Source organism: Lithobates pipiens, unplaced genomic scaffold (genome assembly GCF_037356315.1).
Source record: "Lithobates pipiens isolate NorthernLeopardFrog02 unplaced genomic scaffold, aLitPip1_a1.2 Scaffold_22, whole genome shotgun sequence".
Classification (NCBI taxonomy): domain Eukaryota; kingdom Metazoa; phylum Chordata; class Amphibia; order Anura; family Ranidae; genus Lithobates; species Lithobates pipiens.
Genome location: NW_027507784.1, coordinates 304,409,678 through 304,698,035, shown reverse-complemented (window position 1 = coordinate 304,698,035; position 288,358 = coordinate 304,409,678). Strand labels below are relative to the sequence as shown.

At 44.5% G+C, this 288,358-nt stretch overlaps 2 protein-coding genes across 4 annotated transcripts; both read right to left on the bottom strand.

The window, feature by feature from the left end:
- Positions 1–45,891: 45,891 nt before the first annotated feature.
- On the bottom strand, positions 45,892–66,985 carry PRR35 (proline rich 35). The gene is made up of 3 exons (XM_077449307.1): positions 66,884–66,985; positions 49,535–51,126; positions 45,892–47,685 (listed from the first exon to the last, which is right to left on the bottom strand). The coding sequence occupies exons 2-3, from the start codon at positions 51,022–51,024 to the stop codon at positions 47,052–47,054; spliced, it is 2,124 nt and encodes a 707-aa protein (XP_077305433.1). The 5' UTR covers positions 51,025–51,126; positions 66,884–66,985; the 3' UTR covers positions 45,892–47,051.
- A 99,303-nt stretch (positions 66,986–166,288) lies between these two features.
- CAPN15 (calpain 15) lies at positions 166,289–287,912 on the bottom strand. 3 transcript variants are annotated; one of them, XM_077449306.1, is made up of 12 exons: positions 287,805–287,912; positions 223,714–224,866; positions 207,261–207,466; positions 194,195–194,378; positions 191,420–191,643; positions 189,141–189,266; positions 188,897–189,049; positions 187,402–187,563; positions 182,799–183,031; positions 182,537–182,709; positions 182,144–182,322; positions 166,289–171,487 (listed from the first exon to the last, which is right to left on the bottom strand). In XM_077449306.1, the coding sequence occupies exons 2-12, from the start codon at positions 224,851–224,853 to the stop codon at positions 171,310–171,312; spliced, it is 2,958 nt and encodes a 985-aa protein (XP_077305432.1). In that variant the 5' UTR covers positions 224,854–224,866; positions 287,805–287,912; the 3' UTR covers positions 166,289–171,309. The 3 variants fall into 3 exon arrangements, with proteins under 3 accessions (XP_077305432.1, XP_077305431.1, XP_077305430.1); XM_077449305.1 differs by having other exon boundaries at positions 287,683–287,819; XM_077449304.1 differs by lacking the exon at positions 287,805–287,912 and adding an exon at positions 247,436–247,994.
- Positions 287,913–288,358: the final 446 nt, after the last annotated feature.

Genomic DNA, 288,358 nt, shown 5'->3' with positions numbered 1-288,358 from the left:
GCACAGCAGACAGCGTTGTAGGTGCAAAAAACAAAAGATGCGGTTTATTTATGCTACATGCAGTGAAACATATAACAGCCAAACAAAAATAAAACATGAAAATAAATCCTGGTCAGCTTGAACTCTAATTGCACACTTAGATTCCCTGTCTAACAACTGAGTGCAGCCTTGTGCTGCACCAGTCCCTGTCTCTGTTGTAGAGGTTTGCCACACAGGCGTTAACTCGCCGCACAGAATAGGTGTCACACTCCCCAGTCTATACAACACAAAACTGGTTCCAGGATGGAGCATCTCCCTAAGCATGCTGGGGTTTTTTGTAGAGGTCTTAATGAGCCCACTTACTTCAGCTGGGCTCATTAACTCTTCCCCTCTAGTTGTACAAGTCTGCATAAAGCCTGAATCTAGGGCACACATATTTCCCATCCTGGATACAACCAGGTGACTTTACCTGCCTGCTGCCACATACCCCCCCCCTCTTATTTCAACCTTGGGGTTGTAACACAAGCAGTCAGACACGCATTTGTATCCGTGACAAAGCATCCACATTCCCCATTTTAACACCAGGGCGATGCTTAACTGTAAAGTTAAATTCCTGTAGGGCCAGGAACCACCTATTTACCCTTCTATTGGTCTCCTTGTTTTGAGCCATCCACTTTAAAGGAGCGTGATCAGTCACTAGTAGGGATGAGCTTCGAGTTCGAGTCGAACTCATGTTCTACTCGAACATTGCCTGTTCGCCTGTTCAGCGAACAGTGAACAATTTTGGCTGTTCGCAGCAAATTCGAAAAGCCGGAACACCCTATACAAGTCTATGGGGGAAATCTAAAGTGCTAATTTTAAAGGGTAATATGCAGGTTACTGTCCTAAAAAGTGTTTGGGGACCCGGGTCCTGCCCCAGGGGACATGGATCAATGCAAAAAAAAGCTTTAAAAACTGCAGTTTTTTCAGGAGCAGTGATTTTAATAATGATTAAAGTGAAACAATAAAAGTGTAATATTCCTTTAAATTTCGTAGCTGGGGGGTATCTATAGTATGCCTGTGAAGGGGCGCATGTTTCTGGTGCTTAGAACTGTCCCTGCACAAAGTGTCATTTGTGCAGGAAAAAAAGTCTTTTAAAATCACTTGCGGCTATTGTCGGGTCCCGTAATACAGAGAACACTCAATGAGTGTTCTCTGCATTAGCCGACAATTCATTCATTCATTGATAAAAAAAAAAAAAGCGTGGGGGTCCCCCTAAATATCCATAACCAGACCCTTCAGGTCTGATATGGATATTAAGGGGAACCCCGCATCAAATTAAAAAAAAAATTGACGTGGGGGTCCCCCTAAAAATCCATATCAGACCCTTTATCCGAGCACGCAACCTGGCAGGCCGCAGGAAAAGAGGGGGGGACAAGAGAGCGGCCCCCCCTCCCTCCTGAACCATACCAGGCCACATACCCTCAACATTGGGAGGATGCTTTGGGGGTCTGTGACCCCTCAAAGCACCTTGTCCCCATGTTGATGAGGACAAGGGCCTCATCCTCACAACCCTGGCCGTTGGTTGTGAGGGTCTGCGGGCGGGGGGCTTATCAGAATCTGGAAGCCCCCTTTAACAAGGGGACCCCCAGATCCCCCCTGTTTGAAATGGTAAGGGGGTACAAAAGTACCCCTACCATTTCACAAAGAAAGTGTCAAAATGGTTAAATAAGACAAACACACTTTTGAAAAATTCCTTTATTAAAAATAAAAAAAATTAAAAAAAGATTCCAGCGGTGCTAATCCACTCTTGCTATCCAGCGAGATTCTGATAAGCCCCCCGCCCGCAGACCCTCACAACCAACGGCCAGGGTTGTGAGGATGAGGCCCTTGTCCTCATCAACATGGGGACAAGGTGCTTTGAGGGGTCACAGACCCCCCAAAGCATCCTCCCAATGTTGAGGGTATGTGGCCTGGTACGGTTCAGGAGGGAGGGGGGCCGCTCTCTCGTCCCCCCCTCTTTTCCTGCGGCCTGCCAGGTTGCGTGCTCGGATAAAGGGTCTGATATGGATTTTTAGGGGGACCCCCACGTCAATTTTGTTTAAATTTGATGCGGGGTTCCCCTTAATATCCATATCAGACCTGAAGGGTCTGGTTATGGATATTTAGGGGGACCCCCACGTCAATTTTTTTTTAAAATTTGACACGGGGTTCCCCTTAATATCCATGTCAGACCTGAAGGGCCTGGTAATTGAATTTAGGGGAACCCCCGCGCTTTTTTTTTTTTTTTTTTTTATCAATGAATGAATGAATTGTCGGCTAATGCAGAGAACACTCATTGAGTGTTCTCTGTATTACAGGACCCGACAATAGCCGCCAGTGATTTTAAAAGAGTGGATTTATACACTGTCTGAGTTTATTAAGGCACGTAGTTTATTTATTGACTATTTATTGACGTCCATGCACTATAGTTAGCTTATTTATTATATTTGTTTTTTGTCTATTTGGAGCGCAGTACCAACTATTACCTACTATCACTTATTCTGGGGAGGGTTATCACCCCTACCGGTGCTTTGCTGCAACCATAGTCTTTATTAATATTTTTTTAGGGCACGTAGTTTGGCGCGAGAATACCTCATACCTTTACTTTGTATGGACCTTGCCATTTGGCCAGAAATTTGCTTTCAACCGTAGGGACTAGCACCAAGACCCTATCCCCCAGGGAAAAAGTACGGGTCTTGGCCCCACAGCTGTACACTCTCTGCTGTGCTAACTGCGCTTGGGTCAAATGTTCCTTTACGATTGGCATTACCTGTGCAATTCTATCTTGCATCAGGGCGACATGCTCAATCACGCTCCTGTGAGGAGAACTCTCATTTTCCCAAGTTTCCTTGGCGATATCCAGCAGCCCTCTTGGGTGTCTCCCATAGAGCAACTCGAAGGGTGAGAAACCCGTAGAGGATTGGGGTACCTCCCTAATGGCAAACATCAGATAGGGTATTAGACAGTCCCAATTCTTTCCATCTCTATCCACCACCTTCTTTAACATTTGTTTTAGGGTTTTGTTGAATCTTTCAACCAACCCATCTGTTTGGGGGTGATACACAGATGTACGCAATTGTGTCACTTTGTACAACTTGCATAATTCTTCCATAACCCTGGACATAAAGGGTGTACCTCGGTCCGTAAGCAGTTCCTTACAAATACCCACGCGGCTAAAAACAAGAGATAGCTCTTTGGCTATGGTTTTGGCCGAGGTATTTCGAAGAGGAATTGCTTCCGGATAACGGGTGGCATAGTCCAATATAACCAAAATGTACTGATGCCCCCTAGCAGACTTCATTATCGGACCTACCAAATCCATTGCGATCCTCTCAAAGGGGACCTCAATGATAGGAAGAGGTACCAGCGGGTTACGGAAATGTGGCATAGGTGCCGACTTCTGACACACAGGGCAGGAGGAACAATAATTTTCTGTTTCCTTCATGACCCCAGGCCAATAGAATCTCTACAGTACCCTCTCTCTGGTTTTCTCGGCCCCCAGATGACCTCCCAGAATGTGCCCATGGGCCAATTCTAACACCAACTTCCTGTAAGGTTTGGGCACTACAAGTTGCTCAATGGTTTCTTCGGCCCTTTGAGCCACTCGATACAGCAGGTCCCTTTCCATAGTGAAGTAAGGATAAGTGCAAGTCTTATCTGGGTTCACTAACTCGCCATCTATTTTCACCACATTTTCCCGTGCCTTTATTAGGGTGGGGTCTTTTAACTGTTCTGTGGCAAAATTTTCCCTGTGAACCTCAAGATCCGAAAACTCCGCAGACTGCATGTTTTCATCTGAGGATGTTGGCTCCTCCCCAGTTTCTCGAGTTTCCCCCGCCAATACCGACAAGGGAAATTCAGGAGAGTCCTCACCACTCCCAGAGGAATTCTGGTCATCTTCCTGGTTTATAGGGGCACCAGTGGGGGGCTCAGGACAATCCCAGAGTTCCCAGAATTTTGGAAAATCCCTTCCCACAATAGCATCATGTGGTAAGTGAGACACTAACCCCACCTGATGAGAGAGGTTACCTTTGGGGGTCTCAAAAAACACTGAAGTTACAGGATACTCTCGGGTGTCCCCATGCACACAAATAACAGCCACCTTGTTCTTCCCAGAGAACTTTGTAGTAACTAATTCAGCTTTTATCAATGTTACCAGGCTACCTGAATCCAGCAACACATCAACATTTCTACCATTAATACACATTTTACATAAATGTTTCTCAGGTCCCCGAATGGCAGTGCATGCAACTGTCGCAAACAGCGACTGACGTCTCTCCCTTATAAAGTCACATTGCATAGGCTCATCCACAACTGGGCAATTGGCTGCAATATTTCCCTCTTGGCGGCAGCGGTAGCAAATAATCTTTTTCGCTGCCTCTTGCAGCATGGGGTTCCTGGGCTGCTCCCGTCAGACCTTAGGTAGAACTCCCACCCTCTCACTCTCTCCACCCTCACCCCTTGGAGTCATCTTACCCGCCACTGGGAATGATCTGGTCTTAGGGTGGAAAGTCCGTGAGTCCCTGGAAGAGGTGGTCAGGTTCTCTATAGCCAAGTACCTCTCAACCAGATCCACAAGTTTATCTGCATTTTCTGGATCTCCATGGCTTACCCATTTTTGGATGGCAGTAGGAAGAGCTCTCAGGAAACGATCCATAACAACACGTTCCACAATGTTTGGTGCGGTCAAAATCTCTGGCTGCAGCCACTTCCTGCTCAGGTGAATGAGATCATACATTTGAGACCTGGGTGGTTTTCCAACCTGAAAAGTCCAATTATGTACACGCTGAGCCCGGACGGCCAGGGTAACACCCAGCCGTGCCAATATTTCTGTTTTTAGCACCACATAGTCTTTTGCTTGGTCAGGCTCTAGGTCATAATAAGCTTTCTGCGATTCCCCAGTTAACAGAGGGGCCACCAGTCCAGCCCATTGCTCCTTAGGCCACTTTTCCCTTTCAGCAGTCCTTTCAAATGTGGTCAAAAATACCTCCGGATCATCCTCTCCAGTCATTTTTGTCAGTAAACGGCTCACACCAAAGGATGCGGTATTATTGTAACCACTTGCTTCATTGGTCTGCGGACGTTGCTGTATTAATGTCTCTATTTGCTGTTGAAAACTCTGCTCTTGCTTCTGCAACAGGTCTATAAAGCAGGCTTCAGATTGCTGCTGGGCTTGTTGCTGAGCTTCCAAACTCTGCAGGTGAGCTTTCTGCTGAGCTTCCAGACTCTGCTGGTGAGCCTTCTGCTGAGCTTCCAGACTCTGCTGCAAAGTTGCATTTGTCTGCTGCTGGGCTGCAAGGCTCTGTTGTTGAGCTGCAAGGCTCTTTTGTAAACCCGCATTTGTTTGCTGCTGATTTGCATTTGCTAGAGCCAGCTGTCTCAGTATCTCCTCCATGCAGGCCTTAACAAAAAAATGAAAAAAAAACTGCCAAAATTCTCCACCAACTGTGAGGGGTTAGCTCGGCAGCGGGTGTGTGTGACCCCCTGGATGGGTTCACAACACAAAATCAGGCACAGCAGACAGTGTTGTAGGTGCAAAAAACAAAAGATGCGGTTTATTTATGCTACATGCAGTGAAACATATAACAGCCAAACAAAAATAAAACATGAAAATAAATCCTGGTCAGCTTGACCTCTAATTACACACTTAGATTCCCTGTCTAACACCTGAGTGCAGCCTTGTGCTGCACCAGTCCCTGTCTCTGTTGTAGAGGTTTGCCACACAGGCGTTAACTCACCGCACAGAACAGGTGTCACACTCCCCAGTCTATACAACACAAAACTGGTTCCAGGATGGAGCATCTCCCTAAGCATGCTGGGGTTTTTTGTAGAGGTCTTAATGAGCCCACTTACTTCAGCTGGGCTCATTAACTCTTCCCCTCTAATTGTACAAGTCTGCATAAAGCCTGAATCTAGGGCACACATATTTCCCATCCTGGATACAACCAGGTGACTTTACCTGCCTGCTGCCACAGTAAGTTTAAATTTCCCTCCTAAAAGTTTTTTTCCTTAAAATTCCCTCCTAAACTTGGGGTGCATGTTATATGCCGGCGCGTGTTATACGCCGATAAATACGGTACTCAGTCTTTATCTTCGGATCTTCGCTAGCAAGGGTAACTCCATATAAATTTGTAATCCAAGGTTAAAGCAGTTAAAATTGAATTAAGGATGATCCTAGAATTGCTTCCACAAATATAATACAGTGCTTGAAGTGTGATAGTAAGTAGGCCTTATGCCTGCCTAGCGTCAGTTGCTATATTCCTTCTCCGTGGGACTAGGTATCCCAGCGAGGCCTGTATATATAAGTCTGACTAGGTGCAGTGGTTTAGAAAACGGTGGGTAGCAACCCGCTCACCAACTGGATCGGAACCTTGGTATGGTAACTTTGGTCCATTAGTTGCTTCTGCGTCAGCTGGCTCTGTCACTCCGTCCCGTTCCGACAGGTGGACCTGGCCTTTCCGATGCTCAAACGAGTGTCTCTGGATCCTCTGAATCCGATCTCTGAGTTGCTGGCACTTCAGGTCACTCACACAGCCGAGCAGGGTTGCGCTCCGATGGCAATAGGTCACTTCCTCCGGGAGGCCTCTCCAGAAGTCCTCACAGGCAGACTATGCGTTCCCAAGAGATTTAAAATGGCCGCTCAGGGTCCTTTTATCGCCTACCCAGCATGCAATGCAAGAGAAGGTGTCCATGGGTAGGTCACTCAGCATCCTGGGTAAAGGGGTCAACTCTCCAATGTAAATAACAGTCACTTCCTGTAAATAGTTCGATGCTTGAAAGCCAAATATCATTTAAGTTCACTTTCAGTATTTGGCCGCTAGATGGCGCCAAACACTAAGCTATAGAACCGTCATTAGACTTTCATTATAATGCTAATACACATCAGAAGACAAGGATATCAGCAATACACGTCTATTGTTCTCGTATAGGTTTCCTCTTAATATAGGGATCATCACAGAAAACAATGCACTGCAATGAAACGGTAACATTTTGTATTTACTGTATCTTCCTACAGGCTCTCCAGTCTACCTTCTGATTGGCTGTCATTTCTATCCTGGCTTTTGGTTGCTGTTGTCCTGCCTGCTTGGCACCTTTCATTTTTGATTGGCTATGATATCTGAGCACCGAAGAATTCATACCAAATGTTTCCTGGTTCTGAGAATTATTGAGAAAGGTTGGTAACAAGACGCTGTTGCTCCACCAAAAACCTCTGCACCAATGCAAATTGATTATATCTATACTTCATCCGTACAGCTAAATTTACAGTTGAAATGCGTATAGAACAAGTGTATACAATAAAGATGGTAGTAAATGGGCTGATATCTACCCAAGAACAATAGCAGGGGAGATATTCACCCATCTTAAAACAAGCACCTGCATGCTGGGGCTTGCCATAATACCAGCATGCAATGGATCCATTTAAAAGTTTATTAAAATGATCACATCACATCAGTGCAATGTTTTGGGGTCACACAGGAACCCTCATCAGGCATGCAGTGTGATCGTATACATGACTATGAAACATTGCACTGGCATTTGGTGTGATCACAATAATAGATTCTTTGCCTTTTAAATTGATCCATGATGTGCAGGTGGCATATGTTTCATTATATGTAGATCACCGGTTAACCAGATGCTCGTTGCTGCAGCGCCCCCACAATCCAGGCCTTACCCAGAAATGTGTGTGATAAGAATATGTCCATGATCTGCCAAGGTATAGTGATACATAAAGTAGGGTGATCAGACGTCCCCGTTTCCTAGGGACAGTCCCTGGAATGAGGACACTGTCCCCAGACCAGATCTGTCCCTGGAAAAACAAAAGGAATACTGCGCTGTGACTACAAAACCTCAAATGTGAAAAGCAGCTAACATCAGCGGAAGACAAAACGGTTTAAATATACAGTGAAAAAGAAAAAATGTTGCGCTAACAAATAATATGTAAAGCTTCTATCTAAACGTAAATTAATATGTAAATGTGCTTTAACATATGACAATTTAGCAACAAGATCACACTAAAGTGCAAAAATCACAATAAAGTGCAAAGTGTGTGATGGAGACCTCTGAATAAGTGATACTGATATTAAGTCATAAGAGAAATATTAACGAACTGTCGTTATAAATAGTGAAAAAAAGAAGAAGTCCATGTGAAGAGGTGACTAGTTCCACATTATCAAGTGTCCACACTCTATAGTGCCCAAAGGGAGATTCTTGCCAGTACCACCATCCGTAGGAATGAGGCTTACCAGAACGTGCGAATTTGAAAAGGCATATGCCTCACAAGTCGCAATGAGCTTTAAAATGACTGTAGCAGATCTCTGCTTTGGATAGGTCACCAATGCTTCCCTCAATATGGCGCTTGCATGGTCATAGGAGGTAGGTAGGCAAAATGATAGGCAGTAGCAGGGTTTTCATCAAAACTCATTAAAAACACTCACATTTGTGAAGACAAAACAGGCTTTTAATTTGCAAATGGAAGAAACACAAAATAACTGTCAATCTCCCTCGGTCTGGGGCTCCATGCAAGATCTCACCTCGCGGAGTTTCAACGATCATGAGAACGGTGAGGAATCAGCCCAGAACTACACAGGAAAATCTTGTCAATGATCTCAAGGCAGCTGGGACCATAGTCACCAAGAAAACAATTAGTAACACATTACGCAGTGAAGGACTGAAATCCTGCAGCGCCCGCTAGGTCCACCTGCTCAAGAAAGCACATGTACAGGCCGTCAGAAGTTTGCTAATGAACATCTGAATGATTCAGAGGAGAACTGGGTGAAAGTATGGTGGTCAAATGAGACCAAAATCAAGCTCTTTGGCATCATCTCAACTCACCATGTTTGGAGAAGGAGGAATGCTGCCTGTGACCCTAAGAACACCATCCCCACCGTCAAACATGGAGATGGAAACAATGCTTTGGAGGTGTTTTTCTGCTAAGAGTTCAGGACAACTTCCCAACATCAAAGGGATGATTGACGGGGTCATGCACCATCAAATCTTGGGTGAGAACCTCCTTCCCTCAGCCAGGGCATTGAAAATGGGTGGATATTCCAGCATGACAATGACCCAAAACACACAGCCAAGGCAACAAAGGAGAAGCACATTAAGGTCCTGGAGTGGCCTAGCCAGTCTCCAGACCTTAATCCCATAAAAAAATATGTGGAGGGAGCTGAAGGTTTGAGTTATCAAACATCAGCCTCGAAACCTTAATGACTTGTTAAGGATTTGCAAAAAAGGAGCGGGACAAAATCCCTCCTGAGATGTGTGCAAACCTGGTGGCCAACTACAAGAAACCTCTGTGAGGTTTCTTGTAGTTGGCCCCAATAAGGATTTTGCCACCAAGTACTAAGTCATGTTTTGCGAAGGGGTCAAATCCTTATTTCACTCATTAAAATGCAAATTAATTTGTAACTTTTTTGAAAAGCGTTTTTCTGGATATTTTTGTTATTTTGTCTCTCACTGTTAAAATAAACTGACTTAAAATTATAGACTGATCATTTCTTTGTCAGTGGGCAAACATACAAAATCAGCAGGGGATCAAATACTTTTTTCTATCACTGTATGTACAGCACAGTGATGTCACTGCTACTTTTTGCAAGGCAATATCTGGGGCTGCTTACAAAGTGAATTTATATCCTTTGTGGCTAATAAGTAATATATTTAAATACATTTGCTTGTGCCCAGAATTCAACTTAAAAGGCAACTTTTTTTTTTGTATAGTGTATGTAATGGGTTAGAAACTCTGTCTTTTCATGCTGTTTGTGTTCCCACTAGGGAAAATTCACTTTCTTTTCTTCATTGTTACCATTTTCAATAGAAAGTGAAGAGATATCCAGCATTTTGGATTTGTTGCCAAAACAGAAATAGATGGGGCATCTTTAAAAGGGGAAACCTGTTCCAGGTGACAAAAAATTACCCCTCAATTTGGAGAAGTTTTCTTTCACTTCTTGTTGTGTCACCTGAAACAGGAAGTAAAGGGAATCTCCCCAATATGACATAGACTGCAAAACAAAAGAAAAGCTGTAATTTAAAGGTAATGTACACCCTAACAAATTATGCCTCTTATATACCCCCTTTTGGTCTAAAAAATATACAATTGAAAATGTCCTAATATATATGTTTGATAAGCACAAAAGAAAAAAAAATGTTGATCCTGCCTGAAATATTTTGAGCAGATTACTTCCTGTGCTCTTTGCCTCTACTAACTATTATCATTTAGCATTGTTTTCAGACATTTATGTGGACTGCAGAACACCTCCCCCTATGGTGTGGAGAAGAGCAGGTGTTCTGTAGTCATTGTCAGCACCTCCATATATATAATAGTTTGAGTGAACCTTGTCACCCTAAGACAGGAAGTGTGTTACTGCCGGGATTAGCAGTTATAAATAATAGAATAAAGGCCTGAAAAAAATAAAGCATCCACCACATCCAAGGACTGGTAAGCTGCAATATATTACATTTTTGTTTTCAGGTTTAGATGCTCTGTATGCGACGCTATGTGTTAGAAGGTTGACAGTGAAACGTCATTGCAGGCCTGCAGTAGGCGAAGGGTTAAAAGTCTGGGACCTGCTGCAAATGAGTGCTGGTAGCCACGCTCTCGTGTTTAAGGGTAACCCTCAGTCTGAGCCAATTACATGAGCCCGGAGCTGTGTTTAATGGGGCAGCAGTGAGGTCCAGTGACAGTGACGCTGATCGGTGGTGACAGTGTCCTGTGGCTGTCCCCAGGGTTATGTGAACTCTGCTGGCTTACTTATTTACTCATCTGCATGGGCTGGCAGCGGTGCCCGCTGGTGCGAGGCTCTGCCATGGCTTCAGCTCTGAGCACACATCCTCCTGGCAGGCAGGATCTCTCGAGATACCATTGTGATCTCAGACAGGGTCAGAACAGCCCGAACAAGGAGTTCTGGGCTCTGTACTGAACAAAAAAAAAAAAAATAGGATTAAAATCAGAATATAAGGGGCTTTAAGTGGCATTATGTTTGCTAATGAGTCCTGAAAGTCATTCTGGCTTATACTGTAAGAAAGCAGTAACCTATGGCAGCTTTCAAAGCAGCACAGTGTGAGTTTAGTTTGATTGTTATAGGTTTGTACATTGATTTATGTACTTGAAGCAGTATTAAACCCAAAACCAAAAATGTCATATATTGCAGCTTAACAAATCAGTAGATGTGGCTGCATTAGTTTTCTTCTTTTAGGCATTTTCCCTGTTTTCACCTGTAACACCACTCCAGTATTAGAGTGCCCCCACTCTGTATGGAGAAGCAATAGTGACTCCTTTGGACAGCAGCATTGTCAGTCTGGGTGGAGGGAAGTGTTATGCCGCGTACACACGACCAGACTTTTCGTATAACTAGGTCCGATGGTCTTCCCGACGGACTTTCGGCGGAGGTCTGACAGACTTTTTGAATGAAACGGACTTGACCACACACGACCGGACTAAGTCCATTCGAAAGTCCGTTCGCTTTGAACGTGATGATATAAAGGGGACTAAACAAGGAAGTTCAATAGCCAGTAGCCAATAGCTGCCCTTGCGTCGTATTTGGTCCATCGGACTAGCACACAGACGAACGTCGGATAGATTTGAAACATGTTTTATTTCTAGGTTCGTCTGACTTTTGGGGAAAAAAAAGTCTGCTGGAGCCCACACACGATCGAATAGTCTGACGGATTCCGGTCCACCGGACCAAGTCTGCCGGAAATTCCGATTGTGTGTATGTGGCATAAGATGCACTATTATTAGATGCACTAGGAGATTTAGCTATACTAAATTAATTGAAGCCAAACTCCAACAAACACGTTATAAGCAGTTACAGGTAAATAAAGAAGGAAATTGGGACTTTAAATTAGGCTATTGACATTGTGGGGGTACATTAGTAAAAAAAATGTATCAGTAATACAAAACAAGTAAAAAATATTGATCATAAAAATACACGTACATATGCACATATAGCATGGACATCAAGGATACATATTATATATAAACTAGGCAACACTTGATAATGTAGAAAATGGATGGGTAATTGCTATGAATTCTTATATATACATGTCATCTGGGCGGCACATTGAAAAAAAAAAAAATGGTATGAACATGATTAATTTGTAGACAATAGCCTGGATTGATTGTATGGACACTAATCAGGGGCGGATGCTCAAAGATATCTATAAAGAATGACATGTAATGAATCTAATATGACACTGAACATAACAGGAAAAGGCAAATTTACCAATCCTGAATACTTACATGTAATAAGTTAACGATGGGATATGATGAATGTGAAGTCAGAGCCAGGAGCCAGAGCCAGCCATCTGTCCCGGGAGCTGAGGTAATCTGGAGCCAGGTGCCGATGAGACGCACCCACAAAGCCCCCCAGAACACAGGTTGCCAATCTTCATAGTGAATCAACGTGATGGATAAGTGATGACTACCAAAGAGTCTATAATGAATGGATATGGTATACAGTGAGCTGCATAGTGTTGGTAAAGTTAACGGGACAGACAACCCTCCTTTTTTCGATATGATTTACATACAGAATGTCTATAGGGGAGTTGGGGGTTTGCAATATTGAATATGACTTACTGAATTGTTTTATAATTTTAGGGGATTGTTACCCCATTAACTTTAATGAATTTGTAACCAAGATATACTTTTTTAAGAATGTAAATGCATTTGTGTATTATTCTAGCAGAAGGATTCAACACCTTTAAAATACCCTTTTTTCTTTAAAATGTTTCCCCTAAAAAAAAAAAAAAAAAAAAAAACTAACACAGCCACACATGTAAGAATTGGTAAGCTGTGGTATAAGAAATGTTTGCTACCACTGCTCCATTACACTGCTCCATTACTCCTGCCTTATTTCCTGGACAGACTTTGGATCATGACACAGGAAGTAGTTGACCAGCACCCTGCATCATCTACCCTCAGCTGGTCAACTCCTTCCTGTGTCGTGACCTAAAGTCTGTCCAGGAAAGAAGGCAGAAGTAATTGAGCAGTGTTTTTAAACAGCTATGAAGAATGTGAGGTAAGCGTGTGTAGAATAAATGGAAAGCTATTTTATTTTTGAAAAAGAAGTACATTAATGCTATATTGTTTCATAGGGGAGCTGAAATTAAGAAAATAAAAGGTGAACAAAGTTGAACTTAGCCTTTAAACCCAATAACTAAAATTAGCATGCTATCATAACTTAAAAAGTAATTTTCAATCTGCAGCTTTAATTAAAATAAAACCCCCTGACTTGTTATGAAGGTATTTGGTGAGGCACTTTCTGTTATAAAGTGATAACGCTCTGACCCTGTCTCCCAATTATGCTCCAACGTTGTCACCCTGTCACACAGGCTTCTGCTAGCTGATATACATTAGGAAGGCATGGACTACTGTTGTCACTATCGGGAAACCTACCCTAAGAAATGCCAAGCAATCATTGCTTCAGTGCATTTAGACAGGAATGGGCAGCAAAGAGACTGCAGGAGATCACCAGGAAGCCCACTGCAAGTAGCTTAATGCAATGTTTGTTATGTACTAGTCAAAGAAAATGTAGAATTGAGGCACAAGACTTCGATCTCTAACCCATCTGAGAGGCGGCAGAGATTTAGTAAAATAACTTTGGCAACTCTACAAAAAGACAGAATGTTCCCCAAGTGGTAAAGTCCACCTGACTGGAGAAATCCTTCCTTAATCAAATAACAGAATGCCAGACTTATGTCTTAAACTGTACATACACTGAATGAAATTCAGCCAGTTCAACGGGGACCAGCTGAATCTTAATCAGTGTGTGGCCATCCCTGAGGTTTTGGCAATACCTCTGGTCACACATGGGGATCACTGGTTCATGGATATCTTTCCAATTTAGATTTTGCTTTGTGTTGGGTTGTTGTCGTGGATAACACTGCCACAGTTCCCAGAAATGATGCCCCTAAGAGGCTCCCAGCTCTCAGTGCCATACCTTCAATACACAGCTGCTTTGTAAGCAGGGCCAGCCCTACCATGGGACCCAGTGAGTTCCATGGTCTCCGGTGACATTTTAAGAGGGGTGGCAGCCGCCCCTCTTAAATTATTTATTTATTTTTTGGCTCCTTCTGTAATCAAGGGAGCAGTGATCATTTGTCCTGGTCTGTTCAGGGTTTCAAAGGCTGGGAGTTTGATTGCTTCCCCCTGCCTCTGGAAGAAGCTTCCAGAGCTTAGGGAGGGAGATGCTAAGAACCAGCCTGAATATTTTATATGCTTCAGCCAATCCTTGGAGAGAAGAGTCCGGTAGGGGGCTGGAAAAGTGATAAATAGTCTGAAGCACTGGAGAGGTGGGTTCTCTCTCCACAGGAGAATTCCAGAGCCTGAGGGACTACTGCCTTTGGGCAGCTGATGGACTGTGCAACTGTTTAGCGGCCTCTGCTGTGTCAGTACTGGGGGCCTGGATGGACCTTGTTAGCAACTTTTTTCAGGATCTCACCACAAGGAATCTGATCTGGAGAAGGTTCGTCTCACCCACTGGACTATGTCTGGAGATAGCTGGAATGTGGCAGCTGTCCTGGGGACTTGTTAATAAAGATCCTAAATTGATCCATGTGACTGTGTACTGTCCTGGAGATTGCTCTGGGTACCATTGGTGCAAGGTAACCAGATGCCAAAGAGACCTGTCTCGTGGTCTTCAGCTGTGAGGCAGACTGCTCAGAAACCTGCCTCATGGTCCCCAGCTGTGAGATATTAGACTCTCCAACATGCACCAATGATTAACGAGAAGACTAATCATTTTGGAATATCCCATGCTCTAGCAATAAATCTTAAAATACATCCCCTAGACTGTGTCACTGGAGCCAGTGTGAATGGACTGGTACTTATGAGGATAGGCAGCCTCTGTACATTTAGAGAAGAATCAGTTAATACCAGCGGCCCCTCCGGGTAACAACATACTCACAATACTTAGATGAGAAGAAAAAAGGTGGAAGTGTGTTTCAGAGGGAAAAAAAACTACTTCATCATGGCTGAAACAAAATACACAGCTAACTATAATGGAACTGGGAAATGTAATTCATAAAAATCAAAATGATAATAATTATAATAGAAAATGAATAACTGTTCTTGAACCAGTCTGGTATATAGATTTATTCATACCAAACTGGTATGAGAATTATTATGAATTTTTCCTCATATTATTATACATTTTCCCTGCCCCCTTTGATGGATTGTCACCAGCAACAGGATCCCTACAGGATCCCTACTGCAACATAGACCTTACTTTTACTCTTTGTCTTCTTACAATGGGATTTTTATTTTATAGTTTTTGTATATATTCAAGAAAGGCTAAAACCTCTGTGCAGTTTTTTTATTGCTGTCTGGATCTCAGGTAGGGTAATTCTCTCACTTCACTTCCTTTGCTGAAATCTGGCCATATGTCCCAATGGGGACCAAGACTGCAACAAAGTGAGATGTAAATTCTTGGAGGGGATGATAAGGGACTATATACAAGATTTTAGTAATGAGAACGGTATCATTAGCAGTAATCAGCATGGATTCATGAAGAATCGTCCTTGCCAAACCAATCTATTAACCTTCCATGAGGAGGTGAGTTGCCATCTAGATAAAGGAAGGCCCATAGACGTGATGTATCTGGATTTTGCAAAAGCATTTGAAACAGTTCCCCATAAAAATTTACTGTACAAAATAAGGTCCGTTGGCATGGATCATAGGGTGAGTACATGGATTGAAAACTGGTTACAAGGGCGAGTTCAGATGGGGAGTACTCGGAATGGTCAGGGGTGGGTAGTGGGCTTAGACCAATCCTGTTAAATTTGTTCATAAACGACCCGGAGGATGGGTTAAACAGTTGTATTTGCGGACAATACTAAGCTAAGCAGAGCAATAACTTTTCCGCAGGATGTGGAAACCTTGCAAAAAGATCTGAACAGATTAATGGGGTGGGCAAATGAGGTTCAGTGTAGAAAAATGTAAAATAACGCATTTGGGTGGCAAAAATATGAATGCAATCTATACTCTGGGGGGAGAACCTCCTGGGGAATCTAGGATGGAAAAGGACCTGGGGGTCCTAGTAGATGATAGGCTCGGCAATGGCATGCAATGCCAAGCTGCTGCTAACAAAGCAAACAGAATATTGGCATGCATTAAAAAGAGGATCAACTCCAGAGATAAAACAATAATTCTCCCGCTCTACAAGAATCCGGTCTGGCCGCACCTATAGTATGCTGTCCAGTTCTGGGCACCAGTCCCCAGGAAGGATGCACTGCAATGGAGCGAGTACAAAGAAGGGCAACAAAGCTAATAAAGGGTCTGGAGGATATTAGTTATGAGGAAAGGTTGCGAGCACTGAACTTATTCTCTCTGGAGAAGAGACGCTTGAGAGGGGATATGATTTCAATATGCAAATACCATACTGGCCACCCCACAATAGGGATAAAACTTTTTCGCAGAAGGGAGTTTAACAAGACTCGTGGCCACTCATTAAAATTAGAAGAAAAGAGGTTTAACCTTAAACTGCATATAGGGTTCTTTACTGTACGAACAGCAAGGATGTGGAATTCCCATCCACAGGCGGTGGTCTCAGCGGGCGGCATTGAGAGTTTCAAGACACTATTAGATAAACACCTGAACGACTGCAACGTACGGGGATATACAATGTAATACTGACATATAATCACACACATAGGTTGGACTTGATGAACTTGTGTCTTTTTTTCACGCTCATCTACTATGTAACTATGTCACTAGCACATCGAGGATCTCCAGCACAGGTCCAAAGCTTTATTAAGCGATCATATCAAAGCTAAGACAGGGACATTTTGGAGCCACGCAGGACCCCTTTATCAGGCATAGTGAAGGGGTCTTGCTTGGCTCCAGATTGTTGCTAGTGTAACTAAGATGTGATTGCTAAATAAAGCCTTTGACCCATTCTGGAGATCCTTGGTGTGCTGGTGACAATCTTCTCGCTCTGAATGTCTTGGGTTCCCAGTCAGTGATCGCTGTAGCACCCATTTACATCTACAGCCAATTTCAGAAACCTGTAATCTGCTTTAAATAGGCCCGTATGGATGTGTTTTATCAATGGTTTGGTGAGATAATTATTTAGTAATTATCACAGTTGAGTTGACAATAGCACTATTTTAGCTACCCTCTTAGCTTAGTTACTCCTCATAGATTAGCATGGATCTGTGGGGAAAAAAATGGAGTCATACTAACCAGGTACAGCATTTTTACTTTGCTGCAAGAGGGTCATGCGACTTTTCACATGTGTTCATATTGGCCTCTATACTTTGTTCACATGGGCTTGTCATATCAAGACCATTCATTGCTTTATTGCCTATGAAATTAATGTACTGCAGGAGGCCCTCTCAGCCTCTTTATGTTGCCCTTTATTTATCTAAATGACTCCCCCCCACCCTTGCATCAGATATCACCATTAATGTTTCCAGTGCCCAATTTTAAAATGAAAGAATAAATCATATTGGTCGCTGTGGCCAACACAGATCCCTTTGTACATTAAATTGTATAAACTATATATATTTCACATTTATGGCATGATGCTGTACAAATTGTTCTCTGAAGTCCATTCAGAAACTAGTTTGTTTCCACCTGTGCTTAGGGACCATGGGGGGATTGGGCCTAGGGATTCAAACACTGGGAGTCACATTTTGGGGGATTGTGTATAATATAATCGTAATTACACATAGGCAATGGGATTTACTTTAATCAGCTGTTCAACTGAATATGTTTTTATGGAATTTACAGTCTTATCCCTAAAAAATGGATAATGGTGGTTTTTAGAAGAGGATGATCCTTTTCTAATTTTGGTAAACATCAAGAATATCTGCATCAGTGGATATCATCATAATATTCAGCTACCATGTTGAATTCCAGGTTTCTTCCCTTGTTATGCCCCCTACCCTTCCACAAACCCCCCACCGTCTCCCTGTGTTGTTGGCTACCATTGTTCCCCAAGACAGTAGGACGGTCGTTTTTCCATGCAATTTTCCATTAGACAAAATACTTTGGGTATTACTTAGATTTACTTGGGATTGGTGTTCTCCTCACCTGAGAATCTCCTGGGGTCCCCCCATGCCTGGAAGGCATTGACGGGTTGCACTTATGAGATATTGAAAGTTTTGTAAGTTGGCATCTGGATCTTGATAGCATCATACTGCATATAAACTCACCTCACTCCTGAAGTAGTGAACCTGTTCATGAAATGCATCAAGCATTGTCACTGCCTCCCCATGAAAGTTTGATATACTGTACATGGATAGCTTGAATGTCATGTTGTAATTGTTGATGATGTAGTAGAAGGATATTGTTAATGGTTTACAGATTGAGGTGTGGATACATATTTGACATAAACACTATTTTATGACATTTTAAAACGGTTATTAATAACGTGAAACCTTCATTGATGTATTGTTGGACCTGAAAAGTCGCGTATTGTTTTCCTGTTTTGTTCATAAGCCATAAATATGGTCATAAAGCCATAACAACTTGGCATATGGAGATCAAAAATGTGTTTTTCAGTACTAGTCTCTGTATTAAAGAGTCGACCTACCCAACATAAATATTATTATAGGCAGATATCAGCCCTTGGCATCTAATATATCTTGGATAATCTAATGCCGTGTACACACGATTACACATTCCGACAACAAATTCCATGTTTTTATTCTGACGGATGTTGGCTCAAACTTGTCTTGCATACACAAGGTCACAGAAATGTTGTCGGAAATTCTGAACATCAAGAACGCAGTGACGTACAACACGTACGAGGAGCCGAGAAAAATTAAGTTCAATAGCCAGTGCGGCTCTTCTGCTTGATTCCGAGCATGCGTGCAATGTTGTGCGTCGGAATTGTGTACACACGATCGGAATTTCCGACAATGGATTTTGTTGTCGGAAAATTTGAGATCCAGCTCTCAAATTTTGTTTGTCAGAAATTCCAACAGAAAATGTCCAATGGCTCCCATCGAACATTTGTTGTTGGAAATTCCGACTGTGTGTACATGGCATAACAGTAATGGTGCATACACACGACCGGACTTTTTGACGGACTAGGTCCGACAGTCTTCCCGACGGACTTTCAGCGGAATTCCGACGGACTTTCCAAACGAACGGACTTGCGCACACATGACCGAACTTTCTGGCAGACTAGGTCCGACGGTCTTCCCGATGGACTTTCGACGGAGTTACGACGGACTTCCAAATGAACGGACTTGCCCACACTTGGACTAAAGTCAGTTTATTTTGAACATGATGAGTTACGATAGGACTAGAAAAGGAAGTCAATCTCGGCGGTTTTATCGGCGAGATTGACACCTTGCGAGCCCGTCGTCGCCTGGTATGTATTTTAAGGGGAACCCCCTACGCTGAAAAAATGGCGTGAAGGTCCAGACTCTTATCTGAGCACGCAGCCCGGCCGGCAGCCTGGCCGGTCAGGAAAGGGGGTGGGGATGAGTGAGCGCCCCCCCCCTCCCGAACCGTACCAGGCTGCATGCCCTCAACATGGGGGGTGGGTGCTTTGGGGAAGGGGGGGCGCCCTGCGGGCCCCCCACCCCAAAGCACCTTGTCCCCATGCTGATGAGGACAAGGGCCTCTTCCCGACAACCCTGGCCATTGGTTTTCGGGGTCTGCGGGCAGGGGGCTTATCGGAATTCGGGAGCCCCCTTTAATAAGGGGGTCCCCCAGATCCCGGCCCCCCCCACCCTATGTGAATAAGTATGGGGAATTTCGTACCCCTACCCATTCACCTGGGGGAAAAAAGTGTCAATAAAAAAACACACTAGACAGGTTTTTAAAGTAGTTTATTAGGCAGCTCCGGGGGTCTCTTCCGTCTTTGGGGCTCTCTTCCGACTCCTCTGCACTCTCCAGCCTCATCTCCTGCTCTCCAGCCTGTTCTCCCGCTCTCTGACTCTTCTCCCGCTCTCTGGCCTCTTCTCCTGCTCTCCTATTCTTCTCCCGGGCTCCTCCGATATCTTCTGCTCTTTTGCCTCTCTTTTGCTAGTGGCGGCCCGGTGTTTTCCGTCATCTTCTTCCCTCCGTTCTTCTTCTGATGTTGACACAACACTCTCTCCTGCTGAAATGCTGTGTGCGCGGTGCGCTACGACTTATATAGGCATGGAACGGGGGTCACCGGGTGATGTCACCCGGTGACCCCGCCCCTTATGACGGCCACCACTAGCATAAGAGCGGAAAAAGAGCAGATGATAGCGGAGGAGCCCGGGAGAAGAATCTGAGAGCAGGAGAAGAGGCCGGAGAGCAGGAGACGAGGCCGGAGAGAGCGGAGGAGTCGGAAGAGACCCCCGGAGATGGAAGAGACCCCCGGAGCTGCCTAATAAACTTTTTTAGGTACTTCTAAACAAGCACCCCATGAGTCTCTCTCAAATGAGAGCATGCTTCCCTTCTCTCTACCTGGGCTTTTCTAGAGAAACTTCTGATTCCCAAAATGAAGGTCATCAGATCTGGTTGACTACACCCAGGTTCCCAGGTGCTTCCTGCTTATCTCATTGCCCCGATCATCTCTGCATTTCCGACTGCTCTGTAGCCTGTGAACACCTTTCCTCTCCTGAAGTATTTGTATTACCTTCAGAACAGGTACTCTTTATCTTGGTTAAAATGTGATGCTTGTCCACACAACTTAGACACGAGTTCTGTACCATTTGACTGACATTAAATCATGACTCACTAAAGTCAGCAATAAACAGTGTATAAAAGCATTAACTGCAATATGGCCAATAATACTATTATTAGTTTAGAGTGCACTCTAGAATGACTAGGATATGGTGCAATGTTTCTTGAGAGATACCTCTTAGCATATGCAGTAGGTGAAGGTCTCTGCGCAGAAGCTGTAAGGGTACAATTTTTAGTCCTAACTCTTCAGCCGGATAGCGTTCGGGCCCAGTTGTATCATTGGTGTGAAAATAGTCCCAGTCAAGCCTGCAGGCAGCAATAAGGCTACGAGATGGTTGCATGGTGTCAGGGCTGAGCTCAGCCCTTCCTTCTCTGAGCTGGCTGCTCAGCTATCGGCTAATTGCCAGCTCCTATCTCTCCACAGTGACTCACCTGATATCCTGCTCGTCAGTCCTGCCTACTTAAGCCGTCCAGTCCAGGTGATTAGGGATGGGCGAACGGTTCGCCCGGCGGTCGGTTCGCGGCGAATTTCGGCTGTTCGCGGTCCGCCCGATCGGCGGACTATTGCCGCTGTTCGCCCGGCGGACTTCCGTGTTTACCGTGTAAAAGAACTTTGACCTATGATGACACATCCATCATGGGGTACAGGACAGCCAATTGAGACATTACAGCACATGGACACTTGGACATTCCCCCTAACTTATAAATAGACCCGATCCGGCGGCCATTTTACATTCTTTCGTATGTCACTATAGGGAGAGGTTGCTGTGTGGAGCAGGGAGAGACTTCAGTGACCCAAATTGCTAGCTATTAGGTCCACAAAAGTTCTTTTAAGGACTGGTATCATGGTATAGGTGTTAGGTGTAGTTCAGAATATAGGTTTGAGGCACTGCTGTGCTAGTGATTTTTGCGGCAGCCTGTCTTTTGTCAGTGTAGGGAGTTGGACAGGACGCTGTGTGCAACAGGGACAGTCAGTTTAATCATTAGCTGTTACTATTAGGTCCACAAAAGTCCTTTTCAGGACTGGTATGGTAAAGTAGTACAGGATATAGTTTTGAGTGCTATTCAAGTTATTGTTCCAGCAGCCTGTGTTTTGTCAGTTTAAATAGGGACAGGCAGGAAGCTGTGTGTGGCAGTGAGGGACAGTCAGTTTAATCAGTAGCTGTTACTATTAGGTCCACAAAAGGTTCTTTTCAGGACTGGTATGGTAATAGGCTTGTACACATATAATATTCTTTCTCCCAAATATAGAAAGAATATTATACTTGACTGCTGCCCTTCTGCTGCAGCAGTCCTTTATGAGTATAGGGACTGAGGTACACTCTGCTAATCATTCACAACCTACTAGTTCCACAAAGGTCCTTATAAGGACTGGTAAGGTATAGGGTACTACAGTACATAGGGTTGAGTGAGGTACAGTCTGCTATTCCTTAAGGACTGGTATAGGTCCACAATATATAGGGTTGAGGTGCACTACTGCTGACTGCTGCCCTATTCTGCAGCAGTCCTTTACCAGTATAGGGACTGAGAGTTTTGTCACAGGATCATTTAAAAAATGACAGGCAGAGGAAGAGGCAGGCCCTTCCGCAGGGGTGGTAGGGTAGGGTACAGTCTGCTAATCACAACCTACTAGTTGCACAAAGGTCCTTCTAAGGACTGGTAACGTATAGTGTACTACAGTACATAGGGTTGAGTGAGGTACAGTCTGCTAATCCTTAAGGACTGGTATAGGTCCACAATATATAGGGTTGAGGTGCACTACTGCTGACTGCTGCCCTATTCTGCAGCAGTCCTTTACCAGTATAGGGACTGAGAGTTTTGTCACAGGATCATTTAAAAAATGACAGGCAGAGGAAGAGGCAGGCCCTTCCGCAGGGGTGGTAGGGTAGGGTACAGTCTGCTAATCACAACCTACTAGTTGCACAAAGGTCCTTCTAAGGACTGGTAAGGTATAGTGTACTACAGTACATAGGGTTGAGTGAGGTACAGTCTGCTTATCACAACCTAAAAAGCACACCGTACTATATGCCCGTACCCTCCTGTTTGAAGAGGTTGATCGGTGCCATTTTTGGGGCTCAGCAGCAAGTTGCTGGTATCAGTGCTGTTTTTAGTGCTCTCTATCTCGGTGCAGGTATCAGTGCTGTATATCACGGTGCTGGTGATCATCTCCTGATCATCTCCTGCACCCTCTTCTTTGCTTACCCTGACCTTCCCTCACCTCCATTGTCTCAAGAGTCCTGAATTGTCAGAATTTCACATATAAAAAAAGAATGCTTGTAGTTGTCGATCCCAGATTCACCTCATACATGTGTTATGTCATTGGCCATGTGGTGGGACTATGTGTGCACAGCTAGTAATTATTTTGTGGCTGCAAATATGACCTGTAGGTTTGTAAAGTTCACCCTCCCTGTGCTGTGCTGATTTCGTCCTGGGGCTGTACCTCTGCTGTGCATATTATGAGGGGCTCCCACCATCCCTGTGCTATGCTCATTATGAGGGGCTCCCACCATCCCTGTGCTATGCTCATTATGAGGGGCTCCCACCATCCCTGTGCTATGCTGACTCCTCCTGGGGCTGCTTACGGTGCAGGTGTCAGTGCTGTATATCACGGTGCTGGTGTCAGTGCTGTATATCACGGTGCTGGTGTCAGTGCTGTATATCACGGTGCTGGTGTCAGTGCTCTCTATCACGGTGTTGATGTCAGTGCTCTCTATCACGGTGCAGGTGTCATTGCTGTATGTCACGCTGCTGATGTCAGTGCTATATATCACGGTGCTGGTGTCAGTGCTGTATGTCATGCTGCTGATGTCAGTGCTATATATCACGGTGCTGGTGTCAGTGCTGTATATCACGGTGCTGGTGTCAGTGCTTTATGTCACGCTGCTGATGTCAGTGCTCTCTATCACGGTGCTGGTGTCAGATCACTATCACGGTGCAGGTGTCATTGCTGTATGTCACGCTGCTGGTGATCATCTCCTACACCCTCTTCTTTGCCTACCCTGACCTTCCCTCTCCTCCATTGCCTTCATGTGCTCCACAGTCCTGAATTGTCACAACAATTTCACATATAAAAAAAAGAATGCTTGTAGTTGTCGATCCCAGATTCACCTCATACATGTGTTATGTCATTGGCCCGTCCGTTAAACGAAGCCAGAAATTCCTGCCACACCCTCAGGTCCTCCCAGTGATCTTGTTTTAGGGTCACGAAATGAGTAGGGGCCCGGACCCCCGCCGTAGCCGAGGCCAACCTGCGGCAGAAAATTTGCCCCATCGGAATAATCCGACATGCAAAATTGAGCTTGCCCAACAAAGATTGCAGCTGCCGCAATTGCAGTTTGCGAACCCCTATGGTGGCCCGGATTTCCTCTTGCAACGACTCCAGTTTGTCCAAGGGCAGCCTGCATTCCATCTTGTCCGAATCAATCACGATCCCCAAGAACGTAATGCAAGCCGTGGGCCCTTCCGTCTTACCCGGTGCCAGCGGGACACCAAAGCAGTCCGCCAAGTGTTGCAACGTTCCCAAAAGGACTGCACAAATGTTCGAGCCAGCCGGGCCAACACATAAAAAATCATCCAGGTAATGGATGACCGAGTTGATGCCCGACACGTCCCGCACAGCCCATTCCAGAAAGGAACTGAATTGTTCAAATAGGGCACATGAAATAGAACAACCCATGGGCAGGCAACGATCTACGTAAACCCCCCCCCCCGGCCCAACAGCACCCCAGGAGCCAAAAACTATCGGGTGCACAGGTAAAAGCCGGAATGCCGATTTGATGTCCGACTTCGCCATTAAGGCCCCCTGTCCATACCACCGTACCCACGACACAGCCGCGTCAAAGGAAGTGTACGTTACCGCACAATCCTCCGGCGCAATGGCGTCGTTCACCGATCCCCCTTTCGGAAAGGACAGGTGATGGATCAACCGGAACTTGTTGGGCTCCTTTTTGGGGATCACCCCCAGCAGAGAAACCACCAAGCGAGGGAGGGGTGCTTCCCGGAAGGGGCCGGCCATGCAGCCCAACGCGACCTCCTTGCCCAACTTCTCCGTCACCACCGCCGGATGCTGCAGTGCCGACTTCAAATTTTTGGCCGGGGGGGGGGGGGGGGCGCTGACAACAAACAAGGAATCCGAAAGCCTGAAGTAAAACCCGCCTCCAGCAATTGTGCCCCCACCCTTTCAGGATTCCTACTGAGGAAAGGCTGCATCCTTTCCACTCGTACCGGAGTCGTCCCTTTTGTTGACAGAATCTCCGGGGCGCCCTTTCCCTTTTTTAAAACACTTAGCAAGGGCGTGGGACCCCCCGCAGCTGGAGCACAAGTGCTTGAAACGCCAGTTAGACCCAAATTTACAGGTGCCCTCATTGAACTGCCAGCAATAGCCCCAGCGCTTTTTGGTCGGTTGTCCTGGGGTAGCCGAACCTCCGACCCCCGGCTGAAAAAACTGGTTGGGAGCCTTCGCCGCCGTCATCAGCTTCATCCACAAGCTAATGTCCTTGTGATCCCAGCGAAGCGAAGGCCGGACCGCCATCCGCTGCCGAAACTATTAGTCATACCGGAGCCACGCCATACCTCCGTACGTCCGGTGTGCCTCACTGATGGCCTCCAGATACACGAACAACGCCGAGCAATGCTCCGGCGTCTTCTCACCCACTACGCTTGCCAAAATGGCAAACGCCTGTAGCCAATTAGAAAAGGTACGGGGGATTAACCTATACCTCCGCTTCTCCTCATCTTCCTTCTTCCGCTCCTCCGGCTTCAACCTGTCCAGGTTGAATTTTTCCAGCGGTAGCAGGGTGAAGATCTCGATGTACTCACCCTTCCAAATCTTCTCTTTCACTTCCGGCTTCAAGTGAGCCCCCAACGGTCCCTCGAAGCAAACGTAGACCTCGCTTCTCGCCGAATCTGCTAGCCGCACCTGGTCCGCGCTCTTCTCCCCTCACTTCTCAGAAGTCCCATCGGCTGTGGGGGCAGCCGAGTTCGTCGGCGTCTCCCCCCCAGCCACTAGAGCCACCGGAACTACCGAGGGCGAAGACACCCCACCCGACGTCCCTGACACGGCCGCAGCCGAGGCCGTCGCCGGCGTCCACACCTGGGCCGGCCCACTCGCAGCACCCACCTCAAACCTCTGAACCAATTCCTTCAGGCCTGACAACAACCCCCCCGAGGCCCTCCTGCCTCCCTCCCGCTGCAGCCCCTGTAGACAGGGTTTGGCCTGCCAACCCCGTGGACCCGCTCCCCCCGCCCGCCGCCGGCGCCCCCTGCGAGCTACTCCACCCTAACAAATCATACAACAATGTAGAAATAGAAGAGTTACACTCACCGGGCTGCCCAGGACCGGGCCTTGCAGCTGCCGCACTTCCACAAAGGTCCTTATAAGGACTGGTAAGGTATAGGGTACTACAGTACATAGGGTTGAGTGAGGTACAGTCTGCTATTCCTTAAGGACTGGTATAGGTCCACAATATATAGGGTTGAGGTGCACTACTGCTGACTGCTGCCCTATTCTGCAGCAGTCCTTTATCAGTATAGGGACTGAGAGTTTTGTCACAGGGTCATTTAAAAAATGACAGGCAGAGGAAGAGGCAGGCCCTTCCGCAGGGGTGGTAGGGGTAGGGCAGAAGCAACAGGCTTGAGCCAAAGTGGGAAGTTGCAGAAGGTGCGTTTAATTACTTTAAAGGACGCACCAGACTTGGTTGAGTGGCTCACTCAGCCTTACTCTTCTGCACCCTCCTCATCCTCTCGATCTGCACCCTCTTCTTCACTCTCTGCTTTGTGCACCCCCAAAGACACTACCACCAACAACACCACCACCACCACATACCTTCCGCTTGAGTCACAGGAATTATTTTCCGATCCATATCAAGACATTTCTGATGCGCAGCCACTCTTGGCATTGGATCAGGAAGAGGAGGTAGCAACAACCGCCACTCAGCAGTCTGACGACAGTACCCGGATCAGCCCAAGGAGGAGGTTGGTCCCTGGTGTTGCTGCCTACTCCGAGATCTCTACTTATAGCGGTGGGGAAGGTGACGTCGATGATGACGTGTCTAGTGACACGTGGGTGCCCACAAGAGAGGAAGAGGAGGGGAGTTCAGAGGGAGATATGGAGCAGCAGATAGGGAGGAGAAGCAGGAATAACTTACATTGCTCAGGAGGGACAAAGCAGACTGCAAATGTATCAGGAGCGAGTCATCGACCATGTACGGTCACATCTGGCGCTCCCAGGACGCCGGCACATGGCTCTGCAGTGTGGGCTTTTTTTAACGTGTCCGCTGCTGACAATAGCGTTGCCATCTGCAATCTTTGCAGTCAACGCATTAGTCACGGTAAGCCCAACACTCACCTAGGGACGACCGCCTTAAGAAGGCACATGAGCAGCCATCACCGAGCCCAGTGGGAGCAACGGTACACACAAAGCCACACTCCAGGCTCTCACCGTCCAGCCTCGTCTTCTACTTCTCCTTCTCCTCTCTCCTCACAATTGTCCTCCACTCCACCTTCCATCACGCCAAGCTCACGTTTTTCTGCAAAAAGGCAGGCTTCCGTGGGCCTAATGTTCAAGCGTAAAAAAATGATGACGCTGGATAACCCTCTTGCCCAATGGTTGACGGCTGGCTTGTCAGAACTGATAGCCCGCCAACTACTGCCATATAAACTGGTGGACTCGGAGGCCTTTCGAAAATTTGTGGCCATTGGAACACCACAATGGAAGGTCCCAGGAAGGAAGTATTTCTCAGAGAAGGGCATCCCAGAGCTATATGGCCATGTTCAGCGGCAAGTGAATGTATCTCTGGCACAGTGTCGGTGCCAAGATACATCTGACCACAGACACGTGGTCTAGCAAACACGGGCAGGGAAGGTATTTCACTTTTACTGCCCACTGGGTGAACCTTCTGACGGCCGTCAAGCATGTAACCCGTGGCACCCGTGTAGATTTGGTTTTACCGCCACAGATTGCATGCAGGCCTGGCTCTTCTTCTCCTCCTCCTCCTCCTACTCCATCCTCCTCCCTCTCCTCCTCGGCTGACTCCTCCTTTTCCGCTGCTAGCGTCTCTTCCGCTGCGCCGCCCAAGCTCCCCAGAACCTATTCGACATGCCAGGTGAGACGTTGCCATGCCGTGCTGCGTCTGTTGTGCCTGGAAGCCAAGAGCCGCACTGGCCCGGCACTCCTTTCAGCTTTGCGTTCACAGGCAGATCAGTGGCTAACACCGCTCAATTTGACAGTTGGTAAAGTGGTGTGTGACAACGGTGCCAAGCTGCTTAGCGCATTGAAACAGGGCAAAATCACGCACGTGCCATGCATGGCACACGTCTTAAACTTGGTCATGCAGCGATTCCTTGTCAAATACCCTGGGGTCCAGGACATCTTGCGGCAGGCAAGGAAAATCTCGGCCCATTTCAGAAGATCTTACACGGCCATGGCTCGCCTTACTGACATTCAGCGGCGACACAATCTGCCGGTCAGACGTCTTATTTGCGATTGCCCGACGCAATGGAACTCAACCTTCTATATGCTTGATAGGCTGCTCCAGCAGAAACTAGCAGTTAACGTCTACCTGTATGAACTCTGCGGCAGAACAGGTTCTGGGGAGCTGGGGTTTTTTTCACCGCGCCAGTGGCTGCTCATACGCGACGCATGCAGACTTCTGCGCCCATTTGAGGAGATCACCAAACTGGTCAGTCGCAGCCATGGCGCCATCAGTGACATGGTACCTTATGCCTTCTTTATGGAGTGTGCATTGCGTCGTGTCATTGATCAAGCTGTGGAGGAGCAGGAGCGAGAAGATGAGGAAGTCGCAATGCTGGATGAATTCCCAGGGGGGGCTACTCTATCTGAGACAAGTCAACAACAGGAGTCTGAAGAGGAGTCAGAGGAGGATGGTGCCGGGGCGGATGAGGAGGAGCAAGAAGAGCATGCTTTAAACCTTTCTGGGATCCCTGTTGTTGTGTGTGGATGGGGAGAGGAGAATGAAGAGGACGACATTATCCTGGATGATGAGCAGGAGCCAGCCCACCACACCGCTTCCAGTTTAGTGCAAATGGGGGCCTTCATGCTCCAGTGTTTTAATAGGGACCCCCGTATAAAAAGCATAAGGGTCAAGGACCAGTACTGGGTGGCAACGTACTTAGACCCCCGGTACAAACACAAAATGGCGGAAATGTTACCGCCGTCACAGAGGGCTGTCAGAATGGAGCACTTCCAGGCCTTGCTTCGAGAAATGCTGCATTCTGCTTTTGCGTGCGCTGGCAGAGGAGAAATTCCCACTCCCAGAGAAGGAGTTGCGGGTACCAATCCAACAGCGCCTGCAAGAAGAGGCCGGTTTGAAGATGTGTTGGTGACTTCGGATATGAGGTCATTCTTTCAGCTGACCCATCGACAGGTGTCATCCGGATCCAGCATCAGGGAACGCCTAGACCGTCAGGTGTCCGACTACATCGGGTTAACGGCCGATGTGGACGCTCTGAGGAGTGATGAACCCCTGGACTACAGGGTGGGCAGGCTTGACCTCTGGCCAGAGCTTGCCTAATTTGCAATCAAACTGTTGGCTTGCCCCTCGTCCAGTGTCCTGTCCGAAAGGGCGTTCAGCGCAGCAGGGGGGATCGTGACCGATAAGCGTACTCGCCTAGCTCACGACAGTGTTAACTACCTCACATTTCTAAAAATGAATAAGGCATGGATCTCGAAGGGATTTAACACATGTGACCAGTAGACCGTGCATATGTCTATAAACGATTTTTTTAATCGAGCACACAGACCTTCTTTCTTCATTTGGCTAACTTCCTTGTCCAAAAAAAGCACACCGCACTTTATGCCCGTACCCTCCTGTTTGAAGAGGTTGAGCGGTGTCATATTTCTACTGGGGCTGCTTATTATGAGGGGCTCCCACCATCCCTGTGCTGTGCTGACTTCCTCCTGGGGCTGCTTATTATGAGGGGCTCCCACCATCCCTGTGCTGTGCTGACTTACTCCTGGGGCTGTACCTCTGCTGTGCATATTATGAGGGGCTCCCACCATCCCTGTGCTATGCTCATTATGAGGGGCTCCCACCATCCCTGTGCTGTGCTGACTTCCTCCTGGGGCTGCTTATTATGAGGGGCTCCCACCATCCCTGTGCTATGCTGACATCCTCCTGGGGCTGCTTATTATGAGGGGCTCCCACCATCCCTGTGCTGTGCTGACTTCCTCCTGGGGCTGCTTATTATGAGGGGCTCCCACCATCCCTGTGCTGTGCTGAATTCCTCCTGGGGCTGTACCTCTGCTGTGCATATTATGAGGGGTTCCCACCATCCCTGTGCTATGCTCATTATGAGGGGCTCCCACCATCCCTGCGTTTTGCTGACTTCCTCCTGGGGCTGCTTACGGTGCAGGTGTCAGTGCTGTATATCACGGTGTTGGTGTCAGTGCTGTATATCACGGTGCTGGTGTAAGTGCTTTATGTCACGCTGCTGATGTCAGTGCTCTCTATCACGGTGCTGGTGTCAGTGCTTTATGTCACGCTGCTGATGTCAGTGCTTTATGTCACGCTGCTGATGTCAGTGCTCTCTATCACGATGCTGGTGTCAGACCACTCTATCACGGTGCAGGTGTCATTGCTGTATGTCACACTGCTGATGTCAGTGCTGTATATCACAGTGCTGGTGTCATTGCTGTATGTCACGCTGCTGGTGATCATCTCCTGCGCCCTCTTCTTTGCCTGCCCTGACCTTCCCTCTCCTCCATTGCCTTCATGCGCTCCACAGTCCTGAATTGTCACAACAATTTCACATATAAAAAAAGAATGCTTGTAGTTGTCGATCTCAGATTCACCTCATACATGTGTTATGTCATTGGCCATGTGGTGGGACTATGTTTGCACAGCTAGTAATTATTTTGTGGCTGCAAATTTGACCTGTAGGTTTGCAAAGTTCGCCTCCCATTGAAGTCAATAGGGCCCGCCGCGAACGTTACGGTTCACAAATAGGGATGAGCTTCGTGTTCGAGTCGAACGCATGTTCGACTCGAACATCGGTCGTTCGTGCATTCGCCGAATTCCGAACGTTTGGGCCGACCTTATCTTGCCATCGCAGAGGGAGCAGAGGATGAGACATCTCCGGGAGGCCTTGCAGAAAGCTCTGTGCAACGCGTTCCCAGAGACTGGGAGGTCACAAACTCCTGGTCCTGGACAACGTGTTGCTGAGGCATCAGTCAGAAGGAGCGGTGGAGAAGGTGGCCGTCTGACTGATGCTTTCAGACAATTTTTTAGTCCGCAGCCCCAAGGTATGATTGGTTCCAGCACCCATCGCCAGCGTCTAATTTACATGGTGCAGGAATACCTAGGGGCAAGGTCAGACTTGGACACCTTTCCCACTGAAAATCCTCTGGCTTACTGGGTCTTGAGGATGGATCACTGGCCAGAGCTTGCACAGTATGCAATTGAGCTACTGGCCTGTCCTGCATCCAGCGTTCTTTCGGAACGCACCTTCAGTGCTGCTGGTGGCTTCGTTACCGATCACAGGGTGCGCCTGTCCACCGAATCAGTTGATCGACTGACCTTCATCAAGATGAATCAGTCTTGGATCACCCACAGCTACCAAGCACCTGAAGCTGATGTAACCGAATAATTTTTTTTGAAATACCACATCCCTTCAAGACTGCCTATGCTGATGCTGAGTGACTGTCCTGTTATGTTGATTGTCTATCCTCTTCCTCCTCCGCTGATATGTTGGAAGAACATTTTTGGTTCTGGGTGATGCCAGCAGCCCAATTTTTCTGCCCCTGTTTAACAGGGGCGTTTAAGTACAATTTTTGATGCAATGCTTTGCAGCAGGGCTAATTCCTGCAAAAAAACTAGAGTATATGGCAGAGGTTGCAGTGTGATGGCACCAGTGCCTAAGGCCCAATTTTTCTGCCCCTGTTTAACAGGGGCGTTTAAGTAAAATTTTTGATGCAATGCTTTGCAGCAGGGCTAATTCCTGCAAAAAAACTAGAGTATATGGCAGAGGTTGCAGTGTGATGGCACCAGTGCCTAAGGCCCAATTTTTCTGCCCCTGTTTAACAGGGGCGTTTAAGTAAAATTTTTGATGCAATGCTTTGCAGCAGGGCTAATTCCTGCAATAAAACTAGAGTGTATGGCAGAGGTTGCAGTGTGATGGCACCAGTGCCTAAGGCCCAATTTTTCTGCCCCTGTTTAACAGGGGCGTTTAAGTACAATTTTTGATGCAATGCTTTGCAGCAGGGCTAATTCCTGCAATAAAACTAGAGTGTATGGCAGAGGTTGCAGTGTGATGGCACCAGTGCCTAAGGCCCAATTTTTCTGCCCCTGTTTAACAGGGGCGTTTAAGTAAAATTTTTGATGCAATGCTTTGCAGCAGGGCTAATTCCTGCAAAAAAACTAGAGTGTATGGCAGAGGTTGCAGTTTGATGGCACCAGTGCCTAAGGCCCAATTTTTCTGCCCCTGTTTAACAGGGGCGTTTAAGTACAATTTTTGATGCAATGCTTTGCAGCAGGGCTAATTCCTGCAATAAAACTAGAGTGTATGGCAGAGGTTGCAGTGTGATGGCACCAGTGCCTAAGGCCCAATTTTTCTGCCCCTGTTTAACAGGGGCGTTTAAGTACAATTTTTGATGCAATGCTTTGCAGCAGGGCTAATTCCTGCAATAAAACTAGAGTGTATGGCAGAGGTTGCAGTGTGATGGCACCAGTGCCTAAGGCCCAATTTTTCTGCCCCTGTTTAACAGGGGCGTTTAAGTAAAATTTTTGATGCAATGCTTTGCAGCAGGGCTAATTCCTGCAAAAAAACTAGAGTGTATGGCAGAGGTGGCAGTGTGATGGCACCAGTGCCTAAGGCCCAATTTTTCTGCCCCTGTTTAACAGGGGCGTTTAAGTAAAATTTTTGATGCAATGCTTTGCAGCAGGGCTAATTCCTGCAAAAAAACTAGAGTGTATGGCAGAGGTTGCAGTGTGATGGCACCAGTGCCTAAGGCCCAATTTTTCTGCCCCTGTTTAACAGGGACATGTAATTACAATTCTTGATATAATATTTCACAGGAGGGCCCCTTCCTGTGCCCACCCAGAGTAACTGTGAGGACTTATAGTGTTGTGGCACCAGCACCACAACCACCAAAGGTCAATTTTTCTACCACTGTTCAACAATGGCATGTAATTACAATTCTTGATATAATCGTTCACAGCAGGGCGCTCCAGCGGCCACCAAGAGTCACTTTGAGGGCTTACAATGTTGTTGCAAAACCAACACCTTGTTCCGCCATTTCTGCAGAGCATATAGGGCAGGCCCCTACTTTCAAACATCCAATTTACAAACATCTCCTACTTGCAAACGGAAGGAGACAACAGCAAGTGAGATGAAAAAAGATGGACGACAAAACAAATTATACAGGGGTGATAACCCTTCCCTATGTTTTCCAAAAAGCTTAAAGATATTTTTTTTGACTGGAGCTACACTTTAAAAATGTACCGGTTGAAAATGACAAACAGATTCAACTTAACACAACAAACCTACACAGTCCCTGTCTTGTTTGCACCGCCTGTATACTGCTGTTCTGAGTATATAGGGCCTGGGGGCCACACGCATTTCCTTTTTTTTAATATGGGTACAGGGTTCCCCTTAATGTGCGTACAAGACCCAAATAGGCTGGTAATGGGCAGGGAGGGCTACCCATGCCATTTTTCTGAATGATTTTCAACCATATTGCAGGAACCAGATATAACATTAAAACCGCAAGCAGTTTTAAATGGTGTTATTTCCGTTTAATGTCATTTTGTGCAGGGACTGTTCTAAACACGGGAAACACGTGGCACTTCACAGGCATACTATAGACACCCCCCAGGCACCATATTTAAAGGAATATTTCACTTTTTTTTTTCACTTTAATCGTCATTAAAATCAGTGCTCCCGCCAAAACGGTAGTTTTTAAAACTTTTTTTTGCAGTGACCCATGTCCCCTGAGGCAGGAGGCAGATCGCCAAACCCTTTTTAGCATACTATCTTGCATATTAGCCGTTAAAATTAGCACTTTCCAATTCGAACGTTCGAGTCCCATAGACTTCAATGGGGTTCTAACGTTCGTGCCGAACGCGGGGGTCGTTCGCAAGTTCTGGTGCGAACCGAACTGGGGGGTGTTCGGCTCATCCCTATTCACAAACTATCGGCCGCGTTCGCGGTCCGCGTTCGCGAAACGTCCCGTCGGAAGTTCGTCCATCACTATCCATGATGGTCTCTGTCAACTTGAAACTCAGTGAGAAGCTGTACTATGGTGTCCGTTTATGAAGGAGTGATCAGTGGAGATCCAGAGGATCGCCGCTGATCACAGCCCATCAGAGGCGTACTAAGTAGGGGGCGGGGGGTGCGGGCCGCCCTGGGTGCCGCACACTTGGGGGGTGTCAGGCCGGCACCCCCCTCCGCGATTATAGGGGTGGCAGCACTACGGGCATGGCCGCTGATCGCCCATCCAGGCACAGTGCGTGCGGTCACAGCCAGCCAGTCACAGTGCGTGCGTCCTCTCTAGTGCCGCCCCCCCCCCCCCCCCCGTCGCCGCGGAGTGATTCCTTCCTGTCTCTCCGCGAGTAGGACTGCAGTAAGGCGGCGATTCAGTCAATCAGCTACTCTGGCTCACTGACTCAGTATCGGCAGCATCTGGCATCTCCTGCACAGTGCACACAGTGAGTAAGTTGAGGGACTGCAGCTATACTAAACACATCCAGAAATGTTCTTTACACTGTAAAATGGCTGTAAAGTACAGGCTAATTTTTAATTAGTTAATCAGCCATTTCCATATGCTCAAACTGTTTGTCCCTAAACACCAATACTGGCAATGGCTGCTCAGTATTCACAGCAGGGAGAATTTTATGAGAAAAGTGTCTTTGGAGGGACAGTCCCTCCAAAGACACTTTTCTCATAAAATTCTCCCTGCTGTGAATACTGAGCAGCCATTGCCAGTCTAGTCTTAAAGTCAAATTGCACTAGTCTGCCTCGAATGAAAATATAAATCACAATGCATTGCTAAAAATATGTTTTATTGCAAGGGGTATACGTATAACGTACACGTATAAGTGCCATCTGTCATCAGTGCCATATCAGTGTCACGTGTCATCAGTGCCCCATATTAGTGCCATCTGTCATCAGTGCCATATCAGTGCCACGTATTAGTGTCACGTGTCATCAGTGCCAAGTATAAGTGCCATTTGTCATCAATGCCACCTGTCAGTGTCACGTGCCATCTGTTATCAGTGTCACGTGTCATCAATGCCACGTATCAGTGCCATCTGTCATCAGTGCCACGTATTAGTGCCACGTGTCATCAGTGCCAAGTATAAGTGCCATCTGTCATCAGTGCTCCGTATTAGTGGCATCTGTCATCAGTGCCACATCGTTGTCACGTGTCATTGTCCTGGTGCTCCAGGGCTTTCAAAAGTGTAATAGTTAGTCAACAATTTAGATGTGTAATTTATGCTCCTAGAACACGTGACAGTGCTCCCTGCATGTTGGGCCTCTCTATGTGGCCAGGCTGTGAAAAAGTCCCACACATGTGGTATTGTAATTCTCAGGAGGTGTAGCAGAATTTATTTTGGGGTGTCATTTGTAGTATACACATGCCATGTGAGAGGAATGACCAATTACAATGACAATTTTGTGGGGAAAAAAATCTTTATCCGGCTCTTGGGACACTATTCCTCTCACTGACGCCAACGAGTCACCTTTCCTTCCTTTGACACCAACAATAGGGTATGATTCCTCCCATTGACAAATTTGTGCAATAACTATTCTCGAGAAAATGAAAAAAAGTTGTGGGTATTTTTTCATTTAAAAGTTGGGGGGGGTGCCAGGTGTAGGATCCGCCCTGGGTGCCAAACGCTCTAGGTACGCCCCTGCAGCCCATAAACAGTATATAAACCAGAGATAATCGGGGGAGAAGTGTTTGAACGTGTTCTCCCGCCAATTATCTCCACACACTGAGAATCCTCATAGACTGACACAGTAACGGTCACTTTATGAAGCTGCGATCTCAGCGCTTCACTGGTGATCTGTGTCAGAATTCACATTCCCCGATTCACCAGCTCAGAGGTGGAGAACCGGGGAGTGAAGAGGGAATGTGGGGGGATCTGAGGAGGAAAGAGGAAGATAATTAACTTCCTTATGCCTCGTTCAGACCCCCCAACACTGTAACCATGTCCCCCTGTCATATGTATGTTTATACATTGTAGACATGTCACTGGAGAAGTGATCGAGGGGGTGTACATCTCACCTAGGTTGCTACACAGTGTGAGATGGTAAATCCAGGATGGATCAGTTTCTCAGCAGCGATATGCTGCTGAGTTGTTATTTAATTTTGCCGGGCCTGGGTTTATATGGAATGGCAGGTAGGTTTGGTAGAGGGACCTGTCATTCCACATCCCCCGATCCAGTTCTGGGTTTGGGATCAGGTGAGCTTTGATCCTAATTAGCCTGGGAAGCTAAAGGCACTGCAGGGTCTGCAGGTGGTTGCTCTCAGCCAGGGAATGAACAATCTGTGTGTTGAAGGAAGCTGCAAGCACAGCCACTGCTGGAGCTAAAACTCACCCTGCGATATCCAGGCGAAAGACGCTGTGTTTGTAAGTGTCAGATAGGTGAGCAGAACCTGTTAGTAAGCGCCCAGCCGGGCTAGGACTTTTATTTTTGTTGTACTTAGAAAGCACGGTGTTGCTGTATATTTTGTTTGCTGGACTGTTTGTACCACGAATAAATGCCAAGATCTGCTTTATAAATTCCAAGTCTGCTGTGAACTGTGTCCAAACACACCCTACCCCGGGAAGATCCCTTACAATTGGTGGAGGTAGCGGGCAACGCGGTTGCTAGGGGCAACGGTGTGGACAGACTTGGCTACAGCTGCTGATGTCCTGGGTGAAAGCTGCAACTACACTCCAAGAACAGTCCAGCAACATGGAGGAGATGCTGAAGCAGTTTATGCAAGTGAGTTTGCAACAACAGCAGGCTCAGACAGAGGCCAATAGACGACATGAACAGTCCATGGCTGCACAACAGCAGGCTCAGACAGAGGTCAATAGACGACATGAACAGTCCATGGCTGCACAACAACAACTTATCGAGCACCTGATAGCAAATCGAGAGGCGCCTGTGGTGATGGGAGCCGCTCCAGAGATTTTTTTTGGGAGAAGGACTGTGCAGAAAGCGCTGCAAAAGATGACTGCTGAGGACGATGTTGAAGCCTATCTAACAGTATTTGAGCGCGTGGCTGAGCGAGAGAAGTTACCAGCCGCTGAGTGGGCAGAGGTAATTGCGCCCTATTTAACAGGTGAACCTCAAAAGGCCTACTATGACCTCAGTGAGCAAGAGGTTAAGGACTATACTCGGCTAAAAGAGGAGATACTTGCCCGACTAGGAGTTACTACTGCAGTCCGTGCCCGGAGGGTACGCAACTGGAGCTACAGTCTGGACAAATCAGCGAGGTCCCAGATGTATGACCTAATCCATTTGGCAAGAAAGTGGTTGGAGCCAGACACTTCTACTCCTGCACAAATCCTAGAGAAGGTCGTGATGGATCGCTACCTCCGAGCACTTCCTACTGACCTACAACGCTGGGTGGGACAAGGTGATCCTAAGAACGCAAACGAACTTGTCAACCTTGTGGAGAGGTTCCAGGCGACTGAGGACTACCTCCGTGATGTTCCTGCAGAATCTTCACCTCCCCGGAGCGCCAGATCTGTGCCGTCAGCTGGTAAGAGACTTCCATCTATTGGGGGAGTGTGGAGGGGTGCTGATGGAGGGAAAAGGGCTCAAGTGGTGTCTCAGGGACAAAAGACTGGTGATGGTCCCGGGTGGCTAAGGGGCTCTGAAAAGGACTCCTTGCCAAAGAGACCAGGCCCTATCCAGTGTTGGAGATGCCATGAGGCGGGACACGTGTCGGCCCATTGCCCTCTTACCTCTGAACCCATGGAATGTGACGCTAGCCGGCGTCAGTCGCTATTTGCGGAACCATCTTGTGCTGCAGTTCCTGGACTAGAGACTGAACCGCAAATCTGCGACATCACAATCAATGACTTTCCTGTTAAAGCGTTAATGGACTCAGGAAGCCTCGTAACCTTGGTGCATGCTAGCCTGGTGACTGGGGACTTAGAGTCTAAAAAGCATATGAGCGTTGTGTGTATACATGGTGATACAAAAGTGTACCCTATAGTGCTGGCTAAAGTCGGGACTGAACAAGGCACAGTACAATATGAAGTGGGTGTGGTTAAAAACCTCATGCATAATGTAATATTGGGGCGCGATTTTCCTTTATTCTGGGCTCTCTGGGAAAAAAGAAAAATCCCCAAAAGGAGTGAGGATACCTCTAAGGGGGTTGCCTTGTCCACTGTGAATGATAAAAGTGTACAGGATGAAAATGATTATTTTCCTTTGCAGGTCCTGGCTGGGGAGGAGGAGGCTCCTCCCACTGAGCAAAATATACTAGACTTAGAGGTGTCTAGCGATAATTTTGGGGCTGCACAATTACAGGACCCCCCTCTCAAAAATGCGAGAGAGCAGGTTGCTGTTATGAACGGGGTACCTCAGGAACCAGATGCTGAAAAAAGATTTCCACATTTTTCGGTGACTAATGATCTTTTCTATAGAGTCAATAAGGTTAAGGATGAGATTGTGGAACAGCTTCTGGTACCTAAGCCGTACCGGCGTCAGGTGCTTGACATGGCACATAACCATGTTCTTGGGGGACACTTGGGGACTGACAAAACGCGAGAGAGGGTTCTCCAGAGGTTTTTTTGGCCGGCCATATATGATGACATTAAAAAATACTGTGAGTCGTGCCCCACATGTCAGGTTAGTGCCCCAGTGTCACATTTTCGCAGTCCTTTGGTTTCGCTCCCTATTATAGAGGTGCCTTTTGAGCGTATTGCCATGGATTTAGTGGGTCCCATTGTAAAGTCAGCTAGAGGACACCAGTATATTTTGGTAGTCCTGGATTATGCGACCCGCTATCCTGAGGCTGTACCCTTAAGAAACACTGCATCTAAAACAATTGCACGTGAGTTGTTTTATATGTTCTCTAGGACTGGGATCCCCAAAGAAATCCTAACTGACCAAGGTACGCCATTTATGTCGAAAGTAATGAAGGAATTATGCAGACTATTTAAAATCTCACACATCCGTACCTCTGTATACCACCCCCAGACGGACGGATTGGTGGAGAGATTTAATAAAACTTTGAAACATATGTTGAAGAAAGTGGTGGCAAAAGATGGGCGTGACTGGGATCATTTATTACCCTACCTCATGTTTGCTATTAGGGAGGTGCCCCAAGCGTCCACAGGGTTCTCACCATTCGAGTTGGTCTATGGTCATCACCCTAGGGGTCTACTAGACATTGCAAAAGAGACATGGGAGAATGAGTCCACCCCATACAAGAGTGTTATTGAGCATGTAGCACAAATGCAGGACCGTATAGCCACTGTAATGCCCCTGGTAAGGGAACACCTCCAGAGGGCTCAAGAGGCCCAAAGTAGAATTTACAACCGGTCCGCAAGAATCAGGACATTCAACCCAGGCAATAGGGTCCTTATACTAGTCCCCACTGTTGAGAGTAAATTCTTGGCGAAGTGGCAAGGTCCCTATGAAATTGTTGAAAAGGTCAGTGAGGTGAACTACAAGGTGCACCAACCAGGTAGAAGGAAGCCTTTCCAAGTTTATCACATAAACTTGATCAAGCCCTGGAAAGACAGGGAATCCTTGGTGGCGACAAATACTGTTAATAATTTGTCACCACCAATCCCTCCAGTCAAGGTAGGTGATACTCTATCAGTGTCACAGAAACAGGAGGCTCAGGAATTTTTACAGAAAAACAAAAACAAGTTCTCTGACCTCCCAGGGCGTACACACCTCATCCATCATCACATTGAAACTGAGCCTAGAAGCAGAGTAAACCTTAAGCCCTATAGGATACCCGAGGCACGTAGGGAAGCCGTATCTGCCGAGGTAAAACGTATGCTTGCTCTGGGGGTAATTGAGGTGTCACAGAGTGAATGGTCCAGCCCAATTGTGCTAATCCCAAAGCCCAATGGAACTTGGAGGTTCTGTAACGATTTCAGAAAGTTGAATGAGATCTCCAAGTTCGATGCGTATCCTATGCCCAGGGTAGATGAGTTGATTGAGAAGTTGGGTAACGCCAGGTACATAACCACCCTCGATCTCACAAAGGGCTACTGGCAGATTCCACTTTCTGGTGAGGCTAAAGAGAAAACTGCATTCTCCACCCCTGATGGGCTATTCCAGTATGTAGTGATGCCATTCGGGTTACATGGAGCGCCTGCAACTTTCCAGAGGTTGATGGACTTGATTCTGCGACCACATCGTGATTACTCAGCTGCCTACCTCGATGATGTGGTCATTTTTAGCCCTGATTGGGAAAGTCACCTCTGTAAGGTACAGGCCGTGTTGGATGCCATAAGTGATGCGGGGTTGACCATAAATGCCGAGAAGTGTGCTCTAGCCCTAGAAGAGGCCAAATATCTAGGCTACATTATTGGGAGAGGGTTGATTAAGCCACAGCTAAATAAAATTGAGGCAATACAGAATTGGCCTAGACCCCTGACAAAGAAACAGGTTAGAGCTTTCCTGGGTATTACGGGGTATTACCGTAGATTTGTGCCGAACTTTGCCTCAGTTGCTGCTCCACTAACTGACTTGACAAAGGGCGGAAAGACAGCAATGGTCACGTGGACCCCAGAGGCCGAGAAGGCTTTCCAAAGCCTTAAGTCGGCCTTGTGCCAACCACCTGTCTTAGTTACCCCCGATTTCAGGCGAGAATTTCTGGTCCAGACAGATGCCTCTAACACAGGCTTAGGTGCAGTACTCTCACAAGTAGTGAATGGTGAGGAGCATCCAGTGACGTACTTGAGTAGAAAACTAACCCCGGCCGAGAAAAATTATGCCATTGTGGAGCGAGAATGTTTGGCAGTAAAGTGGGCCCTAGAATCGTTAAAGTATTACTTGCTAGGCAGGAAATTCAAGTTGGTGACAGACCATGCCCCCCTAACATGGATGAAGTTAAACAAGGAGAGAAATGCAAGAGTGACTAGATGGTTTCTCTCCCTACAAAACTTTAATTTCACTGTGGAACACAGGCCAGGGAAATTACAGGCAAATGCTGACGCATTGTCAAGGGTAAGTTGTCTGTGGGGACAAAAGGCTCAGCCCTCCGGTCTGAAAAAGAGGGGGGGGATATGTAGACATGTCACTGGAGAAGTGATCGAGGGGGTGTACATCTCACCTAGGTTGCTACACAGTGTGAGATGGTAAATCCAGGATGGATCAGTTTCTCAGCAGCGATATGCTGCTGAGTTGTTATTTAATTTTGCCGGGCCTGGGTTTATATGGAATGGCAGGTAGGTTTGGTAGAGGGACCTGTCATTCCACATCCCCCGATCCAGTTCTGGGTTTGGGATCAGGTGAGCTTTGATCCTAATTAGCCTGGGAAGCTAAAGGCACTGCAGGGTCTGCAGGTGGTTGCTCTCAGCCAGGGAATGAACAATCTGTGTGTTGAAGGAAGCTGCAAGCACAGCCACTGCTGGAGCTAAAACTCACCCTGCGATATCCAGGCGAAAGACGCTGTGTTTGTAAGTGTCAGATAGGTGAGCAGAACCTGTTTGTAAGCGCCCAGCCGGGCTAGGACTTTTATTTTTGTTGTACTTAGAAAGCACGGTGTTGCTGTATATTTTGTTTGCTGGACTGTTTGTACCACGAATAAACGCCAAGATCTGCTTTATAAATTCCAAGTCTGCTGTGAACTGTGTCCAAACACACCCTACCCCGGGAAGATCCCTTACAACATATATATACATATATATATATATAATGTGTATATGTGTATATATATATAATGTGTGTGTATATGCATGTATATATAATGTCTGTGTGTGTATACATGTATATATTATGTAGGGGGACGCTTTATTTCACTAACATTAATCACACCGCGTGTCAGTGTATTGAGCTGTGATAATTTATCACTGCTTAATAAATTGACATCTGTGTGTATCTGTGAATTTCTAGTTCTGTAATCTCGTAAAGTCTCACGAGATTACAGTATTAGGGGCCGTTCTCCAGTGTTAGAAGCGTTTGTAGATCGCTTCACACCTCCAAGGGTGAAGCGATCTACTCCGCTTCATAAAGTGGCACACAGAGGAGAAAGATCTCCTATGTGAATGCCGGAGAATGAAGCAGTGAATAGATTTCACTGCTTCATAAAAGGACACCTATATGTAAAAAGAAAGCTGGTTAATTAGATTTGGAGAACCCTGGGTCTTCTTGAATACAGGTGCTGAACTGTCTGGGTGGACAATGATCTGAGTCACCTAGGCTTGTCTAGATGATTAGTTGTTAATTAGTTCATGTTAATTAGGATAACGTGATCAGGCCCTTACCTTTACAATAAAAAGAGTTCCAGTTTGCACCTAAGCTAGTGTTCTCTAGGACTTGGGTGCTCAGCTTTAATACCTGGTTCCTAGGTCCAGACTTGAGGAAGCTGTATCTTGACGGAAGCACCCAAGCTGAGTGCCAGGCGTTTCTGTAACATTAAATATATAAGCTGATGCAGGTTCCAGGACCGTCACCTTAATCATGGGTTCACTATATAGTTATGCACTGACTTTGAACAAGTGTGCAGGACAGGAGTTTAGACTTCTCAAAATTAACTGCTTGGTAAAGCTCCTTCTTTCTTTTAATTTTATGTTGCAAACAATTTTTTTGTTAGCTCCAACAGCAAGATCTCTGCACCTGAATTCTTCGGTCTCTCTACCATCAGCTGTTGCAAGGGGATCGTACTTTCCCTATTGACATTTCTGTACATTGGTGATTGCAGCAAGAAATCTGACATTGTTTTTTTTCCAGCTTATTGTTATTATACTCTAGAGATAATTAGAATACAGAAATTTGTGTATGTACTTCAACACTCCAGTGAATCTGTTCATCAAAAAAAGGTATTTTTGTATCTACAAATCTATTTTATGTCTTTAGCCAGATTTAGATGCCAACCTTTGTTACGGTTGTGTTGTCTCCTTTTAATAATTGAGTCTGCATCCCAGTCGGTGTGATGTAACCATGTTTAATCTATAAGATATCTAACACCTTCTATCGACAATAACACACAGACAAGAGGTTCTTTTGATTGACATAGTTTTACATAAAACTTAAATATATCATTAACAGTATATTTCAAACATTCCATCTCATATTTACATGACAATAAACAGACAACCTGCCCTTGGATGTTGAGTTGTTCACCAAAACGTGATTGACAAGTCAAACAAGGGAATATATACTTTCTCCACCAGTGTCAAGTATTGGAAGAAGTCTAGGAATTGGGGTTAGCCAGGAAACTTCAAGGAACTTTTTAGTGTTCCAATATGGCGGCCGTTCAAAGAAGACCAGAGCGTGTCTGATCATCTGCTTCTGTTCTAAAGAGAGAAAATAAGGAAATATATGCAGATTTTCTATTATGAGAATAATAATAAACATATGTAGGGGTACTAGGCTCCATGTTCCCATAATACCAGACTCCAATTGAACTGTAGAATTTGTTCATTTTAAACACAAATAAAACTTTAATGGCTGAACAATATGAAATGAATGGTAATGAAAACACTTTATTTTCTTTGTGGCAGATAGCAATTATAAACTCTAAATGTACATGATATTCTTCATCTTTCATATATGCTATTTGACTATATTGTTTTTATATGTAGTGCTTTTCCATAAACTGGCAATAATATTCTCTTAACATAGTGGTTCAGTTATAATCTGGTATTTTTTCTGTTTTTTGTATTTCCCTTCAGAGTTCTCATAGGTCTTTTTAACTTTAAAACACATCTTCTTTTCTATGCATCCCTAAATTATCCATAGTTGAGGTCAACCCACTACCTTTCTCAGGGTTGCATTTTATGCTGTTCTGGGAACACCCGAAAGATGACGCCCTTGTGTTATGTGACTTTAGTAACCATGACTTTGTTATTGACGGGTTTATGCAGTCTGCTTTATACTTAAAATTACATTTAAATGTGCAGACAACCAAACAAAAGAAATGAAAGATAGTTTCATGTTTCTTAAGTTTAAAAAGTTGTCTTTTAACTCTTGCCACCAGTGGGTACTGGCCCTTTAACTGGGCCATGCTGCCCCAGGCTGGTGGGGGTAACTCCCAATCATGTGGCACTGTCATTGACTGCACATGATGTCATCGGCAGCCCATATTACCAGCTCCCCATCATCAGTAGTTTAGTCATTGACAGCTTGGTCACAGTTCTAGGGAGTGCCAATGGAGCACACCCCAGAAGAACACAGGGATGTGTATATGCAGAGGCTGGGCATTAAGGCCCAACCATCATGCTGCTGCATATACGTTTTAGGCTCTAAGGAGGTTAAAAATCCCCTGCACCCCATTTGGTCCATGGTTATTTTCCTGAATTTAGCCACAAATATCCAAAGGTAGACACAAAAGGAAAACAAAATAGGGAACATTTGTACAATTTGTAAATTTTTAGGCTTTGTGCTGTTATTCCCCCCCTTGCAACCCCCTACCATATTGGGGACCAAGTGCTATTATTGTAAATTCAGCTCTGATCCTTCTAGGACACCTAAGGCCCAACTGAGGTCATAATAATATATTTTAAGTGGGATAAAAACCCATGATAAATGCTTAGGGGCCCCCTGGGTCTGGCTGACAAATTCCAATGAGTTATTTGCCACTGACTAGTGAGGGTGCAGGCTGGGGAAAGGTTCATCCAGTTACAAAGCATGCTGTGGAAATAAGAAGAGATAGCCTTCCTGCCGCACACCTCGACCGGCACAAATGGTTAGCAGGTAAAAGCAGCCTCAGCTCGATTCATCCAGGCCATGCCCACCCTTATATTTTGCACCAGGGCAGGGCGAAACATGTTGGGGGTATGGCTTGGATAAGTTGAGCGGAGCCTGTTTTTACCTGCTAACCACTCTGGTCTGGCGAGGTGTGAGGCTCCTACTTCCATAACAACCTCCATTGTTATATTCCTACTTTAATTGCCCAATTATAGTAGTTGGACATTGCATGCAAATGTGATTGTACAGTTCGGTAGGCCCCAGAATCTGACCATGCTGTCCAGTGCACTCCACATCCCCTCCTTTATTCTGCACTACAAGTCTTTGAGAAGACTATGTGCTGAATATGTGCTGAAAGGGTGTGTCTGTCACTCAGCTCTGCTGGCACAGAACACTTAAGTGGAAGATAGAAAGAACAACTTTTTCAATAAGAGCAAAAGAACAAAAGGGTATTTTTAAGCATTTCCAAACAAACGTTAACTAAAAGTGATGACATACAGCTCCACAGAACTTTAAAGAGAAAAAAAGGTGTGAGACTTTAACCCTTTAGAAATATTGGTTCTACTTCCATTGCCTCTGTGGGTGTGTATATTTTCTCTGTGGTCAGGAAGTCACAGACATTGATTTTGCACTCAGGCGATCGTGTCGCCCTCTAAGATGCAGGTAGGTACAATTCTCATTCAGGGTTATCACTCTGCATTTCGGCCATTCTATACATACACCCCAAATAGCACAATGACAGTCATACTGTAAAAATGCTTGCAGTACAATATGTATAATTAAATAGTAAAAACTGTACATTTAAATTTATTTGAAAACACCCCTTACAGAATTAAAGCAATGTGTTTATCGGAGTAAGCTACAGCTGTGGTGCAGTGATCTAAGAAGTAGTTTTGTAGCGGTGCTGCAGGTTTTGCTTATTTAGTGATCCTCAGAGTCCTCCACATATGGAAGTTAATGCTGGAACACATTATCACATGGGAAAAAGAGCTTTGAGTACTCTTGAAAGTACTTTAAAATAAAGAAGATATGATTAGAGCTAACCTCAAATATAATAAATATGTATGCAACAAATTTGTTGCAGCTTTTTATTGTGTCTGCTTTTTGAAGATATTTTGGGTCAACTCTGGTGACCTCTTTTCTCTATTTTGTTGCTACAGCTAACCTTTGTGCACTATGGGCCTTATTAAAGCGGAGTTCCAGGAATAAAAATTGAACTCCTATGAAAACAGAAGCACCCCCCCCCCCCTCCTAGTTTTTGTAAATAAATATATATATATATATATATATATATATATATATATATATATATATATATATATATATATATAGGGCTTTTTTTCTCAGAGAATAAGTGCAGGAACACAACCATGCCCGCCACACACACATACCTCCCTCTGCATACAACCCCCTCCCTCCACTGCCCTCATCTTCCCCCCCCCCCTCCTTAAAAGCTCCACCATCTGTCATATGTCTTACCTTTGTTGCAATATTAAGCTGAAACACCTATCTGGCTGTAGTACCTCCCAACATACTATACTACAGTCACTTGCAAGGGAGATCATGCAGTAGGAGCATCAACAACTGGTCACCAGGGAAAAAATGGAGACCACAAAGGGTGCCGCCTACCATGCACCCTCTCCTGCCCATGACTGCACTGAACCCTGGGTACCTGTTCTGTATCTCCCTTGTCCCTGTCCGGCACTCAGTGGTATCTGCACAGGAGATCTGACCTGTGAGAGCTACTGGGAGATAAGCTACCATTTCTAAATGCAGAAGTTGGACTTTAGTGTTACCAAGTGATAGTGGTGAGTAGGGAGCAGAAGACCTGAGCAAGAGGTGGTGGAACTGAGTTCCCCCTAGTTCCTGCTGAAAAAAGCCCTATATATATATATATATATATATATATATATATATATATATATATATATATATCATACCTTTTTGGATATTTTCTTCCGGACTTCCGTCCCATGGTGCGCGACAACCTACATCACTTCCACTTTTCTTGTGCCCTCCTCCTTCCCCTCTTTGTCTTCTGGGACCTGTGTGTGTCCCAGAAGACGATGCGGCCATTCATAAATTGACTCGCGCGCACGCAGTAGGAAACAGTGAAGCCGCAAGGCCGCAAGGCTTCACTGTCTGTTTCCCTTAGTAAGGATGCCAACACCTGCACTCCGGAGCCGATGGACAGGTCAGCTTCGGGTACCGACATCGAAGGCTCCCTGGACAGGTAAATGTCCAAATATTACAGTATTTGTACCTGCTGGCTTTTCTTTTTTTTTTCACCCAGGCTGGAACTCCGCTTTAAGGTGTATAAAATAAAACTGCCAGAGTTGCCTTAATCAGATTCAAACCCTAACAGATGTACAGACCAACATAATCTGTTACAACAATGGACAGCCCACAATGCTGTTAATTGTAGACCCACTCAGATGCTGAGAATTACACTTCAATCTCCAGTTTCAGTTTTTTCTGAAGCTTATTCAAAAAAGAAATGTCAAGTGCATGTAATGAAGTCTCAAGTAGGTTTTTCACTAACTGGAGTTTTTTTCGTTAACCTGGTGGCAGTGGTTGGGATATCAGGAACAGTAGTTTGGAGACTCTAAACATTCTCCATTTGTACACGTCCTCTACTAAATCCTACACCCGCTCCACCCCCCTCCTCTTGTGCAGGAACCTGTGTTGGCGCAACCCCATTGCTGCCAACTCTGCCATCTGGGCAGACCAGCACACTGGAGTCGGCCTCACACTTGGTGGGACGGACATAACATGTTACCAGCTCTGGGGGCAAAAGTTCTACTTTTACTACTTGTTTTGGAGAGCACTCAGGAGGAGGTATTAGTGGATTCACACTTGGTTGGACCTTTTCTGAATCTTCCTTGATCATATCTTCAGACTTCTTGATAGAAAGGTCTAGTGGACCTTCATGTGTACAGGATGCCTTCTCCAGAGCGTGGTGGATATGCAGCAGCTCCATCCTTATTTTGCCAAGTTGTTCTGACAGAGTTTTCTGTCGTCCGTTGTCATCAGACGTCAGATTGGCCAGCTTTTGCTCCACCCTTCCATATTCTTCCAGGGTTCTGGACAGATCCCCGATGAGCAGAGATGCATTGACTGCCATAGTTTCTGAATTTTCTGAAGTGGTCTCAGATCCTCTTCTCCTCTTACTGGTGGCCACCTCAACAATTGGGCTTTTCTCCCTCCAGTGATCAGGAGTGGTTATGGGAGAACAAGGGCTAATAAAGAAGGAAAAAATAAATTTAATATTTTTTAGAAGATCATTAAACTAAAACACCAGTTTATACTTTTTCTCTGTAAAATGTATGTGATTGGGTCTTGTTTTATTGTGGTTTCCTTCATATCTACCATGACTTTGAACCTTGGCTATTCAGGCTATGATCACAATAACTCATTTATTTATTCAGTGATTTCACACATATAATATGCTGTTAGGACACGCCCCCAAGCAATTGTATTATGAATATTATGACAGTCCTTATAGGCTTTACTTTCAACAGTACAATATTATTGCAGCTATTCAACTTTAGACAAATCCTAGAAAATACAATCTTTTCACCCACCCTTGGATAATTAAGGAAAAACACTCACAACTGGACAAGACAGAGTCTGAATATTCATTTTAACAGGCTGCACAAATGTGTTCACTTAACGTTATGCAACGACTGTCACAGTTGTACATCCTTCTCAGGGTGCATCTTACACCAGCAAGACTCTTCAATCTGTGCTAGATGTGCAAGGGACCATGGTGACCTCATCCACCTATTATGGAGATGTCTCAAATGACACCTCTGCTGGAGGTCTGAAAGTCCTGGATACCCTAAATATGGTATTTAATTGTTAGGGTAATTGTTAGACGGAACCTAAATCTTGCCTTTTGGGTGTCTTGGATCATCTGCCGGTAGAGGATATCACCAGATAGGCATTGGCTCGGACTTTGTTCCAGGTCAGGAAATTAATTCTCTGACACTGGAAATCCGCTGATCTTCCCTCAAGGAAAGAATGGGTGGTCACAATGGGGGACAGATTACGCCTAGAAAAATACCTCTTCCAGCATAGGGGAAGCCAGAACAAATTCCAAGCGGTATGGTCTCCGTGGCTGGGCACACCTGGTTTGTCACCTGTTTATTTAATTTTGGACAGAATTTTGCGAATATACAGTAGTTTCATGTGTGGTATTGTTATGAGTGTATTACGAAATGCGGCATGTCGATGAATGGGTACAGTAGGGACATTGTTGGGATACTAAATTGTGATACCTTTATAGAAGGTGTACCTTTTTTCTTTTGATATGACCATCTAATTTGTATTTTTCAATTTTTTTCAATAAAAGACTTCTTTCAGATAAAAAAAAAAAAAAAAAAAAAGAATATTCATTTCACTTTATTGTAATTATACAGTACTTGTAAAGGATTTATTTGTACCCCTAATTTAGCTTGCCTGATGCTTGCAAAACCCAAAATGAGACTGGTTCTCTTGGATATTGGATAAATACATTATTAAAATTAGGCTCTATTTGCATCTTTATCTAATGCAAACATGAATTGTGTGTGGCCACTTCCACTTGTTAGCACATTTCGGTCAAAATGGCGAGCTAAACAACTTTCCTATTAGAAACTCTAGACATATTTTGTTACGTAATGATAAAATTATACATGAATATTGGCAAAAAAAATAAATAAAAAAATGAATACATTACAGCCTTGTACGCCTCCTTAAATTCCAATTTAAGGGTGCTTTAAAGGCTTCAGAAAAGTCAAAACCTGCTGAAAGACCACAAATGCTCTGTAACGTGCACAAGAAAAAATGAGCGGTATGCCCCAAAAATGAATAGAAGATGTCTATATTTGGAAATGGGTCTAGTTTATAGTACTGAGAATTTAATCAGCACTGCTGAGTGTCCGGGTGATTGGACCTTAGAACATCTTGGGGCTTTTTTAATCCTATTGCACCTTATTTTTAATATAAAATTAGTTAGACTCATGATTTTATACCATTGATGCTGTTTTTGCAGTTATACATTGAGCTACTAAACAAACTGGTGTTACTTCCAGAGGTTATATTTACCTGTTGTGGAAGGTTCTGTCCCTTTCTAGTGAAGATGTGGTCTGGTCAGTTATAATTTCTGGCTTATCTCTGTCCAACCATGTCTTTCTCTTCACACATCTTGTAGGGCTTCCTTTTTCCCATGGAGATCCCTCCGTTGTCCCTTTATGTGTGGAGTTTTCATTCATTCTCGAGGCTTGCAACCCATAAACACCTAAAATCTCTTTCTGTTGTTGGATGATTTCCCTTACTGTATGGGGTACCCATTTTGGCTCACCTTCTTGAGTTGACTTGTTATGGGCAAGAGTTGAGTTTTGCAGCTTGTCTCCAGGCCCCCAGGAAAGTAGACTATTAGCTTCTTGGGTTTTAGGTAGGCAGGTCTTCTGAGATTCCACAGGTGTCTTTGCTTTTGCAGTGGTGACAAATGGTGCGTTTGCTGGTTGACCTTGGTTCACTGTCTTTCCTGCAATTTTGGTGTCAGATGTGTTGAATGTATGATCAAAAAGCAAGGGGTAGTAGAATTGGGGAATAAATGAGGAACGTTCAGCATTTTGTAAAGCTTGGAAATGGGAGAAATGTGCTGGATGCATTAGCTGAGCTGTAGATGCTAAGAAGGGCAACTGAGCTGTGCCACTTGTCATGGCCGGATTCAGGTAGGAGAAGAGGTTGTTACTTTTTGGGTAGTTGAGGCCCAGAAGTGAGAGACCCTGATGTTCCTGATAATCAGCATATGTTGGAGGTGGGTAGCATGGAATAATATTAGTTCCGCTACAACCTATTGGTGTGTCAATTACATTTTTTTTAAGTGTGTTTGTCAATAGTTTCCACTGATCAAGCCGAGAGTTTCCTAAGTTGTTGGACATCTTTCTGGGAGCCTTTGCAAATCGCTGTTCTTCTCTATCCTTTTCACAGTGCCCTTCTAAAGAGAAGACATCAGTGATAATAAACTCTGGCTCACTTTCTTTACCTATCATCTCCCTTTTGTTCTTCAAAGCTGTTGCATCATTAACATTGGCTTCATTTTTGCCAGCAATGACCTGTAGCGGGGACACGTTCTTGCCTTTTTCCTTTGGAGCTTGACTTGCTACCTCATCCTCTTCATCTTCCAGCTTTTCATCCTCTTCTTCCATGAACCTCTGTACTTCAGAGGAAGATTTATCGACAACATGTCTCAAATTTGTAGATGATGCAGATGAATCACAAGCTTCTTGCTTGTCTCTGTTGCCTTCTGTGTGCGCTTCGTGATTCAAGTTAACTTCTGGAACAAGGAAGTTGTTTTTCTTGTAGGGCCAGTCAGACTCTATTAGAAGGGACAATGAGTTCTTGCACAGACTGTATTTCATGTGGTTGTAGAGGTGTGACTTTTCCATGCATGTAAAGGGGCACTGGAAGCATTTGTAGTTGTATGGCTTTCCCCATGGTCGAGGGATATAATGAGGCTTTTTGGGTTTGCGCTCCTTATGTTTACAGGTAGGGTTTAACTTACAGCCAACTTCTTCATCTTTAGACATGGCTTGTAGTAGTCTGGTCTGACAACCAGGTGCCTTATAAGAACAAATGTTACTATGCCCAAGTTTACACAGCGTTATAGTAGTCAAACAGCACAAACAAACCTGTAGAAAGAAAATACAGAAAATACATGAGTAAGAATCTTTATGATATAATATGTCAAATTGTCTCTTTACCTAGCTGTAACTTTATCTGCCTTATAGAAAATTGGAACCACTGTCATAGCAACTAATCTTTACTTTTATTGGTGCAAAATATTGAATAAAAATTTACCTCTAGCTGATTAACCTAAAATAATGCTACACAAAATAAAACTATTATGACCTATAACAACCAGAATCATCACAATACTGTAATAGAGGATCATAGCACATGCAAACATGACATAGTTACAAAATTGTGTTCCCATGTGTCTCTATCTATCTATCTATCTATCTATCTATCTATCTATCTATCTATCTATCTATCTATCTATCTATCTATGACAAGGGTCTCCAAACTTTCTAAACAAAAGGGCCAGTTTACTGTCCTTCGGACTTTAGGGGGGCCGGAATGTAGCCATTGGACGTATAAAATGTCCTGGCATCAGGACACAATGCTCCTTTTTGTTATGCCAGTGAGGAATTGTGCCCCATTGTTGGTATCATTGGGTGGGAAGAATCATGCCCCATTGTTGGTGTCCCTGGGAGGAACTCTGCCCCATAGTTGGTGTCATTGGGATAATTTCTGCCCCATTGTTGGTATCGGGGGGGGGGGGATTATGCCCTATCGTTGGTGTCAGAATGTCAGAAGATGAAATCATGCCCCAAGCTCCATGTAAAAGTAAGCAAAAGGCCGCATCCGGCCCCCAGACCAAATTTTGCAGACCATTGATCTATGACATAAAAGTCATAGTATACCTTTAGTCGGCTGGAGCCCTTGAATTCCTTATGCTAATAATGACTTTCTGAATGTCACTGCTGGCTCCATTTAACAAAATTCTGATTTTATGATAGGTTTTTATGATAGGTTGATCAGGCACCAGGCACTGCCTTGTAGGAGGTGGGAGCTCAGATACTCCAGTTTTACATGGAAGGGGTAGGTGCCAAAAGTGTGTTCTGGCACATTATGGGCCTTCTATGCAAAACATCCTAAGTTTCTAATTGAGGCAGGAATTACAGGTAAATATACAATAAGAGGAAGCCACACCTAACAGATGGAGCACAACAATGGATCCAGGCATCCAACACTCCTGGAAAATTGAAGATTCTGCTGATGTCCATAGCTCTGAAAGAAGATTCGAGGAATGGGTGGTGAAATATATGGACTATAGTTCTCTTCTTTTCTGTTTCAATAGTATTTATTGAAAGTGTTTTACAAAGGTTAGAAAGGTAGACATACTGTAAACACAAAAATAAGGCCTAAAAACAGCCTTGCTTCAATCAACCAAACTTGAACAAAGTGCAAAACCGTGACACGGGTGGCATAAAGTGTTCACTTATAGATTACAATAGTAAACTATGGGAATGCATACTGACAGTCACAAGATCACCAGTATTATCACCAATTTATATTAATTTTACAAACTTTAAAGAAAAAAAAGGGGGGGGGGGAGAACCCTAGTTGCGAGTGAAATTATAGGCTATGCAGTGGGAGGAGAATCGAGCATCCTTCAGAGAGAGACCCCTCCTCCTCTCATCCTGCCTGTTGGGGCAGAGAGAGAATAACAAATTCCAACAAACACAAAACAAGGTTCCCCAACCACACATTAATCAAAAAGCACTTTGCTGAAGAGGGGAAACGGGGAGAGAGGGCCCCCCCAAGTCCAATCATTCTTAAGGAATAGATGGAGAGGACAGGTAGAGCCAGAAATAAAGGGAAAAAGAAGAGGGGGGAAGAGATAAAGAAGGAATAAAAGAAGAAGAAAAGAAAGAAGAAGAAAAAACGAGTTCTCTTCTTTTGAAGTGAGTTGCTTTGGGGATGGAAGTATAGAACCTTACTTTGCTAACTAATAATGAAATAATAAGCAGTTATAAGCAGGTCAAATTGTGGTTCAGTGATTCAGTGAGCACTAAAGCAATGGTGGAAGTTAAAGCTCCAAAGCCTGCACCTTTAAAAACAAGTCACCAATGGCATCTTCCATATTTTGATCCTAACAACGTTTCCTTTTAAACCAATTGGATGACTCTTTTTAGTTTGTACCAATGAACCAGCCAATGAACCAGCCAAAATTCAATGGTGGTTGTCCCTACTGGTACCACTTCACTCAACATCCTTTGAATGAAAAATCAAAGGATTCGGGTTTTAAAATTGTCAGCTCAATACCACCGGCATCCAATCAGGTGCAAGCACTGTTCAGTTATGTCAGAATACGATAGCTGCAGTGGGAGATTTGTCTATCAACGTTGTTTAGTGTTGATGGAACAATCTTTGTGTTTAGAGATAGTATGGGATTTTTTTTGGTCCAAAAGATTAATCCAATTGCTATCTATGGGTTTTAGGAAGGAATTTTCTCCCACCTCTTAAGACATTATCGAAAATAGCTGCACAGGGAAGGTGGGGGGATTGTTGTCTTGCCTTCCTATGGGCAAGCTCTGCTAGAATTTTGGAAATGATTTGAAAAGGAAAATAGATTAACTTTTTTGAGGTATGGGGGTGAAAATAAGAAAAGCATAAAGTAAGATATTAAATATCTTGCAATTATTTGCTGGGTATAAAAGAACTGAGCCTTTTGGTCTTCTTCTTGGTCCCCCATGGTGTGTTGGGGAGAAAGGAGAAAAGATGGGGGAGGCAGAGACAGGTGTTTGAGCCGCGCTCTCTGAAAACACTTCCCAACATATCCTCTTGGTCTGCTGGATTCCTCTACCTGCCACAAGACATTACTTCCACTGGTCTGTCAGGCAAGGCACGGGGGGACCTGCCTGAGGGGAACACTGCGTCAGGGACCCTGCACCTGTGCATGGGAATTACTGTATCACTGCACAGTCTCATACTGAGGGCAGCCTCTAACCAGCCAGGGGGGAAAGACAGGCAGAGAGCATTGTAGGGAGGGGGCAGATGAGAGACAAGCAAGCAAGGAGACAGGGAAGACTGCAGCAGTAAGCAAGAGGTGTTCAGAGACCCTTAGTTAATAAAGCAAAGAGGAACATGCAAAGATCTGTAACCCATAGCAACCATTTAGAACCCTTACCCCAGTGACACCCACAAACTGGTTGCCACTGACTAACGCTTTTGGTTTGATTCACCAATTTAATGAGGAAGAGTTCAGCCATAGCGATCAAGTTATAAAAACCTCTTTGACTTGTTTGAATCTAAAATCTGATTGGTGTGGGTAACTGCACATTTCATTATAGTGTTTTTGGATAACATAGATATGTCTAACTTAGAGTAAATATATTAGGCCCATTTTTCAGGCGGATTTGAGCAGGCCACCCATTGACTTCTATGGGCAGGAGAATGTCAGCGGAGATGTGTCCGCTGATACCTGCCTGCCATCCGATCCAACAAGATCCGCTCAAAACAGACAGATGGCGATACATTCGTCATCTGTCCAGTGGATCGAATGGGAGCCGATGAAAATTGACAGGCTGTCCGTTTTCATCCGATCCCTCCATAGAGGAGAGCGAGGCTCTGACAAGTCCATCCCTGCACAGTGAGGAGAGACGGACCTGTCATCCGCCTGCTCAGCAGGGATCGACAAAGCGATCTCTCGCTGAGCAAGCAGAGTTGGTCCAGCGGATCCGCTCTGTGTGAACCCAGCCTTAAACAGACCCTATCCCTAACTGTAAACAATTATAAGCAAAGCACAAAAAAATTGTATTTTCAATTCTTGCTTGCAGTGTTTTCATAAATTAATTTTTATTATTTTGCAAAGTGCCTTTGAACTTGCTACAGAGATTGATTATTCCAAGAAGAGTCAATTCCCTAGCACAGCCTCTCCCTCCTTGCCAAAGTGCTCTCCTCTTCTTGTAGTGTCTAATTACTCTCGATACTGGTCCAGCTCCTCTGCTCCTCTGCCCCTCTTTTTACCCGCCTATATAACTTTTTTTGTAGCTGCCAGGGGAGGAACAAGGGAAAGACTATAGAGTGTCATTTGAGTGACAGTTGTGAGTCTGCTGGGGATGCTGACATTGTATGCAAGATGGTGGCAAACAGCAGCAGTCTCTGGGCTTTTATATGTCTACACAAGGGAGGCTTTTATAAGTAAATAACATGCATAAATGTTAAATGCACATATAATTCTATGGAAAAGTTTTTGGATGAAATTATTGATATGGCGACAGGGTCTCCTTAAGTTGATTTTGGTGTCTTTATAGTGCTTGGTGCCCAGCAGGGATGTAGCTATGCTATTTTGGGTCTCCAATATTAATATGAACTAGGGCCCCACAATGTTCTTATTACACTCATAAACAGACTACTATCAGACACGCCATATGGCTGTTTATCTTAGTGTATACTGCACCTTCCTGAGCAGAAACAGTGGTGAGATGTATGTCTGTCTATAGCTAGGCTGTGCCTACTGATGACTGAATGGTGTTTCCCATTATTTCCATTAGAAATACTTATTCTTTACTTTAAAAACAGTTGACAGATGTGCTATTGCATTTTCATTTCACAGCTAATTGCTGAAAGGTGAAGTCAAATGTGTGTGACATAAGTTATTGCAGGGTTTCTCAACCAGGGTTCCTTGAAACTCTAGGGTTCCTCCAGAGGTTGCTAGGGGTTCCTTGACCAATGAGCAATTTCTATCTCTTGAATGAGTTCCCAATGACAACATTGATCTTTTTATCTATCTGTAAGGGGGTAACTCTTCCCAATGATCACAAGTGTAAGGAGAAGTCTTCCCACTGACCATCACATTAATGAATGAATTAATTATGAATTAATTAATAATTTCAGCTGGAACTTGCTGGAACTCAGTTCCACCATCTCTGGCTCAGGCCCTCTGCTCCCTGCTCACTACTATCACTTGTAAACACAGAAGTCCAGCTTCTGTGTTTACAACTGACAGCTTGTCACCCAATGGCTCCCACGGATCTAATCTGAGTGGCCCCCACTGAATGCCAGGTGGGGACGAGGGAGATTCAGGTGCCTGGGGTGCAGTGCGGATGTCAACACCCCCACTGGATGATCGTCCCACAAGTGAGAGAAGTGGAGCCAACTACAGTGTGTGGGGAGGTACTAAAGCCGACTGGGTGCTGCGGCCTAATACAGAAACAAAAGTAAGACATGTGGAATATGGTGGAGCTTTTAAGGGGTTTGGGAGAAGATGCGGGGCAGAGGAGTGTATATATGTGTGTGTGTGTGTGGGGGGGGGGGTATTGCATGCAGAGGTCAAAGCTGAAAAGAGGTGAAAGTCAGATGTGGATGGGGTAAGCAACTGTGGAAAAAAGACTGAACTCTGCACTCTGTATGCAGTGCACCCCCGAACACTACACTCTGTTTGTAACACCCCCCCCCCCCCCCCCTTCCCGAACTCTCTGTAAGTAATGCACTCCTTATTATTCCTATGTGTGCATATCAGTTGTCCCTGTCTTTATGTTTGTGCTGGGTCAGTCCATTTAATGTTTGTAAAACCTAAAGGGTTAATGTTGTCTGCTGTATTTCTGAATGAATGACCGTTCAAATAATCGTCTGACAGATATTTATCTTGTGCGTAGAATGTCTGTATTGCATGGGAGCTCATAAGCAAGAGGAATCTCAAAGGCATAAAGGTGGTCATGTGTCCTCACTCATAGGTCATTTTGAGTGGTATAAGTACTTTTAGAGATGGAGTAACAAATAACCCTTCATAGGCTTTAATAAGCAAATAAGGCTCATAGTATTAAGGGGAGTCTCAGAAAAGCTCTGTCAGATGTGTAAGTCAAAGTACAGTCATAAAGCACTTCTAAATACTTAGCAATCAAGTTTGTATTTTCTCTCTGTGCTTGCGTGGGATTCCCACATGTGCTCAATTTTCATCCAATGAGCTAGAAGCATGCTGGTCAATTCATAGCATCCCCCAAACTGGACCTACTACTACTCCCTTTGTGCAGCCACCACGGAGGCTCTGGACGGTGCACTTCTTCAGGGTCAGGGATTGGCTCAGTGTTCTCTGTAATGTGCTACAGAAGGAAGCCATCTCTTTATAAATACCTAAAACAAATACTTATTTTTTCTAATTGCCCTAACTGTATGAAAAGTGACAAGATGATACAGATTGTTATAGGCTACAGCAGTTTGCACATGATCATTGCTCTTTGCACTATTTTTGAACAGAGTTTCAGAAAAGCACTGGAAATATAATAAAAACAAGGTTTCTTGGAATGGTGTATGGTATCTTAGAGCCATGGAGGCAGTCACAGAGCAGCAAAGGGTGTCTCACAGCTGCACAGGCAATTATATATTTGGACAGGGGGTCTCGAAGCTGTGCAGGCAGTCACATTGCAGCACAGGGTGTCTCTGAGTTGTGCAGACAGTCACATAGTTGAATGCTGTACCCCAGAGCTGTGTAGGCAGTCACATGGTTGAATACTGTACCCCAGAGCTGTGTAGGCAGTCACATGGTTGAATACTGTACCCCAGAGCTGTGTAGGCAGTCACATGGTTAAACAGCTGTGTTGGCAGTCATAGCAGCACAGGGTATCTTAGAGTTGTGTTGGCAGTCTTATAAAGGCACAGGGTGTCTCACAGATATGTAGGCAGTCATATAGTTGGGCAGGGTGTTTTAGTGCTTATAGATTAAAGGCAGCCATATAGCAGTACAGGGTGTCATAGAGCTGTGCAGGCACATCGCAGTCTCAGAGCTGTGCAGGCAAGTCATACAGCAGCACAAGGTGTCTAAGGGATGTGAAGGCAATCGCATAGCAGCACAGGATGTCAAAGTGCTGTGCAGGCAGGCACATAACAGCACAGGGTGTCTTGGAGCTGCATATGGTATCACAGCAGCAAACAGGTAGTCACACCTTGGCACAGGGTGACTCAGAGCTGCACGGGCAATCGGTGGTACAGGGTGTGTTATGCAGGCGGTCAGTTACTTAGAGTGGCTTAAACCTGTGCAGTCACATAATTGGACAGGGTGTCTTGGAGCTGTACAGGCAGTCACATAACAGCATAGTGTATCAAAGTGCTATGCAGGCAATCACATACCAGCACAGAGTGTCTCAGAGTGTCTTATACCTGTGCAGGCAGTCACATAATTAGGCAGGGTGTCTCGGAGCTAAACAGGCAGTCACATAGCAGCATAGGGTATAAAAGTGCTTTACAGGCAGTAACATAATAATACAGGGTGTCTCAGATCCATATGTGCAGCGCCAAGCAGCACAGGGAATATCAAAGATACACAGGTTGTCTAAGAACTGTGCAAGCAGTCACATAGCAGTGCAGGCTGTCTCAGACATGCACATGCTGTCTAAGAACTGTGCAGGCAGTCACATAGCAGTGCAGGCTGTCTCATACATGCACAGGTTGTCTAATAACTGTGCAAGCAGTCACATAGCAGTGCAGGCTGTCTCAGACATGCACATGGTGTCTAAGAACTGTGCAGGCAGTCACATAGCAGTGCAGGATGTCTCAGACATGCACAGGTTGTCTAAGAACTGTGCAGGCAGTCACATAGCAGTGCAGAATGTTTCAGACATGCACAGGTTGTCTAAGAACTGTGCAGGCAGTCACACAGCAGCACATGATGTCTCAAAGCTGCACATGGTGTCTAAGAACTGTGCAGGCAGTCACATAGCAGCACAGAATGTCTCAGAGCTGCACATGGTGTCTAAGAACTGTGCAGGCAGTCACATAGCAGCACATAATGTCTCAGAGCTGCACAGGTTGTCTAATAACTGTGCAGGCAGTCACATAGCAGCACAGGGTGTCTCAGAGATGCACAGGATGCCTTAGATCTGTGCAGGCATTAACACAGAAGCACAGGGTGTCTCAGAGCTGCACAGGGTGTCTCAGAGCCGTAACAGGCAGTCTCAGAGCAGCTGAGAAGAGGGTTGTGTTGGTGCACACAGATTGCACCCCAGGGGATGGCACTGATGTCGGTGGGGGAGAACATGCCCATTTCCCGCAGCATCTGCTGGTGAGAGAGCCTGGTACAGACCCATTTTTCATATTCCACAGTTTGATGCCACAGGCTGCTCCCAATAACTACCAAATGGTGCAGCCTCCTGTGTATGGGACCCCTAGGGGTCCGACAAAAGCCCCTGCGGGGCCACAGACTGCTGGTTACATCTTGAGCACCAACACAGAACACAGCTAACCCTCTCCATGCCATTAGCCACTATTCATCATACAGAGGACACTGAGCATAGACTAAGAATGCACAAAAAGCTGCATGTGTGAGGATAACATATAACACCCGTAATCATATCCACTACAGGCTTATTTAATATAAGAGTAGAAAGTGCAATGGATATATGCAGAGTGCAGTGACACATGCTGACCAATGAGATCTAACCTTTCACCAATTTAGAGCAGTCAGCTCCATGAAAGATGATTGCTTATCGGTTGTTTTCACTTAATAGACTTTTAATATAGTAAACATTTCTATCTTTTTTTTCAGATATGTTTGTAGAAAGTATTTTCACCCAACTTGGTCATTCCACTGTTTATTCAAAGTTAAGAATGTAGTGTTGGCCTGACTTTATGGACAATGAGGCATAGGGCTGTTTCCCATAGCAACTATCAATTCTATAACTGGCGTGGGAAAAGGGAAACACTGAATCTGGACGGTTGTTATGGGCAACATCGCCACTATTCATTTCTCCATTCTTCTTTAAGCAGTGTTATATATTAGCGTCCATTCTTCGCCCAATAGCAAGACAAATGACCAGTTCCAATATCACCTGCAAATATTACAAGGCATATTATGACACACACACAGGTTTTCCAAAACCTTAGATAATCTCTATGACATCAGATGTCCTTTGTGTTCATCAGATGGATTCCACCAACATACAGCCCCAAAAAACAAGGGAGGCAAAGCAGATCTATCACTGGTGGAACATAGTTACATGTCTACAGGAAAGCTAAAGGTTCCTTTGGGGAAATACCAGTAGGATAGGTCCAGACCTTGTACAATCTCCCTTATTTTTGGGTTGCCACTCTCTCCTCTTTCTATAGGACCAAAGCAACCATTAAGAAAGGTTCTGACCAGGAAACATTGATGGAGGTTGGTCAGTTTGAGCATGCATATTTTTTACTATTGTGTTCTTGTTCCCATGCCTAAATCTTGCTATAGATCTGTCCATCTGGATCCATCAAGCACTCCCGTACAGTGTTCTAAGTCCTGATGATGGAGGTTGTTCATTTTCCCCTTAAAACACGTTGGATGCTTTTCATGCTGTGTCCAGTTGAAATAATAAAAACATTGGACTCTTGCCATGTTCATTTAGCGCCCTCATTGGTTAAATATATTTGGGTTCACCCTGTCTGGGTGACCCTGATTCTTTTTCTGCCAAACCCAAGTAACTAGAAATGAAGGTTCAAGGAAGGAAAGGATGACCCCTGGAAGTCGCACATCTATGGTGTCCTGCTACGATGAATGGAGGGGCAACCTTAGCCTGGACTCTGACCAGGCCACACCTCCAACATGTTTCACTCCGCCCCCCCGGAGCTTAGACATGAAGACTGACCCCCTGTGACCATTTGAAAGTTTGTGTCCAATGGCTCACTCTCTTTGAACTTGCATGTCTGACTGTCCTCTAATACCTACCATCACTTGAGGTCATTCGTAGATGTGATGCTGTGCCGTGCTGACAAACTGGGATTTTAATCAAACATTTATATCATTACGGTCAGTTCTCATTGCCACCATGCTTTTCCTGTTCTCATTAGAGTCAGGCACTTTGACTCTAATGAGGCATGCTGCAGTTTGGATGCGTTGGCCAGAACTTACCCATTTAAGTCCATTGAATATATACTATGTTACCAAAAGTATTGGGAAGCCTGCATTTACACACACATGAACTTTAATGGCATCCCAGTCTTAGTCTGTAGGGTTCAATTTTTAGCTGGCCCACCCTTTGCAGCTATAACAGCTTCAACTCTTCTGGGAAGGCTGCCCACAAGGTTTAGGAGTGTGTCTATGGGAATGTTTGACAATTCTTCCAGAAGCGCATTTGTCAGGTTAGGCACTGATGTGGATGAGAAGGTCTGGCTCACAGTCTCTGCTCTAATTCATCCCAAAGGTGTTCTATTGGGTTGGGGTCAGGAATCTGTGCAGGCCAGTCCAGTTCCTCCATACCAAGCACTCATCCATGTCTTTATGGACTTTGCTTTGTGCACTGGTGCCCAGTTATGTTGGAAGAGGAAGGGGCCATCCCCAAACTGTTCCCACAAAGTTGGGAGCATGAAATGGTCCAAAATGTCTTGGTATGCTGACATCTTAAGAGCTCCCTTCACTAGAACTAAGGGGCCAATCCCAAGCCCTGAAAAGCAACCCCACACCATAATCCCCCCTCCACCAAATGATTTGGATCAGTGCACAAGGGAAGGTCCATAAAGACATGGATGAGCGAGATTGGGGTGGAGGAACTTGACTGGCCTGCACAGAGTCCTGACCTTAACCTGATAGAAAACCTTTGGGATGAATTAGAGTGGAGACTGCGAGTCAGGCCTTCTCCTCCACACCAATGCCTGACCCTCCAAATGTGCTTCTGGAAGAATGGTCAAACATTCCCATAGACACACTCTTGTTGACAGCCTTCCCAGAAGAGTTGAAGCTTTTATAACTGCAAAGGGTGGGTCAACTAAATATTGAACCCTACGGCCTAAGACTGGGATGGCATTAAAGTTCATGTGCGTGTAAAGGCAGGTGTCCCAATACATTTGGTAATATAGTGTAGATGTTTAAAACCACATTGCAACTCACCTGAGTCATGCATGGGTGCAACTGATGCAGATCACTATTTTAGTGTATAAACTGGTGCTGTGCACACCATCAGATATAAACCAAATGTAAAACGAACACCCACCTGCTCTTTAATAGCAAACCCCACCCCTTTATTGTTATCCTATCCTTACTACACTTGTTGTTGCTGGGTGCTCAGGAGGACATATAGAGTTGCCTGAACATTATGTCAGTAGCAGTTTCTGTAAGAAAAAGCCTAGGCATTTGACCACATGATCTCTGCTGAAGAGGACGACCAGTCAATCTAAAATCAGATTTTTCCTTTTTTTAATACCCAACTCCAGGAATTAAGCAAAATCTACCCATGCAATGCTCATTATGACTAGGGGTTAATGAAAAGGCTGCATTACTTTCTTTACCCTCCTCTGCTTCAGCCAGCACCCGCACTGTCCTTTTTTTACTCTGGCTATGGGTGATCCCTTGGCATTATCACATACAATGCAGGGCTAGTAACCTGGCATTATATGTGGAGAAGGCAGGACTGGGACTGCAGCCTTGGGTGCCTTAGAGAGGAGGCATTGAGGGACCTCTCGAACAGCTGAAGGAACCTCGTTGGAGCAAGGAATAAGGTAAGTATGTCAGCTCTCACCCCTTGACCAATACCTGCCCTTGCTACATAAATACCACCAGGCTTACTCAACAAACAGTACGAGGAGAAAAGCACCAGGGGCCCATTTACACCAGTGCATTGTGGTAACTTGAGGGAAACAGGCAATTTTTCCTGGGCACTACCACAATGCCACTACCAACAGTGCAATGTGGGGTGGTGCCTGATTTTATGTAGGTTGTGGTACATAGGCAGCCTATTTAAAAATGCAACACACTTCAACATATACCATGGGTTATCCACACCTGCATTACTGCAGCTTTGCAGTGTGACGGCACCTAAGTGCAGTGCCTGGAAATTCATTTTGATGAAGTCAGACCAGAACATGATGGATTGTGATTGGATACTAGGGGAACTGAACTTTGCACCTAGCTCTTTGCAGTGATTTTTTTAAATAGGCCTATATATATATATATATATATATATATATATATATATATATATATATATAGATTGTAAGCTCTAATGAGCAGGGCCCTCTGATCCCTCCTGTATTGATTTGTATTGTAAGTGTACTGTCTGCCATCATTTTGTAAAGCGCTGCGCAAACTGTTGGCGCTATATAAATCCTGAATAATAATAATAATAATAATAATATGGACAAGTGATCAACTCTTATTTTAAATACAACAAAGAGCAGATTCATGTCCTTAATAAAATGACACATAAATGCTCACAGTTATTTATAAACATTCTATTAATAAGAATATTACAGCTGGATTGCGAAATAGAAATAGTCAATAGGGTTGATTTACTAAAAGCAAGCAGGCTGTTCACTTTGCAAATCAAATTTTCCCTTAGCTTGATGAAAATGGTGGAATTTCACTTAGCAAAGGTTACCCAAGCACGTGCAAAAACAAACAAAAAACAAACAAACATATTTTTGCTTTCACGTGATTGGATGATGGGAGACAGCAGAGCTTCGCCTCATTCATGCGCAGGTGTAAATTCCCTTCACAAATAAATTCTCTTTCATAGTGAACAACCTTTTCGCCTTTAGTAAATCCACTCTAGTGAGTTAAAACCTATGCCCTTCGCTGTCACTTCTGTAATATATCTTATACATAATATTGGTAAGGGATGATATTTGACGGTCCATATAGGCTGCACTTTAAGCATTTTCATTGCATTTTTCATTGCTGTAATAAATAGACAGTCCCGTCCTATCTATTATTTCAACATAGGAAGGGGCCAGAAGATCGTAAAACCCAAATATTCACATCATCTGGGGTAACTGATTGTACTTCCAGTTGGGCAAGCTTTTAAGTCGATCAGATATAAAGCATGAGTTTGACTCAAAGGTCAATGTATAAAACACAATGATCAGATTTAAAGAATTATGTAATGTAAATACAATTTAAACTTACCTATAATACAATAAGTTTGAGTCAAAAAGCTAACAAACCAGAATAAGAAGACTTTTTTTTTTTATTAAAGTGACAGTTATTTTCAGTCCCCATGAGATATGAAAATTACAGTCACATGGCCAAATGAAAATACTTATCCATGTGTGAAAGCTTTGAAAATCGAGTCTTATACATTCTAACTGAACGGTCCTCCGTCTCCGCATTATTGAGATCAAGATAAGAGTTGGCTATGCATTGTCTGCTTTGTTTTTTAACAATAAAAATCAGATTTATGTTTTCCACACATTCCATTCACTATGATAAACAGGTTTCTTGCAATTGTTGTTACTGCAAAGTTCTCAAGGTTTAATCATTGATAAAAAACATTAAAATGACTTGACCGCTGCAGCTAATTATATTATTTTTATTGCTGATAGTGTGGTTCTACTGGTTAAACACGTCGCTTCTTAAAATTGGAGACAGCAATGGAGAGCAATATCCACACTACAAGATTCTCGAAATAAATGTGTCTAAAATTTCCGTAGTCGTCGTTAGCATTTACATTGCATTGTATTTGAAAGCACTAATATTGTTGCAAAGTAAATTATTATCATTATTTCATATTGACAAGCTGAAATATATACACGTCAAATCATTCTGAACCTCCAACTCTGCAAGCTGTGCTTTGCGCCAAAAAACTATTGAGCATTTTATTCTTTACAAATATTCTTCACAAATAATAACTTTATATTAAAGTAGCAGACCTTTCCAAAAATAATTACATGCCCAGATCCAGCATAGAAAAAAAAGTTTTTGGTTTTATTGTATTTTGTATTTATTTTTATTAAACAAATAAAAATATAAAAAAAAACATTAAAATTACTGTATAACTACCATTATAAATGTATCTATCTATCTATTTCTTTCTTTTTTCTATCTTCTATCTATCTATCTATCTATCTATCTATCTATCTATCTATCTATCTATCTATCTATCTTTTCTTTCTTTCCATCTTCTATCTATCTATCTATCTATCTATCTATCTATCTATCTATCTATCTATCTATCTATCTATCTATCTATCTATCTATCTATCTATCTATCTATCTATCTATTTATTTCTTTTTTCTATCTTCTATCTATCTATCTATCTATCTATCTATCTATCTATCTATCTATCTATCTATCTATCTATCTTTTCTTTCTTTCCATCTTCTATCTATCTATCTATCTATCTATCTATCTATCTATCTATCTATCTATTTATCTTTTATCTTTTTCTCTATCTATCTTTCTTTTTTTCTTACATCTATCTATCCATTTATCTATCTATCTATCTATCTATCTATCTATCTATCTATCTATCTATCTTTTATATTTTCTTTAGTTCTTTCATTCTTCTATCTATCTATATATCTATCTATCCATTTATCTATCTTCTATTTTTTCTATCTATCTATCTATCTATCTATCTATCTATCTATCTATCTATCTATCTATCTTTCTATCTATCTATCTATCTATCTATCTATCTATCTATCTATCTTTTATCTTTTTCTCTCTCTAGCTTTCTTTCTTTCTTTTTTTCTTACATCTATCTATCCATTTATCTATCTATCTTTTATCGTTTCTTTAGTTCTTTCATTCTTCTATCTATCTATCTATCTATCTATCTATCTATCTATCTATCTATCTATCTATCTATCTATCTATCCATATCTTTCTATCTATCTATCTATCTATTTACCTATATTTTATCTTTTTCTCTAGCTAACTTTCTTTCTTTTTTTCTTACATCTATCTATCCATTTATCTATCTATCTTTTATCGTTTCTTTAGTTCTTTCATTCTTCTATCTATCTATCTATCTATCTATCTATCTATCTATCTATTTACCTATATTTTATCTTTTTCTCTAGCTAACTTTCTTTCTTTTTTTCTTACATCTATCTATCCATTTATCTATATTTTATTTTTTCTATCTATCTATCTATCTATCTATCTATCTATCTATCTATCTATCTATCTATCTATCTATCTATCTATCTATCTATCTATCTATCTATCTATCTATCTATCTATCTATCTATCTATCTATCTATCTATCTATCTGTCTATCTATCTATCTATCTGTCTATCTATCTATCTGTCTGTCTGTCTGTCTATCTATCTATCTATCTATCTATTATCTTGTATTTCTTTCTTTCTCTTTCTTTCTTTCTTTCTTTCTTTCTTTCTTTCTTTCTTTCTTTCTTTCTATCTATCTATCTATCTTTTATCTTTTCTTTAGTTCTTTTGTTCTTCTATCTATCTATCTATTTATCTATATTTTATCTTTTTCTCTATCTATCTTTCTTTCTTACATCTATCTATCCATTTATCTATCGTTTATCTATCTATCTTTTCTTTCTTTCTTCTACCTATCTATCTATCAATCTTTTTTTTTTAAATATATATAATATAGCAGCCAACACCAAGTAAATTTACCTTTCAGTGAAATCTGAATAAATATTATTCTATCTATCTATCTACTTTCTGACTACTGGTTTTACATAATAGACAAATATATAATTCTTTCTTAATAAATATTACAACAGTAACTAATACACATACGGTAGTTATCTTTGCTTGCAGAATACTAGCAATATTTAAATCATTAACCCTCTTAATATATTTGTTATCAGTATTTATCAGTGTAATGACAGTAATCAATAATATGCTAAAAATCATTAGTTATCTAGATAATATCGAATACTATTCATTGGATAAAAGCATTTTTAATTATGTGTGCAGATAGATTGACATAACTGATAATGTCTAAACCTAGTTTCTAGAATCTAGTTTCTCTCACTACAACATAAAGATTTTTTTCAATTCTGTGCAGATACATTTTGACTTGATTATTTTCCATAGAATATTAGAAAAGTAATATTTGTTTTCTCTGTTCTAATGAAATATTGCAATGAAATGAAATCTCCTAAGTATAACTAATGATAAATGCCATGAGATGTATAAAAGTATTGGTGTGAGTACTTACATTGATGTGCTGTATTGACAGATGAGCTCCTTGCTGGCTCCTCTCCCTCTCTAAAATGTACTAAAGCTCCAATGTAAAAGGACAAGACCGGTCAAGTGTGGAGCCCCCATCTAAAGAGGGGATTGGCCAAGCTAGACTCTACCCATTCCTTAAAGAAGGAGGAGGGACCTATTCCCCTAAACAATACAACATCCAGCTCTACAGGCTGCCAATAAATGCATTCCAACATTAAAAATCAGAAAGTCTTTATTTATAATGTAAAAAAATATGTTTTTACACTGTTAATATCTGCTCATTAGTACTGTCTGGATTTTTTTTTTTTTACTGTTTTGATGGAAATGGAAAAAAAATAAACTCGGGAAATACATTTGATATTTAGCTGACATTTTCCATTGAACAAAAACAAAACTTACTAGCTTCTGTAATATGGCTTTGAACAACGGTATACATGACCAGCTAATCAAACATTAGCTTTAAAGTGTTACCAAACCCAGGACCCTGCATTCACTATATCTGTTCTCCCACAATACACAGAACATGGAAATGCAATTATTTTAGTAGATATAAACTGCTAAATACTTTTTCTCATCAGCAGTATATAGCAGTCTTCTGACTACTATCAGTGTCTGGTTAAAGCTTGTAGGAGCAGTTTTCATTTTCCCATGATTGTCTTATGATGCTGCAGGACCCCTGACCCTCTGTCTGGACAGTGCTGATTGGCCCTGTGCTGATCACATGCACAGGGTCCAAGAAAAAATGGTCTAGCAATGCACACCAAACTTAGCATGTGCAGCTTGCCCCCAAGGCTCTGTACTATCAGGAGACGGTTTGGGGACACAGCCTTTTTACACAATGGAGAGGATTAACCCCTGAGGTTCCACAGTGAGTATAACAAGCATGCTTTACTGCATATATAGACTTATTTTACTGTTGTGGGTTTAGTAACACTTTACACATAGTAAAATAACATATGGGCTTTTATAATCTTAGGTCTAAAGTACAAATTGAAGCTGATTTGCTAAAGGAGTAGAGAATGTTCACCCAATAAATAAAAATAATATAATTTTTAAAGAGGAGTGCCACCTTAAAAAAAATATATATTAAAAGTCAGCAGCTACTGACTTTTAATAAATGGACACTTATCTGTCCAGGATGCCCGCGATGTCGGCAGCAGATGACGAGCAAACGCTCGTCTCTCGGCTGCCCCCGCTGCCATCCTCTGTCAGGGAATCAGGAAGTGAAGCATTGCGGCTTCACTGCCCGGTTCCCTACTGTGCATGCGCGAGCGCTCTGGGCGTCTTCACTGGTCCCCGTTGTGTTCTGGGAACTGTGTGTTTCCCAGAAAATCTGCGGCTAGCTATTTCTGGAAGTGAATGCAGATACCTGGATTATACAGTTATCTGCACCTCCTCCCCCCTGAAAGGTGCCAATTGTGGCACCGGAGGGGGGGTGGGGAATCCGATGAGCGTAAGTTCCACTTTAGGGTGAAACTCCGCTTTAACCTTCCTTAACACTGAACTTCAGTAATGGACTGTATTGCACATTTACATTAGTCCAGTTTGGCACAATGTAAGTATACAGTTCATTTCTCACACCTGATGGGCTGCTGGGAAGCTGAAGATCACTGTAGTAGTTTGCTCTACAGTGATAACCACAATCTTCGGGGTCCTGTGCCTGGTGGCTTCCTGTTAATACTTAGAACACATGCTATTCATAAAAAGACTTGCAGTTTGGCAGCTAATGCAAGGTACTCTCTGATTGGACGAGTTGGTGATTAGGGGTGGCGATGTCATGGTCTACATCTCCTCAAATTTTCATTAAAAAAAAAATACAAGGAGCACCATGAATGGTAGTCACCCCTGTGGTCAGTGTGTAGTGGTAAAGCCTCCAGTTTCGTTTTAAAGTGAGCCTGTCACTAAACTCAGCATATGATGAAAACACTACTAAGTGGAAGTCACTTTCAGTGACAACTGTATGTCAAAATGATCAGTAGAGCCAGAGCTATGGAAAACCAAATCTACAATATAATTCTAGGCTTTGCTTGTTAAAGTTAAAGTGTAAGTAAACCCTCCTATCGTTTTCAGCCAAGGAAGCTGCCATCTTTGCCTCTGTTTAATATAAAACTACCATGATGCTGCACATGTGATCAGTCATGAAACCAGCCATTGGATGGTTTTAAGCCCCATACACACTATCAGTTTTTCTGCTGAGTTTTTCCTTCAGATTTACCAAAACCATATAATATGAGGTCAAACCTTAGGAATTTAAATTTGTATGCAATCAGGCAGGCCCTTGTACTACATGGTTTTGGTAAATCTGAAGGAAAAAGTCAGCAGAAAATCTGATAGTGTGTATGGGGCTTAACAGTTTGATTGAGAGCACAACCAATGGGAGTGTTACATTTCCGGCATGCCCCGGAAATGAAACTGTTTTGTGGATGGGTTTACTTCCGCTATAAGTGTCGCTCTTTCCCCTTTCTCCTCCTGGGGTTTCCTATTGGTTACCAAGACATCTTAGCTAACTAAGACCAATAGGTCTTCTTTAGGGTTGTGATCCAGAATGCAGGAGCTGCCAGTGAGGACCCTTTATGGCCTTTATGCCCAACATGTGGCCTGAGGGCCACATGTGGCTCTTTGGTATATGATGTGTGGCCCTCAAACGAGTCAAACCTCAGCAGTTTGCAGTGGGAACATTGATTAGAGTAATAGCATTGATCTCTACTAACATGTTACCAGTTTTACATTGTCTTCTGCAGCATATCCCCAGCCAACAATATAGCATGTCCACTTTCCGACCCTTATGTCCTTTATTATGTCTGCAGTTTCTGGCAGTCCATTCAAGCATTACATATATTGAACATTATGGGCGCATCTTCTGTGATTTTTTGAGGATTTGATGCCCTCCTTTAGCTCATAAGTTCACAACCACTGCTTTAAGTTCATAAAGTGGTAGGCAGAGCTCATCAGAGCCCTAATAAGAAATGATGTCAGAGGCAGGAGTCCAAAATGAATCATTTTACTGGAAATGGTACACAAATATCCAACACACTTTGGAGGTTAAAAATCACCCATTCCTCAGGGCTGTAAATAAAATAAAACTAAAATCAATGGGGTCCGACTTTAAAAATAGATAAAAGCAATTAAATACATAAGGGATTCAAACACAGTATCTCACAAAAGTGAGTACACCCCTCACATTTTTAAAAATATTTTATTAGATCTTTTCACGTGACAACACTGAAGAAATGACACTTTGCTACAATGTAAAGTAGTGAGTGTACAGCTTGCATAACAGTGTAAATTTGCTGACCCCTCAAAATAACTCAACACACAGCCATTAATGTCCAAACCACTGACAACAAAAGGGAGTACACCCCTAAGTGAAAATGTCCAAATTGGGCCCAATTAGCCATTTTCCCTCCCCGATGTCATGTGACTTGTTATTGTTAAAGGTTTCAGGTGTGAATGGGGAGCAGGTGTGTTAAATTTGGTGTTATCGCTCTCACTCTCACATACTGGTCACTGGAAGTTCAACATGGCACCTCATGGCAAAGAACTCTGTGAGGATCTGAAAAAAATGAATTGTTGCTCTACATAAATTTGGCCTAGGCCAGTGATGGCGAACCTTGGCACCCCAGATGTTTTGGAACTACATTTCCCACTACATTGCAGTGTAGTTGAGCATCATGGGAAATGTAGTTCCAAAACATCTGGGGTGCCAAGGTTCGCCATCACTAGCCTAGGCTATAAGAAGATTGGCAAGACCCTGAAACTGAGCTGCAGTATGGTGGCCAAGATCATACAGCAGTTTAATAGGACCGATTCTGCTCAGAACAGGCCTCGCCATGGTCGACCAAAGAAGCTGAGTGCATGCGCTCAGCGTCATATCCAAAGGTTGTCTTTGGGAAATAGACGTATGAGTGCTGCCGGCATTGCTACAGAGGTTGAAGGGGGGGGGTCAGCCTGTCAGTGCTAAGACCATACACCACACACTGCATCAAATTGGTCTGCATGGATGTCGTCCCAGAAGGAAGGAAGCCTCTTCGAAAGATGATGAACAAGAAAGCCTGCAAACAGTTTTCTGAAGACAAGCAGACTAAGGATGTGGATTACTGGAACCATGTCCTGTGGTCTGATGAGACCAAGATAAACTTATTTGATTAAGATGGTGTCAAGCGGATGTGGCTGCAACCAGGTGAGGAGTATAAAGACAAGTGTGTCTTGCCCACAGTCAAGCATGATGGTGGGAGTGTCATGGTCTGGGGCTGCATGAGTGCTGCTGGCACTGGGGAGCTACAGTTCATTTCGGGAACCATGAATGCCAACATGTACTGTGACATACTGAAGCAGACCATTATCCCCTCCCTTCAGAGACTGGGCCGCAGGGCAGTATTCCAACATAATGACCTCAAACACACCTCCAAGACGACCACTGCCTTGCTAAAGAAGCTGAGGGTAAAGGTGATGGACTGGTCAAGCATGTCTCCAGACCTAAACCCTATTGAGCATCTGTGGGGTATCCGCAAACGGAAGGTGGAGGAGAGCAAAGTCTCTAACATCCACCAGCTCTGTGATGTCATCATGGAGGAGTGGAAGACGACTTCAGTGGAAACCTGTGAAGCTCTGCTGAACTCCATGCCCAAGAGGGTTAAGGCAGTGCTGGAAAATAATGGTGGCCACACAAAATATTGACACTTTGGGCACAATTTGGACGTTTTCACTTAGGGGTGTACTCACTTTTGTTGCCAGTGGTTTAGACATTGGGCTGTGTGTTGAGTTATTTTGAAGGGACAGCAAATTTACACTATTATACAAGCTGTACACTCACTACTTTACATTGTAGCAAAGTGTCATTTCTTCAGTGTTGTCACATTAAAAGATATAATAAAATATTTACAAAGATGTGAGGGGTGTACTCACTTTTGTGAGATACTGTATATAAAGGAAGAAATATATAGAGGATGTCAGATGTGATCTAAATATTTCTAGACTTAATTTTTTTTTTTTTTTTGTGTTGATTGACCTCCCGTCTGATGGTGCCTACATATTGCCAAAATAATGTGGAAGAACCAACTATATGGCATTGGTGGAGCTTCTCCTTCTGTCTCTGAGATAAGTTACCACTATTAGTAAGGGATGGATTTTTCCCACTAACCTTTCTCACACTGACTATCAATGTAAAGGGGCATGTCTTCACAAACCACCTAAGTGGGCACAATGGTGACCACCAAAATAGGGGAAGTCTGTCTTAATTTCCTTTCTGTTCATTATTATTATATGAACAATGTTAATTTCATGAATTTTACTGCATATAATTTTGTTGGATAGAGAAGGGGGATGCTACAAAAATGATCCACCTTGGGTGTCAAATACTCTAGGTACTCCACATTCTTTATCCTTTTGTTTATTGTTAGTACATCTAATTCTTACTGATCATGCTAATATAGTCATTAGTAGCAGGGTTCCCTGAAACCTGAAAATATTTTTCAAGAGTTCCTTTGGGGCAAAAGAGTTGAGAAAAGCTGCAATCGAGTAACAGGGAGGGTAAAACAGGGAACAAACGTCAACCCGTCTTTTTGTAACATGCCTGCTAACCGTCCGGTTGATCCTTCATGTAGCATCTGACCTACTTTCAGATGCCCGATCGCCTAAGATGATGTGTTTTACAACATTCCACTCCTATAGAGGCAACTGGAGTGAAACGAAAATTTCTCTGTTTATAAAATATTATATCTGTGTTGTAATCATTTACCTGGCTAATATTTCCAACTCCTGCTCGGGGGCTTTCTGAGAAAATAATTAGATTGTGTCATTAGCAGTTGGTACAGTAGGGGGCAGAATATACAGGTAGATCTTACATGGAGCCCCACTGATTGATGTAGCCCCAACTTTATGGAACAGGTTTAGAAGTTACATGGAATGGTAACAAATATACTTTTAGTGCTATGTAGAAGCATGCTTTTTTTAATACCTACTGTGATTATTGTATGGACACATGCAAATGTATTCCATGGTTATCTGATAAATAATATTACATGAAAATATCTTATTAGCCCAGAGCTAATAGGCAGAACGTATTTTCTTTTCATATGCTGTGTTTTTCAGCTTTAGGAGTAATAACACGGCACCTGTTTTTCTAGTTAGCATGGTGATGGTCTGCTAACTATACAGAGGCATAATTAAAACCTTTAGAGCCCTGGTGCAAGAAACCATAAAGGCCCCCCCTGACCTCCAGCCAGAGCCCACCATGGTGGCAAAATGCCAGGGCCCAGTCACAAGTGCAACCTTTGCAACTTTGGTAAATCTGCCACTTGTGTCAGTTGCTTTTCATTTTATTTTTTTATTTTTTATACTATTATTTAATGCATTTTTTAACAATCTCATTTAAAAAAATTTTTTTTTTACAGTTTGTTAGGACCCCCGTTGGGGGAGCTTTGGTGAATTACCAGGGGTCTAAATATACATTATATTGTGAAAATATTTGGGACGCCTGCCTTTACACGCACATGAACTTTAATGACATCCCAGTCTTATTCCGTAGGGTTCAATATTGAGTAGCTTTGTGCAGTGGTCCAAATCATTTGGTAAAAAGGGGATTATGGTGTGGGGTTGTTCTTCGGGGATTGGGCTTGGCCCCTTAGTTCCAGTAAAGGGAACTCTTAAGGCGTCAGCATACCAAGACATTTTGGACAATTTTGTGCTTCCAACTGTGTTGGAACAGTTTGGGGATGACCTCTTCCTGTTCCAACATGACTGAGCACCAGTGCACAAAGCAAGGTCCATAAAGACATGGATGAGCGAGTTTGGGGTGGAGAAACTGGCCTACACAGAGTCCTGACCTCAACCAGATAGAACACCTTTGGGATAAATTAGAGCGAAGACTGTGAGCCAGGCCTTCTTGTCCAACATCAGTGCCTGACCTCACAAACGCACTTCTGGAAGAATGGTCAAACATTCCCATAGACACACAGCCTTCCCAGAAGAGTTGAAGCTGTTATAGCTACAAAGGGTGGGCCAACTCAATGTTAAACCCTACAGACAAAGACGGGGATGCCATTAAAGTTCATGTGTGTGGAAAGGCAGGTGTCCCTGTACATTTGACAATATAGTGTACATCTAATATTTCACCTTCGAGAAAGAGAAGGGAGATTGAGGACACAGCATTCAATCTCTTTCTCTGCAACCTCAGCTGTACAAAATGAATGGACAGGAATAGCTCTGTACAGAGATTCCCATTCATTCAAGAACTGAAGCATAGTAAACACAGATATGAATGAACAGAGTAAGTGATCGTTATGGATAACTGACTCTATTCATTAAGACAAGGAAGGTGTCGGTAAATTACACATTTACCGGCCCCTTCCCCCCTCCCCATTCTGACAGATCCCCCGCAGCATACTTTTCAAAACAGGAGAACATTTCAACACATGAGAACCCCTGAAAAAAGCTGCCAGTCTCAGGGAACCCCTGCTAAAAATGACTATATATACAGCTCATGATACATTATTGTAATGGTCAGTGGGAAGAACACTCCTTACACTTGTGGGCATTGGTCAAAATGACCCCCCTTACAGACAGATAAAGAGATCAATGGTGTAAATGGGAACTTATCTGAGAGGCAGAAATTGCTTGTTACTCAAGGTACCCCTAGCAATCTCTGGAGGAACCCTAGGGTTCCATGGATCCCTGGTTGAGAAACCCTGTACAGTAGTCGATTGGTGGCAATTTTGTAGCCTAAGCAGATTCATAAGTATAAGGGACAGCAATAAGTCCCATTCAATAATCTTTAATGAAACGTTCCTTTGAAAGATGGAAGCAACCAAGGCCCAACCAAATAGAAAAATGGCTCCCCTTCACGGGAGTCTGTTCCTACAGTGCCCTCCAAAAAATATTTATACCCTTTCAAATTTTCCACATTTTGTCATGTTACAACCAAAAATGTAAATGTATTTTATTGGAATTTTATGTGATACACCAACACAAAGTGGCACATAATTGTGAAGAGGAAGGAAAGTGATAAATGTTTTTTAAATTTTTTTACAAATAAATATGTGAAAAGTGTGGGGTACATTTGTATTCAGCCCCCCTTTGTAGAACCTCCTTTCACTGCAATTACAGCGGCAAGTCTTTTTGGGGATGTCTCTACCAGCTTTGCACATCTAAAAAGTGAAATTTTTGCCCAGTCTTCTTAGCAAAATAGCTCAAGCTCTGTCAGATTGGATGGAGAGAGTTTGTTTAAAGCAATTTTCAAGTCTTGCCACAGATTCTCAAGAACCTTAGTGAACAAACAGTATCATGAAGGCCAAGGAACATGCCAGACAGTTCAGGGATAAAGTTGTGGAGAAGTTTAAAGCAGGGTTAGGTAATAAGAAAAATATCCCAAGCTTTGAACATCTCACGGAGCATTGTTCAATCCATCATCCGAAAGTGGAAAGAGTATGGCACAACTGCAAACCTACCAAGACATGGCCGTCCACCTAAACTGACAGGCCGGGCAAGGAGAGCATTAATCAGAGAAGCAGCCAAGAGGCCCATGGTAACTCTGGAGGAGCTGCAGAGATCCACAGCTCAGGGGGGAAAATCTGTCCACAGGACAACTATTAGTCGTCTCTCCACAAATTTGACCTTTATGGAAGAGTGGCAAGAAGAAAGTCATTGTTGAAAGAAAGCCATAAAAAATCCAGTTTAAGTTTGCGAGAAGCCATGTGGGGAACACAGCAAACATGTGGAAGAAGGTGCTCTGGTCCACTTCAAATTTAGGTCTGGACTTTGACTGCGCCATTCTAACACATGAATATGCTTTGATCTAAACCATTCCATTGTAGCTCTGGCTGTATGTTTAGGGTCGTTGTCCTGCTGAAAAGTGAACCTCAGTCTCAAGTCTTTTTGAGACTCTTAGCAGGTTTTCTTCTAAGATTGCTCTGTATTTGGCTCCATCCTTCTTCCTATCAACTCTGACCAGCTTCCCTGTCCCTGCTAAGGAAAACCATCCCCACAACATTTTGCTGCCCCCACCGTGTTTCACGGTGGGGATGGTGTGTTCAGGGGTATCAGAGTAAAGGGGGCTGATTAGAAATGCACACCACACTTTTCAGATATTTATTTGTAAAAAAAAAATGTTGAAAACCATTTATCATTTTCCTTCCACTTCACAATTATGTGCCACTTTGTGGTGGTCAATCACATAAAATCCCAATAAAATACATTTATGTTTTTGGTTGTAACATGGCAAAATGTGGAAAATTTCAAGGGGTATGAATACTTTTTCAAGGCACTTAAAACATGATGCCACTGAGCAACCATCCTCCTTCAGTTTAGTGTCCAGATAGGCACTTGGTTTGCAAATTTTTTGAAACACTTCCCATTATGGAAAAATGTTATAAGATGTCTAATTACTTTACCTCATCGTTGATATCAGTGGAAGGAATCGTGCCCCGTGGTTGGTGTCAGTTGGAGGAATAGTGCCCCATCATTCATGTCAGAAAAAAAGAATTCTGCCCCATTGTTGGTGTCAGTGGGAGGAATAGTGCCCCATTATTGGTGTCAATGGAAATAATTATGTCCCATTGTTGGTGTCAGTGAGAGGAATTGTGCCCTTTTGATGGAGTCAGTGGGAGGAATAGCAGCCATTTTTGGTATCAATGGGAGGAATATTGGCCCATCGTTGGTATCAATGGAAGGAATTATGCCCCATCGTTGGTATCAATTGAAAGAATTGTGCTCCATCGTTGGTGTCTGTGGGAGGAATTGTGCCCTTTTGATGGTGTCAGTGGGAGGAATTATACCCATTATTGGTATCAATTGAAAGAATTATGCCCCATTGTTGGTGTCAGTGGAAGGAATCGTGCCCTGTTGTTGGTGTCAGTTGGAGGAATAGTGCCCCATCATTCATGTCAGAAGAAAGAATTCTGCCCCATTATTGGTGTCAATGGAAAGAATTATGCCCGATTGTTGGTGCCAGAAGGAGGAATTGTACCCTTTTGATGGAGTCAGTGGGAGGAATAGTAGCCATTGTTGGTATCAGTGGGAGGAATAGTGGCCCATCGTTTGTACCAATGGAAGGAATTATTCCCCATCATTGGTATCAATTGAAAGAATTGTGCTCCATCATTGGTGTCAGTGGGAGGAATAGTGCCCTTTTGATGGTGTCAATGGGAGGAATTGTGCCCTTTTGATGGTGTCAGTGGGAGGAATAGTACCCATTATTGGTATCAATGGAAGGAATTATGCCCCATCATTGGTGTCAATGGAAGGAATTGTGCCCTATTGTTGGTGTCAGTGGGAGGAATAGTGGCCCATCATTGGTATCAATGGAAGGAATTATGCTCCATTTTTGATGTCAGTGGATGGAATGATGTCCCAAGGGCCGCAGTTTGGAGACCACTGGTATAGACTGTCAGAAGTAAGAGATAGCAGAGGAAGGACAGAGGAGACAGAGATAATACTCAGTGCTTTGGATAGTGGCATATACACACTATAGAAGGATAGGCTTTGTTCATTTTTTATTTGAGATGTTTACAACCACTTTAAGAAGTTCCAGCTTTGGCTATCCCAGTCCTGCTTTTCACTGTGTTTGTGAGCGTTTTCTAATTAAGAAGGAAGAGGTTATGGTGGATGAGCCCCAGGATCACCTCCTGATTGTATGTGTGTTGCTGGCTGTGGACCCCAACAAACCTCCCACCCCAGAAACTGCATTGCATCCCATCCTCCTCCCGCTTTGGCTATTGCATTCTGCTCAGGCATCTTTTGCAGATGCAAATTCTTTTTATTGCACTTAAAAAGTACGGTAATACGTTTACAGCAATTAGAAGGAGACAAAAGTCAACCACACAAAATAAAAATTTATGATCCCAGACCTTAGGGGTAATAGACGTGTGGGGGAGGGGAAAGCTCGGACATATACAAAGCAAAAACAGCCAACATGTTGACAGTAATATAAGCAAGGTAGCACTTTCACCCAATGAGTACACACAGTACAACAAGGGCATAATGAAGACAAATCCCAAGACTCAAATAAATAGTTCCTTTCACCGTATCTCGAGTAGACCATATTTAAAAACATAGTGGAATGATATGCAGTGATAGGCAACCTATCAGCTTTTAGCAGTTGGACAATCTGATAAAAAACTGATTTCTGATTGGATAGACAGCATTCTGACATTAACTTATAGTGGTATTAATCCCAAAAGCAATCTTTTATTATATTGCAGCATAGAATTCTTAGATATGATGGCTGCATTTGTTTTCCTTTTTTAGGCTTTCTTTCCTTTATGTTCATCTGATGATCCAGCCAGCAAGTCTGCTGTTTTTTCAACAAAAAAAAGCTCTCTTGCAGCTACAGAGATGAGACAAACCATTTAACACCAGCAGGGGTGCTTGCAATGATCAGCTTTTATTTATTTTATTTATTTATTTAGGTAAAACCTTTAGGCTGGGTTCACACCTATGCGACCCGCATCCAATTCGCATAGCAGGAGAATGTGACCGGCTTTCTATAGAGCCGATTTACATACCTCCGGGAGGCGGCTGCGAAGCGTCTTTGGCTCCGTTTCAGGGCTGAATTCTGGCAAAGATTCGGCCCTGATTCGTCCCTGAAATGGAAAACAGGGACACCCAGCGTTTCTGTGCAATCCATGCCCGAATCAGGGCCGAATTTTTGGCAGAATTCAGCCCTGAAACAGAGCCAAAGACACTATATCTGGTCTCCTTCAGTACACAGAGCATGGAAATGCAATAGTTTTAGTAAATATAAACTGCTAAATACCTTTTCTTATCAGCAGTATACGTATAGCAGTTTTGTGACTTCTATCTGTGTCTGGTTAAAGCTTGTAGGAGGAGTTTTCATTCTCCTCTGACTGTTCTATGAGACTACAGGACCCCCAACCTTCTCTCTGGACAGTGCTGATTGGCCCTGTGCTGATCACATGCACTCTCCCAAGAAAAAAAAAACTCTCTACCAATACACACCAAACTGAGCATGTGCAGCCTGACTCCTAGGTCTCAATACTATTAGGAGATGAATTGGGGACAATGGAAGAAGAGGAGGATCAGAGAAGACAGGATCAAACAGCCTTTTTACACAATGCCGAGGATTAACCCCTTAGGTTCCACAGTGAGTACAACAAGCATGCTTTACAGCATATACAGACTGATTTTAATTTTGTGGTTTATCAGTTTTTTATTTATGAAAAATTATTTTCTGTATCCCTTTTTCTAATTTTACTTCACCAACTTAGACTATTGTGTTCTGATCCATCACATATAATTCAGATTAAAAAAAACATTGAACTAAAGGCTGTAATATAACAAAACAGCTAAAAAGCCAAGGGGGATGAATACTTTTGCAAGGCCCTGTAACACATTGCATAGAATGTCGGCACTGCACCAATACAGAAAATAATATTAATAAACAAACAAGTCTTCTAGACCCCGCCATAGTCTGCGCTTCTCTGGGGTTACTTAAAGTTGAAAAAAAGTATTAAATGCTTCCAGCCAATCGGAGCCAGCAAGAACATCAAGGTGAGTAGGGGATACAAAACCTTTTTTTTTGGGGGGGGGGGGGGTTGGGAGGAAATCAACATTGTGTAGACCTGTGTTAAAAATCCCAAATCCCCAAATCGATACAAGAGCGGACCGACGCTTTAGGGAGCGCAGAATATAAAGAAGTGCGAGTTGTAAAGGTTTCTCTCCTTCATAAATAATGTACCGGGGTCTGGGACAAGGAAAGAAAGGGTCTGGGATTCCCCCTCGCAATACAAAATAAAAAAAGAAAGATCAACATCCCTTTTTATCTCCAGGAGTTCAGCAAAATGAAGAATGTTTGGGGGGCAGAGGAGGGGGAGGGGCAGAGGAGGGGGAGGGGAGGGGGGCGCCATTCTCCTTGGTGGTCAAAGATCTTAACCCTTTCTATTTTGAACAGGTACTCTTCACTAGAAAACCATCCAGATTTATTTGCTGCAGTAGTTTGTGGAAAATCAGAAATGTTTTCCATAAGATACGATTTCTGAAATAGGCTTTTAAACCCAGGACCCTGCATTCACTATATCTGGCCTCCCACAGTACACAGAACATGGAAATTCAATTATTTTAGTAACTACGAACTGCTAATACCTTTTCTCATCAGCAGTATAAATCAGTCTTGTGACTTCTATCAGTGTCTGGTTAAAGCTTGTAGGAGGAGTTTTCATTCTCCTCAGGCTGTCCTATGAGCAGGGGCATTGCTAGGTCTGCAAAAAATCTGCAGCGGTCATCAACCTTTTTTGCAGGCCCTGGGAGGGGGGGGGGGGGGGGGGGGGTCAAGCCGGTGGTAAGTAAATGTTCACAGCCAATGATTCAATGGCTGGTGTTGGTGCTAAAATCATCATGGCACCATGGTTGATTGAAGCACATTGTTTCTATTGTTACATTCTAATTTATAATGAAGTGGTTCAACTCACCACCATAATGCAGAATCAGTTGGAGCCCTGGGCATGTCACTTTCCACATCTCCTACCACCAGATGCAGCTTATTACTTGCCACCGTCACATCACCTGACACCACATGTGGATTGTCACTTGCCACCTGATGCGGATTGTCACTTGCCACATCACCTGCCACCATTTGCAGATTGCCATGCCACCTGCCACTATTTGCATATTGTCACTTGCCACATCGCCTGCCACCTGATGCAGATCTTCACTTGCCACATCGCCTGGCACTATTTGCAGATTGTCACTTGCAATGTCACCAAATGTGTATTGTCACTGGCAGGTTGGCAGCACTGGTCCATTTAGTGAGGGCAGGAAAGCGGTGATGCGTTGCTGGCAGTGCGGAGTGGGCAGTGAGAGATGATGTCACCTTGCTGCTCCCCATCCCACCCCCGACATTGAAGAGGCCCGCGCTGTGAGGAAAGAAGAGCGCTGATGTGTGGCGGGTAATATGATGTCATCTCTCTGCTCCCGCCGAACCTCGCACCTACATTAAAGAGGCCTGTGAGAGTGGAAGAGCGGTGATGTGGAGCGGGCGCAGAGAGATGATGTAATCTCTGCTCGTCTGCCTGCTCGCTTCTCTCCTCTCATCTGCCTCTCTCATGCAGCCCATTTGCCCGCCCCAGCGTGCTGGTTAGGCAGGGACCCTGCGGCAAGAGACTCGGGGCTATGGGCCTCAGATTCAGGGTTATAGCCCCAATAGCCACCCCCCTTGCGACATCACTGCCTATGAGTAGGGTACCCATGTGTCCTGGATTGCCCGGGATTGTCCCTTAATTCATATTTGTGTCCTGGGCACCTTCATTCTGGGACAATACAGTGTCCCGGAATGAAAAAAAAAACATATTGCCACCCTGATAAATATTGCCGAACTGGTTGCTAGGGCGGCTGCCTCGTGTCTAGCAACCAGTGACGTCGGCTGAGCGAGTCTTACCCAGAGCTGCCTTGTGCTGAGCATTGCTCAGAGTCCACCCACCTCCTCTCCTTCGTCGCCTCCGGTTTGCCAGTGGTTCTGCAGTGGTGCCCATTCAGATCAATGGGGAGGAGAGGTGAAGGAGCAGTGTATACGCCGCTCCTTCACCGCTCAAAAGATGCGGCTTGCAGGAGTGGTCACCACTGTTTGCTTTTTTTCCCCCAAAAATTGGCAAAAAAAGTATCAAAAAACATATGTTTTTGGTGGGCAGGCGCGGGTGCAAGGGGGGGGGGGGTGGGGGGTGTCCCTGAATGGTAGTTTGGATATGTGGTCACCCTACCTATGAGGCTGCATGACCTTTGTCTGGACAGTGCTGATTGGCTCTGTGCTGATCACATGCACCCTCCCAAGAAAAAAAAACCTCTCTAGCAATACACACCAAACTGAGCATGTGCAGAGTGTGCCCTCGCTCTGTACTATCAGCAGATAGATTGGGGTCAGTGGAAGAAGGGAAGGATCAGAGCAGGCAGGATCAAACAGCCTTTTTACACAATTCAGAGGATTAACCCCTTAGGTTCCACAGTGAGTATAACAAGCATGCTTTACTGCATATACAGACTGATTTTACTGTTGTGGGTTTAATAACACTTTAAAAGCAAACAAAATTTTTAAGTGCTTTAGAATGACATTTGTCAAGTCTTTGCATGTACTGAGAATATTCATAGGAAATTATTCGTTCAGACATCTACTAGTGTATGGCCAGCTATAGGCTAAAAGAACCATCTTGAGTGAACTGACACTTTAAGGGCTTGTACACACTAGCCTTGCCCTCAGAAGAATGATCCAAGTTCAGATCACTCTTCAGAGATTATTGGACAGTTGTTGTATTTATATTTAACCCCTTGAACAACGCGCTAGCACGCTGCAATCACATGCATTGCATGTAGTTGCAGGGCAGTTGAAGAGTGACCCCATTCTTCTGAATGGTCTATGTTCAGTAGCTGGTAGTGCCTGCTGAAAAGTGACGGGGCAGGGGGGGTGGAGACATGGTTCAACCATGGGGTTTTATCACCCCTGACAGCTAATGTGAATGACCCCTAAGGGTGGATTTTCACATGTGTCTTAATCTCCCTTTTTTTCTGAAGCCCGATCCACATTCCAAACGCTCTCCAGAGGATATTGGCAGGCGACGTGCAAGCGATGTGACGCCTCCTCACCACCTGCTTTAACCCCATGTTTGCTGACAAACTTGCCACAATGGGGGCATTTGCAGAGCTTCCTCATTTGCTGGAGTGTGTAGGTTGGGAAAAGCCTGTCATGTGGTTGGGGGGGCATCAAAATTGCTTGGTTGAGCCGTATTTTTGCTGCCTGCCAAATCCCCCCCCCCCAAAGCTGCAATAGGCAGCAGATTGAGGTGTTTACATGCCACAGTTGTTTCACTTGCTACATTTCGGGTAAACTTTACTGTGGGAGCAGTGAAGCGCCGCAACTGCGGCATGTAAACACCCCAATCTGCTGCCTATTGCAGCTTAAAGTGATTGTAAAGTCAAAATTTTTTCTATTAAAATAACAAGCATGTTATACTTACCTCCTCTGTGTAGTGGTTTTGCACAGAGCAGCCCAGATCCTCCTCTGCTTGTGTCCCTCGTCTTTGCCCCTGGTCCCTCCCTCCTATTGAGTGCCTCCATAACAAGCAGCTTGCTATGGGGGCACCTGAGCTGAGCTGCAGCTCCTGGTATCTATTCAGACACAGAGTCGTGGTTTTTCCCTGCCCACTCTCTCTCCTGATTGTGTAACTGAGTTTGATTGACAGCAGCGGGAGCCAATGGCGTGGCTGCTGTGTCTCAGCCAATCAGGAGGAGAGTCCCAGACGGCCAAGGCACTCGTGGACATCGCTGGATTGAGATGGGGCTTAAGTAAGTATTAGGGGTGCTGGGGCAGCTGCTGCACACAGAAGCCTTTTTATCTTAATACATAGAATTAGGATAAAAAAAACCTTCTGTCTTTGTAACCACTTGCGATTGACGGACAGCAAAAATGTGGCTGAGTATTTTTGATAACCACCCCCCCCCCCCCCCACCTGATGTCTAAATGAAGCCTAAGGCTCATTCACATCTCTAGCAAAATCGCCTGCGATCTCAAATCGCACTACAATTGCAAAACGCATATGTGGGTGCCATTTCACTGGCACCTAAAAAGCGGTGCGTTTTTCCCACGATTATTGCGTGATAACTTTCTGCAAACCGCAAACAGCGAAGCTTGTCTCCAAAAATGAGCAGGGGCTTCAAGCTTCACACGTTGCAGTTTGCAGCCATTGCTGTGCAATTTATTGCGTGATAATCATGGCAAAAACGCACCACATTTAGGTGTCATTGAAAATGAATGGCACCCAAACATACGTTTTGCGAGTGTAATGCGATTTGAGATCACGGGTGATTCTGCTTGAGATCCCAAAATGCCAAACTCACACTAGGTTTAGCTTGGGGTTGAGGGGGTGTCAAAAATGCTCGGTTGAGCCGCATATGAGATTACATGGTAGAATCGCAGCACCAAATGTGAACGCCAAATGTTAATGAAGCCTAACAGTGAATGTGCTTCCGAAAGTCCATTTGTTCCAAAAATCAAATGTTAAAAGTTACTGTTTCAAAACTGCTGTAGAAAGAAATGCGTGAAGTCTTCTGGGAATAGACATGTGCAGTTCGTTTCGTTCCGAATTAAAATTCGGACTAATTTTTGTGTTTTCCGAAAAAATTCAGACGAAATACGAATTTGAGTCGTTTTCGAATACTTTTCGAATTCGAAAACTTTTTGTATTTTTTAATTGTTTTCCAATTTCCAAAGAGAATAACATAGAATAGAAAATAAAGGAATAAATTTGAAAAAAAAGAAAAGTCTCCATTCTATTCCTTTATTTTCTATTCTATTTTATTCTCTTTGGAAATTGGAAAACGATTCGCATTCGAAAAAACGATTCTAATTCGAAAACTATTCAAAGTTGATCCAAAAACTTTTGCTTCCGAAAGTCCATTCGTTCCAAAATTCAAATCTTAAAAGTTACTGTTTTGAAAGTGCTGTAGAAGGACATGTGTCAAGTCTTCTAGGAATATACATGTTTCATTTCAAATCAAAATTTGGACGAATTTTCGTGTTTTCTTGATTAGAATAGTACCAAATTTAAATTATTCTGAAATATTGAAAAAAAAAATTGAAAACGCGTAGAAAATAAAGGAATAAATTAGAAAAAAAAATAAAGTTTCTATTCTATTCCTTTATTTTCTATCCTATTTTATTCTCTTTGGAAATTGGAAAACTATTCGAATTCGAAAAAAAAATATTCTATTTCAAAAACTATTCAAATTTTATTCGAAAACTTGCTTCCAAAAGTCCATTCGTTCCAAAAATCAAATGTTCAAAGTTACTGTTTTGAAAGTGCTGTAGAAGGACATGCGTCAAGTCATAGGAATAGACATGTGCGGTTCGTTTTGTGCCGTATTCAAATTCGGATGAATTTTCGTGTTTACCAAATTAGAATAGTACCGAATTTAAATGAATCCGAAATAACGAAAAAAAAATTCAGACAGAATACAAATTTGAATCGCTTTTGAATCGTTTTCAAATACTTTTTCGAATTCGAAAACTTTTTGTATTTGATTAGTTTTCCAATTTCCAAAGAGAATAAAATAGAGTCGAAAATAAAGGAATAAATTAGAATAAAAAATAAAGTTTCTATTCTATTCCTTTATTTTCTATTCTATTTTATTCTCTTTGGAAAATGGAAAACTATTTGAATTCGAAAAAAATAGTCTAATTCGAAAAAATATTCAAAGTTGATTTGAAAATTTTTGCTTCCGAAAGTTCATTCATTCTGTTTTGAAAGTGCTGTGTGCGGCTAGTTTCGATCCGAATTCATATTCGGACAAATTTTCGTGTTTTCCGAATTAGAATAGTACCGAATTTGAATTAATCCGAAAACTTTTCGAATCGATCCAAAGTCGAATTCGAAAAATTTGAATGGATTGGAAAACAAATAAACAAAACGAATTCCGAAAACCAATTAAACGACTTTAGTTACATGAATGTATGTACATAACGAATCGAAACAATTCTTTTTTTCGTTCTGCACATGTCTATCTAGGAATATTCGAATGAACGTTCGCTCAAAAATCTACTAGTGTAGGGCTGGCTTAAGACTAATAAAAACTATCTTGGGTGACTGAACCCTTATTGGTACCTAGAAATCTCGGACAAACTTTTTAGAAATGTGAACACTTCCCTCCTGTTTGGGCCATTCAACTGATAAAACAGAAACCCCCCAAAAAATGTCGATTTGCCCCCCCCCCCCCCCATCCGAATATATATTTGTTATGAATGATGCGAGCGCGATTCCAAACAACAAACACTCTGTCAGAACTTATTTGCTAACGCTTCCATCTTCCCGGAATCAATCATCCATGCATAGGATATTATATATGCATGATCAGTGTCATGGCATCAATCATCTCTACCATTTACAATACAATACAAACACACATCATTAAATGGGGATTAAAAATCACATACAAGAATAAAAATCATTTGATGGTGGAATTTTATGTAAAAAATTGAAAAAATACAAAATAAATAAAACTCAGCCCAATGAATGCATTCTTTGTGTGCAGGTATTACACCTTACCTCCGAGTGCTGATCTGCCCGTGCTGAGCCAGCTGTGTCTATGAAGATGCGGATAGTGCGCTAGGTATGTGCTGTCTGCTGGTCTGGCCTTAGGGCCTCCTTCCCATTGACGGGTGGGTAGGAGACCACTCAGTGCCCCCCAGCCACCATCCACATGGCACACAGGAGAAGGAGGGGGGACCAAACTCCGAAGGAGAATGTCAGCGAAGGAAATAATGACCAGGAATGTGATGAACGCAGGAGATCGGCAAAGAGAGATTTTTTATTTATTTTTTGTATGTCAGGAAGGGAAATAGAAAAAAAAATTAAACATCCACTCCATCCAAAACCACAATTAGCGTTTCAGTTCTGGATGGCGAGCGCCACCTTAAAGCTGGAGACACACTATACAATTTTTTTTTTTTTACTTTAACCACTTGACCACTCGGCACTTAAACCCCCTTCCTAACCAGACTAATCTTCAGCTTTCGTTGCTCTCACATTTTGAATGACAATTACTCAGTCATGCAACGCTGTACCCATATGAAATTTCTTTCTTTTGGTGGCAGTACTGCAGAGTATTGGTGAGTATTTCAGAAAATTGGAGAGTATGACAGAGTATTGGTGAGTATTTCAGAAAATTGGCGAGTATTGCAGAGTATTGGCGAGTATTGGCGAGTATTGCAGGGAATTGGTAAGTATTACATAGAATTGGTAAGTATTACAGAGAATTGGCGAGTATTGCAGAGTATTGGTAAGTATTGCAGAGAATTGGCGAGTATTGCAGAGTATTGGTAAGTATTGCAGAGTGTTGGTAAGTATTGCAGAGTATTGGTGAGTATTGCAGAGTATTGGCAAGTATTGGCAGAGTACTGCAGAGTATTGGTGAGTATTGCAGAGAATTGGAGAGTATGGCAGAGTATTGGTGAGTATTGCAGAGTATTGGTAAGTATTGCAGAGTATTGGTAAGCATTGCAGAGTATTGCAGAGAATTGGCGAGTATTGCAGGGTATTGGTGAGTATTGCAGACAATTGGCGAGCATTGCAGAGTATTGGTAAGTGTTGCAGAGTATTGTTGAGTATTGCAGAGTATTGGTAAGTATTGCAGAGTATTGTTGAGTATTGCAGAGTATTGGTAAGTATTGCAGAGTATTGGTGAGTATTTCAGAGTATTGGTGAGTATTTCAGAGTATTGGTAAGTATTGCAGAGTGTTGGTAAGTATTGCAGAGTATTGGTGAGTATTGCAGAGTATTGGCAAGTATTGGCAGAGTACTGCAGAGTATTGGTGAGTATTGCAGAGAATTGGAGAGTATGGCAGAGTATTGGTGAGTATTGCAGAGTATTGGTAAGTATTGCAGAGTGTTGGTAAGTATTGCAGAGTATTGGTGAGTATTGCAGAGTATTGGCAAGTATTGGCAGAGTACTGCAGAGTATTGGTGAGTATTGCAGAGAATTGGAGAGTATGGCAGAGTATTGGTGAGTATTGCAGAGTATTGGTAAGTATTGCAGAGTATTGGTAAGTATTGTAGAGTATTGGTGAGTATTGCAGAGTATTGGTAACTATTGCAGAGTATTGCAGAGAATTGGCGAGTATTGCAGGGTATTGGTGAGTATTGCAGACAATTGGCGAGCATTGCAGAGTATTGGTAAGTGTTGCAGAGTATTGTTGAGTATTGCAGAGTATTGGTAAGTATTGCAGAGTATTGTTGAGTATTGCAGAGTATTGGTAAGTATTGCAGAGTATTGGTAAGTATTGCAGAGTATTGGTAAGTATTGCAGAGTGTTGGTAAGTATTGCAGAGTATTGGTGAGTATTGCAGAGTATTGGCAAGTATTGGCAGAGTACTGTAGAGTATTGGTGAGTATTGCAGAGAATTGGAGAGTATGGCAGAGTATTGGTGAGTATTGCAGAGTATTGGTAAGTATCGCAGAGTGTTGGTAAGTATTGCAGAGTATTGGTGAGTATTGCAGAGTATTGTTGAGTATTGCAGAGTATTGGCAAGTATTGGCAGAGTACTGCAGAGTATTGGTGAGTATTGCAGAGTATTGGTAAGTATTGCAGAGTATTGGTAAGTATTGTAGAGTATTGGTAAGTATTGTAGAGTATTGGTGAGTATTGTAGAGTATTGGTGAGTATTGCAGAGTATTGGTAACTATTGCAGAGTATTGCAGAGAATTGGCGAGTATTGCAGACAATTGGCGAGCATTGCAGAGTATTGTGAGTGTTGTAGAGTATTGTTGAGTATTGCAGAGTATTGGTAAGTATTGCAGAGTATTGTTGAGTATTGCAGAGTATTGGTAAGTATTGCAGAGTATTGGTCTTGAGAATTAGTGCTTTGGATTGAGAAAGTACACACTATAGAGGGATATGCTTAGTTCATATTTCATGTCCCAGATTTACAACCACTTTAAAGCTGAATTCCATCTCTACTTCCAGTCTTGACCAGTTTTGAGGAAACTGCTTATTCTGATTTTACTGCACACTGTGAGATTCTTACAGCATGCATTAGTAGCTGCAGCAAGTCAGACAGGGCCGGCATGATTTTTTTGGGCTGGAGGGCGCCCAGCATCATCTGCGCTTTCCTCCCCAGCCTGACAATAAGGTAGGTAATGAAAATGAAGGGATATAAGCAGATTAAACTTCAGGTCTATTATCTCCAGTGCAATCACAAGGTGGTCTCTCACTCCATTTTGGGTTAAAGTGACATCTCTATAAATAAAAATAAAAAATAAAATTTGATTCCTGACAGGTCACAAAATATGACAGCAATGTAATTTTTCACAAAAAAACAACCCATCTCTGAGCTCCAGTCCAGTGACTTTTCCTAGACTGAGGTGATGTCATCAGTCTGCTTCAGGCAGAAGGAAGCATTTCCTCAGTCTTTTCACCCCCAGTGGTCCAGAACGTTGTCGCAAGTCACGTGGTGAGGGGGCTGATCTGTGTCAGACATTTGTGAACACTGCTAAGGAAGGCCAGGATTTCTATGATCATCTATGAACTAGGGTCTCAGTCCAGGAAGAAGATGCTGATCCGGGATGATGCCTGAATAATGATGATGCCGTCCTGCAGAGAAAAGCAGATGAAGGGCTTGTCATAGGAAGTATTGTGATCTCTTTAAGAGGTAATGCATGCAACGCTCAGCATATGTCCAACATAAAAGCATTCATCCAATGCTAGATCCACTTCAATATTCAGGTCTTTTAATGGAGGAAGCAGCAGGGTAAGATTGCCTCTACAGCAGGAGAAGTGAGACTGTATGGGGGAGGAGGAGCCACATTAGAAGCCAATGGGGGACTCAGTCCATCAGAGTCCACCCATAACTAATCTAATGATAGACAGATGGCAGATCAACGGGTATATATTTTTTTTGCTTTGTTTTATAATATACTTTATATCAAAAGGGGTCAATTAGGATGAGTTCATTGTTTGTATTCACTTTACTGGCATTGCTGGAAGCCGTCATCTCACTTGGGGGGTCTGTAGATCTGAAGATTTGCACAGCACTTCATCCAATCATTCTGCAGGTACATTAAATCTGTGCGAGGACAAATGTTCTCTAGGCTCTGTTATGGAATGTGCTTTTATTATGGGGAGTATTATATACCGCATTATGGACACTAGATGGAGCTGAGGAGCATCAGAGGCTTAAAGCTGAACTCCGGGCATATTTTATTTCCCTCCATGCAGTGGGGCTGAGTCCGCACCGCAGGGCTGCTCCTAGAAACCACGAGGTCCCATACATAACAACCTGACACGGGGCCCCATACATACAATCTGACAAGGGGCCCCATACATATAATTTAACAAGGGGTCCCATACATACAACCTGACACGGGGTCCCATACATACAACCTGACACGGGGCCCCATACATACAATCTGACAAGGGGCCCCATACATATAATTTAACAAGGGGTCCCATACATACAACCTGACACGGGGTCCCATACATACAACCTGACACGGGGCCCCATGCATACAACCTGACACAGGGCCCCATACATACAACCTGACACGGGGCCCCATAATTACAACCTGACACGGGGCCCCATACATGCAACCTGACATGGGGCCCCATACATGCAACCTGACACGGGGCCCCATACATACAACCTGACACGGGGCCCCATACATACAACCTGACATGGGGCCCCATACATGCAACCTGACAAGGGGCCCCATACATACAACCTGACAAGGAGCCCCATACATACAACCTGACACGGGGCCCCATACATACAACTTGACCAGGGGTCCCATACATACAACCTGACATGGGGCCCCATGCACACAACCTGACAAGGGCCCCCATGCATACAACCTGACATGGGGCCCCATGCATACAACCTAACACGGGGCCCCATGCATACAACCTGACACAGGGCCCCATACATACAACCTGACATGGGGCCCCATACATACAACCTGACAAGGGGCCCAATACATACAACCTGAAAAGGGGCCCCATACATACAACCTGACAAAGGCCCCATACATACAACCTGACAGGGGGCTCCATACATACAACCTGACAAGGGGCCCCATACATACAACCTGACATGGGGCCCCATACATACAACCTGACACGGGGCCCCATACATACAACCTGACACGGGACCCCATACATACAACCTGACAAAGGCCCCATACATACAACCTGACAGGGGGCTCCATACATACAACCTGACAGGGGGCTCCATACATACAACCTGACATGGGGCCCCATACATACAACCTGACATGGGGCCCCATACATACAACCTGACACGGGGCCCCATACATACAACCTGACACGGGACCCCATACATACAACCTGACATGGGGCCCCATACATACAACCTGACACAGGGCCCATACATACAATCTGACAAGGGGTCCCATACATACAACCTGACAAGGGCCCCATACATACAACCTGACACAGGGCCCCATACATACAACCTGACACAGGGCCCCATACATACAACCTGAAAATGGGTCCCATACATACAACCTGACATGGGGCCCAAACATACAACCTGACATGGGGCCCCATACATACAACCTGACACGGGGCCCCATACATACAACCTGACACGGGACCCCATACATACAACCTGACATGGGGCCCCATACATACAACCTGACACAGGGCCCATACATACAATCTGACAAGGGGTCCCATACATACAACCTGACAAGGGCCCCATACATACAACCTGACACAGGGCCCATACATGCAACCTGACACAGGGCCCCATACATACAACCTGACACAGGGCCCCATACATACAACCTGAAAATGGGCCCCATACATACAACCTGACATGGGGCCCAAACATACAACCTGACATGGGGCCCCATACATACAACCTGACATGGGGCCCCATACATACAACCTGACATGAGCCCCATACATACAACCTGACACGGTTGTATGTATGAGACTGAAAAAAGCACAGATGTGAACTACAGCCATAGGAAACCATGTTAAATGAACTGTAATGCGTTTCTGCAAAAAGCACCAAAAAACGCATTGGTGAGAACCTAGCTGCCCTGTGCACAAAAAGGGTGGGGGCACAATTTTATAAAAACGTTGCCCCAAACTGAATGCAGTTCCATGCGTTTTGACAGCCATGAACACTTCTGCTAGATACACGGGGGTGCTGTTAAGAGTGTATGGCAGCCGTGTACTTCTGCAAAAGACATCATATTTCTGTGCGGTGCGAGAAATCGCATGACTTTGCACGCTTTTCCGCACCGTACCTGGTGTCACCAAGCCCTCCGAGGGGGTGGCAAAGCACCTGCCTCACATGTGAATGGACACCCGACTTTCTTGAAGTGTCACAAAATGACCCCCCATTAATCTCCGTGTGGAGCAGCGTGTCATGACGCACTGCAGTCACATGCGGAGCGCTGCTTAAAAAACGCAGACATGCTGCACCTATTTGATATGAACAGGGCATGTAGAAAACAGTTGTGCGTTGATCAATGCGCACCAATGGAGATTGTGTGGATGAGCCCCAAGGCGTCATTATAAAATGCTCTTTTAGGGCCAGTTCACACCACATGCAGTCCAGTGCGTTTTTTCCTGCATCAAAAACGCATGGAAAGTAGGTTATATGGCTTTCAGTGGCATAGTCCACACCAGTGCTTGCAGTTCCAGAAAAAAAAGTAGAACATGTTGCATTATACTTGCACTGGACTGTACTGGAACGCTGTAAAACGCATCAAAAAAAGCACTGGACTGCATGTAGTGTGGACTGGCTCTCGGGCTGCATTCACATTATTTTTTGTGTGCGTTTTTCGTGCGACACGCATAAGGCAGCCCATTCATTTGAATGCCGACAAATGCGCCAAAGAAGCTCCTTTTCAGCACGATTGCTGGCCACGTTCGGTGTGCCATTAACAATTAACGATTGGAGCCTCAGGGATCGTTCACAATATCAGTGATCATTTTGGGTCCCATCAGACCCCCCCACACACAGCTGACCCCCCATGCCGCTGACACAAGTGAGAGTGACCCCTTTTGACTCGTGTGAGAGGTGTATGGTGGCTGCTGGGAAATCGCAGCGCATTGTGCAGTGTACGTCTTGTAATGTTACAGTGACTCGCTCTGACACCAAACATCTGTTCAATGGAAATGATCCCCCTTGCGGGTACAACGAGCGGCGGCGGTGGGGGCTCGGAGTGTTGGCAGCTCTGCCCAATCATGCTGACGGTTGGAGCCTCTTCTCTCCTCGCAGACAATCTCCCGTCACTCTCTATCAGCTCCGCTGCATTAGAAGGCTGAGCGGGGACTCACAGCAGACGCAACGTATTCAGAGAGGAGCTTCTTCCCTGACCACACACCTAGAGATCTGTCATCGATCGAGCTATGAGCGATAGCAAACAAGTGATTCCTCTTCAATTAAAATGTCAAGGCACCTGTGATCGATCGCGCTATGAGCGATCGCAAACAAGCGATTCCTGTTAAAATATCAAGGGATCTGTGATCGATCGAGCTGTGAGCGATCGCAAACAAGCGATTCCTCTTAAAATATCAATGGATCTGTGAGCGATCGAGCTGTGAGCGATCGCAAATAAGCGATTCCTGTTAAAATATCAAGGAATCTGTGATCGATCGAGCTGTGAGCGATCGCAAACAAGCGATTCCTCTTAAAATATCAAGGAATCTGTGATCGATCGAGCTGTGAGCGATCGCAAACAAGCGATTCCTCTTAAAATATCAATGGATCTGTGAGCGATCGAGCTGTGAGCAATCGCAAACAAGCGATTCTTTACCAATTAAAATATCAAGTGATCTGTGATCGATCGAGCTACAGGCGATCGCAAACAAAAGATTCATCATCATTTAAAATAATCAAGAGATCTGTGATCGATCTAGCCATCAGTGATCACAAAAAAACGTTTCGTCATCAATTAAAATATCAACGGATGCAATGCATACAGTAATGATCAGAATACAATTCATGTGAAACAGCCCATTGAAAACGATCTACATTACAATCAGTTGTCTGACACACACATATAAAGATATTGGTATGATCGATCAGAAATGATTAATAAAAAAAAAACGATCAACTTGCCAACTTTGAAATTGATTGAAAGCTTACTACATCAACTGAATGGAGGGTCTTATTCAATTTGATTTTATTAGCCACATCAAATAATGATATCAATACATGTGTGGCCGCCTTTATCGGTTTACTGTCCAGGAGTAAAATGCGATCAGAGAAGCGAAAAGTTTGTTCGATGTGCCATACACTTAACGATCATATCAATCCATCTACTTTCCTATGATCAGAGCTTCCTCTCAGGCCAATCAGAATCATTTCAGTCATGCTCTAATCTATGGCAAGGAAGGGGTCTCCAAACTTTCTACACAAAGGGCCAGTTTACTTCAGGGGAACCAGACTGTGTCCATCAGGAGTACAAAATGTTCCGGCATCAGTGGAAGTAAACAATGCCCCATCATTGGTGTCAGTGGGAGGAATTGTGCCCCATCATTAATGTCATTATGCCCCATCGTTGGTGTCATTGGGAGGAATTGTGCCCCATCATTGATGTCATTGAGCCTCATCATTGGTGTCATTGGGAGGAATTGTGCCCCATCGTTGATGTCATTGGGAGGAATTGTGCCCCATCATTGATGTCATTAGGCCCCATCGTTGGTGTCATTGGGAGGAATTGTGCCCCATCATTGATGTCATTGGGCCCCATCGTTGGTGTCATTGGGAGGAATTAAGCCCCATCATTGATGTCATTGGGCCCCATCATTGGTGTCATTGGGAAGAATTGTGGCCCATCATTGATGTCACTGGACCCCATCGGTGGTGTCATTGGGAGGAATTGTGCCCCATCATTGATGTCATTGAGCCCCATCATTGGTGTCATTGGGAGGAATTGTGCCCCATCGTTGATGTCATTGGAAGGAATTGTGCCCCATCATTGATGTCATTAGGCCCCATCGTTGGTGTCATTGGGAGGAATTGTGCCCCATCATTGATGTCATTGGGCCCCATCGTTGGTGTCATTGGGAGAAATTGAGCCCCATCATTGATGTCATTGGGCCCCATCATTGGTGTCATTGGGAAGAATTGTGGCCCATCATTGATGTCACTGGACCCCATCGGTGGTGTCATTGGGAGGAATTGTGCCCCATCATTGATGTCATTGAGCCCCATCATTGGTGTCATTGGGAGGAATTGTGCCCCATCGTTGATGTCATTGGGAGGAATTGTGCCCCATCATTGATGTCATTAGGCTACATCGTTGGTGTCATTGGGAGGAATTGTGCCCCATCATTGATGTCATTGGGCCCCATCGTTGGTGTCATTGGGAGGAATTGAGCCCCATCATTGATGTCATTGGGCCCCATCATTGGTGTCATTGGGAAGAATTGTGGCCCATCATTGATGTCACTGGACCCCATCGGTGGTGTCATTGGGAGGAATTGTGCCCCATTATTGATGTCATTGGGCCCCATCGGTGGTGTCATTATGAGGAATTGTACCCCGTCATTGGGCCCCATCACTGATGTCATTCTGCCCCATCGTTGGTGTCATTGGGAGGAGCTGTGCCCATCATTGGTGTCAGCAAATAAAGGGCTGGATAACAGCATGCAAAGGGCCACTTCTGGCCCCTGGGCCTCAGTTTGGATATCACTGCTTTAAGTAAATTGATGGCATAATACAATAAAGGGGAGATTTAAAAAAACTGGAGCACACAGAATCTGGTGCAGCTGTGCATGGTAGCCAATCAGCTTCAGAGCTGGTCCACACCAGAAAAACGCACTTCAGATCTGTTCTGGATGTGTGTTGTTGGTGCGTTACGGTGCATTTTGGATGCATTACAGATGTTTTTTTCTTTTTCCCACTGTACTGGGGTCTGGTGCATTTTTGATGCGTTCCAGTACATTCTGGTATGTTTTTTGATGTGTTTTACCACGTTCCAGTCCAGTCCAGTACAGGAAAAATGCAGCATGTTCTACTTTTTTTTTCTGAAACACCCCTGAAGTTTTCTGCATAAAAAACGCATGGATAGTAGGTTATGTGGTTTGTAATGGCATAGATCCCACCAGGGTGTTTCAGTTCCAGAAAAATAAAGTAGAACATGCTGCATTTTTTCTGCCTTGAATGTGGTAAAAATGCACCGGAACGCACCAAAGTGTACCAAAAACGCACTGGAACACAGTGGGAGTTTTCAAAGTAGATTTTCCTGAAACCACAGTTGGGTTTTGGGGCTAATTTTCTAAATTTCTGGTTTCAGTACCAGTCTAGCTGGGTTGCACTGGGTTCTCCTTCACCACAGGTGTTGCGGTCACCGCCAGCAAGGTTGGAAACGCAGTCTAGCTGGGTGTATTGAATGCCATTATTCCCTCAGAACCAGCCCTGTGGGAGTGTTCTTCTGCTGTGCATTCTGGGAGGTGGTATTTAAGGTACTGACATCACGTGCTTCGGGGTTCTGGAGATTATTTTCTGCCTGTTCAGTTCTGGTGGTCCTCCTGACCAGCCCCATGGCCCTCCAGGCCTTGGGTGCAGAACCATGCATTTCAAGTCTCGGGGCTGGCTGGCCCGAGGCAACGCAACTGCAGGGATGGGCCTGAATGGATGTCGGGGCCTATTGATCCAAAGGTGGTCCGGTGCCGTCTCATCTAAGGGAGAGGCCCAGCAACTGGAGAAACCCCAGGGGAGGACTCTTCAGGAGGAGGCCGTGTGCAAGGCTGGCTTCTCTGAAGGAACCTGGAGGCTTAGTTGAAGGACACTACATGGATCTACACTCATACGGTATCGCCGGATCGGCTGAGAGATACTGGTGCCGTATGATAGCTCTTTAACCACTTGACCACTAGGCACTTAAAGTGGTTGTAAACCCTTACAAACCACTTTGACCTACAGGTAAGCCTAGATTAAGGCTTACCTGTAGGTCCAAGAAATATCTCCTAAACCTATACGGTTTAGGAGATATTTGCCCGAAGACAGGCACCGCTGTCTACGGCGCATGCGCCGTAGACAGCGGCGCGCAGGCGCACTGAGTGCGGCATTTCCAACAACGGAGCTGCCGCGCGTGTCGGCTCCCGTGCGCATGCGCGGGAGTGACGTCATCGCGGCTCCGCCGAATGACAGCGGCGGAGCTGCGAGACCCCACCGAAAAGATGGATGCGCCGGACTACAGGGGACAGCGGTGACTTCGCTGGCTCCTGTGTCAGGTAAGTGACACATAATGGGCTACTATGCGATGAATAGTAGTCCATTATGCTTTGCCTTTGCAGAGAAAGAAAGAGGAAGTAAACCCATCAGGGTTTACTTCCTCTTTAACCACTTGCCGACCGCCGCACGACGATATACGTCGGCAGAATGGCACTGGCAGGCATATGGGCGTATATATAAGTCCCTGCCTGCCCGCGGGTGGGGGGCCTGATCGGGCCCCCCCCGGTGCCTGCGGCGGTCGGCATTCCTTCGAGAGCGATCCGGGATGAGGGGGCGGCCATTCATTCATGGCCACCCCCTCGCGATCGCTCTCGACGAATGGAAATCCACCGTGACATCACTTCCTCTCCTGTAATGTAAACACAGGAGAGGAAGTGATGTATTCTCTCCTCCGTGTCGGTATTTTTCGTTCCGGCACCGAGGAGAGAGGTTCGGTGAGTTGCACCAACACACCACACATACAGTAGAACATGCCAGGCACACTCACACCCCCCCTTTACCCCCCGATCACCCCCCCAATTACCCCTGCCCCCCCAGTCACAGTGACACCAATTGCTTTTTTTTTTTTTTTTTGCATTGGTGTCATTTGTGACTGTAATAACTGTTAGGGCAGTTAGGGTTAGCCCCCTTTAGTTCTAAGGTACCCCCCTAACCCCCCCAATAAAGGTTTAACCCCGTGATCACCCCCCGTCGCCAGTGTCACTAAGGCTGGGTTCACATTGCAGCGGTTTGAGAACGGATGTGATTCGCACCGCACTGCAGTGCAAATCACATCCGATCTCTGTGCGATTCGAGTTCAGCCATACAGATAGTATGGCTGAATTCGTGTCGCACCCGCCGCACCCGCCGCAAACTCGCACGGGACCCTTTTTTTGGTCCGCAGCAGAATAGGATCGCATGGGTGTTCACACCATGCGATCCGAGTTTGCAGATCGCACTGCGATATGCGAACTGATCTGGGGGTGTCATTAACATTTCACTGACACTCCCAGCAGTTCGCATAGGGCAGTGTGAACTGCCGCCGGGAGGCATGCGATGCGGGAACCCGCCGCGGATTCGTGGCGTTCCCGCATCGCTCCAGTGTGAACCCAGCCTAATAAGCGATCATTTTTCTGATCGCTGTATTAGTGTCACAGGTGACGCTAGTTAGGCAGGTAGGTATTTAGGTTCGCCGCAACTTTTTATAGCGCCAGGGACCCCCATATACTACCGCATAAAGCCCCCTGATTGCCCCCTAGTTAACCCTTTCACCAGTGATCACCATATAACTGTTACAGGTGACGCTGGTTGGTTAGTTATTTTTTTATAGTTTCAGGGCACCCGCCATTTATTACCTAATAAAGGTTTAACCCCCTGATCACCCGGCGGGTGTCATTTGTGACTGTAATAACTGTTAGGGCAGTTAGGGTTAGCCCCCTTTAGTTCTAATGTACCCCCCTAACCCCCCCAATAAAGGTTTAACCCCGTGATCACCCCCCGTCGCCAGTGTCACTAAGGCTGGGTTCACATTGCAGCGGTTTATGAGAACGGATGTGATTCGCACCGCACTGCAGTGCAAATCACATCCGATCTCTGTGCGATTCGAGTTCAGCCATACAGATAGTATGGCTGAATTCGTGTCGCACCCGCCGCACCCGCCGCAAACTCGCACGGGACCCTTTTTTTGGTCCGCAGCAGAATCGGATCGCATGGGTGTTCACACCATGCGATCCGAGTTTGCAGATCGCACTGCGATATGCGAACTGATCTGGGGGTGTCATTAACATTTCACTGACACTCCCAGCAGTTCGCATAGGGCAGTGTGAACTGCCGCCGGGAGGCATGTGATGCGGGAACCCGCCGCGCATTCGTGGCGTTCCCACATCGCTCCAGTGTGAACCCAGCCTAATAAGCGATCGTTTTTCTGATCACTGTATTAGTGTCACAGGTGACGCTAGTTAGGCAGGTAGGTATTTAGGTTTGCCACAGCTTTTTATAGCGCCAGGGACCCCCATATACTACCGCATAAAGCCCCCTGATTGCCCCCTAGTTAACCCTTTCACCAATGATCACCATATAACTGTTACAGGTGACGCTGGTTGGTTAGTTATTTTTTTTATAGTTTCAGGGCACCCGCCATTTATTACCTAGTCTCACTAGTGTACCCCTAAATTTAGGGGTGTCTACTTTCCAAAATGGGGTCATTTGGGGGGGGTTTGTGCCATCTTGGCATTTTATGGCCTTCAAAACTGTAACGCCCTTAGAAAGCCTGAGGGCGGTGCTTGGTTTTCGGGGCCCCGTACGCGGCTAGGCTCCCAAAAAGTCCCACATATGTGGTATCCCCGTACTCAGGAGAAGCAGCAGAATTTATTTTGGGGTGTCATTTCACATATGCCCATGGCATGCGTGAGCAATATATCATTTAGTGACAACTTTGTGAAAAAAAATAAAAATAAATAAAGTTTGTAATTTTCCCGCAACTTGTGGCAAAATATAAAATATTCCATGGACTCAACATGCCTCTCAGCAAATAGCTTGGGGTGTGTACTTTCTAAAATGGGGTCATTTGTGGGGGTTTTGTGCCATCTTGGCATTTTATGGCCTTCAAAACTGTAATAGGTAGTGAGGAGTGAAGTCAAATATTTACGCCCTTAGAAAACCTGAAGGCGGTTCTTGGTTTTCGGGGCCCCGTACGTGGCTAGGCTCCCAAAAAGTCCCACATATGTGGTATCCCCGTACTCAGGAGAAGCAGCAGAATTTATTTTGGGGTGTCATTTCACATATGCCCATAGCATGTGTGAGCAATATATCATTTAGTGACAACTTTGTGAAAAAAAAATAAAAAAAAATTAAAGTTTGTAATTTTCCCGCAACTTGTGGCAAAATATAAAATATTCCATGGACTCAAAATGCCTCTCAGCAAATAGCTTGGGGTGTCTACTTTCTAAAATGGGGTCATTTGTGGGGGTTTTGTGCCATCTTGGCATTTTATGGCCTTCAAAACTGTAATAGGTAGTGAGGAGTGAAGTCAAATATTTACGCCCTTAGAAAACCTGAAGGCGGTTCTTGGCTTTCGGGGCCCCGTACGCGGCTAGGCTCCCAGAAAAAATCCCACACGTGTGGTATCCCCGTACTCAGGAGAAGCAGCAGAATTTATTTTGGGGTGTCATTTCACATATGCCCATAGCATGTGTGAGCAATATATCATTTAGTGACAACTTTGTGTAAAAAAAAAACAAAAATTATTTTTTTGTCATTATTCAATCGCTTGAGGCAAAAAAATAAAATATTCGATGGGCTCAACATGCCACTTATCAATTTCCTTAGGGGGTCTACTTTCCAAAATGGGGTCATTTGGGGGGGTTTTGTACTGCACTGCCATTTTAGCACCTCAAGAACTGAGATAGGCAGTCGTAAACTAAAAGCTGCGTAAATTCCAGAAAACGTACCTTAGTTTGTAGATGTGACAACTTTTGCGCAAACCAATAAATATACAGTTATTGACTTTTTTTTTACCAAAGACATGTGGCTGAATACATTTTGGCCTAAATGTATGACTAAAATTGAATTTATTGGATTTTTCGAATAACAAAAAGTAGAAAATATCATTTCTTTTCAAAATTTGCGGTCTTTTTCCATTTATATCGCAAAAAAAAAAAATCGCAGAGGCAATCAAATACCATCAAAAGAAAGCTCTATTTGTGGGAAGAAAAGGACGCAAATTTTGTTTGGGTACAACATTGCATGACCGCGCAATTACCAGTTAAAGCAGCGCAGTGCCAAATTGTAAAAAGACCTCTGGTCATTTACCAGCAAAATGGTCCGGTCTGAAAGTGGTTAAACATCCTTAATAACCAGACCAATTTTCAGCTTTTGGTGCTCTCACATTTTGAATGACAATTACTCAGTCATGCAACACTGGACCTATATGAAATTTTTGTCCTTTTTTTCACACAAATGAAGCTTTCTTTTGGTGGTATTTAATCACCTCTCAGTTTTTTATTTTTTGTGCTATAAAAGAAAAAAGACAGAAAATTCTGCGAAAAAATGAATTTTTCTTCGTTTCTGTTATAAAATTTAGCAGATTAGTAGTTTTTTCTTCATAAATTTTGGCCAAAATTTATACTACTACATATCTTTGGTAAAAATAAGTACAAATTGGTGGATATTATTTGGTCTTTGTGAAAGTTATAGAGTCCACAAGCTATGGTGCCAATATCTGAAAATTGATCACACCTGAAGGACTGACGGCCTATTTCAATTCTTGAGACCCTAACATGCCAGAAAAGTACAAATACCCCCCAAATGACCCCTTTTTGGAAAGAAGACATTCCAAGGTATTTAGTAAGAGGCATGATGAGTTTTTTGAAGTTGTAATTTTTTCCAACAATTCTTTGCAAAATCAAGATTTTTTTTCCTTTTTTTTTTTCCCACAAAATTGTGATATTATCAGGTTATTTCTCACACACAGCATATGCATACCACAAATTACACCCCAAAACACATTCTGCTATTACTCCTGAGTACGGCGATACCACATGTGTGAGACTTTTACACAGTGTGGCCACATACAGAGGCCTAACATGCAGGGAGCGCCATCAGGCGTTCTGGAGCACCCAGGACAATTCTGACATTTCTCTCCTACATGTAAAAATCATCATTTATTTGCTAGAAAATTACAGAGAACCCCAAAACATTATATATTTTTTTTTTTTAGCAAAGACCCTGGAGAATACAATGGTGGTCGTTGCAAATTTTTATCTCACACGGTATTTGCGCAGCAATTTTTCGAACGCGTTTTTTTGGGGGAAAAAACAGTTTTGTGCTTAAAAAAAACAAAAAAAACAGTAAAGTTAGCCCAATTTTTGCATAAAGTGAAAGATGAAGTTATGCTTAGTAAATAGATATCAAACATGTCACTCTTCAAAATTGCACATGCCCGTGGAATGGCGCCAAACGTCGCTACTTAAAAAATCCCCATAGGCGACGCTTTAATTTTTTTTTACTGGTTACATGTTTTGAGTTGCAGAGGAGGTCTAGGGCTAGAATTATTGCTCTCGCTCTAACGTTCGCGGCGATACCTCACACGTGTGGTTTGAACACCGTTTTCATATGTGGGCGGGGCTTATGTATGCGTTCGCTTCTGCATGCGAGCACATGGGGACAGGGGCGCTTTCAATTTTTATTTTTATTTTTTATTGTTCATTTTACTTTATTTATTTTAGTTTGACATTTTTTTCCCCAAAAATAAGTTTTTGATCACTTTTATTCCTATTACAAGGAATGTAAACATCCCTTGTAATAGGAATATGGGGTGACAGGTCCTCTTTACAGTGAAATCTGGGGGTCAATATGACCCCACATCTCACCTCTAGGCTGGGAAGCCTGAAATAAAAAAAAAAAAATATTCTGGCTTTGATCGTACTGGCGAGTTGGTAGAAGCACCGGAGGGCGGTGAGGGGTGGGGGGGCGTCTATGGCTGGGTATTGCAGGGTATCACCGAGTATGGCTGGGTATCTCCGAGTATGGCTGGGTATGGCAATTTATGGCAGGGTATTGGCGGGGTATTGGTGGGGTATTGCAGAGTATTGGGGGGTATTGCAGAGTATTGGGGGGTATTGCAGAGTAATGGGGGGTACTGCAGAGTAATGGCAGGGTACTGCAGAGTATTGGGGGGTACTGCAGAGTAATGGCAGGGTACTGCAGAGTATTGGGGGGTACTGCAGAGTAATGGCGGGTACTGCAGAGTAATGGCAGGGTACTGCAGAGTATTGGGGGGTACTGCAGAGTAATGGCGGGTACTGCAGAGTAATGGCAGGGTACTGCAGAGTAATGGGGGGGTACTGAAGAGTAATGGCGGGTACTGCAGAGTAATGGCGGGTACTGCAGAGTATTGGGGGTACTGCAGAGTAATGGGGGGTACTGCAGAGTATTGGGGGGTACTGCAGAGTAATGGCAGGGTACTGAAGAGTATTGGGGGGTACTGCAGAGTAATGGCAGGTACTGCAGAGTAATGGCAGGGTACTGCAGAGTAATGGTGGGTACTGCAGAGTAATGGGGGGTACTGCAGAGTAATGGCAGGGTACTGCAGAGTAATGGGGGGGTACTGAAGAGTAATGGCGGGTACTGCAGAGTAATGGCGGGTACTGCAGAGTATTGGGGGTACTGCAGAGTAATGGGGGGTACTGCAGAGTATTGGGGGGTACTGCAGAGTAATGGCAGGGTACTGCAGAGTATTGGGGGGTACTGCAGAGTAATGGCGGGTACTGCAGAGTAATGGCAGGGTACTGCAGAGTATTGGGGGGTACTGCAGAGTAATGGCGGGTACTGCAGAGTAATGGCAGGGTACTGCAGAGTAATGGGGGGGTACTGAAGAGTAATGGCGGGTACTGCAGAGTAATGGCGGGTACTGCAGAGTATTGGGGGTACTGCAGAGTAATGGGGGGTACTGCAGAGTATTGGGGGGTACTGCAGAGTAATGGCAGGGTACTGAAGAGTATTGGGGGGTACTGCAGAGTAATGGCAGGGTACTGCAGAGTAATGGTGGGTACTGCAGAGTAATGGGGGGTACTGCAGAGTAATGGCAGGGTACTGCAGAGTAATGGGGGGTACTGCAGAGTAATGGCAGGGTACTGCAGCGTATTGGCAGAGTATTGGCAGGGAATTGAGGGGTTAAATTCGGTGAGCAGCGATGTGGGCACTGCAGATGCAGCCCACATCGCTGCTGACACCGATCTCTTTCCCCTCCGCTGTACCCATCGGTACAGAGAGGGGGAGGGAGGAACCGGCGTCATGTTATGACGCTGGTTTGTTTACAAATGATCACTCCGTCATTTGACGGAGCGATCACGTGGTAAACGGCCGCGACAAGCGGCCGTTTACCGTGATCCGTGATGCGCCGGGTCCACTGGACCCGGCGGTCACGGATGATCTCGTGTGCGCGCCCCAGGGGGCGCGCGAGAGGAGAATTCTGGGAGGCCGTTAATTAACGGCCTCTCAGAGTTAAACAACCGCCCTGAAGCCGTTAATCGGCAATGGGCGGTTGTTAAGTGGTTACATTTGTCTATGTCCCTCGGTAACGCTCAAGTCTGTGGAAGAGGCTTTGTCAAACATCCTACACTCAAGTCTGTGGCAGAGAGTTTGCTTAACACCCTACCGGCAGCTAGGCCTAGTGGGAGGAGGTCTATCTGGGGGTTGTAAAATCCAGCTGTGAAACGGTTGCTATTCTCTGGATTTTTCCTATAAGAGACTTTCCATTTTTTGCAGTCGAAAGTACCTGAACTCACTCCTAACACTCTACCCTCCAAATAAATAACCTAAAAAAAATTCTGTGTCAGTTTCCACATTTCTTTGGTCCATTTACCACGAGATCCCTAGACGGAGAAGCAGTGAAGAAGGTAATGGTAAGCCCAATAAAACCAGCAGCTCCTTTGGGGGTCAATGCTACATATATTTTTTTTTTTTAATAGCAAACATATTATACTTACCTCCACTGTGCAGCTTGTTTTGCACAGAGTGGCCCCAATCCTGGTCTTCTGGTTTCCGCGGGGGCTCTTGCAGCTCCTCCCCACATCAGATAACCCCCTAGGAGAAACCCTCTCCCGGGGGGTTACCTTTCAGGCATGCTCCCGAGTCCATCATTCTGCGTCTATAGAGGCCGAATGTATGACTCGGCCCTGCACCCTGCTTCATTGGATTTGATTGACAGCAGCCGGAGCCAATGGCTCCGCTGCTATCAATCTATCCAATCAAGACACGAGACACTGGCCGGAGCTGGTGTGCTCGTTCCCATTCCCGTCAGGCGCTGCTGCATTAAGAAATGTTTTTTTAATGCGAAGGTTTACAACCCCTTTAAGGTTTTATTGTCAAAGCTTCATTGAACAAGCTGATGATAGAAGCTGATTGGTTACTGTACACAGCTGCACCAGATTCCGTGTACTCCAGTTTTAGTAAATCTCCCCCCATGTGTCTCTATTGGATCACACCATAAAGGCACACGGGCATTTCTGCGCGCTTTCCGCATGTTCCTGCATCTTGCGTGTAGGAACGCCTGTTCTTTTCAATGGCCCACGATATGCGTGAGAAACCCAGAAAAGAAGTCCCTCTTTTCCCAAAAAGGTGACCCAGCGAACCGCGCCATGCTGTGCCACCATGTGGTTTGTTGCGCACATTTGCAGGTGTGTGCTGGTACAATTAACAAATAATGGTACCGCCACGTGTCTGCACATCTGTGCGTGTCAGGGAAATGTAATTTCACACATTCCCGACATACATACTGCATTATCTGATTCTGTGACAAATTATTCAATCAGATTGTTACATGTATGGTTAGTAATTAATCACAACAAACTATCAATTGAATCATCATATCAATATGTGTGTGGTTCCCTTTTAGACATGGGCGCTGTCAAAAAATTGGTTTAGTTTCGTATTAAAAAAAAATCGTATTTCGTAATTCGTGTCCGAAATTCAATGTGGATTTGTACGAATTTTTGTTCGATTTGTAAACTTTTCGTTAAAATAACGAAAGTTCGTTATGATGAATTTATCATTAAGAGTGGTTCCCATGATCCCTGTGCTGTGCTGACTTCCTGGGGTTTTAACTTATAGGTTCGTCATCTTTTCGTAACAATTAAGAATTTTCATTATGAATTTGGATCCGAAATTCATAACCGAAATTTCATATTTCGTACAGAATTCATAGGCATAAAAATTTGTATTTCAGATTCGTACGAATTTTCGATTCGTACCGAACTAATCTCACATTTCTACCCCCTTTACCAGGTACTGTCTGCATTACCACCCAATGCTAAAACAGTAAAGAAAGCAGCAGACATGATGGAGGCCACACACAGGTTGATAAATTATTGATTTATTTTCCAATCAATCTCTTCCGATAGGAAAAAACAGATCTATAGCAAAACCCACTCGATTAATATGCCGCACACGGAGAAGAGCCCCCCTGCCCCAAAGCACCCACCCCCCCTATGCTGAGAACATGTGACCTGGTATGGTTCGGGGGGGGCGCTCGTTCGTTCCTCCACCCCCCTTTCCTGACCTCCCAGGCTGCATTCCCGTAAAGGGCCTGGTATGAATTGGGGGGGGGTTGCAGACAGCCAAGCAAATAGCATTTTCGAAATGAAGGTTCAGCTACCTGCCATGGCAGCTTCCTGATGATTTACTCAGATTCTGCTCCTGGCTGGGTAAGGGCAGGTAATAATATAATGTATGTATAATGTAACCCCAAGATCTATGCAAGGCTGGCTTCACAAGCTTCTTGCATTGAAAATTGAAATCCATTCAATCTATATCCAACCAAGCACTACTAGTGGTTGGTGGATCTGAAGAAGATTGTACAATCAGATTGTTACATGTATGGTCAGCTTTAAATTTCCCAACAATTATGTAGTGCCATTGCTTAAGATAGCCATACACTAAGCAATCTGGTTGTACAATCTCTGTACAATCTACTTTAAAGCGGGATTCCACCCTAAAGTGGAACCTCCGCTGATCGGATCCCTCCCCCCCTCCGGTGTCACAATTGACACCTTTCAGGGGGGGAGGGGGGTGGAGATACCTGTTAAAGACAGGTATTTACACCCACTTCCGGGCATAGACTCCCGTGGGAGTCTACGCCATTTCCTGCCCTGCTGCGCTGTCTGCTGGGACACACACGGGCCCCAGTGACAGCGCGGAGATTTCCTATTGCGCGACGCGACTCGCGCATGCGCAGTAGGGAACCGGGAAGTGAAGCCGATTCGCTTCACTTCCTGATTCCCTCACCTAGAATGGTGGCGGCAGCAGCCGAGAGCCGAGCGATCGATCGGCCTCGGCTGCCAGCATCGCTGGAACCCGGGACAGGTGAGTGTCCATTTATTAAAAGTCAGCAGCTGTAGTATTTATAGCTGCTGGCTTTTAATATTTTTTTTTTTTGGTGGAATCCCTCTTTAAGCTTACCAAGACTATGCACTGAGGGACAAACCAAAAACCATCAAATGAGCCTGGACCTTGCATTTCGTAGTTGATGGAAGATCTAAAGGAGCATGTACAATCCGATTGTATAATGTATGGCCAGCCTTACCCAAGCTGTCTTTTTATGTGTGTTTATTTTACCACAACACGTCGGCTCTCCCTGTCGGCGGAGGGGGGGGGGGGGTCAGTGCCAATCTGTAACGCCTATCAGTGCAAATCAGTGGCGCCTGTTAGTGCACATCACAGCCGCCTGTCAGTGCCACCTATCAGTGCCCATCAGTGCCACCTATCAGTGCCCATCAGTGCTACATGTCAGTGCTGCCTATTGGTGCCCATCACTGCTGCGTATCAGTGCCGCCTATCGATGTCCATCAATTCTACCTATCAGTGCCCCCTTATCAGTGCCACCTCATCAGTGCCCTTGGTTAATTCTCCTTTAAGGGGGTGTGACAGGGGGCGTGTCCTATGCCATTATACGTTTGCACCTCAAAATGTTGGGAGGTATGGAAAGTTGCTTACGTGGTCACGCACTTGTAGGCGCTGATACTTCTTTGCATCAGTGTTTACCCCTGCATGCGCGTCTGACATTTTTTTTCTTTAAAGCAAGAGTTGCTTACACAGCCATGCTCTTATAAATGCTGACCTTTGCGCATGCGCATATGCCAGGCATATTCTGAATGGGAAAGTTGCTCACACAGCCATGCTCTTATAAATGCTGATGCTTCTTTGCATCAGCGTTTACCCCCTCATGCGTGTCCAACATTTCTTCTGAGTGTGAACGTTGCTTCCGCGGCCCTCCTCTTATAAACGTTGACACTTATTTGCATCAGCATTCCCCCCCGAGCATCTGACATCAATTCTGAACGCAAAGGTTGCTTACACCACACCTCCCAACATTTTGAGATTGGAATGGGGGACACCTATCAGCAAAAGTATGCAGGCATAGGACACACACCCCCGCCACGCCCCCCTTAAAGGAGACTTGTACAAAAAAAACAAGATTGGTTGAACCCACAAGTGCTTTTTTTACCACTGCGATTCCTTTATATTGGCTTTTGGAATTTACAAATGCAGCAATTTAGAAATCAGATGAAAGGTTTAGCACTGGAAAACACTTTTTGATATATAAAAAGTGCATTTTATATACAACTATACAGATCAGAGCAAAATGAGGGACAAATGAGGAGAAATGAGGAGGAATGAGGGACAGAGGGACATTGCTCCAAATCAGGGACAATCCCTCGAAATTCGGGACAGTTGGGAGCTATGGTGAACCAATGTTCATGAACCCTTAATGCAGAAAAACAAAGCTTGCCTACACAAGCCCTCAGAAGACGCAGTTGAGCAGTCGGTGTCCCCGGCCTTGAAGGACGGTGGGCTTTGTTGGACGGCACACCTCTGTACATATGTATGTTAGTTGCGCTGTCCGTGGACTGAGCAGATCTATGAGGATAATCCATACATACATTTGTGTCACTATAGGTTAGCTCGGTGTGTCTCCCCCCCTCCCGTGTCGTTGCTCAGAGCGCACTTTAGAGCAGTGTGTGTGAGCTTGGCGCACCCCTCACCAGTTTGGTGGTTAGCAGTAATTATTGGGCTGGGGGCAGATGAAGGCTGCCATATGTTGTAGCCGAGGTCTGGGGCCTGCGGATGCTCGGAGGGGCCTGCCTCGATCAGGCTGTCACTGCTCATTCCTTGCCTGGCTGGTAGCGCTGGATGGAGCTACAAATAACTGATCTCTCAGCCAGCCCCATCCCATGACATATATTTATGGGGGCAATTAACCTGACAAATGTGGAGCTGGCACAGGGACGGGGCACGACGACATGCATGTGCTCTGGAGGTACCAATGTGCAATTTGCCAGACCTGAATAGAGCCCTCAGGACTTTGTGAACAGAAGAATTAAAGCAGAAAACCAACCAAAAATAACATGATAATAATAAAAAGCCCATGAAAAGCTACAAAATAAATCAGCTCTTGCTGCAATATTTACCTTCAGTCCAGAGATCTCCCCTGCAGTACTTGTATTACCTCAATAGATGTCCTTAGTCTAATGGCCAGCACTATTCAGCCCACTTCCCCTGAGCCCGGGTGTCCACAATCCACCCCCAATCTGTGATTAGACAATAAAAGGAGAAGCAGCACAGTGATGAGCTCATCTCTCTGTCACTTTGATTTCTCCTCCTATCAGCATGCTTCTTGTCTGCACATGATATGATTGGCTCTTTGTGCTGTTTCTTCCACTTACACTTCAGCTGCGCTGTACAGGGATTACAGGAGGCAGATACCAGGTCAAATTCAGAAACATAAAAAAGTGGGGGCTGTGCCCACATTGTGTGGGTTAACTGCTCGTTTTCATCTAGGGCAGGGGTCTCCAAACTTTTTAAACAAAGAGCCAGTTTACTATCCTTCAGACTTTAAGGGAGCTGGATGTCGGTGTCAGTGGGAGGAATAGATTCCCACCATTGGTGTCAGTGGGAGGAACCGTACACAGCCATTGGTAGTGGGAGGAAAAGTACCCCATCATTGGTGTCAATGGGAGGAACCGTACACAGCCATTGGTAGTGGGAGGAATAGTACCCCATCCTTGGTGTCAGTAGAAAGAATAGTACCCCATCATTGGTGTAAGTAAGTAGAATTGTGCTCCATAGCTGGTGTCAGTAGGAGGAATAGTGTCTTGTATCAGCGAAAGGAATAGTGCCCCAAGGGCCAGATAAAGGCAAGCAAAGAGCCGCCTCTGGCCCCCAGGCCGCAGTTTGGAGACCACTGATCTAGGGCAACTGTCTGCAAACTGGTCCCTGGGGCTGGATGCGGCCCTTTATTTGCATTTATCAGGTCTTCGGGGCACTATTCCATCCACTGGCACCAACAATGGGGTATAATTCCTGTCGCTGACACCAACAATGAAACACTATTCCTCCCACTGACACCATAAAAAGGGCACAATTCCTCCCACTGACACCAACAATGGAGCACAATTTCTCCCACTTTCACCAACGCTGGGGCACAATCCCTCCCACTGACACCAACTATGGGGCACAATTTCTCCCACTGACAGCAACTATGGGGCACAATTCCTTCCACTGACACCAACTATGGGGTATAATTCCTGTCGCTGACACCAACAATGAAACACTATTCCTCCCACTGACACCATAAAAAGGGCACAATTCCTCCCACTGACACCAACAATGGAGCACAATTTCTCCCACTTTCACCAACGCTGGGGCACAATCCCTCCCACTGACACCAACTATGGGGCACAATTTCTCCCACTGACAGCAACTATGGGGCACAATTCCTTCCACTGACACCAACTATGGGGTATAATTCCTGTCGCTGACACCAACAATGAAACACTATTCCTCCCACTGACACCATAAAAAGGGCACAATTCCTCCCACTGACACCAACAATGGAGCACAATTTCTCCCACTTTCACCAACGCTGGGGCACAATCCCTCCCACTGACACCAACTATGGGGCACAATTTCTCCCACTGACACCAACTATGGGGCACAATTCCTTCCACTGACACCAACTATGGGGCACAATTTCTCCCACTGACACCAACAATGGGGCACAATTCCTCCCACTTTCACCAAAGCTGGGGCACAATTCCTCCCTCTGACACCAACTATGGGGCACAATTTCTCCCACTGACACCAACTATGGGGCACAATTCCTCCCACTGACAGCAACTTCGGGGCACTATTCCATCCACTGGCACCAACAATGGGGTATAATTCCTGTCGCTGACACCAACAATGAAACACTATTCCTCCCACTGACACCATAAAAAGGGCACAATTCCTCCCACTGACACCAACAATGGAGCACAATTTCTCCCACTTTCACCAACGCTGGGGCACAATCCCTCCCACTGACACCAACTATGGGGCACAATTTCTCCCACTGACACCAACTATGGGGCACAATTCCTTCCACTGACACCAACTATGGGGCACAATTTCTCCCACTGACACCAACAATGGGGCACAATTCCTCCCACTTTCACCAAAGCTGGGGCACAATTCCTCCCTCTGACACCAACTATGGGGCACAATTTCTCCCACTGACACCAACTATGGGGCACAATTCCTTCCACTGACACCAACTATGGGGCACAATTTCTCCCACTGACACCAACGATGGGGCACAATTCCTCACACTGACACCAACGATGGGGCACAATTCCTCCCACTGACACCAACGTTGGGGCAGAATTCTTTTCACTGATACCAGTGATGGGGCACTATTCCTTCCACTGACACCAAAGATGGTGCATTGCTTACTCCCTCTGGACACCAGGACATTTTATAATCCCACTGGTCCTAGTACAGACCCCCTAAAGTCTGAAGGACAGTAAACTGGCCTTTTGTTTAGAAAGTTTGGAGACCTCTGGTCTAGGGGATTGTGGAACATAGATGTACTTACTTAATCCGCCGACCTCAAGACCAGCCCCCACCACTCCTGCACGCTAGCGGTCTTGTGAATGGACTGTTCCTGATGTCATCACACCCATAGACTGGCTCTGGACGTGAGGGTGCCAGGAACAGTCAACTGCTGGACGTAGGGGAGCGTGATTTTTAAAGAGGATCGAAGGATCAGGTAAGTACAGTTTGCCCTAGGACCCCTAGACTAAATGAGCCTTTAACCCATGTAGTGCAGCCAGAGCTGCTTTAAGCTAGCTGTACACAAGATTTTTTTTTTGGAGAGAGAGATCTTTTGTTTTAAGAACGTTTGTCTGATTTTCTCACTGATAGTGGGTTCAACTAACTGCAGTGACAAGAAGGAGCAGGATGGAAAAAAAGTCCAAAATCCAAAAAGTTAAAAGCAAACAAAACTAATTTTGAAGGACATTCATCAAGTCGTCAAATGTACTGAGAATTTCCGTACACATGTTTTCCTTTGCTTTGGATATGGTAAGAAAGAGTTAAAACTAAAAACATTTCATTCTTATTTCTGTCTCCCCGTTGGGGGCTTTTCCCTCATTTCCTGTCCCTGTGACACCAGGACATGATCTAGGGGTGCAGTTGTCACTGGTACCGAAGACCACAGACAGCAATAAAGATGGAGAGAAATTCTAACCCTTCCTTGCACTATTAAAAATGTATGTTTTTCTGTGACATGCTTTTTCTGTTGCTGTATTGAATTGTATCAGGTTACTATTGTTTTGTTGTATGTTGACACCTAGTGGGGGTTTAGGGCCACTAAAACTTGGAATCCTGGGATCACAGGATGCATTGCACTCAAATCTCTTGATGCAGTAGATCTTGCATCAGCATGACAGGGGAATGCAAAGGCATTGTTAGAGGCAGCCAGGAGATCAGTGGCGGCCCGTCCATTAGGGGCGCATGGGCGCCGCCCCCCCGTTCATGCATCCGGCCCCCTGATGTACATGCAGGGACACTGGACGCACGGATTCCAATAGGGGGGGGGGTTTAAGCACGTCTTTAGAGCCAGAGGCTCTAATAGGCTTCAAAAAAGGGTGATCTTAGGGCGCAGAGCACTGCGCTCTGAGCCCACCCAGTTGTGTTACAGTAGTGAATGAATATTTGTTATTGTAACACTGAATCTCTTCCCGGCCAATCAGGAAGCGGGTCATGAGACCCATCACCCGACTGGCCAAAAAGGAGATCTGATCAGATTGCCCGGATGGAAGAGGGAGGAGATGCACAGAGGAGAGGAGGGAGAAGACAGGAACTGAGCCAACAAGCAGCCCGCAGAGAAGCGGGGGGAATTGGGGCTACTCTGATTTGTAAAGGTGCAGATATCGGGACTGATCTGAGGTGAGAAAGGGAAAAATTGGGACTGATTTGAAGTTTAAAGCTGATCTAATTTCTCCAGCTGAAAGAGTTTGGAGCTGATCTAAGGTCTGGAGGTGGAGGAATTGGGGCTGATCTAAGGTCTGGAGGTGGAGGAATTGGGGCTGATCTAAGGTCTGGAGGTGGAGGAATTGGGGCTGATCTAAGGTCTGGAGGTGCAGGAATTGGGCTGATCTAAGGTCTGGAGCAGTGGCGTAACTAGAACCTTCAGGGCCCCGATGCAAGAAACCATGAAGGGCCCCCCTGAACCCCAGCCAGGGCCCTTCCCTTCGAGTCTGGCGGTGGAACTCCAGGGCATGGTCACAGGTATGACTTTTGTGAGCCATGTAGTTCCACCACTGGTATCATTAGTTTTTTTTTTATAATTTTTTTTTAATTTTTAGGTGCCCCATTGGGGGACTGACCCTAGGAAGGATGGGGTCCCTGTCCCCAGAAGAGATGAGGTCCTTTTCTCCAGGGCAGATGAAGTTACTGCCCCCAGGTGAGAAGGGGTCCCGGTCCCCAGGGGAGGTGGGGGTCTCTGTCCCCACGTAAGAAGGGGTCCCTGTCCCCAGGGGGAGAGGGAGGGGGTATGTAATGGTGTGTGGGGTCCTCTCACTCACCATGACCAAGCTGCAGGCCGCGCACTCATCCATGTTGGCCTGGGCTCCATCCAGTGTGCTGGATGGGCGATCAGCATATCTCCCAGAAAGACCTTTCATCATCTGTGTATGACGGAGGAGGAGGGGGGCTGGCAGACAAGCCTGCAGTGTCCTCCGGGGAGCCGTCTCTCATAGGGCTGCACTGCATCTGTGTGCTTAAAGTTTGTTTACCCGGGAGAAGTATGCAGTGCAGTGTGAGCCGGACTCGGGGGGGGGGGGGGACGACTCTGGCCGGGGAGAACAGACATCGGACTGAGCGGCAATGCATGGAGCAGGATAGGGGTACTCTGAGGAGCCGGCTGAGGACACAGGTCATGCGGGGAATGCACAACTAAAGAGCAGCCAGTGCGATAGTCGAGCATGGAGCTCTGCTAATCACTCTCCAACTCCAGCCACCCGTGTGCATGGTGCACTGGTACCCCTAGCTGCCTATGCTGCTGCTGGCCATATGTAGAGGGGGCTGCATGGGCCCCCTGCATCACAGGGCCCGGTTGCGGTCGCGACTGCTGCACCCCCTATAATTACGCCCCTGGTCTGGAGGTAGAGGAATTGGGGCTGATCTAAGGTCTGGAGATGCAGGTCAGGAATTGGGGCTGATCTAAGGTCTGGAGGTGCAGGAATTGGGCTGATCTAAGGTCTGGAGGTGCAGGAATTGGGGCTGATCTAAGGTCTGGAGATGCAGGTCAGGAATTGGGCTGATCCAAGGTCTGGAGGTGCAGGAATTGGGGCTGATCCTAGGTCTGGAGGTGCAGGAATTGGGATCGATCTAAATTCAATCTAATCAGAGGGCTGAAAGGTGCCTGAATAACTGCTGATCTGAGGTCTCATATCCCCAAAGAAGAAATGTCTACACAATAATAAGGTTTCCACACTTTACTGGTGATATTTAGATAATGGCACAATGGTCACATCACATTGACATACTATTCGGGGTCGCTTGACTGTACATAGTGAATAACATTTAGTGGACGGTCCGCAGTAGTCACATGTGAAAACATATGCAGAACTTTAAAGCAGCCATCTTCCCTTACACAATCTCTCCCTCCACCTGGATTCATTAGTACTCACTAGACTGGGACCTCTGCAGTCACCTCCTCCATAGATACACCTCTCTCAGGACCTGCCAGGGAAACAGCCTCACTCATGGAATTCTTTGCCTGGCCTAAAAGGCATTTTGCAACCCATTCTAGCCTCCATCTCCATAAGGGTAGGAAAGTCTAAAGCCAGCTCTCCTGGATGCAGGTTTACTTATGCCTGGCCTAAGGCCCTGTCCAGGACCTTCACATGCTGGTTACATCTGTACTGATGTGGAGTGCCTGGTTCCTATGCTCAACCTGCACTAGCGCTCCCAACCTGGCTTATATCGGGGTCCTGGCTCACCCATGACAACACTACAGGAGGGCTCTAACTAAAAGGGACCTAGCACCTGATGACACTACCTCCTGTAGCCATCATTCTGGAACAGAGCTACCTATTGGCAGATTAGCTAACTGCACCTGCCTACAGATCTGAGCGGTTGTACACAATGTGTGAGAGCAGCTGTGGCTGACTGCAGTGGCTGTCAGATTTGTGCACTGTACAAATCTATGGCTGGCGCCATCGCTGTTAACATTGCTTTTCACATATAACCGCATGCAGGCAGCATACGTCCAGTGCATCTGTAAAGTATTCAAAGAGCTTCACTTATTCCACATTTTGTTATGTTACAGTCTTATTCCAAAATGGATTAAATTCATTATTTTCCTCAAACATCTACAAACAATTCCCTATAATGATAATGTGAAAGAAGTTTGTTTGAAATCTTTGCAAATTTACAAAAAATAAAAAAACTGAAAAAATCTCATGTACATAATTATTCAAAGCCTTTGCTCAATACTTTGTTGAAGCACCTTTGGCACCAATTACAGCAGGGATCTGCAATTAGCGGACCTCCAGCTGTTGCAGAACTACAAATCCCATGAAGCATAGCGAGACTCTGACAGCCACAAGCATGACAGCTAGATGCAGAGGCATGATGGGAATTGTAGTTTTGTAACAGCTGGAGGTCCGCTAATTGCAGATCCCTGAATTACAGCCTCAAGCAGGGATGGCCCGTCCATTAAGGGCGCAGCCTCCCCTATCCATCCCTGCCACCCCTCATAGGACGTCAGGCACATGAATTCCAATGCGGGGTGGGTGTGTTCTTTTGAAGCACCAATTAAAGCCAGTGGCTCTAATAGGCTTCAAAATAGGGTGGGCTTGGGGCGTTAAGAATGTTATTGGAGTTCACCCAGGTGTGTGAGAATAACGAATGAGTATTCCCTATTCTCACACTGAATTGCCTCTCCACCAATCAGAAAGTGCGGGTTTGAAACCCATTTCCCGATTGGCCGAAAGGAGAAGTGTTCTGATGCCGAGGAGCAGGGAGGAGATGGAAGCCGTCAAGCAGGGGAAGGAGAAGCTGCTTATGATGTCTGCTATGAAATAAGGTGATGACCACTGAGGAGACCCGGGAAGCCGCCGGCGATTGCCCGCCATGCGACCAACCAACCTGACCCGACGGGGGGGTTGTGGCATTTGCGGGTGCACGGTGCCACTGGCCTCGAGTCTTTATGGGTATGATGCTGCAAGCTTGGCACACCTATTTTTGGACAGTTTCTTCCATTCTTCTTTGCAGGACCTCTCAAGCTCCATCAGGTTGGATGGGGAGTGTCAGTGCACAGCCATTTTCAGATCTCCCCAGAGATGTTCAATCGGGTTGAAGTCTGGGCTCTGGCTGGGCCACTCAAGGACATTCACAGAGTTGTCCCGAAGCCACTCCCTTGTCATCTTGGCTGTGTGCTTAGGGTCATTGTCCTGTTGGAAGAGGAACCTTCATCACAGTCAGAGGTCCAGAGCACTCTGGAGCAGGTTTTCATCAAGGATATCTCTGTACATTGCTGAATTCATTTTTCCCTCGATCTGGACTAGTCTCCCAGTTCTTGCCCCTGAAAAACATCCTCATAGCATGATGCTGCCACCACCATGCTTCAGACCAGATAATTTTGTTTCTCATGGTCTGAGTCCTTCAGGTGCCTTTTGGCAAACACCAGGTGGGCTGTCAAGTGCCTTTCACCGAGGAGTGGCTTCTGTTTGGCCACTCTACCATACAGGACTGATTGGTGGAGTGCTGCAGAGATGGATGTTCTTCTGGAAGGTTCTCCCCTCTCCGCAGAGAAATGCTGGAGCTCCGTCAGAATGACCATCGGGCTCTTGGTCACCTCCCAGACTAAGGCCCTTCTCCCTTGCACGCTCAGTTTTAATAGGCAGCCCGCTCTAGGAAGAGTCCTGGTGTTTCAAAGTTCCATTAAGGATGATGGAGGTCACTGTGCTCATTTGGACCTTTAATGCTGCAGACATTTTTCTGTAACCTCCCCAGATCTGTGTGTTGATACAATCCTGTCTCGGAGGTCTACAAATAATTCCTTGGACTTCATGGCTTGGTTTGTGCTCTGACATGCACTGTTAACTTGTGGGACCTTCTATAGACAGGTGTGTGCCTTTCCAAATCTTGTCCAAACAATTGAATTTATCACAGATGAACTCCAAGTTGTAGAAACATCTCAAGGATGATCAGTGGAAACAGGAGGCACCTGAACTTCATTTTGAGTGTCATGGCAAAGCCTGTGAATACTTATGTACATGGGAATTTTATTTTGTTTTTTATTTTTAATAAATTCGCAAAGACTTCAAACAAACTTCTTTCACACTGTCATTATGGGCTATTGTTGGTAGAATCTTGAGGAAAATAATGAATTCAATCCATTTTGGAATAAGGCTGTAACATAACAAAATGTGGAAAAAGTAAAGCGCTGTGAATACTTTCCGGGTGCCCTTTATTGCAGAGTGTTGCTGCATCCAGTGGCGGTGTTTAGCCTAAGACCCCTTTCACACTGGAGGTATTTTTCAGGCGCTACAGCACTAAAAATAGCGCCTGAAAAAAGCCTCAGCTGCAAACCCAGTGTGAAAGCCCGAGTGCTTTCACACTGGGGCGCTGCGCTGGCAGGGCGTCACAAAAAGTCCTGCCAGCAGCTTCTTTGCAGCGGTGTAGGAGCGGTAAATACACTGCTCCTGCCCATTGCGCTGCTGCAGCGGTGTTTTGTAGGTGGAGTTAACCCTTTTTCTGCCTTTTTCTGCCCAATAGCGGCACAAAAATGACGGTAAAGCGGCGCTAAAAATAACGCCACTTTACTGCCGACAGCCGGGGCGGCTCAGTGTGAAAGGGGTCTTAAAGTAGCTGTAAAGCCTAACTGGATGACATTTAATTTATTAAAGCCCTGTATATCATAAACAATCATCTTGTTTCTTCTTGTGGAAAAAACTATTTTCATCTTTCTTTGCATCTCAATGCTGCTGATCTTCAGCACCTCTTTGCAGCAATTTCTGTCCACCTGCACTTACCTCAGCAGCAGCTGCATGTCATTTCTCAGTGTGTTCTTCCTAAAGCAGGGATATGCAATTAGCCGACCTCCAGCTGTTGCAAAACTACAAGTCCCATCATGCCTCTGCCTCTGGGTGTCATGCTTGTGGCTGTCAGAGTCTCGCTATGCCTCATGGGACTTGTAGTTCTGCAACAGCTGGAGGTCCACTAATTGGATATCCCTGTCCTAAAGGCAACAATAATGGAAGATGCTTGCTCATTAAGCATCAGCATGGCCACCTATAGTCTCTATTATAAGTGCATGTAACAGGGTGACAACGCAGAAGAGCAATTGGTAGACAGGGACAGGAGTGTTGTCACCACGTAAGACGAAGTGCCTAAATAAGGACCTTCATGGCAGGATTACCAGGTATTATGAAGTTAAAATTGCAGATTTAAATTACTTTAAATCACATGAACATATCAAAAATTCTGTTTGATTTTTATGATTTGGTTTACATGATTCTACAGCGTTCATTGTGTCATTTACAAGCACAAACCACCAGAAAATGAGCCGTTTTCCTAAATAATACATACTGTAAACCCAGTATATATTCCTGATCTGTTTACCAGTCACAAACCCATCTCTGTACACAGATCCAGCATTTATTTGCACACACATACACCTCTCCTGCATCCTCGCTGACACCTCTGCCTTTCCCTTGGGGCTTCATGTTGTTGAGGCCGATGCCCCTGACCTCTCGTTTACAAGCGCTGACAAGAGCAGGGGTGGCGTTAACGAGCGCACAGCGCTGCCTGCTCTGGTAATGTGGAGCCTAACGCCAAGTGACAGGGACATTTCACAAGTGAAGAGCCACCGAGTGCGCCTGGAGAAAGAGTTTAACAGTCAGTGCGCCTGAACTTCTGCTTAACCCCCCACCTGCCGGTGACAAGGACAGGCCGCGACAGAGCTTAGGACAATATCCGCAGGATTAAGATCTGGTTTAAGTCCTTTGATTATAAAATTTGTGCTTGGGGATAAATAGTTTTACCCTTTAAAGGCTGTAAAAATATAATAAATGTTAGTCACAGATGGGTCTTCTGAAGGTAGCAACTGTGTTATAAGGAAAGGTAACTACTAAGGCGACCATGGCACTGGAGGAGCCCAATTCTATCTCCAATTTACAAATGCTTGTCTCTTTCTTCCTCCCTGCATCGAAAGCATTATTATGGAGGGTGTAAAACAGACATTCTCAACAAGGGTTCTGGGGAATCCTAGGGTTCCTTCAGAGGTTACCAGGTGTTTCTTGAGCTATGGTGGACCAACCTCTAATCTCAAGGTGTCTTCATAGATCACAGTCAGAGCCGGTTCACACAGGGGCGACTCAGATCCGACTTCAGGTCGCCCCTAGTCGTCTCAGGTCGGGCAACATGTAAAAATCAATGTAAGTGAATGAGAGCCGTCTTAATGCACACTACTGAAGTCGCTCCGACTTCAGAAAAGGTTCCTGTTCTACTTCAATCCGACTTATAGGCGACTGGTACCCATTGATTTCAATGCAGGTCGCCTCCAAGTCGGATCTCCATCTATACGGAGGCGACTCTGACAGAATTATCAGCTCTCGAGGGAACTCCACGCCAAATAAAAAAAAAAAATTGGCATGGGTTCCCCCTCCGAGAGCATACCAGGCCCTTAGGTCTGGTATGGATTCTAAGGGGAACCCCCTACGCCGAAAAAAACGGCGTGGGGGTCCCCCCCAGATCCATACCAGACCCTTATCCGAGCATGCTACCCGGCCGGCCAGGAAAGGGGGTGGGGACGAGCGAGCGTCGTACCAGGCCGCGTGCCCTCAACATGGGGGGGTGCCCACCCCAAAGCACCTTGTCCCCATGTTGATGAGGACAAGGGCCTCTTCCCGACAACCCTGGCCTTTGGTTGTCGGGGTCTGCGGGCAGGGGGGCTTATCAGAATCCGTGAGCCCCCTTTAATAAGGGGGCCCCCAGATCCCGGCCCCCCACCCTATGTGAATGAGTATGGGGTACAATGTACCCCTACCCATTCACCTGTGAAAAAAAAGTCCAAAAAAACACAACACACAAGGGTTAAAATAGTTTATTGCACAGCTCCGGGGGTCTTCTATCCGTCTTCGGGGGTCTTCTCGCCAGACTCCTCCACTATCTTCTGCTAGCTCTTTTACTAGCGGAGGAGCCCGGCTTTCTTCTTCGGGCCGCCGCCCTCTTCTTCCGACTTCGGGGGTCTTGTCCCCCTCTTCGGTTCTTCTTGCCAGGCCACCGCGCCTTCTTCTAGCTCTTTTACAGGCGGTGGCCCGGTCTTCTGTCGCCGCTGTCGCCGTCTTCTGTTCTTCTTCTTTTCTTTTCTTCAGATGTTGCCTCGTCGCTGTCTCTGCTCACAATGACGGGGACGCAGCGCGTGGCGACTTATATAGGGACATCACCGGATGATGTCCCCGTCCATTATGTCACAGCATCCTCTGGGACTGTGACATCATAATGGGCGGGGACATCATCCAGGATGTCCCTATATAAGTCGCTGCCATTGTGACCGGAGGCAGCGACGTGGCAACATCTGAAGAGAAGAACAGAAGACGGCGACAGTGGCGACAGAAGACCGGGCCACCGCTTGTCCCTAAAGCGGCAGTAAAAACATCCAGTGTGCATGAGGCCTAATTTTGATATAGCGCAGACCCCAGACTAGGCTGGCTGTATTATCCCAGGTTCCATGTCCTGTCGGGCACATGACAGCCAGACACACAGTAGTTCGCACTCACTCACAAGTCAGAAAACAGGCAATGCATGTTTTTTGTGGTTTATTTGCTGGTTAAACTAAGATAACAGAAAGGTAATGGAGGACACCTCTAACTGTTCTGTCTCTTCAGAGTGCAACCACCCCCTTGAATGTTTTCTCTGGTGAACTACAACTCTCAGGGATGGTCAGGGGATCCCTTTGCGATGATATAATAACCAGTCAGTAACTGGAGTGAGCTCTCCCAAAGGTGACAAGGACAGTCTGTAGGATCCTTAAGGCTTGCACTCACCGCATTTACATGCCAAATGCGGCATGTAAAAGCAGCAAAACTGATGTTTTGAACGTGGGTTACTATCTGCCAAGTTAAATCGTTCAGGAGAGGTTGTAAAAATGCCCCGTGTTCATGGAGCATTAATATCAAAACCGCTGGCAACAAAATTGAGTACACCACTAAATGAAAATGTCCAAATTGGGGACAAAGTGTCAATATTTTGTGTGGCCACCATTATTTTCCAGTACTGTCTTAACCCTAATGGGCATGGAGTCTACCAGAGCTTCACAGGTTGCCACTGAAGTCCTCTTCCACTCCTCCATGATGAAATCACGTAGCTGGTGGATGTCAGAGACCTTGCGCTCCTCCACCTTCTGTTTGAGGATGCCCTACAGATGCTCAATAGGGTTTAGGTCTGGAGACATGCTTGGCCAGTCCATCACCTTTACACTCAGCTTCTTTAGCAAGGCAGTGAGTCGTATTGGAGGTGTGTTTGGGGTCATCATCATGTTGGAATACTGCCCTGTGGTCCAGTCTCTGAAGGGAGGGGATCATGCTCTGCTTCAGTATGTCACGGTACATGTTGGCATTCATGGTTCCCTCAATGAACTGTAGCTCCCCAGTGCCAGCAGCACTCATGCAGCCCCAGACCATGGCACTCCGACCACCATGCTTGACTGTAGGAAAAACACACTTGTCTTTGTACTCCTCACCTGGTTGCCGCCACAGACGCTTGACACCATCTGAACCAAATAAGTTTATCTTGGTCTCATCAGACCACAGGACAAGTTCCAGTAATCCATGTCCTTAGTCTGCTTGTCTTCAGCAACATGTTTGCAGGCTTTCTTGTACATCATCTGTAGAAAAGGCTTCCTTCTGGGATGAAAGCCATACAGACCAATTTGATGCAGTGTGCAGCATATGGTCTGAGCACTGACAGGCTGACTCCCCACCCCTTCAACCTCTGCAGCAATTCTGGCAGCACTCATGAGCATGTGCACTCAGCTTCTTTGGTCGACCACGGCGAGGCCTGTTCTCAGTGGAAGCTGTCCTGTTAAACCATTGTATGGTCTTGGCCACCGTGCTGCAGCTCAGTTTCAGGGTCTTGGCAACCTTCTTATAGCCTAGGCCATCTTTATGTAGAGCAACAATTATTTTTTTCAGATGCTCAGAGAGTTCTTTGCCATGAGGTGCCCTGTTGAACTTCCAGTGACCAGTATGAGAGTGAAAGTGATAACACCAAATTTAACACACCTGCTCCCCATTCACACCTGAGACCTTGTAACACTAACGAGTCACATGACACCGGGAGGGAAAATGGCTAATTGGTCCCAATTTGGACATTTTCAGTTAGGGGTATACTCAATTTTGTTGCCAGGGGTTTAGACATTAATGGCTGTGCTGAGTTATTTTGAGGGGACAGCAAAGTTATACAAGTTGTACACTTGTACTTTACATTGTAGCAAAGTGTAATTTCTTCAGTGTTGTCACATGAAAAAATATAATAAAGTATTCACAAAAATGTGAAGGGTATACTCACTTTTTTCAGATACTGTATATATGGAAAATAATCAGTGGAAAGGAAGTATTTGTGGGTTTTAACCAATCACTTTGAGTGAATTAATTGTGATCCGCATCACTAGAGGCGTGGCAGGGGGTGTGTCCTCTGCTTACATGCATTGTATTTTACTATAACAGGGGTCTCAAATTGGAGTCCCCCCGCAACAACTGAAGGGCCACCAGTTTGAGACCCCTGTAATATAAGGTGTCCCTCTTTCTCATCTAGGTATGCCTCTGCAGTACAGCTGAGAATTTTCAGCCAGCAGGCACAATTTGGAGAGTGACTATGGTTTATAATTTTTTTTTTCAATATACGGTGTTCATTGCATGGCAGGTCACATCATTTACATGGGTTGGGTATAAAAAAATGCCCAGTGAACACAACCCAAGCAGTTACTATTAGTAGGAACCCCTTGTTTTAATTAAGTGAAATTTGAATTACATTGACATTTCCAGGAATGTTGCCTTGGTGTACATTGGGACCCCTGCCTGGGAACTGCTGAGTAATTAACAACACTACTGCTGTCATGTGTATAGTCTGCACATCCAGCTTTAGACATACGAAAAAACTGAATCGTCTGTCAAAAGCACCATACTAATGTTCTAATGATCTGAAAATCGGCAGAAATTTTACTTCCAATTTTCATATCGTGTGTACGGGCCTTTAGAAATCAAACTAGTTTCTTGAACATGACAATGAGGTTACTGTACTCCAACGGCCTCCACAGTCACCAGATCTGAATCCAATAGTGCCCCTTTGGGATATGGTGGAACGGTTTATTTGTATTGTGCTATCATGTGTGGAGTATTGAGACCTTGTTGAATCTATGCCACGAAGAAATAAGGCAGTTATGAAGGCAAAAGGGGATCCAACTCCGTACTAGCAAGGTGTGCCTAATGAAGTGGCTGGTGAGTATATATATATATATATATATATAGTGTTTAGGCAGGGTTGCTCCTAAATTTACCCGCCAGGTATAGCTGCCTTGGTCAATTGTTGAGGATCAATTGATTTCACTTTGTAATTGCTGCACTTCTCTCTTTTTGCCACTAGGTGGCCGGGGACTTGGTGGTATTAGATATGAGAAGGGTCATGCAAGGTCATATTATGGGTACACGGGGTATCTCAGCTAATGGGCGGGGGTTTTCCTAAATCCCTTGGCCTGCTGGGAGAACCTATATATTTAGGTGGAGTCAAATGATCGGTGTTCTATGCCACCTGTACAGCTGTCTGGGTGGACGCGTGTTGTATTGCCCGGGCTGTTAGGCCGAAGTTTGGGCCTATCACGGGCACATCTGGCTGCTAGGCTGTCTGAGGGCATATCCAGAAGCAAGTGAGCAGTGCAGAGTTGGGATTGCGGTTTGCAGTCCAACCAGAAGTGACGGTTCTGCCAGCTGGAGAATCTGTCGTGGTTGGAGGTAGAGGGGAAGCTGTCACTAGGGACCATTGTGAGTAGCTGAAGCAAGTACTAGATCAGTATTCTTACCAACTGGGGACGGTGAAGAATCTGGAAACTTCAGTGGGTATCAAGCCAGGGACCCAGCCAGTGGAGGAGACGCTTGCAGAGTAGCCTTGTGTGTCAAGCCAGGGACCGAGTAGGCCAGTGGGGTGAAGCTTGAGAAGTATCTTGAGTGCCAAGCAAGGGACCCAGCAGAGAGGTGGGGGTGACAGGGAGGAAGAAATCACTGTGGATATTGGAGGAGCTCAAGGGATTTGGTGGCAGTGAATCAACTAGTCTAGTAGCTCAGTGGGCTGAAGAACAACAAGAAGTGATTGTAGTGAAAGTGAAGGAACTGTTACACTTTGTGTTAGGAACTGTTAAAGATTGTTGCCATAGGAGACAGCATTCCTACACATGCAGATGTGGTGTCTTGCTGGATGCCTTTCCCTGCATGGCTGTCCTCCTGTTGAAGTCTCGGAGTCTGACAATTAATCTTGCAACTGCCTATGGGTGTCCTGGCCTTAACTTTCTCTCCCAAAGTTCTGTTAAGAGAAATAAAACCTCTTTTGCATACAAGAAGTGTCTGGCGCCCAATCACACTACCTTGCATTACACCCACTATGCCATGCAACCCACCATATACAGAAGGATCTCAGCTATCTCTGGCCCTGGAGGTACACATTAGACCGAAGGAGGCCAGGGACCTTGCCACACCCACCCACCCACACACACACACACACACACACAGATATATCTATCTCTCTCTCTTATTTATCTATATCTATCTATCTATCTATATATCTATATATACAGGGGCGGACTGACCATTGGGCCACTCGGGCACTGCCCGAGGGCCCCATGCCACTAGGGGGCCCCATCAGGGTTGCCAGCCTCAGTAAAACCAGGGACAGTATGTAAAAATGTGTGGGTTTTTTTTACAGCTGTCTCTGAAATGTCCCTTACCGACATAATTTTGGTCTAAAAATCCCGAGATTATAGCTGCCCCACCTCTCCAGTACCTTCTCAGCCAATATACATGTGTATACTGTGAGATTGTATACTGTGTGTTTGTGTATACTGTGTGGCCCCATAATCTCTGATTGTCTGGGGGCCCCATAATCTCCTATTGCCCGGGGGCCCCGAGAGAGAGAGAGAGAGAGAGAGAGAGAGAGAGAGAGAGAGAGAGAGAGAGAGAGAGAGATCTAAACATGTGCGCCATCAAGAAATTTGTGTCATTACATTTCATATTAGCAATTAATTTGTATATCGAAATTCATGTCCGAATTACAATTTGAATTCGTACAAAATACAAATTTTCATTAGGTTCGTTAACTTTTTGTAACAATTACGAGCATTCGTTATGATGGATTTAAAAATCAAAAAATACCTTTCTCAATATGGCAGTCGTCAACTCATTATGCTCATTATGAGGGGCTCTCACCATCCCTCTGCTGTGTTGACTTCCTCCTTTGGCTGTAGCCCCTGTGCTGTGCTCATTATGAGGGTCTCCCACCATCCCTGTGCTGTGCTCATTATGAGGGGCTCCAACCATCCCTGTGCTGTGCTCATTATGAGGGGCTCCATCCATCCCTGTGCTGTGCTCATTATGAGGGGCTCCCACCATCCCTGTGCTGTGCTCATTATGAGGGGCTCCCACCATCCCTGTGCTGTGCCCATTATGAGGGGCTCCCACTATCCCTGTGCTGTGCTCATTATGAGTTTCTCCCACCATCCCTGTGCTGTGCTCATTATGAGGGGCTCCCACCATCCCTGTGCTGTGCTCATTATGAGGGGCTCCCACCATCCCTGTGCTGTGCTCATTATGAGGGGCTCCCACCATCCCTGTGCTGTGCTGACTTCCTGGAGTTTTAACTCTATTGTAACAAATAATCGAAATTATTATGACAATAATAAAACAAAACACCAGTCACGTTTCCGTTGTATTTGGATCTGAAATTTGTCAACGAAATTTCGTATACAATTCGGAAGCATAGAAATTCGTATTTCGGATGCTTCCGAAAGTACGAATTTTCGATTTGTACAAAACGAACCGCACATGTCTAATTTCTATCTATCTATCTATCTATCTATCTATCTATCTATCTATCTATCTATCTATCTATCTATCTATCTATCTATCTATCTATCTATCTATCTATCTATATATATATATATATATATATATATATATATATATATATATATAGCTATAGAGATATATATATATATATATATATATATATATATATATATATATAGAGATATATATATAGAGATATATAAAAAAAAAACTTTTGCTCCTGTCCTCCAAAATCCAACCACTAGGTAAATCATCTTCTCCGCTGTACCAGGGTCCCGAATATATAAAATATGGGAAATCACATTAAAAATACAAGGACAAGAGACAGAATTTTACTTAGCATTCTGATCTCCTGTGTTTTCAAATCTTCCATCATCTGTATGACATTTATTCCTTTTTTAGTTATTTTTATGTAAATGTTCTTGGAAAGCATACACTTTTATTTTTCTGGGTCAATTTGCCTTGTGCTGAACCTTCATGTCATTTCATACCGTCAAGGAACCTGAGTGATCCGGACCAAAATCAACATAAGCATCTTGGCCCAAGCAGATCAAATGCACGTAGACCGAGAGAATAAAAATGGTTTCTAAAACCGGCCTTTTTCCTGTTAGGGGCTCCCGCAGCACCTTGCTTTACACATGAGTGCCTAGCAGCAAAATGGTTAAAATTAAAGGCAAGGAGCCATGAAGAGGACCGAGCGAGGGAGCATTTCAGACGCTCAGGCTGGCCTAGGCCCGCAGAAGCTCCAGGACTGCGTGAGCTGCAGTTTGGCCTCAGAGGGGAGTGTTTAGGACAGAGAAATGAAGCACCTTATCGGTCCTGGCAGTTCTCCCCAGCGCCTGGAGCCAGCCTGCAGCCAGCACAACACGGCCCTTTTAATTGCTTTCACATCCAATCCGCAGGCCCGCGCCTCACGCTGGATGTGCTCAGCCCCTTCAGCACTGCACCCCTACCTGAACATGGAGAGGAGGGGGCATCACACAGCTCAGTGACCCCAACATACCTAACCCAATCCACGAAGAGACGTGCTTCCCCTAGAGAGACGGAGGAGACGCTGCTCAGCACAGTTTAAACATTTTAAAATCATTTCCAGGGACACTTTGCTATAATGTTGTTACAATGGTTATTCCACAGTGATAAACCCGTTACCATAATTTCTGGGAAGATGATGATAATAAGCCCCAGCTAGCTTTGTCGCGAGTGTCTAGGAGAGCCATAACTTAATAGACATCACAATTTCTTTATTGTGACTGGTAAAGACAGGTGCGGCATGCAGAAGCACGACCAGCAGGTGAGTTCAGCTGGACATACATGTTACAGACATGGCGCTCTTTCACATCGATGGCTGAGCTGCGGTTTAACCACCTCCGAGCCACCAAGCTAAATTCTAACAATACAGACAGACAGGGCTATACACATGCCACATGGTGCTTTTAACACAGACTGCAGAGCTTAATGGGTGGCACTGCCTTTCAAACTTGCCCATTCAGGTCAACAGGATCGTACTGCATCCGCTAAATAAAAGCTTGGGATTAAAAAAAAAAAAGAAAAGAAACAGACATTCAGGCAGCTGGGGAGTTGTAAGGATTATATGGAAACCGGCAACAGATCACACACCCAATGCATTTTGAATGCAGTGTGGTGAAAAGCGAATGGAACGTGGGTTTGCAGCACCGTGGTCTGGTGTGAACGAGCCCTGAAGCCTGCCTTGTAATCGGCATTTCAATTCATCCCAAGGGTGTTCAATAGATTTGAGGTCAGGACTCTGTGTAGGCCTCTTGAGTTCCTCCACACCAACCCTGTCAAGCTGTTTTTTATGGCCCTGGCTTTGTACACAGAAGTAGAGCAATGCTGGGAAAGAATGGACCTTGCCCAAACTGTTACCAGGGCTGAAATCATACAATTATCTAAAATGTTTTTTGTATGCGTAGCGCTAGCCCCACAGGAGCCGCTTGTTAATTTGGGTTCTCCGATCTGCACCTTAAAGGGGTTGTAAAGGTACGTGTTTTTTCACCTTAATGCATTCTATGCATTAAGGTGAAAAAACATCCGACAATACCCCCTCAGCCCTTTCCGTTTTACTTACCTGACCCCTCGAAAGTCCTGTGCTCGCCCCCGACATCCTCTTCGCCGTTCAGCCTGGCCATTGATGGGTTACAGTGGATGGATTGAAAGCAGCGCAGCCATCGGCTCGCGCTGCTGTCAATCACATCCAATAAAGGGGTGCATCGGGGGGCGGGGTCGAGTGTTATATTGAGCGGCTATGGCCACTGGCTATATCACAGGAACGTGCCCGCAAGAACTCCACACCATGTGAGGGAGCTCACATGAAGGTTTGAGTCCTTGCGGGAGGGAGCCGAGACAGCTGCCGAGGGACCCCAGAAGAGCAGGCTCGGGGCCACTCTGTGCAAAATGAGCTGCACAGTGGAGGTAAGTATAAGATGTTTGTTATTTAAAAAAAAAAAAAATTATCTTTAGTGATCCTTTAAAGTGTTACTAAACCCAGGACTATGCATTCACTATATCTGGTCTCCCACACTACAAAGAACATGAAAATGAAATTATTTTAGTAAATGTAAACTGCTAAATATCTTTTCTCATCAGCAGTATACAGCAGTTTTAAGACATCTTTGAGTGTCTGGTTAAAGCTTGTATGAGGAGTTTTTATTCTCCTCTGGCTGCCCTATGAGGATGCAGGACCCCTGACTCTCTGTCTGGACAGTGCTTATTGGCCCTGTGCCAAACACATGCACCCTCCCAATGAAAAAACTAAAAAGAATGCTCTAGCAACACAAACCAAACTGAGCATGTGCAGAGTGCCCCCAAGGCTCTGTTCTGTCAGGTGATGGATTGGGGGACTGTGGAAAAAAAGAGGAGGATCATAGAAGACAGGATTAAACAGCCTTTGTACACAATGTAGAGGATTAACCCCTTAGGTTACACAGTGATCATAACCAGCATGCTTTACTGCATATACAGACTGATTTTACTGTTGTGGGTTTAGTAACTTCAAGAACACTCTCAGCCCCTTTGACACACCTTGTTGAATGAAAGTTATGTCCTGCACTTATAGTAACACAAGTAACAAACTTTAGCTTGGCTGTGAATTAGTACCAGGAAATGGACATAAGGCCGTATAGTGGTAAATTAACTCAATGTATTGGTAAGGGTTAGAATAAGTGCTGGTTTGAGCATAAATAAACAAATCAAGGGTAGGTTCAGACACAGTCTGAACTAGACGGTATAATCACTATGCCAAGGTAACTTAGACACAAGTTCTGTACCATTTGACTGACATTAAATCATGACTCACTAAAGTCAGCAATAAACAGTGTATAGAAGCATTAACTGCAATATGGCTAATAATACTATTATTAGTTTAGAGTGCACTCTAGAATGACTAGGATATGGTGCAATGTTTTTTGAGAGGTACTTCTTAGCATATGCAGTAGGTGAAGGTCTCTGCGCAGAAGCTGTAAGGGTACAATTTTTAGTCCTAACTCTTCAGCCGGATAGCGTTCGGGCCCAGTTGTATCGTTGGTGTGAAAATAGTCCCAGTCAAGCCTGCAGGCAGCAATAAGGCTACGAGATGGTTGCATGGTGTCAGGGCTGAGCTCAGCCCTTCCTTCTCTGAGCTGGCTGCTCAGCTATCGGCTAATTACCAGCTCCTATCTCTCCACAGTGACTCACCTGATATCCTGCTCATCAGTCCTGCCTACTTAAGTCCAGGTGATCTCTGCCTTCACCTTGGTCACATCGAGAGATGCTCTCCTGTGTTCCTGTTAAAGACTTGCTTGGCTGATATTCCATCTGGCTCCAGATCCTGCTTGCTGTTCTACTACGCTGTTCTCTGGCTCCCTGATGTTTTAGCTTGTCTGACTCTCCGTTCCGGTTCCTGAAGTCTGGCTATGTTTTGACTATGTTTACTCCATTTAGCTTTTTTTATTATTATTAAACAAGTGTGATTTAATTGTACTTATGTCTCAGTCTGATCATGGTTTCTGACAGTAGGCGAAGGCCATGAAATCAGAAGATGCAGTCAATCCACTTGTTGGTAATATTTTTTCCAGATTGGATGAGCAGTATCACCACGTGGATCAGTTTGCCATGGTGTTACAAATGCTCCTGAGTCACTCGGCTCACCTGGAATCTCCCATTGTGGCTGCTATGGTACAACCTGTGTTGCAGGCTGTCCCTGCTGCTGCCCCAGTCTCTGTGCAGGCACCCACTTCGAGTATTACCTCTATAAGAGATATGTCTGGTTCTGCTCCACTTCCCCAGCAATTTGGGGGTGATCCAGTCCATTGCAGAGGGTTCCTCAACTAGGTTGAGATATACTTTGAGATGCTGCCCCAGGTGTTTCCCATGGATAGAAGCAAAGTAGGTTTCATGATATCTTTGCTTTCTAAGAGAGCCTTGGCCTGGGCAAACCCTCTATGGAAGATGCACCTGTTGTCTTAAGTTACCCTGAGTTTGTGGCTTTTTTTAAAAGGGTATTTGACATTCCTGCACTCTCCGCTTCTGCTGCCAAGTGCCTCATGTCCATCAGAGTATGAGAACTGTTGCTAATTACGCCACTGAATTCCGTACTTTGGCAGCAGAGGTTGTATGGAAAAATGAGGCCCTCGTGGCTGCTTTTTCTCATGGTCTCTCAGATACCATCAAGGATGAGATAGCAGCCCAAGATATACCCACTGAGCTGGAGAAGTTGATCACGATTGCCATCCTCATTGACTCCAGACTCAGAGAAAGACACTCTTTTAAGGAGCGCTTGCGGAAGCCTCCTGTACATTTGTCTCCGAGCTTTGTAGTCCCACCCATGCCTCCCTCACCTCCCATGCCTCCCTCACCTCCCATGCCTCCCTCACCTCCCAGGCCTCCCTCACCTCCCATGCCTCCTGGTACCGAGTTGGTCGCTGAAGATGAACCCATGCACTTGGGCTTCAAGCGTCTCTCTGCGGATGAGAGTACCCATAAGAGGAGGGAGAGATTGTGCCTTTATTGTGGCCAGGCAGGTCACTTTTTGAAGTCTTGTCTTACCCGTCCAGGGAACTCCCAAACCTTGAGGTCCTGTCACGAACATTCCTCAGGTGGCATTGTTTCGTCCCAAGTTATTCTGAGGGATAAGCCCCTGGTTTCAGTTACCCTTTCTTGGGCTGAGTCGTCCGTCGAGTTACAGGCTCTAATTGACTCTGGGGCTGCAGGCCTGTTCATTGATGTTGCCTTTGTATCGAAGCACTCAATTCCACTGCAGCTGCGTGATACTCCACTTGCCATTGAGGCTCTTGACGGGAGACCTCTACAGCCTGCCCATGTGACTCATGAGACTGTTCCATTGTCCATGGCCATAGGGGCTCTTCTCCATGAGATAATCCAATTCCAAGTTATTTCCTCACTTAACTTTCTGCTGGTTATTGGTTATCCTTGGTTACAGAGGCACAACCCCTCTTTTGATTGGCTCCGTGCTGAAGTTCTCTCCTGGTCGCCACAATGGAGTAAGGCATGCATTCAGAAGGTAGCCAAGGTCCTGTGCACCTCTTCACTCTCCTCCCTGCCGGAGGAGTACAGCCATACAGCCATTTTAGCAATATCTTTGACAAAGGTCAAGCTGGTAGTTTGCCTCCAGACCATGATTGCGCAATTGACCTTCAACCTGGTGCCATACCCACTCGTGGCCGGGTTTACCCTTTGTCAGTCTTGGAGGATAAGGCCATGGAGGAGTATGTTGCAGACACTCTCTCGAGGTTTCATCCGCAAATCCTCGTTTCCTGCTGGTGCTGGTTTGTTCTTTGGGAAGAAGAGTGGTGAATTGAGACCTTGTATTGATTATAGGAGTCTCAATCGTTTCACGATTAAGAATGCCTATCCGATTCCGTTGATTACGGAGTTATTTGACCGCCTCAAGGGAGCAAAGGTTTTCACAAAGCTTGATTTGAGAGGGGCATATAATCTTGTGAGGATTAAGGAGGGCAACGAGTGGAAAACTGCGTTTAATACCAGAACAGGCCATTATGAGTACCTCGTAATGCCTTTTGGCCTTTGTAACGCCCCCGCAGTTTTACAGGAATTTATTAACATTGTCCTCCGAGATTTGATGCAGTTATGTTTGGTGGTTTATCTCGATGATCTTATCATGTTTTCCACGTCCCTGGAGAGCCACGATGCAGATGTTTGTTGTGTGCTTCAGAAACTAAGAGAGAACAATCTCTACTGTAAATTGGAGAGGTGTGAATTCCGTCGTGAACAGGTTCAATTCCTGGGTTATGTCATTTCCACTGCTGGTTTTTCAATGGACCAAGAGAAATTTTCAGCAGTCCTACATTGGCCCCGACCCATGAGTTTATGTCTTCTGCAGCGTTTTTTTTTAGCTTTGACAACGATTATAGGAAGTTTATTCGTAACTTCTCGTCTCTGGTCAAGCCCCTAACTAATATGAGCAGAAAGGATGGTAACCCACAGGGTTGGTCTCCAGAGTCCATTAAGGCCTTTGAGAGTCTCAAGGCTGCCTTTGTTTCTGCTCCTGTGTTGGCACTGCCTGATCCTACGTTACCTTTTATCCTTGAGGTTGATGCTTCCGAGACTGGAGATGCATCCTTCTGTCTCAACGTCCTACCTCTGAGATATGCATCCTTGTGGCTACTTTTCCAGGAAATCGTCACCTGCGGAGTGCAATTATGAGATTGGTGACAGAGAGCTGTTCGCAATCATTTTAGCTCTGAAAGAATGGAGACATCTTCTCAAAGGTAACACTGTGCCGGTCCCCATTCTTACTGACCATAAGAATCTCACATTCTTGTCTGAGGCTAAACGTCTCTCTCCCAGAATGGCGCAATGGGCTCTTTTTTTGTCTAGTTTCAATTACATTGTCTCATTCTTACCCGGTACTAAGACTGTAATGGCTGACTTTGTCACAACAATTTTCCTCCACTTCCAAGATGGAGTCAGTTCTGGTTCCTGTGATTCATCCTGATCGTATTCTGGCTACGGTTCGCACCAGTCTCACTTCTCCTTTGGGTGAAAAAATTCTTCCTGCTCAGGTCCATGCTCCTCCTGAGAAACGTTGTGACCCGTGCTTTGTCCCAGAGAGTCTCCGTACTGCCATGATCCAGACTTACCATTCTCCCAAGGCTGCTGGCCACCCTGGAAAGAATCAATTCTTTTGGGCTATTTCCCAACAATCCTGTTGGCCTAGTCCACGTGCTGATGTAACAGCCTTCATAGCTGCCTGTTCCATGTGTGCTCAGAGTAAGACTGCACGACACCTTTCAGTGGGCCTCCTACAACCTATACCCAATGTAGAGAGGCCCTAGACCCACCTGTCTATGGATTTCATTGTGGAGTTACCCAACTCCCAGGGCAATACAGCTATCCTTATGGTGGTTGACCGGTTCTCGAAAATGTCTCATTGTATTACACTTACAAAGTTGCCTACTTCTAAGGAACTGGCTTCCAATTTTTTTTTTTCCCAGGAGATCTTTCGCTTACATTGGGCTACCCAAAGTGATTGTTTCGGAAAGGGGTAGTCAGTTTGTGTCCTGTTACTGTTAGATCTAAACCCAGGAATTTGAGGGGCCTGTCACCTTTGTCACATTGTACTCGATTGAATCCCATGAAATCACCAACATCATAAAGAAGAACCTCTCTGTTCTGTTTTCTGATAAAACTTTATACAATGTTTATCCAATGGTGTTTGTTTCTCCAGCTGTCACACAACAACACGAAGGTCCCTTTTATCTCCCAGTCTTGTGTCTTTTGATAATAAGAAAAAAAACATGGTTATCCTATCTGGGTTTCTTATAAATGTGGACCCAAGACTTGTAGATATTGTCACATGCATACTGTGTCCAAGAGTTTTGTTTCTACCAACACTATGGAAGAGTTCAAAATATAGGAAGATATCAGTTGTGGTACAGATCATGTCATTTACCTAATCCAAAGCACTGCATGTAGTTTGCAGTAATTTGTTTTACGATTCATCCACTTCGTTCTTGTATAGCAGAACATTACTGCAATAGTGTCAATGAAAATGCCAAAAACATCTCCACGGTGTCCAAACACTTTAGGGATGTGCATAAAGGCAATTTAAGTTCCTTAACCTTTAATGGTGTTTAGAGAGTGTTGTCAGTAGGGTTGCCACCGGACAGTTCGGGTTTGGAACCATGGGTCCGGGTTTCAGACCGCCTGAAAACCAGACACATTATTCAGTCTGGACTATGGCTTCCCAGTAGGGTTGCTGGCTGCAGTTGTCTAAGCTGAAAGCGTCTGTTACACTCTCTTTCACGCTGCCCAAAGCCAGCACTAACAACCACCCCCCCCCCTCCAACACACAGACGGGAGAGGAGAGAGGGCTCGATCTACACCTCTTGCTCCCGCCTCTACTCCTCTGTGTCTGCCCACACTCCAATCCCCAGGGCTGTGCCTCAGAAAAGGAAAGTGGGGGCCAGAAATTTGAAGTCCAGCAGCCTCCGATACATCTGGATGAGAGGTGCTGACTGCCAATGGGTGAGTGAGCTCACCATCTATCCCTGTCTGTGACTGAAGTCTCCCCCCTTCTCCTGCCTCTGAGTGAGTACACTAAAGTAAATCAGTGTTCTCAGAGCACCTCTTACATCAGAGTTCCCCTTTATATCAGAGGCCACAGTGTTCCCCCTTACATCAGAGTCCTCTCCGTACACCAGAGTTCTCAGTGTTCCACCTTAAATCAGGGTTCCCAGAGCAACCCTTATGTTAGAGTCCCCAAAGTTCTCCCTTACATCAGAGACTGCAGAGACCCCCTTACATCAGAGTATAACTGCTTCCCGACCGCCTCACGCAGATATACTGCAGCAGAAGAGCATGTACAGGCAGAATCACGTACCTGTAAGAGGCGGGTTGTGGGCGCACGCCAGGAGCTTCGTGAGCGCGATCGCGGGTCCTGCAGACTTGATGTCCGCGTGGATACCAGCGATCGTCTAGTGACACTGTCACTGATCACAGCTCCCTGTAATGGGGAGCGGTGATCAGTGTCGTGTCACACACAGTTCCTCCCCGCCACAGTTAGAATCACTCCCTAGGACACACTTAACCCCTACAGCGCCACCTAGTGTTTAACCCCTTCACTGTCAGTCACATTTACATGCCATAAAACTATCTCCTATTTTGTAAACGTTATAACTTTTGTGCAAACCAATTATTAAATGCTTATTGCGATTGTTTTTTTACCAAAAACATGTAGAAGAATACATATTGGCCTAAACTGAGGGAAGAAAAAAAAAATTATATATTTTTTGGGGATATTTATTATAGCAAAAAGTAAAAAATAATGCATTTTTTTCAAAATTGACGCTTTTTTTGTTTATAGCGCAAAAAATAAAAAACGCAAAGGTGAGAAAACACCACCAAAAGAAAGCTCTATTTGTGGGGAAAAAAATTACGTCAATTTTGTTTGGAAGCCAGGTCGCGAGACCGCGCAATTGTCAGTTAAAGCGATGCAGTGCCGAATCGCAAAAAACGCTCTAGTCTTTGGCCAGCCAAATGGTCCAGGTCTTAGGTGGTTAATCATGTTTTTAATATCAACATATAATACTGTTATACAACCATAGTTCAAAAAAGAAAAATTATATATGTTTAAAAAAAAAAAAGAAAAAGCAAAACTCTCTATGATGGGGCCTACTGTTGTCAACCATTAGGCTACTTTCACACTGGGGCACTCAGCGCGCTGGCAGTAAAGCGGTGCTATATTTAGCGGCGCTTTACCATCGTTTTAGCGGCGCTGATCAGCCGCTAGCGTGGCAGTTTTAACCCCAGCTAGCGGCTGAAAAAGGGTTAAAACCGCCCGCAAAGCGGCGCTGCAGCGGCGCTTTGCAGGTGGGTTTGGGGCGCTGCCCCATTGTTTTCATTGGGAAGGGGCGCTTTAGGAGCGGTAAATACACCGCTCCTACAGTGCTCCAAAGATGCGGCTTGCAGGACTTATTTGACCGTCCTGCAGTGCACTGAGCGGCGCTATTTTTAGCACTTTAGTGCCTGCAAAGCTCCTCAGTGTGAAAGGGGTCTAAGGAAACCCATTGCCTTCACTGAAAATTTACAGGAAGTATCTGCAAACAGAATGCAGGAAATCAGCAACACTGAGATATATAAAAAGGATTAAAAAAAAAAAGTGAAAACAGTATTTTATTTAAAAAAAAAAAAAAAAGTAAAGGTTTACGGTACACAGTGCTTCAGCCATGTCACTCAGGTAGGTTTATATCTACTTTAATGAGTGGTCAAAGGTGAAAATGATTACAGCTTGCTACAGGCCAAAACATGCTTTCCCCTTCGCGTCTGCATTTCTAAACGTGATCGGCCCCCATGTTTCACAGAGGTGCACAGGACTGTATGATAATTCTGTGAGCTGAATGGGGGGAATCACAGGTGTATCGGTGGGCCTCATCTCGGGGGAGATGGCACACACCGTTGTACTCAGAGAACATGACTGAGAGAAGGGCTGTGGATGAGCTAATACTTCCCATGTCCTAGCTTGGCTGGCTCCAGCTGGATGTCTCTTGCACTAATCATAATTGAAGATGACAGAGGCTTCTGACAGGAAATCTGTTTTCTCAGGAACACAACATGGGAAGGAGTTGCTGTAAGACAGACAGGACATGGCTCCGTCTGCTGAGCCCCGCAAGCATCGCCAGCCTCCACCCGTCTCCCTCACAGCTTGGAGCTTCTTTCTCTCAATGGCTGGGTATCTCTCTCCACCTCTCCCTTCTTCTATTTCTCTCAGCCCTTCTCAGCCTTAAAGCACAACTTAACTCAGTAAAACACGTTTTTTTTTTTTTTTTTTTAATGTTGTCCCTTATACAGGAATGCTACAAAAAATAAATTATTACAATTTTCAGCTAAGGCCCCTTCCACACTGGGGCGGTGCGGGGGTTAGCAGTAAAGCAGTGCTATTTTTAGCGCCGCTTTACCATCGTTTTAGAGGCGGTATTCGGCCACTAGCGGGGCAGTTTTAACCCCTGCTAGCAGCCGAAAAAGGGTTTAAACCGCCCGCAAAGTGCCGCTGCAGAGGCGCTTTGCCAGCGGTATAGCTGCTCTGCCCCATTGATTTCAATGGGTAGGAGCGGTTTAGGAGCGGTGAATACACAACTCATTCACTGCTCCAAAGATGCTTCTAGCAGAATTTTTTTTCACTGTCCTGCTAGCCAGGGGTGGACTGGCAACTCATGGGGCCCCCGGGCAATAGGAAATTATGGGGCCCCCCAGACAGAGATTATGGGGCCACACAGTGTACACAAACACACACACACACACACACACACACACACACAGTATAAAATCACACAGTATACACATACATGTTTCTATTGGCTGAGAAGGTACTGAAGAGGTGGGGCAGCTATAATCTCTGGATTTTTAGACCAAAAGGGACATTTCAGAGACAGATGTAAAAAAAACAGACAGATTTTTACATCCTGTTCCTGGTTTTACTGAGGCTGGCAACCCTGATGGGGCCCCCTAGTGGCCCGGGCCCTCGGGCAGTGCCCGAGTGGCCGAATGGTCAGTCCGCCCCTGCTGCTAGTGCACCGCTTCAGTTTTAAAGCCCTCCGGCTTTCACACTGGAGTGAAAGGGGCCGTTTTTTTTCAGGCGCTATACAGGCACTATTGTTAGCGCTGTAGCGCCTGAAAAACGCCTCAGTGTGAAAGGGGCCTTAGGGTTTGCTCTTGTGCTGCAAGGCTGGCTTCCTGGCCTAAGCCAGGCCCCTGCTGCCTCCTGAGATTGCTAAATCACAGCCACCCCAGGGTCTTGTGTGTTACAAGTCACAACTTTTCACACAAAACACAGCGCAGTGTTATGCCCTGTACACACGTTCAGACATTCTGACCACAAAATCCGTCTGATTTTTTGACGGATTTTGGCCGAAACTTGTGTTGCATACACACGGTCGCACAAAGTTGTTGGAAAATCTGATAGTTCGGAACGAAGTGACATACAAAACGTACGACGGGAGTACGTAGAGGTGAGTAGCCAATAGCTTTTGTCTCTTAATTTATTCTGAGCATGCGTGGCATTTTCCCCGTTGGAATTCTCTACACATGATCAGAATTTAAACGATCCGATTTTGTTGTCGGAAAACTTGCAATTCCGACGGGGAAAGTGCCACGCATGCTCAGAATAAATTAAGAGACAAAAGCTATTGGCTACTGGCCTCTACGTTGGAATTCCCATGGAATAAGTCTGATAGAGGCCACACACAATCGGATTTTCCGAAAACATAATCCGATCTGACTTTTTCCGTCAGAATTTCCGGCATTATAGTGCCCATCTAGCAGAAACTGGCAACACTTGTGCGTGTACATGGAAACCGGACGCTGGCCCCTGCCAACACTCAAATACATGGAAAAGAGACCGGCAGCGCGTGAGCAGCATGGAAAAGGGGTGCAGGGAGGACAATCTGCATGGCTGCATTTCGCTTTAACCACTCCGGAAAGTTTTACCCCCCTTCATAACCAGGGGCATTTTTTGCTATTCAGCAGTGCACTACTTTACATAGCTATTTGTTCGTTCATGCAAATATTTTTTTACTGTATAAAGGCCAAAAGACTACAGCCCCATACACACTATCAGATTTTCTGATGATTTTTTCCTTCAGATTTACCAAAACCATGTAGAGCAAAGGCCTGCCGGATTGCATACAAATTGAAACTCCTAAGGTTTGGCCTCATATTATATGGTTTTGTTAAATCTGAAGGAAAAAAACAGCAGAAAATCTTAAAGTGTTTATGGGGCTTTACATTTGAAAGAAAAAAATATATATTCTACTTTCTGTAATAAAACATATCCAATAAAATCTAATTTCTTAATAACATTTAGGCCAAAATGTATTCTGTTACATGTCTTTGGTAAAAGACAACTGCGTTTTTGGGGACAATAGAATCGTTTTGATAAAGATCAAGATACTGATCTGTACAGACACTATACTAGTAATGGCGGTGATCAACAACTTATAGTGTGGCTGTGATAGTGTAGTGAGCAATCTGGTACTAACTGACACTCAAATCACTAGTGACAATAATACAGTGACCAGTGATAATACTGTACACTGTACTAATGACACTGGCTGGGAAGGGGTTAACATAAAGGGGCATAGAAGCGGTTGTGCCTAAGAAGGTTAATGTGTGCTGCTTCTACACACAGGTCTGCTATTCAGGGAGAAGAAAGAGTCAGATCACTGTTCTGTGCACTTGTAAACACAGAACTCTGTGCTGTGGTTCAGGGGTCATCAACCCTGTCCTCAGGGCCCACTAACAGGCCAGGTTTTATGTATTACCTTGGGGAGATGCAGACTAGAATACTTCAATCACTGAGCAGCAAATGATGTCACCTGTGATGTATTTCAGTTATCTTGCAAATCTGGCCTGCTAGTGGGCCCTGAGGACAGGGTTGATGACCACTGCTGTGATTGGCCACAGCCCATGAGCAGGTTTTAGCCAAAATCATTGGTTGAAACCTGCTGACAAACTCACGATGTGTCATATCACAGCACGGGTCAGCAGGGGGTGCACACATGCGCACACGCGCACACGCCCGAAAACCTGCAAGGCCAGACCTGGCTGTGGTGCCGCTCACTGTAAATCTGCTGTGGGTGGTCGGCAAGTGGTTAAGCTGGCCATGCGCTAGTAGAATTTTTTATGAAATTTTTTGTTTTAAGAACGTTTGTATGATTTTGTAATTGCTAGTGGGATCAAATCGACATTTGTTTTAAAATTTAATGTTAAAAGCAAACAAAAATTTTAAGCACTTACATTCGTCAAGTCATTAAATGCACCAAGAATGAATACTAAAACTGTGTTACGCTATCAAAATAAAGTGCTAATGCATCAATAATATAAAGAATGGCAATCAATCAAGTGATAAAACAGATACAGTGCTCAAACAAGCATGCTTAACATAAACGTGTAAAAAAGAAAATAATAGATCATAACAATCCAAGTAATAATCCTTTGTAGACATGTCACTGGAGAAGTGATCGAGGGGGTGTACATCTCACCTAGGTTGCTACACAGTGTGAGATGGTAAATCCAGGATGGATCAGTTTCTCAGCAGCGATATGCTGCTGAGTTGTTATTTAATTTTGCCGGGCCTGGGTTTATATGGAATGGCAGGTAGGTTTGGTAGAGGGACCTGTCATTCCACATCCCCCGATCCAGTTCTGGGTTTGGGATCAGGTGAGCTTTGATCCTAATTAGCCTGGGAAGCTAAAGGCACTGCAGGGTCTGCAGGTGGTTGCTCTCAGCCAGGGAATGAACAATCTGTGTGTTGAAGGAAGCTGCAAGCACAGCCACTGCTGGAGCTAAAACTCACCCTGCGATATCCAGGCGAAAGACGCTGTGTTTGTAAGTGTCAGATAGGTGAGCAGAACCTGTTAGTAAGCGCCCAGCCGGGCTAGGACTTTTATTTTTGTTGTACTTAGAAAGCACGGTGTTGCTGTATATTTTGTTTGCTGGACTGTTTGTACCACGAATAAACGCCAAGATCTGCTTTATAAATTCCAAGTCTGCTGTGAACTGTGTCCAAACACACCCTACCCCGGGAAGATCCCTTACAATTGGTGGAGGTAGCGGGCAACACGGTTGCTAGGGGCAACGGTGTGGACAGACTTGGCTACAGCTGCTGATGTCCTGGGTGAAAGCTGTAACTACACTCCAAGAACAGTCCAGCAACATGGAGGAGATGCTGAAGCAGTTTATGCAAGTGAGTTTGCAACAACAGCAGGCTCAGACAGAGGCCAATAGACGACATGAACAGTCCATGGCTGAACAACAGCAGGCGCAGACAGAGGCCAATAGACGACATGAACAGTACATGGCGGCACAACATCAGATGCATAAGGAAGAGTTGCAAGCTTTGCGCCAAAGCCAACAACAACTTATCGAGCACCTGATAGTAAATCGAGAGGCGCCTGTGGTTGCTAATCCACCCACAATGGAGGGAGCCGCTCCAGAGATTTTTTTTGGGAGAAGGACTGTGCAGAAAGCGCTGCAAAAGATGACTGCTGAGGACGATGTTGAGGCCTATCTAACAGTATTTGAGCGCGTGGCTGAGCGAGAGAAGTTACCAGCCGCTGAGTGGGCAGAGGTAATTGCGCCCTATTTAACAGGTGAACCTCAAAAGGCCTACTATGACCTCAGTGAGCAAGAGGTTAAGGACTATACTCGGCTAAAAGAGGAGATACTTGCCCGACTAGGAGTTACTACTGCAGTCCGTGCCCGGAGGGTACGCAACTGGAGCTACAGTCTGGACAAATCAGCGAGGTCCCAGATGTATGACCTAATCCATTTGGCAAGAAAGTGGTTGGAGCCAGACACTTCTACTCCTGCACAAATCCTAGAGAAGGTCGTGATGGATCGCTACCTCCGAGCGCTTCCTACTGACTTGCAACGCTGGGTGGGACAAGGTGATCCTAAGAATGCAAACGAACTTGTCAACCTTGTGGAGAGGTTCCAGGCGACTGAGGACTACCTCCGTGATGTTCCTGCAGCATCTTCACCTCCCCGGAGCGCCAGATCTGTGCCGTCAGCTGGTAAGAGACTTCCATCTATTGGGGGAGTGTGGAGGGGTGCTGATGGGGGGAAAAGGGCTCAAGTGGTGTCTCAGGGACAAAAGACTGGTGATGGTCCCGGGTGGCTAAGGGGCTCTGAAAAGGACTCCTTGCCAAAGAGACCAGGCCCTATCCAGTGTTGGAGATGCCATGAGGCGGGACACGTGTCTGCCCATTGCCCTCTTACCTCTGAACCCATGGAATGTGACGCTAGCCGGCGTCAGTCGCTATTTGCGGAACCATCTTGTGCTGCAGTTCCTGGACTAGAGACTGAACCGCAAATCTGCAACATCACAATCAATGACTTTCCTGTTAAAGCGTTAATGGACTCAGGAAGCCTTGTAACCTTGGTGCATGCTAGCCTGGTGACTGGGGACTTAGAGTCTAAAAAGCATATGAGTGTTGTGTGCATACATGGTGATACAAAAGTGTACCCTATAGTGCTGGCTAAAGTCGGGACTGAACAAGGCACCGTACAATATGAAGTGGGTGTGGTTAAAAACCTCATGCATAATGTAATATTGGGGCGCGATTTTCCATTATTCTGGGCTCTTTGGGAAAAAAGAAAAATCCCCAAAAGGAGTGAGGATACCTCTAAGGGGGTTGCCTTGTCCACTGTGAATGATAAAAATGTGCAGGATGAAAATGATTGTTTTCCTTTGCAGGTCCTGGCTGGGGAGGAGGAGGCTCCTCCCACTGAGCAAAATATACTAGACTTAGAGGTGTCTAGCGATAATTTTGGGACTGCACAATTACAGGACCCCACTCTCAAAAATGCGAGAGAGCAGGTTGCTGTTATGAACGGGGTACCTCAGGAACCAGATGCTGAAAAAAGATTTCCACATTTTTCGGTGACTAATGATCTTTTCTATAGAGTCAATAAGGTTAAAGATGAGATTGTGGAACAGCTTCTGGTACCTAAGCCGTACCGGCGTCAGGTGCTTGACATGGTACATAACCATGTTCTTGGGGGACACTTGGGGACTGACAAAACGCGAGAGAGGGTTCTCCAGAGGTTTTTTTGGCCGGCCATATATGATGACATTAAAAAATACTGTGAGTCGTGCCCCACATGTCAGGTTAGTGCCCCAGTGTCACATTTTCGCAGTCCTTTGGTTTCGCTCCCTATTATAGAGGTGCCTTTTGAGCGTATTGCCATGGATTTAGTGGGTCCCATTGTAAAGTCAGCTAGAGGACACCAGTATATTTTGGTAGTCCTGGATTATGCGACCCGCTATCCTGAGGCTGTACCCTTAAGAAACACTGCATCTAAAACAATTGCACGTGAGTTGTTTTATATGTTCTCTAGGACTGGGATCCCCAAAGAAATCCTAACTGACCAAGGTACGCCATTTATGTCGAAAGTAATGAAGGAATTATGCAAACTATTTAAAATCTCACACATCCGTACCTCTGTATACCACCCCCAGACGGACGGATTGGTGGAGAGATTTAATAAAACTTTGAAACATATGTTGAAGAAAGTGGTGGCAAAAGATGGTCGTGACTGGGATCATTTATTACCCTACCTCATGTTTGCTATTAGGGAGGTGCCCCAAGCGTCCACAGGGTTCTCACCATTCGAGTTGGTCTATGGTCATCACCCTAGGGGTCTACTGGACATTGCAAAAGAGACATGGGAGAATGAGTCCACCCCATACAAGAGTGTTATTGAGCATGTAGCACAAATGCAGGACCGTATAGCCACTGTAATGCCCCTGGTAAGGGAACACCTCCAGAGGGCTCAAGAGGCCCAAAGTAGAATTTACAACCGGTCCGCAAGAATCAGGACATTCAACCCAGGCGATAGGGTCCTTATACTAGTCCCCACTGTTGAGAGTAAATTCTTGGCGAAGTGGCAAGGTCCTTATGAAATTGTTGAAAAGATCAGTGAGGTGAACTACAAGGTGCACCAACCAGGTAGAAGGAAGCCTTTCCAAGTTTATCACATAAACTTGATCAAGCCCTGGAAAGACAGGGAATCCTTGGTGGCGACAAATACTGTTAATGATTTGTCACAACCAATCCCTCCAGTCAAGGTAGGTGATACTCTATCAGTGTCACAGAAACAGGAGGCTCAGGAATTTTTACAGAAAAACAAAAACAAGTTCTCTGACCTCCCAGGGCGTACACACCTCATCCATCATCACATTGAAACTGAGCCTAGAAGCAGAGTAAACCTTAAGCCCTATAGGATACCGGAGGCACGTAGGGAAGCCGTATCTGCCGAGGTAAAACGTATGCTTGCTCTGGGGGTAATTGAGGTGTCACAGAGTGAATGGTCCAGCCCAATTGTGCTAATCCCAAAGCCCAATGGAACTTGGAGGTTCTGTAACGATTTCAGAAAGTTGAATGAGATCTCCAAGTTCGATGCGTATCCTATGCCCAGGGTAGATGAGTTGATTGAGAAGTTGGGTAACGCCAGGTACATAACCACTCTCGATCTCACAAAGGGCTACTGGCAGATTCCACTTTCTGGTGAGGCTAAAGAGAAAACTGCATTCTCCACCCCTGATGGGCTATTCCAGTATGTAGTGATGCCATTCGGGTTACATGGAGCGCCTGCAACTTTCCAGAGGTTGATGGACTTGATTCTGCGACCACATCGTGATTACTCAGCTGCCTACCTCGATGATGTGGTCATTTTTAGCCCTGATTGGGAAAGTCACCTCTGTAAGGTACAGGCCGTGTTGGATGCCATAAGTGATGCGGGGTTGACCATAAATGCCGAGAAGTGTGCTCTAGCCGTAGAAGAGGCCAAATATCTGGGCTACATTATTGGGAGAGGGTTGATTAAGCCACAGCTAAATAAAATTGAGGCAATACAGAATTGGCCTAGACCCCTGACAAGGAAACAGGTTAGAGCTTTCCTGGGTATTACGGGGTATTACCGTAGATTTGTGCCGAACTTTGCCTCAGTTGCTGCTCCACTAACTGACTTGACAAAGGGCGGAAAGACAGCAATGGTCACGTGGACCCCAGAGGCCGAGAAGGCTTTCCAAAGCCTTAAGTCTGCCTTGTGCCAACCACCTGTGTTAGTTACCCCCGATTTCAGGCGAGAATTTCTGGTCCAGACAGATGCCTCTAACACAGGCTTAGGTGCAGTACTCTCACAAGTAGTGAATGGTGAGGAGCATCCAGTGACGTACTTGAGTAGAAAACTAACCCCGGCCGAGAAAAATTATGCCATTGTGGAGCGAGAATGTTTGGCAGTGAAGTGGGCCCTAGAATCTTTAAAGTATTACTTGCTAGGCAGGAAATTTAAGTTGGTGACAGACCATGCCCCCCTAACATGGATGAAGTTAAACAAGGAGAGAAATGCAAGAGTGACTAGATGGTTTCTCTCCCTACAAAACTTTAATTTCACGGTGGAACACAGGCCAGGGAAATTACAGGCAAATGCTGACGCATTGTCAAGGGTAAGTTGTCTGTGGGGACAAAAGGCTCAGCCCTCCGGTCTGAAAAAGAGGGGGGGGATATGTAGACATGTCACTGGAGAAGTGATCGAGGGGGTGTACATCTCACCTAGGTTGCTACACAGTGTGAGATGGTAAATCCAGGATGGATCAGTTTCTCAGCAGCGATATGCTGCTGAGTTGTTATTTAATTTTGCCGGGCCTGGGTTTATATGGAATGGCAGGTAGGTTTGGTAGAGGGACCTGTCATTCCACATCCCCCGATCCAGTTCTGGGTTTGGGATCAGGTGAGCTTTGATCCTAATTAGCCTGGGAAGCTAAAGGCACTGCAGGGTCTGCAGGTGGTTGCTCTCAGCCAGGGAATGAACAATCTGTGTGTTGAAGGAAGCTGCAAGCACAGCCACTGCTGGAGCTAAAACCCACCCTGCGATATCCAGGCGAAAGACGCTGTGTTTGTAAGTGTCAGATAGGTGAGCAGAACCTGTTAGTAAGCGCCCAGCCGGGCTAGGACTTTTATTTTTGTTGTACTTAGAAAGCACGGTGTTGCTGTATATTTTGTTTGCTGGACTGTTTGTACCACGAATAAACGCCAAGATCTGCTTTATCAAATTCCAAGTCTGCTGTGAACTGTGTCCAAACACACCCTACCCCGGGAAGATCCCTTACACCTTGTACAGAGAAAAGTGCACAGTGCAAACAGTCCATCAATAGATGCAGGTGTCTCCAAAATCCAATACTCTCGTGTGAATGTTCACCACTCCACACCCGAGTGGGCACCCCACTCACAAGCCTCTAAATGACAGGTAAGAACTCAAAGATGGAGGTCTGACAGCACTTATTTGGGAGAAATCCCACTGGGATGGATGGATGGTACAATCCAGGACTCAGGAAAGTGGTTTCCAAGATAACCAAGGCAATCTACAGATGAAGCTCAAGAAGGGAAACAGGCAAAGGAGGGACTCAGTGTAGTAGTATAAAATTCCACCATTTATTAAAGAGGAAGTAAACCCTGATGGGTTTACTTCCTCTTTCATTCCCTGAAAAGGTAAAGCATAATGGACTACTATGCATCACATAGTAGTCCATTATGTGTCACTTACCTGACACAGGAGCCAGCGAAGTCACCGCTGTCCCCTGTAGTCTGGCACATCCATCTTCTCGGTGGGGTCTCGCAGCTCCGCCGCTGTCATTCAGCGAAGCCGCGATGACGTCACTCCCGTGCATGCGCACGGGAGCCGAGACGCGCGGCATCGATGATGCCACGCTCAGTGCACCTGCGCGCCGCTGTCTACAGCGCATGCGCCGTAGACAGCGGTGCCTGTCTTCGGGCAAGATATTTATTGGACCTACAGGTAAGCCTTAATCTAGGCTTAGCTGTAGGTCAAAGTGGTTTGTAAGGGTTTACAACCACTTTAAAATAAACCACTACTCACATAAGACAGGTAGAACATTGCAAGTAAATTAGATATGCACAATCAGCACCCCGGGAGGTGTGATTAAGTCACTGCTGTAGCTCCATCTCATGCGTTTTGTCTAATAGGACGTCATCCAGGCATCTTCACGCAATTAACCTCCCTAGAGGTAATCCCGAGTCTGGCTCGGGTTGGGATTTTAGCAACATAAGCGGTAACCCCGAGCCAGACTCGGGATCGCATCGCTGGATACAGGGAGGGCACAGGGAGAAGTTACTTACCTTGTCCCCTGGATCCAGCGATGTCCTCCGCTCGATTCACACAGTGCCCGAATGCCACAGAGCTCCATTCCCTGTGACATTACGGCGCACGGGAGCGGAGATCGGCGCCAAATTCAAAAAAGTAAAAACACACAAAACACACACAGTACTGTAGTATAAAAAATTACACACACCCTTTGTCCCTAGTGGTCTGTGCAGTGCCCTGCATGCACTTTTATATTATAAATACTGTTTTTTCTGCCTGGAATTTGGAGATTGTCCATAGCAACCAAAAAGTGTCCCTTTATGTCAAAAGTGATTTTAGAGCAACTAGAAAACAGCCATAATAAATTATAATCACTTGCAGAATTGAGCGATAACGATTTGTGGGGAAATTCGTCATCAAATGACAGCGACAATTCTGCAAATGAGCAAATTTCATTGTTTTTGGATTTGATTACATTATTGAATAATTTATTATTATTATATTATAAACTTGATCATACCCGGGATGTCTGCTAGACTCTGGTTTGAACAGATTTAAGAGAGTTATTCCTAAGAATTACAGGACTACAATATAAAAACGCCAAATTTCCATGCAAAATAATTGTACCGCTTTCAGCACCTAAAACCAGAACCAATCATACCGCCAGGGAGGTTAAAAATAAAATAAAATGGTGGAATTTTATACTACTACTCTTTATCAAACCTTTAAACTTTCTTTCCACTCCTCTCTTTTCCATATTCTCTTTCCATTAATCTGTCCTCCATCTTCTCTGTCTCTCCTCTGTCTTCTCTCTATCTTTCCACCCCTCTCTTCTCCATCTTCTCTCCCGTTCCATTCATTTCTCCTCCATCTTTCTACTCCATCTTCACTCTCTTTCTATTCCTCTCTCCATCTGCTCTCTCTTATTCCACTCATTTCTCCTCCATGTTTTATCTCTTATCACTCCTTTCTCCTCCATCTTCTCTATCTTTCCACCTCTTTCTCCCCCGTCTTCTGTCTTGACTCCTCTCTCCTCCATCTTTTCACCCATCTCTCCTCTAGCTTCCCTCTCTTTTCACCCCTCTATCTTCTCTCTTTCTACTATCGCAATCTTTTCTCTCTTTTTCCTGTCCTTTCTCCTCCATATTTGCGCTCTTTTCACCCTTCTCTAATCCATCTTCTGTCTTTCCACCCCTCTCTCATCAATCTTTTTTTCTCTCTCCCCTCCTCTGTCCTTCATCTTCTCTATTTTTCCACCCTTCTCTCCTCCATCTTCTCTCTCTTTCTACTCCTCACGCCTCTATCTTGTCTCTCTCTTTCAAATCCTCTCTGATCCATCTTTTCTCTCTCCTCCATCTCTTTCTTCCCACTGCTCTTCTGTCTGATTCATCTTCTCTTTTTTAACTGCTCTCTCCTTCAACTTCTCTCTTTCCACTGTTCTTTCCACCAGCTTCTATGTCCCTCCATCCCTCTCTCCTCCACCCCTATCTCCTCCATCTTCTCACTCTACTCCCCTCTTCCCTTTCTTTTCACCCCTCTCTCCTCCCTCTCTCTACGCCTCTCTCCTTAATCTTCTCTCTCCTTCCACTCCTTTCTCCTCCATTTTCCCTCTTTCCACCCCTCTCTCCTCCAGCTTCTCTCTCTCCCTCTCTTTCTCTACACCTTCTTCTCTCTCTCTTTCCATTCCCTTCTCCTCCATCTTTTTTCTCTTTCCAGTCCTTTCTCCTCCTTATTCTCTCTCTTTCCACCCTCTCTCCTCCATCTGCTCTCTTCTCCTCTTTCTATCTTTTCTCTTTCCACTGCTCTCTCCTCCATCTTCTCTTTCTTTCCACTCCTCTCTCCTCTTCATCAGCTTTCTTTTTATCTCCTTTCACTCCTCTCTCCCCCATCGTCTTTCTCTTTCCACTTTTCTCGCCACCATCTTCCATCACCCTCCACCCCTCTCTCCTCTGTCTTTTCTCTCTTTCCACCCCTCTCTCCCCCACCTTCTCTCTCTACTCCCCTCTCCTCCATCTTCTCTCTTTCCACTCCTCTCTCCTCCATTTTCTCTCTTTTCACATTTCTCTTCTCCGTCTTTTCTCTCTTTCCACCCTCTCTCTCCTCTATCTTTTTTCTCTCTCCACTCCTCTGTCCTCCACCCTCTCTCTCTCTTTCCACGCTTCACTCTTCCTCTTTTCTATCTGTCCACCCCTTTCTCCTCCATCTTTTTGTCTCTCCACTCCTCTGTTTTCTCTCTCTTTCCACCCCTCTTTCCTCCATCTTCTCTCACTTTTCTCCTCCATTTTTTTTCTCTCTTTTCACTTTTATCTCCTGCATCTTCACTCTTTTCCCTTTTCTCTCTTCTATCTTTTCTCGTCTCCATCTTCCCTCATTCTCCAACCCTCTCGCCTCCATCTTCTCTCTCTCTTCACCCCTCTGTTTACTCCATCTTTATTTTCTCTCTTGTTCTTTAACCATCTCTCGCTCCACTTCTCTCTTTTTCCCAATCTTCTTTCCATCTCTCCTGACACCCCTCTTCTTTCATTCTCTCTCTCTCTCTTTCTACTCCTCTCTCCTCCAGCCTTTCTCCTTCCACTCCTTGCTCTTCCATCACCTCTCCATTTTTCACTCTCTCTCTCTTCTTGCCTTTCACTGCTCTCTCCTCTATCCACCCTCTTTTTCTCACTAACCATTCCTTTGTACCTCACCACAAACTTCACCCTCGTTTTCTCTAACTAACTCTCTTCCAAACCTTTTTCTAGACATGTGTGATTCGTTTCGTACGAATCTCAAATTCGTACGAATTTCCCTAAATTCGTAGGTTCGGGAGGATCCAAAATACGAATTGCCATGCGTCCGAATTTTGTACAAAATACGAACTTTTGTTTACGAATCACCAGGAGGAAGTCAGCACAGGGATGGTGGGAGCCCCTCATCTAACGAAAATTCGTATTTCTGGTAGGAAATTCAACGGAATTTTGTATTTCGGATAAAAACCAAACTTCCATCAGCATCGACTCTCATATTGAGGTATATTTTTGTATTTAAATTCATCGTAACGAACGTTTGTACAAGTTAACGAACCTAACGACAATTCGTATTTCGTATGAATTGAAATTGAATTTCGCCGACCTCCGCTTCTCTCCGCCTACCTCATTTGAAAACGTTATTCTAGCAGGCACGGCCCAGAGGGGGATGATCTCAGATATTTACAAAATACTTAATGTATTTCCTATGGGCTCTAAAGGCAAACACGCATACATGCTTAAATGGGAGGAGGCACTGGGTGAGGTGCTCACGGAGGAGCAATGGCGGATGATATGGTCACAGGCATCCAAAAGCTCCATGTGCACACTTTATCGGGAAAACGCATACAAAATTTTATTCTTCTGGTATATGACCCCGGACGTTCTTCATGCCATCTACCCTTCTGCAACGGACAGGTGCTGGCGCTGCCGGGAGCACAAGGGCACCCTCCTACACATTTATTGGCAGTGCCCCCGTATAGTCCCTTTTTGGCCAGTATTCTGGACCGTCAGCTGGACTTGACTCCCAAAACTTTTTTGCTTGGTGTCCCCTTTCCCAAACTGTCAAAAATCCCTGCAAAAACTATCTCGACACATCCTGACAGCAGCGCGGTGTCTTGTGGCCCTGCACTGGAAAAAGACATAACCCCCTACCCCAGGTGCACTATACGCCAGAATCAGGGACGTGGAACTAATGGAAAAGATGACCGCCAGGATACAGGACTGGTTGGAGCCGCATGACGTTGTTTGGAGTCCCTGGAACCTCAGGGAAAGCCGGCCCTGACAGACATGTGGAATATCTATGGTGACTACCCATCCCTTTTTCTCCTTTTCCTCTCTTCTCTTTAACGCCCTTTCAGTATCCCCCTCTTTCCCCAGCTTCTTGCTCTTCTCTCACTTCTCTCTTTTCTTCCAAACTCTCCCAGGAGCATATGTTTGATAATGTTATGTACAAGTATATAGCACTTTAAGTCGATACCTGCTGTCTCCGCAAGTAACTCTTCTCTAGAAACAGAGCTTTGAGGATCAGTTTACTGTGGGCTGATCTTTACTTTTTATTCACTATTGAGGATGATCCTACTGCCTGCGGACAGCACTACCTGGCCTGGTTTGTACCTGCTCCAAGTGGCTAAACCCCACAGGCCGGTATGCACTTATTGTTTGTTAACTTTTTGTTTTTGGTTCCACCAATGTTGCATTGAAGTGCATGACATGTAATGCTTGATACTACACAAATAAAATGTTATTTGAAAGAAATTGAATTTCGGACAAAGTACGAATTAATTTTAATACGAACCGTAACAGAACAAAACGAAACAAATTTATTGACGGCGCCCAAGTCTACCTTTTTCTACTCCATCCTATTTTAACCTTCCGTCTCTCTCCTCCATCATATCTTTCTAACCATGTCTCTTTCCACTTTTCTCTATTCCCCACCTTCTCTCACTTTCTTTTCTGGTTCAATAAATGTTTATTGGAGTTTTACAGAAGAGTACAGCATCATGTATTATATGCACACGAGAGAAAACACATTAAAACAAGGTTACGGCAGAGAACTCAAGACCCATCTTACCACCAGTCCCAGATATAATCAGAAGTAATGCCCTGTACATGCGGTCGGACATTCCAACAACAAAATCCATCAGATTATTTTCGACGGATTTTGTGCCAAACTTGTCTTGCATACACACGGTCAGACAAAGTTGTCTGAAAATCCAATTGTTCGGAACGAGGTGACGTTTGTGACATAAAACGGGACTACGTAGAGGCCAGTAGCCAATAGCTTTGGTCTCGTAATTTAATCTGAGCATGCGTGGCACTTTGGAATTCTCTAAAAAGGATCGGAAAAAGTCAGATCGGATTTTGTTGGTCGGAACATTTTAGATCCAGCTCTCAAACTTCTCAAAAATCCGACCGTGTGTACAGGGCATAAGAAATAAGGCCCAGTACATGGAAGAGGTCAGCATTTCTTCTCAAATAGAAAGGAGTCTAGTTTGCAGGACCTAAAGAAATAATAAAAGATTGTATTGAGTTCCCAAGCAAAGCTTTGAATGTAGACATAGTGAAGGGATAAAAAAAAAAAAAGGGGGGGGGGGTCGGGAGGTTCAGGGTTTTCTCTCTCACCGGTTATAAACAATAAACAGCATTTTTTCCACCTGTGTGCAAGAGGCCTAAGCGCTATTTCAGACAGGTGCTACGCTTACCGATCTCTAAAAAGCAAACCACGATGGCAGGCGTTCGGGATTTCTGCCTCCTGACACTTTTTTTGTTTCACTTTTATGTTTCCAATTGCCAAACAGTAATGTTACGCTGCATGAATGTGCCACAACTGTGAGCAAAACATTTGTCTCACGCATGCGGTGCAGCCCCATCGATTTCATAATTATTATTATTATTATAATACAGGATTTATATAGAGCCAACAGTTTACGCAGCGCTTTACAATATAAGAGGGAGACAATACAGTTATAATACAATAAAATGCAAGAGGATTAAGAGGGCCCTGCTCAGAAGAATAAAAAATAAAGGTGAGATTGCGCCATGGATTGATTATAGAGTAAGCAAAACCACCATTGGTAAGAGCTGCCTCTACCTTATTAGTCTAACCAATTAAGGTAGACTGTGCTATATGAAAAAGAAAGGTTAGGTAGATTTGGCGCTATACTTTTACCTTAAAGGTATAGCGCCAACTCTACCCTGCTCACAAGAGCTTACAATCTAATAGGGTGGGGCGGGTGATACAAAAGGTTGTAACTGTGGAGAATGAGCTTATGGAAGTGGTAAAAGATTCGTTAGAGATGTGATAGGCTTTCCTGAAGAGAGGAGTTTTCAGGGATCGCCTGAAGGTAGCAAGAGTAGGGGATAGTCGGACAGGTGGAGGTAGCGAGTTCCAGAGGATGGGAGAGGCTCTGGAGAAATCCTGGAGATGAGCATGGGAGGAGAAGACAAGAGAGCTTGAGATTAGGAGGTCTTGAGAAGAGTTGGTGGCACCTGTCAAACTCTGCGGCCTAAGTTAAAATTGCAGCAGCAAAGGCAAAGCATCACAGCTGTGGCTGTAATGGCTCTAATGTTTGAATTCCAGTGGGCAGCAAAACCACAGCTCAGCAGCTTGTTTACTGCCCCCCGGCCGCCAGTGTGAAAGAGCCAGAAGAGTACCGTAACCAGCTTTTAGGAAAAGTGAATAGAAAAGGAGAAATATTAAAGCTGGAGGCTAAATCTTAGACCTCGGCCATCCTTGCAACAGCGTTCATAAAGATAAACTATTTTTTTTCTGTATCAGACAGCAAACTTTTGAGTCTTTCCATTTCTGCAATGTCTCATGACTTCCAATCCTGCATGGAGCTATGAATTATTCCTAAGCTTTGACAAAGGCAATCGATCTGATACCGTCAGCTTAACACAAGCACGATTCTAGATTCTGAGTCGTATGTCTAGAAGCTTTACTTTTGCATGATCGCTTCCACACACTACAAACATAAAGTTACTTTTTTTTAGTCTTCTATGAATTAAATTAACATTATTTTTTGTCCCCTTTCCCCAACCTTTTTTTTTCCCTTTCCTTGTTGCTTAGATGTTTAATTATTATTTTATATAGTAGCCTTATATATACTTGTGGAAAATAAATGATTTGGGTTAAGATATACTCTGTGATACGCACGCAATTAAAATGTGTCTGTTAATATGTATAAAAATTGTTGGAAAAATAAAATATAGAATAAAAAAAAAAAAAAAAAATCATAATTTTTGAATGTGATTTTAGGTTTAGATTAAAATCTGCGACCAGGGAGTATGGCCGCGTACACACGCGCGGACTGTTCGCCCAACTTTGTCCGTCAAACAGTTTCGGCAAACAGTCCGCTCAAAATTAGCATGGACGGACATGGCCACACACGACGGACGAAGTTTGCTGAAACCGTGCGCGATGACGTGAACGGCACGTACGACGGGACGAAAAATACGACGTCCTATACACTGCATTATAACTTTCGGCGTGTAAATCCTTTCTGAGCATGCGCGGAACTTAGTTTGACGAACAAGCCTACACACGAGCGGACTGTTCGCTGAAACAAGGTTTCAGCGGACAGTTTTTCGGAAATTCCGTAAAACCTTATTCGTCAAACTGTCCGCTGAAACTGTCCGCTGAAAGCCCACACACGAGCGGACTGTCCGCCCAAACACTGTTCAGCGGACAAAGTTGGACGAACAGTCCGCCCGTGTGTACGCGGCCTATGGCTTCAGATTTACCAAAACCATATAATATAAAGGTCAAACCTTAGGCGTTTCAATTTGTATGCAATCAGGCAGGCCCTTGCAGTACATGGTTTTGGTAAATCTGAAGACAAAAATCTGATAGAGTGTATGGGGCTTAAGGCTTAACCCTTCACAACCCCCCCCCTTTCTTTGACATTTTAAAAATAATTATTTTTTTGTTTATTTTTTATAATGGTCTTATATATATCGGATGAAAAAAACAATTGATTTATGTTAAGATGTGATTTGTGATACGCATGCAACAAAATATCTTTTGTAATAATTGTTGAAAATAAAAATAAAAAAATATAGAATTAAAAAATAAATAAATAATAATAAAAAAAAAAAAATCAGCGACGTTAATATTGCACTGCAAAAACCACTCAGGTGTGAAGGATCCATAACAATTTCTCCTGAACCAGAACCTCCTGGGAGGGAACCATTTGTTTTCCCAAGTGCTCTTGAAAGCCGTAGTTTGTGGTTAGTAGTCATAGGTTTCTGTAGCTAAGAGCATTGGGTAGTATTTAGGGCTTGTTTACAAATGCGGCAATGACTGCCGCGCCTCTGAAAGCAATCCGGTGAGGCAGCTAACAGCAGGAGAGGAGGCAATATGTCACCTCCTCACTGCCTGTTTTAACCCTAAACAAACCCTAAACATTCTTCCTCACCCATTCAGTTGAACAAATTGTGAGGTTTAATTCCTGCTACAGAATGAGGCCACGGCATATACACTCCCCAATTAGGTACACCTGTTCAATTGCTTGGTAATACAAATTGCTAATCAGCCAATCACATGGCAGCAACTCAATGCATTTAGGCATCTAGATGTGGTGAAGACAACTTGCTGAAGTTCAAACTGAGCGTAAGAATGGGGAAGAAAGGGGATTTAAGTGACTTTGAACGTGGCATGGTTGTTTGGTGCCAGACAGGCTGGTCCGAGTATTTCAAAAACTGCTGATCTACTGGGATTTTCCCACACAACAAGAGAATGGTCCAAAAAAAAGAGAAAATATCCAGTGAGCAGCAGTTGTGTGGAGGAAAATGCTTTGTTGATGTGAGAGGAGAAGACTGGCTTGAGATGATAGAAAGGCAACAGTAACTCAAATAACCACTCGTTACAATCAAGGTATGCAGAATACCATCTCTGAAAGCACAACACATCAAACCTTGAAGCAGATGGGCTACAGCAGTAGAAGACCACACCGGGTGCTACTCCTGTCAGCTAAGAACAGGGAACTAAGGCTAAAATTCTCACAGGCTCAGCAAAGACAATAGAAGATTGGAAAAATGTTGTCTAGTCTGGTGAGTCTCGATTTCAGCTGCAACAATCAGATGGTAGGGTCAGAATTTGGAGTAAACATGAAAGCATGGATCCATCCTGCCTTGAATAAATGGTTCAGGCTGGTGGTGTAATGGTGTGGGGGAGGGGGGGGAGAATACAGCAAACATGGGGAAGAAGGTGCTCTGGTCAGATGAGACCAAAATTTTACTTTTTGGCCTAAAAGCAAAAGGCTATGTGTGGCAGAAAACTAACAGTGCACATCACTCTGAACACACCGTGAAACATGGTGGTGGCAGCATCATGTTGTGGGAATGCTTTTCTTCAGCAGGGACAGGGAAGCTGGTCAGAGTTGATGAGAAGATAGATGGAGCCAAATACAGGGCAATCTTAGAAGAAAACCTTTAGAGTCTGCAAAGAGTTGAGGCTGGTGCGGAAGTTCAGCTTGCAGCAGGGCAACGACCCACAACATACAGCCAGATCTACAATGGAGTGGTTTAGATCAAAGCATATTCATGTGTTAGAATGGGCCAGTCAATTACCAGACCTAAATCCAATCCAATTTAGAAAGACTTGAAAATTGCTGTTCACAGACGCTCTCCATCCAATGTGACAGAGCTTGAGCCATTTTGAAAAGATGTGCAAAGCTGGTAGAGCGATACCCAAAAAGGCTTGCAGCTCTAATTGCACCGGAAGGTGGTTCTACAAAGTATTGACTCCGGGGGGTGAATACAAATGCACACCACACCAGGCTGCATTGATGGGCACTGGTAAGGCTGTGCTGATGGGCACTCATGGGAGCTCTTTCTACATGTTGTGCCGCATGCCTCCGCGCACTGGGCCTGCAAACCTTATAGTTCTACTGTCCTGGATAGGGCAAAGGCGACGTGTCTCTCCGAGTCCCTCCATTACTTTGGCAAACAGTGCCCAGAACAGCGGAAGAGGAAATTACACTCCAGCCAGCCACAGCAGGGCGAGGGTGCAAGGCAGCCAGCCACGCCAGTGACCCACCCACAGCAGGGTCAGGGTGCCACCCAGCCATGCCAGTGACTCACCCACAGCAGGGACAGGGTGCCAGCCAGCCACGGTGACCCACCCATAGCAGTGCCAGACAGCCACCCATGATCACCCACCCACAGCAGGGTCAGGGTGCCAGCCAGCCACCCACGCCAGGGCCAGGGTCCCAGCCACCCAAACCAGGGAGCCAACCAGCCACAGAGCACGTAGGAACCAGCCACAGCTACAGCACCCATCGTTAAGGTAAGAGGAGAGCTAAACAGTGCCAATTTTATTTCTACTTTGTGAGAGGCTGGGGCAGGGGTGAGATTCATGGCACAAGGAGGGGTTCCCGTGAGAACCAGACTGAATAAAGGTGTTCACTGTACACTGTTAGAAAGAGGCCCCCTCCAGGTCCCATTATATTCCTTTGTAGTCTCTAATGGGTCCTGGGAGGGGGGTTTCTGTCTAACAGAGACTCTCTAATGGACACTGTTAGAGACAGAGGCATTGTAGACTCTATTGAGGCCTGGAGGGGATGCTTTCTAAGAGACTGTCTAATGTTAGCGAGAGACCCCTCTCCAGGTCCCATAAAAAAAAAAAAATGCAAAATGTAGGGGCGAGTCATGGGCAGGGTCTGGCAGGGGGTCTTGCTTAATTTGGTCCGGGGGCCTTGAGTGTTGTCAGTCTGCCCCTGTTCACATCATTCGTTGCCCTCAGGGAGCTTACAATCTAAGGTCCCGAATTCACATTCATACATAAATATACTAGGGCCAATTTAGACAGGAACCAATTAACCCACCATCATGTCTTTGGAGTGTGGGAGGAAGCAGAAGTACCCGGAGGAAACCCACGCAGACACAGGAAGAACATGCAAACCTTAGGCAGTTGTACTGTGGTTGGGATTCCAACCAACAACTCTAGTCTCTATGTGCTATGTAAAAATGCAACGCACGCCAATGCAGCACCCACAAGAAAAATGGGGTTGGTGTGAACGAGCCCTCAGAAGAACGCCTTGATGCATTTTGCATTTCTTTGCTTACTTATAAGGCTTTTTTGGTCATATTTATTTCATCTATAACAAAACGTTACCTTCACCCAGCCATGATGTTGGGTAAGAAGTTATAACAAAATGTTATAAAGTTGGTTTTCTGTTTTTTGGTTTTAAGGCGCCCTCCTAGCAATTGTAATACCGACACCGAAAATGTCATTTTTAAGTCTCACGGGCCAGCTGAGTCCTTAAAATCAATATTTCTGTCCTCAAACTGAATTGGAACACTGCTGGTAGCAAAGATAGCTGCACAATCCATAAAGACAGTCCATGGAATCACTACGCAGGGCTGCCAGATACATTGAAACCTAGGAAAATACTGAAATCCCTGATGGATATAAGAATGGTCCAGCGAAGGGAGGAGAGAAAGGTTAATCTAAACGCATTTTATCAAATAACTCCAGTCCTGGTCTGTAACCTCGGGGGTGCCTACTGCCTCTGTCAGCCTATCATATCAAGAAAATATTCAGTGCTTTAACAGCTCCCTCTTGTGGTATGTTGTATAATGACATTTAGAGGAAATAAAGGGGCCCTAAACAGATACAAATGATAGAGCTGGCATTGTGGATTTGTTTTATGTAGTCTAAGCTCCAGGGATGTAATCTGAAATCATATTTCTATACAGAGTAATGCCCCATACATACGGTCGGACATTCCGACAACAGAATCCATTCGATTTTTTCTGACGGATGTTGGCTCAAACTTGTCTTGCATACACACGGTCGCACAAAGTTGTCGGAAAATCCGATCACTCAGAACGAGGTGACGTACGACGGGACTATAAAGAGGCCAGTAGCCAATAGCTTTCGTGTCATAATTTATTCTGAGCATGCGTGGCACTTTGTCCGTCGAATTGTCTACACACGATTGGAATTTAAACGATCAGATTTTGTTATCGGAAAATTTTAGATCCTGCTCTCAAACTTTGTGTGTCAGAAATTCCAACAGAAAAAGTCAGATGGAGCCCACACACGATCGGATTTTCCGACAACTAGATCCGATCGCACATTTTCCATCGGAAAGTCCATCCGTGTGTACAGGGCATAAACATTGAAATGCTGGTGGAGAATAGAACCTACCTGCAGAAGGGTGGTTTTCCATTCAGGTTGGGAATTTGATGATCTGGGAACCCCTTTTGCTTAATAGTGGTTTGATACCTCCCAAAACGGCTATAGCAGCTGCTTGCGATAATTGCAAGTGATTCTAGCAGGCTGGTTGTACCCAAGTTGATCGACTGATTGATCGGTCAATCAAAGTGGTACATTCAGTCTGCCCATTAATGGTTTGAATCTTGGCCAGTTCCTGCTGAACCGGTGTATGGCCTTCCTTTTTTCCCAGGTCTCCCCTCTCCCAGGCCCCAGTGTTCGGGGGCTTTTGTCTCTATAAGGACTCGCCCAGATCCCTTTCTCAGTTTTTGGTTTGGGTTGGGCAGAGCCCCCTAATTTTTTTTCATGACCACACATTTCCAGAAACAATTGTTTTCTCACAATGAGGCATTTCAATTGCAAATACTTCTCTTAAAACAGACACTAAGCGGGCAGAGTCGATGGAGACCTTGTGTGACAGCGTTTTAACCACTTTACCCCTTTCCTGACCAGAGCACTTTTTGCGATTCGGCACAGCATCGGTTTAGCTGACAATTGCGTGGTCGTGCGACGTTGTACCCAAACAAAATTGTTGTATTTTTTCCACACAAATAGAGCTTTCTTTTGGTGGCATTTGATAACCTCTGCAGTTTTTATTTTTTGCGCTATAAACAAAAAAAAAAGAAAAAAAGAGCATCAAATTTGAAAAGAAAAAAGCAATATTTTTTACTTTTTGCTTTAATAAATATCCCCCAAAAATATATAATTTTTTTTTTCTCAGTTTAGGCAGATATGTATTCTTCTACACATTTTTGGGGGAAAAAAAATAAATAAAAAAATCGCAATCAGCGTATATTGATTGGTTTGCACAAAAATTATAGCGTCTACAAAATAGGGGATAAATTTATAGCATTTTTATGATACGTTAAATTATTCTTTATTAGTAATGGCAGGGATCTGTGATTTTTATTGTGACTGCAACATTATGGCGGACACATCGGAAACACTTGACACCATTTTGGGACCGTTGTCATTTATACAGCGATCGGTGCTATAAAAATGCACTGATTACTGTGTAAATGACAATGGCAAAGTGGTGTTCTAACTGTGGGGGGGGAGGGGCTTCCACCAACATGACAGATCACTGCTCCCGATGACAGGGAACAGTGATCTCTGTCATGTCACTAGGCAGAATGAGGAAATGCATTGTTTACATAGGTATCTCCCCGTTCTACCTCTTCACACCGCAATCTCAGGCCCGACCGCAAACACTGAGACCCTGGGATCCACGGGCACAGCGCGTGCCTGATAGACAGCAAATTTAAAGGGACGTACGCCCATTTGCCTGCCTGTGCCATTCTGCCGATGTACATCTGCGTGCGGTGGTTGGCAAGCAGTTAAAGTGGTTGTAAACCCACATGAAAAAAAAAAAAAAAAAGAAAAAAAAAAAAGACCTGCAAGACAAAGGCCCAATGAGCATTGCATACTAGCTCATTATGTAATACTCACCTGAGAGCGAAGACCCCTCTGAGGTGCCCGTACACAGCACCGCCTGGCAACATTTCTCCCTGGAGTTACTTCCGGTTATCGCGGCTCCGGCGCTGTGATTGGCCAGAGCCATGATGATGTCACTCCCGGGAGCCGCCGGTAATGGCACACTCGCTGAAGCAAACAGCACGTACCTGCCATTACGTCAGTGCGCATGTGCCGATGACATCGGTACATGCAGATACAGGGATATCCCCTAAACTGTGCAGGTTTCAGAGATATCCGGGGTAGCTACAGGTAAGCCTTATTATAGGCTTACCTGTAGCAAAAAGTGGATTGTAAGGGTTTACAACCACTTTAATGTGAACATGGATTTTTTTCATGCATAAACAACTGAACCAGATGCGAGTTGAACATATATGTCTCTCTTCTAATTGTATGTGACTAGAGAAATGTTTAAACTCACTGTTGACTGATTGTATTTGAATTTTATAGATTATATACATTCTGTTAACCCCTGATGCAAGAACGGACACTCAGCTCTGAAACGCGTCAGTTACAGGATATTGTATCTACAGTAGTTGTATATTTTTTTCTTCTAGTCTTTATGACCATGTTCAGTATTTTTGTTTATGACATACTTTTCAATAAATGATATATATATTTTGTATATCATGGATTTCTTTTGGTAGTGCCCTTAAAGTCCCCCTCCTAGGGGTTTTCTTTTTTTTCCTGTCTCTATGGGATGTAGCACACATCAGAACTCCTTTCATTATGGCCTTCCTTACAGACATAATATCCTCAGCAAAAAGGATAATTTTTTAAACTAAAGCAGGCCATATATGATGCGATTTTCTTTCCTGCAACCATGGGTTTTAGCATTTGTGTTTAAAAGACAAAATCGGGAGATAAGCCATTAAGGTCAGTGCACACTGCCAGCACACTAAACCACAGCAGTTTAGCTGGGGGGCAGCTCTCCATTCTGGCTGCAGTGAGCCAACAGTAGGTGCAGTACAGCGACATGAGTTGCTTTCTTATGCTCTGCAATGAAATTCAGCATGTTTGCATTTCATCATAGCTCTGCACCGAGTTACAGTGCAAGCAGGGCACATAGAGAACAACTGTTTTCTGTGTGTCTTAGTGGTGAAAACCGCCGGTAATCGCACTACATGTAAACTAACTGTTAATGTTTACCAAAGGCCCGATTTATTCAGAAAAAAATCACAGTATAATTCCCCTGGATACACCAAAGGGTCCATTTAATAAAAAAAATTAAATGCTGTACAAATGCACTAAACATTCATATAGCCACAATTAAAAATTGCTGTATTTTGCATAATATAATTTCCTATGATTATCTGCACCATCTATTGGCCATAATGTGGTATTTTCCTGATTGAGGTATTTTAGGAGAAATCCTGCATTAATGTCCACTTGATGACGTTTATGATCATAGGAAATAATTACATTGCACAAAAAATGGCGATCTTTCATTGCAGATGAATGCTTGTCACATTCATAATGGGTTTAGGTTTGTTTTACCTTCGCCATTAAGGCATTAAAAAGGAGATGCAAAGGTCTATGTGATTGACCAGAGTTCCATAATGCATACCATACAAGAGCAAACAATCAGAAATTACCTTGTAAATGAGCTGCCTGTGGCGAAAAGTAGTGTGTCTTAGGCCAGCCATACATGGTTCGAATCTCAGACCGGGTTCAGGAGGAAATCAGCTGGGATTCGAACCAATAATGGGCAGGTTGAACGTACCAAGTTGATCGCAGTGCCTTGAAAAAGCATTCCTATCCCTTGAAATGTTTCCACAATTCGCCATTTTACAACCAAAAACGTAAATGTATTTTATTGGGATTTAATGTGACAGAAGTGGCACATAATTGTGAAGTGGAAGAAAAATTGTTTGTAGTACCCCCTTTCACTGCAATTACAGCTGAAAGTTTTGGGATGTCTCTACCAGCTTTGCACATCTAGAGAGTGCCTTTTTTGCCCATTCTTCTTTTCAAAAATAGCTTAAGCTCTGTCAGATTGGATGGAGATCTTCTGAACAGCAATTTTAAAGTCTTGCCACAGATTCTCAATTGAATTTAGGTCTGGACTTTGACTGGGCCATTCTAACACATGAATATGCTTTGAGCTAAACTATTCCATTGTAGCTCTGGCTGTATGTTTAGGGTGGTTGTTCTGCTGCAAAGTGAACCTCCTCCACATCCTCAAGTCTTTTGCAGACTCAAACAGGTTTTCTTCTAAGATTGCCCCGTATTTGGCTCCATCCATCTTTCCATCAACTCTGACCAGCTTCCCTGTCCCTGCTGAAGAAAACATCCCCACAACATGATGCTGCCACCACCATGTTTCACGGTGGGTATGGTGTGTTCAGGATGACAAGCAGTGTTAGTTTTCCGCCGCACATAACGTCTTGCTTTTAGGCCAAAAAGTTATATTTTGGTCTCATCTGACCAGAGCACCTTCTTCCACATGTTTGCTGTGTCCCCCACATGGCTTCTTGCAAACTGCAAATGGGACTTCTTATGGCTTCCCTTCAACAATGGCTTTCTTCTTGCCACTCTTTCATAAAAGCCAGATTTGTGGAGAGCACGACTAATAGTTGTCCTGTGGACAGATTCTCCCACCTGAGCTGTGGATCTCTGCAGCTCCTCCAGAGTTACCATGGGCCTCTTGGCTGCTTCTCTGATTAATGCTCTCCTTGCCCGGCCTGTCAGTTTAGGTGGGCGGCCATGTTTTGGTAGGTTTGTTGTGCCATACTCTTTCCATTTTCAGATGATGGATTGATCAGTGCTTTGTGAGATGTTCAAAGCTTGGGATATTTATTTCTTTATAACCTAACCCTGCTATAAACCTCTCCACAACTTTATCCCTGACCTGTCTGGTGTGTTCCTTGGCCTTCATAATGCTGTTGTTCACTAAGGTTCTCTAACAACCCTCCGAGTTCTTCACAGAACAGCTGTATTTATCCCGAGATTAAATTACACACAGGTGGACCCTATTAATTAGGTGACTTCTGAAGGCAATCGGTTTCACTAGATTTTAGTTAGCGGTATCAGAGTAAAGGGGGCTGAATATAAATACACACCACATTTTTCAGATATTTGTAAAAAAAAAATTGAAAACCATTTATCATTTTCCTTCCACTTCACAATTATGCACCACTTTGTGTTGCTCTATCACAGGGCTCGACAAAACCCGGGCGCCAGGTCGCATTGGCGACTAGAATTAGCGACCCGGCGCCTTTTCCCCGCATCCAATTCGCATAGCAGGAGAATGTGACTGGCTCCCTATGGAGCCGGTTCGCATATCTCTGTTGCGGCTGCGGAGCGCACTCCACAGAAATGCTGTGCGTCTTTGGCTCTGTTTCAGGGCCGAATTCAGGCATAGAATCGGCCCGATTCGTCCCTCAAATGGGGAACAGGGATGCCCAGCGCACATGTGCGACCCGCAGCGGGTTACAGTGTGAACCCGGCCTTAGGCTTTGTAAAGCTGAAATGCATTAGCATTTGGTCTCTTTACTGGATTGTCTGGATCTTAATAAGGAATTAGTTGATCATATTCGGCCTTCAGCTTTTTGCTCATTTTCCTTCCTGATGGCTCTTCACATCCATCATTGTCATTTCCACCCTCAACTCTCCAACTTTTGAGAGGGTCAGGATCCAATAAGTATTCTACTTTCCCTGGACCCCCATGGAGGCGGATGCATCCACAGCCTGCTTGTAGAGTGCCTATGCTTTCTCTAGTGGTGGCCACTAAAGCAAGCATACAGTCCCACAAGGCTACAGGTATACACCGAGCCATAAACGCCACAACGTCAAGAACTGCTGACAACTTCAGGAGTCAATAAATTTAGTCTGGATATAAAAAGTCACAAAACACATTTTTTTTTTAAAAAACAAAATCTTTATTTGGTCCGAAAGAACCTGAGATGGGAGCGTGGGCCACCCAAAATGTAACTATCTATACAATCTGAGTATAATAGCTGATAAAATAGCATTCTGTCTTATTACAGCTGAACAATATATACAGGTTTTAAAGATTTCCCAGTTGTGGCAGATGAAAAGACAGACACAGACCAGGGACCCCCGACAGACAACTGTCACATGGGAAGGAGGATCAGGGACAAATATAGGACTGAGGTCTACAAACATTGAAAATAAGATGGACGCAGTGACGACATATTGTCCATGGAGTTCACAGGTCAGCTTTGTGCTAGCAGCCTTCTCTGATAACAGGCCTGGAGTCTGACATGTAGTGCCATCCAATGAAAAGCCGGGAGTTACTTTCACTTTAAAATTTCATTGGCTTTGTTAACCCTTTTATTGCAGGCAACAGCGGATAAGGCTACGGAGACAGGGCTAGGTCTAGTACAAAAATAAACTGAAAAATATTTAGATGATTCTGCAGACATTTCTGTTGTTCTGTGCCACAAATTCAAAAACCAAAAACACAAAGTTCCTTTAAAGGGAATCTTTCAGAAAACTAAATTGCCTGTCTGAGAAGCAACTGATGGAAGCTTCCACTCTTCAAACTAGGCTGATCTCTAAATTTATGCCAGGTGATGGTCTAGATCAGCCATTTTACTCCAGGGAACCCTATAATCCAGCGGTCATCAACCCTGTCCCCACTAACAGGCCGGGTTTTATGTAATACCTTGGGGAGATGTAGACTAGAATATTCCAATCACTGAGCAGCAAATGATATCACCTGGGATGTATTTCAGTTATCTTGCAAACCTGGCCTGTTAGTGGGCCCTGAGGACAGGGTTGATGACCACTGCTTTAATCCTCGTTAAAATTAAATAATTGGGGTCAGCGAGAAGAATGCTCCCTACAGTTGTGATCACAATTACATCCTTAAGCTGGGAATACACTAAAAGAATTTGAATTTTAAGAACTTTAAAACAAAATTCTAGTAATGTATACTTCTCTTTACAGACACCTAAACTGATCATTGGTGTCATGCTGCTGGCTGTGCCAAGTGGCATAGGACTTGGAATTATGCAAGATGGGAGGTCAATACCCATTGAATGAAAGGTCGGTCAAATCAGCTCAGGGAACCCCTAATGACCTTTGGAGGAATCCTAGTGTTCCATGTAACCCTGGTTGAGAATGGCTGGTCGATCTCTACTGTATTGTGCAGCCAGGAAGTTGTCCCCTGGTCCCTAGCAGCTCTGCCGTCTCAAACGAGGGCCGTACTCAAATATTTGTCAATCTTTGCTCGGCTTCATGGTCCTGAAGGCGTATAATGCACCCGTTATTTAGGCAGAGGGAAACCAAGTCCCTAACTAAAATACTGCCGTGAACTTTATTTGTGCACCCTTCAGCACGGTTTGGGTATATATGAGTAGTGATGGGGGTAGTTTAGTGTACTGACCCTTTACAGCATGAAATACATGGGGAAAATCAAACCAACAAGGCCACTAATAGACAGCAAATGTGTATATAAAACCAAAAAAAAAAAACGATTGTACAATAGCTCCATCTAGTGGCAATATATAAATTTGCAGTCAAAATTTAGAAAATGGGAATGAAAATGCTTTCATAATGAGAACCAAACACCTCTTCAGTAAATAAACTTGGAGGTACAGCACCACTTTCTTAAAGCATTTCATGGATTAATATATACCATACTAGTGTTGGTAAATAAATGCTTGAATTAATAAAGATGTAAAGGATGCTTGGCTTGCATACACAAATTGAAAAGGAAAATATCTGTCTGCTATATTAACCAATCAGGTAGCCACTTTCTGTAATGTGTGTTAGAAAAATAACTATGCAACACTGAACGAGGCCATAGAAATGCATCTTATTTGCAGTTCTAATTTAAAATCTATTGTAAAAAAACGGGAACTGCACAGCCATGCCCAAGAAGTTCTTCTGGAACACTATGAAGGGAACCCCATTAGGACAAACAGTAAGCTGCCCTCGCTGACTTGTTTTTGAAGGTGCAAGCTCAGAAGAAGACGTAAAGCTTGGCTTCACCATTTGGCAAGTCATTCACTCAAAAAAAAAAGAAAAAAGTGCATTTGTGACGTTGGGACACCTGATATACACATGTTAAAGACTTACAAAGTAGTAAAGCAGGGATAAGGATGATAGCCCTAGGGGATGGACCTTTAAAAACAAGTCAGGAATGGCAACCCCTATATTTCCAATTCCCTGGAAACTATTTCCGTTCATTTCAAGACTTTAAAGTTTCAATGGAGAACCAACTGCTGTGGGAAGCCCAATACCCCACTGGAAACAAACCAGCATGGAACCAACTATTACTAGAGGGAGGTGCTGCCATGGATAGTTAGGTCAGCCATACACGGTTTGAATCGATTGGAACATTCAGCCTGCCCAATTATGGTTCAAATCCGAACCGTTAATGGGCAGGCTGAATTTATCAATCCATCAATCAACTTTGGTACAACCAGCCTGCTGGATTTGCTTGCAAATGTCGCAAGCAGCTGCTATAGCCGCTAGCAATAATCATGGTCTTCCCCCGCCCACTCCCGCACCCCCAGCCGGGAGAAGACCATTGCTCAGCAGGAGGGATTCCCATCAGCACTGAGAGTGTTGATGGGGGAAATGTGGTTGCAGGAAAGAAATTTCCACCAACTATGGTCTGCCTAAGTTTTATAGGATTCTATGATAGCACCTCCTCCAACAACCAGTCCATGTGAGCACAGATTTGATCTCAGATAAGGGCGCAGACCTCACAACCCTTATTGTCGTTAATGAAGCAAGGGCATATTAATCACAGAACAGCCCAGTGAAGAGAGTACCAGCCTTATAAATCACTTTAAATGAGACCCAAGTACCAAGAGCCTTCTATCCATTTAAAAGTCAAAAGACAGGCTGATATACCCTAAACAATATTTAAAAACATGGCTGAAATTAAAAGGCAACCAATCTGACATGCAATCACTGGTTAGCTTAAACAATGACAGAATCCGCTTCCCCCTCTTTTACACAATACCATTTATAGTGACTATTAAAATCATTCCATTCCAGCTGAAGTGTTCACACACATGCATACATTATATACATGAATACAACATAAAGAGACATCCCAGTGTATCTGATACATGATAAGAAGCGCAGGGAGGGAAGGGTTCGTTCTAGACCGATTGTGAATGAGCAGACAGCCCTTCTTTCCCTGAGACTAAAAGCATGAAAAAGCAGCAAACCCCCTCACGTGTTCCCTGCAAAATCCAGAAGTCTGCTTTCTGTACATCATACAAGTCAGTTTTCAATTCCAAGGATCTCCAGAACTGTAGCTGCACAATTTCCTTGGCTCTCAAAGCAAGCATGGAGACATCTGAATTCCAAGGCCCTCAAGACATCATTGTCTTTACCAATATTTATATATGTAGACGAAGAAGCCTTTTTTATTTGAAATTCTGAATTGTTCTAATGCGGTCTTCTGACCTGGAGGAACGGTTTTGATTTTCCCTTAACAGAGATAGATATTTGTTGGTAGGATCATGAGGGGTTTTGTAGAAATGAAATTATAATCTATATGCAAAAAGCTCTGTAGTGGAGTCTAATGCAGCAAGAGCTGTACACAATTTCATCTAAAATGTATATATATATATATATATATATATATATTTTTTTTGTATCATAAAAACAATGTTATAGCTTTCACTTTCATTCTTACTTACCCTGTAACTACTAAAATGGCTGCATCTTCCTCATATGACAGTTAAACAAAAACAAAAAAAAACATTTATTGCATGATAACATTGCTGGTAAGGCTGGGGTCACATGAAAGCTTTTTTTTGTGCATAAAAGAACATATGCTGCTAGCATACCTTTATTCTTCACCAAGCAAAGAGAAGTCACCAATGTAGTGCAATGCTGCAAGGCTTCTCCAAGGTATGTATGACCAGGTACATGACATGACCTTCACTTGTCTGGTCAACGAAACAATGGATCCTTATGTCAACTACTCTTGATCAATAAAAAATAAATCACTTGATGTATGAAGCTGCACTGGCAACATACGTTCTTCTCTTATGTGGCCAGACGGCACTCTCCATATGGTTGCCCAACCACCCAAAGCTTCATGGTCCAAGTACTGCATGGTGTGGGATCAGGATATTTCCCTCCAAGCTTTTTATGCCTTACAAGATAGCAGCGTCTCCAATAGCTCTCCATTTGGAGATGATGCAGAAAACACCGGCTTGGCATGCAGTGAACTCCAATTACAAAACACTGATGAAAGAGATGGGCAAATCAGGCTAATTGTGATCTTTTTTTATTTGTTTGCAGATTTGTTCAATCTTCTGAGAATCATACAACTCTTGAATCATGATTGAATTTTTGAATTGCATGCGTCTCTGCAAAGCATATATCCGGATTTGTACATCACCAGTTGCTGGCATTAGGAGGCGCTCTGATTGGACCTTGCCCTAAGTCTAATGCCCTGTACACACGGTCAGAAATTCTGATGGAAAAGGTCCGATTGGATTATATTGTCGGAAAATCCAATCGCGTGTGGGCTCTATCGGACTTTTTCCGTCAGAAATTCCGATGGAAAAAATTTGAGAGCAGGATCTAAAATTTTCCGATAAAAAAAAATCCAATTGGAATTTTTCCTATCACTTGTAGAGAATTCCGACGGACAAAGTGCCGCACATGCTCAGATCAAATTACGAGACCAAAGCTATTGGCTACTAGCCTCTACGTAGTCCCGTTGTACACAACAAACGTCGCCACGTTCCGAACGATCGGATTTTCCAACAACTTTGTCCGACCGTGTGTATGCAACACCAGTTTTGGACAAAATCCTTCGGAAAAAATCAGACGGATTTTGTGGTCGGAATGTCCGAGGCATAAGACATGTAGAGGCAGAAAGAAGAGCTGACTCTTAGACCTCATGTACACTGCTGCTGGTAAACGGACGTTCAGGAGCAGTTGGGAATTTTCTTCAATTGCCTCCTCTGTTATTTTATCAGTACATGCACACAGGGTCATTTATAGTTGTTTCTAAGCAGTTGCGTTTAGGCTTTTTTTGGAACCCCAAAAAATGCGTTCAAAAGCTGTGTTTAGAGGAATTTCAAATGCCAAACGCGTCTAAACGCGTTTCGTTTACAGGCATTTTTAATTTTTGGCTATTAAAAAAAAGTTTCTAGACGCAAGCGTGGCTAAACCCGACTAAACGTGGCTTGTAAATGCGGCTAAACGGCCATTTTTAGACGCCGGTTTCTAGCCGTCAAGTTAAATCGTTCAGGAGAGGTTGAACAACGTCCCGTGTACATGAAGCCTAAGTTAGGGCTCTTATTTAGCGCCCCCTTGTGTCTTTTCTTGTGTTTCCAGAGGTGCCGACTCTGCAGGGATTGGGAGGACACAGCTACCTGTTTCAGGCGAATAAGGTTAATTTTTGGCCTGTAGATACGGTTATATTTCCTATGTTATTTTCTATTGTTCAGCAGAAATTTAGCTCCAAATTGTTCTAGTTATTCAAAACATTCAATGGAAATGGTCCTGCTGGAAACCAGATTTAAAATGAAGAAAGGAAGGACTCCAGAAATTACCTTACGAATGTAAAATGTGCTGTTTACAATGGGTTAAGTCTAAGAAGGTGTATACCACCTCGTGGATTATCGCTTTTATTTATAATAGAGTTTTAATGAGTGCTGGGAGTATAGCTATTGCTATATCTCCAGCACTCCGATTCTGGAGCCTTCAGGTCTCAAATCCTGCAGCTGTGGATTCATTTTCATCTGCTCTGCCCTCTCCTCCTCTCCTCTTACCCAATCGCAAAATGCTTTGTAATAGGAGAACCCTGGGGGAGTGGTGGGCAGGCAGACAGCACCTGTATGTCTCCTATAAGCGCCAGGAGTATAACAATAGTTGTAGTCCTGGTGCTCAGTGAAACTGTCAGTTGTAAATAAAAGAGAGGTTTCATACACCTCATTGGACTTAACCCACTGCAAACCAGCACATCCTAAATAGGTCATTTGTTCTTTAAACCTATTTGGAGGTTACATGGTCCTACCGAGAGTTCATCTTCCGGATGAGTGAATTGATAAAGCCCCATGTCGGCAAGTCCAGCACCTGCTCCTTAGTGTTTGTGGTGCAGTGCTGCATAGTGTCATTGCTGCTGTTAGAGCACTTCAAGGAAGTTGCACAACTCTAACTACCTTTTAGATCCACTGCCATGCAGGTTGGTCTGAGTAGGCCCCGTACAAGCAGAGACTGCTACTATGACCATACAGCTTATACAGGGCTAAAAGAGGGTGCTGTGTTTCTGCAAGTGTCTGCTTTCAGCTAAGCTCCACACATCACCAGCTGAACAGAACGCAGACAACAAATAAAACACAGGACTCAACTCACCTTGTATAGGACTTGGGAATTTAGTTAAAAAATAACTAAGAGCAAAACATTATTTTTAGTTTTGGATAGAGTGGAAGGATTAGAACCCCCCGTTAGGTGTTTACTGCTGCATTTGTCCTTTGCTAAGTAGATTGAATCTCTTTTGAAAGAGAAGATATTCAATTTTAAATCGCTATCAGAACAGGAAAAGTGAGGACATTTTCCAATAGGAACATCCTTCCCCATGAAAAAACTCTCAAAGAGGGGATTTACCTCACTTTAGAGAGAATCGCTCTTACTTCCTGTTGTGTCTCTGGACAGGAAGTGAAAAAAAAACTCTTTAAACAAGACGAAGATGGCAAAAATAAAAACAAAAACAGTTTTAACCATTTCCTACAGTATACAAAATGGTTAAAAGGATAAATTCATCTTTACAAAAAATAACAAATGCACATTGTTTTTCAGTTAAAAAAAAAGTTCATTTAAAAAAAAAAAAAAAAAAAAAAATGTTTGCGGCAGGAGCCTGGGAAGCATTGCACCCACAATCAGCAGATCGCTGGTGCTATGCAGGGCTCTTGCAGGCTCTGTGTGTAAGCTGTTTAGCCGTACATTGCACGGCCGGCCAAGCAGTTACACACTAGCGGGAAGCATCAATGAACTACCACAGTGCTCAACAGCACTGTGGTAGTCATCGAGAACCGCAAGCCGACAGCTGCAAAGGCTGCCAGATCTTGTAGTTTTCTGATTCACAGAACACTGAGTGGATGACGCGGCCGGCAGGTGGAGCCCCACACGGCCACATCTTTTACAGATTGTGACAGCTATCAGGAGGGAAAAGATCCCCCGCTAGCCATTAGGCTGCGGGTTCAGGGGCCAGTTCATCTATAACAGGTTACACCATGAATATGGGTGTGACGTTACAAAGGGTGAAAAATATCCTTTAAGCCTGAGAAGTTCATCACTGGAAATTCTACCAATGTCCAATCAGAGCTTGCGCTCCTTGCTCAGCTTTTTAAATGCTACTCAGAAAGTAACACGTCCTCCAGGGAATGGAACCTTTCTGCGGGGAATGATACTCAGCTAGAATTGAACAAAACTTAGCACTGCTGCATATGCCCATCTCTTACATACTACACAACAGAGGCTGATGTGTTGTAAACAATTACAGGGATGATCTAGTGATGTTATCGGCTTCCAGTTCCTGCCCAAAGTATGACCTCCTCAACAGCAACTGCAGCAACTCACAGCAATCAAATGTCATTGCTCTGCCTGCTCCTAAATGCTGAAAGGTAGGTTCTTCTTTGGGTTGCTGCATTTTACACACTAACCTCTCTCCGAACTGCCTTATATAATAAGACTGTATGTGCAGGTGAATGACATATTGTAAAAAAATTATCACTCTGCTTTACCTAAATGTAGCAAGAGAAAGCAGGATCGATCCATAAAGCTTTCACCTCATGTGGCCCTTGAAGCAACAAAAAACAAAACAAAAACAAAAGGACAGGACTGAGGGATGGGGAAGGGTCCCTGTATACACAGGATATAAGTCCTGAGTAGATTTCAAGTGTAGTTCTCTTTTCCCGGGAGTCAGTCAGTCCCTAAAGTGCTCCCATTGAACCTGGGCAGTCCAGCCATGATGGGATGTGATTTGGTGGACATGTGTCATAGTGGTCGGGGTCCATGTAGGCCGGACACCTCCGGGGACAGAGGTGGGCTGTGCGTGCCTTTGCTGGACATCCAGTCGTTTAGGGAGGCCTGGTTAGCTTTCCGATGTGCCAGTCGATGGGTGATCGAGAAGCCAGCGTTGCCCTCCAGTTGTGATAAGATGACCAGTACCTGCCTAAGGAACAAGCAACAGTATCAACACAACCATCACAAGCCATACAAGTTCTAGGATCAGATTTTCCATGCAGCAATACAATCTGGCACTTACAGTATAAACCTCTAACACAGTACACCCTAAACACAGGGGTCTCTGCTCTATGAAACCTCTTATTATGGACTATTTGTTGTAGTTGGCCATTAGCTAAAAATATAAAACGTAACCACTTAAGCCCCGGACCATTTTGCTGGCCAAAGACCAAACCACTTTTTGTGATTCGGCACTGCATCGCTTTAACTGACAATTACGCGGTCGTGCAACTTGGCTCCCAAACAAAATTAGGGTTCTTTTTTCCCCTCCACAAATGGAGCTTTCTTTTGGTGGTATTTGATCTCCCCTGCAGTTTTTATTTTTTGTCCTATAAACAAAAACAAATTTGAAAAAAAAACACGCATTATTTTTAACATTTTGCTATAATAAATATTCCCCAAAAATATTTAAAATTTAGGCCGATACGTATTCTTCTAAATATTTTTGGTAAAAAAAAAAAAAAAAAAAAAAAAATTTGCAATAAGTGTCTATTGTTTGGTTTGCACAAAAGTTATAGCATTTACAAAAAAGGGGATAGTTTTATGCCATTTTTATTATTATTTTTTACTAGTAATGACGACGATCAGCGATTTTTATTGTGACCGCGACATTATGGCGGACACATCAGACATTTTTGACACGTTTTTGGGACCATTGTCATTTATACAGCAATCAGTGCTATACAAATGCACTGATTCCTGTGTAAATGACACTGGCAGTGAAGGGGTTAACCACTAGCTGGCAGTGTAGGGGTTAAGTGTGTCCTGAGGTGTGTTTCTAACTGTGTGGGGGGGGGGGGGGCGTGGCTGTGTGTGACACATCACGGATCTCTGTTTCCAATAACAGGGCGCAGAGATCAGTGAGAATGTCACTAGGCAGAATGGGGTGATGCTTGTTTACATAAGCATCTCCCCATTCTTCCTCCCCTTGAGACAATCACGGGTATCCCCGCAGTGATTGAGTCCGCACGACCCACGATCCATCTCACTGAGGTCCTGACCGGCGTGCACGCGATGGAATGGCGGAAAATTTAAAGGGACGTACAGGTACGCCCATTTGCCTGTCTGTGCCATTCTGCTGACGTATAGTGGCGTGCGCCGGTCGGCAAGTGGTTAAAGCTCAGCTACACCCAAAAGGGGAAGCTCCACTTGTTTGCACCCTCCACTGCCACATTTGGGTACCTGGTTTTGACAGGTACTAGTTCTGATTGCCACAGCGATCGCGCTGGAAGTTCACCCCCCCTTTATTCCCCCTGCAGTCTTCTGGGACACATCACAGGTCCCAGAAGACTGCTGGACAATTCACAAAACACTGCGCAACTTGTTGTACATGCCAGTTGTGAAGCCACAAGGCTTCATAGCCAGTTTCCCTTAATCAAGATGCAGACCCCTGCCCCTGAAGCTCAGTGGAGAATCAGCTCGGGTGAGGACACCACTGGATCCAGGTGCAGGCAAATGTCCTTATATTAAAAGTCAGCAGTTACAGTATTTGTAGCTGTGGACTTAATTTTTTTTGGGGGGGGGGGGGGGGAGCCTGGAGCTCCTCTTTAAGGTAATTTGTTTGTGGCCAACAATGTACAATACACTTGCAGCTTCAGAAAACAAAATGATTAAAGTGGATATAGCCTTTAACTGGATGTTTGCTATACATAGGAGTAAGTATTGAAGGGTGCCTATTACAAAACCTCATATCACATTTTGATAAAGTGCATCGGCTGTATTTGTTGCCGTTAAAGTGTTACAAAACCCAAAACCTTCACTATATATGGATCTCCCACAGTACACGGAACATGGAAATGCAATTATTTTAGTAGATATAAACTGCTAAATATCTTTTCTCATCAGCAGTATATAGCAGTCTTGTGACTTCCATCAGTGTCTGGTTAAAGCTTGTAGGATTAGTTGTCATTCTCCCCCCGATTGTTCTAATCGGGATGCAGGGCCCCTGAGCCTCTGTCTGGACAGTGCCGATTGGCCCTGTGCTGATCACATGCACTCTCCCAAGAAAAAATAAAAATAAAAAAACTCTACCAATACACAGCAAACTACACACACACACACACACAAAGCATGTGCAGCCTGACTCCAGTAACTCTGTCTTATCCGGACATGTTCTGGAGACAAAGCAAGAAGAGGAGGCTCTGTGCATACAGGATCAAACAGCCGTTTTACACAATGCAGAGGATTAACCCCTTATCTTCCACAGTGAGTACAACAAGCATGCTTTAATGCATATACAGACTGATTTTACAGTTGTGGGTTTTTAGTAACACTTTAATAAAGGTTTCAAAAAGACTTTTAAGTGATATGTGCTTTTATAATGCGCACTCCTCAATATCTACTCCTGTGTTCATCTTCTGCTGAATGTTCCTTGTGTTGAGGTCAAGATAGGTAGCAGGCTGAACACAGTCCACATACACTACACCTTCATCACGGATCAGCTCCTAGGAAGGAAGAGCTCATCACATACAGTATTTATCAGACCCAAGTCTCATGTCTATCAGTTCAGGGCTAACACACACAACACTTATTTTGCTAAAACCCTGTGTATCACACATCATGTTTTTTTTCATGAAATATTCTCTCTCATTTATGTGCTGCTAATCTCCTGCAGCCATTTAGCTGCTTACTGTCTTATGGCTTTTTGATGGGGACAACAGGAGATAATGCCTGTGCAATGTGAGTCAGCATGGTGGCTTGTTGCCTCCACCAAAGGAGGATGTGACAAGGCGATAACACAGCAGTAGGAGACAGTCGTCATCCTATAATACAGAGCAAAGACCTTTAAAAAGGTACAAATACTAAGTAGCCTGTTAAAGAAAGCAGCAGACATGTTTTAAGATCACATTAACCACTTCAGCTCCGGACCAATAAACACCTTAAGGACCAGAGGTCTTTTTGCAATTTCGCACTGCGCTGCTTTAACTGGTAATTGCGCGGTCATGCAATATTGCACCCAAACGAAATTTGCGTCCTTTTCTTCCCACAAATAGAGCTTTCTTTTGATGGTATTTGATTGCCTCTGCGATTTTTTTTTTGCGATATAAATGGAAAAAGAGCGAAAATTTTGAAAAAAAAAGATATTTTCTTCTTTTTGTTATAAGAAAAATCGAATAAACTAAATTTTAGTCATACATTGAGGGCAAAATTTATTCAGCCACATGTCTTTAGTAAAAAAAATGTCAATAAGCGTATATTTTTTGGTTTGCGCAAAAGTTATAGCGTCTACAAACTAGAGTACATTTTCTGGAATTTACACAGCTTTTAATTTATGACTGCCGATCTCATTTCTTGAGGTGCTAAAATGGCAGGGCAGTACAAATCCCCCCCAAATGACCCCATTTTGGAAAGTAGACACCCCAAGGAAATTGCTGATGGGTATGTTGAGCCCATTGAATATTTATTTTTTTTGTCCTAAGGGATTGAATAATGACAAAAAAAAAAAAAAAAAAAAAAAAAAATTTTTTTACAAAAAGTTGTCACTAAATGATATATTGCTCACACATGCCATGGTTATATGTGGAATTGCACCCCAAAATATATTCCGCTACTTCTCCCGAGTATGGCGATACCACGTGTGTGGGACTTTTTGGGAGTCTAGTCGCGCACGGCACCCCGAAAACCAATCACCACCTTCAGGATTTCTAAGGGTGCAAATTTTTGATTTAACTCCTCACTACCTATCACAGTTTCGAAGGCCATAAAATGCCAAAATAGCACAAAACCCCCCAAAATGACCCCATTTTGGAAAGTAGACACCCCAAGCTATTTACTGAGAGGCATGTTGAGTCCATGGAATATTTTATATTTTGCCACAAGTTGCGGGAATATTACAAACTTTTTTTTTTTTGCACCAAGTTGTCACTAAATGATATATTGCTCACACATGCTATGGGCATATGTGAAATGACACCCCAAAATACATTCTGCTGCTTCTCCCGAGTACGGGGATACCACATGTGTGGGACTTTTTGGGAGTCTAGTCGCGCACGGCACCCCGAAAACCAATCACCACCTTCAGGATTTCTAAGGGTGCAAATTTTTGATTTAACTCCTCACTACCTATCACAGTTTCGAAGGCCATAAAATGCCAAAATAGCACAAAACCCCCCCAAATAACCCCATTTTGGAAAGTAGACACCCCAAGCTATTTACTGAGAGGCATGTTGAGTCCATGGAATATTTTATATTTTGCCAAAAGTTGCGGGAATATTACAAACTTTTTTTTTTTTGCACAAAGTTGTCACTAAATGATATATTGCTCACACATGCTATGGGCAGAAGTCAAATTACACCCCAAAATAAATTCTGCTGCTTCTCCCGAGTACGGGGATACCACATGTGGGGGACTTTTTGGGAGCCTAGCTACGTACGGGACCCCGAAAACCAAGCACTGCCTTCCGGATTTGAATATAAAATGCTATAAAAAACAAACTAACCAGAGTCACCCGTAACACTTATACGGTGATCAGTGGTGAAAGGGTTAACTAGGGGCAATCAGGGGGTTCAAATTTTTATTAGGTAGTATATGGGGGTCCCTGGCGCTATATAAAAACCTGACGGGGAACCTAAATAACTAACTGGCTAACCAGCGTCACCAGTGACACTTATACTGTGATCGCTGGTGAAAGGGGGTGAAAGGGTTAACTAGCAGCAATCAGGGGGTTAAAACCATTATTGGGTAGTATATCGGGGTACCTAGCGCTATAAAAACCTGGCGGTGAACCTAAAAAAATAACTAGCTACCTAGCAACACTAGCGACACTGATGCAGCGTTCAGAAAAATTATCGCTTAGTGACACTGGCAAAAGGGGGTGAAAGGGTTAACTAGCGGAAATCAGGGGGTTAAAACCATTATTGGGTAGTATATCGGAGTACCTAGCGCTATAAAAACCTGGCGGTGAACCTAAAAAAATAACTAGCTACCTAGCGACTGTAGCGACACTAATGCAGCGATCAGAAAAACGATCGCTTAGTGACACTGGCAAAAGGGGGTGAAAGGGTTAACTAGCGGCAATCAGGGGGTTAAAACCATTATTGGGTAGTATATCGGGGTACCTAGCGATATAAAAACCTGGCGGTGAACCTAAAAAAATAACTAGCTACCTAGCGACACATGCAGCGATCAGAAAAATGATCGCTTAGTGACACTGGCAAAAGGGGATGAAAGGGTTAACTAGCGGCAATCAGGGGGTTAAAAACATTATTGGGTAGTATATCGGGGTACCTAGCGCTATAAAAACCTGGCGGTGAACCTAAAAAAATAACTAGCTACCTAGCGACTGTAGCGACACTAATGCAGCGATCAGAAAAACGATCGCTTAGTGACACTGGCAAAAGGGGGTGAAAGGGTTAACTAGTGGCAATCAGGGGGTTAAAAACATTATTGGGTAGTATATCGGGGTACCGGGGGGGGGATCGGGGGGGGTTTGTGTGCCTGTGTTTACCTACATGTCAGTGTAGTGTTGGTGCACACTTACTTTTACTCTTCTCCTCGTAGTCCGGTCAAAAAGACCGCCCCGAGGAGAATGACATCACGTCCTCCTTCCTGTGTAAACAATACACAGGGGAGGAAGCTTCTCATTGGCCAGGAGCGATCCAGAGGGGGTGGCCGAAAACCAACGGCCATCCCCTCATCACGGAGCGCTCCTGGACCGAATCGGACCGCCGTAAACAGCGGGAGGGGGTCCGATCGGACCCCCCACCCGCTGGAAGGCAATCACGTAGATGTACGTGATTGTGCCTGCCTGTGCCATTGTGCTGACGTACAATGGCAATACGGCGGTCCTCAAGTGGTTAAAGCTGAATTCCATGTATAGCAATTTTTATATAGTTACATTGATCTAAGAAAACTATGTACAGTGCCTTGCGAAAGTATTCGACCCCCTTGAACTTTTCAACCTTTTGCCACATTTTAGGCTTCAAACATAAAGATATAAAATTGGGGTATGTCTCTATCAGGTTTTGCACATCGAGAGACTGAAATTCTTGCCCATTCTTCCTTGCAAAACAGCTCGAGCTCAGTGAGGTTGGATGGAGAGCGTTTGTGAACAGCAGTTTTCAGCTCTTTCCACAGATTCTCGATTGGATTCAGGTCTGGACTTTGACTTGGCCATTCTAACACCTGGATACGTTTATTTGTGAACCATTCCTTTGTAGATTTTGCTGTATGTTTGGGATCATTGTCTTTTTGGAAGATAAATCTCCGTCCCAGTTTCAGGTCTTTTGCAGACTCCAACAGGTTTTCATCCAGAATCGTCCTGTATTTGGCTGCATCCATCTTCCCCTCAATTTTAACCATCTTCCCTGTCCCTGCTGAAGAAAAGCAGGCCCAAACCATGATGCTGCCACCACCATGTTGACAGTGGGGATGGTGTGTTGAGGGTGATGAGCTGTGTTGCTTTTACGCCAAACATATCGTTTTGCATTGTGGGCAAAAAGTTGGATTTTGGTTTCAACTGACCAGAGCACCTTCTTCCACATGTTTGGTGTGTCTCCCAGGTGGCTTGTGGCAAACTTTAGACGAGACTTTTTATGGATATCTTTGAGAAATGGCTTTCTTCTTGCCACTCTTCCATAAAGGCCAGATTTGTGCAGTGTACGACTGATTGTTGTCCTATGGACAGACTCTCCCACCTCAGCTGTAGTTCTCTGCAGTTCATCCAGAGTGATCATGGGCCTCTTGGCTGCATCTCTGATCAGTCTTCTCCTTGTCTGAGCTGAAAGTTTAGAGGGACGGCTAGGTCTTGGTAGATTTGCAGTGGTCTGATACCCCTGCCATTTCAAAATGATCGCTTGCATAGTGCTCCTTGGGATGTTTAGAGCTTGGGAAATCTTTTTGTATCCAAATCCGGCTTTAAACTTCTCCACAACAAAATTACGGACCTGCCTGGTGTGTTCCTTGGTCTTCATGATGCTCTCTGCGCTTTCAACAGAACCCTGAGACTATCACAGAGCAGGTGCATTTATACAGAGACTTGATTACACACAGGTGGATTCTATTTATCACCATCAGTCATTTAGGACAACATTGGATCATTCAGAGATCCTCACTGAACTTCTGGAGTGAGTTTGCTGCACTGAAAGCAAAGGGGCCGAATAATTTTGCACGTTCCACTTCACAATTGTGTCCCACTTGTTGGTGATTTTTCACAAAAAATTAAAATGTTATATCTTTATGTTTGAAGCCTGAAATGTGGCAAAAGGTTGAAAAGTTCAAGGGGGCCGAATACTTTTGCAAGGCACTGTATGTGCCTGTGGGATCCCACCTGTGGAATCTGAGAATCACCCGCATGCACCGCTTAATCCGGTGATCTCGCTAGCTTCTGTGTCTTCTGCCTAGTAGCTGTCCTGATTCTTAACCACCTGAAGATTTATTAGCCCCCCCCCCCCCCCCCCACACTTCATGACCAGGCCATTTGTTGTGATACGACACAGAGTTACTTTAACTGACAATTGCGCAGTCGTGTGACGCTGTAGACAAATAAAATGTATGTCTATTTTTTTCCCCACAAATAGAGCTTTGTTTTGGTGGCATTTGATCACCTCTGCGGTTTTTATTTTTTGCACTATAAACAAAAAAAAAAAACAATTTATAAAAAAAATAATATGTCTTCATCAATTTCGGCCAATATGTATTCTGCTACATATTTTTGGTAAAATAAAATCCCAATAAGTGCATATTGATTGGTTTGCGCAAAAGTTATATAGCGCCTACAAGCTATGGGATAGGATTATGGAATTTCTGTTTACTGGTAATGGCAGTGATCAGTCACTTATAGTGGGACTGCAATATTGCAGCAGACAAATCGGACGCTGACACTTTTTTGGGGGCCGGGGACACTAATACAGTGATCAGTGCTAACCCCTTCCCAGTCACTGTACTAATGACACTGGCTGGGAAGGGGTTAACATCAGGGGCAACTAAAGGGTTAACTGTGTGCCTAACAATGCCGGGTGCTTTGTTCTCAGCGTGAGAACAAAGTCACTTTTGGCGGATGCAAGGAGGGACTCCGCTGACGGGGGGCCGCGGATGCAAGGAGGGACTCCGCTGACGGGGGGCCGCGGATGCAAGGAGGGACTCCGCTGACGGGGGGCCGCGGATGCAAGGAGGGACTCCGCTGACGGGGGGCCGCGGATGCAAGGAGGGACTCCGCTGACGGGGGGCCGCGGATGCAAGGAGGGACTCCGCTGACGGGGGGCCGCGGATGCAAGGAGGGACTCCGCTGACGGGAGCCGCGGATGCAAGGAGGGACTCCGCTGACGGGAGCCGCGGATGCAAGGAGGGACTCCGCTGACGGGAGCCGCGGATGCAAGGAGGGACTCCGCTGACGGGAGCCGCGGATGCAAGGAGGGACTCCGCTGACGGGAGCCGCGGATGCAAGGAGGGACTCCGCTGACGGGGGCCGCGGATGCAAGGAGGGACTCCGCTGACGGGGCCGCGGATGCAAGGAGGGACGGCGCTGACGGGGCCACGGATGCAAGGAGGGACTCCCCTGGGGCCCCCCCATTCTAAAACGCCACCAGCCGCCACTGGTGGCAATCATTGTAGTAGCCGTGCCTAATACAGTGATTTACAGCTTCCACAGGAATCCCACAGGTATGGCACATACATAGTCACACTGATCCAAGCTGGACTAAAGCAACTATGTAAAAATCGCCATACCTAAACTTCAGCTTTAATATATTTATATGCGATTTTAGTTATTGGGCTTAGATAAACTTTAACCACTTGCCGACCTCATCACTTAGATGTACGGAGGCAGATCGGTTCTTCTGTGCCAGATCACGTACCTATTACATTATGGATCTTGCGCACAGCTTCTGCTATGATTTGTTACAGCAGAAGCTGTTCAGCAGGTGTCGGCCAATGGATGTCCGCCACCATTCACTGATAGTCGGTAAAACACACAGTACTGTACAAAGCACTGCCTATGTTAACAAGGCAGAGCTCCATTCTGGAAATGCATGAAAGCATGGAAAGAAAATCCATTACGTCCCAGAGTAAAAGCACCAAACACAGTACACACAAACACTGGCTGGGCACTTATTTAACCCTTTGATTGCCTTAGCTGTTTAGCTGTTTCCCAGCCAGTGTCATTAGTATAATGACAACGCATATTTTTAGCACTGATCACTGTATTAGTGTCACCCTTTTCCCACAAAGTGTCAAGAGGGTCAAAGTCTGACGCAATATCGCAGTCCCACTATAAGTCGCTAATCGCTGCCATTACAAGTAAAAAAAATAAATAAAAAAAAATGTTAAAACTGTCTGTCTGTCTTTTGTTTATAGCATAAAAAAACAAAAAAAAAAATGCAGTGGTAATGAAATACTACCAAAAGAAAGCTCTATTTGCGGGGGAAAAAAAAAATTTTTATTTGGGTACAGCGTTGCATAACCATGCAAATGTCAGTTAGTAAGGACTACCTGCCGAGTTTAATTTGTAGTTCAGCTTCACTCAATACTTACAAAGTATGTCCAATCAAAAGGTTATTAAAATATAGGAGCCATTTCACATTATTGATCCTGTTGCTGATGGCAAATCACAGTTGACAGGATAGCTAAAGAGATTACGCGCTCTTATATTGTTACTCCCCTGCTGGACAAAACGATGCAGAATCCTGCTCCCCCGCTAAAAGGGCAACAAATAGCGAAGGAGCAAAGCCGCAGAAGCAGGCGAGTCTTCTCTCTGCTTTCTTAGCAATTATGTACAGTATCTGGTGATTACTACCAGTGGCAGAATCTCTAATGTATCATGATCAAAGGGCTGAAAGAACATAGGGAAGACCTATAAGGAGTTCAAATATGTGCAAAAGGTATAGGGCAACTAGCAGTCTCTCCTTGAAAAACTTTAATAATCAGCCTATAGAAAAAATATATAGTACCCACTGATTATAGCCTATAGACCTGGTTGATGTCATTCATTGCTCACTTGTTGCATGCACCATATTCAGTATATGCAGCAACATCAGTGTGAGTGGTAATTTACGGTCCTTTGACCAGCTCACTAGGTTTACTTGGGGAGTTATTGTTGAGCCCAGACGTTTGAGTTGTACGGCCGCTTAAAAGGCTGACGTTGGTAACCTGGAGGTTACCAATTTTATTATATATATATATATATATTTTTTTTTTTTTTTTTTTTTATATATGCTGATTATTATATATTGCTTGCCCTATACCTTTTTCCACTCTTAATAGGTCTTTCCTATGATCTTTCTTTAATATATTGACATGCTCATGTGAAATAGGAAGGTGCCCCACCCCTCTATATCAGGTAAGACGGTACTCCTTACCATAAAGGATGAGCTCCAGCATGTTTGCACAGGCCAGTCAGGCAAGTCAGCACTGCGCTAATCACAGGCAAGGAGATATTGTCCTGATGCACGGCTGCAGGGATCGGAAATGTCTCGCTGCCTGTAATTAGCACAGCACAGTCCAGACTTCCTGGCGGGCTATGCACATGGGCTGTGCGAACACACCGAAACATATCCTTACTTGCCGTTAGGCATATTGTAAACCCGTAAGTGCAGATCCCAATGTCCGGTTTTATTTCATTTACTATGATCCAATGGTTGCTCTACTCACCTGTGAAGAGGTGGGACGCTGTCGCTGGTTTTCAAGCTGCCGCGGGTGGACACTACATTGAAGCTATCTGTGCAGTCACACTGAATGTGCAAGTAGGACTTGGGGTGGCGGTTTTCTACAACCACGATGAGCCCCGCCCATCCGTGCGTTAGATAATAACAGGTCATCCCCTCACGACCCTGTGGAAGAAGCAGAAGGGGGAGTGAAGGCCATTGGCTCCTAAACCTTATCAACATGCAGGAACTAGAATGTGCTCTCACAGGAGGCTATACAAACGGTAAATGCCGCTAGACAGAAGCCAAATAAAGAGCAGTAAGAGAGAAGCGAAGTGCGAGGAATAATGAAGTATTGATCTTTGCAGAGAGCCAGTAAATTATCCCAGTGTGCCTTTACCTCATGCCGCTCCCCCTTATCTTCAGTGAGCAAGATGATGGCATCTGCAAGTGTTGTTGGCTGTGCTTCGACCTGTTCAACCATGACGAGCCGAGAACTATAAATGGCCAAGACGTACCCCATGGGGTCTGCAACCGAGCGGCGGTTATTACTGCTGCCTGTGGGACTGGAAGCTGAAAAATACGGCACAATTATTGGTTGAATGCCACATGGCACCTCGCAAATTCCAAGCGCTTCAGAATCAGAGCGGAACTGAGCTTACCTTGAACAGCGGATGAGCCAGTCAGGTTTAAGGTATTCCAGTGGTTAAATGCACAGCAAACAACAGCATACTCCCCGGGTTCCAGCATGACGTCACACCCCACAAACTTTTTCACTGCCCTTTTGCTGTGTGCCATGAGGCGGCCCAACATGACCTTCCCAGCTCCACCGTGGGAAGCTCGAAAAACCATGATGCAGAGGTCAAGGAGGTGACTGTCCACTGTGTCTGACCGTCTAAAAAGTAAAGGGATATACAGATTAATACTTTAAAGTGCATCTGTACTTGGACTATGGACAATAAAAAGTTTTCAAATTTTAGCAAGCATTTGAAAAAGCTTTAAAACAAGCCAGCACTCACTGACTTCTGTGGCTGAAGTTTCTGTGCAGTACTTAATCTTCAAAATGAACAGAGACTCTGAAGTAGAGTTTAAGTCAGTTTCCTAGCTATAAGTTTTGCAATATGTATAGCAAAACGGTTAGGGGAAGTGGAAAGGGAAGGTAATAGGCTAAAGCATGGGGTTGGCAGGGACATCATGGGACTGTGACAGTAGGGTCAGGCTCCTGTAAACACATATTCCTTTAGATTTAAGAAAAACCAAGTAACGTGACGGCCTATCGAAACAATCCTTTTCATTTTACACCCAATCAGGCAGGCCCTTGTACTATAGAAATGAGAAGTAGATCTAAAGGATATTGTACAAACAGATAACAGGTAAACTCTATGGCCAACATAAAAGCTTACAGGACCTGCTGGTTAATATTAGAAGGCTAGCAGACTGCCAAGTCCCTCCTACCAGAGGAAACAAGGGGAGATGAGGTGTGGTTTCTGTTTCTCTACTCTGAATAATGAAAAACAATTTCTCCACAACCACAATGCATATAGCTACATGGGTGAATAAGGGTGCTTTTTTTTTTTTTTTAAGTGCTTTTACACCTTGTACAGAATATGTTAATGTATTAATGGGCATAGTCTTGGTACATATTCAATTTAACCCTTTAAAGTCCACATTTTTCAATGAGTTAGCAACACTCAAAATATGCTCTACCAAATGGTGGAGCAGAACGTCAAAGGGTTTTTTTTTTTGTTTTGTTTTTTATGTCATAATGTAGAGTATAAGATTTCCTATCATCTGAGCCCAGTCTTGCCACAAAGAGTTAATCCAGCTCTGAGCAAATCTCTTTTATTGTTCAGTGAGATAAAGGAAAAACTTTGTCAAATCCTCCTCCTTGCTGTGAGTGACAGGTGATTTACATATCTCGTGCACTAGCCTAAGAGACATGCATTATTTTTTAATTCCCTCCCACTCCTTTCTTCTGCTGCTCTACAAGGATTGGCTGTTCTACACCTCAGCATGATTTGGCATGCTGAAGTCATGTGGGGACTTTTCTGGGTTTTGACTGGATGTTCGTGATCATAGCAGAAGTTGAGTGTAAGAAATACACAGGAGAAAATGTATGTTGATAAGAGGTGGAGGTGCAGAGGTGTGCGGGGAGTCTACTGACATCACGACTCCACCCACTGAGCCCTGGAAAACAGACCCACCCACGAAATCTTCAGTTTTTCAGGTCTCCCCACCGCCGCTGTCAATTTTAAAATTGGTACGACTCAGGGCTCCGCCCGCACAGTTGTGTCATTCATTCACAGAGATCTGTAAACCGCGGCAGATGGACTTAAAGTGCTGATTAGTGCACTTGTAGTCTATTGATGCTCTCTCCATCTCAGTAACTGAAAGCCTGTAGGGAGGTATGGCCAGAGAGCTGTGGGAAGTGTCTTCAGGACCCTTTCATTACTTTCATTACTCCTGCCATCCACTGTATGCGGGTGCAATATTTTGTAGGTCCTTTATGAAAAGATAAAAAAATTTTACCTGCAAAAACATTTATTCTTTTTTCTTCAAAGGTGAATTTAGCCTTAAGACCCCTTTCACACAAGGGCATTTTGCAGGCGCTATAGCGCTAGAAATAGCGCCTGCAATCCGCCCTAAAGAAGCTGCACCATTGTATGTAGTGTGAAAGCCCAAGGGCTTTCACACTACAGCGGTGCGCTGGCAGGACGTCAGAAAAAAGTCCTGTCAGCAGCTTCTTTGGAGTGGTGAAGGAGCAGTGTGTTTACCGCTCCTCCACCACTGCACCCCATTGAAATTAATGGGGCAGCGCTGTAATACCGCCGGCAAAACGCCGCTATTGCATCATATTGCCGGCGGTTTTAACCCTTTCTCGGCCGCTAGCAGGGGGTAAAAGTGCTCACTAGCGCCTGAAATGCACCGCAAATCCGCCGCTAAAAATAGCGGTGTTTTACCGCCGACGCAAAGGGCGGTGTGGTGTGAAAGGGGTCTTAAATCAGGGGTCTCAAACTGGCGGCCCTCCAGCTGTTGCAGAACCTCCCTGCCTATGGGGAGTCATGCTTCTAACTGTCAGCCTTGCAATGCCGAATGGGAATTGTAGTTTTGCAACAGCTGGAAGGCTGCCAGTATGATACCCATGCGTGGCTGTGATGGTGAAGGGTCCACAGCATGTCCCGCGGCCAACAGGAAGACAACCGGAACCAGCGTGGAATGCAAGGAAGTAACGTCACGGACAGCAGGGAGACAGCCGGAAGAGCTGTTACAGTCAGACGAGACAGGCAGGCAGGCTATTTGCTCGGAGCATAAGCTCCTTCTAAAGACCTGGATTGATGGTATTCGGGGGGGGGGGAGCCATTTATCTAATTGTCACCGCTGTGGGAGACAGCAGGCCCCAGCATGGACGCCTGATGTAACGGGCCACACAGGGACTGCATACAATGATCTATCAAGCTGGTAAAGGAAACTAAAGTCCTGTACACACGATCAGAAAATCGTACGATAATCGGATTGTTCGTACAGAGCTTTCGAGAGCCGATCAGGACAGTTCATTCGAGATTATTTTTTGTACCTTGCCATTAAAACACTGCTTTTAATACTGCACTTAGGGGTGCTTCCTGTGTTTTTCCCCTTTCTATTCTATATACAGAGTTGGCTTTCTCTGAGGACAGCTGCTGCCTTCATTACCCAACCACTCCTTTCTTTTTTCAAATTCTTTATTTATACAAGAAAGAAAGCAATAAGGACATCATTACATCACATTCCAAGAGGTACAAACATAAATAGTTTCTTATAACCTTATTATTTTAGGGCGGGATTATTAATATTCCTCAGATATAGTGTGTGTGTGTGTGTGTGTGTGTGTGTGTGTGTGTGTGTGTGTGTGTGTGTGTGTGTGTGTGTGTGTGTGTGTGTGTGTGTGTGTGTGTGTGTGTGTGTGTGTGTGTGTGTGTGTTCACCCCTGCCCAAATATATAACTACATTTATCCCTAACCTTCACCACCCAGGCCTACTCCTATCTTTATAACCTAAACAAGAAGAGAATGCCATTCGTGATCTCGAATTTTGTTCTGTGAACTTCCTATTGGACCTCCTGTTCCTCCCTTTTATTTTATTTGTTACCTATTACCCCAAAAACTAAATTCAACCCCAACCCCCCCCCCCCCCTGCGCTTACAGGTATTCATACCATTATTACCTAAATATTTATGGAGTTTCTGAAGGAAGAACGAAGGTGGATACAATATATTTTCACTTTAGTGAAAGCCCTGAACCTCCTAGGGCTGCTGATGTCACATCCAAGATGGTCATGCCCAGCAGCAGTCTCAGATTTTGGATGTTTAAACAAGGGAGGCTTGTATAGGTAAATAACATGTATAAAATATTAAATGCACATACACCCTATGAAAAGATTGCATAAGGAGAGAGTTTGGAACTTTATATGAAGCATGCGGCCGAATTAGGCAACATGAACAAGGAGTCTCTGGTGGGGATATGATGGAAAATAGTATAATAGCATTCTGTTATATCATGTACCCGGGACGGATGAGGTCTTCTCCCCCAATCGGTCTCAGCCCTCATCGCTGTCACCTACACTCACAGATTATCTGTAAGTAACCAATGGGTGATTCATGGTCATCGTCCACATTATTTACACCTTTTTTTTCTTTCCCTCCCTCTTCTTTGGCTAGCCCTACTATAATTTTACAATATGTTTATAGATACCGATTTTGCACCTGCTCCTGAAGATTGGAGGTTATCCACAAAACACGTCAAGCTATATAGATGCCTACAGTATGATTATATTATGTTAGAATGTTATATTATTAAATATAACATAACACAAGATATAATATAACATAAGAATGTTATTAAATATTTTTAAACATTGTTCTACTGGCCTTTACCAATGTGTTATGGTCTCGTTACAATTATGTGAACATGGATCTCAGAGTATGCGTTTGGTCTATGCTATATTATGTACATGATATGACATAATGCTATTTTCCATCATATACCCGCCAGACACTCCATCGTTCATGTTGCCTAATTTGGCCGCATGCTTCATATAAAGTCCCAAACTCTCTCCTTATGCAACTGCAAATTGGAATGGAGGCAACTTGACGTTCTATGTCCTGGCCTCATACAAAGTCCCAAACCTCTTTACCTTTATTAATTACCTATGGAAAGATTGTTGACATAAAAAGTCTGGTGGTAGGACCTCTTTATTGTAAAGCTTTTTAATTAGCTTAATTCTCCCCACCTGCTGCCTTCCTGGAACAACGAAAACTCCAGGGCTGTGCGTTCCACCACTGTCAGAGAGGTGATGGTCACTGGAACGGAGGCCTTGTTGGGAAATGTGCCCTGGACTCGGACTTCATGCCAGTCTGTGTGGATTTTGCAGATGTCAACGGAGTCAAAATACCTGCAGCAGCCAAAGTGGACAAATGTGAGACTCAACCAAGCCCAAACATGACAGAGATGGAGCAAAAACAGAATAAAGAGCCAGAAGGCATATATAAAACAAGACCAAGATCAGGAAAGAGGGGTGTGCCTTATCCAGAATGACCAATTAGGTTTCAGATGTTTTTCTTTTTTTTTTTTTGTTTCTTCTTTTAGAAGTTTTAGGAGATGAGAAAACAAAAACAAAATTTGGTTGCAGGAAAGAATTTCTCAGTTTATGGCTGGCTATCTGTATATCTGCCGTTTTTGCTATCCTTATACACAGACCAGAATTAATACAACAATTGTAATTAATCCATTTTCCCTTAAAGCGGTGGTAAATTCTAGGAAAAAAAAAAGTTTCCCCCTGCAAGGCACTATCATAATGTGCTAGTATGCAATGCATACTAGCACATTATGAAAGACTTACTTTAAAATGAAGCTCTCCAGCTGGGCGCTGTCACTGCTGTAGAGGCTTTCATCTTCACTCGGTCTTCCTTTTGGGTTTGCATTATCAGGCTGTCTGTCTGAGCCACGATGATGTCACTACCGTGTGTGCACACCGTAGTCCCAGCCCCGGACACAGCTCTTAAGGAACAGTACAGGTAAGCTGTTCCTTCAAAGCACATACGCCTGTACTGTCACCGGCTGCTGCTGCTGGGTAGAATATCTCCTAAACGACGCAAGTTTAGGAGATAATTTTACCTACAGGTAAGCCTTATTATAAGCCATACCAAATCTATAGGCCACCATGACTCCTGGAAGCAGTGCTAGTTCCACTGCTGGCAGGTGTGAAATGCTGCAGGGGTGAGCCCTGAATAACTGTAATGGGTACCTGCTGGTGGGACCACCCTACTTTCAAAAAGCCTGGACAAGGCAAAAACATGACAGCTGACGCCTATGGATTTATAAAGTACAACAGTGACCCCACACAACCTATTTTTTCCCCCAGCAAGGTGCATTAATCAATTAAAATTACCCTTGTCCAGAGGGTGGCAACGCTGTGCGATTTTCTCTGCAGAAAGAACAGCGTTGTCACCCGGTTACAGGAAGAGAAGAAAAATAAATAAACCTGCTGTCAGAGGGGAATTAAATGTTCATACAAGTAGGAGACGTATGTCATTTTTTGTACTCAGACCATAGTCTTAGTTGAATGGGGAATGAAAATGTGAATTCATGAACTTTGCAGAAATTTGACACCTTTTACATTTCCTTCTCCTTACAACCTTAGTAATAAAATCGACCTTAGCAATAAAAGCAAAACAATCCAGAGGTCTACAAGGAAATTGATCTAAAAGTTACTGAAGGTGACTCACTGTATAAAATCACTATATTCCATCCAGAAAACACCTTCGCTACTACCATGTGGCATCAGGTCCTGCTTCAGGGCCGCCGGCCACAAGGCCCAATCATCTGACCAGTTGCCGTTCCAAGAGAAGCGTCCCCAAGGGTTTCGCAGGCGGAGGAGTCTAAATAGCATGAAATTAGAAATTCAAAGGGTGTTTTCTGAGAAACAGACAAGGTTGTGTAGCTGTTGTAACTCCTCTGTACAGTACTCACCGGGTGCCATGGACATCTCGGAGGTCAAGTATAGAATAGGCATGCCTTGGTCTCAGGCCCACGCTCTCATAGGCCACATCATCCACCTTCATGTTGCCTCCTCCACAAGATGCCCCCATTAGAAAGCTGGAGTTATAAGAGATAGAGAAAGAAGCACAATGTATCAAGTACAGATTTTCAGGACAAATATTTTCATAAATTTTTTTTTCAAAGAGTTACAGAACGGCATATAAGCTGCCCACACAGGGGCTCAGAATGGCAGCGTAACCCAGGGAAAACTTCATATTATACAGACCACCAAATGAGAGAAAACAGTGGAAGTGGTTGTGCCAAGTCTAGAAAGTTGAGGTGGGGTCCAGCAAGATCTGCAGGAATGTCAATGTCAAGCCTGGACCGGCTAAATCCCTGATAATAATGCAGTTTAAATACGCACTCAGGAAGTGCAATGTTACAACAAGGAAGAGGAAGAAGATAAAAAGGTAAGGAAAAGGAAAGGGGAGATCAGAGGTAAGTCAACAGGAAGAAAGGAAAGTCAAGTACAGATTTTAAACCCAATTAGACACTAAAATCAGCTGCCACAACATTTAAAGCAGACAAAAAATCATTTTTTTGAAACCCCAATTCCAAAAAAAAATAATAATTGGGACGCTGTGTAGAATCTACAGAAAAACAAAATGCAATGATTTGCAAATCTCATAAACCCATATTTATTTTTCCAAATTTTGTTCTTTATTCAAAGGGCAGAGAAACATGGAGCAAGAAATTTAAATGTTACAGTGAACAGGTGACAATAGAAATAAACCATTGCAGTAACGGGTGAGATATGCAACATGCACAGTTGGTACATTAACCATAAACCCATATTTAATTCACTATAGAAAACATATCAAATATTTAAATGGAGAAAATGTACCAATTAACCACTTGCGGACCAGCCACCGCAGTGTTACGAAATCCCGTTAATGGACGTGATCCCGTGAAGCTTGCATAGCAGGTATGCGCACGTGCCCGCCACGAGTCTGACCGCGGGTCCCGCAGACTCGTCGTCCACTGGGATACCCACGATCATCTCACAGAGAGGAAGTACGGGGGAGATGCTAATGTAAACAAGCATTTCCCTGTTCCGCCTAGTGACAATGTCACTGATCACTGCTCCCTGTAATCGGGAGCGGTGATCAGTGTCGTGTCATACACAGCCCCTCCCCCCACAGTTAGAATAACTCCCTAGGACACACTTAACCCCATACAACACCACCTAGTGGTTAACCCGGTCACTGCCAGTCACATTTACACAGTAATCAGTGCATTTTTAATCGCACTGATCGCTGTATAAAATGTGAATGGCCACAAAATGGCACCGAAAATGTCTGGATAAAAATCGCCACCATTACTAGTAAGAAAAAAATTATTCATAAAAATGCCAAAAAACTATCCCCTATTTTGTAGACGCTATAATTTTTGCGCAAACCAATAAACGGTTATTGCGATTTTTTTTGCCAAATGTGTAGAATAATACGTATCAGCCTAAATTGAAGAAAAAAATATGTTTATATATTTTTTGGGGATATTTATTATAGCAAAAAGTAAAAAATAATGCGCTTTTTTCAAAATTATTGTTATTTTTTTGTTTATAGCGAAAAAAATAAAAAACGCAGAGGTGATCAATCGCCACCAAAAGAAAGCTCTATTTGTGGGAAGAAAAAAAAAGGACGTCAATTTTGTTTGGGAGACACGTCACACGACCACGCAATTGTCAGTTCAAGCGACACAGTGCCGAATCGCAAAAAGTGCTCTGGTCTTTGGACAGCCAAATGGTCCAGAGCTGAAGTGGATTAAAGAAAAAAAAAAATGCGGCAATTTTGAAATTGATGGATGGAATGGATGGATGGAATGAAGGATCAAGCTGGACCAATGCAACTATGCAAAAAATATCCATACCTGGAATTCAGCATTAAACAGTGTTTTGTTGTGTTATGCTTAACAATCTTGTTGGGATTGCTAAATAAAAGGGTAAGAGTGGCTCAAATATTTAGCTTTCCAAATCAAATAGCCTCAAATTTACTCATATAATCACTAAAGGGAGAATCAGCAGTGTAAATTTAGATGCAGTTTAGAATGCGCTTGAAAGAACAAAATTAGGCTTGGCCATAGGAACCAGCAGGATTCTCCTTTTCGTGTTATAAAATAAAAAAGACTAAGTAGTAGGAATGAATAGAGGCTTCTTAAAAAAAAAATACATGGGGGTCATCATCAGTCAGCCCCTGTCTGCACATTCTTACCCGGCTTCTTTAGAGCTTAGCATTTTGGCCCAGATGAGGTCTGTGTCCACGGTCTCCTCTCGGGGGTTAGTAGAACTAATCTGAAGCATTAGACTTTCACATGGAGCACCAGTAAGAGTGGCCAACCCCTCGATAGCTCTGCCAGCCTGGAGGGCGAAGTAGGATCCATGGAGCTTTGCTAAGGCCTTCTCTATCAGAGCCACCCACAGCTGCTTCCTTTGGGCCTGTATGGAAAATAAAAATCAAAATGCTTAAAGTACATGTAAACCCTTACTGAATAACATTTAGTTTAGTAAAGCCCGGTGCATCAGACGCAATTGCCATGTTTTTGGTTAATAAGATATAATTTTTACTTTATTTCTTTATATATCAGCAATGCTGATATCCTGAACTCTTTTTGAAGCCACTCCTATCTACATAGATACTGGGGCTCATCATTTCTCAGGGTGGGTTTCCCAATGGTGGCAACAGTGGACTATACCTGTGCAACGTGTGTTGGCACTCTCCACTGGAGGAGTGCATGAAAGGGGGACAACACAGGAAAGAAATTGGGAGAGGAGTGCAGATTGTTGTCACCTTATAAAAAGAAGAGCCTAAACAAGACCCTCATGGCGGAATCGGCAGGTATTTTTTTTTTTATGAAAGCTGAAAATTTAAAAATAAATGAATTAAACTTGTGAAGTTATGATGTTAAAGCTGATATGGGGTTTTAGTGATTGGTTTTACACACATTTTACACCTATCACCTCCCAGTTTAATCATAGCACTCGATACCTGAAGGTATTAACGTTTTATTCCTTTATGTGCAACCATTTTGTGGGAACAGCTTAAAACATGCCTCCCTGCATACACGGCTTTTTCCTGAGGTACTGTAGCTGTGAGCTGCACTGTGCGCGACGGCTATCTGCATTCAAACTAGAGTGAATACCAAGGCCATGCAGTTCTGTATACATAGGATCTCTGATGTGTACATACCACAATGGCAGCTATGGGGATACATACTGTACACATAGCGAATATATCAACAGTCTCATTCCATATAGATTAGTAGTGAAACCATGGAGTCTGTTACATGTATTAACTGTCTGAGTTACGTGGCTTAAAGCGGAACTAAAGACTGAAAAAACGTGACCAGGCAGGTTTCTTTTTTATTGCAAAAGAGATATGTAATGCCTCTTCTGTAATAAAATATACTTACCTGTTTGATCACAATCTTCGGCCAAATGTACATGGAGCTGTGCATGGAATGCTGTCCTCTGGTGCCAGCAAATTCAGACGGAGAAAGATGGAGAAAGACCGACATCAAGAAGAATCCGGGGAGAAGATGCCAGTAGGGACCTCACGGGGGTCAGACTGAGTATAGGCCAGTATCCCCGACTTTAATCTCGCTTTAAGGTGTAAACTGTCAAATCTCCAGAGTACAGATCCTGCCTTCACATATGAGTGATAGATGGTATCTAAAGCTGGCCAAATACAGCTAGTTAGCCCAGCAGGTTTACCCAAGAAAAGGCTAATAGATTCCAGATTCCTCCATTGACACAAACATCCCTACCCCCATAGGACACTGTATTATGACATTGGTATCTGTTGCTGTCTGATTTCACTGATCGAGAAAAAAATTTCCAACATGGCCTTTCGAACAGAAAATGTAGTCTTCGCTTGAGCGGGAATAGCCGCGCACTGATCAAAATTTCAATCAGTGTATGGCCAGTTTGAAAGAGAAGTACAAGCTTTGTAAAAACAAAAAAACAAAAACAACCAGTTATACTCGCCTAGGTGGATGCATCATTGATCCTATGCTGCATCTTTCCCCCTGTCGACTCTGCAGTGAGAACTGAGCGATCAAACTCTGCTGATTGCTCGCTTCTCCCCCTTTGCTCTGAGCAGAAGCATGACTGTCAGTCTCCAGCTCTCTGCTCCTCCAGCACTCACTGGAGAGCTGGGCTGTGGAGGGGGTGCTAGGGAATGGCTCAGGCTCTTGGGGGATCGCTGAGAGGCTGAGCCAGATCCAGGTCCAGGCTGCTGGGTGGATTCTGACCATAAGGTCAGGATCTTTTCTGTGCCTGGACTGTCTCAGTGACATCAGCCGACAGCGGCTTTAGCCCACTGTCAGCTGAAACGGGTCACAGATGTGCAGAACGAACTGCACTCCTGTAATCCAAAGTAGTATCGCCAAAATGCTTTGGCTATACTTCTTTAAGTCTGCCGCCCTTGTTTGGGTATGAATGTTCTAGCTCGACTTAGATGGCCTTTTACATACTTTCTGCAAAATAGCTGTCCCCTCTGTTCACAATGTGCAGCTCAGTGCCCTCAAAAAAAAAATGTCCTTTCCCCTTAAGGTGTAGGAAGACTGCTGTGTCCTGAACATGGCACCAAGTTAATTGGATTAAGGAAATTAAAACAAGGTGGTGTCATATACTCTCACATCTCCTGTTATGTTCTTGGACAGTCATCTATGTACCATGACACATTTAATGGCACCATGGTATTTGGATCAAGTACGTGACTGAGTTACCTGTGTGGCTAGAAATTCTGAAACATGTTCTCAACACTTATCTGAACTGTGGGAGGCTCTTGGGATGAGTAGAAAAATGTCTTCAATATCACAGACCAAGTCCAACTGAATGGGACAAACTACTACTCGCTATAGCATGGTGTGGATAAATGAGAACCTTCACAGCCATTCCTTATAAGAGTAGGTGGGACCAACAGCTGACAGTCTTAATTTGTATTGGCATTTCTATCCCGGTAGAGGTATTGCAACTTGGCACCTACCTGGGAGAAGAGCAGGTATCCAGCTTCATCGCAGGGCAGCATGTCATCCACTAGGACTGTGATCCATGTCCCATCTTTGCATAGTCGAACTTGATAGGCTCCTTCTGGGCAGATTGTCCTTGTGATCATCACCCTCTCCACCAGCTCCGGCCTTTCTGCTAGCACAGCTAATGCACTGAGGAACCTGTAAGAATGAAGGCAATTACAGAGTCAGCATCCTCCCCTTCCCGGGATCTGAAGAGTTCCCACTGTTGCTTTAACGGTAATGCAAAATGTTTTTGATACAAGTTATCTTTACCGATATATTATGTGCAGTATTATCAAAATAGATCTAATTTTTTTTGTAAGGTTAATATGAAATATCACATTAAAAAAAAAAAACGAACTGCCCTGTTTCAGACTAGAGCTGGGAGATTTTCTAAAAAAAAAAAAAAAAGAAATCTGCGAAAAAACAAACAAACTAGATTTACGATTCAAATCGAGTTTTTATTTTTTGATGGACACTGTGCCAGTCCTGAGGAGCTGCGGGCAGGAGTTTTTAGGCGAGGCCGTGGCTTTGGCCTAGTCCGTGGGTCCGGCCTCACGGACTGGGCCGAAGCCGCGGCCTCACCTAAAAACTCCTGCCTGCAGCTCCTCAGGACTGGCGCGGTGTCAGCACCGGTCCTGGTGAAAAAAAAAGAAGAAAAACAAAAACAGATTTGCTGAAAATTTGAATCGATTTGACCTCTCAACTCGATTCAAGATTCAAATCTATTTTTCCCCAGCCCTATTTCAGACCAGGTAATAGACAGTCTCTTAGGTTACACAGGGAGACAGCAGAATGACTTGGAGGAGGGGATTCCCCTTCTTCTACAGCCAGTAAGTGCAGACCTAGCACAGGGCTTTCATGGACAGCCCAGCAAATCTGTGTTAAAGTGGTTCCAAAGCCAAAACATTTTATACCCTAATGCATTCCCTGCATTAAAGCAATTGTATACCCTCACATATACACAGTGAAGTGACCCCAGCCTCAGATGATACACAGAGATAAAACAAATCCTCCTGCATATATTGTACCTGTTTATCTGCGTTTTTCTCATCTCTACATCTGTTGAAAGTGCTGAATTTTAAAGCTTGTCTGAGAATTCAGAAAAAAGGAGGTGCAGAGCTGAAGTTACTCTGCATAGCTCAGTGAGGAGAGCTCTGGAAGCTGATTGGAGGGAAGAGACACACCCCTCCACACATCACACAGAGCTGAGTCTGTCAATCTGCCACCATTTTTCTCTTGGTGTCAGTCAAACTTGTCAGAAGTGATTCATGCTGATAGAAGAGGAAGGAAGCAGCAGACAAAAGTGACACTTTGTGCTTTAAATTAAAACAAGCACACATGATAGAGGGATATGCTTTGTTCATAATTCATGTCTGCAGTTTACAACCACTTTAAGGTAAAAAGCATGTTACAGTTTTCGGTCCTTCCACACCTCCCTAAACATTTACCAAAGTCCTCAATTGATCCAGCACTGTGCACGGCTCCATCGCTTCTCTCCCCTTTCTTCCTCTTCACACAGGGACTTGGGCAGCAGCAGAAATCATCAGCTCCTGCAGCTGTTAATTAAAAGGCTGTTAGACGGAAGTATGGGGGGGGGCTAAGGTGCGCTGTTTGCGTCAATGGAGCACGGCTCAATAGACACACACCTTGGGGAACAAGTATGCACATGTGCCCCTATAGCTACCGGGGGAGGATCCCAGAAGAGGAGGAGAGTACAGGAGGCCCCCGAGTTACGAACCTCCAACTTACGAACGGCAGGAGGCGCTGGCGGGCACGTCGGAAAACACCGTTCTGCGCATGCGCGTCTGAATTACGAACAAATTAGACTTAAGAACAAACAGGCAGTGCGTAACCTGTTGGTAACTCAGGGACTGCCTGTATAACATGTTTGTTATTTTAATTTAAAGGGTAACTCCACTTCCATTGGAAAAAATAAAATGTAAAAAAAGCAAAAAATAAAAATAAAATAATAATACAGTGTATAAAAATGCGACACAAATCATATTGTCATTGAATGTTATTAAACATTATCTTTCCAATCTGCAGACGCTGTCATTTTCTGTAACATGCCAGCATGGCTACCTGGAGGTGTTCTGTACATAGAAAATATACTTATGTACTGAACACCCCCCCAAAAAACATAATTTCCTGCTTGTGTGATTGGCTCACTGATTTCCCCAGACGTCTGCACTAAAAAACAAAATCTGATTTTTGGCATCCCATGCAACAAAAATGTCATTTTTGGTGAAATACTCCCAATAGGAAATTGCCTCTAAGGCCGGGTTCACACCGCTGCGATGTGGGAACGCCGCGAATCCGCGGCGTTTTCCCGCATCGCATTACTCCCGCCGGCAGTTCACACTGCCCTATGCGGACGGCTGGGAGTGTCAATGATATGTTAATGACACCCCCAGATCCGTCCGCATATCGCAGTGCGATCTGCCGACTCGCACAGGAATCGGATCGCATGGTGTGAACCCCCATGCGATCCGATTCTGTTGCGGACCAAAAAAAGGGTCCCGTGCGAGTTTGCTGCGGGAGCGATGCGAATTCAGCCATACTATCTGTATGGCTGTACTCGCATCGCTACGGAGATCGGATGTGAATTGCGGTGCGAATCACATCCGGATCTCCCCCCGCAGCAGTGTGAACCCAGCCTAAAAGGGATGGAGACCCAGCAGCTGTCCTCATTAAAGCCCCGCAGCTGCAGCAGCTGGTTCATAATTATGAAACCACTCACATTAGACTCACTCAACATAGGGGCGCAGAAAAACAGGCAGGGATTACTTACAGAATTACAGAATAACAAAAAGGTAGGAATCTGCAAAAAATCTTGTTGAAATCCTTATAATGTGCATAGATCACCCAGAGGGGAAATGTTTTTTTCTCAACAAAAGTAGTTACACTTTAAAAAATGCCTTTAGTAAACAATTAATGTCTTACTTGTAAAAAGCAGAAAAGTGAAAAAAACAAAAAAAAGTTTACAAAAACACTCCACAGGTCTAGGTTCCTGATGGCATCAAGAACAGAGCAGGTTCCATAGACCCACGCTGGACAAGAGGACACTAAAAGCTGGATATACACTGTACATCTTTTGTTGTTCGATTTCCTTTAGGGCACTTTCACAGTGGGGTGGCGTTGGCGGTGAAGCGCCGCTATTTTTATCAGCACTTTACTGTGATTTATTGTCACTTTTTTGGCTGCTAGCGGGGTGCTTTTAACCTGCGCTAACGGTGGAAAAGGGGTTAAAAGCTAACGCCGGAAAAAGGGTTAAAAGCACCCACGGTGTATACACCGCTCCAAAAGCATTTCAATGGTGCTGCTTGCAGGACTTTTTTGGGCGTCCTGCCAGCGCACCTCTTCAGTGTGAAAGCCCTCTAGCTTTTACACTGGAGTGAGAGGAGAGGCGCTTTACAGGCACTATGCAGGCGCTATTTGTATCAGTGTGAAAGTAGCCTAAGATTTACCTTTACCTATGCAGTGCAGTGATGGCGAACCTTTTTGAGCTCGAGTGCCCAAACTGCAACACAAAGCCAACTTATTAATTTCAAAGTGCCAACACTGCAATTAAACCTGAATACTGAGGTTTTAGTTTAGAAAAAACAACTGGTACAGTTTGTCCAAACTAATTAACAGCTTTTGTCTTAAAATAAAAATACAACAACAGAGCTTTCAATTACAGTAAAACCTTGGATTGTGGGCATAATTTGTTCCAGAAACATGCTTGTAATCCAGAGCACTTGTATATCAAAGTGAATTTCCCCATAAGAAATAATGGAAACTCAAATGATTCGTTCCACAACCATTTATTCATAAGTCCTTCAGTTTATAGTCCATATAAAAAGATTATATGGCCAGGTTGTGTAACCATAAAACGTCCCTCCACAAATGGAAGCCTCCACAAGGGGATTAGAAGCAAAATCCTGCAGGAGCTCCAGAGTATAAAAGAGAAGAGAGACGCCTCTAAGTGTAGTAATATGTTTTACCTTCATTAAATGTAACCATATAGCTACACTTAGAGGCGCCTCTCTTCTCTTTTATATTCAGTTGTGGCATGACACTACTTGTATATCAAGTCAAAATGTATTAAAGAATTTTGCTCATCTTGCAAAATGCTCTTAAACCAAGGTTTTACTGTATTTTGAAAAAAAAAACTTTAACTCTACATGTGCATTTATTTTTGCATAAGGTTGCATTTGCTGGGCACTGGCAGGGATCCATTTGCTGGGCACTGGCAGGGATCCATTTGCTGGGCACTGGCAGGGATCCATTTGCTGGGCACTGGCAAGGATGGTGAAGCCAAAAAGGAAGGAGTTGAAGGAGAAAGTACCCACCAGCAGGGGGCACAGGTATTGCATGGCTCTGGTCAGCAGGATGTACAGTAAAGCAGCTTGAGCCTCTGCCTCTAAGAAGCGGGACACCACAGACAGAACAGATATTTTAACTACACAACACATAATGTCCACATTAAACATCTCACCTGGCTCTAGTGTCGGTGTGTCTCCCAATCCCGTAGCCCATTCCCACCCCCGCACACCACCCCTGATCCCAGCCACGTGGAAGCCATGTTCTCTCAGTCACTCCCAACCCAGACACGTCACTGATGTCCCCAGAGACTGGATTCCCGCCAGCACGTCACCCCTGGCCCTAGAGTCACGTGGGAGCCGCTTCTTCTCATTCATGCCCACCTCAGACACGCCACTGGCCCTAGAGAATTGTGGGAGATATAGTTCGATGGGGGGGGGGGGGGGGGGTGGTGTGGACAAGACAACTTGTATGGATGACTGCTCAGTGTCCATGTGTGCTCTCCTTCCTGGCATGCCCATAGAGAGGGCTCTGCTTGGCAGTTGTGGCACGCATGCAATGGGTTTGCCATTACTGATGTAGTAGAGGGGCCTGCCTGCATACAAATTGAAAGTGTTTAGGTTTGACCTCATAACCTTATATATGGTTTTGGTAAATCTTAAGGAAAAAAAATCTACAGAAAATTGAATAGTGTGTATCCAGTTGCCGACCATCCGTCATTGTACTGTGGCAGGTTGGCTCTATTGCGCAAATCGTCGTAGCTGTACGTTGGTTCATGCAATAGATACAGTGGGTGCCCGTGACCGGCCGCCGCGATTTCTGCCAGGCCACCCTCGATCGCTCCACAGCCAGAACGGGGATCTGACAATGTAAACAGACAGATCCCCAATCTGACAGGGGAGTAGAGAGAGAGATCGCTTGTTCCTAGTGATCAGGAACAGCAATCTCTCTGCACTCCCTGTCAGTCCCCTCCCCCACAGTTAAAAACACCTCCCAGGGAACACATTTAACCCCTTGACCACCCCCCAGTGTTAACCCCTTCACTGCCAGTGCCATCTATACAGTAATCAGTGAATTTTTATAGCACTGATCGCTGTATAAATGCCACTGGTCCCAAAAAAAAGTGTCCAATCTGTCCGCGGCAATGCCGCTAAAAATCGTTGATCACCGCTATTACTAGTAAACAAATTTTAAAAAAATGCCATAAATCTATCATCCCACATTCTGTAGACGCTATACCTTTTGCACAAACCAATCAATATACGCTTATTGCGGGTTTTTTTTACCAAAATTATGTAGAACAATACAATTGGGCTAAATTAGGAATACATTTGTTTTTTACATTTTTTTTGAGGACATTATAGAAAAAAATGTTTTTTTTTCCCCAAAATAGTCTCTTTTTTTTGTTTATAGTGCAAAAAAATAAAAACCACAGAGGTGATCAAATACCACCAAAAGAAAGCTCTATTTGTGGAAAAAAAAAAAAAAAAGGACAAATTTTGTTTGGGTGCCACGTCCCACGGCCGCGCAATTGTCAGTTAAAGCGATGCAGTGCCGAAACGCAAAAAATGGGCTGGTCATTAAGGATTTGCTCGGAGTTGAGCTTTAATATAGGGCAAACAAAATGACCTTAAAATGTACCATTTCTATCCAGGAAGGTGAGGGGGTGCTATGCTTGCACACAGGTGTCCACCTAGACTGCTGGGTGATACATCATTGTCATCTATTCTGATTATGATCACAGTCGGCAGCATGCAATATATTGAGGGAATATATAAGAAGTACTTGTTTGCAGAACACACAGAGACCAATGCAGACAGGAGGAATGGAATTAGAATACAAAACTCCAAAAAAAAAAAAAAGTAGCAGACCATCTCTTACTATATTCCAGCCTGTTCACATCAGGCATGGTGGGGAGTGCAGATACCCACATGGAAGTGAATAAGGGCAAATCTCTGGGCTACTAAACATCTAGAAGTGTAAAGAAGTGTTTTAGCTGCTTTGGGTTGAATAGGGAAGGTTTAGAACCTCTCCTCTATCTGCTTTCTATTCCTGTCTGCACCCCTGTTGGGAGAGATCTCTTCTCTTTCTTTCCTGATAACAGTGAGAACTAGGACATGAGACAAGGAGAAAACTCCCCAACAGGGACACAGACAGCAATAGAAACTCAGAAGAAGGTTGTAACCCTTCCCTGGCCAAAAAAAAGGTTTCGGTGGCACTTTAAGGCTGGGTACACAACGGTGCGATGCCAGACATCGCATGTGATTTGCACCGCCTGCACATCACATGCAATGTCTGTGCAGTGTGAATTCAGCCAGTTTGTATGACTGAAATTGCATTAGAACCAAAATGGTGCAGGCCCCTTTTCTGTCCGCACTGGAAACGAATGGCATGGGCGTTCAGACCCATGAGATCAGATTCTATCTGATTCCACAGTTTGCACTGCGATCTGTGAACTGATCTGGGGGGGGGGGGGGGTCATGAACTTTATATGCAATGTTTCGCAGAGAGCAGTATGAACTGCTTGTGATTCAGATGTGATGTGGGAATCCGCACAGGAATTGCTGTGGTTCCCGCATCACACTAGCGCAAACCCAGCCAAAAGGCTCATTTTCCACTAGCAGTTGGGGGGCAGTAAGACTATGTGGTTGGGCCAAGTTTTATTGTTTTGTTCAATTAATCAGATAATAACCTTGACCACTTAAGGACGGAGCCTCTTTCTGAGATTTGATGTTTACAAGTTAAAAACAGTTTTTTTTGCTAGAAAATTACTTGGAACCCCCAAACATTATACCTTTTTTTTTTCTAACACCCTAGAGAATAAAATGGCGTTGTTGCAATACTTTCTGTCACATCGTATTTGCGCAGCGGTCTTACAAGCACACTTTTTTGGTGTGGAAAAAATATACTTTTTTTTTTTTAATTAAAAAAATAAGACAACACTAAAGTTAGCCCAAATTTTTTTTATATTGTGAAAGATAATGTTACACCGAGTAAATTGATACCCAACATGTCACGGTTATTTTTTTAAATTTTTTTTTCTTTAGTCTTTAGTTTTTGTTTAACAAAAAATAAACCCAGAGGTGATCAAATACCACCAAAAGAAAGCTCTATTTGTGGGAAAAATATATATAAAAATATAATTTGGGTACAGTGTTGTATGACTGTACAATTCTCATTCAAACAGTGACAGCGCTAAAAGCTGAAAATTGGTCTGGGCAGGAGGGGGGTTAAGGTGCCCCGTAAGCAAGTGGTTAAAGTGATTTAAAAAAAAAAAAAAAAAAAACAACATGTTATACTTACCTGCTCTGTGTAATGGCTTTGCACAAAGCAGCCCTGATTCTCCTCTTCTGGGGTCCCCCACCAACACTTCTGGCTCCTCCTGCCTTAAAAGTGCCCCAATAGCAAGCTGCAAAGTACAGTATAAAGTTCCCCTATAGCAAGGTAAAAAAATAAATAAAATAAAAAACTCCTGACTTTAGAACCACTCACTTCCTGCCCAGGACAACATGTCCCATGAGGCATTGCTCCTCACACATTCACAAGTTCTTAGGCACTTACTGACATGTATGGACAGTGTACTTAGCTGTATGTGTGCTGCACTGTAATACCTGATATGTAAACAATGCATTCTGCATGCAGGCCAACTAATCGGCTGCCCGATTATGAAAATAGTTGACAACTATTTTCTTAATCGATTCGTTGTTTCAGCCCTGAATTATAACCCCCCCCCCACTACTATTGCCCACTGAATGTGACCCATTCAATAGGTCTGCGCAGCAACCGTTGCAATGCACGGTAGTCCAGCATTTAGGGGGTTAAAACAGGCAGTGAGGTGATACAGCATCTCCTTACCACCTGATAAATGGTCTTGAAAGAGCGATCTGAATGTGGGTCTCTTTTCAGAGAGCAATGCAAATATAAACGAGGCCTAAAAGCAACACGCTTGCGATCATTTTATTTTTGCTCTTCCAAGTTTAGCAGACACAAATGTATATCAAGATCCAGAGAATGAAGAAAAATCAGAGCGATGTTCTGCGAGTTACTAATTGATGAACATATTCATAATCAAGGTGAAGCACCATCACACGGATTCCCATTGGTGGAGGTTATAGCTGAAAAGGATGGGGAATCATTTAAGACCTTTAATCAAGAACATTTTCTTCAAAGCCCCGCAGCACTCAAAAATGAATTAAAATATGACACATTCCTTTAGTCTAGAGTACAGTGAAGCAGAGACTACAGTAAAGAGACTGAATGTATTAAGGAGAGTGAAAACTGAACTCCAGGCTACACAAATATTGAACCAACACAAGACGTGTATATTCTTACTCTGATTTTGGTCTCCTTTGCATATCCCTTCCAGATTTGTACAGTAATCCTGCATGAAACAGCTCTGGTCTTTTACCTCTGTGCAGGAGCTTCCTGTAATACAGACCGCTCACTGCCGCTCTCTCCTTGTGCAGGCTGACTGGTCTCGTCTCCGCCTCCCTCCTCCCTAGTTTACCACAGGCAGCCTGTAGTGGGAAGGAGCTGCTGGGTCCCTCCCACTGGTCTGCTCTCTCTCCTTGTTCAGGGCAACTTATCTCGTCTCCGCCCCCCCTCCTCCCTAGTAGGTGTTTCGTCACATTCGGCGACCCATCACATTTCGCTACGGAAGTGACGTTCCACTGAGAAATTTCACACTGCCCATGTGTAACTTGCCCATACGATTCATCAGATTAAGTGACCCGTCAGAATGTGTAACGGAAGTGACATTTAGTCGCCGCCATCTTGCTACACCCTGCACTGCTCTACAGTAAGGATACACTGAGAAGGGGGGAAAGCGGACATCTTGTTACACCCACTGGAGTTTTCCATTTTACACTTATTTTTACCAGTAAAGTGAGTTTATATAGTGAAATACAGAACTTAGAACTCCATCTGACTGGTTAGATGTTAATTTTAAAAGCAGCGAACTTCTGTCAGATTAGCAGACCTATGAGATGAGCAGGCTTGCCGCTGCTTTTAAAATTCAATATCTAATCAGTTAGACAGAGTTCTAAGTACTATATTTCACTATATAAACTCACTTTACTGTTAAAAAGTATAAAATGCAAAACTCCAGTGGGTCTAACAAGATGTCCGCTTATGCCCCATACACACGATGAGATTATCGGACGAATGAACGTCCGTTTTTTATTGCATGCTAATCTCAGATCGAATCTGATGAGTTTACTAAAGTCACGAAAATTCCCGCACGACATAAAAAAAATTCGTACGTGATGTCATGTGTTGTAATGCATTTGTATTGCATTTTCGAACGATAGCTGTACTGATTACACGAAAATCGTACGATCTAGCATCGTACGACAAAAAATTTCCGTGCACGTCCGATAGAATAATATCGGATGTACTGTTCGAATCGGCTCTCGAAAGCTCTGTACTAACGATCCGATTATCGTACGATCGCATCGAAAGCGGTATTTTCCGTACGATTTTCGTATCGTGTGTACGGGGCATTACCCCTTCTCAGTGTATGCTTACTGTAGAGAAGTGCAAGGTGTAGCAAGATGATGGCAGCGACGGAACGTCACCTCCGTTACACATTCTGATGGGTCGGGGAATCCGGCGTTGCACATGCGCACTCCAGCGGGTAGCCAAATGTGATGGGTCGCCATATGTGACGAAACACAGTCAGCCTGTAGTGGATGGAGCCTGCTGGGACCCTCCCACAGCTCTGCTCTCTACACAGGTTATATGCAATGTCACCGCTACAAACTCATTTACTGCAACACAAAGTAAATTGATATCCTTTGCGGCTACTGAAGAAGAATGTATATGAATTAAGGTCTTCACTAAAATATATGTGGTAAAAACGCATATGCCCAGGGCAGGGAAAACTGCAGCAAAATGTCTATCTAAGGCCCCTTTCACACCGACACATTCTGCCAAAGGATTCTCCGCTGATCAGTGCTGAGCAGGCGGCTGACAAGTCTGTGCTCGCTCGGCTGATGCAGAGCGGACACGGCCCGCTGTCCTCTATGAGCTGTCAGATGGAAATGGACTGCCTGTCTGTGTCAACCCAAGTGCCAACTGATCCAATCCGCCAGACGGATGGGGAACAGATCCCCATCAATCTGTTTTTAGCGGACAGGATCGGATGTTGGCAGGTGTGAACGGATCCGCGGCTCCATAGAGAGCAATGGATGGTGAGATTTACATGGATGGAATCAAAGGGGCCTTAAGCTGACCATTCATGGATCTCAATTTTGATCCATGTGTGGCCACTGGGGCTGAAAAAGTGACCCTACCAATCAGCTTCTGTTCAACTGCCCTGTCGCATAAAAGCTGCACCATAAATGCTGCTGCAGCACTGATCTGTGTATTCTGACAGCTGGGGAGTCTCCCTGCTGTCAGAAACATTAGGATTCCCCTGTCCACCTCCAATGTGTGGATAGGGAAATGTATGGCCAGCTTAATTCCAGACCAACAAAGCAATTCAGCAGGTGGGCTTTAGGCCTCATGCACACGAGACGCAAGTGAAAACTCTGCTCAAAAAAAGCTGAAACGCGCGTTTGCGTTTATAAGCGTTTATAAAGATAACATCATGTAGACCCTCCCCAAGCTCTCAAAGCATGTTTTTTTTAACTATTTCTGCTATTTTGATCAGAGTGAGCAGCAGCAGCATAGAGAGCAGTTGTACACTTGCATTTGCCTCTCTTTCTGTGGTATATATTTTGAAATGGATCCCATATTGAATATATGTCAGCAACGTCGTCGCAAATTTCGTGAGAGGTCCAGAGTCAGAGCTCATCGATAATGGACCCATCCGTTGATGGGACAGCGAATGTCCGTTGGATATTTCACAAACATGTGCAGCTGCGTACCGACCCCGACAAGTTTTTTAATTTTAGTCGGATTTCCATTGTCACATTTGATGTACGACCTGGTGTGACATTCGTGGACACCAATATGAGAAACAGTGTGTCACCAGAGGAACGTCTGATGGTAACGATCAGGTATGTGTATATATTTATAAAATATATTTATCTATAGATGTACAGATGAATTTTTTTCTCTGTCCTTTATTTAAAAAAAAATTATGTCTATTTATAGCAAATTATCCAATTTTTTAAAATATCTAAAATTTTCTTGTGGCAATATGGCAACCCTAACCCTAAACAATAACCCTAACCCTAACGGATAACCACTTACCATAACACCCAACCCTAATGACCAAATTACATTGCCGCAGATGGTCACAGTTGACTTTGAGGCCATGTATCTCTGATGCAGAAAAGTGCATGACATGACATTGGGGTTCCTGGCAATAAATGGCCCCAACATATGGGCCCCCAAAGTCGGGTCACAAAATGTCATTCTCTGATGCAGAAAAGTGCATGACATTTTGCGACCTGAATTTGGGGCCCCCTATCTCGGGGTCACTTGGTGATAGGAACCCCAAATTTGGATATGTTGTAGTGCTAGATCCACAGTGTCTGCATACCAGTGTCTGGCAATAAGTGGTCCCAAGATATGGGCCCCCAAAGTCGGGTCACAAAATGTCATTCTCAGATCGTATTTCAGGTCCAAAAAATTGGGTTCCTTTAAAAACGCATATAAACGCAAACGCGGCTAAACGCGGGTGCCGCGTTTAGCCGCGTTTTGCGTCTGAAACATGGAAATTTTTGCATCTGAACCCATTTTTTTGCTTCTGGAAAAACTAGGTTAAACGCAACTGCATAAAAACGGCAAAAAACGAGACTGTGTGCATGGACACATAGGATAACATTGAATGAGTTCAGGGCCAGTTGAAAAAAGTGTCCAACTGCATCTGAACACGCGTTTAACTGCGTCTCGTGTGCATGAGGCCTTAATCTCTGAGGTTAAATGCTATGTTTTTATAAATTTTTTATCTTAAACAGAAACAGCATTACCATTCCAGAGAACAAAAGACAATTCACATTCATTACAATGCACGTTATTCATGGGGTCCACATATTGCACCCCTGGGTATACTTCAATGTCTATGTCTTGCTACTTTTATGGTTTTCAAGTAGCAATAAGCGCTCAAATTTTCATCAAACGAATCAATTGTAACCAATCTGGGAAACATTCCATAGCACACTCTTTACAGAAATTTTGTGCCCAACACTTAAGGGTGTATTCATAGAAAATGTACAGAGCTGACATTTGTTCTGTGTGACTGGGGGGCAAAAATCAAATGTTAATTCATATATGAATTATATTATCGTGAATTAGGAAAATACTGCATTATGGCCACTAGACAGAACTGACAACCATAGTAAATTATTTATTTCCTATGACAATAAGCTCCATCTAGTGGGCATAATGTGGTATTTTCTCAATTCACTCTATTGTATAAAAATTCCGCTCCATCCAGGGCCGTCTTATGCGGGATAAAAAGGGCAGCTGTCCCAGGCCCAGTCCTTGTTGTGGGGCCCAAAGCAGCTGCCCACAAACAGTTTTCTAGGCTTTAGTCCCAAAGCTCACATACAGAGGTGGCTCCATGGGAACCTGCAAGGAAATGGAGCCACCATAAAGCAGGCACTGATGTAAAGTGCTATTTGACACATGGAAATCAAAGCAACCACAGGCTTAGAAGGAAGAACACACAGCAAATGTGGAAAGTGCTGTGGTCTGCAGCACTATGGGCTTTATACATTTCAGAATTTATGGACACTTTAAGCTTGACACCTTTAAATTTTAATCCAGTGTGTTTGCACTCACCAGCAGTTTCCCAGAAGCCCTTGCAGTATGTCAGAAGGTCGCGGCGTGCGAAAGACAGTCCACTTCACCCCGCGGTCTTTGAGAGTGCAGCTGATCTCTTGCGGTCTAAGCCATTGTTTTACCCGCTGCTGGACGCTGTCCGACTCCGGAAAGCCAACGGAGCGAGGTCCTGGGGGGAAGCTGTCATCCACAAAATTCACCCTGTTCTGGGATGGGGACAGCCAAGAGGACAACTGTCAGGGGAGCCGTGTTATATAGAGAGTGAGGAGTGGGAGGAAAGGAGTAGGAGAGAATGATGAGAAAGGGTTAGTAATGAGTGACGGAGCGTCTCCAGAGAGTCGCAGAGCGGTGTGCAGTGAGCGGGAAGAAAAGGCAGGAGCACCTGAGTCTATATATGGAGGAAGATGAGCAGAGGAAGATGGATGTGGAAATTCTAACAGCAGAATTAGGTGTCTGTATAAGAGGAAGCAGGATGCCAGAGCAAATACATATCAAATATAAAAACTCTAAAAAGAACACATTATGAACAGCATAATAAAAAAAAAAGACACAAAGTTAGAACATTAGATACTCGGGCCTTATTTACCAGCAAGTCTTATCAACTATCTTTATTACCAATCAGATTCCAACTCGAATTTTTGGTAATTTTCCAGTGCAGGCTTGTATGGGATTGGTGGCTGCAGGACAAAACGGCCAGTCCTAAAGCCTGGTACAGTTTATTTGCGTTCAACCCAGCAGGCTGAACAAAAAAAAAACAAACAAAAAAAAAAAAACTGAAGAGCTCAGGAGGAGCCACTGTACTAACTATCCAATGTTAGTGCAGCGATTTCCACCATGAGCTATTGTGTTCCGACAGGGGGACAGCCCCCCACCAGAACACATCGGTCAGGGGTCTCAACCAATGGCTAATCGGATGATGATCTGCAGACCTTTTTCAGTAATGCCCTTGTCAGAGTGGCTGCAGTATACACTGGCCGACTGTCAGCCGGTTTCTACTGAACCGGCCAATGCCGCCTGACATTTGGCCTGTGTACGGCTCTTAAGATCACTTTATACAGTACAAAAAAAAGAGTACAACCCTCACATTTTTGTAAATATTTTATTCTATCTTTTCATGTGACAACAGTGAAGAAATGACACTTTGCTACAATGTAAAGTAGTGAGTGTACACCTTGTATAAGTGTATATTTGCTGTCCCCTCAAAATAACTCAGACAGCCATTAATATCTAAACCGCTGGCAACAAAAGCGAGTCAAAATGTCCAAATTGGGCCCAATTGGCCATTTTCCCTCCTTGGTGTCATGCGACTCGTTAGTGATACAAGGTCTCAGGTGTGAATGGGGAGCAGGTGTGTTAAATTTGGTGTTATCGCGCTCACTCTCTCATACTGGTCACTGGAAGTTCAACAGGGCACCTCATGGCAAAGAACTCTCTGAGCATCTGAAAAAAAGAATCGTTGCTCCACATAAAGATAACCTAGGCCAGTGATGGCGAACCTTGCCACCCCAGATGTTTTGGAACTACATTTCCCATGATGCTCAGCTACACTGCAGAGTGCATTAATATCATGGGAAATGTAGTTCCAAAACATCTGGGGTGCCAAGGTTCGCCATCACTGGCCTGGGCTATAAGAAGATTGCCAAGACCCTGAAACTGAGCTGCAGCATGGTGGCCAAGAACATACAGTGGTTTAACAAGACAAGTTCCACTCAGAACAGGCCTCGCCATGGTCGACCAAAGAAGTTGAGTGCACGTGCTCAGCGTCATATCCAGAGGTTGTCTTTGGGAAATAGACGTATGAGTGCTGCCAGTATTACTGCAGAGGTTGAAGGGGTGGGGTCAGCCTGTCAGTGCTCAGACCATACACTGCACACTGCATCAAATTGGTTTGTATGGCTGTCGTCCCAGAAGGAAGCCTCTTCTAAACATGATACACAAGAAAGCCTGCAAACAGTTTGCTGAAGACAAGCAGATTAAGGACATGGATTACTGGAACCATGTCCTGTGGTCTGATGAGACCAAGATAAACTTATATGGCTCAGATGGTGTCAAGCATGTGTGGCGGCAACCAGGTGAGGAGTACAAAGGCAAGTGTGTCTTGCCTACAGTCAAGCATGGTGGTGGGAGTGTCATGGTCTGGGGCTGCACGAGTGCTGCTGCCACTGGGGAGCTACAGTTCATTTAGGGAACCATAAATGCCAACATGTACTGTGACATGCTGAAGCAGAGCATAATTGCCTGCATTCGGAGACCGGTCCGCAGGGCAGTATTCCAACATGATAACGACCCCAAACACACCTCCAAGATGACCACTGCCTTGCTAAAGAAGCTGAGGGTAAAGGTGATGGACTGGCCAAGCATGTCTCCAGACCTAAACCCTATGGAGCATCTGTGGGGCATCCTCAAACAGAAGGTGGAGGAGCGCAAGGTCTCCAACATCCACCAGCTCCGTGATGTGATCATGGAGGAGTGGAAGAGGACTCCATTGGCAACCTGTGAATCTCTGGTGAACTCCATGCCCAAGAGGGTTAAGGCAGTGCTGGAAAACAAATGGTGGCCACACAAAATATTGACACTTTGGGCCCATTAGGGGTGTACTCACTTTTGTTACCAGCCGACGGTTTAGACATTAATGGCTGTGTGCTGAGTTTGAGGGGACAGCAAATTTTCACTGTTATACAAGCTGTACACTCACTACTGTACATTATAGCAAAGTAATCTCTTGTGTTGTCACATGAAAAGATAGAATAAAATATTTACAAAAATGTGGGGGTGTACTTACTTTTGTGAGATACTGTAAATTAGGGCATTTATTTTCAGGACATCCCTAAGGTCTGTTCTACTCATAGCTCATTTTTCAGTTGCAGGTTAACAATATATCAGCTACAGGCTTCTTAGGATTCTGTTGGGACACCAGCAGTGAGATCCCATCACTGATCCTTGGCTAGTTTTAGGACCCTCCAGACCCATACATGCTGTTTCTTCACTGGTATTAAGGCAGACTATTCAAGGTTAAAATGTGCCATTAAAAAGCCTTAACACACACAAAAAAACACCTACCTTTACTATTTCTTTTGAGGTTTTGAAAAAGCACAATGTTAGTGTGAAATGCATCAACCTTTATTCACGTCTATGTCCTATGTCCTGGTGGCAGTCACATGTATCATTCTAATAAATGCTGTTGGACCGGCGGTTCTATGCATTAAGATAAAAAAAAAAACTGTGTGCAGCAGCTCCCCTAATACTTACCTGAGCCCCATCTCTCTCCAGCACGAGTGTCCCTCAGCTATTCGGCACTCTCCCTCCTGATTGGCTGAGACACAGCAGCGCCATTGGATCCTGCTGCTGTCAAAGTCAGTTAGCCAATCAGGAGAGAGGTGGCGGGGATGGGACCGAACCGGGGCACAGTGTCTGAATGGACACAGGGAGCTGTGATTTGGCTCGCGAGCCCCCATAACAAGCTGCTTGCTGGGGGGGCACTCCACAGGAGGGAGGGGCTAGGAGAGCCGAAGAGGGACCCGAGAAGAGGAGGATCTGGGCTGCTCTGTGCAAAACTATTACACAGAGCAGGCAAGTATGACATGTTTGTTATTTTTAGAGGAAGAAAAACACAAGGCATTACAATCACTTTAATACTCAGTCACTGCTTGCCAATGAGCGGATTGTATCTACATGCACAGAGGTGCCCATCCAGGCACACAAAATGCCCATGGCCCACTCCACACCTTATAGCTTGTCTGCTGGTTACAAGAGAAAAGGAAATGCGTGTGAAAATGGTAAAAATAACAAAAATGGGGTCATGTAAAGCTGGCCATAGACTGATCATAATTCAGCTGGTTCAGCAGGGATCACTGTGTGGCCAACCCTGTCCGGTAAAAGCCAATCGCTAGATAGACTTCAAATGGGCAAGTTGAAAAACTATTTGCAATCTGCAGCTGCTAGCGAGTGTATTCTGAGAGTATCGGGTCCTGGCAGGATAATGCCCATCCACTTCCCTTGTGTGGATGGATGAACCTGTGAAGAACGACTCATCTATGGCCAACTTTAGGGAAGAAAAACGTTTGAAAATAGTTTAATGGGTGGAAGAGGGAGGATTGCAAGTAGATTTTCCTAATGATAAACTTTAAAAAGAGTAACTCTACTTTTGTTTTGTTGCAAGGATTTTAACAAACTGTGCTGCAGATTCCTACCTTGTGTTATTCAGAAGAACACCATGTGTGTGTCTGTGCCAAAGTGGTAATTGAATGTAATGGGAGTGGCTTCTTAATTATCAACCAGCTGCTGCACCTGCTGGGCTCGAATGAAGAAAAATTGCAGACTCTGCATCCCTTTAAAACGTGATTTCCTATTGAAAGTATCTAATCAAAAATTACATTTATGCCTGATATCTGCCATCTTCGTGCCGACTGGGAAAATCATTGAGCCAATCACACAAGCAGGAAATTGTGCTTCTAGGGGGTGTTCTGTATACGGTACATTCTGTGTACAGAACACCTCCAGGTAGCCATATTGCATTTTACGGAAAAATTACAGAAGAAAAGGAAAGGTAATTTTTTAATATCATTCAAAGTTTTTTTTTTCCCCAGTGGAATTACCCTTTACGGTATATATACTGTTACCCTCGAGGACACAAGTGTCAAAGACAAGGCCCACAGCGGGGTCAGTAGTGGGATGGGTGGTGGTTTGCCATTGCGGGGGTTTGTCCGTGTTGAATGGCAGGGCAATGGTTGGGGGGGGGGGGGGGGGGGGAGCATTGGTCCACAGCGCAAACCTCTGAACCCTGTCCACAGCGCAAACCCCTGCACCCTGTCCACAGAGCAAACCCCTGCACCCTGTCCACAGAGCAAACCCCTGCACCCTGTCCACAGAGCAAACCCCTGCACCCTGTCCACAGAGCAAACCCCTGCACCCTGTCCACAGAGCAAACCCCTGCACCCTGTCCACAGAGCAAACCCCTGCACCCTGTCCACAGAGCAAACCCCTGCACCCTGTCCACAGAGCAAACCCCTGCACCCTGTCCACAGAGCAAACCCCTGCACCCTGTCCACAGAGCAAACCCCTGCACCCTGTCCACAGAGCAAACCCCTGCACCCTGTCCACAGAGCAAACCCCTGCACCCTGTCCACAGAGCAAACCCCTGCACCCTGTCCACAGAGCAAAGCCCTGAACCCTATCCACAGAGCAAAGCCCTGAACCCTGCACCCTGTCCACAGAGCAAACCCCTGAACCCTGCACCCTGTCCACAGAGCAAACCCCCTGAACCCTGCACCCTGTCCACAGCGCAAACCCCCTGAACCCTGCACCCTGTCCACAGCGCAAACCCCTGAACCCTGCACCCTGTCCACAGAGCAAACCCCTGAACCCTGCACCCTGTCCACAGAGCAAACCCCTGAACCCTGTCCACAGAGCAAACCCCTGAACCCTGTCCACAGAGCAAACCCCTGAACCCTGTCCACAGAGCAAACCCCTGAACCCTGTCCACAGAGCTAACCCCTGAACCCTGTCCCCAGAGCAAACCCCTGAACCCTGTCCACAGAGCAAACCCCTGAACCCTGTCCACAGAGCAAACCCCTGAACCCTGCACCCTGTCCACAGAGCAAACCCCTGAACCCTGCACCCTGTCCACAGAGCAAACCCCTGAACCCTGCACCCTGTCCACAGAGCAAACCCCTGAACCCTGCACCCTGTCCACAGAGCAAACCCCTGAACCCTGCACCCTGTCCACAGAGCAAACCCCTGAACCCTGCACCCTGTCCACAGAGCAAACCCCTGAACCCTGCACCCTGTCCACAAAGCAAACCCCTGAACCCTGCACCCTGTCCACAGAGCAAACCCCTGAACCCTGCATCCTGCCCACAGCACAAACCCCTGAACCCTGCATCCTGTCCACAGCGCAAACCCCTGAACCCTGCCCTTTCTACGCAACTCACTCTTGAACTCTGCATTCTGTACGTAGCACAGCTCCCGAAACCTGTCCTCTGTACACATCACACCCCTGAACTCTGAACTAATTATTATTTAAATTAAAAAACAGTTATAATTAAATGCAGAAGCAATTATTTAATATGATAAAGAGTAGATACGTAGTCTTAGATATACAACCGGCCCCTTGAGGGCAACCATATGGATGATGCGGCCCCCGATTTGACACCCCTGCTTTAGGACATCAAAAAAAGGCCAGATAACTGCAAGTGATTCTTAGGCCCCATTCACATGGGACTTCCATTATTGACCCGCAATTAGATGGATCAAAAATGGACTGTAATTAATCCCTATGAGCAGCTGTATGTAAGCAGATGTGTGTATTTACATCAGGGACCGTCCAGGTGTGTTGTACTGAACATAAGAAGTTTGCATTCAGGTCAGCTTTTGCGAAAATCCCGGATGTGGGCAGATATAGGCGGATGCACGACCAATTCCATCCATCCACCCACACATGGCTACATTGTTCCTTCATTACAAGATGGAGAAAAAAAAAAGGGAACAGACACAGATGTCGCATATGTGACTTCCATTTATGTTCTGATCTAGCGGAATAGGGGCCTTATACATCATAAACACTGCTTAATACCGGGCCATGAACTGTAAACCCTGTTATACCAATCTGTCACAATATGAAATCTGTATGAAACGATTATGTGACCGAGGTTTCTCCAAAGCGTTCCGCCTCTTGCAGGCAATACGTTTCCACGTCAGCACTGGATGACAGAGCTTTGAATTTCCCAGCATTCTTTGCACTGTAGGTAGACTTTAAATAGAAGCGATTGTGTCTTACCGTACACCTGTCAGAGTCACGGTGTGTGCCGTATTACTAATCCATCAGTGTCAAATTCACAATTGGTGTCAAGTTCAACTCCGGCACTGCCATTTTATCATCATCGGCATCACATAGCTGATCTTACTCATCAGCAAAATACCTGTGTGTTCAGGTTCTGATGGGAGCTGTCTTTGCGCCTAACCATGCAGACAGGTTCAGCTACACTGTGCCAGAATGCGACTTGGGGCATGACTGCTTCCACTGGAGCCCGATCACCCAGGCGTTAAGCTTTGTAAAAAGATTTTTGGCCTAACTAAAAAGCAGGGGAATATCGGAGGCTTGGTTCACACTGGTGTGATGCAGGAACCACACAGATTCCTGTGCGAGTTCCCACATCGCATCTGAATCGCAGGCAGTTCACACTGCTCTCTGTGAACCACTGTGTCAATATAAAGTTAATGACCCCCCCAATCAGAAAGCAGTGCAAACTATGGTATCGGATGCCGTAGGTCTGAACACTCACTCATGTGATCCAATTCCAGTGCGAACCACAAAAGGGTCCTGCACCATTTTGGTGCAAATGTGATGTGATTTCAGTCATACAAACTGTATGGATGAATTTGAATCACACAGACATTGCATGTGATGTGCACAGCAGTGCAAAAAACACGCAATGTCTAATATCGCACCAGTGTGAACACAGCCTTAAAGTGGAGTTCCACCCATAAAAAAAAAAAAAAACTGTGCAAAAATACCTGCTGCTATGTGGTCCCTTCAAATCTTCCCCTTCCTCACTGCAGCTCCTTACGTCACTTCCTTTGACGCCTTATGCTCGCTACTGCTCCTGGGAGAGGCATGTCAATATTTCCCAAGAGTCAGTGGGCAGTGCCGAGGGCTTTGTCGCCAGAAGTTGACGGCGCTGTGATGATGTGAAAATGCGTGAGAATGGGCGGTGCATGCTGGTCGCTCAGCTGCACCGTATCGCAGAACATTATGCTTGTGGGCTTCACATGCCCACAAGCAATATGGGAACGGCCTGGAAACAATTTTATAAGTTGATTTTCTTATATTAAACCGGACATCGGGGGACGACTTTTTCTAAAGACGTGAGTGTTAAATGCCTGTTAAAAAATTATATTATATTTATTGTGTGTGTGTGTGTGTGTGTGTGTGTGTGTGTGTGTGTGTGTGTGTGTGTGTGTGTGTGTGTGTGTGTGTGTATTACATGTTGTTGGAACTCCGCTTTAAGCAGCAAAAATTTAGGTAATAAGTCAAATCATTTCATCAACTGCTAAAGCTGTCCAATGTATAATGCCATTTGGTCAAAGTCAGAAAGCTCAGTGCACATTTGTTTAAATTTCATATAAATGTTCTATGATTTTGCAGCTTGATTCAGCATAGCCATTAAGGTGCTGGGTAAGGATGAGCTCCGGCTTATTCGCACAGCCCACGTGCAGAGCCCGCCAGGAAGTCGGCACTGCGCTGATCACAGGCAGCGAGACATCATCCCAATGCGTGGCTGCAGAGATCGGGAAATGTCTCACTGCCTCTGATTAGCGCAGCGCCGACTTCCTGGCGGGCTCTGCACGTGGGCTGTGCGAACACGCCAGCGCTCATCCCTAGTGCTGGGGAATGCCCCATGGTGTGCAGGGAACACAACTGTTACTGATGTCCTAAATTTATGCAGTGGGCCATCTTGGTGAATTTAGGTACCATCAAGGCAGACCCACTTCAAGGTACAGGGTGACTGATCATAGGTGTATCTATTTAGAGTAGACTACTGAGGAACTCTTAAAAGCATAACGCCACTTTTATTGCGATCTGGGTGATCTATGTACATTGCAAGGATTATAAAAAAATTAAAATAAGTTTTTTTTAAATATATTTTTGGGGGATATTTATTATAACAAAAAGTAAAAAATGCGTTTTTTTTCAAAATTGTCGCTCTATTTTTGTTTATAGCGCAAAAAATAAAAACCGCAGAGGTGATCAAATACCACCAAAAGAAAACTCAGTTTGTGGGAAAAAAAAGGATGTAAATTTTGTTTGGGAGCCATGTCGCACGACCGGGCAATTGTCAGTTAAAGCGACGCAGTGCCGAATCGCAAAAAGTGGTCTGGTCTTAAGCCAGCAAAATGGTCCGGTCTGAAAGTGCTTAAGGGTGGAAAACAGGTTGCAGATTTCCAGGCTGAACACTAAAGCCTTTTTTCCTCAATGGATGAAAAAAAAAAAAAAAAAAAACGCAGGTGAGCCACATTTTTGAGTGTTTATCGGCATTTAGCAGGTTTTTTGATGTTGGAGCATTTTTACAGTTGAAAAACTGCTCTCAGAACCCACTAGTTTTGTTTTGTTTTTTACAACCAAAAAAACTCCCCAGCCAAAAACTGCCGATAACAGCCTGTGTGTACATGGACACATAGGATAAACATGATGGGGAGTTTATTGACTGTAGAAAAAAACGTCTGAAGCCAAAAACAGCAGCTGTAAAAACTTCCAAAAACTTCCAGTGCGCATGAGGCCTCAAGACCCCTTTCACACTAAGCCGTCAGCGGTAAATTGGCGCTATTTATAGCAACACTTTACCGTCATTTTATCGGCGCTATTAGGCTGCTAGCGGGGCGGTTTTAACCCCCCACTAGCAGCCAAAAAGGGGTTAAATCCACCGCAAAATGCCATCACAGCGGCGGTTTGCTGGCGGCATATCAGCGCTGCCCCATTGGATTTCAATGGGGAGGAGCAGTGAGTTCACTGCTCCAAAGAAGCTGCTAAAAGCCGACAGACGTATCTGCAGGAGCCTGACATTGCACCCGCAATCCACTGATCATGGCTGCACAATGCTCTGTAGGCTCCTGCAGAAAAAAATGAATGCACTTTTTTTTTTGCAAAAAATAAGCACTTATTTTAGCCTTTATGAATACTTAATTTATTATCTACCAAACTGAAAAAACAAAACAAAAAAACAAAACTTTTTTTAGTCCTGACCGTCAAAGAAAATCTATACAAAAACCAGAATACATTTCCTTTAGCATTGTAGTAACATTATGCAAAATGTTTCTTGAGATGGGTAGTGTGCTGATTTTCTTAGAAGAGAAGGAAAGGAAATAAAAACATGAATTGACTTTAGTGATTTTTAAAAGATGTGGACCTGGCAGTCAAGGAGACTTATCACTGTGATGAGACTCGTGGAATAAGAAATCCTGATGTAAACAGACTTGGCTTAATTCTGTATATAAACAGCTTGGCAGACAGAGATCTGTGTTTGTCAGCCATACTGGGGTCTCCAAGGGACCATGAGGATGAGATACATCAATAGTTACAAGATCGCATGATCATCAGACGGTAAAACCCATTGTAATTTATTAATTCACAGGCAAGTGTTTAACGCTATGCATCCTGGAGGTTCCTTCCTGCCCATACAGCGGGCATTCCACATGGTGGCACAGGATACCTTTCAGAAATAAATACCTTAATTTAAACTCGTGGTTTTATTTTTCTACATTTAAAGAAATCTGTTAAATACATAGTGTATATGGGAGCTGCTTAAGCTGCGAAACGTTTTGTATTTCTGCCTATCCAGGTTTTGAGATTTGTACAGCTCTGCCACAGAGCAAAGCCCTGCCTTGGAAGGCAGGAGACCCGATCTTCCCCTACTGCAGTTAAAGCAGAGTTCCACCCAAAAGTGGAAGCTCCGCTTATCTGTGCCTCCCCCCCCCCCCGCCCCTCAGTACCTTTTGGGGGGAGAGGGGAGCGGGTACCTGGTTTTTGACAGGTACCCGTCCCCACTTCCGAAAGATCTCGCCCTGGTGAGATCACATGGGAGTTCGGCCCCCCTCCTGCTTCCACCACTACTGGGCCATTCAGAAAGTGCAGCGTGCCTCATGTATGCACAGACGGAAAGCAGCTGTGAAGCCGCAAGGCGGTTTTCACTTACAGGCAATGGCAGCGGCAGTACCCGAGAGCCAATGTAAACATCAGCTGGGGTGCCGACATTGCTGGATTCCAGGACAGGCAAGTGTCCTAATATTAAAAGTCAGCCGCTACAGTATAGTATGTGTAGCTGCTGGCTTTTCATTTTTTGCTAGAGGCAGAATTGCGCGGTCGTGCTATGTGGCTCCCAAACAAAATTGACGTCCTTTTTTTCCCCACAAATAGAGCTTTCTTTTGGTGGTATTTGATCACCCCTGCATTTTTATTTTTTGCGCTATAAAACAAAAATAGCGACAATTTTGAAAAAAATATATATTTAAAAAACATTTTTTTCCCTCAGTTTAGGCTGATATGTATTCTACTTTTTTTTTTTTTTTTTTTTAACCAAAAATATCGCAATAAGTGATTATTGATTGGTTTACGCAAAAGGTATAGCGTTTACAAAATAGGGGATAGTTTTATGGCAATTTTATTAATAATTTTTTTTTACTAGTAATGGCGGCGATCAGCGATTTTTATTTTGACTGTGACATTATGGCGGACACATCGGATATTTTTAACAAATTTTTGGGACCATTGTCATTTATACAGCAATCAGTGCTATACAAATGCACGGATTCCTGTATAAATTACACTGGCAGTAAAGGGGTTAACCAGGGTGTGGCAGTGTAGGGGTTAAGTGTTCCTAGGGGCGTGTTACTAACTGTGGGGGGCTGCCACTTGTTGCTAGGAAGAATGGGGAGATGCTGTTTACAAAAGGCATCTCCCCGTTCAGCCGCCCGTGAGACAATCGCGGGTATCCCCGCGGCGATTGAGTCCACGGGACCCACGGGGGTCCCGACCGTAACGCGAGCGCGCTGCTGTCGGCGCGCATGTGATGGCAGGGCAGCATATAGAAATGGATGTACCTGTACGCCAATTAGCCTGCCCGTGTCATTCTGCCAACGTACATCGTCGTGCGCCGGTTGGGAACTGGTTAAGTAACGCTTACAGGTCTTGTGTCTCCCCAAGCATGTGACTGGACAGTGAAAGGAAAAGCAGCAGACAGATGAGCTCATCGCTTTGTCACTCTGTTCTCTCCTATCAACATGCTCCTTGTTAGCACATGGGTACTGCAGCGCACCTACAGAGCTACATTCCTCTCAAGAGTCTTCAGCCCTGAGGCAAGCAGTGCGCGAGGTCCTGAAAGGAGCTATTCAAATATCAATGGGTGGGTGGAAGTCTGGGTGAGTGGGTGTTCCTGGGCAGGCTTCATGTGCATTCAGACTGCTCCAGGTAATGGCCACATGTGATGCTGAGCCTGAGAACTAAAAGGGGCAATCAAGCTGGGGAGTACAATGATGTTGGATGTCCTCTAGCTAGGAAATGAGGGAGCCTTGACCTGACTTGATGTAGCTTCTAATGCATAATCTAAGCAGTTTTTGAACAGGAGAGGAAATGGGTAAGGTAAGAAGGGAGTTTAGATTTGCCCTACCAGGCAACAAAAACTACCCTTGTAGCACGTAAAAAATAAATAAATAAATAAATAAATAAAAAGGGGGTTTTGTAAAGGTTTGTATTTTTTCACCTTAATGCTTCCTATGCATTAAGTACATGTTGGGGCACAATCGGACAGAAAAATGTCTTTAGTCAGCTATTGTGCGCAGGCGCCCTCTCGCCGTCACAACAGTCGATTGTAAAATCAGCTGCTGTGCTGTTCCATATGGCGGATGCGCAGTACAACCCGGGCACTTCTCGATAGCGGGCACTATCCGACAGAACACAAGTCCAGGCATGTGGACAGATTCCGATCATATGATCTTTTTTCAGCCTGGATCACCTGTGTGAGGTCAGCCGTCAGCAGGCTGTAGCCCACTGTCTGCTGAAAATAGGTCACAGGAGCGCAGAACAAACTGCACTACTGTGATCCACAGGAGAATAGCCAAACGAGCTTTGGCTGTACTTCTCCTTTAACCACTTGCTTACTGGGCACTTAAACCCCCCTCAGTCCCAGACCAATTTTCAGCTTTCAGCGCTGATGCACTTTGAATGACAATTGCGCGGGCATACAACACTGTACCCAAATGAAATTTTTATCATTTTTTTCCCACAAATAGAGCTTTCTTTTGGTGGTATTTAGTTACAGCTCGGAGTTTTATTTTTTGCTAAACAAACAAAAAAAGATGCAAAAAAAAAATCATGTTTAATAGTTTGTTATAAAATTTTGCAAACGGGTAATTTTTCTCCTTCATTGAAGTGCGCTGATGAGGCGGCACTGATGGGCTGCACTGGTGGGCACTGATAGGCACAGATAAGGCGGCACCGATGGGCACAGATAAGACGGCACTGATGGGCACAGATAAGGTGGCATGGATGGGTGGCACAGATGGGTGGCACGGATGGGCACTGATAGATGGGACTGATTGGCACTGATAGGTGGCACTGCTGGGCACTGGTAGATGACACTGATGGGCACGGATATGTGGCACCTTTGAGGCAGATTGTGGGCACTGCTGGGTGGCACTGGCAGGGGGCAGGTGGGTACTGGCAGGGGGCAGGTGGGTACTAGCAGGGCTGGCCATGATCGGGACTGATGTCCCGATCACGGCCGCCGGTGATCGGCTTTATTTTTTCTCCTCGCGCTGTCAGCGTGAGGAGGAATAATAGCCGATTACCGGCTCTGTTATATCACATGATCAGCTGTCATTGGCTGACAGCTGATCACGTGATAAGGGGTCGGGATCGACCCCTTGCACGGATCGGTGATCAGGCGAGTCTCGTAGACTCGCCGATCACAGAGCGCGCCGCTCGTGCACGGGACTACGTCTATGGACGTCGTCCCGGAAAAGGAGATCCGCGCCGTAGCCGTCATTTGGCTATAGCGCGGATCTCAAGTGGTTAAAAATGCTTTCAGAAATAGAAGTGTTAGTTTATTTTTTATCAATTAACAAAATTGAAAGTAAATGAACAGAAGAGAAATCCAAATCAAACCAATATTTGGAGTGACTACCCTTAGCCTTTAAAACAGCATCAATTCTTTCCAGTACACCTGCACACAAGTTGAGGGAACTCGGCAGGCAAGCACAGATCTTCTGTGGCTGTAGGCTACCTCAAATCCTTCTGTTTCTTCATGTAATCAGAGACAGATTCCAAGATGTTGAGATCAGGGCACTGCGGGGGGCCAAACCATTACTTCCAGGACTCCTTGTTCTTCTTTATACTGAAGATAGATTTTAATGACATTGGTAGTATGTTTTTGGTCATTGTCCTGCTGCAGAATAAATCTGGGGCCAAATCACACGACTCCACAATGGTAATGCATGATGGATAAATATCTGCCTGCATTTCTCAGCATTGAGGACACCATGGCTCCTGAACAAATCTCCAACTGCATTTGCAGAAATGCAGCCCCAAACAAGCCAGGAACCTCAACCATGCTTCACGGTTTCCTGAAGACACTCATTATCGTACCACTCCCCAGCCCTTCAGCAACAAACGTTCTCCTGCTACAGCCAAATATTTTAGATATTGCCTCATTAGCCCAGAGCACCTGCTGCCATTTTTCTGCACCCCGGTCCAGTTTTCTTGCAAAGTCGAGTCGCTTAGCCTTGTTTGCACATCGGAGGTATTTTTTTGGGCTTTTGGCTGCAATTTTTTCATGAAGACAACTTCTGGTCAGACTTCTCCAGACATTAGATGGGTATACCTGGGTACCACTGGCTTCTGCCACTTCTGTGCTGATGACACTACTGGACGTCTTCCAATGTGGAAGGGAAGGAAGCACGATTGTGTCCTTCATCTGCTGCATTAAAAGGGGGTTGTAAACCCTTGTGTTTTTTCACCTCAATGCATTCTATGCAATGAGGTGAAAAACCTCTTGCAATGCAGCAGCCCCCCCAGTGCCCCCGTTTTACTTACCTGAACCTTCTCTTTCTTGTGCTGAGGACGAGCACACCAGCTCTAGCCGGTGTCTCGTGTCCTGATTGGCTGGATTCATAGCAGCGTAGCCATTGGCTCCCACTGCTGTCAATCAAGTCCAATGATGCAGGCGTCGGGGCAGGGCCGTGTCCTGCTGTCTGTGTCAATAGACACAGCAGCAGGACATGGGAGCGTGACTGCATGGGTGTCCCGAGGGAGAGTGCGTCTCCCACGGGGCACTTGAGAAGAGGAGGAGACAAGAGCACCACTGAGGGACCCCAGAAGAGGATCGGGGACACGCTTTGCAAAACTAACTGCACAGAGGTGGTAAGTATGACATTTGTTTTGTTTTTTTGTTTTATTAAACCACAAACATTTACAACCTCTTTAAGTGTCCTTGGCCGACCACAGCGTTGCATGTTTCTTTGTGCTTCTTCAAAAGAGCGTGAACAAGCACATCTGGAAGCCCCAGTCTTCTTTGAAATCCTTGCCTGGAAGAGACCCCGTCTTGTTGCTGTGCTTGGTTTTGCCATGGTGACTTGACTTGTGACCTGTGATTTGAAATGGTGTTCCACAACCTCATCTTGGCAGCAGAGTTTTGGCTGTTCCTCACTCGGTATTAAGCCTCCTACACAGCCATTTCTGTTTCAACCTACATATGAAATGAGCATTGGCACCTGCTTGGTATAATTGGTTAATGATACACCTGACTCTAACCCTACAAAATCCCTTACTTTGTACAAGGTGTACAAAGTGTGCAAGTGTAAAGCCCGTACACACGATCGGATTTTCCAATGCGAAATGTTGGCCGTCAGGCTGTTGGCGGAAAGTCCGACCTTGTGTATGCTCCTTCGGACAATTGTCGGACATTCTGCCAACAAATGTATGATGGCAGGTTCTCAAATTTTCCGCCAATAAAAGCGTGTTGTTGGACTTTCCGTCGGACAAAAGACCAAAGTACAAAAATGCATGCTTGGAATCAAGGATGAGCCAGAAGTGCTCAGTCTTGCAAAACTAGCATCCGTAATGGAAATATAAAACTTACATCTTGTACGTAATTGTTGGGCAACATTTGTGTGACCGTGTGTATGCAAGACAAGTTGGAGCCAACACCCTTTGAACAAAATTCCACAGTGTTGTCTGGAAAGTCCGATCATCTGTACGCGGCATAAGAGTTGATGCCGATTTAAAGCCAAAACAGTAGTCACACCAAATATTGATTTGATTTCGATTTTTCTTCTGTTCGCCTACTGTGCATTTTGTAAATTGATAAAAAAATTTATATATATATATATATATATATATATATATATATATAAAACAAAAACTTTACAGCACTTCTTCACACCTGCCTGTGTAAATTTATACTATACACCAGTAGTTCTGGCTGTTGAGGCGTAAAGGAATGACTTGCCTGGCTCCAAACAATTCTCTTGTATTTGGGATATGTGGTGGAACAAGACATGTGATCACCTTTAGTTTAAGAAAGCTTTAGTGTGCTATGCTAAGGAAGAGAGTTGAAAATGTTGATCTTTACCACCAAATGATTAGTCATTTAAAGTGGAGCTGAAGTTGTAAATAAAATGGCGTACATGCAGGCCCTTTATTGCAGATGACATATGCATCCAGAGTGGATGGGAACAAAGGTACAAAATATAGGTAGGCGGATCTACCAGCTGGTGTCCATAAGCCAGCAGGTAATGAACCCCCCAATGGTAAAGTAATCCTTTAAAATCTGCCAACTTCACCATGGTGGCCACTCTGTCAATATTTCTGGCCATGTGACAAACAGAAAGGAAGGAACTGATGAAGGATGAGGCATTACATGAAGTTTTTTTTAGAAAAATCTCGAAGTGCTTGTAAATGGCTTACCTCTCGACAAAAGCTGACGATATTCTCCAAAAGCTCCTTGGCCTCACCCTCATCCGTCTGCCTTCGTATCTCCGCCCTGACACTCTCTCTACGCCGCAGCATTCTCCCCCCTCGCTTGTGGTGCTGTGTCAAGTATACCTGTGGCGTGTGGCAAGCCACACAGTGTGTGGATAGAGTCTCATTTAAGAGGGTACACGCCGGGCAGGCCCACTCTGCCCTACGGGGAGCTGGTATGGTGATCACTCCTGTGCTGGAGGGTGAAGGTAGTCCCTCAGTTCCAGTTGAACCATTAAGACCCTCATTTGTCCGCACTGTCCCGCAAACTCGACATCTGCTGACACCACTAAGATTACGAAAAGTGCATTTCCCACATGGCCAGCTGGTGTCAGGGCTATGTGGCTCAGCAGAAGATGGAGTTGTTTCAGGTGTTGGTGTTTCCTCTTCCAAGACGCTCAGGCGTTTAGGAAGACGACTTGAGGTGGAAGGAGGAGGAGAGAGCGGATTATCTGGTGCCACTTCCCTTCGACTTCTTGGTACGGGAATATTATGTGGTCCAGGCGACAGTGGCAGTGATGGCAGTGGTCTGGGGGAATCCGGTTCACGAAGAGGACCTGAGGCTTGTTCATCTGGGCCCTGAAATGCAGCAGGAGGTGGGACAACCTCAGGGACAACCAACGCCTCTGGCGGGATTTTGGGCAAAGACAATTTGCGTGGCCCACCACAGGCAGAGCAGGAGCTGGACACAGGAGTGTTAAGCAGAGTGCAGCGCGGACAACTCCACCCAGTAGCTGGTACAGATGGCAGGCTAGGAGGTGTAATGTCCTCAACATCTGAATCTTGGGTAGGAGAGCCGGCATCCTCATGAGGACCGCGTGAGATGCCATTGGGAATTGCTGGAGGAGGCAGGAACCCACAAAGCTGGCAACTGGTTGGAGGTGGTGATGGATTGATGGGAGCGAGATTGGAGAAGGTGCAGCGGCTGCAGGACCAGCGTTGCTCAGCTGTGCTGAGCCGCAGGATGTGGTTGAGGTCCGGAAGGTGGCGTGGAGCTTCGCAGATGGAGCAGTGTCGCTGCCCCTGGGGATTCAGGAAGGTACAGCGACAGCATGACCACTCCCCACAGGAGGAGGGGGCAGCCATAGGGACTGGAAGCCTAAAAAAAAAAAACACAATAAAAAAAGCCAGTGAGTCACAAAGTTAAATGAGATGACATACATATATACTCAAACCATTACAGGAATATTCAATAAAGCAATATTAAAAGCAAACAAGAATACAAAATTTAGTAAGCGTAGACTATTGCAGCGAGCTATTTACAAGTTATAAAATCTATTGACCGCTTGCTCACGGCCCTATAGCAGTTTTACTGATAACGTGTATATATACGTAATTTGGCATTTCCGCCTGTATTTACAGCAGAAGCCGATCTGCGAGTGCCAGTCACTTAATGTCCCCCGCCACCTGACAATCGTTTGTACAGAACACAGAGCAGCGATCTATGTAAACAAGGCAGATGGCCGCTCTGACGGGGTGGGGAGGGGGAGGAATGGATTCTGTGTTCCTGCAAACCTGGGACTAGAATACATTTTTTCCCCTAGTAAAAACAGCACACACTGTACACTAAAACACTGGCTAGGCACACATTTAACACTTTGATTGCCCTAGATTTTTAACCCCTTCCCAGCCAGTGTCAACAGTATTAGTGTCACAACAGTTACTGTCCGACTGTCTGCTGCAATATCGCAGCCCGCTATAAGTTGATGATCATCGCAATTACTAGTAAAAAAAAATTAATTCCATCAATATATCACGTAGTTTGAAGATATAATGCTCACGTAAACCAATCAATATACGCTTATTGGGATGTAGCAGAATACATACTTGCCTAAATTTATGAATGAATTCGATTTTTACCATTTTTTTTATTGGGTATTTTCTTTGGTAGAAAGTAAAAAAAAAAAAAAAAAAAAGAAATTATCTCCCAGAAGTGAGTACACCCCTCACATTTTTGTATTATTGTATCTTTTCATGTGACAACACTGAAGAAATTACACTTTTCTACAATGTAAAGTAGTGAGTGTACAGCTTGTATAACAGTTTAAATTTGTTGTCCCCTCAAAATAACTGAGCACGCAGCCATTAATGTCTAAATTGCTAGAAACAAAAGTGAGTACAGTACACCCCTAAGTGAAAATGTCCAAATTGGGCCCAAAGTGTCAATATTTTGTGTGGCCACCGATATTTTCCAGCACTGCCTTAGCCCTCTTAGACATGGAGTCCACCAAAGCTTCACAGGTTACCACTGGAGTCCTCTTCCACTCCTCCATGATGACATCACAGAGCTGGTGGATGTTGGAGACCTTGCGCTCCTCCACCTTATGTTTCAGGATGCCCCACAGATGCTCAATAGGGTTTAGGTCTGGAGACATGCTTGCCCAGTCCATCACCTTTATCCCCAGCAGTGGTCACCTTGGAGGTGTTTGGGGTCGTTATGTTGGAATACTGCCCTGCGGCCCAGTCTCGGAAGGGAAGGGATCATGCTCTACTTCAGTATGTCACAGTACATGTTGGCATTCATGGATCCCTCAATGAACTGTAGCTCCCCAGTGCCAGCAGCACTCATGCAGCCCCAGACCATGGCACTCCCACCCCCATGCTTGACTGTAGGCAAGACACACTTGTCTTTGTGCTCCTCACCTGGCTTCCACACTTGACTCCATCTGAACCAAATAAGTTTATCTTGGTGTCATCAGACCACAGGACATGGTTCCAGTGATTTTCTTGTGCATCATCTTTAGAAGAGGTTTCCTTCTGGGAGAACGGCCATGCAGAACAATTTGATGCAGTATGCAGCGTATGGTCTCAGCAATGACAAGCTGACCCCCCCCCCCCCCCCCCCCGAATCTCTGCAGCAATGCAGGCAGCACTCATAAGTCTATTTCCCAAAGACAACCTCTGGATAGGACGCTGAGCATGTGCACTCAGCTTCTTTGGTCGACCATGGCGAGGCCTGTTCAACTGCTGTATGGTCCTGGCCACCGTGCTGCAGCTCACTTTCAGGGTCTAGGCCAGTGATGGCAAACCTTGGCACCTCAGATGTTTTGGAACTACATTTCCCATGATGCTCATGCACTCTGCAGTGTAGCTGAGCATCATGGAAAATGTAGTTCCAAAACATCTGGGGTGCCAAGGTTCGCCGTCACTGGTCTAGGCAATCCTCTTTTCAGAACCTCAGAGTTCTTTGCTACAAGGTGCCAGTGTTGCATTACCAGTGACTAGTATGAGAGAGTGAGAGCAATAACACCACATTTAACACACCTGCTCCCCATTCACACCTGAGACCTTGTAACACTAACGAGTCACATGACACCGGGGAGGGAACATGACTAAATGGGCCCAATTTGGACATTTTCACTTAGGGGTGTACTCACTTTTGTTGCCAGCGGTTTAGACATGAATTGCTGTGTGTTGAGTTATTTTGAGGGGGACAGCAAATTTACACTGTTATACAAGCTGTACACTCACTACTTTACATTGTAACAAAGTGTAATTTTAATTAAGATATAATAAAACATTTAAAAAAACGTGAGGGGTGTACTCACTTTTGTGATATACTGTATATGAATGAAAGTGCAACTTCTGCTATAAATTTTCTTTTTTTTTTGTCTCTAGAGTAGGGAAGAGTTAAATAAATGTTTTTATTGGTGTCCCATGACAGATAGAAATTAATAAAAGCCTGATAACCTTTCTCCACTCCAGCCAGAACAAATACAAAATAGCTTTGTTATCAGTTCAACATTAAACCGTAGTCTAAAAATATCGTTTATAATTGCTGAGTTGATTAGATATCTTATAAAAGCACTTTCATATTTCTCTGTCTGTGAAGGCAGAATGGGAGATTATGCGTCATTTAAAATAGGATTAAACTCTTATTTAAAAACATACCCAAATCTAAAGCTTTATGTGCTAAATGCATTGATAAAAAAAGAAAAAAAAAGAAAAAAACGATTAGATTTTTACAATGCAAATCAAGGTTCTGGATTCCTTAAACTTCTGATCAGAGAGTGCAGTTAGGTCTCACGCATATGTTCCTGGACGCACGTGACCCTAAATAGTGATTAGTACAGCGTCCAGCCTGCAATACGTTTTGCGCCTGTGTTCACACTAGAGATGCCAGAACCAGTGCGATTCCAGCGCCGGTTCCCCCATCGCATCTCTCCCGCAGGCAATTCACATTGCTTTCTGCGTACCTTTGCCTGTGTCAATACAATGTTAAGGACACCCCCAGATCGGTTCACAGATCGCAGTGTGAACTGTGGATTCGGACAGGAATCGGATCGCACGGGTGAGATTGGAACAAGATTGGACAAGGAAGGAGCAGCAAAAGACTATTGAGGCCTCCTCTGATCTCTCCCTGTCAGCATGTTACTGAAAGCAACAGCAGATCCCAACTAACCCATCATTCTGCCTCCACCAAACTCAAGGACTTACACTAGCAGCATTTAACCACTTGACCACTGGGCACTTAAACCCTCTTCCTAACCAGACCAATTTTCAGCTGTCAGTGCTCTCACACTTTGAATGACAATTACTCAGTCATGCAACACTGTACCCAAATGAACTTTTTGTTCTTTTTTTCACACAAATAGAGATTTCTTTTGGTGGTATTTAATCACTGCTGGGTTTTTAATTTTTTGCGCTATTAATCAAAAAAAAGAATGAAAATTTGGTAAAAAAAATAAATAAAAATTCTTTGTTTCTTTTCAAATTTATTGCAGAGTATTGGCGAGTATTGCACAGTGTTGCAGAGTATTGGCAGATTATTGCACAGTATGGGCAGAATACTGCAGATTATTTGCACTGGGCAGCGCTGTTGGCACTTCACACCCAGCCCACAGTGCTGCTGCCATCTCTCCTCCTCTCCTCTCTCCGAAAGACGGCTACAATGCGGTCGGCTTATTCTGGGTGGACGTCCTCCCGGAATCTTGCTCTCGCGTGCCCCCTGGGGCACACACCCGGGAACATCTGGGTCACGTCACGTCATGACGCCGGTTTGTTTACAAGTGATCACGTGGTAAACGGCCGCTATCAGATGTTCCCGGGTGTGTGCCCCAGGGGGCACGCGAGAGCAAGATTCCGGGAGGACGTCCACCCAGAATAAGCCGACCGCATTGTAGCCGTCTTTCGGCTATGGCCCGGTCAGCATGTAGTTAAAAATAGATCTCATGAAACTACATATAGAATACGTCAAGCCATGATCCTCTCGTAAACAGATGCCATATCCAACAATACCATACCTAAATTTGAGAAAATATGGAGTCCGTGGGTGAACCACTCTCTCTTTCTCATAATTTTGACACTTCTTTACTTAGACCTTGGTAACTATATAATTTTGTTTTGAATAATTACTAAATATTACATAAGAAAATGGTAGCGAAAAACATTCACTTTTATAATGCTCAATTATAATACAATAATAGATAGTAAGCTCTAATGTCCTATTATAAGTAACTGAATCTTGTAGTAATTAATATAATTTCTTTTACTTTTTTCTTTTAATTTTTTTGTTGCTCTTGATAACATAATTGTTAAAATTGATTGCAACGCCTTAGTCTTTTCTAAAAAAAATATAGCCTACTTAAATTTTTAAAGTGGTTGTAAACCCTTACAACCAACTTTGACCTACAGGTAAGCCTAGATAAAGGCTTACCTGTAGGTCCAAGAAATATCTCCTAAACCTATACGGTTTAGGAGATATTTACCCGAAGACAGCCACCGCTGTCTGCGGCGCATGCGCCGTAGACAGTGGCGCGCAGGCGCACTGGGCAGGCCGCGAGTGTCGGCTCCCGTGCGCATGCGCGGGAGTGATGTCATCGCGGCTCCAGCGCATCTCAGCGCCGGAGCAGCGAGACCCGGAAGCCAATCCGGGATACATGGCAGCGGCGAAGAGGAAGACGGAGGACCGCTTCGTTCTCAGGGAAGTTATTCATAATGAGATAGTATGCCATGCATACTAGCTCATTATGCCTTTGGCTTACAGGGTGTGTTTTTTTTTTGCCTTTACTTCCTCTTTAAATGCTTGTAACTACAAGAAATACTAAGCGCTGACATGTAATTTCAACTAATGCTCCCGTTTAATGTAATCAATATTTTGTTAATTGTACCAATGCTTATATTTTCAAAATCAATAAACAAATTTGACAAGAAAAATACATCTCATGATTTTATTGGATATAAAACAACATTCATAGGTGTCTTTCAAACATATAACTGGATCTCAGCTTTAACCTTCTGTGATCGGACACAATTACCATCTGAGTGAAGTTCCTCGAGGGTCCACTTTATCTCTACCATGCATTACTGAGCAGTTCTGATTACTGGAAGTCCTTGTTGGAAAATTCTGTCATCATTAAGCAGCTGTTCCCTTTCTCCCTAGATAAGCAAAGACGCTCACCGCACATGAACTGCAACATAGCATGGGCCAAACCAGGATGGAACTTCACGGGCCGTGTCACCATCTTCTCTACCATATGTCCTTGGCTGGAGGACCACATGTGTACGGCTTTCCTAACCTTTTACAATTCACTTTTCCGAAGCCAAATGGACGATTTAAGATTATATAATATACAGTAATGTGCTTTGCTCTTTGCCTTGCCGTACTAAACCAAAAATGTGAGCCGTATATTAGTATGCCTCCATTCTCGGGAAGTTGTTACAGTCATAAAGATAAAAACGGAGGGATAAACAGAATCTATCATTGGGTCTTGTGTAAGTAGAACATTAATACTGGCTACATAAAAAAATAAACCAATGAATCACAAAGGGATGCCAGGGAAAGCAAAAAACACTACAAGGGAAACAGCATTTGATTTTTTCAGAATAACGTTCCAAGACAAGAACAAAGGAAAGTTAAATCAGGTTCTTTATGTGTTATGTCATCTACGCTATTCGGCCAAAAGCTTGGCGACCATCTTTCCTCTCCATTGTAGACATAAGGTCAGGTCAAGTTCCTCCACCCCAAACTCGCTCATCCAAGTCTCTATGAACCATACTTTGTGCACTGGTCCAAATCATTTGGTTGAGAGGGGATTATGGTGTGGGGTTGGGCTTGGCCCCTTAGTTCCAGTGACGGGAATGCTAAAAATGTCAGCATACCATGACATTTTGAACAATTTTATGCTCCCAACTTTGTGTGACATTTGGGGATGGCCCCTTCCTTTTCCAACATGACTGCGAACCAGTGCACAAACAAGGTCCATAAAGACATGGATGAGCGAGTTTGGGGTGGAGGAACTTGACTGACCCCAACCAGATAGAACACCTTTGGTACGAATTAGAGCAGAGACTGCATCGTCCAACATCAGTACCTGACCTCACAAATGCTCTTCTGGAAGAATGGTCAAACATTCCCATAGACACACTCCTAAACGTTGTGGACAGCCTTCCCAGAAGAGTTGAAGCTGTTATAGCTGCAAAGGGTGAGCCAACACAATATTGAACCCTACGGCCTAAGACTGGGATGTAATTAAAGTTCATGTGTGTGTAAAGGCAGAAGTCTCAATACTTTTGGCAATATAATGTATATACGTTGAACCTTAAAGTGGTTGTAAACCCTTACAAACCACTTTGACCTACAAGTAAGCCTAGATTAAGGCTTACCTGTAGGTCCAAGCAATATCTCCTAAACCTATATGGTTTAGGAGATATTTGCCCGGAAACGGGCACCGCTGTCTACGGCGCATGCGCCGTAGACAGCGGCGCGCAGGCGCACTGAGCGCGGCATTCTCAGCGACGGAGCTGCTGCGCGTGTCGGCTCCCGTGCGCATGCGCGGGAGTGACCTCATCGAATGACAGCGGCGGAGCTGCGAGACCCCACCAACAAGATGGATGCGGCAGACTACAGGGGACAGCGGGGACTTCGCTGGCTCCTGTGTCAGGTAAGCAACACATAATGGGCTACTATGCGATGCATAGTAGTCCATTATGCTTTTCCTTTGCAGGGAATGAAAGAGGAAGTAAACTCATCAGGGTTTACTTCCTCTTTAAATGAGAACGAATTCACTGCGCTCAAGTAAGTGGTCTTTCTGCCCACCCCCCATGAAATGTATAGGATGGGACCTACAGGAGGTGACGTCACCACGCACATGGACCTTGAGTGAAAGCTGGGACCGAGTCTGTGTAAGCTCATAGGAACGCCATAATAGATAATATGCTTGTGAAGCCTTTTTGGCCTAATTTTAATGTGAGTGATTACTCTCATGACCTAATCTTGGATATACAGTTTTAAACTATGAGTGTTCTCTATGTCTTATCTTTGAGCGATTGGGGTGGTTCATTTTATATTGGCTTTGGCGGAGGAAGTTTAACCCCTTAAGTTTTGTATGACCATCCGTAGCATGGGCTCAACACTTTCTAGTAAGAAGTGCAATGTACTTCTGGCTGGGGTGCATTGTTCACCATCTTTAGGTTGTTGCCACAAATTTTTCACAAAAATATAAATATACATATACACACACACACACACACACACATATTTATATTTACATCCTGTCCCAACTGAGCTAACAGGAATACTGTGTGATGCCGAGTGAAGTACACGTGGGGCAATGAACGTGAGAGGACAGGTGACATGGCCTATAGAAACCAGGATGCCAGGATTCCACATACCAGCTTCATCACCGGTTGGAAATGCTCATTATTCCTTCAAACTCTGCTAACTGCAAATTATCATAACGCACTACATGACTTTTCACACTAAGCCAGTTAATTATAAATGACATTTAAATCATTAGGAATATTCTTGAAGTTTGTTATTGCAACAAGTCAGAGTAGAGCCCGTGAAACATTGGGGTCAATGGTTAACTTCGAGAGCTTATTAAAAGAGGAGACGGAGAACTTGCTTCTAAATTAGATAGCAATTCAGACACTAGTATTAAATCTTGGGTTTGGGGCTCTCCAATCATCACGGTCATCTTTGCCGATTGGAGACTTGAAGGTCTGACTCAGCAGGGTGAGTGGTGGACCTCTGCAGAGTGACTGCTGCTTCCACACAGCGAGCAAGGGTCATTTCCTGAGGCAGAGGGCAGGCTTTCTACTCAGGCTCATTTCTAAAGAAGATAAACACCTTTTGATTTGATGCACTTGGAATGGATTTAACTGATTTAAGCTTAAATTTCAGTCAGGTTTTAATATTGTATAAATACTTGCCAACGTGATGAGCGAAAATCTGCTGAAAATATTTTATTTGATTTTGGCAATGTACACTATATTACCTAAAGTATTGGGACGCCTGCCTTTACACACACATGAACTTTAACCACTTGCTTACTGGGCACTTAAATCCCCCCCCCCCCCCCGTCCAGACCAATTTTCAGCGCTGATGCACTTTGAATGACAATTGCGCAGTCATACAACACTCTATCCAAATTAATTTTTTCCCACAAATGGAGCTTTTTAGTGGTATTTGATCACCTCTGCGGTTTTTTTTTTTTGTTAAAAATACCGAATAAAAAAATAAAATAAAATAAAAAAGATTAATAATAAAAATGCGTAATATATATATATATATATATATATATATATATATATATATATATATCTATATCTATCTATATCTATCTATATCTATCTATCTCTATCTATCTCTATCTATCTCTATCTATCTCTATCTATCTCTATCTATCTCTATCTATCTCTATCTATCTCTATCTATCTCTATCTCTATATCTATCTCTATATCTATCTCTATATCTATCTCTATATCTATCTCTATATCTATCTCTATCTATCTCTATCTATCTCTATCTATCTCTATCTATCTCTATCTATCTCTATCTATCTCTATCTATCTCTATCTATCTCTATCTATCTCTATCTATCTCTATCTATCTCTATCTATCTCTATCTATCTCTATCTATCTCTATCTATCTCTATCTATCTCTATCTCTATATCTATCTCTATATCTATCTCTATATCTATCTCTATATCTATCTCTATATCTATCTCTATATCTATCTCTATATCTATCTCTATCTATCTCTATCTATCTCTATCTATCTCTATCTATCTCTATCTATCTCTATCTATCTCTATCTATCTCTATCTATCTCTATCTATCTCTATCTATCTCTATCTATCTCTATCTATCTCTATCTCTATATCTATCTCTATATCTATCTCTATATCTATCTCTATATCTATCTCTATATCTATCTCTATATCTATCTCTATCTATCTCTATATCTATCTCTATCTATCTCTATCTATCTCTATCTATCTCTATCTATCTCTATCTATCTCTATCTATCTCTATCTATCTCTATCTATCTCTATCTATCTCTATCTATCTCTATCTATCTCTATCTATCTCTATCTATCTCTATCTATCTCTATCTATCTCTATCTATCTCCATCTATCTCCATCTATCTCCATCTATCTCTATATCTATATCTATATCTATATCTATATCTATATCTATCTATATATCTATATATACACACATATACACACACACATACAAAATTTTATAACAAAGTCAATTTCTATAAACAGGTAATTTATCTCCATTGATGTATACTGATAGGTGACAGTGATGGGTGGCAATAATGAGCACTGGTGGGTTACATTAATAGGCAGCGCTGCTAGGTGACACTGATTGGCACCACTGGTAGGCATTGATAGGTGGCACTCGTGGGCACTGGCAGGGGGTACTAGTGGGCGCAGATGAAGCAGAATTGGCTCTTCCTCTTTGGGACCAATGTCCCTTGCACATAAGCCGCTGACATTGTGAGGAGAGAAAAAAAAAACGATTACCGAGCTTTTGTTTACATGATGTAATCGGTTGTCATTGGCTGACAGCTGATCACGTGGTAAGGGGCCGAGACTGGCCCCTTACTCGGATCTGTGATCACCCGAATCTCGGTGACCCAGTGATCACAGCGCGTGGCCTCGTGCAAAGGGGAGGCGTTCATTTGTCTATAGCGCGGACTCCAAGTGGTTAAATGCATTTCCAGTCTTAGTCCGTAGGATTTGATATTGCGTTGGCCCACCCTTCACAGCTATAACAGCTTCAACTCTTCTGGGAAGGCTGTCTACAAGGTTTAGGAGTGTGTCTATGGGAATGTATGCCCATTCTTCCAGAAGAGCATTTGTGAGGTCAGGCAATGATGTTGGACGAGAAGGCATGGCTCACAGTCTGCCCTCTAAGGCCTCATGCCACAAAAGTTTTTTACAGCTGCTTTTTGAGCGTTTTTTGCCCATGGCCTCATACCCACTATGGCATTTTTGAGCTGTAAATGGCATAGCAGTTTTTTTTTTTTTTTGCAGCTTAAACAGGACCAGAGCGTTGTGAGGCTCCAGTGAGTCGGCAAGTTTGGGGTGGAGGAATTTGACTGGCCTGCACAGAGTTCTGACCTCAACCTGATAGAATTAGAGCGGACACGGCAAGCCAGGCCTTCTCATCCAACATCAGTGCCTAACCTGACAAACGTACTTCTGGAAGAATGGTCAAACATTCCCATATACACACTCCTAAACCTTGTGGACAGCCTTCCCAGAAGAGTTGAACCTGTTACAGCTGCAAAGGGTGGGCCAACTCAATATTGAACCCTACGGACTAAGACTGGGATTAAAGTTCATGTGTGTGTAAAGGCATGTGTCCCACTACTTTTGACAATATATTGTGTATTTGGATAAGACAGGGTTTAGATTTGCAAATAAAATACAAAAAAGGATGTTTATTTTTCCCAGAACTCCGTTCCTATATATATGACTACAAATATCTGCCCATAGCAAATATAAAGCCACAACGTCCTCTTCACATGAAGTGACAACAGCAATTTACATCAGGGAGATACATTATACAACTTTTTTTTAATTCAGCTGTGATTTTAAGCTATATTCAATGCCAAACATTTTCTCTTCAAATTAAATGCTTCATGATCAGATAAAAAAATATTATTATTATTATTAATATTATATATTTATTCATATATTAGGGTTGCACCGATACTTTTTACACTGGTGAGTGCGAGTACTGATACCTTTGTGGTGTGATTTTAGCCCATATTAAATGTATTAAATCTTCAAATTAAATGCTTCATGATCAGATAACAAAAATATAGAAAAAATAAAATGATAATATTATTTATATATTAGGGTTGCACCGATACCCTTTTTTTTTTTTTTTTTTTTTACTGATGAGTGCGAGTACCTATACCTTTGTGGTGCGATTTTAGCCCATACAAAATGAAAACTGCAAAGAATCGCATGCAATTTGAACAGAAATGTGGTGCGATTCCAGTCCGAACTGCATGCAGTTTCCTGCACACACAAAACAAAACAAAACAAAACAAAACCAGTCCTGCATAATAAATCCTCCTTCAAGGGACAAAAGTATCCCATGAATAACTGTGATGTCTGTCTCCAAAGAGGGAAGACAGGAGAGACGCCACCAGGCAGAAAAAAATAGCAAGCTTGCTTTTTCAGTACAGACTTGTCTGCATAGAGTCCTGCGAGCAGCTGAGTTTCGGACACTTTATTTTATTTTTTGCAGCATACACAAATGTTGCACAATGTCCCTGATGTCACACTTCATTTCTGGTGGTTTCGGTGCATGAACATTTCTCTGATGGGCTTAGCAGCATCTGCACACCGATGCGATATAGACTGGCGTACCTTAGAAGTCAAGGAAGCGTTTTAGACTCCGTGTCACTATGGGGGGTCATAATATCCTCAAGCTCCAGTGCTCTCCTTCCAGCCTTTTAAACCTAAGCCCTTGTACACACGGTCGGACATTCAGACAACAAAATCCGGTGGATTTTGGCCAAAACTGGTGTTGCATACACACGGTTGGACAAAGTTGCCGGAAAATCCGATCATACGGAACGTAATGACGTTCCGTCGTTACGACGGGACTACGTTCAGGCTAGTAGCCAATAGCTTTGATCTCGTAATTTGATCTGAGCATGCGTGGCACTTTGTCCGATCGGAATTCTCTACAAACGATTGGATAGAGTCCGATCGGATCATGTTGTCAGAAAATTTTATATCCAGCTCTCAAACTTTGTTGGTCGGATATTCTGACGGAAAAAGTCAGATGGAGCCCACACACGGTCGGATTATCCGACAACGCGGTCCGATCGGACATTTTCCGTCGGAATTTCTGACCGCGTGTACAAGGGCTAAGATGCTTCATGGTGCTTCAGTGAAATGACAGATGTTGCCATATATAACATAATCCAATGTAGGACGTATCACCAGCAGGCCATTCACTGCCATATTTACTTTGAAACAATATGACATTTTGAGGCCGTTTTCTCAGGCTACCCCTGGAAAGTGTCCTACATAGCCTTGAATCGTATTGATTGGCGGTGAATGAACATTCTGCTTAGTTTGCTAAAGCCCATACACTACTCGAATCTCAGCCAGTTCAGCAGGGACTAGCCGAGATTCAAACATGTATGAATTGTACCCAATTTGTTTGATCAACTTGGGTACAACCAGCATGTAGGATTTTTCTACATTCAGTTACTGCCAGTAGCTATAGCCGCTAGCAGTAACCTTTGTATTCTGCCGGCCGGGAATGCGCCCCGCCCCCCCCACTGGCAGAATACACAGCATGGCGGGAGGCATTCCCCCATCAACACTTGATGGAGGAATCGAGAAATAAAATCGTACCATCTATGGCCAGACTATAAATGGTAGGGTTGCACCAACACTAGTATCGGTGCCGATACCGAGAATTTGCATAAGTATCGGTACTCCTGCAAATGCACCAATACTTTCAGGCTCAGTTCTCTGAGCTGTCAGCAGGTCTCCCCTGTTGACAGCTGAAGTGTTAAAGAAGTCCGGTAATTGGGGCTGTCAAAAAAATAAAAAAAAAGGAGCCAGCAATGTTTATTAACCGGTTCCCGATCGCCACATGTAGATATGCGTAGAGCTGGGCGATTTTCTCCAAAAAAATAAAAATAAATAAAAATCTGCGATTTAAAAAAAAAAAAAAAAAAAAAAAACAACTTGATTCACGATTCGTATCGAGTTTTTTTTTTTTTATGGACACAGCGCCGGTCCTGAGGGCAGGAGCTTTTAGGCGAGGCCGCTGCTTCGGCCTAGTCCGCGGCCCTCTGGTCCCTCTACAACAGCTGTGGCTCTTTAGGGTTAATTTCAGTCACCCAAGAACCAGATCCACAAAAGAATCCATTTTCCTCATGTAAGGGAAATCCATAAATAGCCCGCCCTGGGGTTTTTACGATTCCTTTAGTATCAACAGAAAGGGGGGAACAGCCAAAGGTCAGGCCTGATTAACCGGTGTCTTTTTTCAACCACAAGAAGTACATATCGGTGTAACAGGCCCAGCGGATGATGATATCATTGAGTGTGTCATCTCCAGACAATTTCCAGAGTCAGCTGTTCTGAGCTGTACACAAAGCTGCTGGTGAAGGGCAACGTAACCCGCCAGTCAAGAACATAAGGTGCAACTGGAATGTTATATATATATATATATATATATATATATATATATATATATATATATATATATATATATATATATATATATATATATATATATATATATATATATATATATATATATATATATATATATATGAGGACGTTCCTAGGAACAAGGTCCCCTGACAAATGTATAAAAAGATCCTCGTGTTCATCGTTTTCCTATCTGGTCAATGTAACGATTAGGTTTGTATGAACGCATTCTGCTGTTACAATAAAGAACATGTAAATCCTGACCTTTAGTTTGCTGAAACAACTGCCAATTTTTTTATTTGACAAAATACTTGTTTTCACCCTTTTTAGTTCTGCGTTACATCTCAGTGCTGACTATTCCCTGCAGCCAGTTCAGTTGGTTGAGAACAGCACCGCAGAGGAGGCGAGCCTGCGGGGGGGGGGGGGGCTGGGGGTGGGCCAGAGCGCTGGAGAGGTGGCGAGCCTGCGGGGGGGAAGGGGGGGCAACAGCACCGGAGAGGAGGCGAGCCTGCGGTGGGGAGGGGAAGACAGCACCAGAGAGGAGGCGAGCCTGCGGTGGGGAGGGGAAGACAGCACCAGAGAGGAGGCGAGCCTGCGGTGGGGAGGGGAAGACAGCACCAGAGAGGAGGCGAGCCTGCGGTGGGGAGGGGAAGACAGCACCAGAGAGGAGGCGAGCCTGCGGTGGGGAGGGGAAGACAGCACCAGAGAGGAGGCGAGCCTGCGGTGGGGAGGGGAAGACAGCACCAGAGAGGAGGCGAGCCTGCGGTGGGGAGGGGAAGACAGCACCAGAGAGGAGGCGAGCCTGCGGTGGGGAGGGGAAGACAGCACCAGAGAGGAGGCGAGCCTGCGGTGGGGAGGGGAAGACAGCACCAGAGAGGAGGCAAGACTGCGAGGGGGCAGCACCAGAGAGGAGGCGAGCCTGCGGTGGGGAGGGGAAGACAGCACCAGAGAGGAGGCGAGCCTGCGGTGGGGAGGGGAAGACAGCACCAGAGAGGAGGCGAGCCTGCGGTGGGGAGGGGAAGACAGCACCAGAGAGGAGGCAAGACTGCGAGGGGGCAGCACCAGAGAGGAGGCAAGACTGCGAGGGGGCAGCACCAGAGAGGAGGCGAGACTGCGAGGGGGCAGCACCAGAGAGGAGGCGAGACTGCGAGGGGGCAGCACCAGAGAGGAGGCGAGACTGCGAGGGGGCAGCACCAGAGAGGAGGCGAGACTGCGAGGGGGCAGCACCAGAGAGGAGGCGAGACTGCGAGGGGGCAGCACCAGAGAGGAGGCGAGACTGCGAGGGGGCAGCACCAGAGAGGAGGCGAGACTGCGAGGGGGCAGCACCAGAGAGGAGGCGAGACTGCGAGGGGGCAGCACCAGAGAGGAGGCGAGACTGCGAGGGGGCAGCACCAGAGAGGAGGCGAGACTGCGAGGGGGCAGCACCAGAGAGGAGGCGAGACTGCGAGGGGGCAACACCAGAGAGGAGGCAAGACTGGGGGGGGGGGGGGGCGGACAGCACCAGAGAGGAGGCGAGACTGGGGGTGGGGCAGCACCAGAGAGGAGGCAAACCTCCGCTGTGGGGGGGGGGGGGGGGACGACAATGCCAGAGAGGAGGCAAGCCTGCGGGGGGAGGGGTTGGAGGAATGACAGCACAAGGGAGGAGGCAAGCCTGTGGGTGGAAGGGGGACAGCGCCTGAGAGACACTTACAAGGCAACACCTTGCCTACTTGTACAACACATCCAATACTCGTCATGTGCCTTTTAAAAACACAGTAGCCAACCTAACCAATATTACCCTGTGCTGTCTGTCTTTGCCCAAGTTATGTCTACCAAAAACACACTTTACCAGTAATGCCCATCATGTTTGTCTGTCCACAGTAAAGTAGACTTCACAAAAGCTGCTAGACCACCCAACACTCTGATCAGGAGACACAGTCATCCCAGCAGAAAATTCCAATAGCACTGTCAATGTTAAGGTCAGGAGCAGACAAGTGTCAAGGGGGGGGGGACAGATCACTGTCTGCTGTTGTCAAGGAAAGCACTTACTCCTTGCATCCCGCAGTTAAAGGGACAAGTGCACCTGTTCCTCCCATGTGCCTTGGCTTAGTGTAACTTTCTCCTAACGTAAGCAATTGTAGAGCTCAGCATAAGCAGATTTGTGAAGATTAGACGTCTACATCAGAGACACAGAGGGGTTAACAAGGATTCAATATTCATGACACTTTGTTCACCCTGCAAAAGCTTTGTGATTCCAGTCATAAAACTACAGCAAAAGGAGGTGGAAGGAAAACCAGCTCTTAGGAGGTTTTAGTTTTGTGCACCATCAATGGCACATCATGTGCCCAGAGGGTTCCAGGTTTGTATTTCAGTGGCACGGGTCACACCTCAACATTTGCATGGAGGAAAATATGCTTGCCAAAGTTTTGTATTATACAATCCCCCATTGAGGTCTTGTTTACATGCTGTGGCTGGGAATCTTCTTTTCTTTCTGGGAATTTTCTTTTCTTACACATGCGCATTTCTTTTTCAATTACATTTCTCACACGATTTTCCCAGTTGATTAGAAAAATGTTAGTTAAAAAAAAAAAAAAACGCACAATTAAAAAAAATAAAAAAAATAAATAAAAATACAAAATTGGCTGTTGCTGCAGCCCACTAATGGGGTGGAATACAAACGGAAATTCTTAGATAAGATTTTCGAAATTCGACCCATGTATGGTTAGTTAAAGAGGAGTTCCCCTAAAAAAAAAAAAAAAAAAAAAAAAAAAAAAAAAGGGACCAGCAATGCGGGGGAATGAAGCCCCGCTCTGTGGCGTCGGCATTCTAACTGTGGGCACCCGGTTGTGGCTTCACAGCTGGGCACCCACTGCGCATGTGGCGCCACACGCCGTGATTGGCTGCACAGTCATCTGGGACCTGTCACGTGTCCCAGATGACTGACAGGAGGGAGGGGTCAGAGCTGAGTCCTTCCTGTGCCGAGGGGAAGTGATGTCACCAGCCCAGGCACTGAAGGAGGCAGACTACGAGGGACCCCCTAGCAACAGGCATTTAAAGGAGAGTTAAAAAATAAATCCAAATTTTTTTATTTTTTTTTAGGAATTTTAATGAATTTTTTTTTTTTTTTTTGTGCAGCACCACTTTAAACTGAAATCACGTTCTGCGATCGCTGTGACTGCACTAATCCTAGAACACTAAAAGAATGATAAAAATTCCAGGTGGAAGCTCATAAACATGAGAAAACATTGTACTTGATGCAAGGTATCATTTGCTGTGTCATCAGTCCTTTCATCTTTGATAGGAGCGGTGCGTTTAACTGGTTTAATGTGTTTGTGTAGTGAAGAGGTTATGCCGGGTACATATCAGAGCACTCCAGTGCCTGGAATACAGCTGGTGATGAAACACTTGACTGTTTGGGCTAGGACTGCAGACGAGAGACTGTGTTCCCTGCCACACTGAATGTTTAATAGAGACTGTGGCAGTGCCAGGCGCTGCCATCCCACGCAGGGTCTGATATGTAATAATAGCACAGTGTCTTCCCATCATCTACTACACAGATGTGTCAGGGGCTTCTGTATGCTATTGAGAGACGGCAACACTTCAGCTTTCACTGCCAGCGACAGACGACTCTCCCACAATCCGGATTAAGGACTCATTTCGATTGATGCGTGTGGGTAGGGCTGCGGGTTTTTTGGAGTGTTAGGCTGGTGCACTGTCGTTCACCAATGTGCGTTTTTTTTTTTTTATGCACGTTTTCAATGCATTTTAAATTTAGAGCAGGGGTCTCAAACTGGGGGCCCTCCAGCTGTTGCAAAACTACAAGTCCCATCATGCCTCTGCCTGTGGGAGTCACGCCTATAAATGTCAGCCTTGCAATGTCTGATGGGACTTGTAGTTTTTGCAACAGCTGGAGGGCCACCAGTTTGAGAACCCTGATTAGAGTGAATAAGGTCAACAGCCATTGGCTGAGGCTTGGCAATGCCTGTTGCCTATATAACAGAAGGCTTGATATATTGATTTTGACCCAGTGCCAGTGATTTTACAGGCCTCCCAACACACTAAAATGCAGAAAAAAAAAATGGACATGAAAATGCACTGCAATGCAGCGCCGAGATGGGAACAGACATCGTCTTTTTTTTTATGGCGAACCACGGCATAGATTTACGCATGTCAAGAATGCATGTGATAAAATGCAATAGTGTAAATGGCCCTTTGTCACTTGGCTCTTTCAGGGCAACACGACAGGTTCTCCCTGGGTCCAATCACTCCTCTCTGCTGGGGAACAAAAAGGATTGTTGGCACAAACCATGGCAATGCACCTGCAATGTTGTGTGTGTTGTCACTCATTGTGAAGGCACGCCAACAGATTGTATTGGAGAGACCAACGCACCCCAGAACACCGCAACACATATATATCGTGCATCATGAGTGCCGCATTTATAAAAAAATATTAATTATAATAATAATTAAAAAATAAATAAAAAGGGGTCATGTGCGTTGTGTGTTTTGTTATCGGTTGCGGTGCATTTAATAGGCTGCCCTACTGCAACGCGCAGTAACAAAATGGAAAGCTTTAGTGTGGCTGGGCCCTTATAATACACCCCAACAAACGTTTCCTTTGTCATGCTGCCTTTGCACACCGTTCGTCTGTTGGAGCCTTTGGGAATACCTTCTCCTCCCTCCCCAGGAAGCAGTGCTTGGCTCTTAGTGACCATCCTCCAGGCTCAAAACACATATGTAACATATTGCGGTTCTTAGAGATGATGGCTACATTGTTTGTCTTTTTGTTTTCACCTTGCAATTCTGTTCTAGGGTGAGAAAACTCACCCACTGTGCTGTACCTATGGAGGAGCAGCACTGTCACCCTATAAGGCCCCTTTCACGCGAGCGGCTGTTCTGCCGCTGTTAAAAGCATGTTTTGTTATTTTGAAATTCAGAGAATCCTGGCACAGCGTTCACTTGCACATTGTGCTTAGCTGCGTTTACATGCGTTTATGTGCGTTGGAACATTCTTGCCATTTCTGATGTGCTTCCTGTTTTTCTTTCCTTGTTGCCGCTGCTATCCCCAGGAGAAATAGTACACTGCCATTACCTGAAGTTATGGATAGCTGCAATAAAATCGGTCCTGGACGCAGTCAAATTTATTTTTTATAACAGCACCAAACCCCGTGTAACGAAACTTTGCTAAATGCAGTGTGTGAATGGGGCCATAGGAAAGCATTGTGTGAGTTTAGCTGCGGTAGATAACTTGATCTATCCACAGCTAAAAGCTGAATTCTATCCGGCCGTGTGAAAGAAGCCCTCCAGCTGTTGCAGAACTACAAGTCCCATCATGCTTCTGGGAGTAATTGTAACTGCCAGCCTTGCAATGCCTCATGGGAAACGTAGTTCCACGACAGCTCGAGGGCCCCAGGTTGCCTACCCCTGCCCTATAACATGCACCCTGTCACCTGCAGCACCCTGTCACCTGCAGAACATAACAAGCAGATTCCATAAAGAATCTTTGAAAATTCAATGAACGCAGACATCATCCCAAGTACAAAAACGATATCTGATGACTAGAAAAATGAAAGATGCATGTCGTTTGCTAGAAAATCATTTTATTTGCTGAGCAATTTATTAGGGAAAAAACAAAAAAATGTTTGGAACACTGGGTAATTGATGTTCATTCATCTGTGACCATTTAGAATAGGGGTCTTCAAACTTTCTACACAAAAGGACCAGATAAATGTCCTTCAGACATCAGGGGGGGCAGACAGTGCCCCCACCCCTTCTGCTTGAAGGCGGGGGGGTTACAGTGCGCCCACCTTTTGGATTGGCACGGGGGGGGGTTGGGGAACAGTGCCCTGCCCTTCGTAACGGTGGGTGGGACAACGACAGTGCGCCCACCATTTGGATCGGCGGGGGGGTGGAGGAGGAGGAACAGAGCCCCACCCTTCGAATTGTTGGGGGGGGGGGGCGACAGTGCACCATCCTTTGGTACATTACATTCTTAGTGTTTTCTGCATTTTTTTTTTTTACCCCTTTGCGCTCGCAGGCCCTTTAAGGGGTTTGGCATTCTGGGAGGTGGGGCGGAGCTTCTGACCATGTGACTGCCGTGATTGATCACATGATCAGGAGCCACCAATCACTGTGTCGGTAGCGTGCAGGGCGTGCTCTCTCAGCACAGTTATATCGGCGCTATTGCACGCAAATACGCACCCCCTCGGCACCAAGGCCCAGCCGCGGAGAGATTACATATTTACGAGCGCTCAGTGCCTAGGGATCAAACGTCTGTTCATTAACCTTTAAAATATAAAAATAAAAAACTGAGCCTAGCCCAAGGGATTAGAATAAGGCTCGGTTCACACTGCCGTGACCTGAAAGTCACGCGACTTATGGTAAGACTTTGCAAGGAGACGCCCAGGCAACTTAAAGTACTACTTTGAGGCACAAGGCAGATAGAAGTCGCCTTGAAGTAGTACAGGAACCTTTTCTAAAGTCGGAGTGACTTCAGTAGTGTGAATTAAGGCGGCTCCCATTGACTAACATGGGATTTGAAATGTCACACGACTTGGGGTCTCACGAGTCGGATCCCAAGTCACGGCAGCGTGAACCGAGCCTAAGGCACCACACAACCAAAAACCAACACAGAAAACCAGACACCGCTCATAGAGCACTACCAACTTGCTCATAGTTACCAAGGTTCATGCAAAAGATTAAACCAACATGCATATATGTCCTATCACATGAGATATGGGGAATCACCAAATTGCAGTAATAAAAAGGCAAGTTCAATACACATCAATAGCTGAACCTTGTCACTGAGGTCTCAAGGACCAATATAAAGTAAAATATTGGAAGAGAAAGGGGGCAGCTTAAGTGGCACCATAGAGAGTCTTTAATGGAAATGTTTTGTTTCTTTGATGGAAGAAAGCTTCATTGTAATTTTCGTCCAAGCTCAAAATCTATCATTATTTAGACGAGTTGTTGTGGAGCCCTTAAACATCATGGGGCCCTTAGGCCAGTACCTACTCTGCCTATTTGGTAATCTGGCACTCCCAAGGTGACGCTTAGTGGGCAGTAATCACCTTAGGTCCGTGTACAACTTTTCAGTCCGAGACTAAAACTGGCCATACATGAAAAGTCTTCCTTCATTCAGTCTTTATGCTCAAACTGTATAAATTGTTGAATCTCCCCGGCTAAGAATTATATTCAGACAGCCGGCACCTGCAGCTATCAGAATACCCAAACAGCGAATTCATCCGACTGACTGCAGCCATTGCTTGGCCAACATTTACTCATCCAGCTCCTTTAAATTTGTCAATCAAAGTTTGTATAGCTGGGTGGTATTGGCAGGGCCACCCACAACTCAAATTTTGGCAGATTTACAGAAATCAACTAAAACTCAAGCCAGCTTTAAAAGGGATTGTAAAAAGTCTTGTTTAAAAAAATAAAATAAAATAACATGCAATTCTTACCTCCTCTGCACAGGGTTTTGCACAGAGCAGCCCAGATCCTCCTCTTCTCGGGTCCCCCTTCTCTGCTCCTGGCCCCTCGCTCTTATCGAGTGCCCCCACAGCCAGCAGCTTGCTATGGGGGCACCCGAGCTGAGTCACAGCTCCGTGGGTCCATTCAGACACAGAGCCCCGACCCGGCCCTGTCCCCTCTCTACCCAGATTGGCTAACTGATTTTCATTGATAGCCACGGGAGCCAATGGCACTGCTGCTGTGTCTCAGCCAATCAGGAGAAGAGTCCCGAACAGCTTGCGGACATCGCTGGAGAGAGATGGGGCTAAGGTAAGTAATAAGGGGGGGGGGGGGGGGGCTGCTACACACAGACGTTTTTTTTATCTTAATGCATTAGGATAAAAAAAAAAAAAAAACCTTCTACCTTTACAACTCCTTTAAACTACACTTACTCCAAAAGTTGCTCTGGCATTGGAGTGCAACTTTAATACAACTTTGACCAATGATAATGGACAACTGTTGCATTGTATAACATTCAGGTACGACTTGTACGCAACTTTTGAGGGTTAACATTGGTCTATGGCCCTCAAGTTGCATGAAAGTCAGACCAAAGCAGTGCATGAACTACTTCGAAGTTGCTGCAGCTTTAAGTCGCACATATATGACTAGTTATCATTGGAAAACATAAAGGAACGACTTCATGCGATTTTGATGTCAAAAGCTGCATGGCATGTCGCACAAGTGTGAATGGAGCCTTAGGCTACAGTCAAACTAGCCTCCTGCATTTGGTTTATTAAACGCAAAGAAATTACCTGAAAAAGTATAAAATGTTATGCTTCCCAGATCAAGTTTGCCTACGTTTACATGCATTTAGATGCATTCATAGTAATTATCCCCTGGATGCACAGAATTCTATTTATTCTAAATGCAGCTAAACAGAACGCACCCCAATGCATCTAAACGCCAACTGTGAATTATACCATTAAAATCATTCCATGCAGGTGATTAGCACTTCTGTCTAGCAGTACTGGGGTCATCGGTTCAAATCCCAATCATGGCACTACCTGTATGGAGTTTACATGTTCTCCCTGTGCCTGCATGGGTCTCCCCCGGGTACTCGGGTTTCCTCCCACACCCCAAAGACATGCTGGTAGGGGAATTGTCCCTAGTAAGTATATGTATGAATGTGAGTTAGGGGCCTTAGAGTGTAAGCTCCTTGAAGGATGGGACCGATGTGATGTAATAAAATATATATAATATATACTGTGTAAACTGATGGCACTATGCAAGTACCTAGAATAAATAAAATGTATGTCACTGCCAGTGTGAATGAGGCCCAAGCGGCATGCAAAGTTCCATTAAATGGATTTGAATTAGGTTTGCCTAATTGCTCTTCAAAACACACACACACACACTGCAAAAACCAAAAAGGAATTTTAAAATAAGCGTTAGTGAGCAAAAAAAAGATATATATATATGTATGTGTGTGTGTATATATATATATATATATATATATATATATATATATACACACACACACACACACACACACACAGATATATACATACATATATACACACACACACACACACATATATATATATATATATATATATATACCGTATATATATACACATACACAGCTTATTTGCCAAAACCAAAACATGCGCAGTGCATAACTCGTAGCAACCGATCTGACCCCTTTCTCTCAGCAAGCAGAGCAGTCAACGGTTGCCATGGGTTACCACACTGCTGTACGTTACGACAACCCCGACTGCGTTGAAAACCAACAACAAACCCTTCTTACCTGTGCATCCTGTACATGGGAATGACAGAGCCATGCCAAAGAGGTCCTGGGACCCCATTCCTCTGCCAGCTCAGCAGGCTGAGTTCAGGGTACGCGTTGCCCATAGAGCCATGGTGTGACTTGCCCTCTGCGGCCAGAGAAGATGCTGAGCTCCCCATGTGTGCCCCGATCTCACACAACTTATCCCGGACTAGATCTGAGAGAGCCACACAGGAAGCGCCAGGAGGTGGTGGAGGGCATCAGAGAGGGACAGGGGAGGGACAGAGGACAGCAGGCACGGGGACACGGCACAAGGACTAAACCGAGGGAAATGGGCACAGCTGTCAGGAGACGGGGAAGTAGGGAGGGAGGGACACACAGAGCAGGGAGGGAGAGGGAAGAGGCTTGGGAAGGCAGAGGAGGTTACAGGGAATCACCTTTATCACACACAGCCAGCGTACAGAGGAGAGAGAGAGAGAGGAGAGAGAAAAGTGGCAGAAGTGACTCAAATGAAAAACACAAAGAAAAAAACAAAAGAAAAACAAAAACAATCTAGTGGAAAAAAAAGAAGAAGTGTGGTGTGGACAGCTGCGTCCCTCTCTCCCGGGTGACACACTGACATGTGCATCTGTGGGTGACGGAAGGGCAAGACACAGAACCTGTCCCGCAGCATTCAGGTGTAATTACAGGACGGCAAGTATTGTCACCTCGTAGGTGTCATCATATAAAAACATCCAACCATAGATCTCTATCACTGACAAGGCTCCTTCCAAACAAGCCATTAAGCATCATAAAAGGAGGCGGCAATGCTCGTTACCCAGAATCCAGATAGCGGCTTACTCGCTAGCTATGCTCGCTAATAGCTCCTTTTATTGGACAACAATGATTTGCATTAGTTTCAGGAAATTGCCCATTAGCGCTGCTTGTAAAGTGATGCACAGAGGCTTACCTAAAGGAGCTTTTCGGTTTAGTGCATTAAAGCCCCACTCCAAACAGGGGAAAAAAATAAAAAAAAGCAGGGGTCTGGTGCGTCCCTGTACAATGTTTCAGGTGCGAATCCGGTCCAGATTTTTGGCTGAATTCCCACCTGAAATGGAGCCAAAGAAGTACCGGACCCTTTTCCAGTGCGGATCGCGGCCGCCCCGGAGATGCATGAACCGGCTTCATTGAGAGCCAGTCACAGTCTCCTCTCCTAATTGTGCGAACTGAACGTGGGAAAAACCTGCATCCAATTCGCATAAGTGTGAGCCCAGCCTTAACCCCTTACGGACCGCCGTACGCCGATGTATGTCCTAAGTTTAAAGAGGAATATCGTTGTTATGGCAGCAGCTAGCTGCCATAACCCCGGTATCCTCTTCTTCGGCCCGCGGTCCGCTTTCCAATAAGAGTGGTCTCTGCAGCGGATTCGCCGTGAGATCACTTTATCAGTGGCGGGAGAGGGCCCCCCCCCCTCCCCGCCGCTGACCGGATCCGTCGGCAGCGGCGGAGGCGATCGGATGTTACCCCTCACTGGGTATGGAGACAAGTGAGGGGAAGATGGCCCCCACCCATCTCCATAACATTGCAGGGCTGAAGCGACGTCAAAACGTCACTACCGCCCAAAGCTCTTAAAAGGCCAAATTTTAATTATTTTTTTTTTGCATTTTAGTGTAAATATGAGATCCGAGGTCTTTTTGACCCCAGATATCATATTTAAGAGGCCCTGTCATGCTTTTTTCTATTACAAGGGATGTTTACATTTCTTGTAATAGGAATAAAAGTGACAATTTATTTATTTATTTTTTAAAAACGGTGTAAAAATAAAAAAGGTAAAATAAATAAGAAAAAATAAATTTTAAAACCACGCTCAGTCCCCCCGAGTTCGCGTGCAGAAGTGAACGCATATGTGAGTAGCGCCTGCATATGAAAACGCTGTTCAAACATGCAACCTGTAGAATTTTTTAAATGTCGCCTATGGAGATTTTTAAGGGTAAAAGTTTGTCGCCATTCCACGAGCGGGCACAATTTTGAAGCGTGACATGTTGGATATCATTTTACTCGGCGTAATATTATCTTTCAAAATATAAATTGAGCTAACTTTACTGACGTCTTATTTTTAAATTCAAAAAATTGCATTTTACCCCAAAAAAGTACGCTTGTAAGACCGCTGCGCAAATATGGCATTACAGAAAGTATCGCAAAAACCACCATTTTATTATCTAGGGTGTTAGAAAAAAATGCATAATATTTGGGGGTTCTAAGTAATTTTCTAGCAAAAAAAAATGTTTTAACTTGTAAACAACACTCTTCAAAAAGAGGCTCGGTCCTTAAGTGGTTAATGTTCATTAAAGCAGAAGTCCACCGCAACACCAAAATCCCTACATCTACAGACATCCATGATCTAACACAAGCCTATCTAGCCCTGTAAAGAAGAAAATCAGTATACATATATTTTTTGAAGCCGATCGGACCCAGTCCCACGCCGAGCTGTCAGCGGCGGTTTTGGAGGCGGGTGCAGAGGATGAGTTTGACAATGGAAGCCCCATAGTAACTCTATGGGTGACATCACTTCCCATTCATTTCACAGCCGTTGTCTGCTGTGTTGTGTGCAGAGCTTCCACTGCTGGAGATTGGATCGGCTTCAAAAAAAGTATGTATAGCGATTTCCTCTTTGCATCTACAGACATCCACAATCTAACACTAACCTATGTGTAGAGATTTTAGCGTTAGGCTGGATTTACACTTCAAAGTGGTTGTAACATATACCCAGTGAAGTGACCGGCCTTGGGTGATACACAGATAAAACAAATCCTCCTACTTAAGCTGTACCTATCTGCAGTCTTCTCTACATCCAAAGTGCAGAATTTATAAAGCTTGTCTGAGCTGTGAGAAAAAAGGGGCAGAGAGCTGAAATTACACTCTGCAGAGCTCAGCAAGGCGAGCATTGAGAGCTGATTGGAGGGAAGAGACACCCCCCCCCCCCTTCACACAGGAATAGAGCTGAGGCTGTCAATCAGCTGGAGCTCCCTCCACGGTCACCAATTTTCTCTTGGTGTCAGGAAGTAGTGGCCAATGCTGATAGCAGAGAAATGAAGCAACACACAGAAGTGCCCTGGATTGAGACAAGTACACACTATACCCCAAGAGCACAAAGAAAACAATTTGGTACAATTGTACTCTCTTCACATCTCATTTGTTCATATATCTGAAGTTTACAACTTAGAGAGGAGGGCCGGTTTTGAAAAAAAAAAAATGTAAAAGTCAGTAGCTGCAAACATTGTAGCTGCTGACTTTTAATAAGTAGACTTACATGTCCAGGGCGCCCGCGATGTCGGCCGCCCGAGGCTGACCCGTCCCTCGGTCTCGGGTCCCGGCGCCGCCATTTTGGGTAAGGGAAACAGACAGTGGAGCCTTGCGGCTTCACTGCCCGTTTCCTACTGCGCATGTGCGAGTCGCGCAGCGCTTTGTGAATGTGGCACGCGCTGTGTTCTGGGACACACAGTTCCCAGAACACAGTGCGACCCATTACCCAGAAGCCACCGCACGGAGGAGAGAAGAAAGAAGATCTCCGCGGAGGAGGAAGAGGCAGATCAAGATGATGTGCCTAGCAACAGGCATTTCTGGCAAGTAAAAAAAAAATTCTTTTTTTTTGTGATTTTTTTTCTAATGCAGGCCATACACGGTCGAATTTCGAACGAATTTTCTTTTCAAAATCAGAAAATTCGTTTTTTTTTGTGATCCGATGATGCCACCATTGATTTTCGAAATTCGGCCGACCTAGCCTTCAATTTCACCTCATGTTGCTACAGAAAAGAATTTTCTTGGCTGGGAATCTTCTTTTCTCTCCATAAATTTTCTTTTATCTCCGTACATTTTCTTTTCTTATTACGTTTCTCGCACGATTCTCCCATCATTGATTAGAAAATCGTTAGTTTTTCTAAAAATTTCCAACATGTCCGATTCCTCAAATTTTATTTCAGCACGAAAATCGGCTGTTGCTGCAGCCCACTAATGGTGCGAAATTCATATGAAAATTCTTAGATACGATTTTCGAAAGAAAATTCTTTCGAAATTCGAACCGTGTATGGCGGGCATAATTTTTGTTTTTGGTAGTAAACCCGCTAATTTATTTTTTATTTTTTTAACACCTGCAGAGCAAAAGGCATAATGAGCTAGTATGCACCGCATACTAGCTCATTATGAAATACTTACCTTAGAACGAGGCCCCGACATCTGGCCCGATCCACGCCGAGGGAGCTGACATGCTCCCTCAGCGTTTCTTCCGGGTATCGCGGCTCCGGCGCTGTGAGTGGCCGGAGCCGCGATATCGTCACTCCCGCGCATGCGCGCGGGAGATTTCATTCCGGCCGGTCGGCCACTGCCGGATTTTCAGCCGAGAATCCCCTTGTGCGCATGCGCCGCTGCAGTCAGCGGCGCATACCGAGGGGAATATCTCCTAAACCGTACAGGTTTAGGAGATATTTTTTTACCTACAGGTAAGCCTCATTATAGGCTTTCCTGTAGGTAAAAGTTAAAAAAAATGAGTATACAACCACTTTAAGCTCATCACCTGAGAAAGTAAAAATGCTCCGTTGCCCCCACATTACAAGGGTTAAATGCTTGTTTAGGTCTATAGGATGGAAAAAAAAAAAAAAAAAAAAAAAAGCAAAAAACACAAAAACAAAACAAAAAAAAAAACCACACGGTTTTACCTACCAAATCCTCAGCTGATGGACTGCCCCTACCCATCCTCCTATCCAATACAGGGATATGCATTGATGACATCACAAGGCCTGCAACCGCTGCAGAGTCGGGGAGAAGAGGCTGCGGGGACCTGTATAGCAGCAGAACAGAGGAGCCTCTGAGAGCAGAGGATCAGGTAAGGGCTCGTTCACATTAGCAGTTGAGGATGGTAAAACCCAGTGGTTGAGCCATGCTTTTACCATCTTCCAACTGCTATCCCCTTTGGCTACAGAAGCAGCAGCTAGGGGAAGTTCACATGCCACAGCCGCGATGCTTTGTTTTGTGGCCACGGCGAGAATTATACCCTCTGTTTTCTGAGGTCGTAGCGCCCACTAACTTCAAACCATCAAAGTGAATTGGGGCTTTCTGCAAACGTCTCGCAGCTGTGTGCAGTGGGATGTGGGGATCAAGTGATTAAAGCTGGTGGTGAGAAGGTGATTCAACACCACCTCGCCGCCTGTCAAACGCTCTTTGAAGAGCTATCAGAATGTAGATCGCTCTTCCGAGACCAACGCAACAGTGAACGAACCTTAAAATTGCTTTTCCTGGTCCCCTAGACCTAAATGAACATTTATCCCTTGCAGGGGCAGCCCCATTGCAAGGGAGGAGTTTTACTCACTCCCTGCTGCCATGTGGTGGCACGGGTGCTTGGGGAGTAATCGATCAGGCACCCAGTGCTGTCACATGGAGGCAGGGAAAGAGTCCTCTGTAGGTTCCAAGTCACGTCTTCCTGTGTTGAAATGGCCACGAGTAGTTTACAGCAAGGGTCTCCAAATGTTGGCCCTCCAGTTGTTCAGGAACTACAATTCCCATCATGCCCAGTCATGTCTGTGAATGTCATAGTTTTACAATGCCTCATGGGACGTGTAGTTCCACAACAGCTTGAGGGCCGTAGTTTGGAGATCCCTGGTCTACAGTGTGACAACGCAGGAGCACAAGTGTGAGATTGGGACAGTGTGTTGTCACTCTAACAGGAAGTGCCCTAACAAAAACCTCCATGGCAGAAATCACCTGTCATTACATTAATGAAGGAGGCAGAATTTACAAGGCTGCATGTAATGCGATGAATGCGTTAAAGCTCATATGAGAATTTAGCGAGTGAATTTCTGCCTGACGAATGGTTATTTGAAGGAAGTATTACTCAATATGTACAGACGGGTGTGTAAAAAGACGGACACTGCCTATGTAAATACATGGATTAAACAGGCGGCCCAAGTGTCTGACACCCGCTGTTCCCAGGACGTAGCAGTGGAAATGCCTGTAGTAGGTAAGGAGAATGTAAAATGGTAGTGTGTTTTCAGAGGGCACTAGGGTGGGAGTCAAAAGGCCAGTGATCAGGAGATAAAAAAAACAGTTACTTTGTCCATTTAAAGGAAAGCGACTGTCTCTAACTAGACCCTTCCCCCAACCCACTTACATTACCTTTCTGCGCACTTCCCTGCCCCACTGTTGGAGTCCCTACAAATAGCCAGCGCCTCCAGGTATACAAAAGCAAGTGACCATGTGCCAGAATACAATGCTCATGCCTAAACAACCAATCACCAGTCAGAACACTATCACCAACACTGTGTAAGCTCTGACACCATCTGACATGAAGCTTACACAGGGTCTGATCTGGAGGAACAGAGAGGAGAGTATGGGGGGGGGGAGCCATCAGCCATAACCCCAGCATTTTATTTAACTCCGGTATATTTTTCAAGCCAACGATTCCCTTTCTCAATAAAACAATCTGAGCGGTTGATTAGCCAATGGATCGCTTTTAGAAGCGGCGGGAGGGGTCATAGTCGTTTCTCAGGCTTACCGTTCTTACCGGCAAGCCTGGGATATGATTCAGGGGGAGAGGGATAGGGGGAGAGGGAGAGGGGGAGAATACATATGGCCTAAACTGATGAAGAAATTTGTTTAAAACATTTTTTAAGCAAAAAAGAAAAAAAAATTAAAATAAAGATTAAATATCACCAAAAGAACGCTCAATTTGTGGGGAAAAAAAAGCATGTCAATTTTGTTTGGGTACAACGTCGCAAGACCACGCAATTTTCAGTTAAAGCGACGCAGTGCCATATATCGCAAAAAAAATGGCCTGGTCATCAAGGGGGACAATCCTTCCGGGGCTGAAGTGGTTAATAATTTAACCTCTTCAGTGCTGGGGGGGGGGCCCTAAGTGGGGCTTTATGCTGTCAATGGAGTAAACCAGAAAAATGTTTCACTTTAAGGGGAGTAAACATTTTGTCTGCTCAGCTATGATGTGTAGGATGGAGCATGCAATATGAGAATTCTTAGCGTGGTCCTGGCTTTTAAAAGACACATCATAAAGGATGGAATTTTCTCCCTAAAAAGGGGAGTTTTTAGGTCTTTTTACATTTAAAGGGGTTGTAAAGCTTCATTTTCTAAATAGGTTCCTTTAAGCTAGTGCATTGTTGGTTCACTTACCTTTTCCCTCGATTTCCCTTCTAAATGTTTTTTCTTCATTGTCTGAATTTCACATTTCCTGTTTCTCCTCAGTAAACTTCACACCATAATCCGAGCGGTGTTTAGTCAGCCAGAACAGCTTACTGAGGAGGAACAGGAAGCGAGAAATTCAGACAAAGAAAAAAAAAAAAACATTTAGAAGGGAAATCAAAGGAAAAAGGTAAGTGAACCAACAATGCGCTAGCTTAAAGTGGAGCTCCACCCTAAAGTGAAACTTCCGCTCATTGGAACCCTCCCCCCCTCCGGCGCCACAATTGGCACCTTTCGGGGGGGGGTGCAGATACCTGTACAGTACAGGTATCTGCAGCCACTTCCAGCATAGATATCTGCAGAATCTACAGATATTTACGCCACTTCCCGCAGGTCCCCCGCTGTCTGCTGGGAAACACACGGATCCCAGAGACAGCCGGGACCACCCTTATTGCGCAGCGGGACTCGCGCATGCGCAGTAGGGAACCGGGAAATGAAGCCGCAAGGCTCCACTTCCTGATTCCCATACCCAAGATGGTGGCAGCAGCACCCGAGAGACGATCGAGAGATCGGCTTTGGGTGCCGACACCGCGGGCGCGCTGGACAGGTAAGTGTCATTATTTTAAAAGTCAGCAGCTGCAGTATTTGTAGCTGCTGGCTTTAAAAAAAAAAAAAAAAAAAAAAAACACGGCGGAACTCCCGCTTTAAAAGGAACCTATTTAGAAAATAAAAAACAAACCTTTACAACCCCTTTAACTAACACCCAATCTGTTGCTGGTGGTATAAAATGTTGTGTGCCACGTCCTGTCTGTGCAAACTTGTCACATCTAAACCCACCATCCCTGAACGTGACACAGCAGAGGCTCGGTGACAACCCAGAAAGAAATATGTCAGTTATCCTGATAAGATGGGGGTGAAGCTGTAGCTGAGCGTTGGCCGCACTTAATGACAAAGTGAGAAGTTGTCAGTGAAGGGAGGCTGAGCAATTCTGTACAATAAGGTGATAAGAAGCGGGAGAATGATCAGCGGGGACAGGGATGAGGACTATGGAATGAATGGTATGATAAGGAGCTCCATTTCCTAGAACTACCGACCATATCTTCTCGCATGTTCTTCTCAGATAAGACATCCTGGAGACCAATAACTAACCAGCAGATGGCCAGTGAAAGGTTGAAGGCTCACCGAGAACTGTAGGTGGAATTACCTCCAGGACTCTGCTGGAATGTCGGTTCACAAGGTCCCATCTCCACCCACATTGAACTATAAAAAGGTGCCCACAGATCTAGGAGAAGAGTTTCCACCATTGCAAGATAATACTGCAGAACAATGATGATATAAAACATCCACGATTCATTTAAAGCCCAACTCCGGGAAAACAAACAGTCCTCCCTGTGCAGTGGGGCTGCGTGGTTAACAGCTTGTTTCTATAGAAGGGATGGAAAAAGCACTTTACTGATTCTCTGCTTGCTGTGGGGGCACTTGACAGGAGCGAGGGCCCGGAGCACCGGTGGGGGACCGTAGAAGAAGAGGATTAGGGCTGCTTGGTGTAAAGCCACTGTGTATAACAACATGTTTGTTTCGTTTTTTTTAAATGTCTGTTATATTACTTGAATGAAAGAAAAAAGAAAAAAAATGACATGGATTTTTAAATGCCACACCTTAACCAGGATTAACCCCTTCCTGACCAGGGCACTTTTTGCGATTCGGCACTGCGTTGCTTTAACTGACAATTGCGCGGTCGTGCAGCGTGGCTCCCAAACTTGGCGTCCTTTTTTTCCCACAAATAGTGCTCTCTTTTGGTGGCATTCGATCATGCTGCGTTTTTTATTTTTTGCGCTATAAACAAAAAAATAGCGCCAATTTTGAAAAAAAAAAAAAAAAAAACATTTTTTTTTACATTTTGCTATAATAAATATCCCCCAAAAATATATATATAAAAACTTTTATTCCTCAGTTTAGGCCGATACGTATTCTTTTACATATTTTTGGTAAAAAAAAAATAAAAAAAATCACATTGATTGGTTTGCGCAAAAGTTATAGCATCTACAAAATAGGGTATAGTTTTATGGCATTTTTATTAATTTTTTTTTACTAGTAATTGCGGCGATCTTTATCATGACTGCGACATTATGGCGGACAGATCGGACAATTTGGACACATTTTTGGGACCATTGACATTAATGCAGGGATCAGTGCTATAAAATTGCATTGATTACTGTAAAAATGTCACTGGCAGTGAAGGGGTTAACCACTAGGGGGTGGGGAGGGGTTAAGTGTGTCCTAGGGGAGGGTTTCTAACTGTCTGGGGGATGGGCTGTGTGTGACATGGACACTGATCGCTGCTCCCCATGACAGGGAGAAGACTATCAGTGTCCCCTCATTAGGCAGAATGGGGAGATACTGTTTACATCGGCATCTCCTCGTTCTTGAGCTCCATGACACGACTGCGGGTATCCCCGCAGCGATAGAGTCCGCGGGTTCGGAGCTCACGCGCGCACGGCAGGAATTTTAAAGTAATGTACGGGTACGTTACTTTGCCCTGCCGTGCCATTCTGCTGACGTATATATGCCAACAGCCGTTGGCAAGTGGTTAATCTCCTTCTCTCAGTGTGCTGAAATCACAATGCCATACTCAGAATGCCAGTCAGACAAACAAACCTGAGAAGCAAGCTGCTCTGCTGTCCCTTTAGCAATTTCTTTACACTCTCTGGGTCAAAGTCACATCAAACCTTTTCAAAGTTACTGCAACTCTAAAGGTCCGTACACACGATCTGACTTTTTGACAACAAACATGCAAATTAGCGGTTTTGAGGCAATATCCAACTGCGTGTACGCTCCATCGGAAAAAAAAAAACTTTCAGTTTTCATCAGACTTTCGTTGGCTGTGCGAACGGACAAACTTTTTGACAACATAAGTCCGATGGAGCAAAGTCCGATCGTGTGTACAGAAAACCATAGGACTTTTGTACAAAGTACAAACACGCAGGCCAACGCCCTTTGTACAAAAATCCAAGGGAAAGTTTATACAAAGTCCGATCGTGTGTATGGGGCTTAAGTTGCGCTGATTTGAGCGGGTGCCATTGAAAAGAATGGGCTGCAACCTGTTGAGCGACTTTTATGTCCAAAGTCGCAAGACAAGTCAAACAAGCGTGAATGGAAGCTTAGGGACCTTAGATTGAAAGCTCCTTGAGGGCAGGGACTGATGTAAATTGCTGTGTAAATGGTCAGTGCTATACAAGTACATATACATATAACATAGTAGGTAAGGTTGAATAAACACAAAAGTCCATCCAGTTCAACCTGTGTTGGTGCACATGTGTCAGTGTCGAATTACCCATATCCCTGTATGCTGCGTTCTTAAAGATCCACATCAAAGAGTCTTTTAAAAATATCCATAGTCCCCTCTGTAACCACCAAGTGTGGAAGAGAGTTCCACATTCGTATTGACCATTAAAAAACTCCCTGCACAGTTTAAGGTTAAACCGCTTCTCCTCCAGTCCCATTGTGTGGCCCCATGTCCTCCTACACTCCCCGAGACTGAAAGTTTTTTTCCTATGCTGGGATCACCCTTGATCACCCTTGCACAGGTTGGACTAGATGGACTTGTGTCTTTTTCCAACCTCACCTACTATGCAAGATATTTGTACATCACTATCCCCACTCAAGCGTCGATTCTCCAGCGAGAATACATTTAGTGCTTGTACCACCTGTAATAAGTCAAATAAAAATAGTTATATTAACCACTTCAAATCCCAGCTATTGTCAAATGATGTCCACAGGAGGGATCTCCCAATCTGGGCAGGCATCATATGACATCCTGGGCTTCCTGGCCATCTAGGGGGCATGCCCGCCACGTCACTCGGGGGCCGGTGCACGGTGGGTGCGATGTCCGCCGAGCACCTGCGATTGCCATTAACAGAGACGGGACGTGGATCTGTGTGTGTAAACACATAGATCCACGTCCTGCCAGAGGAGAGGAGACTGATGGTGTGTTCCCAGTACAGAGGAACACTGATCAGTCTCCCCCTTTGTGAGTCCCCTCCCCCTACAGTTAAAATCACTCCATAGGTAACACATTTAACCCCTTGATTGCCCCCCTAATGTCATAGTGACATTTATACAGTAATCAGTGCATTTTATAGCACTGATCGCTGTATAAATTTGAATGGTCCCAAAATAGTGTCAAAAGTGTCCAACACAATATCACATTCACGATAAAAAAAAAAAATAAAAAAAAACACAGATCGCCACCATTACTAGTAAAAAAAAAATTTTTATATATATATATATTTTAATAAAAATGCCATAAATCTATCCCCTATTTTGTAGGCGCAATAACTTTTGCGCAAACCAATCAATATACACTTATTGCAATTTTTTTTTACCAAAAATATGAAGAATACATATCGGCCTAAACTGAGGAAAATTTTTAAATTGGGATATTTATCATAGCAAAAAGTAAAAAATATTGTGTTTTTTTTCAAACTCGTCAATCTTCTTTGTCTATAGCGCAAGAAATAAAAAACGCAGAGGTGATCAAATACCACCAAAAGAAAGCTCTATTTGTTGTCGGGGGGGGGGGGGGGGGTGATAATTTTATCTGGGTACAATGTCGCACGACCACATAATTGCCAGATAAATTAACACAGTGCTATGTGGCAAAAAAACGGCCTGGTGGTTTCGGTCCATGTTAAAGAAGAACTCTTGCTTTTTTTTTCTTCAGTGTTCAGTCCACCAGGACAAGCAGTAGGAAGAGGAATGCAGAGGGTCGGGAGGCAGAGATGAGTACCAATTATCAAACAGCCATCTCCTTGCTAGCTACGTTGTTGAATTCAATTGGGTACAGTGTTGCATGACCGCACAATTGTCATTCAAAATGTGACAGCACTGAAAATTGAAAATTGGCCTGGGCAGGAAGGGGGTGAAAATGCAGTGTACTGAAGTGGTTAAAAGCAGCTTGGACCAATGCAAGTATGCATATACCATACCTGTGGGACTGCTGTAGAAACAAAAGAATTACTGCAATAGTTGCCCTACTACAGTGATCGCTGTGGTATTCCAAGTCATGTGCCAAGCGACTGCCCTGGAAAGTACCCAAAGGGGGCGTTAGTTCAGCGCATGCACCACTCACATAGGGCTGAAACAACGAATCGATAACTAATCGATTATGAAATTAATCGATTACTATTTTCATAATCAATTAACTGGCCGGTAACATAATGGGGTTAAAAAAAAAACTAAAATGAGCCCTTTATAGTACAAAAACAGCAAATCGCTACTGTAAATATTATTTTCACAGTTCTACAGTAAACAAAAAAAACCCTTACAGTAGTGATTATCTAATTTTAGTTTCTTAACCCCATTATGTTACTAAACGTCTTAGACCTGGTTCACATCTATGTGTTTATTGGTGCTTTTTGCAGAAAGGCACTACAGTTCATTAACATGGATGTATGCATTTACAAGTTCAAATCTGTACTTTTTTCAGCCGTTCGGTATTTAGAAAAGATTTGATCTTTGAGTCGGATATTTACTAGATTCACCCTTTAATGGTATATACAGTACATCTCCTCCAATAGTGCTATATACAGTATATCTCTTCTAATACCACTGCATACAGAGATATTTAAAGAGGAAGTAAACCCTGATGAGTTTACTTCCTCTTTCATTCCCTGCAAAGGTAAAGCATAATGGACTCCTGTGCATCACATAGTAGTCCATTATGTGTCACTTACCTGACACAGGAGCCAGCGAAGTCACCGCTGTCCCCTGTAGTCCGGCGCATCCATCTTCTCAGTGGGTCTCGCAGCTCCGTCACTGTCATTCGGCGAAGCCGCGATGACGTCACTCCCGCGCATGCGCATGGGAGCCGACACGTGCGGCATCTCCGTCGTTGACGGAGCCGCGCTCAGTACGCCTGCGCATGCGCCATAGACAGCGGTGTCTGTCTTCGGGCAAATATCTCCTAAACCGTATAGGTTTAGGAGATATTTCTTGGACCTACAGGTAAGCCTTAATCTAGGCTTACCTGTAGGTCAAAGTGTGTTGTAAGGGTTTACAACCACTTTAAAGCCCCATACACACTATCAGTATTTCTGCTGATTTTTGTCTTCAGATTTACCAAAACCATATAATATGAGGTCAAACCTTAGGAGTTTCAATTTGTATGCTATCAGGCAGGCCCTTCTACTACATGGTTTTGGTAAATCTGAAGGAAAAACTCAGCAGAAAATCTGATAGTGTGTATGGGGCTTAAGAATAAATTGCCTTTTTTTTTTAAACTTTACATATTAACTAAATTATACACCACACTTTTTCTTAAGATTATTAACCGATTAATCGAAACAATAAGTCGGTCAACTAAATCGATTATGAAAATAATCGTTAGTTGCAGTCCTACACTCATAGGAGACCTCGCATTTTCACAATGAATGCAAAGCTTTCTCCAGAACAAGGTGAAGATTGTGACATCACCGGCCCACCTCATCCAATCAAAGAATGCATTGCATTCTGTAAATGGTGCCAGTGCCCAGCGAGTGAACCCCTATGGTTACTATGCAGCAGGACAGCCACTCGGCACAGAAAAACAGCAGCAATCACTGTAGTAGGGGTAACTACTATGAGGATTCTTCCACGGCCGGGTACGGAATATGCATATGTACAATGATCCAAATTGGTTCGATGTGATTATGAAATAAAATTCCGACCTGGAATGCAGCTTTCAAGGCCTATAAACAAATCTTTACAAAACTATAAACTAAATTAAAACTGGCCCCCGACAGCAGAGTCCATATACATAATGAGAACTCCTCAAATACAAAATAGACCCAAACGCAGCATTAGTTCCCCTTCAAGGCGATACATACCTCTTCTCCGAGATCCTGCTAATGTACCCCTCCCTGCATTTTCTCCTCTCTTCCCTATTCTAATATTTGGTGACGTACGTTGTATTACTAACTAGAGATAGATATTTAATGACTCATGCATGATTGTGCAAAGGAGAGATCTTTCTGCCTGGTATGTGCACATTCTCCCCCCATTCACACCTTGGATATGTTTAATAATGACTGTCGATTAGCCTTGAGCAGAAATGACAATCTACTTGTTCAGCGACGTGTACGCACAGAACACAATAAGACATGACTTGTAAATATGGTTGTAATGACTACCTTCTCGATAAAATATTCATGAGAAAAAAAAAAAAAAAACCCATGCATGATCTCAGCAGCTGAGCCGGAATAAGAGTGCAGATCATATGGGAAAGTCCATGACAGCCGATCGATTATTTTCCCAATCTGATTGGGTGATGATCATATAGTGTCTGTGGGGGTCTTTACTTTCTCTATGACAGCATTATATGGAATGTATGAACAAGGTGACTAAGGGGGGCCTCCCTGGTAATCTAAGCTCCTCCTGTTCCATTATCCGGTGTTGTTATATTACACATGGATAACCTGAATGTAACCCTGTAGAATAGAGTAAAAAGGGAATCCTAGTCTCCCCGTATAACCCTCTGACCCGGAGATGGAGCTCCGACAGCTTCAGTTTCCAGCAACTGTTATCTACAAATAGCAGCCCTTGGCGGAGACTCAAGAACGTGCGAGGAAAGCCACAGGGATCCAATATATTTTATATATATATCAAAGGCTGCGACTTCTCAGCTGAATAATACAGCAGAAAACATCCTGGAATGTCTTTCACTGATCAGGGGGTAGGCTCTCTCATTGGGGGAGAACCATACGTTATTTTTTGTAGTTACCAATTATGTGTAACATTAGCTAGGAGATTTTCAGAGCAAAAATATCTGCAAAAACATTTAACAGCTGGATAATGGGTAGAGAAAATCAATAGCAAGAGTTTAAGGGATACAGCAATATTCACAACACTAATCCCAGACTACTAAACCGACAAATGTGAGCATGACAACTCAACCAAGCCCCAAATTTAATCACTACCCTAATCTGTAAAGTGATTGTAAAGTCTCATTTTTTTCTTCCTATTAAAATACCAAACATGTCATACTTCCCTGCTTTGTTGCCGTGGATTTGAACAGATCCTCCTCTTCTCAGGTCCCTCTTCTGTGATCCTGGCCCCTCCCTCCTGTTCCGTGTCCCCACAGAAAGCAGCTTTCTACGGGGGCACCGGAGCCAAGCCACAGCTCCCCATGTCCATTCGGACACAGAGCCCCGACCCGGCTCTGCCCCCTCTCTCCCCGATTGAGTAGCTGAATTTGACTGACAGCAGCAGGAGCCAATGGTGCCACTGCTGTGTCTCTGCCAATCAGGAAGCAGAGTCTCGGATGGCTGAGACACTTATGGACATTGCTGGACAGAGAGGGACCTCAGGTAAGTGTTGAGGGAGCCACTGCTACACACAGAAGGCTTTTTATCTTAATGCATAGAATGCATTAAGATGACAAATTATGCCTTTACAATCCCTTTAAAGTGGGGTTCCACCGCCGTTTTTTTTCCCCCCCCGCATTAATCTGTAAAATTAACTATTTTAAATACTTTACTTACTTTTAAGTGCTGTCCGAGTCTCTTGCAGCCGTTTTTCTTTCTTCTAAACTTATTAGCAAAACGTCTCCAGGCGTTTTCCATTTTGCCTGTGGGCTTCGTCTTCCGGGGCACAGTCCTCCTAAACTCCCATCATGCACCGCCCGTAAGATCTGCGATCTCGCGCATGCGCAGATCAATCCGCTCGAGCGCTGACAACAACTCAGGTCGCGCGAGATCTCGAGCCTGGGCGCCGCACAGACTCCTGGGAAATAAAAACAACGATCCCAGGAGCCCCTGCGGCCGACAGGAAGAATTGACCTGCAGCTGAAGCCCCGCCCATTTCCGCAGCGGCTCCGCCCCTTTCCGGAATCTTCAGAGGCAGAAAATGTGAAAGAAGAAGAAGAAAACAGAAGAAGACTGCAGAAAGGTAAGGGGGATATCTAGCGATAAGGGAAGGGGGGGATCACATAGGATCAACCAATTACCTTCAGAAGTCACATAATTAGTGACATGATGTCCTCCTGTGTGCAATCTAAGTGTCACATGATCTGTCATTACATATACACACCTTTTTGAAAGGCCCCAGAGGCTGCAACACCCAAGCAAGAGGCACCACTAACCAAAACACTGCCATGAAGTCCAAGGAACTCCCCAAACAAGTAAGGGACAATATTGTTGAGAAGTACAAGTCAGGGTTAGGCAATAAAAAAAAAAAAAAAAAAAAAAAAAAAATCAAAATCTTTGATGATCCCTAGGAGCAGCATCAAATCTATCATAACCAAATGGAAACACCACGGCACAACAGCAAACCGGTCAAGAGACGGTCACACACCAAAACTTACGGACCGGGCAAGGAGGGCATTAATCAGAGAGGTAGCATAGAGACCTAAAGGTAAGCCTGGAGGAGCTACAGAGTTCCACAGCAGAGACTGGAGTATCTGTACATAGGACGACAATAAGTCGTACGCTCCATAGAATTGGGCTTTATGGCAGAATGGCCAGAAGAAAGCCATTACTTTCAGCAAAAAAACAAAATGGCACGTTTTGAGTCTGCGAAAAGGCATGTGCGAGACTCACAAAATAAATGGAGGAAAGTGCTCTGGTCTGATGAGACTAAAATTGAACTTTTTAGCCATCAAAGAAAACACCATGTCTGGTGCAAACCTAACACATCACATCACTCAAAGGACGCCATCCACCACCGTGAAACATGGTGGTGGCAGCATCGTGCTGTGGGGATGTTTTTCAGCAGTCGGGACTGGGAAACTGGTCAGAGTTGAGGGAAAGATGGATGGTGCTAAATACAGGGATATTCTGTATTAGCGTCACTAATCCCTGAGCAGGTAGATGACAGGTCCTTGTCCACTCACTGTCCAGAGTGTACGCGAACACACAGTCCCACTCTCCTCTACAGGGGAATCGGGTGGAAAACGGACCGCTTGTCAGTTTTCATCCGATACGTCAGACAGATGGGAAAATAGGACCACCATCCATCTGGATTTTTTGGGCAGGATCGGATCAAAGAGCAGCGGGCGTCAGTGGACATGTGTCTGCTGACATCCGCCTCTCAATAGAGCAGACAGCAAGGTCTGATTAGGTCTGCCTGAAAAAAAAAAACCGACAGGCGGACCTGATCGTCAAACCTGTGTAAAAGAGCCAAAAAGCATTCAAAATACCAAGATCAGTGTTTTTGAATGCTTTCGATTTTTAAGAAATGGCGCCAATTGTTTCAGCGCAAACCGGAAGTGATGTCCGGTTATTGGCGCTTCCGGGTTACTATCATGAACAGACTATCAAAGCTGATCGCCGGCTGCTCGCTCAGGTCTCCCGGTGGGACGGGAGAGCCTAAGAAAGCCACGGAAGGCATACACGTCCCCTCCCACTGTGTGTAAAGCAATCGAGCAGATAGTTAGCCAACCACCCGTTCGAAAAAGATAAAAATAATTAAAACAAAAAACAATACTGTGGTCATCAATATTAAGGTATTACCACTGAAACTCCGGCGATGTACCCAACAGGAAGTGGTTAATATGAACAATCTTGGGGCTTGTAAACTTACTTTGCGAAGCTCACCACACATTTAATTCTTAGAATTATGTGACACGTGGTCACTATGATAAATCAATTCTAAGTGCTAATGAATTAGCATTTAAAATAATTTACACATATGCATTTCCACCAGCTGCAGTATCAACTTGCTAACAGCAAATACAGAATAAAAAAGGAAAAACAGTCACCGCGCGCTAGGGGTACAGAAATAGGAGTCCCAACAATGTGATATTGAAAGTGCCCAATATAAAATCCGTGTTGCAAGGTACTCAGACTGGGTGCCACACATAGTTGGTCAATGCCTAGGGGTGAGTGTACATCTATCTCTAGTATGGTCATTCAAGCACGTGGAGAGACCCCTGGAGAGATCCATGGCTAGCGTATCTTGCAGTAGGTTACATCATATAAGTGGATAGGAATAACAAAAGGATCCTCATTGCGCAATGCCGTTGAAAACGTATTGGTAAAAACAATTTAAAAAGTTACTCGCACATGCATTGGCACCTAAACATCCTGGCACCCGGCGTGTATAGCAGGTGATTTGGGGAAATCGGCCCACAAATCGTAGTGTACCGCTGGCCGCAGTCCGGCTCGATTCCCGGAGAATAGCATGGGCGGAAGTGTGTCGTAGTAATGCCTCCTGATGATGATCCACCGATTGGCTGAAACGCGTAGAGGCATTACCCCGTCACACTTCCGCCCACGCTATTCTCCGGGAATAGAGTCAGACCGCAGCTAGCGGTACACTATGATTCGTGGGCCGATTTCCACAAATCAACCGCTATATACGCATCGGGTGCCAGGCTGTTTAGGCGCCAGCGCATGAGAGTAACTTAATTGTTTTTACCATTAAATTTTCAATGGCATTGCGCAATGAGGATTCTTTTCCGTTATTCCTATCCACTTATATGATGTAACCTACTGCAAGATACGCCAGCCATGGATCTCTCCACACGCTGGAACAACCATACTAGGAGATCGATGTAAACCCACCCCTAGGAGTTGACCTATGTGTGCACCCAGTCTGAGCACCTTGCAACATGGATTTTATATTGAGCACTGTGAGTAGTCACTGCTCTGTGTATCACATTTCACAGAGCCTGCCTTCTGAACTACAGAGGTGCTGAGGGGGGTGGAGTTTCAGGAGGCAGAGTCAGTACAGGAAACACTGCTTGCAGGCAGCAAGGTACCATCTGCAGATGGTTCTATGTGCCTTAGAAATTGAGGAGAACCTGCAAAGCATGCAAGGAAGTTGTTGAAAGAGATGACCCAAAGACAGGCAGACCTCAACATGAAAGGATAAGCCTTTTTGAACTGTCAAATATAATGCTGATGTTATAGAATTAAAGTATATGCTGTGATCATGTTTTCTTTAATGCTTCCCCTAGTGGCTGAATAGAGAATACCACAAAAAAAAAAAAACAAACAGACTGAACCATTTTATGAAACTAAAAAACCTGCAAATATGGTTAAGCCGTGATCATAACACACATACACAAACCACCATGTTTCCTTTAATCCAAGGATCAGTTCACTTGAAATGTCAGTTATGGGTAGACTAACCACTAAGATTTTATCAGCACAGCTCATGGCTGACCTCCCTGTGATCCCTGGGCTGAGAGTGCAGGATTTCCTGGTGTATATCAGAATCTCACACATTGCAGAAGACAGATCCGAGGAGAGCAGGCAGAGAGCTCACATACTGTCACACTTGACAGGTCTCATAGCAGTGACCCTTATGAGGACCCCATAATCAGCACTTATAGCAGTGCGGCCTCCATGGTCAGTGGAGCATTGGAAGGCTATGCCATGAAGTCAGTGAAGCAGTAAAAGCAACACAGGAAGACATACAGGAAACTCTACAAATTACCCGAGTCCATAACTGAAAACCAACAGTCCAAGAGGAAAAAAGATAGAGAAAGCCCTGTACACAACTTACAGACATGTGTTCCCATATCTGTACAAATGGTTAACAAACGCCTGTTCACACCATGGGCAGTGACTGGCATTGGCAATTTGTAAAAAAAAAAAAAAAAAAAAAAAAAAAAAAAAAACACACACAACAGCACCTTGTAACAAAGCAAAGCACCTCACTGCTGACACACAATGTGCCCTAGCCCTTTGGGATAATTGTAAGGTGCAGCGCAATAGGCTCTAAAACCATGCAGAAGTTGCACTCACAAAGATAGGGATGTGGGGGGTGCTTGGTGCATTGTGATTTTTTTATGTGATAGACCAACACAAAGTGGCACATAATTGTGAAGTGGAAGGAAAATGATAAATGGTTTTCAGTTTTTTTTTTTTACAAATAAATGTGAAAAATGTGGCGTGCATTTGTATTCAGCCCCGGAGTCAATACTTTGTAGAACCTCCTTTCACTGCAATTACAGCTGCAAATCTTTTTTGGGAATGTCTCTACCAGCTTTGTACATCTAAACAGTGACATTTTTGACCATTCTTTCTTGCAAAATAGCTCAAGCTCTGTCAGATTGGATGGAGAGCGTCTGTGAACAGCAATTTTCAAGTCTTGCCACAGATTCTCAATTGGATTTAGGTCTGGACTTTGACTGGGCCATTCTAACACCTGAATATGCTTTGATCTAAACCATTCCATTGTAGCTCTGGCTGTATGTTTAGGGTCGTTGTCCTGCTGGAAGGTGAACTTCCTCCCCAGTCTCAAGTCTTCTGCAGACTAACAAGTTTTCCTCTAATGCCTCGTATACACGATCAAACAATCCGGTGCAAAAGTCCGGCGGACTTGAGTCAATCCCCCCCGTGTGTAGGCTCCGGCGGACTTTACCCAAAAGTCTGGCAGACTTAGAAAGTAGTTTTGCACTCCAATCTGTCCGTCGGACTCGCATTTCGGTGGACAATCCGGCCGTGTGTGTGCCAGTCCACCGTACTTTTGAAATGAACTGACTTTTCCCGCCCGGAGAAAAGTCCGCTCATTTTGAGCACACCTCCAGGTAACCGGGACCAGCGAAGGAGGCGTCGCTGGCCCCATCACCTGGTATGGACTTAGAGGGGAATCCCCCCCTAGGTCCACATTAGACCCTTATCCGAGCACACTACGTGGCCGGCCAGGAAAGGGGGTGGGGACGAGCGAGCGCCCCCCCCCCCTCCCTCCTGAGCCGTACCAGGCCACGTGCCCTCAACATGGAGGGTGCCTTGGGGAAAGGGGGGCCACGCAGCCCCCCCACCCCAAAGCACCTTGTCCCCATGTTGATGAGGACAAGGGCCTCTTCCCGACAACCCTGGCCGTTGGTTGTTGGGGTTTGCGGGCAGGGGGCTTATCGGAATCCGGAATCCCCCTTTGTAAATGAGTATGGGGTACAATGTACCCCTACCCATTCACCTGTGGAAAAAAGTAAAAATAAAATGGCCAGGGTTGTCGGGAAGAGGCCCTTGTCCTCATCAACATGGGGACAAGGTGCTTTGGGGTGAGGGAGGCCGTGCGGCCCCCCTTCCCCAAGGCATCCCCCCATGTTGAGGGCACGCGGCCTGGTACGCCTCAGGAGGGGGGCCGCTCGCTCGTCCCCACCCCCTTTCCTGGCCGGCCAGGTGGCGTGCTCGTGTAAGGGTCTAATGTGGACCTAGGGGGGACCCCCACGCCGATTTTTCGGCGTAGGGGTTCCCCTTTAAGTCCATACCAGGTGACAGGGCCAGCGACGCCTCCTTCGCTGGCCCCGGCTACCTGGAGACGCGCTCAAAATGAGCGGACTTTCCTCCACGTGTGTGGGCGAGTCCGTTCATTTCAAAAGTACGGCGGATAGTCCGGCGGACTTAGTACGCCGCATTAGTCCGCTGAAAAAAGTGCCGCGTGTGGGCAAGTAGCTCGTTCGGAAAGTCCGGCGGACAGTCCGTGGGAAGTTCGCCAGACTAAGTCCACCGGATAGTCTGCTACATGTGTACGCGGCATAAGATTGCCCTGTATTTGGCTCCATCCATCTCAACAACTCTGACCAGCTTCCCTGTCCCTGCTGAAGAAAAGCACCCCCACGACAGGATGCTGCCACCACCATGTTTCACGGTGGGGATGGTGTGTTCAAGGTCATATGCAGTGTTCGTTTTGTGCCACACACTTTGCTTTTAAAAAGTTCAATTTGGTCTCATCTGACCAGAGTACCTTCTTCCACATGTTTGCTGTGTCCCCACCTGGCCTTTCACAAACTGCAAGCGGGAATTCTAATGGCTTTCTTCTTGCCACTCTTCCATAAAGGTCAGATTTGTGGAGTGCACAACTAATAGTTGCCCTGTGGTCAGATTCTCCCACCTGAGCTGTGGATCTCTGCAACTCCTCCAGAGTTACCATGGGCCTCTTTGACTGCTTGTCTGATTAATGCTCTCCTTGCCCGGCCTGTCAGTTTAGATAGACGGCCATGTCTTGGTAGGTTTGCAATTGTGCCATACTCTTTCAGTTTTTGGATGATAGATTGAATTTTTGATAACCTAACCCTGCTTTAAACTTCTCCCCAACTTTATCCCTCACCTGTCTAGTGTGCTCCTTGGCCTTCATGATGCGGTTTGTTCACTAAGGTTCAAACACCTGAGGGCTTCACAGAACAGCTGTACATACTGAGATTAAAAATTACACACAGATGGACATTTATTAATTAGGTAACTTCTGAAGGCAAATTTGTTCCACTAGATCAGGGATATGCAATTAGCGGACCTCCAGCTGTTGCAGAACTACAAGTCCCATGAGGCATAGCAAGACTGACAGCCACAAGCATGACACCTAGAGGCAGAGGCATGATGGGACTTGTAGTTTAGCAACACCTGGGAGGTCCGCTAATTGCATATCCCTGCACTAAATTTTAGATAGGGGTATAAGAAAGTATTCATGGTTGACAGTTTCGGGCTATGCAGATTATGCCCCTCTTCATAACCGAATACATACAAGTGAAATAACAACAAGTATGGCATATATATCAATCACATCAACTAGAACTAATTAACAAATGAATCAAGTAGGCAAAAATGTTGAAACGAAAAAAAAACACCGAACTTACAACACCTGGTGTTTTTTTTTTTCGTTTCAACATTTTTGCCTAATATTCATTGTATGGTGATTCATTATTGATTAAAATGGTAATGCGTTGCAGATGATGTGATATATATGCCATGCTTTGTGTTATTTCATTTGTATGTATTCTGTTATCAAGACGGGTGTAATCTGTATAGCACAAAAAAAAAAAAAAAAAAAACTGTCAAACATGAATTTTTTCATATAACTTTTTATATTTTTCATTAAAAATATAAATTGTGTGCAGCAATCCACTTGTTTTTCTCTATATATATCCTGTGGGAGGGTTTGATTGCATTGAACTAACTTTAAATTACCGAAGTGCACCTTACCCTGTGGACTTCAGGGTACAAAATATATAAATATATCATACCCTTTGATAAAGTCACGAGGTTGTGACGCAACGTGTCAGGGAGGAGCTAGGTGTTACGTGTGTCACTTCCGGTCGCGGCCGAGACCGGAAGTCTGTGTTGTTACGGATTCGTGATTTCATCTGCCTATATGCAAGTGTGGATATCGTTTTAATAAATGTATATGTTTACATACTTCACATTGGAGCCCCCCTCTGTCTTTCTTCCATCCTCTATGAACCATTTATTTTACTGACTGGACGCATGAGGAGAAACTGTGGAAGTGTCATCTATACGTGTACAGCGCTATAGATGTAAGGCTGGACGTATCAGGAAGAAGTGGTGAAGTGGCATCTGTTTATATACAGCGCTATAATGCTATATGCTTGAGTCGAGAGGCTGGGGGAAACTGGTGGTGCACAAGTTGAGCACTGAAGTTTGTGGTGGACTGTCACTCATTGGAAGTTATTGTTATTGTTTCACTGCATGGACTTTGCTTTATGGTCACCATTTACCATTGCATTTGGCACAGCATTGGTTATCAAGTTATTTTATCTATTACAACATATCACTTATGGACTTTTTGTTATTTATGCACTTATATGAATATTGATCATTTCATTTATGTATATCATCTTATATTAGACGTATTATATCTATTTGCATGGTTTTGATATATTGCACAGTATACCTTGTAAGTTAGGTTAATATTTTTAGCACTTTGTTGTTCTGCATTTTGCTGCAGTATTTGCACTACATTAATTATTAATTCATTTATTATTTTGTATTTAATAGAGTAGGGTTTGGTAGCGCCACATATTTTCTTACTTTTAATTTATCTTTATTGGTGCAGAGATCACTATTTATGTTGGCAGCTTCCACATCATTAGATAGTTAGTAGTATTATTGGTTGGGTGGAGCACATTAGCACTTTTTTGTTTTTTATATAAATATATCATGTCATCACAGTCAGGATGCATTTCTTATTTTGCTGGCAGCCTCTGCATTATAATTACATAGTAGGTGAGGGTGAAAAAAAAGGACACAAGTCCAACCTGTGTGAGATTATATGTCAGTATTACATTGTATATCCCTGTATGCTGTGATCGTTCAGCTTAGCGAAAAGTTTTTTCGTTTTGTTTTTTAACTAAATCGATGCTCCCGCTGAGACCACCGCCTGTGGAAGGAAATTCCACATCCTTGTCGCTCTTATAGTAAAGAACCCTTTACGCAGTTTAAGGTTAAACCTATTTTCTTCTAATTTTAATGAGTGGCCACGTGTCTTATTAAACTTCCTCCAGTAAAAAAGTTTTACCCTATTGTGGGGTCACCAGTACGGTATTTGCATATTGAAATCATATCCCCTCTCAAGCGTCTCTTCTCCAGAGAGAATAAGTTCAGTGCTCGCAACCTTTCTTCATAACTAATATAATGTCCTCCAGACCCTTTATTAGCTTTGTTGCCCTTCTCTGTACTCGCTCCATTTCCAGTACATCCTTCCTGAGCACTGGTGCCCAGAACTGGACAGCATACTGCAGGTACGGCCGGACCAGAGTCTTGTAGAGCTGCAGAATTATTGTTTTATCTCTGGAGTTAATCCCTTTTTTAATGCATGCCAATATTCTGTTTGCTTTGTTAGCAGCAGCTTGGCATTGCATGCCATTGCTGAGCCCATCATCTACTAGGACCCCCAGGTCCTTTTCCATCTTAAATTCCCCCAGAGGTTCTGCCCCCCCCCCCCCCCCCAGTGTATAGATTGCATTCATATTTTTGCCACCCAAATGCATTATTTTACATTTTTCTACATTAAACCTCATTTGCCATGTAGTTGCCCACCCCATTAATGTGTTCAGATCTTCTTGCAAGGTTCAAGTGACTTCCCCACCAAACTGCAAAAAAGTCACTCTCTGCCAGGATATCAGCTGATCACTAGTCTGATCTGTAAAAATGGTATTGTGTTGGCCTACTTGTGGGTTCTCTGCACGTTTGAAGAGCGCCTGCCCGCCAACATGCAGGAAAGACACGAAGGAAGGGGGCTTGTTTACATGAAAGTCCTAACTCTGCAGGAACGGACACTCTCTGCGGGGCGTTTGACCATTGCAAGGATTTCCTCTTCACCTTCTGACCTATTGTTATCATCGGAGGTCAAGTGGCGCTAAACCATCTGAGATGGAAGCTGACAGGTTTCATTACCCCATTGGACAATATGAAAGACTTGAATCCCTTATTATTGCTTACAAAACATTTATTATAGTGTTACTTGTGATCTGTCATTACTGAGCATAGGGCAGGAGCGACTTGTGGGATTTGGGATTCGTCAAAGGAAAGACTGGCAATTTTATAGCATCTTTAGAAAATACTAGTTGCCTGGCAGTTGTACTGACTATGTTGTTTTTAATGTTTTGAAATCGCTGAGCTGGAACAAGTACGCAGCCAGCGAAGTTAGAGAAAGTCCTTTCTCCGAAGCAGCAACTAGCATTTTCAGCAGGAAGTCGGCAATGCCAGTCTATGTATTTGTCTAGGCCATACGGTGCGTGTGTGTATGTGTGTTTTACAGTTGTGGTGAAGGCATTAGAATCCAAGCCAATCATTCAGGAGCTTGCCCCCCCACCTCCACCCCTGCATTACTTCTTTTCTGCCACAAGATGTCCTCCAATCTGAACGACAGCCAGCATTATTCAATCCACTTCTCTAGAGCCCTGCTGTCATGATTTCACCCTCTGCCTGTGATTGGACAGTGAAGAAGAACCAGCACAGTGATAAGCCAGTCTGTCCTCCTATCAGCATGTCTCTTGTCAGTGGATGAAATAATTAGCTCCCTGTGCTGCTCCCCCCCCCAGCCTTAGCTCTGCTGCTCAGGGGACTGCAAGAAGCTGACACCAATCAAATGCCGGTACTTATATTTATGATGTATAAATGAAAACAGAACTGCACTAACCTGTCTTTCATATCTTCCAAGAGCAGTACTATATAAATGAGGAAAATAAATCTCTCCTACGCAATAGGAAACACTCATCGGAAACACTCATCGTACTAAAATCAGACATCCAACGTGTCATAAATCTGTCCTCGGGCTGTTCTATGAAACTGCATCCCGTCACCTGCTTCCTGCACTTAATATCGTCCTTTCCTGTTTATGACGATATAAAACCTTACTACTGCTGGGAAACACAACTGGACTAGAGAAATCCGAATAGTGAGAGTGTAATTACCACCATATTGTATGTACATCTGCGAGTTATATTTCCCTTTTATTTAGCTGGACTTACCTAAACCTGGCACTTCGCCTGGAGTGTTGGGGGTCAGGGGTCGTCTCCGCCCCCTCATGTCATTTTCAGCAGGCGGTATGTAATAGGTGGAGTCTGCTGGGCCTTTCCCACAGTACTTCCAGTGTTGTTTGCACAGGCCAATGGCACAGTGATGATGTCACTACTACTTTGCAAAGTAATATCTGGGCTTGCAAAGGCATTTGGAACACCAGGAGTGGATTTATACCCTTTGTGGCTATTGAAGAATGTATTTAATTGAAAGTTGTTCAGATCAGAAGGCATAGAGCGCATTAAAGGTAAAAAAAAAAAAAAAAAAAATTCTGATTTTACAACCACTTTAAAATCAGCCATAACGCTCCCCAATGTGTGCACAAAGGAACACTTAATTGTGCATGGGCCCAGAACATCTTCTGTTCTCAAGAAAACGTCATAGCCATCTTATGCCCCCATAGTGTATATCCTGTGCCTGCGTCTCCCATCTATTCATCCCAGCAAACAAAAAACACCTCTTCAAATCAATGCTAGATTTTGTGTCTGGCCATTTCTCCCAGCTCTGCTGTAGTCACCTTTTCTTCCTTCGCATAATACCCGGGAACACAGCGTTGTGCGATTCTATGCCTTCAATATACAGAACAGTCATGAGTCGGAGGCTAAAGACACTTACAGAAAGACCAACATATCCCTCCAGATTGCCCATCGGGGGCCCAATTTCATTTTTCAAGCCTGCTTTAGAAATACAGAAGCTGAATGTCATTCAAATTATCAACACTTAAATATAAAGAAGAACTTCCATTTTATTCAGTGTTCTGTTCCCCAGAGAGCACAGTACATGTAGGACTTTGTTTCCTCACGCTTTGCAAGCCTGGCTACAAAGTCAGATATAGTGACCCCCATCTCCCCCCTCCCACCGACTGCCATTCAACAACGTAGCTAGCAAGGAGACGGCTGCTTGATAACTGTACTCGTCTCCCTCTGCAATCCTCTTCTTGCTGCTTGTCCTGGCGGACAGAACACTGGAGAAATAATAAATGAGGGTTCTTCTTTAGCATGGACTTTCACCACTTCAGCTCTGGAAGATTTACCCCCCCCCCCCCCCCACATGACCAGGCCATTTTTTTCAATATGGCACTGTGTTAATTTAACTGACAATTGTGTGGTCAACATTATAGCCAAATAAAAATTATTATCCTCCCCCCACAAATAGAGCTTTCTTTTGGTGGCATTTGATCACCTCTGCGGTTTTCATTTTTTGCACTATAAACAAAATACACCAACATGTTTGAAATTGAAATATATAATTTCAAACTTGTCGGTTTGTTTATAGTGCAAAAAATAAAAACTACAGGTGATGATCAAATACACCAATCTAATAATATACACACACACACACACACACACACACTATAAAATATATATATTTTTTTATACTTTCGGCTATAAAAACCCATCCAATAAAAAAAAATTAAAAGTCTTCCTTTTTTTTTTATCAGTTAATGTGTATTCTGTTACAGGTGTTTGGTTAAAAAAAAAAAAAAAAAAATCCTAAGAAGTGTATATTGATTTGAGCAAAAAAAAAAAGTTATGGCATTTACAAAACATGGGGTATTTTTATGGAATTTTTATTTATTTTAATTTTTTTCTTTACTGGTATTGGCAGCAATCAGTGGCTTATAGCGGCAGTTAAATCGGACCCCAAGTGACACTTTTTGGGGATCAGTGCTAAAAAATATGCACTGTTACTGTACTGACACTGGCAGAGAATGGGGTTAATATCAGGGGCAATCAATGGGTTAAACGTGTCCCTAGGGAGTGGTTTCTAACTGTGTGGGGGATGCTTATACTATGGGAAGACAGAGATCAGTGTTCCTGTTTAGCAGAAACACAGGATCTCTGTCTTCTGTTCTCACAGAACGGTGATCTGCTGTGTTCTGTGTCCAATCACAGCGGAAGCTGGCCGCTGGCGCACCGCAAACCCAGAAGTAAAAATCACTTACAGGTAAGTAATTTTGTCTGTAGGAGCCACCACCCCGCAGTACATATATGCAGGAGGGTAGGCAACAGGTCAAAACTGAAAGCACTGCTAATCCACATCTCCTCTAATATGTTTTTTTTTCTTCTATCAGGTACTTGTTGCCACTACCACACTTCTCGTCTAGGTTGGCCTACCTCTCCCCTACTTGCAACTAGAGGTGCACCAAATTGAAATTTTGGTATTATGTATTACGTCCAAATGGGTTTCTCTGTTCAGCTGATTCTCACCAATGACCGCCCATGTGAATAACCCGAATGCCGCGTACATGCGATCGGAACTTTGGCCAGCAAAAGACCGATGAGAGCTTTTCATCGGAAAATGCGAGCGTGTGTAGGCTCCATCGGAATTTAGCTGGCCGAATTCCCACCAGCAAAAAAACGTGAGAGCATGTTCTCCATTTTCCCCAACGGAAATTCCGATCATGTGTATGCAATTCCAACGCGCAAAAACTCACGCATGCTCAGATTCAACTACGAGACGGAAGCTATTGGCTACTGGCTATTGAATTTCCTTTTTCTAGTCCCGTCGTACGTGTTGTACGTCACCTCATTCTTGGTGGTCAGAATTTGGTGTGACCGTGTGTAGGCAAGACAGCTTGAGCGGAATTCCGTTGGGAAAACATCGGACCTTTTTCCGACCACAATTGCGATCGTGTGTACGCGGCATTACACTTCATAAGCAAATCCAACAAGCCTTTCAGATGCAGAGAGGAAGCATCCTAAACTACAAATAACAATCAGCTGGGCTTTGCTCACCTGTCAAATTGTGGAAACACACACATCGGAAGAAAAATTTCATACGAGGCACGATCGTTCAATTTTCGTATAGTGCTGTCACAACTTTCAACATCCAATTCAGACTTTCCAAACAAAAATTTCTGAAGGGGCAAACCCCCAAAATTTCCCTCATACGTGGACAGGACAAAAATATTTTTGTTTATTGTGTACGGTTTTTATACGAGAAAAATCAGATGAGTCGAAAGACTGCGCAATTAAAAAAAAAAAAAAAAAAAAAAAAAAAAAAAGCCTCTCTCAGGCGAGAATTTTGTACATTATTTTAATCTACAGTTCCAACCTGCTGTGAAACATCAAGAAAAATCAGACGACCGTTTGCCCAGTTTTCTTATAGTGTGTACACACCTTAAGGCAGGGCAAGCACATGAACAGTAATGTGTGACCCTTGCCTCAATATGAAACCTGCCCTTAGGCTCAAGTAACAGATCATGTGATAAGCCAACTCATCATGTGACTCTGCTTATTATACATACAGTGCTTTGAAAAAGTATTCATACCCCATTGAAATGTTCCACATTTTGTCATGTTACAACCAAAAACGTAAATGTATTTTATTGGGATTTTATGTGATGGACCAACACAAAGTGGCACATAATTGTGAAGTGGAAGGAAAATGATCAATGGTTTTCAATTGTTTTTTTTTTTTTTACAAATAAATATGTGAAAAGTGTGGGGTACATTTGTATTCAGCCCCCCGGAGTCAATACTTTGTAGAACCACCTTTCATTGCAATTACAGCTGCAAGTCTTTTTGGGGACGTCTCTACCAGCTTTGCACATCTAGAGAGTGACATTTTTGCCCATTCTTCTTTGCAAAACAGCTCAAGCTCTGTCAGATTGGATGGAGAGCGTCTGAACAGCAATTTTCAAGTTTTGCGACAGATTCTCAATTGGATTTAGGTCTGGGCTGTAACTGGGCCATTCTAACACATGAATATACTTTGATCTAAACCATTCCATTGTAGCTCTGGCTGTATATTTAGGGTAATTTTCCTGCTGGAAGATTAATCTCCGGCCCAGTCTCAAGTCTTCTGCAGACTAATGCAGGCCATACACGGTCGAATTTCGAACAAATTTTCTTTTCAAAATCAGAAAATTCGTTTTTTTTGTGATCCGATGATGCCACCATTGATTTTTGAAATTCGGCCGACCTAGCCTTCAATTTCACCTCATGTTGCTACAGAAAAGAATTTTCTTGGCTGGGAATCTTCTTTTCTCTCCGTACATTTTCTTTTCTTATTACATTTCTCGCACGATTCTCCCATCAGATTAGAAAATCGTTCATTTTTCTAAAAATTTCCAACATGTCCGATTCCTCAAATTTTATTTCTGAACAAAAATCGGCTGTTGCTGCAGCCCACTAATGGTGCGAAATTCATACGAAAATTCTTAGATACGATTTTCGAAAGAAAATTCTTTCAAAATTCGAACCGTGTATGGCCGGCATAACAGTTTTATGTCCAAGATTGCCCTGTATTTGGCTCCATCCATCTTCCCATCAACTCTGACCAGATTCCCTGTCCCTGCTGAGGAAAAGCATCCCCACAACATGAGGCTGCCACCACCATGTTTCACGGTGGGGATGGTGTGTTCAGGGTGCGCAGTGATAATTTTCCGCCACATATAGCCTTTTGCTTTTAGGCGAAAACATTAAATTTTGGTCTCATCTGACCAGAGCACCTTCTTCCACATGTTTGCTGTGTCCCCCATATGACTTCTCGCAAACTGCAAATGGGAATTCTTTAGGGCTGAAACTAATCGATTATGAGATTACTATTTTCATAATCGATTAAATCAGCCAGTAACATAACGGGGTTAAAAAAATTAAACAAGCCCTTTATAGTACAAAAACAGCAAATAATCGCTATTGTAAATATTACTTTCATAGTTTTACAGTAAAAAATTAAATAAAAATGAACCCCTTAGGCCGCGTACACACGGGCGGACTGTTCGCCCAACTTTGTCCGCTGAACAGTGTTTCAGCGGACAGTCCGCTCGTGTGTGGGCTTCAGCGGACAGTCTGACGAACAAAGTTTTTCAGAATTTCCGCTGAAACTTGGTTTGAGCGGACAGTCCGCTCGTGTGTAGGCTTGTTCGTCAAACTAAGTTCCGCGCATGCTCAGAAAGGATTTACACGCCGAAGGTTGCATTGCAGTGTATTGGACTTCGAATTTCTCGTTTCGTCGTACGTGCCGTTCACGTCATCGTTTTCAGCGGACTGTTCGTTCGTCGTGTGTGGTCAAGTCCGTTCATGCTAATTTTGAACGGACTGTTTGTCAAACTGTTTGACGAACCTAGTTGGGCGGACAGTCCGCCCGTGTGTACGCGGCCTTACAGTTGTGATTATCTGCTTTTTTTGTACTATAAAAAGGGCTCATTTTAGTTTTTTAACCCCATTAGGTTACTAAACGTCTTAGGCCTGGTTCACATCTATGTGTTTATTGGTGCTTTTTGCAGAAATGCACTACAGTTCATTTACATGGTTTCCTATGGGACACGTTCATATCTGTGCTTTTTTCAGCCGTTGGGTATTTAGAAAAGATTTGATCTTTGAGTCTGATATTTACCAGATTCACCCTTTAATATTATATACAGTATATCTGCTTTAATAGTGTATACAGTATACTTACCATATCGTTTTTTTTTTTACTACTGCATACAGAGATATTTAAGAATAAATTGCTTTTTTTTTTAAACTTTACATATTAACTAAATTATACACCACACTTTTTCTTAAGATTATTAACCGATTAATAGAAACAATAAATCGGCCAACTAATCGATTATGAAAATAATGATTAGTTGTAGCCCTAGAATTCTTATGGCTTTCTTTCAATGATGGCTTTCTTCTTGCCACTCTTCCATAAAGGCCAGATTTGTGGAGAGCACGACTAAGCCCTTGTACACACGGTCGGAGATTGCGACAACCAAATCCGACGGATTAATTCCGGGAGTGATGTTGCATACACACGGTTGGACTAAGTTGTCTGAAAATCCGATTGTACATAACGTGACGACGTTATTTCATTACGACGGGACTACGTTCAGGCTAGTAGCCAATAGCTTTGGTCTAAGAAGTTGATCTGAGCATGCGTGGCACTTTGTCCGTCGGAGTAGACTACACATGATCGGAGTATGTCCGATCGGAGCATTTTGTCGGAAAATTTTACCGGCAACTTGGAAAAGTTGGTCCGTCGGATATTCCGACGGAAACAGTCCGATGGGACACATTCCGTCTGAATCTCCGACTGTGTGTACAAGGCATAATATTTGTCCTGTGGACAGATTCTCCCCCCTGAGCTGTGGATCTCTGCAGCTCCTCCAGAGTTACCATGGGCCTCTTTGCTGCTTCTCTGATTAATGCTCTCCTTGCCCGGCCTGTCAGTTTAGATGGACGGCCATGTCTTGGTAGGTTTGCAGTTGTGCCATACTCTTTCCATTTTTGGATGATGGATTGAACAATGCTCTGTGTTCAAAGCTTGGGATCATTTTTTTATTTTTATTTTTTAATATAACTTAACCCTGCTTTAAACTTCACAACTTTATCTCTGACCTGTCTGGTGTGTTCCTTGACCTTCATGGTGCTGTTTGTTCACTAAAGGTTCTCCAACAAACCTCTGAGGGCTTCACAGAACAACTGTATTTATACTGAGCTTAAATTACACACAAGTGGACTATTTACTAATTAGGAGACTTCTGAAGGCAATTGGTTCCATTAGATTTTAGTTAGGGGTATCAGAGTAAAAGGGGGCTGAATACAAATGCACGCCACACTTTACAGATGTTTATTTGTAAAAAAATAAATTAAAAAAAAAAACTTGAAAACCATTTATGATTTTCCTTCCACTTTACAATTATGAGCCACTTTGTGTTGATCGATCACATAAAATCCCAATAAAATACATTTACATTTTTAGTTGTAACATGACAATATGTGGAAAATTACAAGAGGTGTGAATACTTTTTCAAAGCCCTGTACACTTCATATGTCTTATAGGCTCTGCATGTGGACGAGCCGTCAGTTTTATTGTGCAACCAATTGAAGAGAAAAAAAATCTTTGTGAATAAATATAATTACTTTCTGTAAGTTTTGCCCTAAGGGCTTTTCCATGTCAGCAGTGTTGGGTAGCAATGCCAAATGCAGTCCCAGCGCAAGAATGAGGTTTAATGCAAGGACAGCCTTCCATTTGTCCTACGGCTTCCATTCCAGTGTTCGATTTAGGTTTTAGTCATAGTCTTTTGGTCACTGAATTGTTTTAGTTGTATTTTAACCACTTACAGACCGGACCATTTTGCTGGTCAAAGACCAGACCACTTTTTGCGATTCGGCACTGTGTCGCTTTAACTGACAATTGCGCGGTCGTGCGACGTGGCTCCCAAACAAAATTGACGTACTTTTTTTCCCACAAATAGAGCTTTCTTTTGGTGGTATTTGATCACCCCTGCGGTTTTTATTTTTGGCGCTATAAACAAAAATAGAGCGACAATTTTGAAAAAAAAACACATTATTTTTTACTTTTTGTTATAATAAATATCCCCCAAAAATAGGGAAAAAAAATGTTTTTTTTTCCCTCAGTTTAGGCCAATACGTATTCTTCTACATATTTTTGGAAAAAAAAAAAAAAAAAAAAAAAAAAAAAAAAAAAATCGCAATAAGCAATTATTGATTGGTTTGCGCAAAAGTTATAGCGTTTACAAAATATTGGCGACGATCAGCGATTTTTATTGTGACTGCGACATTGTGGGGGACCCATCGGGCATTTTTGACACATTTTTGGGACCATTGTCATTTATACAGTAATCACTGCTATATAAATGCAGTGATTCCTGTGTAAATGACACTGGCAGTGAAGGAGTTAACCAGTGGGTGGCAGTGTAGGGGTTGTGTTCCTAGGGGTGTGTTACTAACTGTGGGGGGTTGGGCTTTCATTTAGTGAACACTGATCTCTGCTCCAATCACATGGAGCAGAGATCAGCGTCACTAGTTGCTAGGCAGAATGGAGAAATGCTGTTTGTACGGCATTTCCTCCATTCAGCCGTCCCGTGAGACGATCGCGGGTATGCCCGCGGCGATCGAGTCTGCGGGTCCCGCGACCGGACTCACGGGGGTCCCGACCAGCGCGGGAGCGCGCCGCCGGCGGCGCGCTCCCGATGGCAGGGCGGCATTGAAGATTGGACGTACCTGTACGCCAATATGCCTGCCCGTGCCATTCTGTCGACGTACATCGTCGTGCGCTGGTCGGGAACCGGTTAAAGTACTAAAATCGAATGGGTTTAGTTAAATTTTAACGCCTTAAACTGTTACTAAACCCAGGACCCTGTATTCACTATATCTGGTCTCCAACAGTACACAGAGCATGGAAATGCAAATATTTTAGTAAATATAAACTGGCAATTATTTTTTCTCTTCAGCAGTATATAGCAGTTTTGCGACTTCTATAAGTGTGAGGTTAAAGCTTGTAGGAGATGTCATTCTCCCCCGATTGTCCTATGGGGCTGCAGGACGCCTGACCCTCTGTTTGGACAATGCTGATTGGCCCTGTGCTGATCACATGCGCCCTCCCAAGAGGGGAGATGGATTGGGGACAGTGGAAGAAGGGGAGGATCAAATAAGACAGGATCAAACAGCTTTTTTTACACGATGCAGAGGGGTAACCCCTTATATTCCACAGTGAGTATAACAAGCATGCTTTACTGCATACACAGCCTGATTTTACTGTTGTGGCTTTAGTAACACTTTAAAGTGGTTGTAAACCCTTACAACACACTTTGACCTACAGGTAAGCCTAGATTAAGGCTTACCTGTAGGTCCAAGAAATATCTCCTAAACCTATACGGTTTAGGAGATATTTGCCCAAAGACAGGCACCGCTGTCTACGGCGCATGCGCCCTAGACAGCGGCGCGCAGGCGCACCGAGCGCGGCACCGTCAACAAACGGAAATGCCGCGTGTGTCGGCTCCCGTGCGCATGCGCGGGAGTGACGTCATCGCGGCTCCGCCGAATGACAGCGGCGGAGCTGCGAGACCCCACCGAGAAGATGGATGCGCCGGACTACAGGGGACAGCGGTGACTTCGCTGGCTCCTGTGTCAGGTAAGTGACACATAATGGACTACTATGTGATGCATAGTAGTCCATTATGCTTTGCAGGGAATGAAAGAGGAAGTAAACTCATCAGGGTTTACTTCCTCTTTAAGCATTTCTCCTAAACTGCCAAATTTATTATATACTTCTGGTCTATATAAAAAATATAAATAAAATAACATGTTTTGATTTATGGTATTAAAGTAGAACTATAGGCAAAACTTTTTTTTCCCTATTTTGGATGGAGTAAGGGAGGGATATAACTGTTCAGAATTTTTATTTTTTTTGTTCTCATCGGTGTCCCTTTGCAGAGTTTTCCCTTCACTTCCTGTCTCATAGCCAAACAGGAAGTGAGAGGAAATCCCTCCAAATTAAGGGAATTCCTTGGGGACCCCCAGGTAACCGGAACTAGTGCCCCCATTGGAAGATTTCCCCTCTATTACTTTTTTGGAGACAACCCAAAATGTGGTGTTTTCTTTTAATTTTAAGAGTAAAACAGGACAAATAGAGAAGGTGAATCTCCTTAACGTGAGGACAGACAGCAATAAAAACTGACAGGGATTCTAATCCCTCTCCCCTCTTAGGTTTAAACATAAACTACAGACATATTTAGGCCCTTCACACCAGCAAACCGATCCGATCCACCTGTCTTTTTTCAGGCAGCCCCAATCGGACCACACATTGTTCTCTATTGAGCAGGGGGGATGTCAGCGGACACATGTCGGCATCCGATCCAACCCGCTAAAAACAGGCGGATGGGGATATGTTCGCCATCCGTCCGACAAATCAGATCAGACTGAATAACAGTCAGATGGAAAACAGACATGCAGTCCGTTTCCATGCGTCTGCCCCATAGAGAACAGCGGGCTCTGTCTGTGTCCGCTCCGGATAGACACAGACCTGTCAAGTATTTTTCTTCATTTTATTTCTTTCAGCAACTTAGTAGATGCCCCCTAATTATTCTTATGTGGTTGTGTAGTTGTTCATTTTGACATCAAATTCCGATTTAGTGTTAGTCAGTCTTTTAGCTAAAAAGGCCTTTTCAGTTTTAGTTGTTAGTCATCAGAATCGTTTTCAGTTTTAGTCATATTTTAGTCGGCAAAAATATTTTAACCGAAATGAACACTGTTTTGTTCACACCAATGTTGTGCATAGGTGTGCGCTGCAAAAAAAAAAAAAAAAACAATTTGCAATTGTACGATAGCTGTAAGGCATCCCACAATGCATTGCAGCACATACTGTTATGCAAATCTATACAAAAAATAAATAAATAAAACACAAGACAACACTTTAATGTGATTCAACAGCGCGCTGCACCACATAGCATCGTATGCTCATACCACACGTGTGTTATATCCATAAATATGCATATTACCCTTTGTACCACCACCCCATCCCCTTAGGCCCCTTTCACACTGACGTCCCGTTCAGGCCCGCCTGTCAGTTTTTCAGGCGGACCTGAACGGGTGCTCCATAGAGCTCTATCCGACCCGCTCCGATCCGAAAAAGTGTGACGGAGGAAAAAGCTATTTTTCCATCCGTCTGCGGATCGGATCGGATGACGACGGGCACTGCGGTCCGTCGTCATCCGATCTCCCATAGGGGAGAGCGGCGCTGTGACAGGTCCGTCCCTGCACAGTGTGCGGAGACAGACCTGTCATCTCCCTGCTCAGTTCTGATCCGCCCCGTGGATGTCCGTTTGCTCAGCGGGGATCACTCCGCCGATCCCCGCTGAGCAGGGAGATGACAGGTCTGTCTCCGCACACTGTGCAGGGACGGACCTGTCACAGCGCCGCTCTCCCCTATGGGAGATCGGATGACGACGGACCGCAGTGCCCGTCGTCATCCGATCCGATCCGCAGACGGATGGAAAAATAGCTTTTTCCTCCGTCACACTTTTTCGGATCGGAGCGGGTCGGATGTCAGCGGACATGTCACCGCTGACATCCGACGCTCCATAGAGCTCTATGGAGCATCCGTTCAGGTCCGCCTGAAAAACTGACAGGCGGGCCTGAACGGCACGTTGGTGTGAAAGAGGCCTTAGAATGTAAGCTCTACGAGCCGGGCCCTCCTGTACCTTTTGTATTGAACTGTACTGTAATTGTTTTGTCCCCCCCCCCCCCCCCCTATACATTGTAAAGCGATGTGTAAACTGTTGGCGCTATATAAATCATGAATAATAATAATAATAATAATAATAATCTGCGTGCTTTGTGGTTTAAATGAGCCCTCCTAACAGGACACATTTTCCAACATACCTTGATTTTAGAGAAATTGTTCTGCAGGTAGAGGGCAGGGGTAGCTGGGTTGACGTCCCACTATTTATTACAAGTTATGACAGTCTGGACAGAACTCGGCATTACAAACAATCATGAGCACAGCGTAAAAAAAAAAAGAAGATAAGAGGCAGCCTGCAATCTACTGATAACAGCCACATGTTTGTTTTTTAAACACTTTCAACTCTAATCTGACTGCTAAAGTACAAGGCAGGAAAGTGAAAGTGTTGTGCACAAGATATTACATAGATATAAATAAATAATAATAATAATAATAATAATAAAAAAAAAAAAAAAAAAAAAAAAAACGAAACCACTGACAGCTTGTGGTGTACCAGGGTGTGCATACTCCTGCTTTAATGGAAAGGCTGATTTATTAAAGGGATTAAAAAAATATGTTTTTTTCAATCCCAACCAGCAGATGGAGCTCTATTCTCCTATTTACGCTTTCAGCATAGTTTCCTTTTTAGCTGTGCTGAAGATTCTGTCGGAAAAAGGTGGGGGCCCCACAAATAACTCTGAAGATTTTTTTTTTAGCAACCTGAACTTTTCATGACAACACAGAACAGGTAGAACAGGAAAGCGTTTATTTTTTGTTGTGCTTATTCTTGTTTTTTTTTTTTTAAATAGCACCAGAGACGCTCTAAGATTGAGATAGAAGAGTATATATATTTTTTTTTTAAATTACACACACACACACACACACACTTATATTACACATACATATCTCTATCAAATGGCTGAACAAAGAATTGACTGTACTACCCAAAACAAACAAAACATTTACAAAGCTGCGGTCATATTTCCCGGGCAAGTTTGAAAATGAATGTATTTCTCATTACAGGCAGTGAATGGCTGACTAATTGGCACACAAGGCGTGGGACTGGCTAAAGCAAAAGAAAAACTGGAGGAAAAGCAATTGCAGCAACCAATCAGAGACCATCTGTCATATTTAAAAAGGAGGGAAGTTTTTTGAAAATCCTCTACTCATACACACATCTAAAGAGGCTCCAAGTGGAAACAGAAACAAAACTTCAATAAAAAACATGTTATTAATACTACTTACAGCTATATCAAATAAACACAAGCAATTCTAATGAATTGGTTACCTGAGGAGTACTAACTTTCACAAAAATATTGTAAAAACTCAAAATTATCTATATAGTCATAAGTGCAATTATCAACATATGGCACTTGCAGCAATATAAAGATAACTGGGGGGGGGGTATAGAAAGGACAGATGATCATGTGACCCTTTATTGTGGGGGAGTGCAGATGAAGCTGCAGGTAGATGGTGCTGGTAGGGGGGTAGTAGGGAGGTGATGGTGGGGGTAGTAGGGATTAGAGTGGAGTAGATGATGATGGGGTAGTACAGAGGAGACAGGTGATAGTACAGAGGAGAAGGTGATGATGGGGGTAGTAGGGATTAGACAGGTGATGATGGGGGTAGTAGGGATTAGACAGGTGATGATGGGGGTAGTAGGGATTAGACAGGTGATGATGGGGGTAGTAGGGATTAGACAGGTGATGATGGGGGTAGTAGGGATTAGACAGGTGATGATGGGGGTAGTAGGGATTAGACAGGTGATGATGGGGGTAGTAGGGATTAGACAGGTGATGATGGGGGTAGTAGGGATTAGACAGGTGATGATGGGGGTAGTAGGGATTAGACAGGTGATGATGGGGGTAGTAGGGATTAGACAGGTGATGATGGGGGTAGTAGGGATTAGACAGGTGATGATGGGGGTAGTAGGGATTAGACAGGTGATAAGTGGAGTAGATGATGATGAGGAGGATGATGGGGTAGTACAGAGGAGACAGGCGATGATGGGGTAGTAGAGGTTAGACAGGTGATGGTGGGGGGTATTTGGTGATGGTAGTAAAGTTTAGACAGGTGATGATGGGGGTAGCTGGTGATGGTGAGGGTAGTAGGCATTAGATAGGTGATGGTGGGGGTAGTAGATGATTGTGGGGGTAGTAAGGATTAGACAGGTGATGGTGGGGGGTATATGGTGACGGTGGGGGTAGGAGGGATTAGACAGGCGACGGTGGGGGTAGGAGGGATTAGACAGGCGACGGTGGGGGTAGCAGGGATTAGACAGGCGACGGTGGGGGTAGCAGAGATTAGACAGGCGACGGTGGGGGGTAGATGGTGATGATATATGTAGTATAGATTAGACAGGTGATGAGCGGAGTAGATGATGATGATGATGATGATGATGGGAGTAGTACAGGTTAGACAGGTGATGGTGGGGAGTATATGGTGATGGTAGCAGGGATTAGACAGGTGATGGTGGGGGGGGGGGGGGGGGTAGATGATGATGATGATGATGGGGGGGAGTAGGGATTAGATAGGTGATGGTGGGGGGTAGATGATGATGAAGGTGGTGGGGATAGGGATTAGATAGGTGATGGTGGGGGGGTAGATGTTGGTGGGGGGGGGTAGATGTTGGTGGGGGGAGTAGTAGAGATTAAGACAGGTGATTGGGGGGGGGGGGACTGCAGCCCTCCAGCTGTTGTGACTCTACACGTCCCATGGCAAGACTGACTGCCATAGGCATGATGGGACTTGTAGTTCCACAATAGCTGGAGGTCTACAGGTGCCCACCCCTGGGGGGTAGGTGGTCTTGTTGAGGGTAGTAGAGATCAGACAGGTGGGGGTGGTAAAAAAAAATAGGGGTAGGTATATATCAAAGAGGGTGTGAGGGGGAGGGCGGCTCCTGTAACTTACTCCATGGTGCCATTAACCGGTGCAGCACCAGAAGGGAGACTCCTGTGCAGCACAGCTCCTGGAAGGGTGCACAGTGCAGACCCGGCGGTAGGTAGTTGCGGTATCCAGGGGGTGACACTTACCTCCCCGCTCCGGGCTCTGCCGGCTCCTCTTCGCCAGGTTTCCTTCCTCCTCTCTATTTCCGGGTCTCCGAAGCTCAGCAGCTCCCCCCGCCGGCACTCGGCCGCATGCACCGCCCCCTCCTGCCATCCGACTACACATCCCGGCGTGCACCGCGAGCTGTCAGTGCGCTGCCGGGAGGGGGAGGAGCTGCCATGGCTGGGAAGGCGCAGACATTTCAAGGGATTGTCCTCCTGTGCTGCAGACTGGAACCAAGAAATGTTTCTGGTCTCCCAACTGATCAGACAGCTGTCTCTGAAGTTGTTTTCTGGTTAAGAAAGGAAATTAGAGCTTTGATTCAATTATAAATCATCAAAGCTGCAGCTATTAATAGAAATATTTAATCCCGTCCTGTATTAAGGGATTTCCCTTCACTTCCGGTACGCAGAATGACTGTACAGTGGTTGGGGGGGGTAATCCAGCATTGGCCACATACATTATAAAGTCCTGTATAGCCTTCAGTATAGATCATCTAAATAGGTGCATCAATGCATTTGCTATATATAGTGTAAGCAGT

What these genes read in the sequence shown, in the direction of transcription:
- PRR35 (XM_077449307.1), bottom strand. Translation starts at nt 51,024, where the DNA reads ATGTCTAAAGATGAAGAAGTTGGCTGTAAGTTAAACCCTACCTGTAAA. An exon ending in GACAGAACCTTCCACAACAG is followed by an intron (nt 47,686 to 49,534) that starts GTAAATATAACC and finishes CTTCTTTATTAG; the next exon opens with CCCTTGTTCTCCCATAACCA.
- CAPN15 (XM_077449304.1), bottom strand. Translation starts at nt 247,593, where the DNA reads ATGGGGAGCTCAGCATCTTCTCTGGCCGCAGAGGGCAAGTCACACCAT. An exon ending in GATACCTGCTCTTCTCCCAG is followed by an intron (nt 191,644 to 194,194) that starts GTAGGTGCCAAG and finishes TTTTCCATACAG; the next exon opens with GCCCAAAGGAAGCAGCTGTG. An exon ending in TTGTTCCAGGAAGGCAGCAG is followed by an intron (nt 183,032 to 187,401) that starts GTGGGGAGAATT and finishes TTTACTTTTTAG; the next exon opens with ACGGTCAGACACAGTGGACA.